This window comes from Argiope bruennichi, chromosome X2 (genome assembly GCF_947563725.1).
Source record: "Argiope bruennichi chromosome X2, qqArgBrue1.1, whole genome shotgun sequence".
Taxonomy (NCBI): Eukaryota; Metazoa; Arthropoda; class Arachnida; order Araneae; family Araneidae; genus Argiope; species Argiope bruennichi.
Genome location: NC_079163.1, coordinates 54,664,527 through 54,952,884, shown reverse-complemented (window position 1 = coordinate 54,952,884; position 288,358 = coordinate 54,664,527). Strand labels below are relative to the sequence as shown.

At 29.1% G+C, this 288,358-nt stretch overlaps 4 protein-coding genes across 4 annotated transcripts; 2 read left to right on the top strand and 2 right to left on the bottom strand.

Annotated features, from left to right (window-relative positions):
- The first annotated feature begins 17,051 nt into the window (after positions 1 to 17,051).
- On the top strand, positions 17,052 to 42,449 carry LOC129960452 (uncharacterized). The gene is made up of 5 exons (XM_056073897.1): positions 17,052 to 17,297; positions 32,659 to 33,030; positions 36,483 to 36,857; positions 39,435 to 39,707; positions 42,113 to 42,449. The coding sequence occupies exons 2-5, from the start codon at positions 32,713 to 32,715 to the stop codon at positions 42,203 to 42,205; spliced, it is 1,059 nt and encodes a 352-aa protein (XP_055929872.1). The 5' UTR covers positions 17,052 to 17,297; positions 32,659 to 32,712; the 3' UTR covers positions 42,206 to 42,449.
- A 19,670-nt stretch (positions 42,450 to 62,119) lies between these two features.
- Positions 62,120 to 77,448, bottom strand: LOC129959621 (agrin-like). Its single transcript, XM_056072492.1, has 3 exons — positions 76,924 to 77,448; positions 72,014 to 72,049; positions 62,120 to 64,941 (listed from the first exon to the last, which is right to left on the bottom strand). Exons 1-3 carry the CDS (start codon positions 77,336 to 77,338, stop codon positions 64,715 to 64,717), a joined length of 678 nt encoding a protein of 225 aa, XP_055928467.1. The 5' UTR covers positions 77,339 to 77,448; the 3' UTR covers positions 62,120 to 64,714.
- A 10,502-nt stretch (positions 77,449 to 87,950) lies between these two features.
- Positions 87,951 to 235,974, top strand: LOC129961002 (telomerase protein component 1-like). The gene is made up of 58 exons (XM_056074793.1): positions 87,951 to 88,056; positions 91,911 to 92,042; positions 93,467 to 93,594; positions 94,604 to 94,741; positions 95,323 to 95,373; positions 95,622 to 95,795; positions 101,932 to 101,997; positions 108,506 to 108,556; positions 108,730 to 108,780; positions 108,874 to 108,936; positions 110,918 to 111,069; positions 114,180 to 114,314; positions 116,923 to 117,084; positions 117,912 to 118,008; positions 118,183 to 118,300; positions 118,541 to 118,698; positions 120,077 to 120,186; positions 123,683 to 123,834; positions 125,340 to 125,502; positions 127,926 to 128,081; positions 128,526 to 128,621; positions 147,185 to 147,333; positions 148,361 to 148,429; positions 150,713 to 150,868; positions 151,690 to 151,866; positions 152,997 to 153,236; positions 154,895 to 155,008; positions 159,436 to 159,553; positions 159,686 to 159,865; positions 160,629 to 160,783; positions 162,898 to 163,042; positions 165,884 to 166,165; positions 166,306 to 166,438; positions 169,534 to 169,720; positions 174,566 to 174,675; positions 186,189 to 186,498; positions 187,564 to 187,723; positions 189,025 to 189,120; positions 193,432 to 193,556; positions 195,339 to 195,485; positions 199,441 to 199,549; positions 200,408 to 200,527; positions 202,078 to 202,176; positions 202,286 to 202,430; positions 202,574 to 202,719; positions 203,091 to 203,227; positions 207,486 to 207,588; positions 207,682 to 207,786; positions 207,876 to 207,995; positions 210,118 to 210,244; positions 212,104 to 212,180; positions 218,876 to 219,160; positions 219,549 to 219,703; positions 221,916 to 222,050; positions 228,350 to 228,476; positions 231,422 to 231,580; positions 233,744 to 233,845; positions 235,675 to 235,974. Exons 2-58 carry the CDS (start codon positions 91,918 to 91,920, stop codon positions 235,822 to 235,824), a joined length of 7,800 nt encoding a protein of 2,599 aa, XP_055930768.1. The 5' UTR covers positions 87,951 to 88,056; positions 91,911 to 91,917; the 3' UTR covers positions 235,825 to 235,974.
- LOC129961003 (chaoptin-like) lies at positions 134,575 to 143,676 on the bottom strand. The gene is made up of 4 exons (XM_056074794.1): positions 143,483 to 143,676; positions 137,669 to 140,263; positions 136,435 to 137,229; positions 134,575 to 135,189 (listed from the first exon to the last, which is right to left on the bottom strand). Exons 2-4 carry the CDS (start codon positions 140,261 to 140,263, stop codon positions 134,866 to 134,868), a joined length of 3,714 nt encoding a protein of 1,237 aa, XP_055930769.1. The 5' UTR covers positions 143,483 to 143,676; the 3' UTR covers positions 134,575 to 134,865.
- Positions 235,975 to 288,358: the final 52,384 nt, after the last annotated feature.

Sequence of the window (288,358 nt, the reverse complement as noted above, 5' to 3'; positions counted from 1 at the left end):
TAAAATAAAAAAATAAAAAATAACTGACATTTAACAAACAAATATAATCGACATTCAAAGTACTAGAATTAAAGATAGGTTCATTGTCTCTCACACTGAACTGTCCTGACTGACAGAACTGTTGCATTTTCTTCAACACAGACAGATTTTTTAATAGTTCACTTTGAACTGTATTCAATGTATTCTTTCTTCTGTAATCTCATCGAATATTGTTGTACGCATTTAAAGAGCGAATTATTTGTTTAAAATGCTAGCACTAAACGAGAAGATATTATTTTCTAACTCCTACCCCAAACCAACACACTTTATTTAAATTTGCAGCATAAATGTTCTTTAATCATCTAACACACCCACTTACTAAATAATCTCATTGCCATGCTATTACTCTATTCACCTGTTATGTCCGGAGGTAAGAACCTTGAGTTCAAGAACTCTTTGACACTCTCCTCAAATCGGCAAATTATATTGGTGAAGGGTAAAGCCAGATTTCAGTATTCGTTTTACAATTCTATTGTGAAAACAGAACATCCATTTTCATTTGCCCTGTATAAATTTGAGCTCCATTATTTTATCACGTTCTTGTATGAATGCCATACTTTCTGCTCCCCCTCCTCATTTTATACATAACATATATGTTATAGATACGTTATATATGTTATATGTATACAGAAATAGCATATTACACCAATATCATTTACTTTAATATGTTCATAATCAAATGCTATTTAAACTAGGCGTGCAAATCTTTCTCCGAAGATTTACTCACCATAAAATAGGCAATCGAACAACGGCTTATTTCCATTATTATTTATAGGATGCATCTCAGCTTGACGACTCTTGTAGCCATAACTAATAACTAATAAATTTTAAATAAAGTGTAAAAGAGCGAAGATGCAAAATAAAAAAATAAACATTGCGATACAAATAACAAAACATTACTTAATCTAACTATTTACTGGGTTGCTATAAAAAAATATTCAGCCGCCCAAAACTCTTCAATTTGAAACGCGTCTTTGTCATCCGCTGGTTCCAAAGTTACCCACCCGGATGACGGTATTTGATTAGTTATTGAAATATATAAGAAATTCAGAGAAGTTTGAATTTTAATTTTGTTATAGCCCTTCTAAAATTATTGGATGAAACACTATTGAGAAGAGGAAATAAAATAAGGGATAAAATTATATTAGTTCTGAGGTACAGTGAAAATTATTTTTGCTGTAATATTACTTTATTTCAAAATACATCGTGGAAATAAAACCACTATAAAACCTTCGAAAATTCTTTCTTATTCTCATCCAAAAATAACTCCAACATGAAATGAACAGTGAAATTTTAAAACAAATTCAAATGAGTAGTAGAAATTAGTTTGCTTTATCTTTTATTATAAAACCAGCTAATTTTCTTGTGCATTTTTTTTAATATAGTAACTCCTTTAGTATAAAATACTATAATTTACGAATGATTTTTATGACGTATGCATTCAAATAAAAGATAAATATTTTAAAGAAAAATAGGGGTAGAATAGTTCAAAGTCTTAACTTTGTCTAGGAAAGGAGTACCTACTTACAAATTTCCTTATTTCAAAATCATTTGCTTAAGTTTTCAAAAATATTAACAATAATCGAAAGTAAAATTATATAAAAATGAAATTGGTATCGTTGAAAAGGTAAAATTTTTAATTTTATGATAATGTAAATATTTTCCGATTAATTTCCTCCGATTTAGTTTAGTTTAGTTCTATTAAAGCCCCGTTTTAAAGCAACACTAAGGCTATTTTGGGAGGGACTTCGTAATTCTGAACCGCATTCAGATGATGATGATGACACCTGACCTGGCATCCTCTCTAAAAACCTCCACACCACACCAGTGGGAGGACGTTTGGCCCTGACGGATTTAGTGTGCACCAGACCCGCTTATATGACGGTTCTTCGGTGGAATTGGGTCTCCTCCGGTTCCGTAGCCGAAGCCGAAGCCTTACCACCAGGCTACCGCGACCCCTAATTTCCGACAAAGTTTCAGTGGAAGAAAGCTATAATACTGATAAATTTCTCATACCCTGAAGCGGATGCTATTGATTAATTCACTAGCAAGTATTTTACATTTCTTTCCTCCATTCTAGCAATTGACTTATTTTTACGCAATCAATACGTTGAAACAAATTCCTTTAAAAAGATATATCTATACTTATATAAAGCTCAATGTGTGTGTGTGTGTGTGTGTGTTGGCGCTCTACAGGCCAGACCGTTTGACCTACAGCTACAAAATTTGGTACATGTATGCCTTGGAGGTCGGGAATGTGCATCTGGGTTCCCTTTTTTGAATTTTTAATTAGAATTTTAATTATTAATTAAAAACTAACTTTCCTGCCAAAAAAATCCTTCAATTTTCCCCGCCGCCAAATAAGGCTTCAGTTTTTTCCCCACTATATTGAGGCTAGGCTTAAGATTTTTCGGCCGATTATTTCAAACGATTCTGTTTATTTTCTTAATGTTTTACGCATTTAAAATTAAACATTGTTAATGAATCGATCTTTCAGATTCATTCTGAAGTACTTTTGAATTAAGATAACACAGAATAAAGGAAATAAAAAATGTCTAATCTAACCCCAACTGGCTTAGAAAAATTCACGCATTTGCGTTACCGTAACTGACGTTGGAAATTCACGCATGCGCATTGTGTTCTGATTGTTGACAATTATTAACAACGGATGCGGACTGGATTTAAATTATTTTTAGGTTAGTTGCATGCTTTTGTAAGTAAATTGCATTTATGTTAGTTATATATTTTTTATATATGCTTATAGTTTTAAGTGCATCGTTTTTTAAGTTGTTTTTTTTTTAACCTGTTTTCAACCGATTATTTTAAACGATTCGTTTTATTTTCTTAGTGTTTGATGCATTTAAAATTAAACATTGTTAATGAATCGATCTGGTCATGATGAATATGAGAAAATTTTGCTGACAAATTCTTGAAATATTACATAAATTAAGAAGGATATTTTTTAGTGCCCATGAAGTTTAAACTCTCAGTAACTCTGTTTTCAGTAATCATATTACAAAAAATTATTTTGTTCTGTAAAAAATATTATTATATTAATTGCAGTTTAATCCTTTCCACTTTAATTTAAAGTATAAATTCTACGGGAGCTAAGAGAAAATTAGAGATATACATATTACGTTATGACTGAAGGCCTATATAATATTATGATTGAATTAATTATATGTCTATCAAAATTTGAAGTTTTAAAATATTTTGATGAAGAAGCTATTAAAGTAAGAATTGCATAAAATATTTAATTATAAAAATTTTAACGAACATTAAGATTCCCGAACCGGCTGGTCGCCAAAGGCGGCTAGTATTAAAATAAAACAGAAATAAAAAAAATCCTTCGGGAAAAATTCGTGTTTTTTAAAAAAATTCGATATCAATTGAAAGAAATGTCATGCAAAAGTTAAATAGATATCATTGAAATGGTAAAATTATGACTTTCAATAAAGTATTAAAATGTTTCTTGTTAGAATAATTGTTCCGAGATTACTTCAGAAAAACGATAACATTACGGTTTATTTCTAATTAATTGAACAATTAATTAGCTTTTGAACTTTGAAAAACTGACAATATACTTTCTCTTACCTTAACGAATAGTTATGCAAAGTTCGATTAAAATTGGCTCAATAATTTAGGAAGATATGTTGAACATACATATATACATACAATGGCTTTTGTTTATATTAATATTACTTATTTTGGACATTTATTGCTATATATCCATGCCTTAAAGCGATATAAAGCTGTATCCATTTATGATCATGCAACGCTAGTACATTTATACAGAAAGTTAATTAATTGGATTTATAGAAAAAAAATTTAAGTAATAAAACTAACAGTACATGAAAATTATACAGGGCTTTTCATGGAAAATGGATGTATTTTCACGAAGTAGCATTCTATAATTTTTTAAAACAAAACTTTTCTTACCACTGAAATAATCAGTATTACAATAAATTTTCATATATTAATCACTAAAAATCAATGATGCATTAGAGAACACATGTTTGGAGCTGTTCTCGAATGTTTTTCTTCTATTTTGCCATAGATTATTTACCAATTTCATCTCCACTTTTTTTTTTTTTTTTTTTTGCAGAAATTGAACTAGAATGCGAAAATTCAACGGCTTTATATAGCTTTGCAAAGAAACAGAAAACATCCGCACCTGGTATCGTGATAGAGTGACAATTTGAACAACGTTTATTGAATTGATTTTCAAATTTCAAAATACGAAGCTCATGCCACTACATGAATAAAACATTTCCAAGAATACGATGCCACATACGTTAAAAAGGGCTAACTCCATAAAAATACTGACGCAGCCTCTAGCAAATCTTGTCCTTAAGGCTTCAACTATTCAGATACAGAAGCATAATGTGATACTGCAATAAGCCAAGTTATTTACTTCACTAATTCAGATTCACGGAAGTGTACAGAGTATCCCAAACTCTTGGCTGAACGATTTTGAGCTCAGATATAATTCTAATCAGAGAAGGCTTCTTAGATGAAACGTTTAAGCAATATATGGCTTCTCTTGATCTAACATTCAAAGGGTTTTGAACACAATGGAGTATCCCAGCATTTCAAAATGAAAGACTGAGTCATCGCAGGAAGACAGATAATAACACAATATCCAATCCTTAAAAAGCAAATAAAGGATGTTCATACAACAGCTCCTATAAGAGTTACATTGACATTATAAATGGCTTATTTAAATTTCAACAGTGACGTCGGCAAATTAGTTACTAATGACGCATTGAAAATGCAATTCTTCTTCTTAATTCTTTTCATTATTAATTCTTTGAGTGTAATTATTTGTATATTTATTATTAGAGTAAGAAATTTCATTTTACAAATGATTTAGGATATAAATAATGAAATACTTATTACTAAAATAGTTCTGAATTTTTTTATTTCTCAAAATAATTATTACGCATATTTTTAATGAAATCGATATAGGGAATTTTTTTAGAATTTGCTTTAAAAACATAATCAAAGGATGTCGTGATTGAAACATTTCCTATTTCCAAGAAATAGAAATATTTTTCAGAACGACTTCATAAAATTGCCGATGAGATCAGTAAGATTTATACTGACTACTGGTGCTACAATAACAAATAAAACCAGTGCAAAATTTTTTTTACAAATACAATACAAGTTTTAACCATGAATATGTGTGTGTATATGGGGTACAGATCCATGGTCCGTTACAGAGATAGAATTTAACCTTTGCATTTGAAAATTATGCATGATAAATCACAAGAACGTAGAAAAATAAATTATTGAGTCTTGACTTGAAGTTTTGAAATTCAGTAAAATTGCAATTAAAAAATTAAAAATTACAAAAATTACAAAAAAATATTTTAAAGTAAAAATGGTGCTTTTAATTATTTATGAATAAAATTCTTACCATTTATTGTAAGCCTGGCAACGACTCTTTTCTTTTTTTAACAGAGAATTTGAATAAGAATCTTATAAAATAGTAACTCAAGATTATATGATTTGTTGAAGACATTGCAAAACGAAAAAATTGAGGTCAAAATAGTTATGTACGTGGTGATAAGGGAGAAATGTATTTTAGCTTAAAAATTGAGTTTTATGAAGCTGTATAGATTTATTTACGGTTTATATAATGCTTTTAAATCGTTTTTATTTTTAAAAATTTATTTGCTCCAAACTTTTTGTCAGATTATTCTTTTAAGATTACCATGGCAGTGTTGCCGAGACCGTGATATCCTTAACTGGATGAAATGCCTTGCCATTCAGTCTTAGAGGGCACGATGGAGGAAAAATATTCCATCATTTAATTCACGATTTAAATGACAATGAAAAAAATAATATCATGTTCCGGACGTCACACATCCTTATTATGCCACTGATATCTACTTCTTTAATATACATCTACATAAACAATATCTGTATGTTTACTTGTTTATGTAGCTAACATATGAATATGGAAAAATGTAATTTCCGAAGTATGTAATTGTTCTAATTGCTTTTAAAACCTTTTATCTAAATGGTCAACAAGTGTGTCTTAGACAATTTTTAAAAAGATTAATTCTAATAAGGCGTTTTTTAAAATTAAATTTATAAAATTTTATAGATGCAGTCAAATACTCTATATTTTGAAATTGGTGTCTGGGAAAAAAAATCGACACCGGGTAATTTTGATATATAGAAACACGTCTTGCTAATTTTTCAACGTTTTATTAAAAAAGCAGTTACTCAAAGTTAATTTTTTGGGGATTAAAGAAGAATTAAAAATTAAATTTTCAAAGAAAAGTATTTAAAGATGTACAATATAAACGTAATTTGCAAATTTGATTACAAATACTACTGAAAAATGTATATTCATATACAAAATAGGTTATTTATTTTTGAGCAAAATTGTCTTTACTGTCTGTTTGAGCATAATTTTTTACTGAAACTATTTCAAAATAATAACTAATAATGCTCATTTGCTTTAATTTCTTCAGGAACGTTGGGAATTAAATCTTAAGCTTTCTAAGACACTTTGGCATACAATTATTACTTATTTTTTGGGCTGGGATAGCCTGGTTGGTAGGGCGTTGGATTCGCGTCTCTTGGGTTACGAGCTCAGATCCCGCCGGCCAAAGACTCTCCGTGTGTGTGGTAGCTGACTCACGTATAAATTTGTCGTGGTCCCAAAGTCCTCCATGTCGACAATAATACCACTGGGGATACTGGATCAAGGGTGATCGTTCTCTGGTTCAGGTCTAAATTACGATCTGTGAATGAAATGCATGAATGAAGTCTGCCCCGTAAAACGGGTTATGACGTGTGTGTAGCTAAGTCGTACTCTTGGTCCTAGATGGCACTACTGATAAAACTAGAGACACAGCCTTGCCTTAAAATCACTGACTTCTAAATTCAAAAGGGCTTGTCTCTGACAAGTGCCATTAGAAACAACAACTTATTTTTTTAATTAATTAATCTTTATTATCATCATCATTTATAAGTTTATCTTGATCTAAGCAATGGTTTTCCAATAACCATCAATGATCCTCATCAGTAATCAGCAACAATATGACTGCTCGTATAGGTGAAAAAATTTCTCAAATTTAATACCATCATTTATTTGTTCTAATGAAATGAGTTGCTTCCAAGATTCTTTCATTTAATATTCGTTTGCATCTAATCTTTTTTTTTCCTCTCAAATTTTTTCTACGAAACAAGTTACAGTATTTATTTTGGTGAGTAAGACATTATTGTCCTAAATTCTACCTAATGTGCTTAAACTAAATCGGAAACTAATTTCTTTTTTTGCAAGATTGTCATTATTAAATGCAAAGATGAAGCTTTTGAGAATTTGTTTTTATTTTTGTTATATACTTTCAAATTTTGAATTATCTATGGTGCTCATGGTGCTGTAATTTCGCAGTCATATCAGATGGAAAGAAAACGAGCTTAACATTAGTTAATTTTTGTTGAGCTGAGGTTGGATGGACCAGGCAACTGTACACAAAAAGAATCACTTTTCTTTTTTCAAATTTAGAAATTTCCACTCTCTTTTTTTGGAAATTTCTCCAGTCATCTATAAATTTTTTGTTAATATCATCATAATTAACTTTAAGTGGTTTTATGTTTTTGAAACAATGCAACAGTTTACATTTTCTTACCACAAGATCTTATAATTCTCCATACTGATCATATTTGCGCAAACCGTGATCCCATTATTATATTATAATATTACTATAGCCTCAACAATCTTGATTCTATTACTATGTTTTCTTCGAAAACATTTATGATCTTTGAATGTAAGAGTTTCAATAGGTAAAGAGTAGAAAACCAACAACTTCATCTACATTAACCCGCGAAGACGCGCTTTTTTTTATTTATTTGAGGACGCGCATCGGGCTATGTAGGTCCGTATAACTTTTTTAAATAAACACAAAGAAGATTACATTTGGGTTACGGAAAACGTTAGTTATCTGAAAGCACAATATATAAAAAAAAAATAGTTTTTACTTAATTACCACATTTAATATTCCACGTTTAAAAATATTTGAAGCAGTAATTGTGGAAAATAATTTTAAGAAGTTTTCGATTTTGAGAACTGAGAAAATAATGTCATACTTAATTGGTCATACTTAAATCATTATTTATTCATAATAAAAATTATATTACTAAATTCGAAATAAAATTTATTTGCAAACTTTTTTCTAAGAAATCTAATACTGAAAAGTGAACTCGCTTATCGGGTTTCAGAGTCCCAGACATGTGATTTTTAAGGTTAAGAAAATAATAATAATAAGACAAATTGCTGAGTTGCTTTTGTTCACCTTCCAAATGATTTTTAATGCAGCAACTATGAAGATGGATTTCCATGGAAAAATAGAATTTTGGTGATATATTTTTAAATCTCTCGGTCTCGGAGGCCTGATGCCGATCCTTCCGCGTTAAGTACATTGGAAATGCTCTTCAGAAGTATGTTTTGCCATTGAGAACATTGAGGGCTCTGAAAAGCAAGGACTTTCACCGGATATTACCTTTTATTAAAGTGAAACTTTTTGAATTTATCAAACCATCCAGAGCTGGCTTTGAAGTTGAAATTCCCTCAATTATAGCATATTCAGTCTCTTTATTATTTCTTTTTAGGCCATTCACACGTACGTTATAGCTCGTCTCACACCACTTTTACTCATTTCGGTATTATCTCGCTGATCTTATCTAATGTAACAGATTTAAATCATTTCTTATCTCCTCCAACATTTTCAAACATTCTAATAACATTCTAATAATAATTTCAAACATTCGAACGTCATTGTACTTAAAAAAATTCTTGTGATTTTTGCTGTTTTTTATTTTCCCTGCCACTTTCTATGTCTTTTTATTAAGCTGAATTTCTCATTTACTCTTAACGATTTCTGTTTAAAAGTGATGTAGTCTATAAAAAGTTTAAAATTGAACTGAATTTAAAGAAAATCTTGGTTTCAAGTTAGGAAATAGATCAACCTTTCACTATTCCGAGAATATCTATTGCAGTAATAACTGATGAAACGGTTTTCTTCATTAATTTACATTTTTTCTTATGCACGAAATGAGTGATTCCTTTTTCACTTCTATATGAATATATAATTTTTTTATGGAAAATTTTAATTCGATATATAGAAATTGTATTCGATATAAAGAAACTAGGGTTTGAATTGCAAGATTCTTGAAAAAAGTTCGATCTATAAGGATTTTTTTACGTATAGAAGCTTTACATTTAAAAATGGAAAGTAAGCTTCCATAATATATATTTTTTGGTATTTCCGTAATATCTTTATCTTTCAATACTTAATATATTGTTTAAAATTTTTCGTTTGTTCTAAGCCTTAAGGCGAATATCTGTATATTACACCGAAATCCACACGCACTTACCAACCCAAAACAGGAATTGCACCAATACTTATTAATTATTAAAGCTATAACCAAATTATAGCCATTTTATTGAATCCACGAATAAATATTACCAAATTAAATTCAATTATCAAGGCTAATTACAATAATCGAGAGCTTCTAATCATTTTGCAAACTTAATAAAATTCTGATTATTTGTAAAATTTGAAACAGTAACAAGTAAATATATGTAAATAAAAATAAAGAGAGGAAAAAAAAAAAGAAATTTGAAGAATGATGATAATAAACAAAACTTTTTGCAAAACTTTAAAATCCTAACAGGTATTTTGGAGTTCTAATTCCCTGAATGAAGACTCAAAATATCGATGAATTAAAATAATAACTAGCAATTGCACGAACTACTCTTTTGAAGCGAGATACGCTTTCCGATACGATGTTATCTTCAAAAGTGAAGCACCGGATTATCTTATTTGTTTTAAAGAAGCATTTTTTCCCTCTACAATCCTCTGTCAAGCGAGCAGCGAAAACAAGAGATAGGTTTAAATATATGTAAAGTATACTGTTTGTTGTATTTTAGTGGGTGTAAAAGGCATTAAACTCGTCGAGTAGAAGTTTATTAGATGGAAAATTCATATAAAGCATATTTCATAAGCATATTTTGCTTAAACGGATTAACTTTTCAAAACACTCCGCGATATTCAAAAATTTATCTTTGATAAAAAATAAAAGAGCTTTATCTTTTTAAATTTCCGGAATTAAAGTGAAAAAATATTAAAATAGTGTTTGCCAATTCTTTTGAAAGGTATCTTAACATTTACCTTATATAAAGTGGATTAGTTACAATTTTAAAATAGCTGCTAATGTTTTTAAAATTCCAATAAAATTAATATTCTATTTATGAATTAGATTATTTAGCATTTAAAACTGTTTTTCAAAATATTTTGAATTAATATTTATTAAATATAGAAATATTCTGTTTTTTGTTTACAGGGTGAATTTAACTGCAAGAAAAATCTAGTGACTCATTTGGAGGATTGATGCACAAAACAATTACTCTGCACTGAAACTCGAAGAAACTAAAAATGAAATAAATTATAGATTTCTTGATAAAATTTCATAATTTCACGATAATTTTGTTATAATGTTAATAATAGTTGTATAATTAATATTTGTTTTCCAATGTTTCAATCTTAATATTTGTTCCCAAAACTGGATTTGCCACAGAGATGAAATATACCTAAACCTTATTTCTTTACCGTAAACGTCCTATTTCAGGAAGAGGAAAGTGATAAAATGAAAAAAAAAAAAAGCAAAAATAATTATGGGAAATAAGAATAGATAGCAAAAGGGAAATAGGAAGTATCATTTTGGGTTCAACAAAAGATGGGGTGAACTAAGCTCATCACAAAATATCGTAACGGAAAATCCAAATCCGATGGATGTATGGTGAAAAAGTCTTAACAAGTTCAATAACGGATAAAGACGCTTTATTTTACATGAAAATTTGAAACACAAGTAACAAAGCACTGCTGAAGCATACACAAACTTATAGTAAACAGCAGCCCAAAAGCAGCAAATAGATAATAAAGAACCGTTAACAGCACAAAACGCTCAACGAGAATTCGCTGAAGATAAGGATCCCAAAGAATGGCTTCGCTCAACTAATCACGTCTCTTGACTGGCTCACTTCCGACTCTGTACCTCGAGATTTTATAGATTTGTAAGAGAGCATAGGATGTTCTAAAACATAAGCGAATTCAAGTTCTAATGAAGCTATCACCAAGATTCTCGAAGATATTGAGTCATTCCTTTTTGTTGCCGGAGTCACTAAATTTGTCGCCAAATAGTCAAGACGATTATCATGCACTCGATGTCCATTTTGCAGCCATTGTTTTTGTAAAACTATCTTCCTTACCACGAGATTTCCTGCGCAGGTAAGCAATATTACAAATTTGCAATAAAAATTAGAATCATTTTGAATGATCGATGAAATTAATTGTTAATATGATAAGATAAGCAAAATGGCTAGGGTGGGTTTAATTTTCTTTTATAATTCGAGGTATGTTTGTTGTAGTGTCTTTAATCTTAATTGATAATTATTTTCAATTATGTTAAAACCACTGATAATGATGCGGAAGAAACAAAAATTAAAATGTTCTAAAGAAGTAAAATGCATTGTGCTTTACTATTTGCATTTTACAACTGTAAGGGGAAAGAGATTTCTTGTTCTTTAGCCAAGCTCTCCCTAACAGTTGTTAGCCTGAGTGATCGAAATATGTAATAAAAATTTCACTCGGGTTTTCAACAATATCCTGAATAGCCTATCCGTTTTTAAGTAGATTACATCGGTTTTCTCTCGGAACTCTCAACCAAGTTTATAGATAGGCCAACCATCTCATATGAAATGAAAATGGTGTTAGCAGTAGGGGAAATTTTGCATTTCTCTTTAACATCTTTACAATCGAAGATAGAAAGTTCGAAAGAGGAGAGTATTCGCCTCATTATAATAAAGAATTTTTGGCAAGTTTTTCAAGAGCTACAATAACTTAAAAGTTATTTGCTAAAAACCAATTTTAAATTCCCTTATCTTCGATTGCTTTTTAACCCAAACCCATGACATCTTATGGAAAGCTCTCATCAGTTACATTTTCTTCCACTTTTATTTGAATTATACAAACTTTCCCTCTACAATTATTTATGACATATACGCCTAAAAAAGATTGTTTGTTGAATGTGTTAATCTAGTTTTTCGTCCTATACAAATATATTTTCTAATATTTCAACAAAATATAAACAGAAGATGTTCTATACAAAGGATCATGTATTGCTGGAAATATGCCAGGAAGGAAATATGTCTCCTCGAAATTATCTCGCAGACTCTCCAATTAGTCTTATCCCCCTCAAAAAATTATTGACCTTGAATAAGGCCGTGAATGCTTTGCATGGTATTAACGAAGAATAGTTACGAAATATAGATCTATGGTGTGAATATAACATTTTTACTGAATCTACCATGCGAATATGTATTTTGAACATCCTTTAGACAACCGATAAAACCAAAATTTGACACAAAACTACAGCCGTAGCCATACTGAATTTCATTGATTTGAGACATTCTATTAATGAGTTATTGTGCTGACATGCAAGCGAAAGTGCAGACAAAAAAAAAAAAAAAAATGGTAAACCGCTTGGCTCAAAATTTGAAGAGAATGTATATTTTAGATCATTAAACTGTGCACCAAATCTTATCTATCTAGCTCTTTGCATTTTGGAGTTATCAAGTTCACTTGTAATCGAGCAGCCAGACAGATAGATTTTATATAAATGGATTTTGCTGAAAATTTACCAGAAAATACAAATTTGGACACTAATCCGTATACAGTATTTCATCAGTTTAGCTCAAAGTGTTTTTGAGTTATTGTTTTTACAAGCGCACAGATAGACTGACTGACAGATAGATATATATATACAGACAGATAGATATTTTTCTAACCTAGGGAGGTGTGAAACGTGGAGATGCGTAAAAATCTCGAGTTCGAATTTTTTGACGATTATACTTCTTTTGTACTTCGTATACGAGAAAATTAAATATTTTTTTAAATGATTCTTTTATTAAGAGCTTTATTAAAGAGATTCATCTTTATTCAAACAAAAATTACCCCCAATCCTCCGAGAAGAAAAGGAAACAAAAAATTATGACCTTATAAACAAACAGATTCAAGGGTAGGATACTGAATTTTGATACAATAACATATTGGGGATGAAAGTTAATGAACATATATAATTTTTTCGTAGGATTTATTTCTAAATCAGTTTGTGTTCACGTTTAGCCATTATTTTATGTATGAATGTTATGAGCACTGCTAAGGCATATCTCTAATATTTACCGATGTCGATTTTAAAAACTTTCAGAATATCCATTTTGTTATATAAACTAAAAAATTATGAATGCCGAGTGCAAAAAATTATGAATGATAAAAAACTTTAATTTCACTTATTATCATTTTCACGTTAGAGTATATTTAGATTTTTTTCTCTAATTATAAGATTAAATATCCACAAAATACAAGATTTTCACTTGCTTAATTTTTTACTTTTAAAACAAATAAGAACTATTTTAATTTTATGATTTGAGAATACAATCATAGTATCATCTAGGTTTCTTTACTTGTTGTTAGTATATGGAGATGAATATGTACTTCGTGAAGCTGTATATTTTTACTTTTTATGATGATTTTGTAACATAATTTTGTACACATGTATGATTTCTCAGAGAATGGATGTTTCCTTATGCATGATTCAATTCATAACTCTCTAGTGTCTTAAATTTTAGTATTTTTATACTGAATTACACAATTATACTGTAATAAATTATACAAATCAGCAAAGAAAATTTTACCACGGTTAATTCAGCGTAGATTATATTTTACTCTCTGGATATGCAGCAGATATTGAGTTTTATTTGATTTCGTTTATACATATCCAATACTTTATGGATAAAATATTCCTTTAGTTACATTAGCGCTTTCAATATTGTAGTACCTGAAATGTCCGGCGATCACCCGAATATCTCTATAAAATTTTCATCCATTCCATCTTATTAATAGAATAGTGGAAGAGTGTGTTTTATTTGTTAGAGTGGGTTCCCATCGTGGGAAGGGAGAGCCGAATCCATTTCCTTCCCCAAATTCCCCTGAAATCTTTGACAAATCAGAGTCCTCTTTTGTAAATCAATCATTTAAGATTACAAGCTGCCATGTGTTTTCGTGGCAGAAAATAAATTTCTCTTATCTTTGAGAGACGAACTCGGATGCTTCAGTCTTCTGAGGTCCCAAGTATCCTAGATCTTAGGAATGGTGGGTTATTGCTTCGTTTTAACCAGTAAAACGAGGGTATTTCAGCAACGGACCTCGCACTTTTAAACCGTGATCGAACGACGAGAACGATACCTGAGTTAGCTCCTCTTATCTGAGCTTCCACGCTTCTAGGCCCAAACAGAAGACGGATCGTGAGTGGAATTGGGGTTTGAATATGATTTATATTATTTATTAAGGTGGGGGGGGGTTGAGGCATTGGAGTACGAAAAATGATATATAAATATGCGGATTCAGGACTTTGTTGGACTGATAAATGCGTCCTGTTTTATGAAACGTCGCATTATCCTGTGATGGGTGGGTTCGCTATGAAGCGAGAAGTCGTGGCATCTATTTTGAAAGTTTATAGTTCACAGTACAAAGGTTGGTCATTCAGGAGCATACTTCGATCGAAATTTGCAGCTGTAAAATATCGTTTACATTTCTTCAACAAAAAACGATATAGTCACATTTCTTTTATTTTTAACATCTTTCTACAATTAAAATACTGTCCTTTTGTGCGTATGGAATAATATTTTTAAAAATATCAATGGATTATACAGATTTTTTTAATTTAAATGTATGCTCTCATTTTGATCACACAAATTAACCACATACCTGAAGAATATTAGACTTTTTTTAAAGTTTTTCTTTTTAACTTTAACAAAAGTGAAAATAGATGAATAAAAAATAGTAATTTGCGCTTGATAAAAAATTATTTTTTATGTTTTTTCAGAATGTCGAGTAAACCCAATTGCGCGTTTTTTCATGGATTTCAACTACTATCTGGATCAAACGCCTTCCACTACTGTACTGTTAAAATTTGGAAACGGAATGACGACTCATGTGCTGTCTTTATTGTTTGGACAGAACTAAAAATTACTTTATATATGCCAAAATAACATTCGTGAAGCTTTAAAACCCATCTTTGTTTCGTTTTAATACCGCACAGAATAGAAAAATCTCATTAAACATTTATTTATATAATATGTTCATCATTATTATTACATTATTTTCATACAGTATCATATATTATTATTTAAACCTGAACGCTTCCAGTGAGCCTTTCGATTCCTCAGCTTTTAGGTACCTCAGTACTATAAAATCACAATAGCACGCAAATGCTGGACAACATATTATGATATCTAGCTACATTTGCAACATCGCATAATATCGTACAATATCGAATAATATGTTATCCTACCAGAGTATATATGATTTTTAAAAAATGTAAAGCATTTGAGAACTCCTTTACTTTTTTTTCGGTTCCCGCAATCAATATACACGTATTTTCGCTGAAGTGTTGAAAGATAATCAATCGGTGTTTAAAAAATGTTTTCATACTGAAGCTTAATAATATCATTATTAACCCCTTAACTTGCATCTCCTTACTCTATGAGCATCGATTTATTATATTTTTACATTTTTTAATCGATAATTGTCATTCATAATTGTTATGATTTAATATAAAAATTAACCAAAATGCACAAATATCTCAAGTGTTCTTTGGATTATCATTAAAATAAAAATAACGTAACATTTCCAAATAAAAAGCGTTTTCTAATTAAATAGTAGAGAAAACGAACCAGTTCAATGGGTAGCATCAATTGATTAAGGACTCATCATTTTAAACAAACTGGTACACCTATGTCATTGAACTTCTGAAGATGCCGAAAGGGAATATATATATATATATATATATATATATATATATATATATATATATATATATATATATATATATATATATATATATATATATATAACATTTATTTTATATTGAAGATATGTTGATTCACATGATCTGTCACGTTACAGAGATGATATTTTATAGCAACAAGAAACGGATTAATCATTCATTCATTTTTCTTTTCTTTTGACCTGGTCACTTTTAAGTGTTCAAAGATGATGATTCCTGAGTTTTTGCATAGTGTTTTGAAAGCCGCACTTTTTTAAGAGTTTTTTTCTGTTGATAGAATTAATTACTTTAATTGACAAACTGAAATGAAAAAAGGATGTCGTTTATTGAAAGATTTTCCGTGAATTTAATAATATTCAGTTTACCTACAGATGAAATGCCTTTTTTTAGAATTCCAAGGTGACAACTCATTTTTTTTAGATTTCTATCTCATATCCCATATATTTTAGAAGTCTAATGTGACAATTCATTTTTTAGATTTCTATCCCATACCCCATATAGTTTAGAATTCCAAGATGACAACTCATTTTTAAGATTTATATTTCATACCAATATAAGAACAATTAAGTAATAACAGATTTAATGAGTTCCGATTTTTTAAAGATGATTGTATTTTGTCGCCGCAAAAGATGAGTCTACAACTAATGAATCCGAAGACAATCTTGTAACTTGAACTGTACACGATTTGCTACCGAACAAAGACAAAAAAAATTTTTGCTGCCTAAACAGATATCAGCGGTATTCAACTGATGCTAACCGACACGACGCTTTGCTTCTGTCCTTCATTTAACTAGCAAACATGAGTTTTCGCTTAAAAATAAGTCGATTTATAGACTGAATCTTGAAAAAGGAGTGAGATGAAGAAACTTGGCACGTCAGCAACAGGTTTCAAACATGCGCTTGTAGTAGATGAGCCATATTCCAGATGAATCACACTCGTGAGGGCCGCAAAAGTGTTTGCAACGGGCCGAAGTAAAGGCTTTTCAAGTGCCAACTCTCAACTCTTCCCGCATTTTGTGCGAAATAAATATCGATAAGTTACGGGGTTTCTCACTACCGGAATTCCAGAGATTTGTAAACTACTTTTTCTCGCGTACACATATTTCGAATATTCTTCCGATAAATTGTAGGAGTGACGCAAGCAGGAGTGAGTGAATGAAAATATAGAAGAAGGAATTCACAGAGCAGGCGCCACTCCCCCGCAACAAGAAGCTCAGATATATAGAGAACACCCCGAAAAATCGCTTACTCTGGTTTTCGACTCAGAAGCAACGAGTCGCCTTTGCCTAAGCTCTCTGATCCTTGTCACCTGTTGAAAGTTGCAGCATATTTCGGTAAGGGCTTCTGCAAACTTATTAGATTTACTTTCAATAGAATGATATGTGGAATTCTTTAAAGATATTAAGGCATTTTATCTTTTTTTGGAAAAATATATGCCAAAAATTTAGTTTTTCGGAGTTTGAGAAATAATTAGAAAGTTTTGAGAGAATTCGAATATCGCATAACTGTAAAATCTAGAATTCTGAATCGGATAATTATTGAAAATTTGTTGTATATCTTTTTAAGAAGTAGATAAAGAGAACTTTTAAAAAGTAGATAAAGAAGTAAAGAAGAAGTTAAATGATATTTACTTTTAAATGAATGATATTCATTTGTACGGATATGATTCTTTAAAATTTCAACCCAATTGTTTGAAAATAAGTTTCATGATATTTAATTTTAGATAATAAATAAAAGCAATTTGAAAGTTTTCGTGTAAATATTCCAAAATTTTTGTCATGAAGATGTTTTTAATGCAACGTTATTTCGATTTATACAAACATTATTTTTTAAAAAGATACTAATCTGATTCTTTAAAAGTTCTGTTGCGGCCAAATTTTTTGAAAAAAGTTTCATGATATATAATTTTTGATAATAATTAAAAGCGATTTAAAAGTTCTCTGAAAAATTTTGTCATGAAGATGCTTTTATGTAACGTTATTTCGATTTATAAAAGTATTATTTTTCAAAATACTGATCATATAAGTTTTTTTAATATGTTCACGGACAACGAAAGAAAAGATTAGAAAAAAATGAAGATATTTAGAGTATTGTTGAATTAGTGATTTAATTTGTCTAATAATTAAAAAAATGATCATATGGAATTGAATGCATGGTATTTTAAAATAGTAAGAAAAAAATTAATCCATTTTTATATCATAAATTTGAATGCCACAGTATTTATTGCATCGTGTATTTCAGTGAAAATGAATATTATAGCACTCACTTCCGCGAGCATGTTAAGAAGAAAATTTTATGATATTTGACTTTCGAATATAAGTAGCATCTAGTTTTAGATTCAATTGTTGTACTGTTTAAATATAGAAATGTTCGAAAAAAAAGTTTGAAATTTTTATTCAATACATTTGAAAGATCTGCGGAAGATTTCAGAACTTTTTGGTGTGGGCAATTACAAGCTTCTTAAATTTATTTTAAGTAAAATTGTATTTGGATATTTATGATGCGCCTTCTGCTGTCCTTCACACTGAAAAAGAAAAAAAACTATAATTCGGAAATTAATTAGATTTTTTTAGTGAAAATAATGAAATCGAGATCTTTTACTGAATGATATAAAAACCTTTTAGAATTCTCAATAGAAATAGGCAAATGTATTCACAGTTATTTATAATATTTATCATAAATAGAATGCCGCTTGTATGGATATATCCTATTCTTTAATATCTAGGATTTTCTAAATCTTTTCGAAAACAACACCGCTCGTTATTTAATTTTCGAAAAGTCAGTAAAGTGTTCGGGAAATTCGCATTGATGGTATTCGAATATCTATTTCATGAAGATTTATTTTAAATGTATTGATCTCTCAACACAAAAGGCATTGTATATTTTCAAAATTCTTGGAGTTTTTTTCATTTATAAATTTATTTAATTAGTTTTTTAATTACTAAACTGATTGGAATGACCAGAATGCTCGGAGTGAAGGAATATGAGTTAAGATAAGATTTAAAATAAGTTAGTTAGTCAAGATTTAGTTCAAAGATTTTACTTACTTTAATTAAAGTAATATATAACAATAGCAATTTCTCTAATTATTTTAAAAAGAAAAATGTGTAATATTTAGTTTTTGAAGACTCTGCAATGATTAAAAAGTTACCAGTAAAATAATTCTTAGAAATTCTAGTTTAAAATTGTGAAATTTTTTTGGGGATGAAGTTTTAATAAGGCATTTCTTGTGTTTAAGAGCTAATATCATTATTAACTCAAATCAAGATTATCGCAAATGTTTTCAATAATATTTTAAGATAATTAGTTAAATAATCGCATATTGTCGATAAGAAAACTTGTAAATTTTAAGATTTAAAATTTTTTCTGTAATTTTAAATAGAATCTGTTAGAACTCTCTGCGCAATTACTTAAGAATTACAAGTGCGAATTTATTAACAATGATTTAAACAGAATCGCACAAACTGTTTGTGATGATTTCCACAAACATTATTCTTCGAACTTTGACAAAGTCTATATGTTTTAGAAAAGAAAATTTAGGATGTTTAGTTTTGAGAGATTTTGAAGTAATCTAAATATGTTTCAATAAAAAACACATTAGGATCTTTCAATTTAAATGTTGAGATTTTTTTCTGGAATAATTTAAAAAAATTATTTCTTTGTTATTGTAAATACGATTACCAGAAAAATTCATGATCTGCATGTTTGTGTAAAATCAGTTCGTTTGATAAGAAAATAAAAATGATCAGAAAATTTCTGGTGGAAGAATTGGAAAATGGTTTAACTGAAATGTTAATGATTATTTATTGATGAAATTTTGAAAATATATTATATTTAGGAATAAATTTAATTTTTATTGAAAATAAAGTTGAATATCTCTGCGTTTCAACAAAAATGCTAAAATTAATATGAATCTTTCGCAAAACTTTTCTTCACTGCATTTTCATCTGAAAATGTCGCTCGGATCCCCTTTCTGAAAGGTGCGAAAACATTTATATCAATAATTAAGAAAACTTTAATGCATAGTTATTACAATTCTTTTTATCAGATTTAAGTCCAATTTTTTTAAATAGAAGGAGCAATAAATAATAAAAGAAAATGTTTTTGTAGAATTATTTATAGTTTATATGTTTATTTAACTTTTCTCAGCTTAACAAAAACTTGATTATCATAGGTTTTACAGATAAGTTGCAAAATTAAGATTTTCTAAGTGTTAAGTAATTTTTTCCCTTATTCAAAATAATAAATATTTTATTATCCTTTGTTTTTCTTTCATTGCTAAGATTTTTAGCTATATTTCCATTATTATATAAATAATTTTTTCAGAGTAAAATCTGTAAAAAATAAAGCAATACGATAAAATAATACAATATTATGTTCACATATCGGTATCTCTATTATGAACTAAATGTTTTCATTCCCAAATTGGCTATGAAGAAATTATATTGTAAGAAAAATTTCTCACCTGTATCATTTGATTTCAAAATTGGATATTTTTTCATATTAATTTTTTGCATGTATTTTGAAAGAAATTTGTAATTCATTTAATTTTGTAATAATAGTTTTGTAATTCATTAATAATGAATCCATTTTGAACACAAACTTGAAATGAAATTTTTACGTCAATTTTTGAATGAAATGCTTTATTGAAGAATGAAAGTAAGAGAAAAAAGTGCGATCCTTGGCTGCTTTTAACCAGCGTTATAATAGCAGTTATTAAAAATTCTTGAGGAAGAGGTGGCAAAATTAAAAACAAAAAACAAACTTTAACTCTGAAATCCAATAAATAAAGTAACCATAACAACGCAGATAATCACATTAATCAAATTTCTTAATATAAGTTTATTAGATTAACTTTTCTATTTTGAAGCTAAACGCGAGTTTTTTCCGCAAGCACCTCGAAGTGTTGCAGATGACAAAAAATTATTCTAGAGTCAATAACCCTCTCTTTGAATCTACAACATATTAGAAGGGAACTCAAATTTAATGAGCATTAATCCATTTATTGGACAAACTTTTGTGGAATCGAATCTCTACACTTCTGTCCAAAAGTTGAGGTTCTGTCACAGGGCCAACACTATCCTGTATAGGCACTCAAGGCTTACTGATTCATATAATAAAAATTCTTTTCTGAAGGAGCTCGAAAACTTAAAAACCGAAAGACAACTCATTTGCAAGCATGATGAGTTGTTGTATTGAATAGCTATTACTAAATAACTATCGCTGTTATATTAATTGTAATATTGAATAATGGTTAATGAATGAATTACTTGAATAACTGAAAGCTTTCAAAGATTATTTTAACACCTAACAACCCTATTTCAACATTAGTTGATAATTAATCAAACGGATGTTAATATTGGTTGCAACATCATGATGTTGTATTAATTTCAAGCAAAACTCATTAATGATTAATAAATGAGATTGATCATTATTCACTCATGATTTTCATTAAAAATCTTGTCCTAGGCATTCAAGAAAGCTTTTCCCAGTATTAATACTTTGTGTAATCATTTGATCAAGCATGACACGTTTCCTTTTCAATATTTATTCTGTTAAATTTAGAGTATCAAAGATCTACGGTTATTTACAATCTCTTTAACTTTCTGAATATTTCATTGGCCTGTATCCTCTTACTTTATTCAATTTTTAAACATATTCTGGGTATTGTTATTCTTTTATTGCATATCTTTAAATGCCAGGTTATTAAACGCTTCTTCAATATTTTTTATCACGTAAAATGTTATTAGCACTAATTTAATTCTAATTACTGCATTAAAATTGCTGTTTTAAAATTCACTATTCATCGGTATGAAAATTCTTTAATTACGCGTCTGCCTGCACTTTAAAGGATTCAGTGCCATAGTATTTTAAAATCAATTTCACAGAATAGTTTTTAAAAAAAAATCAAAAACAGAATATTTTGTTTTAATTATGTTCGATTTTAATTTATAATTCATTATAATGAATATTAAAAAATCATAAAATATTTTTTTCCTCAAATATATAACTAAAAAAAGGAAAATTTAACTCAATTAATCAATTAAACGATAATTAACTTCTGTAATAATGAAGTTGCATAGGCTCATAAAGAATACATGTCTGCAAAATTTCAAGATTCTAATTCATAAGGAAATTAAGGAAAATTCGATTACAAAAGACCATCTTACAAAAACGAAACAAGTCATGTTAAATAAAAGCGTGCAAAAAAAAAAAATGATGAAATTTCGGAGAAAGAGTTATTTTTACTACTTCATACATTTGTTTTGCACCTTTTTAAAAAGTTCTTGAAATTTCAATGAGGCATCTTAACAGAAATTGATTAATTGATTTATTTGCGATCAAAAAATTAGCATCAATTAAATATATAAGACTGAAACCTAATTCAAAATCAGTGTAAATTTTTTAAAAAATTCCTGCAATGTTTTTAATAGCACTTTTATAACTGGAGCGATTTTACTTCATTAAAATCTTCTCTGTCTATTAATAACAAATTTGTGAACATAGACTTGGAAAAACAAATTTGTGAACATAGACTTGGAAAAACAAATTTAAATACCATGATGAGAAGAAATTCAAATATCCAGTATAGTGAACATAACATGGTATATCTTTTCGACTTATTAAATAGTCCAGAATATGATTCCAATGTACTTAAAACCTGCTGATAAATCTTAATTAAAATTAGATTTATCATAAATTATTGATATTGTAAGTCATAAAACGCAATTCTTAAAACGAAAATGGTTTAATTTTATAGTCTATTACACGCAGTCGTAAGGTGCATAAAAATACTGTCAATGTTTTTTTATTAGTAATGCTGTTTCTTTTAGCTTTCCATACAATTTTAATTTGAAATCTTATCGATTAACTATTTCGTTTATGAAATCAAAATGTATGAATTCATCAAAGAGGGAAGTCGGAATAAAATTTCGAAATTATTTCAGTAGAACAGAAATTTTCATGATTCGCAATTCAGTCGAAAAGAATTTTATATTAATTTCATAAATTTATTTTAATATCATTATTTCCTGTTAGCGTGCTTGCAGTGTTAAAAATTTTTAGTTCCGCTTTCATTATTTCTATAATTTTTCTCACAATTCACAGTTCTTTCCCGGCAACAATATTGTTTTTTATTGCACAAAAATGATGCATGCAATTTCGTGAGCTCTCTCTTTGAATATTGCCTTTTATTCTTTTGATATTATTCAGAAGAAAATACATTAAAATCATTCAATATATAATAGGGGATGCATAGATTCATTTCGGTTGCGAATACATCAGATTATTTTTATTTGAAACATTCCGCTCTAACATGAATTGAATTGCGATTCATTATAATATATAATTGCTTTAAAGCGCTAGGGAGTCAAATAAAAATGAAAATGAATATGATATGAAGCAAATATGTTATTAGCAATAATACACTTCGGTAGCTTCAAAAGTCATGTTATTATTAAAATGAAAACTCCTTTATTGGGAATAAATTATTAGATTTCTATATGTTCTCTTAAAAGATATAACGGAACTTTTCAGAGCTAAATTCAATATAAAAACATATGTACAGAAAAAAGCAGCTGAAAAATATTATTCTGTATTTTTTTAATTATTTTATTCTGAAATATTAACGCCAAATTTTAATCGCGATTTATCTTGAAATTTGCAAAATTTGATGATAATATCTTAATTTATCTCTGTAATTTTATTTTAATTCTTCAAATATTCTCTTTTATTCAAAGTGCATTATAAATAACCCCATTAAAAGCTGGTTGTAATCTTAAATCCGTTTATATAAAACTCAATCAATGTCATATCGTTTTACAGTAATTTTTTTCATCTTCTGTCAGTTGCGTTGTGGTTTCTTCCAAATTTTGTAGCAGAAACATCAAATCTTTTTCTATTTAGTACAAATTTATATCAAATAGCTCTAGCTCTAGCTCTCCAAATAGTCAATAAAAGCCATCATCATGTTGTAATTTCAGTGTTCATGATTTGCAATCTTGATAAGGCAGTGTGTCAAGAGTTAATCATAAAAATAAATATACTAATCATCAAAGTGTTCTTCACCATTAAAGATATGTTAGCGAAATATACAGCCAGCCATGTGTTTTTTTTGCTGTAGGCTTGCAGGTATCATGTCACATGGATCAAAATGCTATGCTCGAATACTTAACGTCGGAATGAAATGAATTTTGAGTGGGCTATATTTACTCCCTCGTTAGGATGAGTTTCTTCTTGCATATTTGACATAAACAAATCTGACAGCGTTCTTAGAACACCTGACCCAACAACATTTTATACCGCATTTCGCTTGAATTCGTAGGTGTCTCCGATACACATTCTCTATTTTTCCAAATTAACTCAAACATTTAATTCGAAATATTTGTAGCTTTATTATCCCAAGGAGCTTTAGTTAAATTTCTCATATTTCTGATGAATTTGATTCCTCATATTTCTCTCATATTAATCAAAAGAAGAAGATGAACATGAACTACAAATTAGGAAATAATGATCAGAGAAAATAGTTTTATTACTTACATTCTTCTGACAAGGGATAATTTAATTCGATCCATTCGATATATTGCTATATGTTTCCAGAAATAAATCCACGCTCTTATACGAAGAAAATCAATAACATACCTTATTGAGACCCAGGAGACTTATTTGTTTACTCCCCAACTACTATGTGTTTTTTGTAGCTATCATTTCACGATATTCTGAAATCAAATATGCTATTACATTCTTTCATAAATGCCATAAAAACAAAGTATGCCTAGCAAGCAATCCAAAGCAAAGTGAATGCAAAAAATAGAGTCCTAATGAAACAACATATTAAACCAGCACGAGAGCTCTTCTCGAAACTTTTTCGCATACTTTCTGATACATGCACTTGTGTATTATTAACTGCATACCGTTGACGAACGGTAGATATGAAAAAGTCTATGTAAGAGCAATCGTTGGCAAATATTTTGTGATTAATCACTGTTGTTTACTGGCATTAACCGTTCCAGAAAATGGAATGTCTATTTTGGATGTTTTTTGATCTGATAGGATGAAACCAAAATCTGACATAGAACTATAATTCCAGTCACAAAATCACATTCCAAATTTCATATATTTAAGTCATTGCAATTTTGAATTATTCTGTTTACGTGCTTATTGAAGTGTAAACCCATAGAAGGTCAACCTTTTTGTGTATTTAATTCCAAATATGACAGGAATCTGATTGAATCTTAGATGTTAAATCTGTGTATCCAAGATGTTAAATCTGATCTGAATCTTAAATTTTGATCACAGTATATATTGTTCACGTTTTAATCCAGTTGAGTTTCATTTTTTTTTTAGAAATTAGATCTCAATTTATTTAATATCAGTATTTAGTAGAAATTAGTCAGCATTTAGTACCAGTCATAATAACCTTACTGCATTGCGTTTAGATGCAGTAAATGTACAAATTAACCACCTTTTATGTAGTCTATAAATCTAAGAATATTATATCTCTTTTACTCAAGAGGATATATATAATAATTTATATAGTATAAACTATATTTAAGAACATAGTTTTATTAGTGTATTAAAAAATGGAATTTTATTTTAATTATTTTAGTTATTTACTTTTCAGTCTTAAATTTATAATTCTTTATTATGAGTATTATCGACACTTGAAATCCATTCTTTCTCGAATTCACTAACAAATGGTATTTAATTTAATTAAATTATTCTATCTATTTGTTCTTGAAAATATTCAAATAGAATATTGTCCTAGAAAATAAATAACTGTGCGAATTTTCTAAACTATTGTGTTTCAAAAAATAAGTGAAAAAGCAACAACAAGATGCTGTTTTTAGCCACATGAAACTTATGAAGTTAAATAAAAGTGCTTAAAAAGAGTAATTTACTGAAAATTCTACTTTGCTCTTTGATGATGTACAACAAAATTAAACATAAGATGAAAGTCACAATGCTATATCATCAATTAAATCAAAGTTATTCTAGCTGGCATATACATAGATATTTGGTAAAATCAGTTTTGTTGATACTATCAGTGAATTAACAGTTATTATAAAAGTGATTTTTTTTGTGCCTTTCTGGTTTAAAAAGTGTTAGATCTGATATAAATCATGCACTTAAGATACAGTGGGCTTTGAACGTGTTAAAAGAATTTACATTTTTTTCTGCCCTTCGGACATAAGCAGTCAAAATGTTTCTAGAATAATTATTTCGCGACTAAACAGTTATTGGCTTAAGCAAATGATATACCGTTTTATACTTCAGGAAATTTTATTTTACATTATATTTTTTTATGTCACCAACCTAATTAATTAAATTTAAAGCTAACGTCTTTTCTTAGAAATGTGAGTGAGAAATTTTTTTTTATCCTTGCTATTAACCCCTTTTTAACATTATTTGACATTTAGAAAGATAAAAAGGCTGATTACTGATTATTTTTTTTTCTAATTTTATTCAATCGATTATGATAAAGAAATCTTATCAAGAAAGTAATCTAATTATGAAAAAAGCAGCAATAAGAAATTATTCGATGACAAAAAATGTTATTAAATTATGTGACTGTAATCACTTTTTAATCTGTTGCTCTGAGATATCAAATACTTTGCTGTTACTGTTTAATTCATAAAACCTTCCTTTTTCAATAACAAAAAATGTTTCATTCTTTGCCCTTTTTTACAAAATGCGTTGAAGAATGTTTGAAAAAAATTGCAATGATAATTAAAAAGTTGAAAAGTGGCCAATATAAAACTCTTTAGGATTCAGTCGACACTTTAAATAGAGAACCGGAAATGCTCCGCTTTGAAAAAAAAAAGTATTTAAAAAAATCTGATCTTCCAGAACAATAAAAACCTGAATAGTAGGGGGGGGGAGGAGAAATTCTTTATTACTTGTTTTAATTCGAAAGCGTTTTTAAATAGCTTCATTTCAATTAGCATCTCTAGACACTTATGGATTCTATTATTATAAAAAACATATACAAATAAATCTAAAATGAAGTCAGGAGAATTATTTTGTTGATTTTGCTTCAGTAATTGCATACGGAATTCGTACGAGTTACTCAAGCATTTATTTTTTCATAGGATTTGAATTAGTCCTTAATAGTCATTTTGAATTTTTAATAAAACTTAAGATTATATTTTTATTCATTTAATTTTTACGGTTGAATTATTACAACAAAACAAATGTTAAGGTCGGTATTTTACTTAAAGATCTTACTTTTTACCGTTTTGAACCGAATAAATAATTTCAGAATAAATTCTATACACTGGCTTCTTTCACTATAAGTGGTATAAGTTTCAGATATAATCACATTTATAACAATACAATTGCATTAATTTACTATAATTTTTTTTAATTTTAATTATTTTCCACTTCATAGTTTTTAATTTATAATTTATCTCTATAATTCATTTAAAATTTCTAAATTTTTCTTCAGAAAGTAAATTTCAACGGTCATCGTAATACGCATCAGACAAAAAGAGATTTTTTAAAGATTTGCTACAAACATTTGGAACAACAAATAGTGTGCTGTAGTTTTTAATTAATAATTTATCGCTATAATTCATTTAAAATTTCTAAATTTGTCTTCAGAAAATAAATTCCAATGGTCATTGTAATACGTATCAGACAAAAAGAGATTTTTTAAAGATTTGCTACAAACATTTTGGACAACAAATAGTGTGCTGTATTGTCTGACAATACGGATACGGCACAAGTTACATTTCTCAAAAAGCACATAAATATATAACTCTTAATTTCATAAAATATATAATAATGCATAAGTTTTCTGTCAAAGTCTTTTGTCTTTTTCATATATCATAAACACGAATCATCGTTGATAAATATATCAAAATTAATCACAAACTGACTACTCCAACACGCCGGAAGGCACACGGAAAAATTGAATGACCGGACCGCCGCAACTGCAACACCGGCGGGAACTGTGGTTGAGTCCTAAGGGCCATCACCAGCCACGGTACAACCCTTCCCTAAGGAAATATGTCCCGTTATCGATGGGAGGAGCAAGACCCCCACCTTTTCGTGTAACTACAGGAGTGGCGAGAATCAACCACCATACCGGAAGCTTTTCATCCTTGATTACGAGGTGTCCCCCATGGGACATACATCAAAATTAATAAGAAGTTAGAACCAATAAGAAAATTATTGAAGATAAATATTTATGTAGAAGAGAAATAACTAAAAAACGAAATCTGAGACCTCGCAACATACCATAACACTCAAAATTTTAATGGTAGGCCACTGAGAGGGATTGTACTTCGTGTGAAACAAGCCCAATCACGACGCACTCCAAACAGTAATCTTTCATCTTAAGAGGTACGATCTATCTGTTAGAAAAAATAAAGACCGTTCATTAGTCCCTCTTCTTTATATGCCGTGCCAGAACAAAGAAAATGGTTAATTACGTATTTTGTTTAATAAATACGCAAACTGTGTAGTAAGAATGTAAGTTCACAAAATTTAAATAAACTAATTTTTCTTCTTATAAAATGCTCCTTTTACCCACTCTCTATTTCCACTGTTCAACATATTCCTGGAAATTCTCAAAAGTCTGAATATTCAACTGCTGCGACTCTTTTCATCAAATTACAAAGCAGGTTTCCTCCATCATTTTTGTAATCATCACGAACTTCACTGAAATACTTGATGCATTTGAACGGAACTATTTTCTTCAATATGCAATAGCCATGGACACCATTAAACTCTTTATGAATTTTCCGAGAGTTTTTTCAAAGCAGACAAGGTCAGGGTCACACGTATCTCAAGCCAATCTTAATGTCTTAGTTCATATATTTATTGAACAAAGAATGTTATACGCTATTCTCGTTCTACTGGTTGACCTCTTGTCCCCCAACTGATGTGTTAATTGAGAGTGAGTACCTGCTCAGATATCGTGCTCATCATTTTATCACGGTTCAAAATTAAGAGATCGGTCACAAAATATCCCTCAAATCCCTTCAAAACAATACTTTGATGAAACCGAGCTGCTCCACAAGTATCTAGCTGAATATATAAAGGATAAGTCCTTGAAATAACAAATATTACAGATTTTATAATAATTAGAGTTACATACAGAATTCTCTGGGAAGCTTAATAGTCAATTGATAAGAAGATCACATAAAAATAAAGAGGAACGATGTTTTTTTTCAATTTATGTTTTGCAGTATAATTTGCTCATAATACATTAAAAGGTGATTTTTCACTGTTTTAATTAGAAATTATTGTTTTTACATTATAATTTATAGATAAGAAATTCTAACCGTTGAAAATAAAAATCGTTTATCTTTAATTTCTAACAATTAAAAATAGAGGACTAACAAAATGAGGTTAAAAACAATGTAACGTCGGGAGAAAGCTTTCTTTTTTACAAAATAATAATAATAATAATGAGATTTAATTTCATCCCTTATTTAAAGAGGTTATTTTTCTATAACCACATACCTAAATACTCGTGCAAAAAAAAAAAAAAAATAATAATAATGTTACCGCCCACCTCAAAATATTTTAGGTAGTCAGTTTATATAAAAAAAGAAAGCATTCCATAAATAGTTGCTGAGTGTATAAATTAAATAGCAGGAAAATGTTTCTTTATTATTATTATTAAAATTCAAGTCGCAAATCTAGAAGACAGAAATTATATTTGTATATGAAATGAAAAGATGAATTTTTATGAAAGGAATTCATTATTAAAGAAAAAATAACTTTTGCAACATATTTTATTGTAAAGAAAAAGAGTATTCTAGAGATGAGACAAAGTAATGAAATAAAATGATAAAACTAGCTAATCACCTTTTTATATACTTTATCATCAGGAAATTTGCACTTAAATTGAAACATTTTTTTACCCATGAATCCTTCAAAAATCTGCTGAAATCTGTGTTGTCAAAAGCTGCTGCATAATAATTTCCTATAAATATTATTTACTCAATTAATTTCAGTTTTATTCAATCGAAAAACTCTTAATAGGATATAGTATTATTTTAATCATATACTTCGTGGTTTTCTTTTTTATATAAATTCTAATTAACATCTTGATGCAAATATTTATGTCAATGTTTCATTTGTAATTAAACTTTTAAAGTAATTCTTTCATTTACATTTGATTTGAGGCTACAATCATTGCAATAGCATCAGAAAAATAAAGCATAAATCTGTGATTCTTTGAGATGCCAGTTTTTCTTTAAAGTGACAAAAAAATTGCAAATCAATTAATTTTAATCAATAAAACATGCAATGCTAACGAAGTCAAAACGAAAATTAAGTGCACATGCCTTTGGAGGGGGAAGGGGTAGACTTACTTAAAAAAACTACAAAAAAAAAGCTTTTCATTAAAAAAAATTATTTATCTATTTATTTTGCTTACTCTTGAAATCTATACAAGTTAAAAAAATTTTTGCAGAACAAATTTTTTAATTTTTTTTCTAAACAAATAATACAAGGCTGTTATCAAATAAAATGAGGCCCACAGAATCTATTCACGTTTTCACTAAATGTATTGATTCTATTTATTGCTTATTTACCTACCATCTTGAAAGGAATCTTAACTCTCGATATGAGAAAAGATGCCTATTATCACCCCCCCCCCCCGTACAAACAGAGACATACCATTCTGAAAATATATGAGAAAGATATTTACCAAAAATGCGGAGCAACGGCAAACGGCAACAACAGATCAACAAGGTAGATATTTTCAGCAAATGGGTTCGGAATCATATCAAAGATTCTCCAAGAATTCATGTATTCTCCCAAGGAATCTGACTTCTTGATATAAATGTAGGAGTGGGTGACTAGTTCTCCATACTAAAAGTCACTGTTTTTTTTTTATTAATATTTCCTTTTATGCCGTCATCATTCTGAGAATGTTGGCAAATATATCATGAGCTGAGAGGAATACCTGAAGTTGATGAATGCCTGAAAATTTTTTATAAAAGGAATTAATTATGTTCCTGTGATATTATTGAATAGATATAACTAGAATATTTAAGTAACATTAGATTCATCGTTCATTTCCCAGCTTTTCATCTATTTCAAACATGCTTACAAAGAAGGATAATTCTCTGCTCATAATCATAAATATTTTACATAACATTCCTGATATAGCTGAGCTCAAATTGTAAGCTTTAAATATATTCGGGTAGTCATTGTTAAACTCCTATTTTCCAATTTTCCTCCTGCAGCCAATGTTTCATTCTCAGAAGTGATATTATATCTTTATTAACAAATCATGTTTAATCCTATGCTACGTAGCGATGCATATTTACAGTACTCATATTGTCCTTTATTAATCCAAAAATGTACAAGTCTGCATCAATGCATATTTGAGGCATTCATATTTCCCCTAATAAGTCAAAGGATGTGCAAGTCTGCAGTGATGTATAGTTGCAGCACTCAAACCTTTCCTGGTTAGACAAAATATGTGCAGGATTGTAAAGATGCATATTTGCTGCACTTACTATTTCCCTTATTACTCAAACTATGTGCAGATCTGCAGTAATGCGAATATGGAGCATTTAAATTTTCCCTTATGTTATATTTCCCTTATGATCTATCGTAAGCATTTTCATAAAATTATCCGACTAGGTTCGGAGACGAATTCTTAAAAAAATGATACATAAACATTTTTTATTGTATCAAATATCTAAAACAGACTTGAAAGGTCACTATTCGGAGAAAAAAATATGCTCATTGCCTTTAGTTTCTGAAAAGATTGTTTATTTAATGAAAATTTAGCAACATTTTCAGTGCTAGGAAATACTAGGAAATGCTAGGAAAAATTATTTTAATAAATAAAATTTTATGAGCATTTGAAGTTGTCGTTAATAATTTTTTTGTCAAAATTTGTCTGTGTTTTGAATTTAAAGTGTCTGTAAAATATGTCTATATGAAGCGGTTTATCACACCCTCAAAGGTTTTGGATATATGTATACCAAATTTCATTAAATTGATTTTGAGATATCATTTTTTCCCGTGAATCAATCACAGTGAAATATTCATTGTACAGAAAATGCGTTTAAACATTGCACTTTTAAATTAGTTCATCCAGATGCGCTGGAAACGAATGTATTTTCATGCTTTTTTAATAGAATTGCCAAAAATAAGCAAACTATGGCTGAGTATGTAGAGAGTTAATATAAGCATATCAAATATTATTTTGGATAAGGTAAAAAAATCTTTTAAGGTAAAACTGAACTAAATCACTCATTTTCGTTTAAAAATACCACTTTTTCCGATTTCATTTTTCTTTCTTGTGTATTATTGAAACTACTGTACCAATAGTTCTATCTTACATATATTAAAAACAAAGTCTGCTTTTGAATCTACAAAATTTGCACTTTATTTTCAAATCATAAAAAATATTTCAAACTTTACTGGAAAAAGCATCTTTGAAACCTAGTTGGATACCTTAAATTAACCCATTTTCTATACAAATGAAATCAAGTGCTACTGCTGCTGTTAATCTAACAATATTGTATTTTAATCCGAGAAGTGATTTAAATTTTTTGTTATGAGGAAAATACCTTCATTCCTGTGTGGCGTGGAAGTCTGGAAATCAGCCCACGCATAGCTGCATAGCAAATCAAATCCATAATAAAAAGTGCGTTATGTAGGATAACGAAAATAATTATATATCTGCCTTCTATTAATAAAATATTTTTTTTTCTCTAGAATCCCCCCAGTGAAGCTTTTCTTTGAGTCTGTCCCTCTTCCAGCATCCCAAGGATGTTCTCTCCTTCCGTCGCTTTCCTTCTGCTGATGGGAGTCGTCCACTCTTCCATCTCCAACTATCCGCAGTTCAATGCAATCAAGCAACTGTCGGACATGGAAAACAATCTGGATCCTCTGAAAACCTCGGCGAACAGGATGGCACTGCAAAGTAATCGGGTCGTCGGATGCGACATGGAAGAAATTGTCGACAGCGTGGGCTTGAATGACCTACAAGACCTCATCGAAGCAGTCGCACTGAGAAAAGGAACAAATCCATTTGCGATTTTGAAGACGCTGTATAAAAGGATGAAGAACAGAGAGGAAATTGAAGAGGTAAGACTTCTTTCCTTCCGGTGAAAGTTAATTGGATATGGTTTCTCTTCTTTACATTTGAATAGTTTTTCTTCCCCATTTCCGTTCTCTCTCTCTTTTTACTCGTAGCTGAAAATAACTACAGTCAATAGCAACTCAAGTGGACATTGCCATGAAAGCTACAACACTCTCAGTCAAATAATCCTCAATATGATCCTAATGAACTTAAAAATAGTTCATAAATCGTGGAATTTAACTAATTCGAATTCTTCTGCAATTCGAATTTTTCTTTAGTTATTGAATTTTCTTTTTATCATAACTTTAAAAATCCTCCATAATTAGAATTTATTTAATTAATTCGAAATCAAATCTAAAAATTGTAATAAGTTATTTTTGTACTTGAATTATTTTTCATTAGTTAAATACGTCACTACCATTTGTGATCAGTGATGGCTAGTGAATATTTTTCTATGGTTCTTAGTTCTCATAACAGTTTATAATCAATTTATCTAAAACAATAAAAAAAATTCTAATTCTATAAAAATTTCAAAATTTCAAATGTAAATTCTATTGCTGATTTTAAAGTTTTATCTTTTTATTCTAAGTTCTAATACTCTTTATTTATTAGAATTATTTAGTTATTTAATGAAATCGATATTTGTAACCTTCCAAATCCTTATCACGAGATTTTCAAGGATTGGAAGTCAGGCTGTTTTCTACTGCATCCTACGATTTTCGTAGGCTAATATTTTCTACTATTACATTTTTAACTATTATCATTTAACTTAAATATTAATGTATTTAACCATTTTAACTATATTAACAATATATCGTATTATTAATGGGTAACATGTAATAAAAATTCGTTTCATTAAAAAAAAATATTTGAACTTGTTTGTTACTACTACTTAAATAGTAATTTAAAAATTAGCAGTCAGAGAATTAAAATTATTATTATTAAAATATCTTATCTAACGTATTCATGTGAGTAGGCGAATGACACTGCGCCACCTTATCAAATTTAATGACGTATATAATAGAATCTGGCGACCAGCAGCAAAAAAGAAAACTTTGGAGTTTATGAGGTATGGCAGCAAAAGACTGCATCGGTGCAGAAATAAGGCAGCTGAAAACCGAGTGCTTTTACCCACTGCTTATCATTGACAAGTGGCATTTCAACTTGTGATGGAATTAATTATAGGCATTTGATCTTAGGTAAATGAAAAAGGGTCAGAAGACTACGGACCAAACTTCCCAACAAGGTACCGCAAAAATTGATGGTTCTATAATGATATGAAGAGCATTTCTTTTGCCCGGATTAAATTAGCCAAATTGAACAGGAAATGCTATTATCAGCTGCTTCATGATTATTTGTTCCCCTTTATAGATGTCGCCTGCCCAAATGAGGAAGTGTTGATTCAGTAAACCAATCCGCCGTACATCAGGCGTTGTTTACGGGCCGCGGTGGCCTGGTGGTAAGGTCTCAGCTTCGGAACCGGAGGGTTTCAGGTTCGAGACCCGATTCCACCGAAGAACCGTCGCGTAAGGGGGTCAGTTGCACGTTAAATCCGTCATGACCAAACTTCCTCCCGCTGGTGTGGTGTGGAGAGGGGGGTGCCAGCTCAGATGTCGTCCTCGTCATCTGACCGCGGTTCAAAATTACGAGGTCCGTCCCAAAATAGCCCTTGTGTTGCTTCAAAACGGGACGTTAATATAACCAAACCAACCAACCAACATCAGGCGTTGTTTCTTACTCGTTTGAGTAGCATTCTGGACAACTTCAGTACATCAATTTTTCAGTAATTCATGAAACTGCATATCTTTACATCTCCCCTGACTACTTTCGTAACAACAGCAAAAAATCTCAATATGGCGAATTTCTTGCCCTTCGCCGAACTTAAGGAAGGTATTGACTTGAATTTTAAAAAAACTTTCCAATTATTAAAAAAACTTTTTAAGCAGATGATTAATTGAATCGACATTAGATCTCAAAAATGAACATGGTGGAACTGAATAATAATAAGAAATAAAACGTTTGCATATCTAAAGCCGAATTCTGTGCATTCCCGTCCATAAAATAACAAATACAAAAACATACTTTATTAATTTTGAAAAAAAAAATTTCTTAAATATCAAGAATTCTCTCAAATATTTAAGTTATTCTCTTAAGTCAAGAATTCTCTTCAATATTTATTCTTTTTAGCAGATGATTACAGATAGCTGGTTTTTACATTCAATAGAAATAGGCAAAAAATATAGGTATTAAAATTATAATTATAAAAGTCCACAGTAGCATTTAGCAATTTAATATTCTCCCATGCTGAAAATAAACATTTATTTAGCATTCATTGAATATTTCTAAGGAAATGTAAAAATGTTTTCAGTTCTAAGAAAAAAATAGATTTCAAACATATGTAAACAAGTTTTTTTCTTCCTTTTTCCGTCAATTTATAAAATTATTGCGCTGTTATTGAAAACAGAGCTACTGAAGCGAACAAAAGATTAAAAAAAAAATGCTTTCAATAAAAAAGTTTTCTTTGACTGTGAATGTTACTGCGTAAATTTGTCTTGACATGGTTATCGGAAACAAAAGCTAATACTTAATGTGCGCATTCCTTCACAATTAACTTTTTACCTTAACAAATTAAGAGAAATTCCATTGCTTTTAAGAAAGGATTTAAGTAAACATCAGCTATATTTTTTTTGAGACTGAATTGTGGTAAATATATGTAAAAAAAAAAAAAAAAAATTATCTCTTTTACTATATATATATATGGAATGTTTTTCTTGACATTTTAAGCAGGAAATCATATTTTTATGCTTTTACTTCATTACTAAAGAATAATTTCAATTTTAAGATGCTCTTTATGAGCTCTTTATACGGTTACTAGTTCGATTTTGTTATCAACACATGTTCGATTTCAAATCAATTGTCGGTATCAAAGGAAAGGGAGATAATGACAGAAATAGTATGGCTTACATCCCACCCTTCTTCTTTACTATTAAGTACTAATCACTAATCAATTACATATCTTTCATTTTTTATCTCATAAGGCTCAATTTCAGATTTAAAATTATATCATTAAAACTGCCTTTATTTTAATATTGCCAATTAATTGCGCGTTGGGTTTGAGAGATTTTACCGTGTTATAAAACTATTGTTATTATCCAGCTGTTTGAGTCTTACAAATGATTGAATCCATTACAATCGATCATTACTATGAAAACACTCAAATACGGAATGCGCCATGAGTTCGTGAAATATTTAGATTTAAAGTATTTTTATTTTATTTATTTATTATTATTATTATTATTTGCATTTTGAACATTTTACTAACTTTCATGAATGAAGTATTTTTTTATTTATATCACATTTGAAAAGTATCGAATGTACTAACTATTAATTTTGTATTTTCAACTATCATCATTTATAATGATGAATCTTTTTTTGTGTGCCTTTTTTGCTTTTTTAGAACATGCTGAATTCCATCGATGCTATTCCTCTTCCTGAACTGCTTAGTCCCTCTATCATGGATGTACCTCCACAGCCACGATTTCCGCCTGCTCCTAGCAATACTCCTTACTCCTTGCCTTCGAATGATCCCCTCAGCGGCAGTGAAGAGGAAGACGCTAATGTTGTTATAATCCCTGTAGCGCCTGCTGATCCTATTCAAAACAGTTTCCCCAATATGTTTCCTCCCATGATGAAACCAGACTTAAAAGTGAGAAATGAAGCACCTTTTGTATTCGGTAACGTAGTACCTACTGTACCAAAGGTGAACCATGTCTTGCCAGCAGTGTTTCCCATCTTTCCCATCCCTATGAAAAGCAACCACTTAAGACCACCGGTAAGATTTGTTCTTTATTCATCATGCATTTTATTCTTAATTCTTCATATTGTATTTTTACACACTTTTATTCAATTTAACTTGTTTTATGTTTCTAAAGATAGAATTTTTTAAAATGGTTTTTCTCTCTTTTCCTGACGTGTTGCACTTTTCGATACTAATACATTGTTTTAAAATTTTCAGAATTTAGTTATCCATTAATCTATTAATCTAATTAAGTTTTGATTCCTTATGAGTGCCGCCATCTGGAAGTGGATTTGAAAAAAATTGTTTACAAGAATCTATAATATTTATAATAATGAATTATTAATTACAAAGTAAAAAGTAAATGAAAGGAGAAAAATTCTGCTGTTAAGTCCATTCATAAAAGTGCGCTCTCGAAAACTGTTTTGATTAATTTATTCGTAAATGCTTGTTTTAAAACAAATCTTGCTAAGTATTTTGCATTTGCTAAGCTTTCAGAGTGAAAATACAACAGATTAAAAAAAAAAAAAAAAGATAAAGATTCCACTTCTGTTTGAAATATTTATCGCTTCTTAGAAATATTTCTAGAAATTTCTGAAACAAGATTTCTTGTTTACCAATAAGTATAACAATAAGCTTGCAAAATTAAAAAAATACTTAAGGAATAGTTGAAAGAAGTTGCAAGGGGGAGGGGGGTTAGAGCGCATTAGTAGATAAATATAAGAATCAATGCAATAAGTTACTAAAAAAATCGCTTAAATATTTAAGGTCTCATATTTCCATTAGATTTAAGCTCGTGCTTGAAAATAAGACCATCATAAAAATATATTAATAGAACTTTCCAAATTTAGCGCATTTGCTATTTTCTTAGTTATTTCCGTAAATTAAAATGAGTTTCTTTCAAAAATCTGATATAAGGAGTTTTGATGTTATTAACTGTCATGCTTACATGATAAATAAGTTATTAAATTATTTTAACTTCAGTATCGTAAATAAAATCCTTTGGAATTATATAAATTAAAATAACAATCAATATTTTAAGGTTAGGCTTCATATTATATGTTATCAGTAAATTCAAAATGTGGCATTCCGTATAATATTTAGGCAATTTTAGTTGAAATGTGAAACAATTAGTATTTCATATATTTCGCCGGCCTTCCTTACAATGTCAAGTGACAAACTGACAAAGTGTGAAAACCTGCAAGTTTTATGTAACTTTATTTTTTATTTTCGTTTCTTTCATTGCCAGCTGCATGTACAAATACGACTAAGTTAATTTTCTCTTCGACAGAATATAAGAAGTCAAAACCACGATAGATATATTATTAATCTGATAGAAGATTAGAGCAAACCGTTATTACAAAATTCCGCTGAAACGTTTTTATAACTTTGAACAAAATCTCAGGAAACGATACTCATATCGCATATTTTGTATAATAATAAAAATTATTTGTATGTATATATTTCGAAACAGAAGAAGAAAGAAAATTTAGTTGGTTGATTGCTTTTAGACTGAGAGGAAATATACTGAATCCCCCGTTTGAGGAAAAAAAATGCTCCCCCCCCCAAAAAAAAACCCAACGAAACAAGGGGAAAATAACTTCTGAATAAAGCATTGATGTGAAAAATTTCATATACAAAAGTATGACTGATAAAAACAATGAATATGAAAAACAAGAAGAACCTATTTTAATTTCCAAGAAAGTATATTGCTAACAAAAATGTGAATAAAATTATAAGCCACTGCATTAAAAATGTTTCTTTAAACCTTTCTATCTGCATTGACAAGTTCATAAATTATCAAAAAGTAACATTCAACAAATTCCATCTTTCTTAGTTATGAGGAAATTAAAAATGAAAGGATAAATACTACAAAGTGCTTTCATTTTTATATGAATATAATATAAAAACTTTGAAAAAAAAAACGCAAGATGCAAGGGATTAAGTGACATTAGATAAAAGGGGCTAGAAGGGTATAAATATGCTGAACTCTTTTCTTAGGGGAAAGACACAAGAAGACAAAATAATTGTGCTTTTATTTCCCTTTTTTAGATTCAAATTATTTCTCTTTTTTAGATCCAAATTATTTCACTTTTATATATCCAAATAAGAAAAAGATTCGAAAATACTTGGGATATATTTACTTTTACAACACTGAAAAGAATCTTTTTTTAGAAAAAAATGTCTTATCTTTATTTAAAATATCAAAATATTTCAATTTTGAATATAACAAACATTTTGAACAAGAGAATTCTATTTGAACAAAAGAATTTTAAAGTCAATATACCTATTTGAGATCTTGATTTGGCTGTAATTCTGATCTACGAATTGTTAAAAGATTAGGAATAATGAAAGAAAGCGATATACAAAGCCCTCTGATACAAAGCATTGCCCATGGCTTAAGTTATTTTTCACGCTGAGTTTAGATTTTATCTACTTTAGCTTGGAGCAAATGATTCCAAAATTCATACTTATCATACATCTTGAAATCAGGACTCATATTTCAAAATAAATAAATACATAAAAGGCGGCATGCTTTTTGATATAAACCTGTAATGATGGCACTCGCAAACTTCCCTTGATCATATATGTTTTTTTTTTAATTACTTTCAGGTTGGAGCAACTATTCGAGTGAATTCTGGTGACGATTTGAACCCAATCAATCGTGACATCACTGTCACGGTGTCTCCCTTGATGACCATCATAGAGGCTTTGAGGCAAGCTGAAATCAAATATCAGAATGTTCTTGGTCTTAATCATGACATGGACGTCATCACTTTTGCTCATTCGTTATCTATTGATTGCTATACGGTGAATCGAATCAACGATGTGGTTCAAAATGAAGACTGGGGTTGGAAAATCACTATTATGGACCGTGATGGCCTGGTTAGTGAATTTAATACTTCTTTTCTATTATCATTTTAGATCATTTGCTCGATAAATAAGATAAGTATGTAATTAAATAAAATAAATATAATTTGTCAGTCAACTGATGGAAATCTACGATAAATGAGACAAACAGTATTCTACGACCAATAATAGTTCAATATTGCATTTAACTCAAGTTATTTATCTTTATTCAGAATGTAATACAAAATGATGCTCAATAGCATATGTTACTAAATCAATGCGTAAATTGATACAAGTACAGACAACCGAATTTACAAAATCTTTTCAATAATGATGGCAGTGTTATCTGAAAATTACTGAAAAGTTATTAGTTAGTTATTTTAGTATGAGTATAATGGTAATGTCATGAACCTGAACTCATTTTTCAAACTAGAGAAATAGCAACTGCAATGTATCAAAATCGTATAACTAGCAATTTTTATGGCTATGTATCAAAAGAATTTTATGTTTTCGCAAATAGTTAAGGAGCAGTGGCTTGTGAAAAACGCACGCACATAACACAAGAACTAAAAGAACAGCTATTGCATTCGCGTAAATACAGAAAGTTAAAAAAAAAAAAAAAAACTGAGCACATATTTTAATTATAGAGAACTTACTTAATTTTTACTCTTTGCTGACTCAACTAGTATGAAATAATGCAAAAAGTGGAACAAAGATTTGAACAAAGAAAATTTATCTTCAGTCTCTTCTATAATGTTGAAAACGCCAATATGTGCTTTCCGATCCAATGCATAGCTTAGGTAAGTTTTCAGCTATAACTTTTTCAGTTACAGAGCTGTAATTTCTTTCAAGTTTAGTTGTAAGTATTAAAAATCGCCATTTTATTTTGTGCCATTTTTCGGTGATATAATTTTTTGTAAAATTTATCAAAAAGAATATCCGAATGCTATCCGTTTCTCAAAAGATATTTACATCATATTAAAACAGAGAGTCCATTGAATTTTTATCTTAAAAATTTTATGAACCAAAAAAAAAACTTAGTTTTCCAATCGAATTCATGTAACAATTTGAAAACTGCTATGCGAAATTGCAGCTATTTACTCTGCCGTTATTAAAATAGACGGCGAAATTCAGTATCGGTGTATCATATGTTGAAATTCATCTGGGGGAAAAATATGACTAAGATAAAACAGAGAAAACTTTTCCAATAGCTATTACTTTGGATTATTAATTAGCTATAATTATAAATCCTTTCGTTTACTTTTACAATTATTATGCAGAATGTGGAGAAGCCGCAATGAATATTAGGTGAAAGAAAGTTCTTAAACAGTCATTGGTTCTCATGACAAGACTTCGGAAAAATTTCTTCAAGTTCTTCACTGATCATTCGTTTATATATATATCGTCTTAAAGAGGCGATAATTTTGCTAAATAAATTTATGATTCTATCGTTAAAATTAAGAAAGTTATAACGAAATGAAAATTTGAAAATTTCAACCTCCTAACCATTTCCACCCCCTTTCAGCTAGATGAGCCATTTACGAACTCGTCTAAGATATTTACATTTCTAACAATATATTCCAAGTAGTTAAAATACAAACAAACTTATTCTAATCCTTCTGTTTACAAGATTACAAGGCAAAGCGTTATATATATATATATATATATATATATATAAAACTTTAATTTCAATTTAATTAATTTCCGAGATTTTATCTTAATTTTGCTCATAGTAACTTCATTCTAAAATATTCTCTTATTTCGTGATCCAATTCCACTTTATCTACGTAATTTATTCAAGAGAGCTTTGTAAAATTTCTGAATCGGCTAAAAGCCTAACTTTCCCACACTCCGCGTGAAGGGACAAAATACCGCTGACGAGACGAATTCTTTTTTAAAACCTCCCTGTGTTTCCCCTGCCTTGGCGGCGCGTGTAGCGACAATCACTATCGAAATCTCATTATATATTAGCACTATCAAGAAATATTTTCCCTATCAAAATCTAAGGTTATATAAGACCAGGGATAAAATGTTCAAGTGCTTTTTCCTCATTCTTTTCTATGTCGTTCTGTGTTGTGTGTTGCTCGTCGCTTCTGCTGTAAATAATGCGTGCTACTTTAAGATGAAATAAAACGACGTCACGAAATCGAAAGTTTCTTCACTGTCTTCGAAACTGCATTCTGCTTCACATAAAATAATGCTTATATATATATATATAGTGTATTTTCATCGAAAACACGAAGTACACAAAAAGAAAACACTTCGGCGCATTAGGAAATGAGGGAAACAAATTGGTGACAAATTTCCATCTTTTTAAATGTGAAACAAGAGAAGTCAAATAAATATGTAAATACAATAATGAATCTTTCTACTTGAGGTAATGTCTATGATACTATTTATTCTGAAGTATTAAACTACTTTTTGTTATTGTTGTCTTTCAGATCGTGTACGACGGTTTTTGCTTACCGAATGGAAAGGATGTTTTAGTGAAACCAGGAACTCTCATTTACTTGTCTTACGTTTCTCTGTATTGAGTGCGTTCATTTCCTTCAAAGGCTTCAATTTTATTCCAGTGCATGTCGCCGAATTCTTCATAACCCCATCTCAGTTTTTCATGCTCACGAGACTGCTTCGAGACGTCGTACAAAAGTATCATCTGTTATTGTTTTCATTTTGAGAACGTGATTCCTATTTCTGTTTAGAAAAATTAGTGTAAATATTATTTATGAATTATAACGTGATTGAAAAAACTGTATTTAGTTTCAAATTGGTAAAATAAAGTTTGCAATCACGTTTTTGTGGTTTCATTGTCTTTTCTTAACAATAAAACAGAATTATCATTCTAGGAATCGGAGCTAGGAAAACAAGTGTGAAGAACAGAATGCCATCTCATACCCCCATACTCATGACCATGGTCTCGGGTACTGGAAACCACGGTCACGGATATGGGACTGTAAGATGGTCCTTTGTTTCGTGTGAATGAAACAACCTACAAACTGCAAAAGAAACTTAATTTTCTTTTTTGAAAAATAACTCAACGAATTTGTTCTATTGCTCTATAATCATTCAGTAAATGTTGTCGGAGTTGTCAAAAAAGTCTTGATACTACCTCCATGTATATTTCCACACTCGGCACTAACAGTATACTATTTGTTCCCTTCTTTTCAAAATTCGCTGACGGGAAAAAAAAATTTTTTTTTTTTTGAATTGTTAGGAGAACTACAGACAATCCCTTGAGTAATGTCGAACAGAGTTTTAGCAGAAACCTTGAGTAGCGTGTTGAACAGAGTTTTAGAAGAAACCTTGAGCAGTGTTGAACAGAGCTTTAGCAGAAACCTTGAGCAGTTTTGAACAGAGTTTTAGCAGAAACCTTGAGCAGTATTGAACAGAGTTTTAGCAGAAACTTTGAGCAGTGTTTCTATGAAAGTGAGATAGTGAGACTTCGCAAAACATGGCAGAAGATACTTACCTAATAAAATCATGCATAAATTATTGAATAAACTACATAATTGGAAAAAATTACTTTTCAATTAAACCAATGATCATCTGAGACTTTCCTGACAATCTAAAAATATAAGATTGAAATTTTGCTGAAACTATTAACAAGATATGATACTTTTATAAAAAATAAAACAATTTTACAAAAAACACTGCAGCGGCTTGTGTAAAAACATTAGACCATCAAAATATATACAATATAATAAAAATCTACTTACTTAATTTTTAAACTTACTATTAAAAATAATTTTAAAAATTATCATCTAACACAAACTACCTACTTTAAAGCCTTCAAGTGGCATATATAAGAATTTATCAGCTTCAAGCAGAAATTCAGTTAAGCAATATTGCCTACGAGAGATCGCTTAAATATCGGAATCCCAAAAGTTACTTGCATACCAGCAATAGTTTTTGAAATATTAAAAAAAAAATTAAAAAAAAACACCTGCAAAATTTCTATTGCCGATTGGAAACATCTTGTCAAGCCTACTTGTTGATGGACTATATATTATTTCTAATTGTTTCTATAGATCACGTGAAAAAAAGAGTTTTAATTATATTAATAAAATCGCCATTGCTTAATTTCAGATCAAATAATTTTTATATAAAGCGAGATTTCCTTTCTTATAAAAAATAAATGTATTTAATCAGTTGATTTAAAAGTTGAAGAATATTAAGAATTTTGAACTGGCAGAAAGAACACTTATGTTGCTGGGATTTTTATTGCAATTTTTAACGAATCATTTATATTTTAATGTCTTTCTTCCTAAGACAATAAAATATAAATGATTTTAATGTCTTAGGAAGAAATCTTAGGTTTAATGATCATGCGCAAATAATGCATATTTAGAAATTTTTAAATACATTTAAGCATTAATCCTATAGTTTAAAAACTCTGGATTTCCTTAAACATAAGTATTTCAAATAAGGGTTATTAAAACTGCACAATTTATAAATGACAATCAAATATAGTTACAAATTTCTGTTTTATAAATTAGAAAGTATTTTTTTTTTTATCCAGGAATTAAAACGAATGTTGACTTATATTTATTTAAGATATTCTGTGGGTTGGAATTACTATCTTATCTGTGCTTTAATTATGATTGTTTTATTTCTCGTGAAATATCTAAATTCAGTAGTGCAGCTAAAAGAAATTAAATAATTGAATCTAATTTAAATTGTAATCAACCAATTACCACGAAGAATAAAGAGCCGGATCAACCATAGAAGTGGATTCAAAAGTATTTTTAAATGCAATGAAATGCTTAAATTTCCGAAAAAAAATCATATATTAGTCGGAATTTGAAAAGGGATACTTTGAAGTAATATAATAGCATATATAGCAATATAATAGCTATTTATAAAGCATATTAAAATATAATTTTTATTTTTAAAGCATATTTTTACATTTGTAAAGGAATTTCAAACTTTTTGCAGACCTGAAATTATTTAAACGTGACGTAAATAAAATGAAATGAAAAAGTTTCTTCAGAAAAGAGAAAATAAATTATTTACTCGTCTTTTCAATCAAGATAAATTGTTTATACAATTCCATTCGGCTTGATTAAACAACCGACGTAAAAAGGAAGAAGAAAAAAGAAACGAATTTAATTTCTAAAAATTTATTTTAAGATAAATGAAAATATATTTATTTTAGATGATTCAGATTTTAGATATTTCAGATGATTATCGATATTAAATAAGATTATATTCTCATCGTTTTAAAATCTAAAACATGAATGTCAATATTTTGACATACATTTTTAATCTTATATTGAAAATGGAGCTTTTATCAGATATCAATAAAGTTAATAATATATTACTAATAATGTTTAATTTTTTCAATAGTTTGATGCAATTTACAAGTGAAAGTATTTTTACAAAATTCAGTTGTCCTTTGTTTGCTTTGGAATTAACATCATGGAAACTGAATTATATGAGACTTTATAGTATAATTTATCTTTCTATTCCATTAAAAAATTAAATAAGAATGTCTCTGTAGTATCATGGATTGGATAAGTTCTTTCGGGGGGGGGGGTATGCAGTAAAACCTAATTTTGTCTACCACGATATTAGACAAATGAAGCAACTGATTAACATAACAATCCCATTACTTAAAAATAATCTATGAGTTTATTTTAAAATATTCCTATCAGGAGTGAAATTATAATTTCTGTCTATAAAAAATTTGATTAACTAAATTGTTTTGTATAGTAAGGAGAAAGAAATATTTCTTATTTGGCTTATATTGCTTAGTTTGGGTACGAATCGCAGTTGAAAAAAGAACGAATTGACTTACGAATTCATTTAACCGCCTGATTAGATGACATATATCAATTTTATTCATATAAGAACATGTTTGAGATATGTATTTACTACATAAGATATTTATTATATTTTTATTGAAATATTTATTGATTCATTTACTACTCTCGTATCTGCTGTGAACTTGTCAGTTTTCTTCATCTTTGATGCATGAAACCTTAACCGGCTTCTCCGACCCGCCACTAAGGCACACAGATAAATCTGATTGACCATACCGCCTCGATAGCAACACCTGCAGGTAACACAATGGTTGACTCCTAAAGGCCATCACCTGTCACGGTATAACCTTTCCCGTCGGAAACACGTCCCGTCATCAATAGGAAGTAGCCAACTCCCACCATTTCTGTATCCACCAAGGTGGTGTGAACCAATCACCATACCGGAAGCTTATCCTCATTTCTGAGCTGCCTCTCAATGGATGCATGAAAAATTTATGTGTGCCAAGGGATTTTTGTCTTTTTAATTCATTTCTGCTTTGATTTTATATAATGAACTTAAAAATAAAAAATTCTGAAATTTGACACTTGACTCAAAGATGTTGGTATAGATGGAAGAGTTAGCCTTCAAATTGTAATTTCTGTACCATAAAAAAAAGGTTGATTTGATTAAATAAAGGTTCCATCTCGAAACTACATTAGTTTTAAATGAAACGGACGTATATCAAACGGACATCGCAGTTTTCCACAGGGTGAAACAAAAACAATAAGGACGATATTAAACCTAGTACTCTTCCTCTTCAAACTAACTATATCGCCCTAATTCCGTACACACGCTGGATTGTCGCCTTGAATAAAATATTCTCCAACCTGGAAGCTAATAGATTGCCGCTAGGCCACAGGTTCATTTCAAGGAAAAAAAGAAGTTTAGGTCGCAAAAGCTACATAACAATCATTAACTGTTTCGAAATATTCGGATAGAAGTTTTTTTTATTTCATTCTGTTTTATTTAGTTCTCTAGATGCTGAAACAATGTTAGTCCTAATGTTGTTAGTAAACTTTATCCTATACTTAACCATTATTTACACCTGAATAGTTTCCATGAAAAATCTAAATAAGTTGTCACTGTTCATTAAGATTATTATTGCATTTTGAGGAATAAAATGACCTTTAACATAAGAGAAGAACAAAACTGTTACATAAGTTTTCTGTTAATAATCTGTGTCTTTTAAGTCATTGATATGTTTTGACCGATGCATCGAATTATACTAATTTTAAACTTATAATTTTAGTCATATGGAATTCATAAAAAATATTTCCTAAAGATCTTCTAAATAACAAACTAGGTAGCATTTTAAATTCATCTATCAAGTAATTAAAGCCCAGATATTATAGCTGGAGAATTTTTACGTTTTGAACTCACGTCGCTAACAAAGAGCATCAAAAAATATGAGGAAAAATCTATGCGTTAATATAGTTAATGATTATTTGTTAAAATTGCATTATATACTTTATAACTTCTTAAAAGCAGCCAAGAATTTCATTCGCAATTACCGAACAAGTGTAATTAAAGAGTAAAACTGGCAAATGAAGCGTTGGGTGAACTCCAAATCATGAATATAAATTACAAAATTCAAGAATAATGGATTAGATCATTGTTAAAAAATTTTAAAATGCAATAACGTATAAGAATATAAATATTTTATTAATGTTTCATTGATTTTTAATCCTATTTTATTGATTTATATTTATTATGATGGAACTATCCAAAATCTTAAAATCTTCAGATGCTGAACTATCTAGCACGTATAGTTAGTTATATATCCATGGTCGGTCTTAAGAGATGTGAGGTCCAATTGAAAATAGAATGTACAGTAGTATCTGGTTGCCAGCCAAATTTCACACAGAAAATAAAATAAATTAATTGATAAAAACACTTTTTAAAAGCGCATTTATTACTTAACTAAGAAATAGATATTTTTATTTTATTTATTTTTTACTTGTAGTCATTAATTATTATTAAAAAGAAATTAAGACAAATAATCTTTTTTCTCAAATTCATTCTCAAACGGTATCACTCACATGGAATTGAAATTTAAGTAAACTGATCTATCAATTCATGAGTTGATTATGAAAAAAAATTAAAACTGTCACATGTTTGTAATTATAGAAAATACAAAGGAGTGTGCAGTTTTCAAAACTCTACCACATCTAAAAGTGAGTGAAAATTCCATTTCAATAATTGCCCCCCCCCCCAAACACACACATTAGAAAAATGCATAAAAAATGCATTAGAAAAAGAAATTAATAATGTATATCAAATGCAAAAAATAAATAATAATGTATATCAAATGCAAAAAATAAATAATAATGTATATCAAATGCAAAAAATAGATAATTTCCCGGTTAAAATCAAAAATTTTGTTATCATTTAAACGATTTTATAGAAAAGAATTGATTCTCATTATTTCAGACTATAAAAACTGTTATAAAGGACAACAAATAATTATCTTGATGCCTTAAAAATAATACTGTTTTGAAATTCAACTCACATTTAATTTCCCTTCTTTATTATTATGTCTACGGCATTCCAACGAAAAGAAAAAAAAATTTATTTAGCATCCGAATATTTAAAAACTTTTCTTTTCTTTTTCGATTTATTTATTTTGATATAATAAATAAAGGTAGATAAAATTTGCATATATTTACGGGTTTATCAGTTCGCGGGCCCTAAAGTCTCGATTTCGGAAGCGGGGTGGGGGTAGGGGGTGGAGGTTTCAGGTTTCATCAAAGAACCGTCGTGTAAGCGGGTCTGGAACACGTTAAATCCGTCGGGGCCAAATGTCCTCCAGCTGGTGTGGTGTGGAAGTTTGGAGTGGGGAGGTGCCATCTCAGGTTTCGCCCTCACTTTCTGACCGTGGTTCAAAATTGCGAGGTCTGTGCCAAAATAGCCTTAGTGTTGCTTTAAAACGGGATTTTAATATTACTAAACTAAACATTAGGAATGGTCTTGGATATATCTAAAGAAATTATGTTTTTGTAAGCAAATAATGTAGAAATAGCATTACAGAGTAATGAACCGGGATGCGGAAGGTGACTACTTGGAAGCTTCAAAAATTTGAGAGAACTTCTACCGAATGGTAGTAATCTACAAGAAACTTTCTATTAAATGTGCTTATGTATTAATAGCCGCTTGCCATTAGCGAATTTCAATTACGAAAAAGCATGTTAGGGTGCAATCTCTGGCGACTGGTTTTGGCAAGTAATCGCTGGTACGCTATTGATACATAAGTACATGAAAACATAATATGTATTTTGGGTGTCTTTTTTTACGACTGATTGAAACCAAAATTTGATATAGCATTACAATTGTAATAACAAAATCACATACAAAGTTTCATATATTTAAGGCAATGCGTTTTTGAGCTATCACGTTTAATGCTTTTGTTAAATACAGACCGACAGACAGTCAAACCTTCAAAAGATTTAGTTCCAAATATAATAGATATCCGTAGTTTGGATGCTAGATCTATATACCAAATTTTATCTGTCTAGTTCTTTACTTTTTTTTTAGTTGTAGCGTTTACCAGTTCTTGGACAACCGGACAGACATAAGTCATGTGAATGGATTTTGTTTAAAATTTGATTGAAATGTACCTACCAATTTGGTGTAAAGACCATATACCAAATCCCATCCATCTAGCTTAAAATATTTTTGATTTATCATGTTCACAAACAGATAGACAGAAATAATTCAGAAAATGTAATTTTCGAAATCGGGGGGGGGGGGGGTCTGAAAGGTGGACATTCGTTATAATCTCGAGTTTACAGAATATATATATATTACCGATAAGCAATGCTTTCTCTTTGTATACTTTGCTTACGAGAAAATAAAAGTACAGAAAGAGAAAGCGACGAATTTTAAACCAAAAATGGCGAAGAATAATTTATTCATAATATTTAACAGTCTTTAATAAACAGAACACAATGAATAAATAAGGCATAATTTTTTAAAAAGACGATGAAATAATATTTATTTATACATTTTTTAAATAATTTTATGAGAATATTTATAATTAGAGTCCTTAAACTTTTTAAAAAATTCAGAAATTCAGGAAATTTTTACTTTTTTTTTTTTTTTTTTTTTTTTTTTGTATTGGATATACTGAGTAGTACTCACGAACGCGAAGGAGTTAAGAGCCTTAAAAAGTTATTTATTCGTGATCATTGCGCACATAAAGTATGGATGTGTTTAACTAATGAAAACAACTCAGAAATCTAAACATTACAGTTTGTAATCTTGTCATTAAACTAAACAAAATAAATTCTTCTTACAGACATTGTTTTAACATTATATTAACAAGAAATTTGAGAGGCCAGAGAAAAAATTCAATTTGCCGATGAACCAGAATGAAAAACTTTCAAATTCGCCAATATACAAGTAATAATAATGGTTTGACACACATTTCCAAAAGTAAGTTTAGTATAGGAGTCACTACATACATATGTATCAGAATTCTTTTTCAGTTTCCAGACACTTTCTACTTTGAAATGGAATGATTTTTTTTTTTCTTAGCCCTTGACATAATCTTGATAAGATTGAAGTATTTGTCCGATAAGAATTTAGAAGCAATGTATTCGAAATGGAATTTCTACATACTGCTACTAGTTTTTACTGATTTTAATGTATGTTTCTAAGTCTTATATATTTCCTTCTTGTGTGCTCTGAGATCCAGTCATTTCTGTTTCTTATAAGGGCAACTCTAGAGACAGCATAGGAGGGAAGTATAGCTGAATCCTAAGGACCATTAACGGCCACGATACAACCACCCCTATAGGAAATACATCCCGCCAACAGTAGGAGATAGCCGGTCCCTACTGTTGGCGGGATGTATTTCCCTATTTCTTTAACCACCATGGCGGCGAGAACCAATTACCATATCGGAAGCTTCTCATTTTCAAATTTGAAATGCCCCCGGTGTATTAGAGAAAATTGGAAATAGAATGATTATTGTGCTATAAAATTCACTCATTTCTATTTTTATAAGGGCTCATTTTCTGCCTTATCCCGAGAAAAATGGAAATTCTAAGTTACTGGCACGGATCCCCGAAGGCACACGGAAATTTTGAATAATCGGAACTCTAGAGACAGCGTAGGTGGGAAGTATTGCTGAGTCCTAAGGACCATTACCGGCCACGGTACAACCACCCCTGTAGGAAATACATTCTATCAACAGTAGGATATATCCGTTCCACCCCTTTTCTATACCCTCCAGAGCGGCGAGAACCAATTACCATATTGAATGATTCTCATTTTCAAATCTGAGCTGTCCCCGGCTGTGTAGAGAAAATAAAAAATTGAATGATTTTGAATCACTCCAAATTGATGATATGAAACAATGCTTTAGTCATATTCCATGATATATATATATATATATATATATATATATATATATATATATATATATATATATATATATATATATATTATTACTAATTGCTATCCAAAAGATTTAATTCTAAAAGATACAAATAAAAATCAACTTGAGGCTACCTTTCTGGATTTAAAAATCGAAATTGCTACTGATAAAACAATAGTTGGTATATACGATAAAAGGGATGATTTCAGCTTTAAAATAACAAAACTATGTAACTACCATTCCAATCTAAACTCTAAAATTTTCAAAAATCTAATTTTCTCACAAGTTAACAGGATCAAAAGGGTTTGCAATAATAAAAATTCTTATATTGAAGCATCAAACAACCTCCTTAAAAATTTAATTAAAAATGAATTTCCTAGAAATTACTGTAATGTCAATTTTTTAATTAAACAAGGTATGGTTTGGGATTAATCCTTTGGCTTAAATAAAAATAGAACTTTCCTTGCATATTGGATTACTCAATAGATGGCGCTGGGAGCCTACATCTGTTTACATAATTTACCGCTAGTTTTTTAAAAACGGAATCACAATCAATAGTTTAAAGTTTTCTTGACTGTTAATGGTATGTACTGGCCTTTTCGTTTTTAATTTTTAATTTTGTGCTATTGTTTGTTTTTATTGTTATTTTTGTTATTGTATTTTTACTTTGTTGTGGTTAATTTCTTCTTATTTGTTGTTTTATATTTCCTTTCTGTTAAAATGGTATATCTCTTGAGCATAATTTCAGGGGATTTTCGGGTCAAGAGGAATCATTTTTAGACAATGTCTGTTTTTCCTCACAGAAAAAATCCCTTTCTTTGAATCCCTGCCTGAGGGTGACCCTTGAAAAAGTCTTCAGGCCGGATTCTTTTTTTATATTTTTTATAATTTTTTTGGTTTAATTTTTTTGATTTTTGTTTTTCCTATTAACTTGATTCTAATACTTTTATATATATATATATATATATATATATAAAACATTCTTTTCTGCAAAACAGTTTAAAAAGTACTTTCGGATTTATGGGAACAGACAGTAAAATACATTTTGAGGCAATATGCAGCAGTTTCTCTTCATTTCAAATATGTTATATTCATTAATGTGATAGAAACCGCAACACGTTCATAATTTTCTCATAATCTTTTGTGTAATTAGAAAAACGCCTGGGTAATTAGGAATATTCCTGTTATTGAGAATGGCTAATTAATGAATTAACTTGGAAAAAATGGCACTGTCTAAAGAGCCAGCCCTACTGAACGTAAATAGGCACTTACAAGAACATATATATATTTTCATCTCATAATAGAATTTTAAATTTTAAAAAAATGACAACTTCTGCAAAATTTATTCCCAATTACCCCAACTAATCTGATATGCTTTTCTTTCCAATTACTTTTATATTTTTGTTTCAAATCAAATAAATCGAAAAATATGTTATAAGCATAAATAAGAAAGCAGAACAAGTAAATTTTTTTATTCGGTATCATTTTTATTTCCTTCCCTAATGAACTGGCGATGCTAAAGCCTCCGAATGCAGAATCTTAGTATCATCCAAATCATCAAGCTATTACTGAATTCGACTGAATTGTGTAAAATTACGCGATTTAAACAACATCTTTTCTACGAGTATTAAACAAGTTAATTCAACTCCTCTATTCCTTATTTCTAATGATTTTGTTTTTTTCTACATTTCTATAATTACCTCATTATTATTAGTCTCTAAATTGATATTCTAAATATTCGGGCGGTGTTCGGTGATATTTTCTCTGAAATAATGGGTCTCTAAAGTAACCGAAGAGCTATTTTTAGATGAGACAAATTTATTTAATGGATATCCAAATTACGTTTTCATAAAGAAAGGTCTTCAAAGATATCAAACTTCTTTTTTTTCGAAATTGGCTGTTAATAAAATTCCATAATTGGATATTATACTACTGAAAATACGTCACATTTTGAGAAGAAAGAAATCTTTGAACAACTTTGAAATACTTTATGAAACGACAATGTAGTAATTTTTGAATAACAAGCGCGGTTATTTTGTTTATCATATAAGTAATATTTTAACGACTTTTTAATTTCATAATAGAAAAAATAACTGTATCGGAGTATTCCTTTAATACAAATTATCCCTTACCCCATTACTTCACATTTGGCATTTGATTCCGCGCATACATGTAAATCCATAAGTTTGAGAAAGTATAACTTTCTAAATTGCCTTTTTTTATTTCCATTTTTTAAAGATTCACTAATTAAATAATTCTATGCTTTAATCGCCCTCCAAAAAATTTAAAAATTTGTCAACGTCCATTTTAAAAGGACTGTACGCATGTCTTGGCCCTATCAAAGCCCAAAACGGCAAGGGGCTGAAGTACCGTTCACAGTTTGTGATAAATACTTTAAATGGATTGAATTAAATTTATCAAATTCACAAATTCTAAAAAAAAAAAAAAAAAAAAAAAATGGCGGAAAAGAGAAAAAGAGAACTACGTGTTCTCACACTACCAAAACGAAGAGAGAAGAACACAGAAAACAGAAAACCAACGGAACATAAAAGAAACCTAACAGAAAAGACAATGTAAACTTAGTATTTAGTTTCTAAGATAAATCTTTTCTTTTAGAATCGAATGTTAATTCTGAAGGAAAATTCATAATAGCCAATGGAAATACGCCACCGTACATTTTGTCAAGTTTTTTAAACAATATTGGAGCATTTATATAAAAGATGACACAATAGCTAAAAGATGCAATCATGCATTCTTATTGCAAATTGTTCAAAGTCGCCTTCTTTTCAACTTTCTTTATTTTCCCAATTTAAATTTATTTACTGATTATTCATTTACTGACGTATTTATAAAAAATATAAATAAAACAGTTTCATTCGCCTCTGCAGTATAAACATAAAACGGAATGTGGATGGATGCTTCATTGCTAAAACATTAAAATCAATTGATTGATCCAGAAATTGAACATATTTCCGATATCTCGCATTAAAATATGTAAAAGGTTAACAACACTGTAGTAAACAACAATCGCAGGTAATTATCAATGTTTAAAATTATTATTTTTTCGGGGAATAAAGAAAAAGAAAAACCAACGATGATTGACCAAAATTAAATACATTTCAAGATCTATATTATTATAGCAGTTATATCAAGAATTCATGGAATTTTGTCCAGAAAGCGCTAACAAATATCGACACAGACCTCTCCTACATCTGTAGCTATCTATAGACTTGGTAATATAATATTCCATGTTGTATTCCTGGAATTTGAAGTTATATTATCGTAGGGTTGCTGTGATAGAATAATATGGCGTCCTGGCATAGGGGTAACGCATCTTCTCCTTGATCTGTGCGGCCTGGGTTCGAGCATGGTTGTTCTTCATCTGTTCTATCTATGAGATGTGTGAATGTGCCCCCCTGTAAAAAGGGGTTCTGCAAGTGAATGTGATGCGTGAGTAGCTAAGACGTACTCTTGGCCCAAGTTGGCGCTACTAAAAAACAAGAGATGCACCCTCGGCTTAAAATGGCCGATTTCGTCAGCGAGCTTGTCAAGAACAAATGAAAAAGAAACAACAACAAATTAAAAAAAACAGCAGATTATATTTAAGAGGCAAACAAAAAATATTTCAGGAAACCTTATATGTTAATGTAGTTAAATACTGTTCTTGGAATTATATCTTGATTTCTACTTTAATAGGAGTTTTTTTTTGCGGAAGTTTAAACGGGATTTTACTCCATTTACCCATTGTCGTTTACTAAAGATATTGAGATTCCTGCTTCAAAATATTTTTTCAAAAGCTTGATAGGAAATAAACAAAGTGTAATCATTAAAATCAGTTAAATTAAAAAACAAAACAAAAAAAGATTAAATTTAAAAAGCATATATATCCCTTGAAACAACAACTGGACACTTGCAGGTTTGCTGTTAAATGTTAAGTATAGGATAACAGGTTCTTCTTGCGTGGTCTCCTCGATATATCAAAATAGAGTAGGAAATTTAACATGGCATGATGCATGCGATGGTTGTGTTGGTTCTATTTCATTCTATGAGCGTCTGGAATTCTTACTCCCGTTTAAATTCTCCGTTCATTCATTCAATAAAATTTTGGAATGCTTCTTTAAAAATTATCGTCTAAATTTTTTTAGTAATAGTTAGAGTTCAATTTTGCATTTTTGCAGCATTTCTTGACTTAAATATTCCATGAAATGCATACTAATAAATCTTTTCTTAGTCCATAATTTTTTGTCCATAAATTCTTTTTTAATATACTTTTTGTCCATAAATCTTTTTTTAAACTTCCCTTGCATACTTTAAATCAAATTTCTGACTTTCGTAAATATGATTCGCAAATAAATCTCTTTTTTTTTTATTACGGTAATTGAACTATAGTACTGTCTAGTAATAATGGTAATATATTTTTCGCTTCAATCTTTCTAAAAAGTTTTTTTTTATAATAATTTAGTCTTCATTTCTTTGTTCGGTTACATGTCCATGTAAAAGACAGCAAGAAATATATTTTTGCTTTCATTTCATTGAATTTTTTTTAATTATTGTATTTATAGTTTATGAGCCGTAATAAAAAAAAATTCAGGAGCTGTTCATAGCTTAGGTTTTTTATTAAAAAATCGATGCGACTTCTGTAGAGCTAGGTGATTAAGAACCTTTTTTAGATATCAATTTATGCTTTTAATTTGTTTAAATCAACGCTTGCCGCTTTTTTTAGTAAATAAAATCCCTCATTTTATATTTCAAAACACACACAAAAAAAAAACTGAATTTTTGATAAGATTTTCCAGTTATGATATCACGCCATAAAAAGGGCTAAAGCTATTCATAGCAATAATTTCCCATTTCAAACATACTTTCGGTGTTACCAACCATGATTCTGCTGAGAATAAATTTTTTTAGATTCTGAAATCGTTTGCAAAATCCGTAAACACATTCTGCATTGCAGGTAAAAAAAAATTATGACACGAGTAGTACAATATATAGAAATAACATATTAACATCTGTTTTTTGCAGACGATTTTTAAAGTCGAATTCCAGAAATAACTTAGAACATTTATTACCAGGCGTATTTTTATTCGTGCTATGTTTAAAATGCACAGAAATTCATTCGCATTTCGAACTTAAGACGTGGTTTTCTGCATTTTCATGTACAAAGGAATTTGAATAAGTCGAACTTTTTTCTTCGAATTTTATCTCTGGTTCCTTGAATTTCTTGTTTACAATAAAAATTCTTCTGAAATTAGAATTTATTTAGATTAGTTTTAAGTCAAAAGCAAAAGTTGTAAAAAACTGGATTATTTCTGAGTTGTTTTCATTGATTAAATTCCTTCGTATTTTGCATCCGCAAGCGAATAGTTTTTTTCAAGTCTGTTAATTTCCTCGACGATTTCACAGAAGTACGATCTATTTATTCAAGGAATTTTCATACTTCTTTAAAAAAAATTGAGCGCCTGTAGGTGAATTTTTTTTTTATTTTGAAAGATACATTATTGTTTTAATTATTATTGCATTCAAAGCGCTGTATAAATTTTGTTAATTAAAATTGAAGAATTTGCTGCAAAAAAGATATCGCTCCATTCTGAGAAAGTTTTCGGTTACATGTACTGGCTTATAATAAACAAGGCTTGTTGTTTTCATGCATGAAAGAACTCCATTTATTAATTTTCGCATTTCTCGGGAAATAGGGTTCCTTAACTCGTTAATTAATTGAAAAGTAGAGGTAACTCCTGGAGTCATTTCCATTTTGTTATCCCTTTAATATGAAACAACTTTCAGCAAACATAAACTCTCGTAAGACGGTGAAATATAAATATGTGGTGGAACCGGCTTAAAAATCCACAAATACCTGCAACTAAATCATTTGTGGTTTTATTATGGATTACAATCAGGCAACACAACAGATGAGCCATTGATTACTTCTGTTTTATTTATCTAGATTATTCGTTATTTATAATCCATTATGAATTATTCATTATTATTAAACTTGGCACAAATTAAAATTTTATTGCCATTTTGAGTTTAAAAATTGTCGTTTTCATTTATCAATATCTGTTTTTAGATTTAATTTTTCTTCATTTGAATTTTTAAGTACATCCAACTTTTATTGTGATTCGGTCAACTTCGAATAAGACATGTTCCGCTATATATTGTGTTTTAATCTATTAAGTTTAAATTTCTATAATTATTTAGCTTTAAATAGACTCTTTAAAATTTGTTCTACAGAAATCAATTATTCTTTAATTATCATCTCCAAAGAAAAAAAGCACCTTAAAATTTTATATCATCACGAAACGTAATCACCTAGACTTAATGTATTTAGTTTCTGTAAAATCGAATAGGAAATTTAACACGGCATGATACTTTGAAATTTAGCTGGGATCAGTTGCTAGTGAAGGTATCTACTCATGCGAAAAGAGGGAGACGTCATATTTTTAAAGTCAATTTAACCATACTTTTGGAACAATTAATCATTAGTTTTACTTCGATAGCCTCAATTCTCGATCGATGGTAATTTGGGCTGTGGTCGCATAGAAATAACGTATTTCATGGACTTATATCCAGGATAAAAATCAGCATGTATTTTTATTGTTTGCAGTTTATTTAATTCATAATGAGTTCCTTTAATTCTATATGGGATAGTAACTAACCGAATTTTATTTAAATAAGTAAACTTATTTTATATTTGTTTGCTGTTTTGAAAATAATGATAAAATAATAAAAGAAAGTATTTTTATAATCAATTCACATTAATAGGTTTCTTTTAATGGTTAAATTTACTGAAAATAAATGTAATCTAAATTGTTTTAAAAGTAACATTAATTGTGAACATGAATTTAACATAAGATGTTAACATAAATTAAACATGAACTGTTAAGATGAATGAACATAAATTGTTATAAAATTAACATAAATTGTTTTAAAATTAACATAAATTGTTTTAAAATTAACATAAATTGTTAACATGAATTAACATAAATTGTTTTAAAATTAATAGTTCATTTAGAAATATGAAAAATTAATATTTAAGTATAAACTAAAGTAATCTTACCTAGTTTAGTTATATTTTTATTAAATGTTTTGCTTTAATAATCTAGATTAAAACTTATATTCTCTTAAAAATTATAGAATTAAATGTAAATTGGTTCAAATATTTGTATGACTTTTCTATAAAATGAAACAAATTTATAAACCTATTTTTCATATATAAAAGAGGGGTCATTTAAACTGTGGAAAATATTTTTCATTCATAAGGATTCAAAACTAATTACACGCTTCAAATATATCAAATTTGATGCATCTACCTTTATACAAGAGCTTTTCATTTTTTTTGAAGAAATTATAAAGAATTATTTGAAGAAATATAATTATTATTTGAAGAAGTTATAAGTTAAGCAGTTAATTAATTAACTTTATTCTTCCTTTAAAAATCATTTAGACGTTTGCAGACATTTAACTAAAATGCCAATTATTTCAGTGGAAGACTATGCATACATTTGCTTTATTATATACCCACACATATTAAATTTTCTATCATTTCTTGATACTAACTGACCCTCATAAAATTTTATATCAATAAAGAGAAAACTAAATTAAAAATCATGTAGAAAAATTGCGATGATGGATACTGAAATTAATTTAAATGCTTTATTTACAAATAAGGTTTCTTTATACTAAAAAAATCCAATCTTTCTCACTTAGAAATGGAAGATAAAAATGTCTTTGTGACTTCTCACGGATTGTGTCAGACATCACATAAAAAAATTTAACTTCTCTTAAATGCAGCAAAAAAAAAAAAAAAAAAAAAAAAAAAAAAAGGAGAGAGAGAGAGAGAGAGTAGTTAATATTCTCATTAATAAATGAGCTTTTAAAGAATAAAATTCTTTGAAAATGAGCTACTAGCTTATTAAACATGCATTGAAAAGTGCGCATTACATAATATTAACTTAAAATTTGGATTGAGGAATTAGTTAAATCTGAGCAGTGGCGTGCAGAGTTAACTATGCTGAGTAATAATAATAACAGAAAATCAAGATGAAAGAATGTAAAGATAATCCCAGGGGAAGATGCATTAAAATATGCAATAACAAAAGTTCTAAATGATTAGCAATGAAGAGGGAAATAATTACAGTATTTAAAATTTAAATAAAAATCGATACTAAAAAAATGAGGAAAACAAAGCTAAGCTTTTTATGAGAGAAATTAGTCTCCTTAAAACCATTCAATCGCCCTACTCAGTTCTTTTAACCAGGCACTAAATTTATTTTTTATAAGCTAAAAAAGCAGACTTGTTACATTTTGTTATGGTATTTCAGAAATGTTATTAATTCGATTTCAAATGATAGGCGAGCGAAAAAGAAATATCGATTTCGATTGGAAAAATTTGAGCTAAAATCGTTACTTTTCAACTTTAACAAGTTTTTGAACTAATGATTTCATTCTGTCACGAAACTCTCTATTTATTACCTCCTAAATTTCGGTTTTAAAGTGTGAAACTGGATTTGAAGCAAGGTACTCTTTTTCGTAACAGGACTTATTTTTTGAGCGAAAACTGACACACGTATTAATTGGCATCCGTTTTAAGTTATTGCTATTGTCCAAGTTTGAATTACCTCTTATGGCACATAATGTCCTACAATGTTGTTATAATATCTTTGCAATATTGTACTGATATCGTATTGTATCTTATTTTCGACATTCAGAATATCGAAACAGGAATGTTAATAAGAACAACTGTTCATTCCATCTTATTAAAATATAGAAAACTTAAAAAATCACTTGAATTTCAAAATTTTGATTTAGTAAAAGTTGTAAAGTATTTTTAAAGTATACGTATGTTAATTGGTAATGAAATATTTTCTATAATTTTCTATCGATTCAATTTTGTGATTTCGTCTAATTATATATATATATATATGTGTGTGTGTGTGTGTGTGTGTGTGTGTGTGTGTGTGTGTGTGTGTGTGTGTGTGTGTGTGTAATGATATTTTAAACTCTTAATTTCAATTTAATTAATTTCCAAGGTTTTATCTTAATTTAGCCCATAATAACTTCATTCTAAAATATTCTCTTATTTCGTGATCCAATTCCACTTTCTCTACTTAATTAATTCAAGAGAAGCTTTATAAAATGGCTGAATCGGCTAAAAGCCGAACTTTCACACGCTCGGCGCGAAGGGGTAAAAAATGTCCAGTAAGCACATTCTTTTTAAAAGATCCCTGTGTTTCCTTTACATGTGATTGACATGCGTTAGAAATCCCTATCAGAATCTTAATAATATATTAGCACTGTAAAATAATATTTTCCCTATCCATATCTCATGTTATATAAAACGAGGGATAATTTATTTCTCCCTTCTTCCCCACTTCGTCATTTTGTGCCGCACTGTGGCGGACGCGCAATGTCCGTGCCTTCTTGTAAATAATTATGCTTTCCAAATGGATTAAAAAGAATTAAAAATGTAAAAAGTCTTTTCACTGTCTTCGAAACTCCATTTTCTGCTTCACATAAAATAATGCTTACATATATATATATATACACAATAATGATTTTATGCCACCTTCAAATTCAGAAAAATCCTCTTTATAATCAAAAGTTGCTCATTATTCAAGAAAGCAATCCTGATTATATTAAGTCCTGTTAAAATTTTTGCTATAAATATGAGTGTAATATATTTAATTTACATAATAATTCAGAAAACTCCCTTCTCTTCCATGTTTCTCTGACTTGCGAAGCCTCTTACTTTCTCAAAAGGAAGTGTAAAATGTTGAAATGTTTATCAAATTCTGATATTTTTTTTAATTTTTATTTTTCGAAATACTTTCAATTTTCCATCCCAATTTTTTTTTTAAATTGATTTTGGTTTTTAAATTTTATTTGGGCTATTTTTAAAAATTCTTTCTTAATTGGAGTAAGCGTTTATACTTACATTGTCGCTTAATGTCTGAAAAAAATAATTACAAAAACAAATTTTATTTTATTTTATAAAGATTTTTATATTAATGCAATGATGTTTTGGAGATTATTTCAATTCTGCAGTATCATCATGTATCATTTTATTACATAACATATTTAAATTAACAACTAATATTCTTCTCTGATTAGATTAGGTAATATCTTAAATTACTTCAATAGAAATTTGTGATTATATGAACATTTGCTATAATTATACCAGAATAAAGCTCTGTTTTTCAGATCTGAAAAATGTGAAAAATAACGTATAAAATAATGTATTAAAGAAGTATGCATAAGTATTTTTACATTTATACAAGAATAAATTGAAATTCAACAAATTTTATTCATAAATCGCATAGATGTTTTTAAGCAAGCAATGAAGTCTCATTATTACTCATTTATTTTAACAAAAATATTAGCAATGATTGAAGATTTTATTTCCTTTATTTTTGTTATTCCATTGGTATTAAAAAACTAATAAAAATTTTAAAAATACAATTATAAAATGCACTAAAAGGATTTTTTTGCTGTTTTCACAATGAATTACAGTAAATCTCAATTTATAATTTTTTACAAATCATCATTTTCTTGCTAAAAATGATTAAAAGATTTATTTAATTACTTTTAATTTACTGGATACAAGATAAATAAGAAGAGCTTGTTTATAAGCATTCTAATATTTAATTAACAAGCATTAATTCAGCCAAATATTCATTTGTTAATAGTCATGTAACAAGTGGCAACAATTTTTTTCTCTTTTAAAATGCTGATTTTTTTATGCTATCATCATCTTTATTCTGTATTATAATAGAATACATCTTTTATCCTTCAAACTTTTTTTTTTTTGCTAAAATTTACGAAAATTTATACAGAATTAATCGAAATCAAATTATTAATGTTCTTATTTTCAAATCTTTAAAAATAAAAAAACCCATTACCTAAGAAAAACCTGGTAAAAATCAACAAATTAATAGAGAATGTGATTGACAGAATACTTAGAGTATTACCTCAATAACTGTGAAATGCACATTTTAATAAAAAATTACTCTTTAATTTTTTTTTCGATGACTAAACAGAACAAACACATAGTCTAGTAAAAAAATTCGATAATTAGCGTTTATTTAAAAAAAAAAATTAAAAATATTTCTATTAATAAATTTTCTGTTAATAATTTTAATGTATAATAAAACTAAAACTGTAAACTTATACTATGATAAATGTAGTGATATCATTATGTTTTAGTAAATTACCTGATTTAACTCTACACTGTGCAATTTTTTTTTTATTTTTAAAAAATATTTGTGCATACTAATACAAATATTATTAAAAATTTAAAATTTAATTTCCTAATTAAAATTGATTAAGCATTTGTAATTGCTTGTTAACATTTTTTTTTATTCAAAAGCCATCCTGTTTCGATAGTTTAATAATTAATTTTTAAATTATTCGAGATTAATTTTAAAATTTCAAAATTGTAAATGAAGCGTACATGCATCATTGTCTTGTATAGTTTGTTCCTGCCTTCTCTTTATTATTAGTTTCCTAAATTAATACATAGCTGCCTTTAGTCCTTAGATATTCACATATTAATATTTTGTATAAAATGATATATTAATCTAAAAGAATGACTACCACAGAATTTTGGTTATATCACAGCAATCATTTATCTCAAAGAAATGGTTTTACTAAGGCATGGAATCGTATTTAGGAAATCAAATTTTTCAATGACTTAGAATTTATAAAATTTTCAAATCTCGCTGTTTTAAATATTTTTTATTAACCTCAGTTTCAGAATATGACAGAGTCTCGCTAGCCTAATCGGAGTTCGATCAACTATAAAAGTTCCTTGTAAGCTTTATTTAAAATTTTATTTCAAGTTCTCCATGTCTTAAGGCAGATTTGCCTAAAATATCCGATTGAAAATAAAACGGCTTTCTATCAAGTCATTAAGATTGTCGAAAGACAGAAAATATCACAACACTGCCATTTTCTTTTTATATTCCTCGAATTCTACATAAATAAGCGTAAGGAACACTCAAAAAATATTTAAAATTATTTCTAAACTTAACTTTTTAATTAAAAGTATTTATTTCAAAATTAAGTCCATTTAATTACAATTTTGTTAATAAAAAATATTTTCAACTTCTGTGCAAATATTAAGTAAATCATTTCATTGATTAACATTAAAATATTCAAAATTAAATAAATAAAGGCTGAAGCACATGTGATAATAATATGTATTACTGCTCCTGAAGAGTTTAAACCCGATTAAGAAAGTACAGAAATTTTGTACCTTCTGTACTATGAATACTACAATGGAAAGTGTTAGAACATTCTGAAATCGTAAAATATATGTCTAAGGAAGACCCAGCGAAATTCCCTAGATTGGATTAAAAGAGAAATTTCATGCTTTTATAAGGATTATAATCGGTTGAAAATTAAATAATAGAAGATATGCTTATTAATCAAAGAATAACAATGAGTTCAAGAGTTACTGTTACAGAAATCTTAATATGATTCATTGCTTAATCTCTTTTAATTTACTACTAAATGTAAAAGATTCCGTAACTTTAAAAATATTTTTCAAACCAAATACCATTCAATGCGCCATTTCATGATTTATACCATTTCCAACTGAACAAGCCAATTGAATCACGTGACTGTCTAATCAGAGCTGATTCCATCCAGTTCATATACATACAGCGCAAGGATATAGCTAAAGATGCCAAATTTTAAAAAGCGGTAAATTGTCAAATTATGTTTACTTTTGCTGAGTTTTTTTTTTTTTTTTTTTTTTTTCAAATGATCGCAAATTCCCGTTGAAATAGCAATGAGTCAAAGTAGAGTTTGCAAAGTATCGACGGCTCAAAAAGGATCGAGAGTAACGAGATTATGGAAGGTTGAAGGTAGCTGTCAGTTTCGAAGAGAGTAAAAAAAGTTATCATTGTCGAAAATATTGCGCAAAATGGCAGTCGAAAAACTATTGTCAAAGTAGGAGAACTTTTTATATAAAACTTTGCAAATTCAGTGAGACAGTAGTTCGGCAAATATGCGAAAGGCCAAGTCATACTTGCTCCATCACAATGATACACCAACACATAAGTCTGTCCTGATGTCAAAATACTTTTCAAAGCAACACATTCCAGGAATGGCACATTCAGACTATTACCCAGAGCGAGCGTAACTGGCACCCGGAGCGCAATAGGAATGTTTCGTCCCCTTCTTTCTCGTGTTACAAGTTAGAAAGAGTAAACAATTTTTATCCTCTCTATCGGGATATTTAACTTTAAAACTGTCATAAGCGCACTAATGTCTTGTCCCCAGGGTGATACCCCTTACCCCCAAGTCACTATGCCACTGCCATATAAATTAGATGGAGAATTTGCTTAAGGAACTACGATTCTCAAGTCCTGAAGAAGTGTAACGACGAAGACCTTGGAGGAGGTGGTAAATGAAAACTTGCAATCAGCGTTTACATTTTTGTCTGAATGATGGTGATACCCCTTACCCCCAAGTCACTATGCCACTGCCATATAAATTAGATGGAGAATTTGCTTAAGGAACTACGATTCTCAAGTCCTGAAGAAGTGTAACGACGAAGACCTTGGAGGAGGTGGTAAATGAAAACTTGCAATCAGCGTTTACATTTTTGTCTGAATGATGGCAAATTTGTATAGCTTCACCTGGTTATTACTTCGTAGGAAATACCAAATAAATTAGTTTTCAAACTGCAATTTTCTTCTATAATAAAATAAGTTCCAGAATCTTTTTTAAAAAGTAGTAGTATTTTATTTAAACGCTTCAAGACTGTAAAATTCATCGTAAATTGAATATATTAAATAGTTAAATTCTCAACATGCAATGATTGTATAAAGACATGAACTCTCACATACAAATATGAAGATTAAGAAAATTCTGTACGCGAGCACAGTCCTTCATGCTTCACATATATATTCTTCTTTTTACGACAAGAGTCGACTCGCATCTGACATTCAGTGTTGTAATTCATGCCATCACTTCCACATACAGGGTTGTAATGCTCTTTACAATTTGTTGGACATCGGCATACTGCTCGGCGATTTTCTTCAAAACAATCACCATTAAATTTGCAGTGCTTCTTCTCACAAGGCTCTGAAATGTACAAAAAAAAAAGCATTAATATTAAAAAGCTAAATAATAATAATAATAATAATCGATTTATTTCGGGCAAACTTGAAAGAATTTTCTGTTATTTCCTCAGAATATATGTATGTAAACATTTTAGCATTTGCGTGGACGAATAGAAGAAACTTTTGAAATTTTAGATATGATTTATTTTATCACGAGGGGGGGGGAGGCATATTACGTACAAGAAGCGATGATAAAAATGACGTCCATTTACATTGCGACACAAGAACAGAAGAAACAAAAGAGGCCGAAATTTTTCCTTTCAGTGGTTTTTACTATGAGATTTTGATACGGATTTCTTTGACATGTGTAGTCTTAGGAAAGGGAAATTTAGGTATCTTTAAAAGAATGTGGTAGGCATAGGGATTTCTATTGCTTCTCTCAGAATGTGGGAACCAACTGTATTCAACAGTTTTCTAGAGCGCGTGTTAAAAGTAATTAAATAAAAAGTGGAAATAAGGGGCCCTTTTAGAATGAAGCTAATATAGGCAAAATTAAGATAAAAGTTAGGAAATTAAATAGGGTTTAAATTAGATTTAGAAATATCATTACACACACACACACACACACACATATATATATATATATATATAAATGTGTGTGTGTGAGCATAATTTTTGAAGTAGAGTCGTGGCTGAAGTCAGAGAAGGCACTTTGAATTTTTACTTCGTTTAATTCTCTCCATCTCGGGAGGCACAGGCAACACGGGCAAGGCAAGTCCGTTCACAGCGCGACACAAGGGCAGATTAGAGTAAAAGAGAAAGAAATTAATTATCCCTGGTCTTATATACCATGAAATTTTGATAGGGATTTCTCAACACGCGCCGATTTAGACAAGGGAAACACAGGGATCTTATCAGCAATTTTTATCACTTCACTCGGAGAGTGGGGACCGCTGACCAAATCATTTTCACGGAGCTTTTGTTGCATTAATTAAATAGAAAAAGTGGAATGAGTTCAGGAAATAAGAGAATATTTTAGAATGAAGTTAATATGTGTTGAATTGAGCTAAAAATTAGGAAATTTAATTAAGCTTAACTTGAATGTTAATATATATATTTATATAATTGTAAATCTGATTCGGCTGATTTATATTTTATATGATGGTTCAAGAAACCCCTTCCTTCCCAGACGCGTCAGCAGTGTTCCCTTAGCTCTCAATGAAGCCCTCAAGAGTAGTCGATATCGCTCCTTTATTTCTCGTGTATTTCATCAATTTATCTTCTCACATTTCTAACATAATTATTACGGCTCAGAATGCTTTATATTTATTAAATTAACAAAATTTAATATAATATTTTTTTTTTGTTGTGATAAGTTGTAGCTCATTAATCTTGAAGCTTTTAATACTATAAATAAGGCGAATGCACAGCTGGTAGCCGTAGGTGGCTAGTAAAGATTTAGAAAGATAATATAAAACTATCACAAAGAATTTTACTCGTCTTTCATATACATTACGACTAAAAGAAGATAACTTTACAGTATTATCAAATATATTCACAATTTGTTTAATCTTTTGGATCATATTTTAATAATTTAAATAAATTTAAGCGCGATCTTTTATTTTTAAAATGTAATTGTAAAATTCGATGTAAATGTGCAAGGTAATATAAAGAATTACCTTTGCAAGGTAATATGTGCAAAGAATGTGAGAAAAATAATGGGAAAAAAAACTAATTTTTAGAATCAATTTTTAATTAAATTGAAATAATCTAAAAATTACAACAACCCAATTAAATTTCCTTATAAAAACTTTCTTACTTCTATTCCAAAATGTAATAAGCAAATTATTTTAACAATAAATCTCTGAATTAATCAGAATTAATTTAAGAGACTAAAATGAAAAGGATGCAAACCTATATTAATGTGCAATGTAAGTAATAAACTTGATTAGAATCAAGTAAGATGTGAAATCTTTCACAAGAATTTTAACTCTTTTTTTTTTTTTTTTTGTAACCATATTGTTCTAGCAAACCTCCTTTTAAATGACTTTTTTTGTTGTTGTTGTTGTCCTTTTCTTAAGTTTCAGTATGCATTTCACCAGAATACCCACTTTGAAAGTTCATTCATATCACCACACGACACGATATATGAATGAAAAAAACTCTCACTTGTTTTTAACACCTTTTAAGTGCCCCTAGTGGCCCTAGGGGACCTACATTCTACTTTTCGCTAAGGAACTCAATTCGAACGCTTTAAGGGAAGTGCTCTCCTGCAGACTAGCATAAATGTAACGAAAGGAAGTGAAAATGATGTTATTTTGAAGCGAACCATTGGCACGAGTAGGAATTTTATCAGCCTTCTATTTTTAGAAAATTGTTACTTTAAATAAATATTGTTCAAAATAATGCAAAATGGTTTGCTATCGCAGTTTTATAAATAGGTTACAAAAACTTTAAAGATAATTGCAGATAAATATGTCACTTGAAAAAGAATAAATATTGTCTTAGCAAGATAATATACTGTACAACCACTAAATGAATCATGAATTACTTCTACAAATTGATAATTACCGCAATTTCTTATTCACGAAGGTTTTTAACAAATAAAATTGAATTTAACATTCAATATATTTCTGCATCTGAATGGTAAAAACACAGAAAATAACACAACAAGCGAAAAGATGATATCTCATAAACATATAAAAAATTTGAAAATGATCTGTCAGTTCTATTTGAAAATATACATTTGACAACTTCTTGCAATTTCTTTTAATTTTAATTTTTTGAATGTCAAAGCAGAAACAAAACATCTTAACACCACTGCTTATCTACAGAATTCACGTCACTTCTATCTGATTCGGTGCATACGATTTTCCTCAATTTATGACATATGCGACTTATGACCGTTCGCATTTACGCCCATAAAAAATAAATAAATAAAAATAGTAAATAAATAAAAATAATTACACTTATAGGATCGAAAAATTACGGAAACCGACACATTTATGACTTTTCTGGAAAAACTAGATATTGTTCCAAAACCAGATAAATTTACAATGTTAGAAACTATCAAAATGGTTATTTATGTCTAGCCCAGGAATACAAATTCTATTAGGAAGAAGCTGAAGAGATATCATTTACACTCTGATTCGGAGGATGGATGAATTTATATTCACGGAGACATTAATTTATGACTATTATACTTAATTATCATTGCACTTTAAATTATAACTGTACTGTGACATTAATTTACAACTGTATCAGTGTTACAAGATCTACAATTGATAAACCTTATTCACAACTATAATCCAGATAACTGGATGAATTTATATTGATAGAAAGAATTAATACATCAATTTATTATGGTAAACTCAATACAAATATACTAAATAATGAGTATATTATGTAATTTCAAGTTATATTTGTGTCTGCAATAAAAATAGACTACATTTCACGCATTTTCATATTATTTACATGGACATAAATGGAATTTTTGAGATTAATGTACAGTTTTATAGCCTGTTTGAATGAAAATAGTGCTAATAATATAAATTCGATTTGAAATCAGTTCATCTTACGGTCAATCAGTCAGCATGGAACTCTGTCTAAAGTGGAGAACGGCTTGCAGATATTAGAGGAAGAGCGGATATTTCACCACAGTATCTTCCCTAATTCAAAATATCATTATTATTAATTTTATTATTCCATAACGCTTTTAATTGCAAATGATGCAACGTGTCAGTGAAATCCTCAGATTTTTCGAAAATCACGAGGCACTGATATAAAAGCTCTGATAGGGCCGCGGTGGCCTCGTGGTAAGGTCTCGGCTTCAGAACCGGAGGGTTTCAGGTTCGAGACCCAATTCAACCTAAGAACCGTCGTGCAAGGGGGTCTGTTGCACGATAAATCTGTCCTGACCAAACGTCCTCCCGCTGGTGTGGAGAGGGGGTGCCAGCTCAGGTGTTGTCCTCGTCATCTGACCGCGGTTCAAAATTACGAGGTCCGTCCCACAATATCCCTAGTGTTGCTTCAAACGGGACGTTAATATAACTAAAACCTAAACATGAAAGCTCTAATGATGTATATGTGGAAATATTACTTCCATGCATTAATTAAACCGATATTTGTGTGTTTATGCAAATTTTTTGAATACGTTACTATCCTGAACCATTCACAATTTTAAACATTACCTACGTTTCACTGTTTAACACATTAAGAATATGTACACAAAGACATAAATACATAAAACGGTACCAGGGATATTCCATAGCAATTCCGTTCCCCTTTGTTCAGTCTTAAAGAAAAGGAGCGGTAAGATTGAAATAACAATTTGCAGTTAAACCTACGTATATATGATTTAGTTACTCCTTCGACGATTACTAGTTTATCATTTAACTAATTGTATCAATTTCAATTTCGTAATGCAACCGTGTTTAATACAGTTATTGAATTAATTTGATTTTTAGTATACCGAAAGCATCAATTGCTTCTAACAACTACGAAATAAATTTAAAAATATGAATAGAAAATAAATGCACAAAAATCTATTACCTATAAATTTTGATCCATTAACAGAACGAAAATGTACTGAAGGATTGGCAACTAATGAAGTCAATGATTTAGTTCCTTACATTTGACTGTTATCAGATTTGAAATTTAATAACGATCATTTACCGTTTTGTTCACGAATGAATTTAGTTTAAATTGCAATGATTGCACATTAATCAGCTAAATATAAAATTCCTATTTCATCTAATTATAAGGCATAATTGATGAATAAATTAAATGCTGCAGATGTTTTTTTATCTTGAAATGAAACAAAATTACCATTTTATGAAATTAACTAGCTATATATAGAAAATAAAGAAAACAAGTCAAAGGAATTTTCTAAATTATTAATCTATATAAAAAATGCATAGTTTGCCAAATATAATTCTGAAATACTACTTATTTTATGTTATTAAAAGATTCATTCACGGGGGAAAAAATATGCTTAATATATATAAGTTTTTAGTCATTAAAGTCAATTATGATTCTAATGATTGTTACAATGAGTGCATTTATTGGATAATTAGAAATTACATACGGAATCTAGTCATATTGCAGTCAGTACATATCAAATTTAATCACTTTGTTTAATTATATCGTATAAATAAATAACAAATTAAAAGGTACAGACTCTTTAAATTTTATAACAATGAAATATGCAAGTATAATAAAATAACGATAAAATATGTAAGTAACAATAAAGCAGGCTTGATTTTAAATTCAATCATGAGAACTGCTGTTGCAACTCATATTTAAAAATATTTTCAACTTTTCTAAAATAGCGGAAATTATCTTTCTGTGATAGCATTTTCAAAAATTAGCACCCAAAAACATTGAAATTTTGCTTACTTTTTTTATAACTTAAAATAATAACAAAAATTTCAAAAAAAAAAAATCACTATTTAAAAAATTACTTACAGCAATTCTTCTGAAAAATTTATGAATGTATTATTATGAAATTTAGTATAATACAAATACTAATGATCACCAATAATACATTTGTTAAGTATTTGAATTGTAATAACACTTTTTCCAAACGTAAGCAATGTCTGAAGGCTGAGAACCATCGAGTTCATGCTCTCCGTGAGCCCTGCCGTTTTTCAGTAATCAAACAATAGAGGAGGAGTGTCCAAATCTCACATTAAAAGATCAAAAAAATATTAATATAAAGAATAGTTCCTCCTACAATTCAATATTTGACTGAAAAAGAAATAGTTGCAATTTTTCTGTAGCAGTTAGTTTAAAATCTGAAGCAAAGCATGTTAATCACGTAAAACTTATTTTGCTTATGATTATCTTGAAAATGAGGATATCATGTGATGGATTGATAAATCAGTCTAAACTTTATTGAATGTGCTTAGAAAATTATTGTCTTGGGAAACTGCTGATTGCTATCTGCTATCCAGGAACTGAAAACAACTTTGTTGCTGATGTAGCATCAATTTCTACATGCTCATTAACTACCTCGTTTCCAGTTAGATGGAATGTTACGATATCAATTTTTTGTTTGATCTTAGAACAGGGTTTTTGGACATTCCTGAACTGATAGTACCTATTAACGATCTGATGGCAAACCATGATTGTTGCAAGTTATTATTTTTCCCAGTATATAACTGTATATCGAAATAAAATTTTATTTAAGATACCTGGCTAGGTTGAAAATATGCATTTGGATGAAAATTCGCATTTTTATTTTTTGGCAATTTCAAAAAATGGGCATGTTTCTGTTTCCAATGATGTCTTTATTGTTTAATGTAAATATTGTTGAAAAAATTTCAGAATTTCGTTGATAATATCATATATTACACACAAAAATTTTATTTTTGAATATAATTCTTACATAATAGTTAGTTACACTCCAAGATATGTCACGCATGTAATGTTCTAAAGAAAAATGAAAAATTGTAAAAAAAAACAATTTCTCTGGAACAATCTTAGTTTTTGTAAATAAATGCTAAAATTTACATCAAAATATGCCTTTTCTTAAAAAGCTATAGGTATATTTAAATAATTTCTCTTTTATTCAGCATTTTATCCTTATATTAATAAAAAACATCTTATAAGGATTAAATTTTTTTTTATTAATAGCCACTGAAATTAGTCGGATATCTTAAATATTTTTAATAATTTATCAGAATTTCTATCAAGCTAACAAATTTAAATGTCTGATAGTTTATCAGAAATGAGCAAAATAATAAAATTCTCTTAATTTCAAAGAATCGTGCAGTTAAAATCCATAAAATTTTATGTTAACGTCATTTATTCGAAAAAGGGTTCATATAAATTAAAGGAAAAGCAGACTACAAAGCAATTTCTTTCAAAAGAAATATATAATAAATTAAACTTTTGATAGGGGTAGCAATAATGCCATGAAAAGCTTGAAATGATGTATGGACAAATCAATTCAAAACTTTTCTTTAAAATTTTCAATTATGAGTTTTATTTCTAAATTACAAAAAGTTGGAAACTAAAAGGAAAACAGCTAAATAAATTAGACATAGAAATTTATTACAAAGGCGAAAAAAATTAGTAATAAATATATTTACCGTCATTTATCGGTGGTCTTCTTCTGTAAGGGATGCCTAAAGGAAGAAAGAATTATTAATATAGACGATGTAATGACTGTTATTTAAAATATAAAGTATAAAGTAAATATAATTATTTTATTAGAAGGAGTAACTATTCCTGAGCGTTTTTCAAATTTATTTTTGAAAAATTCCACTGGATATTTGAAGGAAAAATTAGATCAACCACTCTTTTTTTACCTTTTTTTACTGTCACGTATACAAAGTATAATTCGAATTCGAGATTTTGAAGAAAATCCACGTTTTAGAGCCCGAAAAAATATTTTTGGAAAATGTCCGTCCGTCTGTCTGTCTGTGACAAAGGTAACTCAAAAATGCTTTCAGCTAGACGTATGAAATTTGGTATACATGCTTAAAGCCAAATATGTAGATTTCTATCCAATTTTGTGCAAATACCGTTAAGAGGAATTCTGTCTGCCCGGCTGTTCGAATATCAGTTAGTACGATTGCTACAAAAGGAAGAGAGCTAGATATATAGAATTTGATGCACAGATTTAACATCTTTAATACTGAGCCTATCAAATTTTGAACAAAATCCAATAAGGGGTTGAACTGTCTGTACTTTTAGAAATATGCAAACAAGATCACTCAAAAAAGGCAATGACTTTTACATATCAATTTTGTTACGTGTTTTTTGACTTCAAGTGTAATTTTACGTCAAATTTTGTTTCAATTGCGTGGGAAGAACACGTCTGAAAACCAGATTCCATTTTTGGATACATTTGACTGCATACCAGGAATTAATCGCCAAAACTTACGCCAAGGATCATACGAAAAATTCAGTAAAAGGGTTAAATTCACGCCAAAGATTAATATTTCGTAACTATTGTACGCCGATGTCATGCAAAATATTGATAACATTTTTATTGAAGAGTATGCGAGAAAGATTTTGGGAGACCACTTCCATTAGTTCCTTTTTGAAGCGCCATGTCTCTTGTGCCTACCCGGCTTTTAACTAATTAACATTTTTTTAACTCTTAAATGTTATCTGTTTAATAACTTTGCTTCAGTGCAGACAAAATTTTGATGATTTAATATTGATATATTTTTCGAATTTATTATAAGGTGCGTGAGTGTAATACAGCCCCTTTTACTTCAAACTAAAATTGGGAGGATTAAGTCGGTGTTGCAAAAAATACAAAAACAGATTGTTATTATCCTCTTCAATTGTTTAAAAGACTTTTTTTTTTCAGTTTTGATTTTCACTTCCAGATTTAAAATTTCGCGGAATATAGTTTTAAGGTGATATGGCCAAGGAGAAAATTCGACCACTATCTTATGTTTCTCAAGAATTTCATTTCCATTGAGTTTTATTTCAATAAATCAAAAAAGTAATAAAAAAGCATAATATTTTTTTAGGATTTATTTATTTGTATTTTAAATCATTTGAATGCAAATACCCCCCCCCCAAAAAAAAAAACCCTTTCCAAATACTGTCAAAAATTGAACAAGTTAAATGCTTCAAACCGTCGACAAAAAACACGAGTTAGAACAAAAAATTATTTAAATAAGAAAAAAAAGAGAGAGATTCTAGAATGACAGCTTGAAGTTAGGACAACCACTAACAGCTTTATTTTTCTACTTTTAAGGTTTTGGAATATTTTGTGATTCATGAAAGAACCATATATGGTTCCAGAAAATTCTTTACTCATCATTAAAACTCATTATTTAAATTTTAGCAGATTCTTTACTCATTATTTATATTTTATCAGATTCAATAACACGTCGTATTTTTTCAATTCAATAACGACACGTAAACCTAAGAAATCAAAATAAAAACAGCCGTTCTGGAAGGCATATAAACACAGATTTCTTCATCCAAAGTAAAGTTTATTGGATTAATTTAACTCGAAGTGCTACTAAACAATGTTTTTGGTTTTCTTTCGAAGATAATAGGGGTTATTTTTGATGAAAGCTAAATTAATACTGAAACCATTAAGTGGCTTCATTACTCTCAAATACATGGTGTTCAATTAATTTCAGTTGGAATATTGATTAAATTCTCTTTATATTATAGTAAATACAGACATCCATTATCGGGAAAAATGCAATTCTTAAAAGAATGCAATGCACAGTAAAATGTAAGTTTAAAACTAATTTTGAATTTTACAGCTTACGTTTTTAATAACCCAAGACTTTTGGTGGAAATTTGAAAAACTTTTTCTTAAGGTATTCACTTTTTTCTTCGTATTATAACAGTGCGTAATAAGAATTAAAACCATTTTAGAAAATCAGGAACGTTGTCTAAAATTCATCCTTTCCATTAAAATATAAGCACATTTTAAAATATGGAATGATAGGCTCTGGCACACTGTTACACAATATAACATTTAGATACATGATGTTTGCAATTGCATTGTTATTCAACTGTGACATCACTTTAAATTACTCTATTTGAAATTTTTTATGAGCTACCATAAATTGAAAATCTTAGTGATTTTATTGTTAGTTTAATTTTTTGAAATATGTGAAAGTAATTTGGATTAAATCTATGCAGCCTAATAGGAAAATGGAATCCAGTCATTAAAATGGGCCTAATTCAGGTGTCATCACAGCTTATTGGTATACGTCATCTGTGCAAGCTTTACGATAGCATGCCATCTTTTACTATACAGTGACGTCTTGTCATTTCTCCTTCTGCAAGAGCCGCACCGGATTCCGAAATTAAGCGGTCTTTTTAACATGCATCAAGTGACAGCATTAGTTGATCGCATAATAAATTATATTTAAAACAGTTATGTTAAACATCTTCATTTCAAAAGAAATTTCAACGGTCTTTATTTTTTCCCTAATTTATACGCTTATATTTTCTTAATAAAGAAAAATAACTCAATGAGTCTTTTAATAAGAGATAGGAATTATACGAAATATATATAAAAAAATGATCAAAACCATCGCAATATTTCTAACTGAATATTTCTAGTGCACATAAAAGTATGGCATGTCGGGAATTAATTTACGAAATGCAACTTCAACGCACATACTGATTTGATATTGCGAAAATGTTTAAATTATCTTTCTTCCTTTTAGGGAGGGTGGTGATTCGCATTTCCACACACTGCGAAAATTACTTCAGCTTGCTACCCAGCTGTTTTTCTTTTATAAAACAGCAGGTTTCAGAATAAAATTAATAGTATGACGAATTGAGAATCCAAATAAATGAAATTCTATGAAAGTTCCGTGCTTGTAAATTAAAAAGTCAGACAAACTGCTATTAATTGACATCAAAAAGGCTCTTCCGTTGTTAAAACACAATGGAATTTTAATATTTACCTTGTGATTGGCACGACTGAGCCAAATCTGGTTCTCTCTCCCTCCTGATCTAAATTCTAATCTCTAATATAATTCGAATTCGAATGAAATCAATTAAAATTTCTAGTTATGTTAGAGTTCTTCATAGACGTCATTTTATTTATGACTGAACAATATTATATTTACAATTCTGCAATTTTATTTATGAAAAAAAAAAAAAACCAAAACGATGCATCATATAAAGATAAAAAATACAAACTACAAAAATAAAGGGAAAAAAATTGTTTCAAATTCGAAGAATATAGAGTCAAAAACATCTTAAGGGAAGTAAGGGCATTATTTGCTTCACATATATACAAGTATTCGTTCTAATGCTTTAAACGCTTTCTATCTAGTCTGATTCAAACATAAAGCAGATAAGTACGAGTGACTAAAGTGCATAGCATCAAAAATATTTTATTCCCATCAAATTCTGCTAGAATTTATGTTTCAAAGATTAATCTATCGTTCATGAAAATTAAACCAACAATCATACAGAAGTTGATATATTTTATTTATTAAAAAATAATAAAAAATATTTTTTCTATAATATTCTTGTAAATAAGAAAATTCGGTTTTAAAATAATAACACAGAAATTTTTTGTGTTAATATTATAATAATTGTAGTCACTTTTCAATGTTAAATCAACCTGTGGAAATGTTCTCATTTAAAATTTTATGAAATTCTTTTAGCTATGCTCGATCAAATGTAGTTACATTTTTATTACATTGTAAATTATAATAACGAATGTATGCAGACATTATCGTACATTCTTCTTTCATAGAAAAAATGTGTTCTTAATATGAATTGAAAATAATTAATATATATATGCCACTATTAATCATTTTTTCGTACATATTGAAAGGATTCTGCATTCAAATGTTTCACGTAGATTTCTTTTAATTTTTATCAATACGCAACAATGTTTTTGCAAGTAATAAAAAAACAATTTTTCAGTGTTTTAATAAATTAAAATCATTGTATAAAATTAATGAATCTTTTTGTAACACCGAAACTTTTTTGCTGTGTTGTAATTCAAACGATACAACATGAAGGCAAATAAAAGAAGGGTATAAAAATGTGCTTATATCAAACAAGAGAAAATGTTTCTTATAAATGTTACATATATTTCCAGTTAGTTACTTACTCTGATTTGCCAAATAAATGCTTATAATAATATATTGAATAAAACGGCAATTTGTCCAGTGATTTCAAAAAGAAAAAAAATGTTAACAAAAAATATTCTTTCAGCCAATGGCTGTTATATATATATATATATATATATATATATATATATATATATATATATATATATATATATATATATATATATATATATATATATATATATACAAAAAAAAACATATGCATTTTAAATTTGAGGACATTTTTAATTACAACTTCTTTGTTTCATGTTTCTTATCTCTTAATAGTATTTTATTTTGCTTGCTGCTCCGTTAGTTAATGATAATGATGATGATGATTAATTAATAATAAATATTACAATTTTAGAGTTTAATACATATTGCAAAGTATTATAATACCCTGCATTATTTTGAGTAATAAAAAATTTCCTTACCTTTTACAGTCGCAGTTATTTTATCCAAATTCGGTGCATTGATTCGAACCATGCTTGAGTTAAGTCTGAAACGCCCGGTTTCTAATTGGCTTAGAAGAAATATTTTCGAATCTCTCGCAATAACTTTACTGGTACAAATATCAGAATTGCCGAAACCTTCCACAAGAAGCGATTCACCAGGTCTCAAATGACCACCTTTTACCACTCTCTTCACCAGCACTTCACCACTGTACAAACCATCTTGGCCACCGTATAGTCGTTTGACAGTGCCGGTAAGTACTACATCTGCCATGTTTTCCCTCACTTTCAATCTTTCTTCTGGGCATTCTCTAAAACGTCTGCGACGTGCGGCAACCAAACTCAGCTGGAAAACGATTATCCCTAATAATAACAAACACAGGTGATATGAACCCATCTTGACACGATTGACCACAATATTTACACTATCATCGTCGGGGAGAAAAACAACTGTGGGGTCGTTTTCTGCTCAGCTGCTGATTGGAAATCAAGTTCAGACTAAGGAAAAAGTGGGTCGAAACCACTGTTTCCACCTACGATAGTCAGGAAATCACTTGAATGGCCTCGGGGTTCGCCGTTTATGGTATACGACGCTCGTCAGCTTGTCTTCTTGCCACCTGTCCCAAGTTTTTTTGTTATTACTATTTATTTTGCACAGATGGAATGTATATATTAGAAATTGAGTAGTAATTAATAAATATGCAGGGAGGGTGACAATACTTTTATTATGACAATAATATTAAGATAAAATAACAGTTTGTTTAATATTATAAATTATAAATTATGTCTTGTAAAGCTAATTTCTTAAAAACTCCTCGCAATTTTTTTGAAAAAAGGTCCTAATTTATTCTTTATAAAAACTAATTTAGATTATTTAATTCAATTCTTCTTTTCTGGAAATCAATGGTTACATTTTATTAATCTCAAATACCAAAAGATATCTTAAAGCTTATTTTGACAAAAGATATCTTATGACTTATTGTTGCTGTGTTATATAAAAATGCCTAAAAAGTCATAACGACTGCCAACAGTAATCTAAACAATTTTATTTTTTAAAGCAATTTTGAAGCAATAACAGTCTACCCATAGCAAAAGAAATTTTTGAGAAGTTTATCTATTTATTTCAGTACTGCACTAATTTATGATCAGTTCTCGATAAACTACAATTTTTATTTATTTATTTACAATCAACCTCGTTCCTTTAAACCTCGTGTTATTGCCATAGGTGCATATTTTCAAAACCAAGAAATTAAAAATAATAATAATAATAATAAAAACTATGAAAATTGATTAGTTGTATTTATGGCATGTTTTTTAAAAGTATTTTTGAAATGATCGTTATTATATATATATATATATATATATATATATATATATATATTAAAGTATGCGCTCAAGAATGATGCCAAAAACAACAGTCCAACTCTTACAGTTACGGCAACAGAGATAAAATTTCGCAAATGGCAATTCTAATGGCAATGCCTTTTTTTCTTTTTTTCTTGGCGGAATTCTAATTTTCATAATATCGAATCATAAATGACAGTAGAACAGTACCTGCAGTACGGAAAACGGAACAGATTAAGAAAACATTGAAAACAACAATAAAAGACTGAAGAGAAGCAAAAAAAAAAAAATGTTTTATTGTGTTTTACACGCTTGTTTTCGGTACCATCGTGTATGAAGGCAAGCTTCATTACAGGCACTTTGTAACTTATTCATTAACAAAGCAGCTATAACAGCCTCTCTTTTTTCGGCTGCGATTGTATGCTCTATTTTAATTCTAACTACCTGGTCTACTCTTTAATTTTGCGCCATGGTTTTAGAAATGTTCTGTTTACAGTACTGCCAGCAGGGTTAAATGTCCTGGTAATAAATATAAATAATGGTAAAAAGATAAAAATTTATCTCTGGTTTTACAGAAAATTTTTCATTTATACAAAATATTATTCTCTTTTCACATATATATACAGGGTATCGACTTCTGTCTTGACCCAATAGCAAATTTTTAAACCATAGGAGGGAAACACATAATTAAAATTGAAAAAATGCTTTAAATAATGGGAAGAATTTTGTTTTATGTTGTTTGAGTCAATAAATATATTTCTCAAAAAAATTACAAAATTTAACTTTTTATGCTGTCCACGGCCCTGTCAGTCATATTTAGTAAGATATTCTTAACACAATAACATTTTAAACAAACAAAACAAAAAACCGCTCTTCTGAAATCAAAACTCACTGACGTATCAAAGGTTGAAAACCACTATTTTATCGATAGTTTGAAAGTCTCAAGAAATGTTTTAAGGGATCGTTTTCAAATTGAAATTATCGTGTTACTTTTTCAAATTGATCCTTAAAATAAATTTTTATATTCCCTCCATTTAGATTAAACAACTGTAACTCGGTCAGTTTTAATAAAAAAACGATGAGATTTTTTTCATTTGTACATTTTAGAATGTCGACAATTTTTAACTAAATATGACAATTGAGATTTGTATAAAAAAAGAGGAATTATAAAAAGAGTTGTATAAAATGCTAAAATGCATAATTTTTTGTGAAATATATTTATCAACATGGAATATAAAATATAACACTTTCCGTCGTTTTAAGTATTTTTCCAATTGGAAATATAAGCCTATCTCTACCGATTTAAAAATTAACTATTGGACCATGATAAGAATGAATACCTGTATATATTTAGAAAATTAGAACCTTATAATTTAATTCATTCATTTATAATAATTAAAGAAATGCACAGAATAAAAACTATTTAAAAAACCTTTTATACATATTTCTATGGCGATATATTATTTTAATGTTTTCAAAATGTAATTATCAGCAAATCAATTAATTAATTTAATTTAATTTTAATTTTACACGACTGATGTTATTTGGTAATTTGTGTAAAAACCATATGTCCATAGAATCCATGGTATTTATAAATGTGTTTTATAAATAATTCGCAAAAAAAGTAATTAAAATAAAAAGTACTTTTTAAAACCCAAATAAAAAAGTTTTAAAAAACAGTTTTATTAAATTTATTAAAGCATATTTCCTGCAAAAATATTGCCTTATTTTTATAACAGTTAATAATTATGCGTAAAAACTTGGAAACTTAATCAAAAGGCGACAAAAGCTTTCTCTTTCCTTTGAAAAAAAAATGTCAGTTCATTTTTCCTAACACAATAATATTCATATTACATGCATATCTGTAATAATTTTTGAAATATTTACAAAAAAAAAAAAAAAAAAAAAATGCGAAATTCCCACTGTCTAGCGGTAACGTATTAATGCGCCTACTTGTTGACGGACAGTATATAATTTCTAATTATTTCGATTGATCGACTCGTTCTGAAACTCGAGATTCAAATATCATTATAAAATGGCTGTCAAGTAATTTCCCGGTCAGTTGATTTTAATATAAAGAAGAGTTTTTTTCTTATATAAATATAATTAATCATTAGATATAAAAATTAAATAATATAAAGTAGAATTTTTTATTAAAACAAAAAATTATGCTGTTGAAACGAGTTTTTATAAAATCATTTATATTTTATTATTCATCCATCAATCGATTATCTTTATAAAGCTTTTATTAGCAATAACTAGTTGTGGATGTTATGCATATTTATGAATTTTTAATTAAAATTTAACATCAGATCATATATTTTGAATATTTTAGATTTCGTTTGACGTAAGGATTTCAAATAAGGGTGTGAACATTACGATATTCACAAAGGAAAGTCAAAGATAGCTACAGATTTTTGGGTTGCATATTGAAAAGCAATTTTTAACCAAACTATTAAAAAGAATGCTAATTTATATCTATTTAAGATGCTCCATTATTTGAAATTACTCTTCATATCCTCAAATAGGATTTTACTCTGTTCCTGAAATTTGCAAATTAAGATAGTGCTACTCATAGAAGTCTTTATTACTACATCCAAGTAAAATAAGGCTCAACCAATTACAATGAATAGGCAAGTATAGCCTGGTTGGTAGAGCGTTGAATTCGCGTCCCTTGTTTTGCGAGATCGAACCCCACCGGCCGAAGACTCTCCGTGCGTGTGGTTGCTGGCGCACGCATAAGCCTGTCGTGGTCACAAAATCCTCCATGTTGAGAGGAATATCACTGGGGGTACTGGATCAGAGGTGATCGTTCTCTGATTCAGGTCTAAATTACAATCTGTGGATGAGTGAATGAAGTACACCCAAATAAAAGGGTTGTGACGTGAGTGTAGCTAAGCCGTACTCTTGGCCCTAGATGGCGCTACTGAAAAAAAAACAAGAGACGAAACCCATGGCTTAAAATCACTGACTTCTAAAGTCAGTGGACTTATCTATGACAAGTGCCATTAAGAAACAACAACAAGGAATGAAAATAAAATTTATCTTCACTTTTTCTGTCGCAAAATAAGAGTTCGTGTTTCGAACTGGAACACATTTACAGATAGCTTCATTTTAGAAGTTTGGAATTCTGATACTAGATGTGATGATGTCTATCAAAAGCGCTACAAGCTAACTAGTTTTATGATAATTTTTCTCTCATGTGACGAGAATGTGGATTTCGTTCAAATGTATTTCATTTTATGCCTCGCCTGAGTCTCATTGAACCATATATTCTCATTGTATCTTTTATTCTATGCCTCTGCAGTAATTGCCTTTTATGTGTTCAAGTTAATTCGGTAAAGCCTGATGAGCAATAACATCATCAATGTCAATTTCATTCAAGCTAGATAGTAAGTCTCTTGCTTTGTTCATATAATATTATTGCCCGAAGATAACTAAAATAAATTTTGAAAAAAGATAAAACTTAATAAAGTTTACCCAAAAGTGTATTTAAAAAATCGGTGATATCATAGCTCATATGTGATACAGCTCTGCTAATTGTGTGCATTATCAAGCAACAGTTTTGATATTTGTAGTTGCATCCTAATAGAAAGCTTCAGTATCGTAAAGCTCAAATTAACGATCACTTTTTTTAAATTTGTGATTGCCCTGATATTTACATGCAATATTGTGTCTGGACTGCAACTGATTACTGTTACTTGAAATAGGGGTGGGGGGAAAGCAAATGATGTTTTAGGTACTTGATAGTAAGAAAAAAAGAAATATAGTACGTTCTTTTGGACATAAACTGATTAAATCGAAAGTTCGATACAGGACTATAGTTTTAGTTTCAAAACTACATACCAAATTTCATATATATAGCGTGTTGCTAAGCGTTTATATATGAACACTCAGGCTGACAGGCAACATTTGATATAGTTCTTTCAACCATTTAATAGAGTTGTCCAAAAATTTGACATATGTTTTTAAGTATTAAGATAAACTCTTTATCAAATTTAATCCATCTAACCTTTTTTTCAGCGGCCATGTTCATGTTAACATGGTTGGATAGACAGACATAATGACTTCCCTTACACAGATTTTGCTTAAAACTTGATTCAGTATTACATTTTTGGTGTAAAGATCAAAATACGAAATTTCATGGCTCGAATTCATTCCATTTTTTAGTTTAGGTAGACATAATTCTAAAAAAAAAAAAAAAAAAAAAAAAAAAAAAGTGTTTTAAATTTAGAGAGGTTAAAAGCATGAAGTTTCAGTAAATTTTCGAGGTCAAATTATTTAACTATTACAATGCTTTTTTTTTTTGTATGAGAAAGTTGAAACAGATAAATAAATAAATCTAGAAAAATAAAGAATGTTAATTCCAGTGATATGCTTCATCATTGTAAATATAGCCCGTATATAGTTCTTTCAACCACATGACATCAATTGAATTCTCTTCCGGAAATTACTCTTAGAATCTTAACAATTGCTCATTCTACTGATCAGATTAAAATATTGGAAAAATATATTTGAAATCAAAGGTCTGATATCTTCATTGTTAATAAAAGAAGTGTTTCTCAGTATTTAAATAATAATTAATATTAATAATTAAAATAATAATAACTATTTTTAATAAAAGAAGTACTTGTTTCAACCGCATAACGTCAATTGAAATTTCTTCCGGAAATTAATCTTAGATTCTTAACATTTACTTATTCTATTGATCTGATTAAAATATTGGAGAAATCTGTTTGAAATCAATGTCTGATATCTTTATTGTTAATAAATGAAGTACTTCTCAGTATTAAAATAATAATTAATATTATTGATAAATGAAATGCTTCTATCAATCGTAAGGCATCAATTAAGTCTTCTTCCGGAAAATAATGTTAGAATCTTGACATTTACTTATTATGTTGATCTAATTAAAATATTGGCAAAATCTATTTGAAATCAAGTGTCTAATATCTTTATAATTCATAAAAGAAGTACTTCTCAATGCACTCAATATCCGATTAACAATCCCTTCGAACTGAAAATAGAATTTCACCTTTAAAACAAAGCCTAAATGGTTTAAAATGCCATTACTCGCATTAGTTTCTTACCAATGAGGTTACATTTTATTTAAAAACATTGGAATCAATGTATGTCATTCACAATAAAAATTTCTTGGTGTTTCTGAAATGTTTTTAGGGTTGAATCGACATTAAAGATTGATTCTAAAATATTTTTAAAATAAGGAAATGGTTAAATTTCCAACAAAAAAAAATCATATTTTAGTTGGAATTTGGAAATGAATGTTCATGTTAAAGATCACTCTGAATGAGGTTTAATTAAATGGAAATGTCGAAGCTTAAAAAAATTCCTTTTTTTTTTTTTTTTTTTTTTTTTTTTGAGTTTAACAAGTTGAGATTTACTTAAAATATTATCTTTAATGGGTTTGCACATTACAGGCAGAATTTTAAACAAAAATTTAACTATACCGTAAGGACTTCTGCGAATTTTGGAATGAAATTTAATGCACATATAGAATAATGTGAAAAAAAAAAAAACCATCACCGGATTTTTTAATGGGGAAAAGGCTAAATATTAATTAATAGATTACTTTGATTAACTTGATTAATCAGTTAATCGACCTAAATAAAATTATTTCCTCGAGTAATTTTTATTGACACCAATTAATTATGCGAAGATGCGATAATAAATAACAAAGTCACAGAGCTGTCCCACTTTTTTTTTGTTGTTGTTGATGTCTGTACAACGTTAGACAAAGTGCCTTTAGATGTGAGCCTGCTGATATGGCTTGGAAATTTGGTGAGGATGGCGCTTGGTTTAAGGGTCATCCTGATCATCTGACCACTACCCAAAATTATGAGGTCTGTCCCGAAATAACCTGCATGTTTTTTAAGACAAGATATAAGTAAATTAAACTTCAATATGAGATTATTTGTGCACTTATATCTATTACATATCTGTTACCAAGGCCGTTGCAAAGATATCTAGCGCCCTTAATTAATCAAAATTGTATGAACTACTGACCAATTTAGATATTTTATTTACTCCTTACAATTACATAACCAAATATACCCATTTGGCATAATTTTTGTTTATAGTTAACGAAATATGTTAATTAGCCAAAAAAGTTTTTAAAAAATCAGTTATTAAATTGCTTGCATTTCAAACATTATTAATTTATACTTTATATTTAACCCCCACAAGGTATGCTTCCCCAGTACACGAATGAGAGACTGCTGTATAATAAGACTCCCTCTGTGGGAAAAGCAGAATTGAGGAGTCGAGTTACTCAAATTCTAAATCCCTGCTGCGGGCACCTCAGATATGGTAATGAGAAGCTCCCTGTAACAGGGTTGATGGGTACAGAAAAGATGAGGGGTTAGATACCCCTTAACGACAACGGGACATGCTTCTGCGGAAGGGTTTGTATTGTGATCATGGTGGCCCTTAGGAATGAACCATATTATCGCGGCGTTCCGATCATTTAACATTTCCGTGTGCCTTCGGGCGGGTTGAAGTATGGTTACTTCCACTCTAATTACGGGACGTACGCCTATTAAAGAGGTAGCGCCAAGGCCGGTAATGGCCCTTCGAATTCAACTTTAGAACCTGATTCTGTGCTATCGCGGCGACTGTTTTTAGATTTCATCGGATGCTACTTTGGAGAGAACAACTTCCTTGTGATTGTGATGTATCTATCTCACCACCAAAACGTGTATAAAAAATCTGTTGTATAAGTAAGCAGGTTCTTGCTTCCCTGGTTTGAACTTCAAGTTATCCCTGGTTTGTGGGATCAAGTTATCTTCACTTCGATTACTAGACATACTTCTCATAGGTTGGGTTGGACAGCGGCTGTGAATACGACTGTTTCAGTCCTGACCTTTGGAACACCAACCACAGTTCCACCTGCTACGATCGCAACGTCAATCATTTGGATCATTCCAGATGCTCAGGCAGGATGGGATTAGTTCATTTTTGTTACAAAACATGTTGGTATTAAAATTTATTATAAGAGACGTATGTCCGTCGATGAAACGAAATTTTCGTTTAGTGAGCAAATACCCCATTGTTATGGCGCCAGTGACCGACTGCCTAATGTCACCTATAGTAAAACCGGCTTCCAATGTTGATACTTTTCAATTTGTTTCTCGCTATTTACAGTATAGATTTTTTCCCTGAGAATACTATCACAAAGAAAAAAAAAAGTAAATGTTTGAGTTGAATCTGTGGTGAAACTTATAAGCCAGATAACAACTTCCGGACCAGCGTGTACACTTGTGTCTAGTGATTTTGTTATTCGGCTACAAATCCCAACATTGCGAGCTGGTTCCTACTCAATATTACTTCCTCTAATCCACAGTAAACAAACTTGTATTGACACCTTATTGGATTGAAACTGAAAAAATCTGATTGTAGTTCTTGCAGCTATGATAGATCACGCAGTAGCGACTTCCATGACATTTATTTCTCTTATTTCAAGCTGTCTTACTGGGCTTTAACTCAATATATATTTAAATTGTTATTTTTACTACAATAGTGTCAATCCAGGGATGAGATGTTCTTCATTTTTAAAACTATCAATTTGATTACTTGAAAGTCATTTGAATCAGTCGCCCATAATGAGTGGTTCCGAAAAGTCTGTTTTTGACAGCTCTCTTTATAAATTTTTCGATATAAACGTAAAGATAAATTATTCCTTTGAAATTTCACTGATGATATCGAAGATGTGAGACTAAAATGTTTTTTTTCCTCGATATATAAACCTGATACTTAGTTTGAAATTTTTGAAGTATTACCATCGATTAAAAGCCATAATTTGTAAAGAAATTCTCAAAAAATTAAGAGCAAACTTGAAAAGAAGCACAATAATCTTCTTATTTATTTATTTCAAATTATTGAATGTATTAAGATTGTATAGAATATGACATAAAAGTACCCCCCCCCCCCTCCCGCGTAAACACAATACTTTCAAACACAAGGTTGTCACTATCTTTGTTAGGAAGTAAATACATTTATTATTATTTTCTCATTTACTCTTTGAGATTTTTACAACAAATCTTTTATCATATTTCCATATTTTTTAAAAACTCTAATAAACTGGACTAATAATAATATATATATTTTCACACAATTGAGATAGGCACACTTCCGATTTAAGAACTAAGTTAGTAAGTATAATAAAATAGTGTGTTCATAGTAACGAACCAATTTACATTTTTAAACCATCCGTTAAATTAATAAATAAAGTTTAGTTTTTATGAAAATATAGGAGTTGTGATGAAGTAATTATTTGAACTGGAACTGCGTTGAATCAGAGCATTTTTAAGATAAATAATATGATTGATCGCCACTGTAACTTAATGGGTTATTACACATTTGCTACATTTTGCATTGTTACACTTGCATTAATTGAATTGAGAAATTAAAGCCAAAATATAATATCAATTTAATTTTTGAGAATAAAAAAAGGCGAAATTCAAAATTTCCTCTTTTGAAAATTTTTCGTTTGCTTGTTTCATCCATAACCTTGAAATAATAGTACATTTCAATCAATGCACTGAGTTTATTTGAATAAGTAAAATTTAAATAATAACCGATTGAATTATTATTGATTAGCAATCGATTATTAATTAAGGAGACAAACTCATACAATTAATCAAATTTAAACAGTTATATCAGAATAATTCTATTTTAATTTGAAAATCTCTGTCTTTTTCCTACTGCTAAAAAAAATGCGGAAATGTTATTATCTTTTTTTTTAAAAAAAAGTCTACGATATAGGAAGCAGAATAAAGCATCATTTTCGAATTACAGTAGGAGCATTTTATAATAGTGCAGCCATCTAGTGAGCACAATAAGCATTAATATTTTATTCCTTGTTCCGTCTCCAGAAATACTTTGTGATTAGAAATGGGAATGTCTCTTTCAGTATTTCGAAAGAGAATAAATAAGGATAAAGAAAATTACCTCAATTACGACAGGTAACGCAGTTTCGAAAGATAGCAAATTCTTATCCATGATATTGCCGTTTGTCAATGTTACATGAGCCAAAATCATGATCAACTGAATAGTATACTGAAGATAAATAACAGTATTTATTTATTTGAAATTATGAGTATATGGCAATAAATAAATAAGACTATGCCTGTTTTCTTTTGGAAATTAATTTTTGAAAACAAAATAATGGGACGAATGGAGCAGGTAAAGCAGGATCACCTCACAATAATCTATATTTTTTTTATATTTAAAATTTGTTATTATTTTATATATATATTGAAGTCATGAAATGATAAAATGTGAAGCAAGGCATATTTTGAAGTTTTTATTCAATATTTTATTTTTATTCAAACTTTAATGCCATGGGCATAACGCATCACAACATAAATAAAATGAAAATGTTAAAGAATGATTATTTGAAATTTATATTGATTTCAAAGTATATTAAAATTAAATAATTTCAATGTAAAATTATAACATGAATACTTAGTATAGGAAATAAAAAATACATTTTTTTAATGTTCAAAGCTTATAATTCTTATTCGAAAAATAAAGAAGGAAGGAAGGAAGGAATGAGGTGTGTTTTCCGGCGTATGCTCCTGAACGGATTCTTAGCTTGTGCCGGGTTCACAAAAATCAAAACTCGAATATCACAAAAAATTTTAAAATCTGCCAGAAGCCAAATAAAGAAGGAGGAACAACAACGCGCAGGTTCTGTAGACAAATAATTGACTTCAGTTTGTTTTCTTGTAACGATGACTTTTTCATAACGAAGTTTGTATATTGTGATATCTTTGTGTCTATTTTATTTGGGTATCTAAAATTTCTTGGGGGAAATTCAGTGCTATGATATTAAAAAAAAAAAAAAATGACTATTATTTTATTGTAATTATAAAAGAGCAACAAAAAGAAGCATATTTTTATTGACCTTTGGGGTATATCTTGTAGCTTTATCATCAAGCATGGGCGGTGCTTCCGATTGTTTGTTTTCGATTACATCCGAGTGATGCAAGACGAAACACCTTGCCGGTGTGTTTTGATTCTTTAATTAGACGAAAAAAGGAAGAAGTTTTATAGGTCAGTAATTAAATTAATCTTTAAATTATTGTTAGTAGCTATTTTGTATAAAATCTGCAAATAAATTGCCATTAAAAGATTATATTTACGAAAAAATTGCATCGAATTTTTATTCTAAAACTGTTTCAGAAACATCTTATCAACATTTATAAGGTCAGGTGAATTTTTTAAAATTCTGTTTTTATCTTTTTCGCGTTTTTTAAATATAGAAGAACAAATCCGTTGAATAAATAAATTGAAATAAAATAATGTTTTTAAATTTAATGTTTAAATCCCCCCCCCCATAAAATTTCAAATATGCTGCTGTGTGTCAAAATGTTAATTGTAGTGTTTATACTGCTCGGTTTAAACCGAAGAATTGTTATTTTGTAAACAAAACATATGTAATATTTTCTGTTTGTAATTATTTTATAAATTGTTGTTCATAGTTGCAAAATGCCTGTCCATTTCATTAAATATTTTAAATGACAGCAATGTTTATTAATATTAAGTTGTCATTTAAAATTACATTTTCACTAATTTAAAAATGAGTAGTTGTCCAATCTTCAACTATTTCATTGATCTATTCATTTAAGGAATTTTTAATTTCAGGAAGATATATAAAATCTTCATTCCAGCATTTTTTTCACAAAGAAATACAGGAATAAGAAATTGAGGCATTGCCTTGATATTTCATACTTATTTGTGAAAATTCTCTTACTCATTTTTAAATAGTGATTTTTATATATATGCAGCATTTATATATTTTCAAGGCTCTTTGTTGCTGAAGTTTTCTGCTTAATGTTTTTATGATATTCAGTGTTTGCAACAATATTATAAACTATCATACTGCTTAAGTCAGCTTTTATTTATGTTTGTGTCTTAGAGTTTTAATAAAATACTCTTAAGAGAACTCCTCAATAGCTATCCATGTAATAAATTTTTAAATGGTAAAATAGTAAAAAATATTAAGTCATTTAAAAGAATACCAAGACTTTCTAAAGTTTATTTAATAATGTTTATTCTTTATTAGTTAATTTTTTTAGTTTAGATTTCTCTGCATATCAGTTGTCTATATTTTTAAAAATGACATTATTATTGATTTATGAGAACATATTCCAGCTGAATAAATTTTTGATAGTTTGTGAAAGATTTTATATTTAATTCTTTAGAATCAGACCTTGCAGCAATTACCATTGTCATCTGTATTACTATAATGAAAGTCTTTTTTTCTCCTCATTTTAAGTGTGCTTTAAGTCCTTTATTATTTCAAATTTTATATTTGAAGATTATTTATATACCTGCATTGTATTGTTAACTATATGTTAACTTTTTGTATTATTTTATTACTGATGGATGAAAGTGCCTATATCATTTTGAAAATTTGTTATTTCTGAATAAATATTGATTTATTTATAATATATTAAAATTACTTATATCAATGTTATCACGTTTAAAGGCTTTGTTTCAAACAAACTTATCACTTTATTATCAATTTATTTATTAAATTTTATTTATTTTTTATAAAGAAATAGAGTAAGATTTCATTAATGTGTTGCATCAGTGCAATCCAAAATTTTAAAATTAAAAAAAAAAGTTTTATTTTAAAATTATTTTTAATAAATAGGGAATTTCAAACACTGCAGATAAATCAAGAACTAAAATCTCTAATTACAAATCATAAAAATTACTACAGGATCTCATTCTTTTGGATTCTTTCAATATGACTGAGAAAATTTTCTTGGTTTGAAAATGTAACTTGAAGAAAAAATTTATATTTCTCATATAAATCAGTTATCTGATCTAGAACAATAGTTTAGTAATAGTATGTAGTATGACAGGATTTTTTGAAATTTGCTTTCATGTATGTGAATTTATTATTTTCAGTTGTAACTGAATTATACTTTTTTAATTGAAGATGAAGAGTGGTTATACTGATGTATTGTACTACTTTTTTAGTAATGCACAGTGCTTTTTTCATTACAAAATTTGTTTAATTCTGTCTAAAAAATCACTGATTTTTCTTGTATAAATATTGAAGTAAATAAATGAGTATAAATTTAAATCTAGATTTATTTATAAAGTGATCTTTTGTGATAGTATTTACATTGATAGAAATTGCTGCATTTTCATCCTTTAATGTTTTAATTACAAAGGACAGATTTAAGTCTTTTCTTGGTCAGAGCTGGATTTTTAAATAGTTAAAGTAGGTAATTAATTGTCTAAAGGCTCAAAAGACTTAAGGAACATCTAACCCTTGAGACTTTTTATGATGTTTTGAATTAAAAGAAAATTTTTTTTTTTTGCTGTTATTTAATGATAAAGGCCATATAGTTAAACTTACACAAATTTAAATCAAATATTACTTAAATTTTAGAACATTATTCTAGTAACATTCTGAATTAATTACTCTCTGTAAGTTTTATATTATTTTTTTTCTAATTCTAAAAAAATGTGATTCTTTATTTTTAAATAAATATCCAATCGATTTTGTATTTTTTTTAAAAATCACATTTAAATTTAAATTTTCTTATTCACAAAGTGATGAAACCAACTCTTTTGAAATTAATTTGCAGTTCCAGTTTGTCAAACTTTGTTGTATAAAACTACTTATATCAATATATATTTAAAATAAACAAAAAAAAAAAAAAAAAAAAAAAATATCTTTGAAAGTTGGGACCTTGAAACTTGCAATGTCTTAGAACATCCTGGAGGCTTAATCCACTCTTGTTTTTAGCATAAAAACTTAGTTATTTCTATCCTCTTTGTAAGATTTTTGAAACTGTTATTTACTAGTAAACTTACTAAACATATGTTCTTTGGTTATTAACAAGAGCCATTTCAGCATGCAAAAGGTATGAAACTTTTCTCTCTCTTTAAACTTTAATAATAATAGTTAAAAAACTTTAATAATAATACTCTAATATTAAACTTTAATAAACTTTTATAATAATAATAATAGTTTAAATTTTAATGGCATTTACTTTCTTTGTTATTCTATTATTCATTTTTCTCTATTTATCTGTATCTAGGCTTCTTGAACATTTACTCTTGAAATCTCTTTTCAGTATGTAAAAAATTTTTGAAAGTCTTTTTTACGAAAAAGTTTGTTATCCTAAAGTTAGAAAATATAAAGAAGGAAAATGAAATAAAATTTATTTAATGAACTTATGAAAATTTATTTAAGCTAGGAATTTAATTAAATTAATGGAATCTTTTCAGTGAAAATTGTTTTCTTAATTATTTTTGAATAGATTAAAGAAGCTTGAAAAACTCTTAATTAAAAATAAAAAGCCTTACTTTAAGGTGCATTTATATATAGCCCCCCCCCCCTATTTCACTTGCAAATAGAAAAGAGTTAACATGTTTTAAGATATCCCATTATGGTAACACTTCTTTATGTGCCTGGTAATTTTTCAAATTTTTTCATCTTTTTAAAATTGAAATCTAAAAATTTTGCTTTCCATCAAGAATTTGTTTCATATAATTTATAAACTAATTATAGCTGAATTTCTTATTATAATTTTTAATATTTTAAAATTCTGATTCTTCTATTTATTATTGTATTTCAGTGTCATCATGATGGCTAACACATCATTTGAAAGTACTTTATTGAAAGAAACACCTCTAACATCTACAAAAAATAAATTCCTCTTGGAACCTGAGTCAGGAAATTTATTACTGGACGGAGCTACCTTTAACAGGTAAAATATCTTAAGATTTAAAGCTGAATGGAAACAGATTAAACATCAACTAATCCAGTAACTTCTTACTGAATGAAGCATAAAAAGATATGATAATTAATGGACTCATTTAACATTGAAGTTTTGTGTCTATTATTGAATATATTTTATTATTTATGTAATATTTCAAAGAATTTAAGTCATTAAGTGAATTAAAGTGATGCAATAAAAAAGAATTCAACCTAATACAGCAATAATAAATTTCAATCTAAAATAGCAATAATGTATTTTTATGTATCCTGTTATAGCACTAGAACAAGCAACATTGTTTTTAAAAAAATAGACAATCTCTAAAAAAAAAAAAAATGTCATCATTGCTTACTTCTGAAGTTTTGATTTATTATTGCTATAAAATTAAGTTTTTAAAAATTTCAAAAATTTTATTGAATGCTGAAAGAAACTGAGTCAATATATAAAAAAATAAGTCAAATCTTCATACCTTGGTTATCAACAATTGAAGAAAGACTCGGGATAAAATATTTGTAGCAGCAGAAAAAACAATTTGAATTTCATTACAACAGTCAAAGGTATAGCTTCTAAATACTTTTAAAAGTTATTAAAATTAAGGAAAAAACTTTATAACAGAATTAATTTCATCGAAATTATTTATATTTGAATTTTAAGAATTTATAGAAGTCCCTTTTTTACAGTAATATTTTCAAAGCTTTTCATAGGAAAATGCCAAACTTTCACTTAATTTTTTATTAATTCTTGCCGAAATTTAAAAAAATAAATTCTCACCTTGCAAATTATATATATGCCAAATTTGGTTATCTTAGCACCAGCATACATTTATGTATATCCACACTTCATATATATTTAACCTTTTCTTGTATATCTTTCAACTATGTTGTATTTTTCTTCTTATGCTTTAAAATTTCATAAAGGAGAGTTAGAGGAGTTAAAGAGTTCAGAAAGGAGAGTTATTACCACTAGATATGCTGTGAGTAAATGCATGAGATGGTTGTTTTAAAATGCTAATCTTATCAACATAATTGAAATTGTTTTATTGAATTGTAATTATTTTTTAATAATTTACTTTTATTTTCATATCTTTTCCAATGGATTTAAAAAAATCAGAAACTGATTCTTGATTGCATAAGTGTGTCATTAAATTTATTATACTAAATGTAAATTAACGTAAGCAATTAATGAGGATGCTGTTTTAGAAATATGTTGTCTTAGTTCCTTTGTTGGGTTAATTTTATGCATGTAAAGTAATTTTTTTTAATTATTATTATTATTTAAGGAATTCAGCAGTGTTTCTGTTGTTAAAATTTATACAGGCAAAATAAATAAAATTTTTACCAAAATGTATAACATTTGTCTGGTAAATTTAAACAAGTTTTATATATAATTAATTGAACAGATATGTTTCATTACAGCATTTGTAATCTGAAATCTGGAACTGCTATTCCTTCTAGGAAAAGGAAATTTTACTCATCTTATTTAGAAAGCTTAACAAATGAAAACAATGCATTAACAAGCACTGTAAACAAGTTTCTGCCAAAGCGTAAGACATTTATTTTGTTTACCTTTTTGGTGTGTCATTATTAAATGGGATTTTAACAACCCAATCATTGTTGTAAATGTTTTAATTGAATAAATCTACTTTTGCTTTAATAATTCATTCATTTCTGTTATAGAAAAAGACTTTGTGTGCTAGATAGAATTAAAGCATTTTTTAAAAAATAGTTTATTTTGAGATAGTAGCAATTTTTTTTATGTTTCACAATCATATAGTTTATTTCCTATGCAGACTTAAAAGAAAATGCGGAACTTTTTGTATTCGTAATAAGTTAATGAAAGCAGATCATTTTTATAATATTTCCCTCGGTTTGTATTTTAAATGCATTATATTTAAAAGATTTTTACTAATTTGAAATGAAACCTCGTGCCTTACTTTTTTTTTCCAATTAATTCCCTTACACTGGTTTTAGCAAATAAAATTATTTTTAGGCAACATTCATTATTTTGTATAATAATTAAAGAATCTTGAGATACTTTTCTTGGAAATTATTGTGACCGTTTTGAAAATAATGTTTTTAATTTCTAATATATATTTATACTTATCAATGTCAAAGTATAAGCGAAATTTCTGTTTTGTATAAATTGTATTTTTCTTGCATTCGTAATTTTTGAGCATTCTACACATCCAGGTAATTGATTTGTCTTTGAAATTTCTTTATAACTGTGGTCATTATTTTTGATGCATAACTATTGCTGAAATTTTCCAGTGTTTTGTATATAATAATTTTACAGTCATCATGCTCTGGTGGTATCAGAATTCTTGTGCAAAAGTTAGTTTAACCTCATATTTACTATATCCGTTTTGTTCTCTCATAGTAAAATTTAAAAAAAATTTCATTTGAGATAAACTTTTATGCAAATTATTAAGTAGTCCTAACATATATAAGTATTACAAATCTTTCTTAAATATTTGTTGCAAAATATAATAATGATTTATCCTTTTATATTTTCATATTTATTAGATTATTAAAATGTTATCATATTGTTTATAGCTCCAGTTCTTGAAAAGAAAGAAATCTTTGCTAAGAAAAAGAAGAAGAAGAAACTTATGTACCGTCGCACGAGGCATAGATATCTATGTGCTCGTTCCATGTCTAGGTCAAGGTCAAGGGAGTCAGTTTCAGATACATGTAAGTTGATGTCTGCTGAAATGTTGTCATTGAGTAGCACATGTTGTATGGAAGCTGTATATGTGTGTTTAATTAAATTAAATAAATTAATTTAACAAATAAATCAATTAGTAATTTAACAAATAAATAAATTAGTAATTTAAGAAATAAATAAATTACCAATTTAACAATTAAATAAATTAATTTAACAAAATATATCAAAAGGCTTGCTCTTACATATGTTTCTTGTACAAAATATTAATTTTAAAAATGAAATATGTTAATTTGCATTGAATGTATTGTCAAAAGAAAAATATGCTATTATTTTAGAATTGTTCATGTTTTATGAGATCTTAACTGAAAATTGCCTTCAATATTTATCTTAAAATTATTGATATTACTTTAACTAACAAAATTAATTTGTATAAGCATTATCCACCCTCTCCCACCTCCCTTATGAATGGAAATTTGTATGTATGAGAAAGAACTTTAAACGCAAATTCATGTAATGTTGCTTTCTTTTATCTGTTAAACTGCCTTTTAATTTTTTTTCATTTCGTATGTAAATATGATTCATGGCTGATTTTTAAATATATAAATAGATGCTGATGAATTGGAGTTTGGTGAACCTTGTGGCTTTTCATTAAATGATGGTAATAGTTTACTTTTCTATACTAAATCATATATTCACCATTCTTTTCTTTTAGTGAACCTAACTACCCAATGGACTTTTATAAATAATTCTTTTAAATATTTATTGATTAGTTTCCCTATTTTTAGGATTAATTTTTTGCATGATAATTATGTCGACTGTTTTATTAACATTATGCTAATATTTATATATTTTCTCCAAAGAAAATTATTTAAAAAGATACTCAATTATTGACGAATTCTTTTCCAGATGCAGTTGATTATGCAGCAGAACGATTTGCAGATGTACCATCATCAAAATTTTCAAAAACAGCTGCCCCTGCTGTGTTTGGTCAAACAGCTGTTCTCTGTTCAGCATCTCCTTCATATAGTCCTGCATCTCCTTCATACTGCTCTAAGGCTCCTGAATACATCAGATATAGGGGTGAGTCTTTTTAGTGAGGAAAAATAATTCTACTACCAGAGTTCTACCGACTAGAAGGCAAGGGAGTTATAAATGTTCCATGCGCTGTTCTTAGGGTTACCATGTAGTTGAAACGTTATTGTGTTTATTCCACTTTTTAGTCTGATATGATGAGGTGATGAAAAAATAATAACAAGCTCCTGGCACCATTTATCCTTTCTAAGCTATTATTGATAATGGCTAGGAGGGAAAAACATCTTTAATTGATGCTTATCCTTGTTACACCACTATCTACTGTCGATTGTTGCACTATTATTATTGTGAATTGATTTGCTTATTTTTGTTGTGGAACGTTGTTTTATAGCTAATTTCCTAAAAATATTTAATCTTTTAATTGCAAATCGATAAAATATGAGATATGTCATTAAAATGCTGAAAATATTGATGAGTTATTTTTAATATGAACCTGAATCTGCTTTCAGCTATATTAGTTTGCATCTTTTATCCCATTTATAGTAGTTTGGTGGTAGACTCATCTTGGGGATTTGAAGATTGCAGATTCATTCCTGCTTCCGCCAATGAGCTCTTATGTGTGTATGTTTAGTGCACATTAATTTTGTCAAGATTATGTCTTCCCCTCTTGATGCTGCCTAGGAGGTTTTGAGAGAGATTTGGCTCAAATGGTATTCTTGTTATTTGAAATAGGCCAAAATTAGTTGGTCCATCTCAAAATAGTCCTTGTATAGCTCTAACTTAAATCAAGTCAAATTTTATTACTGAATTAGTGCAGGCTAAATAACTTATTTATTAGAGCTAAATTTTATTTTTAGTTTGAATACACTTAATATATGGCAGTATTATACTCTAAAAATTTATTACTAAGCATCATGAAAATGTGAAATCGCTCAGAAAACAAAGATTTAACCCTCATTTAATTATTATTATTATTATTTTAGAAACTAGAGAAAAGTATTCAGCTTCTTGTTTTTGATTAGTAGAAAAATTGGTGCTATACTTAAATTTTAGTTAATCATTTAATTAATTAATAACAATTTATTTCTTAATTTGATGGTATTGATATATGTAGTGTAGTATTCTGACATATAAAATGGAATAGCAATTTCCTTTATTGTTAATGTTGCATTAAAGTTTATTATTGAAATCATTGATTAATTGTGTAATGATTTTCCTAAATTCTTTAGTGCTTATTCTATTTTACTAAGATTTGACTTAGTGATGCATTAGAGAAAGATGGTAATTGTTTTCAAAATTTTCAATTCGGATTAGTGACAAAATATTTTAAAAGCATTGGAAATGTGTTGAAAACTTTAAAACTATTCTGGTCTGTAGCATTTCTCAAATGACAGATTTTGAATTATTGTTCTTATGCCTAAATATTTCTCTTGATTTTTTTAAAAAAAATTTATGTTAAAAATAATTTTTAGTATTGATGAATAAAAAGTTATTTTAATTTAGTAATTAATTCTGGCAATAGGAGAGATTAAAATGGCCGAATATAAATTTTTGTGCCACTTGTTTCAAGATAATCATCTTAAATATGTGTTAAACTGATGTGTATAATACGATGGCTTCTCCGACTCACCCAAAGGTTTTCGTAATTTACAAAATAATAACTATCAATTGATAAGTTTTGAAGTAATAACTGTGAATGGAAAAATATTAATACAAATTTTACTTAAAATTAAAAAAATCTTATATTTCAAAAATAATCCAGAAACCATTTTTAAGTGAAAAGTGAAATATAAAAAGGAACTAAAAGATTTTGCAAAAAAACATAATTTGTGCAATGAATGAAAAAGGTGGAACAAATTGGACAGAAACAGTAATGAGCATTTGTATAAAACAGTTTTGAAGAAAAAGATGATATTTAATCTCAATCGCTGTTCATTATTTGTTCTAATAAGCGAGTTTTTATTATTTGGATGATTATTTAGTGCTTCTGGTAGTTTTTAATAATTTCTGAATTATTTATTTCACATTAAAATTTCTGTTGCGACTTATTTCTCAAATTTTAAGAAATGGTTACAAATAAATATGATTTGCCTGCATTAGGTGTTGAGTTAAGGCTTAATAATATATATATATATAGGCATATATATAGTAGTTAAATGAAAAACCGTTGTTAGATGTGCAAATTTTGTTTATAAAAGAAATATCCTTTACAACATCGATATTTACTTCTGGCATCAAACCAAAAAGATAATTTCTGCATTTCCTAGTATTAATAAAATCCTATATTTGCAAATTTTTATATATTTCATCGACAGACAGCTTTTGTATCTTGTCCTTTTACAAGTTTGTGCGCCCACCTATTATAGGTCTATTTCATTGTTTCTCATTTTGGTGAATGCTTAGTAACTTAGAAAATCGTATTATCTTCAGCTGAATAAATGAACTGAAGTTTGCCTTTTTTACCTGGATTTCTGTTCTTTGGCAATTTCCTTTTGTCTGCATTTGGCTATTACCCTCCCTAATTTCCCTATCTAATTTGGCAGCATTGATATATATATTTCCACTTCTTTATTGCTATCAAAATCTATGCATGACTTTTTAGAGAAACATTTCAAAAAGTTTTATTTATTCATCTATTATTATTTTTAAAAAAATGTAGTTCATTATATTTAATATTATCCTTCACACTTGGGCAAATAGACGGATAATATCTGCATTGCTTTTGTATACACAGTGTTTTATGTTTGTTATGCTTTTTAATCTCTCTGAGCATTTTCAACATCTTTATTATGTTGTTGTTGTTTCTGATCCCAGGTGGTATAGCCTGCGCTATACCACCTACATGAAACCAAAGATCTCTAAAAAGTCTAAAAACGAAAGCGGATACCTTAAAATCTCAAAAATTGTAAAATTTAAACATTTAAGAATATGATTGGGGGAGGCTTGATCTGCCTTGCACCAAGGACATTCAGCAAAGATCCTTCATCCGTGTTGGAAGGTGAGGGATTTGGTGTGTCCACTCAAAAAACGAGAAAGACAGCCGTTTGCTGTTTTATAGAGATATTCGGACGATGACACCAACCGGGACTCTTACCGAAGTACCAAGGGTGGGCAGGTGGGACTCTCCAAAGTGCACTCGATTCCATCTTTTTGATAGGTGAAATTTCAGAATAAGTTAGGGTTGCATCACCATGAAATATGTCAGCTGAGGCAGTCTTAGCTAAGTTATCCGCTGTCTCATTACCATTTAAACCAACTTGTGAGGGAACCCACTGAAAGTGTATAGAATGTTCAGCGGAGAGCCTGGCAATAAGGTCTGAGATATTCATGCTAATCTTGTCCCCCACTTTCGTCCAATGAGAAGGTGCTGTATAGAGGCACAACTGTCCGTTAAAATCCAAATGTTCCCGAAGACAATTTCAGAGAACGTGTCGATATATTGAAGTCCCTTTTAGATTGCAATAAGTTCGGACCTGAATACAGTTGACAGGATTTCTAATCAAAATATCAGTAGCTCCTTCAGGAGTCTCAATGTGCACGCCATCTCCTTTACTGCCATCAATGTACATTTTCAGAGCTGAAGATGGAATGCTATGAATTGTTTCCAGAGACATTTGTCTAATAATTCAGGTAACTCTAACTTTTTGCTAATCTTGGCCAAGAGATCAGTATGGAAATGAATTCGATCAGGGTGAAACTTAAAATTCCAATAAGGCTTTAAGGAATGTGGTTCCAGATCTCCAGAAGGTAGACTCATCTCTTTTGCGAAGAAAAAAGGGCGGTGTTTCTTTAAACGCTTATTATTATGCCATGAATGAGTATAAGCAGAAGTTCTGTGCTGATCATTGTAGCTAAAGATCTTGTTGTAATATTTTGAAAGACAGTTTCTTCTTCTCAGAGAAAGAGGTGGTTTCATTCATTCTTGTACAGTACAATATCATTAGTGGAGCTATTACGAAGGCCAGTAATTTTTCTTGAAGCATTTAATTGCACTCTTTCAAGTTTGTCTAAGTTAGCTTTTGAGGCACAAAAGTAAATTGGAAAACCATACACTAGAATTGATCTGATCAGAGAGATGTTGGTGGTTCTCAGTGTATTAACATCTGCACCCCAATCTCGTCTAGAAATATATTTAAGTATGTTGAGTCTTTTCCTACATTTATTGACAAGAGCCTCTATATGTTTGTTGCTCAATATCTCTTGATCGAGAACATAGCCCAAGTATTTGGCATTTTTTGCATAATTTAATTGACAGCCATTCATTAAGACACCTGGGTGGTAGTTATAAAGTCGTCTGTTGGTAGTAAAGAAAGTAACCAAGGACTCTGATAAATCAGTTTATGTGTTTCAGCGAAAACAATTACCTCGGTAAGTGCAGAGTTGAGGTTAGAGGCAAAAAGTCCCACGTTACAGTAATTACTGATTACCTCTTCGATACCAGCAATATATAGAGAAAACAATAACGGACTCAATACTGACCCCTGAGGTAATCCATGTCTCAGTCCAAAAGGGTCAGACAAAGTACTTTTGTCTTTTACTCTTATTGATCTGAGCTGTAAAAAGTCAGAAATCCAAGGCAGAGCTCTTCCTTCCATCATAAAGTTTCGTAATGAGCTTTTGTCTCCAGACTCTGTCAAAAGCTCTACTCATGTCCAAAAGGACAGCCACAGTGTGGTTTGTTGGTTTTAAGTTTTGAGAATCTCTGACGTTCTGGCAAAAGAATAATACCTGATCAATAGTACTATGTCCTTTTCTAAAGCCATATTGCTCCTTTGGGAGCAGTCCATTTGAGGACAAATAAAAGTTCAACCTGGCCAGGACAAGCCTCTCCACGAGCTTGCAATCGAAAGATGTCAACGATATGGGCCTAAAGCTCTCCACGGAGCTAGCATCCTTTCCAGGTTTTAGGAAAGGGATAATAATAGCCCGCTTCTACTCCCGTGGAAATCTGCCCAGTTTCTATGAAAGATTAAAGATCTTTAAAAGTCTTTCTTTTCCCTGAGTACCGAGTTGTTTAACCATAAGTCCATGGATATTATCTGGTCCCGGAGATTTTCTATTGTCCATTGCCTCAAGGGGAACATCCATTTTGTGCATCATGAATAGATCATAAAAAATGGGACTTCCCAAAAGAGCAATTATGGACCATTTTTTTGGCTTTGTTTCTTAACTGTTTGTCATCTCTGGCAAAGCTCAAGTGGCTTATGCTTTTATAACATTTGCCCAATATGTTCGCAGCTGTTTTGTTATCCTGAGGAATTCGACCATCAGAGTCAAGGGCAATATTGCAGCTTTCCACTTGAGGCTGGTCCTTGCTGAAGGATCTGGCAAGGCGTCATAATTTTGAATCAGGAGGAGTCCTAGCTCTTTATTACGTAAATTGTTCTATTGAACCAGACTTCAAAGCCATATGAAACAAGTTTCTTTTTTGCATAAAAGAAGATTTTCTTCAAAACCTCGCATCACACATCTCTATGTGATCTTAAATGACTGGGGCTTGCTTTGTATTTGAATAATTTTCTCTTTTAGAAAGGTTAAATGTAATAATATAAGAGACTAACGAAATTTTTAGACATTATTATATGTCTCATTTTAACAATGTTTCTTCTGGTATGATTTTTTCATTACCATTCAAATTATCTTTTATTAACTGTACATTTATAATTTATTGCATCGCAAGGAATAAGATAATTTTAATACGGTAGTATATTTTGATAATCATGTATTATAAAAATGCAATTCACTTTAAAAAATAGTATATTGTGTAATATTTATATTTTCAACTTTTATGATATAAAATTCCTTTTCCTTTTTTTTTTTTTTTTCTTTTCTTGTGTGTATGTGGTTCCTATTCTTGGAATTTTCACTGTGTTCTTTTTGAAATATAAATTCACATTCTATATTATGATCAATTAAGAAATTACAAAAGGACATTATTCCCTGTGTACCTTTAAGTATTGTCCTTTTGTTTCCGCCTCTGAAATTATGAATATTTGACTTGTAACGTTATTTATTAACTTGATTTTTTTAATTTAAAGTTGATTAAATATTTATAATTTTGAAAATCTTTTCTTTTGTTGCGTTTTAAGAAAATGTTAATGATTATTTTTTGTGTGCATTTGAATTGAATGGATTGTTAATAAAATTGCGTTCACTCTAATGGAAGTATTTTATACATTTTTAGATGCTGATTTTCCAGAATCGGAAAGAAATATACCCCCAGAACCTCTTCCGTACTTTAGTACATTTGGTACGAAATTTTTAATTTTTTTTATATATATTATATGAAGCATTTAGCATAATCACATGTAGCTGTCCCTTCTGTTTAGGGATAATAATTGAAAGAATATCCATTTATTGGACCATATAAACAAAATTCATGCATAGTAAGTTGATTTAATTTAAGATGCTTGAAGGTAAAACAACCATTCATTTCAAGCTAAAATTGTGAAGGTAGTTGTAATGTTGAAAAACTGAAAAATGCATGTTTGTTAGTGCTACTGTATTTTTAATTAATTTTTTTTTCACTTTCACATTTAAAAGTTCGCAAAACATCTTTTTTGAAAGCAATAAAATAAAAGTCATAAGGTTATTTTCCTATTTTTCACAATAAATCCATTTATTGAGAAAATATCCGTTATATTTAAAAAAAAAAGTGATGAAAATACAAGTTTATTATTTTTATGAAGAAATTTATTCATATCGAAATGTAATAATAAATAAATAAGTACAACTTTCCAAAACGCTTTAATCAATACAAATTTTCAAAAAGCTTGAAACCATTGAGAAAAACGCATAAGCCAAAATAGGGATTTATACAAAACGAGTTTCTGAAGTTTAAAGGAATAAAAGCATGCAATTGTTATAGCCGTTAACTCTATAATTAAATTTATGAACTCTCTTGCAATTCATGCAAGAACCATAAATATTTTAAGGAAACGCATTGCATATCTTAGAAGAACATTAAAAATTATATCGGATTCGAGTGTATATTAAATTTCTTCAACAACTATGGAAAAAAGGGGAGCACTTACATGATCAAAATTAGAACAGCTGCTCTGAAAGAAGAGCAAATTCAAATTGCTTCTTTCAAGTTTGACAGTTGTATCTTATATGGTAATGAAGAGGCTTTTTGAGGAAATATTAAAAATAAAACGTGTTGCGATTAAATTGTATTCTAAGTACTAATCAATATATTTTTATAATAACTTTGTCCAGAAATTTCTTGTTATTAGTGATTATAATAATATTATCATATGTCCCGCTTTCAAACTTGTGTAGCTCTAAAATGCCCGAAGTAATTGTGAGAGAAAATTTTGTTTGTAATTTGGAATATCCGACTTATTTGAAAAAGTTTTCGTCATTAATGCCAATAAAAGAAAACATTGTGTACACACACACTTGTTGCAACCTTATATATATATATATATATTCCTGTGTAACAAAATAATCGCTTACTTATCTCTCGTTATTTCCTTCAATTTTTTGTATAAGTATTGATTTTTCGAAAGTGCCAAAAAGAAAGCGAGTTTCTTCTGAAAAATTAAAAGACGAGTATAAGTTATGGAAGTGATGTTTGTGTCAAGTGTATAGCGTTTTTGTTTTGTATGGAGCATCAAAGATGCAGCGATATTGAAAACAATTATTTAAGTAACCACAAGGGATCAGAAAAACCAATTTTTGTAGTATATATAATTTTTTTAAAAAACTGCTGTCTGAAATGCTGATTTAAATTGTGTTACGAAAGAAAGTATACGTTTGCGTAATCATGTTGCTGTGCATATATTTAATTTTTTGTACCTCCACTTCTACTTCAAAACTCAAATTGCAAAAAAAAAAAAAAAAAAAAGACAGTGAAGTAGATAATTTTCAAATCACTAAAGAACTTAAACATGCAAAAAAATTTCCCACTGTAAATATGTTAAAAAATGGGTAATCGAAAATTACAATTTTAAATAAAATTATCATTGAAATTGTAAATTTTTGAATATTAAAATGGTTTTAAAATATTTCTTATGGAATAATTTTCCCAGAAATTACTGTGTAGAAAGGGTCGAATTTTAGTTAATTTCTTATTAATCGAATTTTTAATTAACTCGTGATCGTTGAAAAGTTAACAGTATTCTTTCTCTTACCTTAAATAATAAGTGCAAAATTACGTCGAACTCGATCAAGTTTAGGTGGGGATGTGGAACCTATATATACATAGATAGATAGGCATAACCACAATGATTTTTTTAATCTGAAGATGATATCGTTTTATTCTAAAAACCAAAATAGACAAGAGAAAAACAAGTTATGAAAATGTTCGAATAGCAATACATTTTCGGTTGAATTCATTGAAAAAAAAAAGTATTGTCAATTGTTTTCCTTTTCCAGTTTTGTAATGACGATATATTAAATATCGTTTGGTAGTTGTTGTTTTTTTATTACATATTAAATGTAGTTTGGTTTTATCTTTGCTTCTATATTTCTTAAAAAATATTTCGTAGTTTAAAAATGTTTCTAAGCTTAAGGAAACAATGGATGATGTTAGAAATCTAATTATTTTCATCATAAAAGTGTTAAATGAGTATTAAATATTGCTAAACTGATAAATTTTATCGTATTCAACTGTTTATTATGTGATAAATAATGGAAAAGAAAATCGAATCGGAAATTCTACAAAGCTAAAAACCTCGTTGTAAGCAGAGATTTATTTTGAGAAAAAACTGCAAAGAATCAACTGTCGGCAGCTTTAAAAATCTCTGCAGAATTTAGTGAAAACTTTTCTACTTCAGCTTCATTAGAAACTGTGCGAATCTTGAGATAAACATGCGTATCCAGCCAGAAGATAATTTTTTTGTGAGAATGAACTGAATGATCTAACTTTTCTTCTCGAAATCATTAATGAGTAAAGTAATATCTTTTTAGGCTTACGTCCTGTCTGCAGATTAGAACAAATTGAAATTTTTGATTACAAATGGCGTGCAATAGCGTGGAGAAAAAAAAAAGGATGGACTTTATGGATGTCATTATAAATCACAGCTGCTTTGTAAAAAAAAAACAAAAAAAAAAAAAAACATCTATTTTCTAAAATTTGGAATTTGGAAACAACTTTAAAAAAGTCCTAACGAAGGATATCGATTCTAAGCATACAGCTCGCAACATTCGTCTCTAGTGTTTCAGTAACTATTAAGAAGTTCTGAAACCGCCATCCCATTCTCTGGATTTAAACTCATTTGAGCCCGATTGGAGAAACACTTTCTGGTTACTGTCTGCCTAGTCAGAATGTTGACGATATTGTTGGTACTTAAATGTGATTTAGTAAGGAAGAGAGTTGTAACTTTGCAATGAATGGTTATTATATAACTATTCCGCTAAAGATCTTTTGTTGCTGATATATAATTTATTTATGTTGTTAGTTCTAGTTTAGACGATAAATGTCTTCATTTTGTGGTGTGTACTTTATTATCTGACCAAGATTCAATGCTATTTATCTCTTTCTTGCAACACTCTTAATCAGTTGTTTCATAATAATATGTTTGTTATCAGACATATAAAATTAACTATGCTAAAATGTAGGAATTTCTTTCAACAAATATGAAGTTCAAAAACGAACCAGGGCATCTTTTTAAGTTTTGTTTTGATGCAAAATAATTATTATATTTTCATTTCTTCATTTATGAAAGAATTACGCCAAACCTGTCGCATGCATTTCTTTGAAAATTTGTCTTCTAAAAGTTATGCTTTTTTGTAAAGCCTCAAATTTTTCTTTGATAAAAATAGTGAAAAATGAACATATTTTTGAAATCAGAGATTAAAGTTAATTATAAATGGAAAAAATGCTATGTTTGGAATAAGAATTTTTAAAGTCTAATGTGTCGATCCTGACGGATCAAATAAGAGAGTAGTGTAACAAACAATTCTTTTATTTACAGCCTTATATATGTACACAAAACAACTTGTTCTCATCTAGGTTAATATTATTTACAAAATATGCACAACAGTTGAAAGTTAATCATGAAATAGTTCCTCTATCAATTCGGAGAAAACACACGCACACACACACACACACACACACACACACACACACACACACACACACACACACACACACACACACACACACACACACACACACACACACACACACACACACACACACACACACACACACACACACACACACACACACACACACACACACACACACACACACACACACACACACACACACACACACACACACACACACCTCCGTTACTGATTTTTCTCATTGGGGAACTTGAGCTCATTATCGCCCAATAGCAGCTCAGCAGTGCTTCCTCAGTGGTCTCCAGTCGATCATGGAAATATTTATTAATGATTCATAACACCGGCTAAACTCCATCCGACTTCGACACTTAATGGCAACAGTGGCTGGTGATTGAACGTTCCTCGAAGATGGGAAGAATCTCTTTATAATGGAAAAAAATTTAACATCTGGATGTTTTGACATTCTTCCCCCTTGAAGATAGGAGTATGATGGATCTCTTTGAAACGACGAAACCAACATATGTGGTTCTTTTGTCTGGATTCAAAAAATGCCCAGGCACAATGACTACTGGCTAAAAGGATCCCCCATCTGGCAGTCCGGAGGCACTTAACGATGTGTGGCGAAACAGGTGATGTTACATCTAGCTGGAATGCCAATTATCAGGTGAGGGAAAGGGGGAACGTTACAAAAGGAATATTTCGAATGAAGAGGTGGATCGCAGATTACGTTTAAGAAATTCATGAGAAGTACAAGGTTGGATCCAAAAATAGTGATAACCACTAACAGATTTAAACTGTATGCTTGAATAAATAAAGAAGAGAAAAAGTGAAGACGATCTCATGAAATCTGTTCCATTTCCGAAATACTTTATCAATACTTGTGATTTCCAATGATTAATACTTGACATTTCGAATGCTATTTTAGGATTTGGACGAAAACTCGATAAATGCTTTTCAATTTATGTGCATGAGAAATAAAACATTTATGAATCAGACTCCTGATTTTCGATGAATTTTTATTGCTATTTTCGGGAAATTATTGGTGAATTATCTTAAACGTAAAATAAAAGTTAACCCTGCTATCAATTGTTTAGCCAGGTTTTTCTTTTTGAACCAAAGTCAGATCGTGACATTGTTGAAGTTCGCCTTGAAAAAGTCAATGCGAACAAAATGCGTAGTACAAATCAGGGCAGTATTTATTTAACAGCGCTCTGGCTCATTTTTGAGTTTCCGAAATGAGAAAATATTTATTATTATTTTTTTTGATTAATAATTTCATTTCCGAGTGTTGGATGAGTTTATGTTTAGCCGAAAGCGTTAAATGTACCAAATACGAATGAAACAGAAATACGGCCTGAACAACTGATTGCTGGTGTTTAGCTTTAAATGCTAGCCATTCTGGGCGACTAGGAGTTCACCCACCACAATAATAGTACTAATCGTGTCATATCAACCAATGTTTATCTACTATATCTTACCATAAAAATAGAAAATATTATTTTAAATTCTACTTTCACAATTTTTATCCTTCAGCTCAATAAATATAAATTGCTGTGATGAGTTTACCTATGATTACAAAGAGGCGGATAAAATTGTCAAAATTGATCAAGTTGTCGAGACTGGTAGCTCTTTTAGTTTTATTTTATGATATCTCACGAAAACGGAGGATGACCATTACTGGTGTATCTAGGGTGCATGAACATTAATATGAAATAAAAATTAACAAAATCGATACATTAGGTTTGGTTGGGGGGAATTCTGTCGTGTTACCCCCCCCCCATAGAAAATATATGTCGATGTAGTATTTTGGATATTTTTTGGAAAAGAAAGGATAATGGGGACAGGTGATTATCGATGGCGTATATAGAGATCTTGAACTTTCATATGAAATAAAAATTGGCGAAATCAGTACAATGGTTGTGGCTGGGGATTTTGTCAGTGTTTTACCCGATAGAGAAATGTGTGAGGTAGTGTCTCTAAAATATAACTCTTGAAAATTTCGGCTAGTGAGAGGCAAGCAACCATTGATGTCAAATTAAAGGTATAAGGTTTCATATAAAATAAAAATAGTGTTTGGAGGATTGTTTTTGGGTTTTGCTAATTATTTTAAATGCGTAGGTGATATAATCAAAAGGGACAGAAAATGGAAATATATATTTATATTATAAAGTAATTAATATAGTTTTCTCGGTGAAAATATGTTTTTTTTTTATTTTAATGTCTTAATTTTTTTATAAATTTAGAGGTAGATTAATTTGTTGTATTTTTTTGATGGTGTAGTGATGGGATGCAATGAGGCTTATAGATGCCCTGTGCGCCCTTATGAGTAAATATAGCCTTGAAGACAAATGTTAGTGCTTTTGTTTCTCGATTTTGACCAAATATGACGGGAAGAAGCAAGGGAGGTGACAAAAGAGAAACAAACACGCCGCTGGCGACGGCTTTTTTTTTTCTATGTCAATGCTTTCTTAATCGCATACTCTTTTCTAGATTTTTCTATATTCTTTCAAGCTAATTAGTAGGGTTTTTTTTGTGTGAAATATGTTATTGGTTATCTGATTTTGAATAGATTTTCACGTTAGAATAATTTTATTATAAATAACTATTTCATTTTTCAACAATTTTATTAAGAATTTGACTTGAACATGTAGTACATTTTGTATTTTATAATAAATTTATTCTGAATAGCTTTTCAATAAATATAGATTAGTAAGCTGACATTAGATTTATTAAACTTTTAGCTGCGGATGTAAGCCCAAATGAACGTTTTAGATCTGTCCCTAACCGTCGCGGTGAGTATAATGTGTTTCTTTTTATAATAATGGTTATTTCAATTGTTGTTATTTAAGATTAAAATTATTAAGAATATAATTGGAACATGCTGATATTGAAAATTGCGGGTTACTTTTATAATGAATAACTGTGGAGTAAATGTATGTGTTACAAGAATTATTAATTTTAATAGCTGGAAACCTCAACAGAGCTTTCGCTTTTGGAGCTTCTCCTATTCGTCAGAGTGAGTATATTATCTTTCTTAAAATAATACCGATTTATTTTATCTCTGAAATTTTCAACTAATAAAAAATCATAATAATTTGTTTTTATTCAGCACCTATGGGCTTTTTCGAGCCACCTGTTCCTGGTATTCCTCGCTCAGCGGTTTTACGTGCACGTAAGTGTCATATTCATTGTACTATATAGTATTTATTTAGGATAGTAATTTATCCGGATTTGAGAGTTGTGCTCGAATTTATTTTTTTAAACTATGGAATCGATTTTGAAAATTTAATCATCAGCACAAAGATTGCCCAATGTTGATCTTAATGTAAATAAAAATCATTGTGTGTCATTGTATATATGTACGCGTATATTTTTATTAAGCATCTCCTAAGTGATGGGGCTGATTTCAATCAAATTTTGCACATTTTTTCTTCAAGACAAGAGAGAGAAAACTATCAACTTTGCAAAGTGCAAAAGCTAATAAAATATTGAATTAATTAAAAATTAATTGAAATGTATCCATTTTTCTACAGAAACCTCAGAGTAAATTATATTAGAAGAAATATTTTAACACTGGTTTAAAATTCAAAATTTTGCCTTTTCAATGACACTCAATTCTTTTATGTGCAAGTTTTTCTTTAATCATTATTAATTCTTTAAATATTTGGTGGTGAAAATTATGAAATACTGTAACAGTGAGAATTTGGTCTACATTACCAGTATTTTTGAAAAATTCTATTTCATATCTTTTCGAAAATTTTTCTAGGCTTAAAGTAGTCATTTAGCGATGTTTAAAAGTACTGAAAGAAAGAATTAATGCACCCTTTATCTGCAAAAAAGTGACAAAGGCTCAAGGGATAGTCGTAATAATTTATACAAAGTTTTTACCTTAAAAATTATATGTGAAAGTATCTTAATTCCAAGCAACTCCGAGTTTATCAATTAGTTGCATCCTAAAACTGGATGCAAACCTTTGTGTAAAGTCATACTAATAAGGAAGGGAGAATATAAAGTTTTGATTTTTTTTTCCTTCGGAATATATTGTTCATATACTTGATGAAAAGTTTGTTTTCATGGCATCTGAAAGAAACTATAAAAGGTGAACGAGACGCTCAGATACTTAGAATTGGAAAAGTGTTGAGTTTGTAATTAATGGTTGAAATCTGTTACGCTGATAAGATATAAAGAAAATGCAGATTCTGAATTATGAAAAATTGGCGAGAAGACAGATATCCAAATTGAGCAGGAATGGAAACATTAAATATCTGCTTTATTTTTCAAAATAATTCAGTAGGAATATTTTTTAAAAGGCCTGATGAAAAATTAGATTAATTTAAAACATTTCAAATAAATGCATGAATTAAACAACATTTTTAGACATGTCGTTTATGGAACATTTTGCTCTATTTGAACTCCTAAAAGTAACAAACTATTGCAGAATAGAGTTTAATTACTTTAAACTTTTTACTTAAATATTCAAGCAATGAGTATCTGATATGCATTAGTTGTTCCATTAAAGAATGTTTTATAAAGTCTTATTATTATATAGTCTTTCTTAAAAAAATTATTGCTAATTTAAAGGGTTATTAATTGGTTATGAAATGAAAGTACTGTTGAAGAAAGTATTGTCTGCTACAAGTAATGAGGGATTTAATTTAGATTTTAATAAGTGAAATCTTCCAAATTATTCTGAGAAAATAAGGTAAAATTTCTGATTAAAAAAATCCTTATGCATTTTTTTAGAAATTTTGAAAATAAAGGTTATATAATACCATGAAGGCAAATTGTGCATTCTATTGTCTCAATGTCAATTTGAAATTATACCTACTATTCCATATCTGAATGCCTTTGTCTTCTTAAATTTTAAAGTTGTTTTAAAATAAATTTTCAAATACTATAACTAATTATGTATATAGTACCGAGAAATCAAGAGGAGAATTTTCAGTTAAAAGCATGTTTTACTTTTTCTCATTGAGCAGTTTGCTAGGAATTTCAGTTTAGACATTATCCGCCCTCTCCCCCTGTAACTACTATCTCATCGATGATAAATTTTTATTCCGTCTTATTGCTTTTTTAAGAGTTCAGGTATTAAGTAATTTAATTTACTTTTGAATTGGTAAATACCTTTTTTTTATATCTTTCCCTAAACGTAGCCACTGTGATACCTGAGTTATCCAAGATGCCTGCATACAATTTTGCATCTGTAGAGGAGTTTAAATCTGAAACATTTGAATCATTTAGTTTCGTAGACTCGAAGGCAAGTTTACTTCAACTTGAGAGGGCGCGAAGTGTAAAGAATAAAAAAGTAAGTAAATTTCTATTTAAAATGACATTATAATGTCTGAAGAATTATTAAGTATTATATTGGTGTTTGAATTTGCAAGGACTGAGTTTTCTGGAAATTTCTTGACTGTTTTGCTGACTTTTAACATTTTATTATCATTATTATTATTTAAATAGTTTGTGTTTGTAAAGGAATTATGTAATCAACCTTTCACTTACTTTTTAATGCACTAAATTTGAAATTTTGCTTAATTCTGTATTCTTGATGACAGCAGAGCCAGATTTTTTCCAACTGAATCGTTTGTTTCCAATAGAACCCGACTCGAAAGGGACCCCGTATCAGAGTCTACAAAACTGTACTCGAACTTATTCCAAATGAAATCATCAGTTTATTTTTAAATCATTAACTATAAGATTTTCTCGTGTTTAAATTTCCTTCTAACCTATATGGCCCATTTTTTCACAGCGATTAGTTTTACGCTGAAACGCGATTGCCAAAATAATTAAATAAATAAATGAAAATAAAAAAAAAATTAAGAGAGAGAAAGAAAACACATCGTTTAGACAGCTCTCACATGAACCGCCGCTTCCTGCTTTGAGGCACAACTTCCCTTTAGTCTCGCCGCTGGATTCAGCAGCCCGGCCTTGCCTAGATGAGGTTGTGTATTTGTAACATAAAATTTATTGCTATTTTGTTTACTTGTTTGATAAATGGCGAGGGAAATTCTTTCAGTTCTCTGCATAGACAAAATTTTCCCTTTCTCTCTTTCTCATACACATTTCTTTGAAGCGGGGTGCAATTTGGTGATATATTTTCAGTTTGCAACATTTGCGAAAAATGTGTTCGAAATAGACAGATCCTAATAGATTTTTGTCCGGAAAATGCAATTTTCGAAAATTCTTATTAGATAAATATATTGAACTATTACCAGGATTAGGACATAATTCTAAAAAAAAAATCCCATTTCGGTATAGAAAGTGATTTGTGTCTGAAACAGAACGATGTATATATGTAGTGATTTCTATAAACCGGCTTCTCAAAATGTGCGTTAAATCATTATTATTTTTATATCTTTCCTGATTTGAACTTTTTTAATTCATAGGCAATTCGAATTTTTCTCTGACTGTTTGAATTTCCTATTAATATAATATTGAATTATGGTTTGTGTAAGATGAAATTATTTTGTTTAGTCAAAAGTTATCTACTCAACTACAAACTGTAATTTTTTAAAATTTCCGAGTTGGTTTCGTTAGTTATAATCCGCATCGATCATGACTAAATACCGTTAAAGGTTCTTAAATCTTTTCACTTGATTGATATTCAACCTATTCAATAAAAAAAAGAAGAAAAAAATCTAAATTTTTAAAAGCGTTTATTCTAATTATTATTATAAAATTATAATAAAAAATTATCAATATTCTTTTATTTTTTTAAATTTCGTGGTTTATTTGTTTGTTATGTAACATTTATCAAAATTCTTAAATGTTATAAATGAATCACTATGTCAATTTTAGTGTAAATTCGTTGTTTTATCTAACTACATTTAAAAGTTTTTCTTAATTCAGATTTTTAGATTAATTGAATTTTTGTGAACACCTTCATATTATTCAAATTCTACAATAGTCATTATTTTGTATTGCTTTTTTTGCATTATTTTCATGCAAAAATAATGTATCTAAAATAGTTCTTCATTAATTAATTTAAAAAAACGAAAGAAAATGTTTAGAAATTTAAAAGGGAAATGAAATTTTTTGTTTATTTGTTTTGAATACTGTAGATATAATAATGACGTATGAAAATTCTATTCGAAATAGCTTTTCTTAAACATTTTTTCTTTTAAAGCAGTTTTGATAGTCAGAAATAATGATTTAAGTCTTTTCTATAGTTATCTATATAATAATAAAAATAATAAATTTGATTTAAATCTAGAAATTATTTATAAGTCTCGCATTTGATATACATTACCTTTTTTCTTTTCTTTATGTACTTTGCGATGAAATTCGCAGTAGATGTAATTAATGCAATTTCTTTTTAATGAAATTTTCACTCACTTGTTGTGTGACACAGATATGAAATTTATATACTGGTGTGTATTTCTTATGACTACACAGAATTAATATTTTAATTTTTTCAAAATTTATTTATGAATTGATCTATCAATTAATTCAAAATTTAATTCCATGTGATCAGTGGCGTAACAGCAGAGGAGTAAGGGCAGTCCCATGACGCAAGTCTTAGAGGGAGCCTTGGAGACAAAACATTAATGCGATCAAACCAGTTTTTAAAGTCAAATTCGACGTTGAGCGGAAACAATTATTTCATGCCTTGGGAGCGATTTTCCTTGCTAAACAAAGACGATGACTGGGAACGAAGAAGACATATTATATTTCGGGCACAATTTACCTTTACTACATAACGGCATATAAATTATCTGGTATCTAAATTCGCAAAAAAAAAAAAAAAAAAAAGTATTTTAAGATTTTATAATGATATAATAGTAATTAATGATTAAAAAGTTAAAAACGATTAAAATGAATAAACGTGCTTTTAAAAATAATTTTAAATAAATTTATTAAATATTATGGTTGAAATTTCCCTGGAATCCAGACACTATCGAACATTTTCCCCAGTAGACAGTCCCAACGACAGTATGCTATTTTAATATATAAGAAATTAATAATGAAGTAATCGAATAATTTTATTAAATTTTGGTACTGTTCAAGGGGCACCAGTGAATTAGTATGAAAATGATTGTGAGATTCTGTTTTAATTATAATAAAAAAAATTATAAAATAAATACCAGAAAAGCAAATAATAACTGAAATGAATGATTTTTTACTTTTTAGTACACTATTAAAAGTGTTTTAAAGATTGTTTTTACTATTAGCTTTATGAAACAGATGTTAAAATCTTAATTTTCTATTTATTTTTTATCTCAAAATAGTTATTGATGCACATATTTAGAAAAGCAAGTGAACGATTTTAATCGAATACCTTATAATTAATTAAACTGAATTCCAGAGTTCTAAAAGATCTGAGGGATAAAAAAGCATTAGCTATAATTTTAAGAAAGGCGATTTTTTTTAATTTCTGTTTTAAAATTACATGACTTGCTTGTAATATTATTTTAGATGCAGTTCTTGAATATCACAAGTATGGCATTAATTTATAATTCGAATTTGAAAAACACTGCGGATGACTATCGGGTAACCATTCAGAAATATGCAGACGAAGTAAAGATTTTTGATCCCGAATTTGTTTTAAAGGTATGTAATGTATATAAAATGTATGAATGTATGTATATATGATATTGTATCTATGTAGTCATGTTTGTTCAATGCTTATTTTGCTAGTTTTTAGGTTATAGTTTTAAAAATCTCACATTTGGAATTGAAATATTTCTAAACATGCTGAAATTCTTACAATAAGTTTTATTATGTTTAACAGTTATTTGGGGCCCGCATATCGAACGAAAATAGTTCTTTCATAAAGTTCGGGGGGAAAGAAACATTTTTTACTTTTAAGGAAATATTCTTTTAGTTATAACGCTTTAACATTGTTGAAGTTTATTTTTTTAGTATTGAATAATGTGCTCTTGAAATAATGCAGTTTTGAGAGATGCACTTTTAGATATCTTGCTAATTTTATTGATCTTCATACAAGCCAATGATTTATAACATCGCTTCATTTGATTAAATAATAAAGGCAAAATTCGATAAGAAATAATTAAGTTTGGTATGAAAACAAAATTTCTAAATAAGGAAAACTACCAGATGTGAAAATGCAGTATGAAAGATTATGGGATTCTAAAGGTTTATTTGGTAGAAATATTATGCGATTCCAAAATTTTATTTGATAGTGACATTTGTTAAGACGAACTTACCGAACAATAAAACATCCAAATAATATAATTACTTATAAAGAATGGTTTACAAAATTATATAAAAGAAGCTTATAATAACTATACTAATTTTAATTGTTTCTATTAAAATTGAAATCATTTATAAAAGAAACGAAGCTTTGTAAATTTCTCTGAAATCAATTATTTTATAGCATTATTCAGAATGATAGCTTATTCTGAGCGTATGAAGAAAACTGCAACAATTAAAACAATACGGTAACTGCCGCTTAGTGTGATCATTTCGGGACTTAAGAATTTTGATAACATTAACCGATTGATGATAATAACCAAATTGAATTACATCAACACTATTTTTACCGCATCAAATAAAAATAAAAAGCTAAAGGCAGGGCTATTTATAATTTATTTCGAAAATAACAATTTAAATAATTATCCATTAATTGCTGCTTATTGAAATTATTCCTTAACATTTGACTTATATAATGTTTGTATATGTATTGTTTTCAAGATTTTGAAAAATGCTACACGTTGGGTTTCAAATATCATTTGTTTGACTCATATCAGAGTTAATTGGAGGGATTTTTTCTACACATCCATCCCTTTGGAATCATCAACATTTATTGTTCACACACAAAGCGCGCGATATTTCTACATTTGACAAAATAGTTGTAAAATTTTCAGCAGCGCTACAGAGTTATATTAACTTACTGTAGATAAACTTTCATCCTGCTAAGAATTTCAGTCCTGTCTTTAATGCTCAATTCAATATAATTCTTCTGTTCATACCATTTTTCTTTCAAAATTCAATGGTAGGCAACAGTGATTTATGACTATTCTATAAATTTTAAGCCAAATTAGAAACATAGCTTCCCTTTCCAATGAATTCAGACCGTTCTAATCTAGACACATGATGTGACCCCCATCCCATGCGGAAAATGACTCGCAGTTGTTTAATTATTACTGGAGCAAGAAATTCTATGAACATTGTTAACGCTGGTTGAAAAGGAAACAGGTCGGTCAGTTCTCAATATCAAACTTGATAATATTGGATGATGCAATGGATCACACTAAATGAATATGTATTCCTTTTGTGGAAGATGAATTCAAATTCTACTAGATTATACTGGTTTTGGTTTAGTATGAAGATTAGTACAAAAATATATTAATAAAATATTTTCCTCAAGGTAAAGTAAAATGTTTTTTCAAAAAATAAGCCCACAGTTAGATGCCCTTGTGTATAGGTACGGCAGTGTACTTTCTTTTTTATCGTGTAAATTTAAAATAATTCTCTGATAATTGTGTAAATTCATTAATTTATTTTGTTTTGAATATAATAATTTTATCCAACACAATTTTACATTAAACATTTTTGATCTTCAAATACGTAAGGGAAAAATGAGACGAAAATGACTTAAGCTCCTAATGCGATGTTTTCGCTATTCGAAGGTAATGCCTTTACACAAAGAAGGGCAAATTTGCGTTGTAGTGCAAATAATGTGGTAGTGATATGAAAGTTACATCACTCCCACGATTGCACTTCACGAAACGCCAATTTTCATTATAAATGTACATTTGCTAAAAGGCTTCTACTTCAAGAATATGAATTTGAAGGATAAATTTAACTTACTCTTTAAAATGTTTAGTTTTCTTAAAGATAACAAATTGCACTAAAGAATTTCAATAAAAGAGCATTAATAGCATTGTATCAGTCATTTCAGAATGCTTTGATTTCCTTTCTTTGTAAAACTTATTCTAACTCGCTTGGTTTTAATTTTAAAACTTAAAATTTTAAGTAAAGTTAATTATATGATAAATATAAATTACATTTTAAAAATGAAACGAAATGAAATTAAAATTTTTGGGTGTCATTAAATATTCCTTTCTACAGTTTTACTTATGATTCTTGATAGATGCTTTTTAACTATTTATCTATATTAATAATTCTTAATATAATATAAATATCAAATATATGAAAGTGCAAACATACAGTCTAAAAAGATTATTTATTTCAGGTTGCTCTTTTTAGTCGACAAGAACTTCATATTAGGTCAGCTTCTAATTTTCTTTTGTCTTATGCTGCTTACCATGAAGAAACACGTCCTTATTTAGAAAAGTATTTTGATTCATGCATAAGACTACCTTCAGACTGGATGGAAGTTGCTGAATTGTATCAGGTGAATAAAGTTACAATTTTAATTTTTTAAACTATATTTAAGATAATTTATATTTTATGAAATTTCCATTCACATTTATGTCTTTTGAACCACAAATGTAGTTTATAGCAATAGCATGCCATTGCAGTTTTAGGAGATGCAATTTAAAAAAATCTTTGCCATAATTATCAAAATTTGTTCAAAGCGAATACTTCTGACATCGTACAGGTTATTTAAATTTAACATTATTTATTTTGTTTTGAATCGGTTATAGATAAAGTTAAATACTTTTTCACACTTTTTATGTAAAATTAAATATATTTTTAAACATTGTTAATTTGAGGATAGATGTAGAAAGTTAAGTATTGGTGGATTGTTTTATCAATACTCTCCTTTAAAGTCATTTTCTTTTAATATTCTTTATAGATTAAACAGATGCCTAATTTTCCTTTAATAAATGTGAACGTTAAAGTTTAAAGTACTTAAAATATAAAAATAGACATAAAATACAAGTATTTTAGACTGAATCAAATGTAAAGGGCATATTTATGCGGTGTTAATTACAGCCTCGTAGAATTATCCATTCTTGTTCTGCTCATTTCTGAAAGTGTAGTCCTTTACATTTTGTAAATGGTAGTTCTTTTCATGAACACACGCTCTTTTAGTTTTCAGTCAGTTTCCCCGTTGAACTATTAAGAATTTGTTTTATATATTTAAATTTTTTGTCAACTAAATTGTGTTTAAGAACTTGACTCGAATTTTATATTAATTTTGTATCGGTTATTTTCGATAGTTTTACAACTATTTTGATAATATAGTGTACTGTATGTGTAAAATCTTTTTTGTAGGTGTTTTCCGACTCGAGATTAAAGAACAGATCTCTGCCTTCAGCTCTAAAAAAAGTTATGGCTAAATCATTTTCAAAATTTGATGAATATCAGTTAGGTATGTATTAAAGCATTACATTTTTAAATGTCAAAAAATGTGTGAAAATCAATTGCAATTTTTTGACATTTCTTCACTTTAAATATCTGTACTATTTTATTTAACCAATAACATTTTTTTTTTACATTTTGAGTCTGTTATATTTTTTTTTATATGTTTGCATATTTTCTATAGCTAAATACAATAGAGACAAGAAAAGCTCAAAGACAAATGGCTTCACTTTAAAACAGCTGATACGACTTCTACATTTGGATTCTCCTGCTAATCAAATTTTATGCCTTCTTGGAAAAAAGTATGTGTTATTTTATTTTAAACTGAAATATTGTTACATTTTTTTTTTATTTTTCGTAACTATATTATTGATACTTTTTCAGTTACTAAATTTTTCTCTGATATTCATTTTTAAAAATTTAAGTTTGAATTTATTTTTTAGAAAAAAATGGATTTTTTATTTATCTGTAGCATTATTTGTATTATATTAATTTCATATTCGATATTATGAGGTGAATTTATTCTTAAAATGCACATTTAGATATCCAGAAACAGCTGAAGCATTTAGGAAAACTAAATTGGACGGCTTGTGGGATTCTAGAAGAGCTGGACAACGAATGAAATTGCCTGTACCGGAAACATGGGAGACTCAGATATCAGCTCGTGGAAATAAACCTGAAATCTGGGAACAGTTAATAGGTACAGCATTTGTTGACAATTCATTTTATATTAAAGATATAAAGGTTTTTTTATAAGTCAAAAGTATTTAACATAAGATGGATAAATTTTCATATTATAAAGTGCAATTTTTTTTTGAAAAAAAAAATTATTAACGCGATGGTGGCTCGTCATCTCGGAAACAGCAGTGCTGCAAAAAAATATTCATCAAGAAATTGCATTTATAAACAAAAATCTGGTTTACCCATAAATATCCTAAATTTTTGAATTTTAAAGCCAGGTATGATATTGGATTTCACTAATTATTGCTTTATCTATTAACATTTCTCAAATGTTTTTCAAAATTTTTGTTCTTTTACACCTTTTTAGGTAGATGATGTTATTCTTTTATGCGACCAACAATTCATACATAATCTCTATTATAAAATAAATTTGGGAAATAAAATAATGCATTTTTTACGTTATTGCCACGTAACAAACAATCGTTAAAATAAATTTTGCTCTGAAATTTTCGCTAGTTCTGGGTTTTCTTGTTTTAAGAATTTTTAACGGCATTAAATCCGACATAGAGCTAGTGCATTTTTATCTTCAATTATTTGGCGCAATGGAATCTGCAATTCAAATTTTTGAAAATCCGCAATGTTTATCATTTTTTATATGTAATAATTAATAATAATTGACTGCCACTTATAAAAATTTTCATCTAAATAATTTTTAGAAAATCATCTTTGTGCGTTTTTAGAAAAATGATTTCTAATTAAAAATTGCATAATCAGTAAACCAAATACGTTTCTACAAACAAACAAAAAAAAAAAGATTAAAGGCAAACTTTAGATGAGAGTGAAAAAAAAAAAAAAGATTTGTACCATGTGCTTTAAGTTTGTCGAACTGCAGCTCTAATCCCTCTAAATTCGAAAGGAGAAAGTGTTGTTTTTGGTCTTCAAATCCACAAATTAATTACTTATGCAGTGTCCTTTACCGGTTTCCTTGGCGTCCAGCCACGACTTATCTTTCTCTTGCTTGTTCATTCATTTCTTTTCGCGATTAAATTATTCATTTTTCTCATTTTTATTGATCATCAAACTCTCAGCAGAGTAACAAGATAAGTAAATTAGATTTTTTAAAAAATGATAATCCAATTTTAAAAGATTTATTTATGTATTTGTCAAAAGTAGTTACACAGTAAACTTCCTTTAGTTTGTTGGTTTTTAATGCATTTTACCTACTTCTAATTGTTTAATTTAGGCTTAGTGGAAAACCATTAATGATATATAAATTGTTAGTTTCTTTTGTATAGAATTCAAAAATAATTTATTGACTTTTCTTTATTTATAGTTTTGAGTATACTATTTGAGTATATAGTCAGGTGTATTTTTTTATTATATATTTTTATATTTAGATCATTCTAAACTTCCATACATGGCGATGCTGCGTAATTTAAGAAATTTGATGTTATCAGGCATTTCTCAGAAACATCATGATAAAGTGCTGAAGCATTTAAAGAGTAAAGTAAGTGAGCTATATACATAATATATATTTTGAGACCATTTGTGATTTTTGGTTTTTACTATTGTAACGATTCCCCTTATTTTTTATTTTCACTATAAAGGAACGATAATTAATTTGTAAACGATGTGAAATTTATGGTTTTCTGGTGTTTGGATAACATCTTTAAATATTGACCATGTTTAAAAAAATGCAACAATATGATGATACTGCATCGTGGCGAGAATGTGTGGCTTCTGGGTTATAATATGATTATGTCGCCCCCAATTGACTTCATTGTTTTGGCAACAGTAAATGGTACCTGGGATATTTACTTTTTCGTCCTGTTCTGACCTGTTATATAGTTTAAAATCGGGCATTAGTGCTTTATCTCCATGGCTGCCAGGCCATCTATATTTTCTTCTCCACTGGACCAATATTTATAATCCTAAATAATAGTAATTTATATAATGCAGAATAAAAAAAAATAGATATACAAAATTATTGATTGCTGAATAAATCATGTAAAAATTAGGATACAATATGAAATAGAAAGACATTATTTTGCAAATATTTGCAAATTGTACATCGGTTAGCTACACAAAATGAATTTTCCCCTGAAGTGTGGTGAAGTTTCAGAAAATATGGTAGAAATGAGAAATGCATGAAAATAGAACTGACTTATGCGTGGCGATTATGGAGTTGCATCATGGACATTATTCCTTTTTGAGCTTTGAATCTTTTGGGGAAATGCAACGAGAAATGGTAAGCTGTTTTTGATGGAAAGTGGAAACTTTTATAGAAAGAAATTTTTTTATTAAATCAAATTCAATTATTAGTTTCATCAATTGATTTTTAAATTTTCCAAAATTAATTTAAAAAGGCAAAATATAAGCTATTCCGAAAGACATAACTTAACATAATAATATAGATTACACCACTCTTACTACCACAGTGCATGAGTCACCTCTACACAAAAGAGATCTCCTGGGTTGATGCTTTAAGAAAAGCGAGAAAAAAGGTCAACATGTTATCAGGAAAAAACTGGAAACCCGGAATTAGAGCAATTTGTTATAATTTGGGGGAAAAAAGCTGTTGCATGAATATGGCGGTTACTGTAATGTTATGACGTTATTTTTGACGTCTGGTCATCCTCGCAACTTGAACAAAAGATAATGTGGATCGCTTTTACTACTTAAACTTACCTCTTAATTCCGAGATTCGTAATTTTCTATTATCAATAGGAAATTAATATCATTTATATCTTTACAATGAAACATTATAAAACCAAAACAAATAACTAATTAATTATAAAATTGCTGTAAAATTAGGTTTATTTCCAAAATTATATTTTAACAAGCACTTGCAAATGTCACGAACAGGCTGAAATTTTTACTAACTTATAAATAAAATGTAATTTGTTTGCAAAAACAAGGGTATTTAAATAAACAATTGCATAAATTAATAGCTTCAACTTAACCTCCGAAGCAAAACTTCTTCATCCAATATTGTTTTTGTTATTGTGCTTATTTCACGAGCTAAAAATATCAGCATCTAATTTTATTATCAAAGATAGAGGAGCATTTAATTTATAAATGAGATCTATTATTTCATTCTAAAATGTAAAATAATAACTATGTACGATAAAAGAAAAGCACCATTGCTTCTTATAACATCAACTCTATTGAATCTTTGGAGATAGAAAGTTAAGTTTGTAAATAAAAAAGTTTTTCCTAAAAATTAGGTGAATTGAAACTTTGTTTTTTTTTTAACTAAAAAAATTATAAAAGCTAAGTGTTTTAAAAGAAATTTTGTCCTTCAGGAAGAGCTAGAAAAATTTGGGTCTTGTTGAAGTTGGAATAAGTTCTTAACAGTTATTGTTTGTTATCTTAGGATTCTTGATTGGGTGAAACAGTTGAGAGAGCAGAAGTGGGTAAACTGTGACGAGTAGAGGAACTTTCAATTAAGGGTTTAGGTTAGACAGTAGGTTTTACTGACAGTACCGTACCATAAGATAATAAAAGAAAAAAATTATCAGCTTCCATTTCTGGGCAATGATAGTCCTTGACTCTTTGGCAGAAAATTATCAAATTCAAACTTCCTCTATCTGGTAAAACAACTGTATTTTCTCCTAGCAATGCACTGAAATATATTCCATAGATGGGACATCTTTGTTACTTCTGCATATAAATTATGACAGAGTCTTTATCCTCTCAGGTAAGTTTTGGAGGGTCATTTTTGAACTATCAACCAGATATTGAATATTGCGATTTTACGCATTTAGTGTTTGTGTTATTATTACAGATTTTTAAAATTTGCTTCCATTTATTAATTGAAATTATTTTTATTTAATATTTGATGTCCATAGTATTGATCATGTGTCCCTAGTATGTTCTCCATACATTGAAGTGCTTTCGGTTTTTTTAAATCAATTAATACAATAAAAAACCGCAATCAATCTAGATCCCCTCTCACATTTTAGTTCCATATACTCCTATTTAAAGCAATATAATGCGGTAAAAAATCTTTATATTTATTATATCTTTATAGGCATTATATTTTTTTTTATATTGGTACCATCCAAGGCTAATAGATATATCCTTCTACAATGAAATTTCATTCAATCGAAGACAGCTAATATTGTAGAAATATTGTTTATCTTTAATAAAATTGTCGTGTGGTAACATCTGTGATTGATCGCAGCGTCTTTAGCGTTGATAGTAAGGAAACTGATCTCAAAAGCGTTTGGTAAATGAAGAAAATATAGAGCAGCTCTAATATCGTATAAAATGATACTCTACTGATATGTTTCATTTGGAATCGACATTTCGAGCAAACTGATAAATTAGCAGTTATTGTAATAACTGACGTATGAGGATTCAAAAACGTTATTTTATACTTTTCTTCTTCGTGATATTCACCTGTTTATGTGATTACTTTACTAAAATGCCATTTTTATTAATTATACTTACATCAATCAATTTAACACTGCATCACTCATTTCTTGATGTAGTTATAAGGTAATGGAATACTGTTGTTTTTATATATCAGAGCTTCTAAATATCAAGGCTTCTATTTAAAGCACCATTTTTATTAATTAGATGATAGTGTAAATATTTCAAATCGGTTTGTTTTCATTATCCGTCGCGTTTTCGAAATAAAATCACTAAATACCATGGCTGCGATGAGTCATGGATTTTAGCGTTTGTCCACATTACTTTTGTAAGTTTAGGTTTTTTTCTAAAATTTATTTCGACTTTAATTTCGTAGTATTAAGATATTGCTTTGCACTCTTTATGCGTCTATGTTATTGCAATATATTGTAGTATCTGTTTTGATATTTCAGCTATTTGTAAAAAGTGCTGATTACTATTTTGTCCCTTCTCTGTAGATTTTTATTGGATTCATTTAAGTGTCGGGAACCGCTTTTATTTTATTTTTAAGTGAGTTGTAAATAAAAATATGTTAGCTTGAGTAAGTATTACGCTTTGTAATGCATATTTTAACTCTCGTGAAATAGGGCGCTGTTGTCAATAGTAGACAAACCCCTCTTCAATTTTTTGAGGCATTCAAAGTCCTTAACGAAATTAGGCAGGCTTTTTATTCAAGAAACGATGACAGAAGAGGTGAACCAGCCTGGAAAAAGAAACGAAGAAACAGAATAATAGAGAGGTAATGTGACTTTTATTTATTTAAATTTTTATTTTTAATTGTGAGTTATTTTATATTGAGTATGTGGGTAAGGCACTGCCTCAAAAAATTATTTAAAAATTATTCCTTTAAAAAGAATGAATTGAATTCATTTCATAGAACTTTAAAAAAAAAAAAAATCCACTTTGATAAAATTTTTGAACGCAAATGAGTGCGCAGATTTTTGAAATATGTTGGAGAATTTGCACTTCACATTATTGTTGAAATAGTGAATAGTGAGTGGAACTAACTTCGGTTTTCTTAAAGAAATTTAAATCCTTGTATTATATGATAAGTTAATTTCCATCTTAGCAGACGAAATTCAACTTCCCATGCTAATTTAAACAAATTCAATTCTTAATTCTTTTTCATATTATCTAAATGGTTCAACAACAACTATCCAGAAGTCGTTTTAAAAAACAAAATCGGCACTCTTTAATGCGAAATTGTTTAAATGCGAAATATACAAAATGAAAAGAAAGTAATCATCAAAAAATTTGGCCTGGAGATTTTGTAATTCTCTTAAGTAATTCCCTAATTCTCCTAAAAACACATTTTTGGAGTTATAGCTGTCTGTCAACACGATAACTCAAAACCACATTGAGTTAGAAGGATGATAATTGGTATATGGTTTTGAAACCAAATTTGTTGATGTCTGTCAAATTTCGAATTTGGAATCCATTTCCACTATGTCTATCTATTCATGTGCCTGTGAAAACGATGACTAAAAAAGTAGACGTAGATACATAAAATTTGGTACACAGTTTTATCGTATCAGATCCATATCAAATTTTTGACCAAATCCAATAAAGGTTAGATCATTTGTCAGTCTAAATATTAAATCGATAGCCTCCCTCAAAAAGTAGCAACCGTCATTGTTGTCAAAGACGGCCCACTTCAGAATAATAATTGCTGCTATTGTAAGTTGAGCAAAGCATGAAAGTTACCAATGGCTTTTAACTATATGCGTATATAAAGTTTGCTTAACATTGCAATTTATTGTTATATAAATAAGAGAACAAAGACTCTCTCGCGCCTATTCCAAAGATAGTAAATTCGCGGTAGTCATGGCTTTGCAATAAGGTCAGCAATTTACGATAAGGCGATACCTTTATTAGAGGAATTATTCAGAAACACTAAGAGAGACCATTCCCGCTGATTTAAAGCTGCTTAAAACTTGGCAATTATAACTTGCTAGTTAAAATGAAAACATCACAAAATAAAGAAATATTTGGAATTTTATATGAATTTCAAAAGTTTGAAACTATTCATTATTTGTATAGCTTAGCGATTTTTCCATATCATTTTCTTTCGGCCAGCTTCCCATTATAAGCATCTTAAAAAAAAAAAAAAAATGTCATGTGTAAATCTGAAGAATATTATCTTAAATATTCATTATTTTGCTTTTGAACAAAAATTCTGTGATTTAATTAGTTTTTTTTTTTGTTACTTATTTTGTTTAACGATGTTTTTGAAATTTGCTTTAGAGTCAATGAAATTTCACACGATCTTGTGGATGATTACGAAAAGGCTGTTAGTGAAGCTCTCGACATCTCTGCACTTCATAACTTGCAGCCCATCCCGGGAAAAAGTTTGGTCATCTGTGATATACTTTTTCCATCATCGCTTGAGACGAATAAAAAAAAGAAGGTAAAAATTCGTAAAATACATTTTTTTTTAAATTCTTAATTTAGAAGGAATTATGTTTTATTTTGCATTTTTAGTCATAAAATGTTAGCATCTTTAGTCATAAAAAGTTTGCACAAATCAAAATGCTTATTAAAACTTACTGTTAAAGAAAGAAAAAAAAATCAACTTCTTGTACACACTATTAATTGATTTTTAAGGTTTTTCATTATTAATTTCATTTCACTTTTTCATTTTGATTATCAAGTTGTTATTCAATTGTCCTTACAAGCTTTGCAAAAAGAGGGAGGAATGGATTATTGCCGTTTCCTTTTGAATCTTTTAGTTGCATGGAAGTAATGGCATTCGTTGTGAAAAAGGAAGATAAACATCATAAATTCAACAAAAAACTACTAATTTAAATGCATGTTTTTGAAAAGTCTATCTCTAAACACTTAAATAATTTAACAAGGATATCTAAAAAAATTTTTCTTTACTATCAGTATAGTAGATTAGTTATAAAATTTTTTAAATTAATAAAATTTTTGAAGTAATGAAGACTCAGTAGAAATCATCAAAAATTCAGTAATTATATGATTCTTTGTGAATAAATTTCACAAAGCTAAATGATCAAGTAGTTTAATTTTTACATTGTGTCAAATTATTACTTTGTAGGAATAATCATTTCTTCCTACTTTAATTTTTCTGTTTGATAAAATTGGGGCAGGGTTATTAAGTTAAATAGTTTGCTTCTTTTCCATTTTATTTCTAGTTTATTCTGTGCAGTTATTGAATAAAATTTATTTAACTATACGTGTGTTGAGATTTGTTTAATGGAATTTTTATTTATCAAAGCATATTTTAGCATATTTCATTTACAAATTCAGAACTGAAAACTAAAAATTGGATGTATTGTCATGGTTAGGAACAAAAAATTGTTCTTTTATCGATACTTATATATTGTCTTTGATTTGCTATATTTTTATAATCAAAATGTAAACCATAGTCTTTATAAAACGAAAGAAGGTTTTATAATCAAATAGGCAAAGTATACAACTACTTTGGGGCCTCCAAAATTTTCATGCATTCTTTTGCGATATTTTCTGAGAATATTAATTTATGCTTTCATTTAATTTAGAAGGACCATGTACGCGAACTATTTCAAATTCAAATGAAATGTTAACTAAGGGCTAAAAGGTTATTCTAATATTCCTAAATAATTATTTTTACAAATTTTATATTGTTTAAAATCTTTAAACAATATATTGCTTCATGTTTTTATAAAATGTCCGATTCTATAATTAAATAGAATTTAAATTGTGCTCAAAGGTTTTTTTTACAATTTTGTTTAAAATAGTTTTAAATTTAAATCTTAATTTGTTTTATATATGAGAAATCAACTTTCTTGAAAAGGCTCAGAATTTGCTACTTAAAATTGCTTACACAAATAATAAAGAACAATTAAAAATATTCCTTGTGTGGAAGTTATAGATTGGAAAGAGAAAGCTCCGAGATTTGCATTGTCTAAGAATCCATATAGGGTTAAATCCGCCTTGCAGCAAAATTAATCTTGAACAAAGAAAACTAGTGGAGGCTATTTCTAATCTGTAGTAAGACGGATAAATGCTATCATCTGAGAATAATCGCAATTTCCTAATGGGGAATATTCGAAAGTAAGGATTTTACTTCACAAATTATGACAATGAAAAAATTCAATTTTGATACTTTAGTGAACCCTATTGCAATGACAGTGTGTCGCTTTATCTTGGGTTTGCATTTGCTCTTTTTTCGAAAGGAACTACGTCGATTTGTCACTGTTTTATGAGTAGAAACGTAAACTACTGTATTGTGTGTTTAAAAATGTTTTATATTTCAAAAATATAAGAGCAACTATTTTCTGTGAAATTTAACATAACATCGGTAAATGCTTTGAAGAAACTATGCAGCAAGCTTTTGGAACCTTCGCTTTAACTTGTCTCAATGCTATAAATAGTACTGTCATGAATGGGGGACAATATATCCCCCAAAGACGTCCCAAAAACTGGGCGCCTTTCCACTCTAGATAAGACTTATGCGATATTTACAAGCTATCTCAAATTATAATTCTCAGAAGCCATTTCGGCTATGCAAGACGCATTGGAATCGGTGTATAAACCGGAGGAAAGTATTTTGAAGGATTCACACTAAATTGTGCTCTTGGAGGAGTTTTTATTATTATTAATTGTAAGAGTTTTTTTCTGCGGATTGTGTATTTAATTCTTAAGGAAGGAAAAACATTTTTCTTGTGATTAATTTATTTTTTTATTAGTGACTTTGTAAAAATCGAGTAAAATAAGCTTTATATTGTTATATTTCTATTAGTTAACATTATGACTTAAACATCTTTGCTTTAAATAACGAATTAAAATCAGATATCTTTAATAAATGTCTATATATTTTATTTCCAGATGTATTCCCTTTGTGTCATGATGGGACTGATGTGTCTGAAAGCTTGTGAAGATTGTAAAATGAATGTGATTTGCGGCAGCTATTCAGATACATTTGAGCTATCAGAAGATATTTCTTTTTGTCAATCCATAAAGGACGCCTGTGCAAAATATGAAGTTAGTTTTTAGTTTGGTTTGTGATAATTTTTATGTAATCAAAATGTGTTTGTGAAAAAAAAAAGAAAGCTTTGAGTTTTTTTGAAAGCCCTGAAACAACCATGTTTTTTGTAAGGCAATGTCAGTTTTGATGTGATTCTATTTATTCAAGATTTATTTTATATTTTGTAATTCCTATCTTATTCATTTTTATTATTTATTTTCGTATCTTAATTTTTTTCTTATTCTGTGCTTATACTGTTTTCTCAGTTTTTTCCCCTCTCGTCGAATATCTATTTTATATCATTGATTTGCGAATTAAAAAAAGATCTAATAAAGCTTATTCATTTTTTTGATTTATGTAGAAAATCTTATACTGTAATCAGATCAACAATAATAGATTTTAATTTTTCTTATTCTATTGCATATTTTTTATTTACTGAATATTTATTCTTTTTCCTTTAGCATGAAAGTGGAAATAAAACTAGCAATAACTCAGGAAAAGCTGTGAAAAATGTTCTAGAATATTATCTGAAACAACATGTTATTTTAAGAGAAAAGGTAAGTTATTATGAAAGATTGAACGATTGTAATAAAACGTACGTTTCTATAATATGTTTCTCATTTCATCGTATAACTTGACAGTAGTCAAATTTCAATATTTATAAGTCAATTTTGAAACTCGTTGTATAAAAAATATTCACTGACTTAGTATTGTGGCTTAAAAAATTTATTTTTCTAAAAGTAAAGCATTAATTTAAAAAAAAAAATATGGCATGGTGTTCTATGAAGAAAAAAGATTTTCTTTAAAGTCATTTATTTTTCTGATTTTGGTTTTCTTCGTAATTCTTTATGTATAAACAGCACTTTTGCAGTCTTATTAAAGTACATACAAGCACTTCATAACAACTTTGGTAACTAAGTGTTGAAAAATTAAATGTACGATATAGGCATATTTCTTTTGAGGGAACATCTCCGATCGATTATAAGTCTAAAACAGGTTAATTTGACAGTGCATAAAAGACTGTAACGAACCGACTCACTGAAGAATGACATATTTTTACACGTCTTAATGTTACTCTCCGTTAGACTTCGCGGACAATTAATGATAGTTTTTTTTTTTTCTTCCCAAATTTTGAGTGCACTAGTATTTTTTTGTGACGTTTCGCTTTCAAATCAGAAATTGAAAGTTTGAGCATGCATTAATTTTTTTCCCTCACTGCATTTAAGTGAAATCATTCTGGAGAAGTTCAGTAGTGCAGATTTAAATAAAACCGTGAAACGATATTCAAAATTGGATATGGCTGAAAATATTGTGCAATATATATATAAATATATTGAATTGCATCAGGCATTCTTTTGTGCTATTATTTCGAGATAGAGGATACGTGGAATTTTTAATAATATATAGAATATCTTAACTTAATATATTTGCATTGAATAATGATAAAATTTAAATTGTATATATTACATAATTATATATAATTTCAGTAAATATTACTTTCATTTTAAAATATAAAGGTTTTGAGCTTTTTTTTCTTTATATAGTTATATTTATATTTAAAAGACGATGAAATGAAGTAACTATCGCTTTGAAAGAGAAATTGAAAGTTGTTTAAAATAAAATTCTGTTCAAATGCAGTTACTTTCAAAATACTGTAGGATAATTTCAAGATTACTTAACAAGTCCGAAAGATACGCTTAGCAGCTTTTACTGCATTTTCATCTGGAAGTATAGTTCCCCCTCCCCCAATTTTGGAAAGTATGCCAGTGGGTCATTCATTCCATGAGATAACAGTAAAGTTTTGTATTATTGTTTAATATTGTTACGAAATTTCCGGGTTCGTTTGGATTCGGAAATTCGCGTTCTCCACACCATATAACCCTAACAAGGAAGTTATATGGTGTGGAGAACGCTCAATCAGCAGGCGGCAGTAGAAAAAAAACGACGTTTATTGACACGAAGACAGGACTGCACAGCACAAAGACGACAACTATATACAGCATAGAGAAGACAATTATCTTCAGCCGAGACGTGCACACAGTAACATACAACAAGACTCTACTGCAGACAGTAGCGCACAGCTTAGTTCAGCACTAGCTTGACTCCGTCGCTGCTCTGCTAATCTCTGGAAGACTCGTTCTTTACCGTCGATTCCGACTACTACCCCGGCAGCTGCAGACTGCCTCCTTTTATAGGTCTCAGGAGGCGGGGCTAGAAGCTTCTCAACCAATCAGGAACTTTGGAGGCATATCTCGGTTACTAATGAACGGACCGGGAAAATTCTCGATGTTTCGGGTATAATCTATTTAGTCGCCAAATTCGTCGCCAAGTCGCCAAATGGTCGCCAAGGTTTGGGACCTCCGACGCGACACCCGGACTCTGTCCAATACATATGACTGTAAAACAATCTTTCTGATGATGGAACCAACTATGCTGGGAAGCAGCATCACAGATTCGTAACAATATATATCCTTTGGTTTTGAGTAGGAAATTATTTAAAAGCAGTAATTTTTGCGCGAATTTATTTTTGAATTCAGCCTAGACAACATCAAATCCGAGATCCCCCCCCCCAAAAAAAAAGGATTATGCTGTTAATTTTGATCTTGGAACTAAATGGTTAATTCAAATGTCTATGCATTTCAAGAGAAGAGGCTAGAATTGACAAATATTTAGCGGGTTGTTTTCTAACATGGCAATGCAAAGCCTCCCTCGTATGCTTAGTCACTCGACAAAAATTTACAAAGATAAATTGGGATGTGTTGTCATGTTCGCCATGTAGCTATAATAACGCTTTTAGATTTTTATTTATTTTGTTCAATGCAGAACTTAAATGGTAAAATTTTTAATGATGCTGGTGATTTTATTTAATTTAGTTTTTTTGCCGACAAAAATCGTAATATTTATGAACATAGTATTATGACACGGCCTTAAATACGACAAAAGATCAACGATAAAAAAAGAACAATACCTAATTAAATAAAGTTATATTTTCAAACAAAAATTTTGAATTTCCTTCTTATTTAAAATCTTCAATCAATTAATTGCCAATCCAAAATATCACGTTCACTACATATGCAACCAATAAATTATAGTTGCGTGACAACAAAAAATCATTTTTATCCTTTTTGTTCAAAAAGTATTTCTCTATCTTCATTGTTTTGCTAATTATTTATTTTCAAAAATTTTTCTGATTTCCTAATCACCCTATATATTTCGTGGCAATATTTTTATAGTTATAATAAAATTCAGATAGTTTTCAGTATTTCATAGATTTCTTTTTATATTTCAATAATTTTTCTTGTGTTAAAGCTTAAGTATAAACCTTCATTGATTTCTTTTTAGTTGCAGTTTAAAAGGCTGCATCTTTTTTCTTTTTTGTTTCGTCTTTCTTTACGATTGTAACTATAGTAGGCATGCACATCAATTCTTCAACTTTTAAGCCTCAACGAAACTTCGGTACATTACAGTTTTCCATAATTTTCTTGCAGTTCTTGTTGGATAAGAAAATAAATTAGGAAATATCGGGCTTTTTTGGGACAAAATTGATATTCTTAGCATAATAAAAAATACTATGGAAATTGGGACTGGTCTCCGAACAGCGCTAGAAATTATTTAAATTCTTTCATTGCGTTCTAGCGGAAGGTAAAAATAAAAATTTCCCATTGAAATTGCCGGTGACTTGCTGCTCTGGTCACAGCTTAAGAGATGTTCTGGCCCACGTTAAACTATGTGAGGATATTTATCCCATCCCTTCCTTCCCACACAAGTCTTGTTTTTGCTCTTTTGATTTTGTTTTCGCATTAGCTGTTGTTTGGATCTGCTTTCGCTCTCACGTTTTCTCGGCGAAATCAGCTTTCATACACATTCGTTTACTTTTATTAGAAGTCACTCATTGAGAAACACACGTAGATATTTTTCTTAAATGCAACTGAAATAACTATAGTTAAAAATTGTTGTCTATTTAGAGGTGAAGCTGCTTTTTTAAAAAATTGTTCTTTAATTATAATGAGATATTTTTTCTCATTCTGCTTGTTTCTTGACTAGGAACCGTCACTGATTGCAACTTGTATCAGACCATGATTGAATTATCAAATTAAATTGTTCGTTAAGCTTAATTTAGACGTAGTTTTCCGCTCATATAAAAAGAAGCAATCAAATTTATTACAGGTCAACATCATGTTCATTCAAAAACATTTTGGTCATGCAGTATTTTCTCCGGTTGTTAATATGTGCTGCTTTTATCAATCAATTTTAGAAGAGGAAAACGTTTTTGATTTAATTACAACATACTAAAAATTATTGGTTGATAACCGGTATTAGGAGTTGCAGTATACCTGAATATTTTTAAATCCTGATACAAGTAATTTTAATACCTGGATACTAGTATAATTGAATATTTTTAATTGTGTATTTGCATTGTTAATGCGAAAAATATTTAAAAAAATGTTTTCAAATTATTTATATCATGTTCCGAAAGTGATTTTTCTTTTAATATTCTGCATTTTTTAAAATCAAATATTCGCCTGTTTTTTTTTATATGTTTTAAACATATCTATGCATTGTGTGTGTATTTATTGTAAATTTGATTGAGTGTGTAAAAGATATAAATTCTAACTGAATTTATGAATTTTCACATTGTTACTAGAAATGTAAAAATAATGTCACTAGTGTATGCTGTTGTCTCGATAGGAAGGAAATTAACATTGTATTATAAACTATTTAATACACATAATATTAATGCTAATGAGTTTTTAAATACGATGAAATTTGTGGAAGATAAACTATTTTTGCCTCCATTTTCCTATGTTCATTTAATAAACCGATTTTTTGCCTCTTTTATATGTTTTTGTCAATATTAAAAATTATTTGTAAGCTTTCTGTTATAACATATATAATAGATAATTGTTTAGTTAAATATTGAAAAGTTAAAGAAATTTGTCATCTGTGCCATTCTATCTACTGTATGCGTTTCAGCTATTTGTGAAGTGATTATTACTTTTGCCTGTAAATATACAATTTCTTTTGCTTGGTTTGTGAATCCAATTCCAAATTATTAAATAAATTCCATATCTTAAAATTATGAGTCCCCCCCCCTTATGAATGCAAAATGGTCCTAGATTTGAGTTATAATTGCTGATTTTGATATTTATTTATTGTTATTTATTTTTTGTTACTTAAATTTTTGATATCTGTTTAATGTTTCCATCATTAATAATCATACAGTGTTTATTTTTGCACACTCATTTCTTTTTAATTTCATGTTCTATGTTAGATATGGTATTAATTTGCTGCATTTTAACTGCTGAAAAAATATAGGTGATAATTATACTTATGCATAGTTAATCTATTGATGAAAGTTCAAAAAGTGATTACCACCTTGGTAGAATCTTTTGAAAGATTGTTATGATTAATATTTTACTCCTCTTATTAACAACTATTTATCCACTCCAACATGCATTAACTATTACCAGTGTGTATTAAAAAAATTATTATTTGCAAAGATCTTGGTGGGAAAAAATTCGGATTTGAGTAGTTTTTCGCCTTGGGAATCTGTTTCTTTTCATTCACGACATCTTGGCAAAACACAACATTTATAATTTTAGTAGATTTCATATTCTCTTGAAGGCCGTTTGTCAGAATATCTTAAACGCACGATCTCAATCCAGGTTGAGAAATCAAAGAATACTTTTCTTTGAGACTCTTGAACATTTGAAAATAAAAGTAACTTAAAAAAACATCTGATAAAAAAAAATCATTAAATTTGCTGTGGTAATATGGTTTTCAATAATTATTTCTTCGCTTTCTTATTTATTTTCTAACTTTGGAGTTAGAAAAAATTTTCTGACTGGAATGTACTATTATTATAATGTATATCATCTTCCAAAGGATACATAAATGGAAAGAAATTTAAGAAATCTAAATTAAGAAATCCTCCTGCTTTCTTTTAACTGACTGATTTACATACCAGATATGTTTTGATTCAATATGTTATTAATATCGAAAAGTATTTTTAAGATATGATTAAGACCCCCCCCCCAAAAAAAAAATACTGTGGCTTTTCTTATACATTGTAAAAGTTTTTAAATTGTCTCAATCAAAAAAGTTAAATTGTCAAATCAAATTAAGTTTTAACATATTTTGATAACTACTTGAAATTTTGAAGTGTGCATTTATAATATTACAGAAACAAACAATAGCAATAATTTTGAAACATTTTCAGAAGGGCGAAAAAACGAAAAAATAAAAAAAAAAATTTGTCTGAATGAAATGAAGAAATGTTTTAAAGTTTAAGCAGATTTAAATGGATTTTTGTATGTACTGATTAATTAACATTTGAAAGAATCGCTTATAGAATCAAAAATATCAATTCCAATGATTAACTAAAACTTTTTTTATTTAATACAACTTGATCAAAAAGTGAAAGCTTTCATGAAGTTTCATATTGAAACATAACAAAATCATAACTTTTTTATTTAATACAACTTGATCAAAAAGTGAAAGCCTTCATGAAGTTACATATTGAAATATTACAAAATCACATCAAATTTACATTAAATAACATTGATTTTTATTAACTTCAGTAACTATCCATTCTAATATCCACTGTTTTTTAGAAAATTTAATGTAACTTTTAGGCGAATTTTTAAATTTATATTTACATCAAGCATAATAAGTAACATTATGCAACTTATGTTAATATAAAATTCCTATATTGTTATTTAAGTGCTTGATATTAAAATTTTCAATGAATTTTCTAATTCGATTTATAAGAAGCAGTTACTGAGGAAAGGCGATACAGTTTTATGCAACAATCACTATGTTATAAAATAGCATAAATGCAGTGCTCAAGAAGAGATGAAGTAATATTCCAATTGCAGGTTTTGCTAATGTACCGCTTGAGAAGCAATCGAGTTCTGTTTTAAATACAGTAATAATTGATCTGTTGTTCATGTTAACACATACAGCTTCGCGCAAATCGTGCAAGTAAGTCTCTTCGCATATCATTTCTTCACACTGAGTTTCATATTCATATTCTTTTATCCACTCCCATATCCAGGAAAGGTCACAGTTGCAGTGTAGTTGATTTCCAGATAACTTCAAATGTTTGAGGTGCTTTTCTGGTACCTGTTTGCAAAAAAAAAAAAAAAAAAAAAAAAGTAAATTTAATAAAAACAATATGACAAGTTTTTCATTGGCAGAAAACTATCATGTTTAATGATATAATGTTTGAAGGCTGCATATAACTTTAGTATAATAAAAAACTAGTTTTCTGAAAAATGACTGAAATTAAATTATTTAGTTTTTCAGTTTGTCACATTTGCTATTTAAAACTGCTTATATAGAAATAAAAAGATTAACATCAATGGCAAAAAAAATCTGGTTTTGGAAGTTAGGAAGTATATATATATATATTAAATATGCAATATAAGCAACTGCCTAGGGGCCTCATAACTTTGGAAGACCCGATATTTTATAGTGGTATTTTCATGGTTATCCAATTATGTGTTTTCATTCGATTCAAAGATCATAAACTCAAACAAATTTCAGAACATTGTTATGGTTTCTTCTCCATATTTTCAAATTCACTTGCAAATCAATTAGTTGACTGGCTCACAAGTCAATAAACAATCCTTACAAATTTTGTATTTTGGTATTTAAAATGCGTTTAAAAAGTTTTGAAAATTTTTATCACTTTGTTTATAAAATTACTTTTAAATTTTTATATATCGAGATACTGAAACAAATATTTCTAAGATAACTTGCAATTAATTGTTCTATTTCAATTTACTGCAAAATGTGTCTCGTAAAAACTGGTTTATATAGAGATAAAATCTATAAAATATATCTGGTTTCGGAAGTTTGAGAGGAGGAAAATGACCCTCGAAACTTGCATTGCCTAAGAGGCCCATCAGAGCTTAACCTTATCCTGGTTACTGTTTTTCCGGAACTCATATTCAGTTTCGAATAAGCAGTTCTTTTAGCCTTTGTTTGATTATTTTAATTGGGGATGTTATAAAAATGAAATTAACCTGCAAAACAAAAGAAAAAAAATCATTTTCATTTGAAAAAGTATCTTGTACAATTTCAGGGCGCGCAGTCAAATTATTGGATTGAAACAGCTATTGATATGCTAAAAAAGGACCCTTAACATTACTATGCAAAATTATTTAAAATTACGAAATATTATTAAAGCAAAATAAATGTAAAATATTATTTCAGTAATGTGTAAAAAAAGCGTTTATTTCCTAAAATACTAATGATTTTTTTGTATTATTATTCCGTGTATCTAAATTTGGTGATTTATTTGTATTACACATTTGAAAGTTTAAAAATATATCAAACTATTTGCATTAAAAAAGACTACATTACCTCTCCCTCTGTTGTGTATAGCTTTTCAAGCGTATGCAACTTGTTGTTTATAAATGCTGCTGTGAAATTTTTTGTTTCTTTCATATTTTCAAAAACCTTCTGTGGAAATTTTGTGATGTTTGAGTTTCGAATATTCAGGTTAAGAGTATGACTTCGAATGCTCGAAAAGACTGACTCGTCGAAGTATTTTAAATTATCACCTTCCAGAATGATAGATTTTAATGATTTAGGAAGATCTCCGTTGAAAATCCCATCCAGTCCATTCTCTTGTACATGCAAATGTATTTCATGAATTCCTTGGTTACCATGAAACAGTTGAGATACATTGGTACTCCTTCCTGTGTATGTATCTAGTTCTATCTTTTTCAATGCTGTCAGTGTATGGAACGTATCTTGATCGATTTCTTGCAATTTCAAATTTTTTATAAATAGCTCCTGCAACCTTTCCATATTCGTGAAGCTATTGTTTGATAATTTTTGTATTGGATTCTTTTGCAAATACAAGCTTTTTAAATACTGCAGGTTTGACCATACGTTGTTGTATGTATTTATCAACAGATTATTAGATAAGTCCAAAATTTGGATTTTCTTTAGTTGTTCCCATGTCTCGTGTTCCACCGTTTGTATATTATTGGAACTCAGGTTCAATACTAAAACGTTACACGACGATGTCAGCACTGGAATTTCTTTCAAACTTGTATTCGCTAAATTGAGTTCCTCAAGACTAGAGGGTAATTGGTTACTCATCCATGCTGGAAATTCTTTTATTATGTTGTGAGATAAATCCAGGGTCATCTGAAAGTGAAAATAAGAATATATTTCAGATCTATGTCACAAATTTGAATAGTAGCATCTTTTTTCTACACATTTTTTTAAAATTTGAATATTTTCTTTTTATTGATGAGAAAAGAGAGCAAAATTTCCCGTTAATGAAACGAAATTGACGATGTTGTCTGGAGACAAACTTTTAAGTAAAACTAAGCATATGTATTGCGATCAAGAGACAATAAAACATCTAAAAGTCTGAATCATGTTTGGAAAATAAACTATTAACTATTTTATGTTTATTAATGCTATAGTTTTTATTTTCTGTGAGTTTTATACTTGAATTTTGTTTTGCAAAATTCAATATAGTGCAACAGTTTTTCCTTGAAAGTTCAGTTTTTTAAAAAGTTTTGCACATATTATTTGAAAGACTTTTTATCGTCTTAAAAATGAAATTAATTATACTTACTAGATGTGGTAGTTGCATTTCTTCTGTTGAACTAAGTAGAGTTAGTGTGTTTCGGGAAAGGTCCAGATACCGTAAATTTGGCAATGATGCTATATTGCTGAAATTAAGGAATTCTATTGCATTTCCAGTTAAGTCGATTAACTGCAGAGTATCTTTGATATGAAATGTTGAATCTTCTGGAAATTCTTGCAAGTCATTAAATGATAAATCTAGTTGCTCGATTATAGTATTTTTAAAAATATCTGCAGGTATCTGTTCCATCTCATTGTATGCCAATGAAAGTATTCTTAATTGCTTTTGTCTTTCAAATAAATTTTCTGGTAGAGTATTTAAGTTATTTTTTGATAAATCTAATATTTGTATAGATCGGAGACCTTTAAATTCTTCTTCTTCTATGCTTTCAATCTCGTTATTTGAAAGTATTAGGGTCTGCAGATGAGCCAGATTTGTAAATGCCTGGGAAGTTAAGTTTACCAATTTATTATGGCTTAAGTCTAAGACTGTAAGTGACAGCCTTATTGGATCTAAGTAGTTGGTGTCCAAATAGGATATATTGTTATAGCTAAAATTGAGATACTTTATGTTGCTTGAAGTATGAATAACCGTATAATTTCCTGTTAAATTCTGAATGTTGTTGTGATCTACATCTATCCTTAAAGTTGATAATCTTCCTACCTGGTTAAAAGCTTCCAAATTGAAAGAAGATAGCTGATTATATCCCAAATTTATTAACTGAATATTGGGCAAATTTTGGAATGCTTCATTATCAATGGTTTTGATCAAATTCCCTTCTAGACGAATAATCATTACCGAGTCTAAATCAAGAAAGGCAGATTTGTGTATGTTGTCAATCAAATTATCATTTAGTTGCAAATAAATCAGATTTCGCAAATTTCGAAATATGTGGGTTTTTAGTTCTCTAATTTTGTTAAATGCTACTTTCAGGTATGAGAGGTTTGGATTATGCATATCATTTACTATATTCGGATCTAGATTTTTCAGTTCATTATGATTTAAATTTAAATATCTCAAGTTTTGAAATGACGAAAAAGAATTCTGTGTTAAATATTGGATACGATTGCTACTCGTATCTAAATATTCCAACTTTGATAGAGAATTTAAGACTTTATATGGGAATAATGTTAATTTTAAAGCATTATGCAAAACAAGTTTTTCTAATGAATGCTTTACATCCCTGAAAGTGGTATTTCCGATTTTTGATATGACATTATGGGATAGATCTAATGTTTTTAATCCGCTTAGTCTGTGAAATGCTCCATTTTCAATTACTTTGATTGAACTTCTTGTCAAAGATAGTTTTTCCATTGAAGGTCCAATGTCTTGTAAGTATTCTGTATTGATAACTGGCGTTGGTTTATTGAGTGATAACTCTCTTATGTTTGGTAAATATTTCATGCTTTCTTGCGACAACCCATTCATCTTTAATCCAGAAATATCTAGATATTTCAATGGATTCCCACAATACTTAATATCTTCCGGCGTAACTTCTTTTAGAGAATTTCCAGAAAGTGATAATTTGTTTAACTTTGTCAGTGGTAAAAAGGGAAATTCTTTTATTTTATTATAACTAAGGTCTAAAACTTGCAATGAATGTGTTGAACTAAAAAATGCATTTTTTGTTATTTCTGATATCGAACAATGAGGCATATAAATTTCAGTTGTATTGGCTGTCAGAAAAGTGTCATTAATTGTTGTAATTGGATTGCCCTTCAAAAAGATACGGTTTACTTGATTAAAAAGTCTGAAGCTTTCTGCTGTCAATTCTTCTATAAGATTGTGTTCAAGATGCAGTTCATCTAAATAGATGCGGTTTCTTATTTCCCTTCCTTCGGATATAGTGGAAATCAGATTTTCATTCAAGTTTACGGTTTTAATATTTTTAAAACTAGCCAGAGCATTCAGTGGTATTTGCTGAAGCTGATTACCCATAAGATTTATATGCTTTAAATTATTCAACCCTCCATGAAACGTTATATCATCAATTGAAATTATGGAGTTATGTGCAAGATTCAAAAGTTCTAAAGATACCATATTACGAAATGCGTCATTTTGAACTTGCATTAGAGCGTTTTCAGATAAATCTAAAACTTTTAAACTAGTACCCAAATTGCGAAAATCATCTGTTTGTAAGAAGGCAATTTTGTTATCAGCCAAATTCAAATTACTTAGTTTCTCTAAGTTCTGTATTGCTTCTTTTGGTATTCGTATTAAGTTATTGTTTCTCAAATCTAGAATCGATAATGTTTTCTCGAGTCCCGCTAAAGCGTTGGGCGGTAAATCCGTGAGCAGATTGTTGTTAATCTGAAGTTTCCAGAGCCCAGTTCCATTTAAACTATTATCTTCTAGATAACGCAATTTGTTATCCTTAAGACTCATGATGTAAATTGCAGAATTATTGATTTGAGATGGAACAGTCATTAATGGCATGTTATGGCAGCATACGGAACCTAAATCTGGACCTCCATTGGAGCATGTGCATAAAGGATTGAATGAGCATGGCCGATGTTGCTCCTTCAGTCGGGAGTCCACATTTGTGAGGAAAAGTAAAAGGCAGAGCTTATCAAAGAATTTCATCTGAAAGAAAAGCATTCAATGCTTTGGTAAAAATATGCAATGATAGAATATTATTTCAAATACAAGTGCAGCAGAGCTCTATTCATATGTCTTTAAAAGGACTGATATAAAATGACAAATAAATGAAGGCGTTGAATCAAAACTTTCGTAAATATTTTTAATAAAATTTTTATATTTGATTATTGTAAATTAAATATAACTAATGCAAATTCTTTTCCAATCAATAACATTTTTAACTATGGTATTAACATATTATTACATTGTATTGAAAGCAATAATTGAGTTTTAAATTGAAAAAATTATTAAAAATTGTTAAAAAATCTTGCACATAAAATATACATTTCATATTTATGCGATTTATGTGTATACAGGAAGACATTAAAATTTGAAAACTCTTTAGTCACTGTCTGACTTGCTGATTATTTGAGAGTATTAAATGTAGATCTGTGAATTAAATTAAAATCGCTTTTTGTGCTTGGTACTTCCAAAAAATGTAGAAAAACTTAAATTCTTTAATTAAAAAAATAATAAATCAAAATAATAATAATAAGCTCTATGGAATGTTATCTATCACTAATTCATTGAATATATAATAATGATTTACATTAAATTGTAAATTTTTTATTATACCTGAAACTTGCTATTCAATTAATTTTTTCTCATTCCTGTAATATTTTAGCTATTCGGCTGTTTTAAATATCCGCTGTTTGAATTGAATTCAGATATTTTAAAATGGTATCGAGATTATTTGGTTCTTTTTTTGATAGAAAAACGAAACTATATTTTTGGAACTTGAATCCGTCTTATAAAAATATAAAACTAAAATATTTGTTTTATTATAATATTGATTAGTTGTATAAGCGAATGATTTAAATTGACGTATAATGTTATAATATAATATAAATTTAGAAACTAAAATTGTAAGTCCTAGTTGAAATAATAAAGCAATGATGGATGATTGTAATCCTGGGCTAACTTATTTGCAGCCAGAAACTCTGCAAAACTTGTTAATTGGTTTATATCTCTTAGTATTTTCTCTTCGACTCAAGTATATTCAGTTTGGTGTGTTATTTTCGTTTTCTATTTTAAATAATTTTTTAATATTAAGAAAATTTGTGGGATGCAAAAATTAAACATTCTCTCTTGTCATTTTCTATATATATAACATTTAAGTTTATATACATGCTAATTTCACAATTTTTGTCGTTATAACGTCTTAATTATTGTTTACAAAATTACATAATTGCATGAATAAAAGTTTTTTTTCAATAATATTTTTGGAAGTTACTGCGGGAAAGCATCGACATTTCTCTTAATTTTCTATTTATTTAAAATTCCAATTAAAATATAAATAATAAATAATTCGGTTTCAGAATTTTTGCAACAGCAGTTTCTTTCTTTTACTTTTTTGTCAGGAAAACTTATAAAATTCTTACATATATAGTTTTTCTTTGATAAAACGATTTTTTATGCAATAAAGCTGTTTTTTTTTGTTTTAAGTCACGATGGCTTTCCGTTTTAAAAAAATATTTCATAATCCCAGACGTACTGAAACTTATCAAAATAAATTATACAAATAAAGTTTTATTTCATTAAAAATCTGAATAAATTTAATTTTCTATATTTTGATTTAAAAATTTTAATTGAAAGCATTTCTTTTAAAAATTATTTTAAAGAATCTGGAGGAAGTATTTGCTATCTTAGCTTCCTTAGACCTAAGCCTGATCGCGATTTATAATTCAAGAAGCCTTACAGTGCTGTCTTTCTAATGCAGTTAAACGTCAATAAGAAATCAATAATGTAGAGCATCGAAAGGTCAGTATTGCCTATTAAACTTTATTCATAAGTTCGTTGTGTATCCTAAGTGTGATCATGATTTATAATTGAAGAAACCGTACAATGCTGTCATCTTGTACAGTTAGACATCGATGAGAGGTCAGTAAGTCGAAAATTCTAGATTACCTAATAAATAAAGAACTAAAGCATCTAAATTTCTGTCTTTCTAAAAAAATTTGTGAGAACTTATGCCAACCTTCATAAATTCATACAAAGATTGATAAATTTGGTGGGAAGCATACTTCCCACGGCTCTAGAAAGGGTTAATAGTTTTATTATTTTTTTTTTTTTTAAATTTTGATTCCATGTAATATTCTTATGTGTCTGTCCAAAAATTATTTATATTCCCCGTTATTTTGAATTATATTGCGAAAATCGAAGAAAATTATATAAAGAAAGTGAGTAACTTTATTTTGATTAAAAAATTTAAACTTATATATCCAAGCGGAAATTGTTTCTAAGAAGTTGCTTTTAAAATTCTGTCGGTATTTCCACTTTGTAATGAATAATTATTTCAAAAAATAGATTATTGTACCCTTACCTCTCCCTTATCCTAACTATTCAAACATATAATGCTATTTTAAAAATTTTCAAGTGTTGAAAAAGCAAAAAATAAATAAATAAATAAATAAATAATAAAAAAAAGGACTATAATGAACTCTTTGGAAAAATGAATATTCTGTAAATTTCAGCAGTTTGAAATGTTATTTTAAAATTTTAAATGTCACAAGGATTATACTCTTAAAAATATTTTAGCAAACATCACAATTTTAGTAGAATTTCCGGTCATGCTTATGCTTTGGGATTATTTTATTTTATATATTTTAATTTATAGATTAGTGTTTTTGTGATTGTAAAATCGTGATAAATAGCTGTTAAATACTGAAAATATTCTTTAAAAATTTAAAAGATTATCCATACAGAAATATCATTTGAAAAATGTTTAACTAAAATGTAAAAATTAATTAACACACACTAATGTATGCACATCAGAATCGTGATTATTAAATAATAATAAAATTAAAAGTATACGATTTAATCAGTTATTTGCAGCTATATTTTCTGCAATAAATTAAAATAAATTTTAATCATTCAAATTCTTTATTTTATTACATATTAGATTTAGTACTATGACTCGATAATTAATCGATATCTATCAAATAAATTCCACACAAAAAAAATTTAATTCTTGAATTTTTCTTTCATAATACGAAAATCAAAATGCTGTTACAAATACTATCTAGCAATGATAAATATTATAGTTTGATAATTAGTATCTTCTATTATAATCGTCGTATAGTTACTTTTCTTATTCGAAATGCCATTCTTGAAATTTTCTTAACGAGTATCAAAATCAAAATTTTATTAAAAAATTGAACTTACTTTGTAAAATCCCAAGTTGCGTTTTTCTATTAATCCTATATTTCTGTTGCTACTTGTTTGAACTTTATAAGGGTGGATTATGAAACGAATCTTCCTCACACCATTTTGTAGTTACCATTGGTACGAAATGAAGATTTCTTAATAGATTTACCTGTGATTTCATGCAGGTGTTATTCATTTATGCTTACGTTAGCGTTTCTTTAAGGCTTTGAAACTGTAGAGCTTCTTTTTCGCTCGTGTATTGGCTAAGTGAATACTTACAAGTTCCCTGTTTTTCATGTTCCATTGGCAACGCATTTGGGGGAGGGGAGATCGTATATCTGCGTCTTAGTTTTTGAAAAGTTTGTGGACTTCATTGACGTATGACAAAGAGCTCGATTCCTTAATTTTAAAAATGCGATCTTTTCTCAATAGCAGGCTTCTTTTGGCAAAGCTAGAAGGTGAAGGGAGGGTGTAAATACCTTACTCTTAATAGCACAATATGATTTTTAATTCATTTAATCGAATAAAAACCGTGCTTGTCATACATTTTAAATACACATCTCAAACAAATGGTCTTTTTCATGTTGAATGTCTAACAGTACATATACATATTTTTGATGATAAGTTAGCGAAAAATATGTATTGCAAAATCAACTCTGATTGTCTATTAATTTACCAACAAATTGTATCGAATTCAACCCTCGATATAACAATATTGTTACCAGTTATTTAACATGAATTAGTAAAGATTATGCTTATTTAAATAGAAATATTTTTGACATCTATACACGAGTTTTTGTTGCATTTTAATTTTGGTTAACTTATTGTTAATTTTTTGTTAACAAATTTTTAATATTCGACCTCGTGCTACATTTTAATTCAGTGAATATAAGCTTAAATTAAATTTTAGAAGATACACTGAAACCCTCATATCCCCCAATTACCGTATATCGAAAAAAAAAATCTATTTCGCTGATTTTTAATTTCAACAGAAAATCTCGAAAGAACGGAAAGCTTTTGCAAAAAAGCAATAAATACTTACGGATGAATCATATGTAATTTTTAGCATCTATTCTAAGAATTTTTTCCATTAATTGTGATCGAGATTTTCACTTTAAATTCAGTTTTACTTTAGATTTCTTATAGTGAATATGGCCCCTAAACGGAAATCTTTAAGTCTGGTGAAAAAAAAAAAAAAAAAAAAAAGACGTAGAAAACGGAATAAAAAAAAAATGAAAATGCGACAAAAAAAAAAAAAACGGTAAAAGTGCTATGACAACCTAAAGAAAGAGGAAAGAATCTGTGCATTAACGAACCAATGCCCTGTATTTTTAAAATGCTCTGTATTCCTTCTGTATTTTTTTTTTTTTTTAATTTTTATCAGGTAACATATTTTAAGTTAAACTATCTCCTGTTACCGAGTATGTTACTGCAATATATCCTAATATTGTAGCATTGAATATGTTGAGATTGATACAGTTGCAATATGTTTTCTCTAGAAAGAGGGGGGGGGATTTTATTTTAAGTGATGTAAATCTGTTATGTAAATAGCGTTGTTACCCTTTCTTTCAACGGTTTTAATCTTTCGTCAAGTCTTCCAGATTGTAGATTTTAGCATTTGATGCAGATGAAAAAAAAATCTTAAAAATATAAATAAATTAAAAAGCTATAACTAAGGCAATGTCCTCTTTCTGTTTCCATATTTCATACTTATCAAAATCGGTTTCTTAATTTTTTAGTTGGTAGGAATACGAGGCTTCATATTAAAATCTACGACCATGCATTAAAAATTCGCAAATATCATTATAAGAATATATTGATTAAGAAGCAAGTTTTATAAATATTCCAATTCGTGTTTAATTAAATCGCAAAGAAATTTTTATGCTAACAAGGGAATAAGAATGAAAAGGGGGGGGGGGAATTGAGAATGGAAAATCTTATAATAGCATTAAAAAAATCTCATTTCTTCTCATGATTACCGATGGGCTGCTACAACCACGGTAGGGACATATGAACGCCTTTTATGTTTTATTTGTACATCATTTCTCCATGCGCACTAAGCGAGTTTTAACACCAGTTCAAGCTGTTCTAAATTGCTGTGAGATACAACTCCGGTTTTTTCGACTTGATGAAACTTAATTTTTGCAACCATATTGGGATTTGATTAAGAAGCGTTTTATTAAATCTTTATTTGTATATGATATTCGATATTTAGTTAAAGAACACTCGGCAAAAGTTATAAAAAATTAAGTATTTTAAATAATTCAAGCTTTGTTGTGTTCTACAGCCTTAGTCACCGGGCTTCTCCTGCTTCTAGTTCAAAATCAAAATCTGGTCAAGCATTTTCAATCCATTCTAGATATTTCGATATTTTTATCAGTGTAACACAACAATAGCATGCTTGAAAGTTCAAATCTGTTGCTTTCATTTCATCAAGCCGAGGTCAATTAAACGGGTGCCTACTCCTAATTAATTATGTTCAATTATCAGGTATGAAGCAAAAAAAGTGCTATTTGCTTATTGTAATTATGTGGAAAGAAATTGTGACGAACTCCAGCCGATTTGAAATTTGGAATTTAAATTGAAATTTTTTCATTTCCATTTATAAAAATGGAATTTTTTGTTTTTTGTGTGGGATTCTCAAAATTATCTCCAAATTAAATTAGTTATAGCAGTTAAATTATAGGATTTTTTTAATGTTTTAAAGCATTTTTTCTCCTATATACAAAAAAGGCAATTAAAAATTTATTGAAAAAAAAAAGCAAATTATGGCAAGTTTTTTAGAAATAAAAGCAAATGCGCTAAATTTTTATTACATGCATATAAAGAAATTCCTGTGAATCGGAAAATGCATTTCTGCAGGATAACTGCTCTTAATAAATATCTTAAGTACCATAATTACTTTTTTCTGTTAATATTTAGAAAAATGATTTCCAATCTGTTGTGACAAAAATGAGGCTGAACGATAATTACGCTTTCTTGCATTAATTACCCAAAACATACAAATCTATGAACCATTCTCTGGATATGGTTTAACATCCTAAGGTTTATAAAATTTCATTCTCAGCCACTTGACTTCAATCCCATTGAACATCTATGGAAAACTTTCGGTTGAAAAAGGTTATAAATCTACAGATTTCCTATACAAATTATGTAATAAATTCTCGAAACTAGAATGGTTCTTTATATATAGCTCAGAGACAGCAAATTTGATCGAAAGAATGCCAACTAGACTCAAAGCAATTATTCTTAAGACATACTACAAAAGGTATTGATAAAAAATAGTTAATATCATGTATATTGCACGAATACTTTTTAGACCACTAAATGATATTTTGCTTAATAAACTTTTTAATTATTTATGCAACTATTTCAATCTAAATTTTACATAGAAATATTAAAGTATATTTGGTTATATATACTTAATGACTTATCGTGCATTTTAAGTGTGTTGTTTTTAACAATGAGACTTCTTTAATGCGTAACTATTATTATTATACGAATACTTTCCACTCTTACTGTATATGTAAATTTTGAGTAACAAAAATATTTCCATTCGAATTATTTTTGTCGTCGAATTGCATCTTGTAGCCAAAGTCGCAAATGGAAAATATTTAAGAAGCTATACTGTTTAACGTAATTTTCAAACCATTTTTCATGTTAGTTTGCAAATGTGTGTCGAAAAAAGCTATTTGAAATATTGCTTTTTTCCCCCCTTAGTTAGATCATGTGATAGTTCTCAGAGGATCTGGCTCGGATGGTGACGAAACTGTTAAAAAAATAATCAAATCTTTTCTTCATAAATATCGGGAAATGGTTAACCCTGAATTGCTGTATACAGATGTGGATTTTTTTATGAGTAACTCTAGGTACGTATTGTGGTTTACGAAACCAAATATATTTATAATAAATATATAAAAAAATGATTTGCGACATAATGTATATAAATGTTATGTAATATTTCGCTGATTAGTTATTATTTCTGTGTTAATATTTTTTCGGAAAGGCAAATTACTTTCTTTCTAAATTAACATAAAACATGTACGATAGTGTGGCATCGATGTGGGGTTTAAATGCGCATTTTTTTGCCTCAGGGGTTTTAATGACTAGTCTATTAAAGACGTACATATTTTTATTTAGACATTACTGTAAGAATTTAAAAGTCATTTACAAGATAGAAAAAAAGAAATTTAATATAATGAAGCTTAATTATAAATGAATAATTGCAGCCATTGCCAAGCTCTCTGCTCCTGAGCAAACAACCTTTCACTTCAACTGTCGGGTGTTAACCAACTTCGCAACGGGAATACCAGTATTTAGAAATGCAACAGATAAAATAAACTGTTTGTTCTATATTTTAAAGAAGCTCGTTGGGACCTAGTGTTCAAGCTAAAGCAGTGAAATTTATATTAACTTTGCTTCGAAAAGGGTAATAATTTATTACAGTGACGTATGGAAGTTCTAAAAACCACTGAAGTAGGCGAATTTTTAGTACACATGATAAGCTTCATTTTATTCATGCAAGCTTTATGAATATACATTAATAAATTATCCCACGATTAAATTTAAGAATAACAATATGAAATAGCACTAAAATAAAATGCTACGGTATTAACTTCTAGCTTCCATCCGTCTCATATTAGTGGAACCATTAGCCAAGAAACGGTTCAATATAAAATACTGTCTGCTTGTGGTTCGTAGTTAAATGAAATGTATGTGCTTCTGAAAGTTTACGAAATAAAGTTTTAGTTCTCTTGTATGTTTTCTATGTTATATGTTTAGTAATTCGTGGCTTTTTTGTTTTTCATCCTATATAACAACTCGGCATTTACAAGTTATTACTGCATGGAAATCATTATCTACATTTGATTAACGTTTTTTTTTTTTTTTTCACAGTTTAGATGAATCTGATAGTGCTGATGGTAAAGATGTTTACCTTGGTGGAAATGCTACTCAGTTAGTCAAGTAAGTACTTTATTTCGTTTATTGCTTCTGTATTTATTAATAAATAGAAATTATGAATGTTTTCTGAAACACTGATTTTGTAAGATTTACAATGCAATTTTTTAAACCTATTTAAATTTTTTTTCTAAGTTAAATAGTTTGAACATCAGGAAGTCTTTAAACGCTTAGGAAATGAAATTAATAATTTATAAGCATTATATATTTATTCTTTTAGCATTAAAAATTATTTTATAAGCATTATATACATATTTTTTAACATTAGACAGTTTCAATAAAATCCTGTTAACTAGCGAATGAATAATGTTCATATTAGTCTAGTGTATTATACGTAGTCAGTAGTACATCACTTCAAAATGCGATATAGCCTTTTGTAGTAATAGTAATGGCCTGTGAACCTGTTATTTATATTCTTTTTATTTTTGTGCATCAGAGGTCTAAAATATGCTATATATATGTGTGTGTGTGTATATATATATATATATATATATATATATATATATATATATATATATATATATATATATATATATATATATATATATATATATATATATATATATATATATATACAGGGTGTCTCGAAAACCTTGACCGCGACTTTTATTCCTTAAATATGGATTATAGACATATACTGTAAGTTACAAAGTTGCCTAAAAAAAAGGTGCAAAATGCTATGAAATCGATTAAAATTTTCAGGGGATTAAACTTCAAAAAATACAAAATTTAAATTTTTATACGGACTCCGTACAAAAAAATTCCAAATGAGTAAAATGTGCCGCATTTTCTAATAAGGTCATGTACAAAACTTCAGCAATTTATCACAAAAAGTCTCAAAGATATGAAACTACATAAATGCTGATTTAAACCACTTTTCGATGCATGGATATGAGTTCGCAAAGAGGAAACATGTCGCATGTTCGTGTTTTAAGGGTCGTATGATTAACAAAGAAATTAACAAAGAAAGTAATGATTGAGTAAATGATAATTTTGCTATTTATTGGTTCAAAAGTATTTGTAGAAATAATAACTTAAAGGGAAGATTACATAAGTTATTTTACATGTTCATTGACTCTGCTATTTTTAAGTTATATTCTGTAATTCATGATACAAAATTTTAAAGTATTTTTCAGGAAGCATAGATTTTAAAATTTGTATTTAAAACTAAAGATATGAAGCATATTTTATTTCCTTATAATGCATTCCTGCGTCGCGTCGTCTGTACTGAAGCTGTAAACATTTGCATTTTAATTAACGATTGACCCTTCACCAACTTTCTTTTAACATATCTTTGAGAGTTTTCATGATAAAATTCTGAAATTTTGTACATGACCGTTTTAAAGTATGGGTCACATTTTACTCATTGGGAACTTTTTTGTACAGGGTTCGTATAAAAATTTAAATTTTGTATTTTTTAAAGTTTTTTCTCCTGAAAATTTTAATCGATTTCATAACATTTTGCACCTTATTTTACACAACTTTGTAATTTACAGTATATGTCTATGATCAATATTTAAAAATTAAAAGCCACGGTCAAGGTTTTTGAGACACCCTGTATATAATTGTGACCTCAGAATTCATTTATTATAACGAAGTTCATTTATTATAATTTAGGCAATTTCAACAATAATCCATTTATTGTTGAAATTTTTTAAATTGTTGTTCATTCGTTTTTTAAAGTGATATTTTTTTATTTCATTATACAAATTGTTATGCTAATTAAAAAAATTCAACTTTTAGAAGATTTTATTCTAACAAACTAATGAATGATCTTCATATAACTTTAAAATATATATTTCGTTTTCTTTCTTCTAATGAGAGAGGGATTAATTTAAATCTAAATTATTTTGAAATTTTCTTCTAAATATTATTTAAAAAAAAAGAACAATGGTCATATGTATGATGTAGCAAATACAGCTACTTATATTTGTATTTATGTACCAAAATTTAGAACTTTAATAGCTCAAATTCATTCTGAGACGAAGAGTTTAATGAAAAATATTCATTTTTCATTGAAAATTTGTTAGGGATTTAATTATTATCAATAAATAGACATATTCCACTCTTTTTATGCTGCTTGCGATAAGATGTTGTGTTAACATGTGGAATAGTAAAATTTCAAAGAATTTTTTAAATGAACGTTAACTGTTTTATTTTTACATAAAGTCAATGATAATAAATTGACATTTTCCTTGTATTTTGAAATACCATGTGTGTTGATTGGTACTTTTTCTTATTTTTATTAGTTTCTATATAGAAACCTTTTTTTAAAAAAAATTCTTTCAGATTTATTGCTGAACGATCCAGTGGAGGACAGCTTACATATGTTGAAAACATTGATCTGAAATATGATCTTCAAAATAAAGTAGTTTCTAAAAAATGTAAAAAACTCAATGTTTTACCAGAACAAGAAAAACTTCCTGTGTTGACAAAAGTTCCTAAGTGAGTTTTCAGATATTTTCAATTGTTCTATTGCATTTTAATTCAGGCTTATGCATTTTTTCTCTTAGTTTTTAATAATTAAAACGAAAACTATATGTATAGAAATAAAATTATGCATAAAACATATTTGTTATCGATCATAATTGAAAGAAAATAAACTTTATTATATTGGCAAAACTATAGAATTATATTGGTAAACTTTAAAATTATATTGGTAAAATCAACACTTACATATATTAAGTGAGTGTTACAATGAATTCTTAAAAATGGATAGCATACTATATATACTGCTATTCTGATTTTATTTTAATTCATAGCAAAAAATATTTAATTATAACATTAAATGTTATAAAAGTAAAACTATTATTAGGACTTTTAACTACAGCCATCGATTTTTAACCTTATATATTTAACATGTAAATGAGTTCAAAAAATATTAATGCAGTGGCAGTCAGTTAGAAAGTCCTCAACTCTACGTGAGATAGAAAGAATGTCAAGGACTGCTTATTTTTTGTACCTCTGTTAGAGATTTATTTTTTGGATCATAGGCGCTTAAATTTCCTATGTTCTGATGGGGATGCCAAATTACTCAGTTTAGGGCCCTCAATTCTTTAAAACTTCCCCACATTGACATATAGATTATGGTAAAAGAATTGCTGACATGAGAGTGTATAATTTTATGAAATCCTTTAACCCTTGCTGAGGATTATTGTTTAAAAATATTGTATTTAATTTTTTACATATCAATTGCACAATTTTTGTCTTCTGTTATTATAAATAATTTAAGAACTCCAGAATTGCATATTTTAACTTTTTTTCAGATGGCAGACAGTACGCATTTTCATCTCTTCCACGTTTAAAGATATGCATACTGAAAGAGATTTGTTGATTCGATATGTCATTCCTGAGTTAAGAAAAAGAGCTGCTTCGGTGTTTGTCAAAATTAATGAAGTGGATCTGCGCTGGGGCATCACTGAAACTGACTGTGCTTCTAAACGGTGTGTTCTTTTTTTTATTTATTTAAAAACTAATAAAAATAAGAAATTTATTTCTCTTTAATCAATGCAAAGCTGTTTTTCCACTTTTAATATTCTATGCCAAAAATAAAAATGGTTTAATATTGTTGTCACTTCTCAAATAATTATTCTAAAGTATTAATTTGAAAATTAATTGTTCTAAAGTATTCATTTTGCATATTAAAGTGTTAATATGTAAAAAGCATAAACCTGTAAGTTTTTAAAATTGCGATTACATCATTCATTAATTCTCATAAGCCTATTATGTAATATATTTTCCATTTGTCTGAAAAAATGTTCAAGATTGAATTTTCTAAAAATTTACTATGAAAAACTAATAGGATGTGACGAAGTGCATTTACATTCAAAAGCGCTTAGCATTATCTGTTAAATTATGAAAATAAGAGCGAAACATGACAAAACATATGTAGGCAATTCGTTGAATAATCTGTTAAACATTTTTTCGTACCATCTCCCATCATCGAGTGGAAAACAATAATGCAATACCGATTATAATTTATCCGCCTTTTTCTGGATATTTACTTCGTTTTGACGCTGTGTATGTTTGGAGCATACAATCGTTAAGAGAGAATATATATATATATATATATATATATATATATATATATAATCACCAAGTGGAAATTTTTCCTCATCCGAAAAGAATTTAGGAGGAGGCGATGCTCTTTCGTCTCACCCTAAGGAATATATAAAGAGTAAGGTTTATGAAGCAAGTTTCGGATCAGCAATATCTGCTCCCAAGGAGTCCGAACAATTTGTCTACCATTGAAATTTGCTGACAAACTGGTCTGTAGAGTTTGCTATGGAATTCAGCAACGTTGTAAATGAATTCTGAATTAGTAAATAACCATAATACTTTACCAATGTAATGAAAATATGGGATTCTTTGGAAGTTCTTGAATGTTTCTTTTGTTCTTTTTTTTGTAAAACTAATGATATATTATTTTATTGCACTATGTAAACTATTTTTTTAAATCTTGCATGATATTATATTTGAAACCAAAAATAGCAATCTCATTAATTTCTGTTATCTTATATATTTTGTTTATATTGCACTGTATATTGCTTACATTTTTAACTTTCTTTTATAGTGCTGCTGAATTGTGCCTTCTGGAAGCTCAGAAATCTGATTTATTCATCGGTATCTTGGGTGACAGATACGGTACTATATTTAATTATGACCCTCCAGATTCCCCAGAACTTCAATGGGTTAAGGATTACCCTCGTGGTTTATCAATAACTGAACTTGAAATGCATGCTGGAGCCCTGAGAGAAGACAAATTATTGAAAAAGAAGGCATTCTTTTACATTCGAAATAACAGCTTTTTGAAGTACGTAATATTCTTAATATTTATAAAACTAATTTTATTTAATAAGATGGTATTCATTGCGTTTTGCTGTTCAATACGATACACAAATTGGTTTCACAAGGATATAGGGATACAGAAAAAATGATAAATGATAAAATTATTTTTGTAAAATTAGCATTTCACCCACACAAATAATAGTTATTATATCAAATAACAAAAGTACCTCATAAACTTGTAAAATGTGATTTGCTTTGCAGATTATTAAAAGATTACAATAAGTAGTTTTTGTCTCATGTTTTATAGCAAATTAATTGATAATATCATAATTTAGCTTTGCGCCAATTCGAATCCGATAGATGAAATATTTGATGAGGTAAATCTTTTTTGCTTACTAGGGTACTTGTTTAATAGGGTAATGCCTGGGTAATGCTTTGGGTCTGGACAAAACTGGAGCTTGGTGAAACATTAATTTACGGGACTTGGAAGCAGACATTATTCAGAGTTTTATTAGAATATGTAATTTTTTATTCATTTTCTTACATTTGTTTTATAACAAAGTAAAATGATACCTATCGAGGGTAAATCGTTCTTGACACTATTGGATCTCAAATCTCATTCAAATAGTAATTTATTCCATTTCATTATTAAAATGAAACACATTCATACCATTTCTTTCAAAATCGGTCATGGTATTTTTTGCATTCGGACCGTTCGGAATCCCTTCTGGCCGTCCCTTGGTTCCAATAGCGAAGCCGTCGAATTTTAAAATGTCGGCAGAAACAGAATTATTAACTGTAATTATAAAACAACGGTAGCATAATAGTTGCAGTTTTGCGATGAATGGATAAAAATTGTGCTGGTATATGCGTATATAACGACAATGAATGTTCAGTAGTTTGAAAATGAGATTTTATTCTAATTTTTGGTAAAGCTTGCAGTATTTTGTGGATTCCGTATGATTACCTGATTCCTAAAAGATATTTGTTCGTGATGTTTACATGAGTTAAAGAAATTTGATCCTAATATGTTTGATTTGAAAGGACTTGAAAGTGTACGTTGCATGAAAGTCTATTTCCTTTATTGTTTTGGTGCATGAATGCATATTTCGTTTCTTGATTTTTCAAATGTCCTCAAATTGAAAAGTCTGCATTCATCTGCATTACAATGCTGTTTTGACTATTCACAATTGAACACACTTTTCAGACAAAAATGGTATTGCTTTGTCATATGAATGGACTCTTATCTCGTATTTCGTCGGATAACTTGTTATTTTTCCTGGTAGCAGATGTGGCCATATCTTTCTACATTGTCTACCATGCAGACATTTTGTTACGTTTTATTTGTTATAAAAGTATTTTTTTTTCTTTGTGAAATAATTTATCATCCTTGAAAATCTTTGTCATATTGTATCAATTAAAAAATAAACAGTATATATTCAATATTAATTTCATTATTCTGTAATATTTACTAAATATAATAGCTAAAACTGTTATTATTAATTGTACTAAAATAAATAATGAATATATTTGTTTGTATGAACTGTATAACATTCTTCATGCTGATAGAGGTTCACTTTCTTTATCTCTGCAATTCTTATTTTTTTAAAATTCTAACTAGCTAGTATAACGATTTTACATATTGTATGCATTTTTATGATTAGAACTGTGATTTTTCATTAGTTTCATGCCTGAAAAATACAGAAGTCACTTTGAATCTGAAAATCCTGAATCAAATCTAAAAGTGGAGGCTCTAAAGTCAAAGATACGTTCAAGCGGGCTGAAAGTATATGACGGGTAAGTAGACAATTGCAAATATATTTCAATTTAAATAGAGAGCCCAAATTGAGTGTACTTCATTTTTTTTTCATTTAATAATTAATATGCATAATAATAATTTCGGAAACATAAACTGGAAAACTGTTTTACAAATGTTCTTTAATTAAATTGTAGTATTAGATTTAAGAATTAAATGTGTCATACACAATTTAGACACATATATTTTGCACACATTATAGTCTGTGTATTTTCAATAGGCGGTTCAGGTTCACATTTTCTACCTCGTTATTGGTTGTCTGGTACCAGTAACGTGGTAGAACATTTGACCTTGAACCGCCTATAGAAAATACCCAGACTATAACATAGTACAATCCGCTTTCAGAACATTGGTTTCTTTATTTATTATTGAAGGAAAATTACTCATAACCATAGTTATTATCTTGTTTTTTGTATCTTCTTTTAGTTAAGCTATCATAATATTGATTTATCTACGAGGAAGACTTGTTTTATAATCATACGGATTCTTGTAAATTAAATTTTTTTAATGTTTTATTTATATGTTCAGTAATGTATATTTAATGGAATTACCCATAGTGATAGTTATCAAAGTTATAAATTATCCTGTAATAATTATAATTCTACCAGTGAATACACCATAATGTCACTTGTGACAGTTTATTGAGTTGCAAAGCAGTAGTAATGAGTGCAGTTGTTATTATTAGAAAAAAAAAGTATCTCTTTACGCTTTGGAGGTTATATATCTGACTGCACATTTGATGTTGATATATATGAATGATGTGTTTTGTTAAAATTTCATAAAGTGAAAAAAGAATGCATTTTTACTTTTTAATTAATAATTATAACAACATCAGCTCTGCGAGAAGGATTCAAAACATTTGCATAATACACTCAAAAGAGACAAAGGGGAAGTTGGCAGCATTTCTTTCTTTAAAAAGTATTGCTGCCTATAATTAAATTAAATAAATTTATTATATATGCTATCAGATATGATCATAATGGGATGTATCTCTAAATACGCTATTAATATAAATAGTTTTTGCACTCAATTTAAGTGATTTTGTTCATTGGAAATAATATAAATTAAATTTGATCGATCAGAATATACTTAGCATGTGTTCCTTCTTATTTTAGCGAAGCAAGTGAATAAAAAGTCAATATTGAGTTATTACAGTTCATACAATTGAAAACCAAATAGTATTTTTGAATGAATTTCTTTAAAAAAAAAAGCAGCATTTTTTGTCTTGAATTTTTACTTGTTTTTCTAAAAAAAAGCATTCATTTGAAAGTCAGATATTAATTAATTAATATTTTATTTAAATATTCATATTTTATTAAGAAGACAATTATATTAAGCAAAGCATTGTGTATTAATTAACCGTTTGAGCCCCATGCAGTACAGTTGCATTTTTCTGATTTCATAGCTGGAAGAGCTACTACATTTAACCTTGATATATAAATATAGAGGTATTTATATATTGTGAAATTGTGAAACAAACATGATAAAAGAGGAAAAGTACTATCGCTCCTTTACACGTTTATAGACATAAAATGAAATAAATAATTATGTCCGTTTCATTTTTTTTCTATTAAATTTTCCAAATATTCCTTGGGGGCTTAAAAAATTAAATAAAACATCGTTATAATTTTGATATGTTACCCCAGCCTTTTTTAAATGCTTCAATTCTCTTGAATAGTCAATTTAGTCTTCTAAGCAACATTTGAAAACACTATTTTGTAATTTACATGATATGGAAGAACTCAATATTTCCAGCGACTTTATACGGAGATTGTATCTAATTATCAAGTGATCAAAACAGTTCTATCGTTTTTGTGAAACTACAAAGTTTAAAGAATGTTACACGCAATACACAATAAATGGCACTAAAATTACAGCGATATGTTAATCAAGGTTTAAGACTCGTCTTATATAAAGAGGAGCGGAAATGTTATCTCTTAACATTATAAAAAGTAACATGAAGATGAGTACTCCAAACTCTATAATTCGTGCTTGTATGATGTATAAGTTTGAACTTGAAACAAATGCTGTGCAAACGGATCAAAAAGTATTCCAGGTTTTCTAAAAAGGTTCTGTTAGCACTCACACTACCCAAAGATGGCCTAGAAAATTTTCTTCCGCCGATGAGTCGCTTAAAAATGCGCCACGAGAAGGACGGATGTATGTCATTAACGATGATGAATTACAGGCTGCAGTCGAAGAAGATTCCTCTCAAATTTGTCAGATGTTAGCACGAAGATTTTCCGTAAGCGATGAAATTGTCCGTTTACATTTGCAGTCTTGGGAAAGTTTACAAGCTCAACAAATGGATACCGAACAATTGACAATGCGAATAAGCTAGAGGAACCTGACATTTGTTTGGGATTGCTTCATCGCCATCAAACGGAACCCTTTCTTGGCCGTTTATTAACCTGTGATAAGAAATGGCTCTTTTACAGCATTCCCAACAGACAGCATCATTGGTTGTCATCCACTGATGCTTTACCACTGACAAGCAAATCCAACATCCATCAACAGAAGGTTTTATTGTGCTTATGGTGGACTACAAATAAAATTAATCGCTATGAACTTTTACCATCTGGCCAGTCTATTACTGCTAATGTCTATAATGACCAACTTTGTCGAGTTCACCAATCACTTGAAAAAAACAGCCAGCTTTAATGAACCGTCGAGGCATTCTTTTCCTACACGATATTGCTATGCCTCATGTCGCACATGTGACCTCTGACACAATTCAGACCTTTGGATGGGAACCTCTTTTGCACCCTTCTTATTCCCCCTCCTGTAGTCCTTCTGACTGTCACCTATTTTTAAACCTAGGTAATCATCTGCGAAATCGGCTGTTCAGAAATAGAGAGGGTATGGCAATGGAGTTACATAACTTTTTCAACTCTAAAGATCGTGACTTTTATAAAAATGGAATTTATAAGCTTGTTTTCCGTTGGGTAAAGGTTATTGAATGTGAAGGTGGTTATTTTGATGAATAAATTATGTTATTTCCTATACATTTTTATGTTTTCTTTCAACAACAACAAAAAAAAAACGGCAGAACTTTTTTGGTCATATGATATACATATTGAGAAGAACTAAATAATGTTTCTGTGATTTACTGCAAAAGAATTTACCAACAAACACAAAGACTAGTGAAACGTTGTAATTTTATTCTGTTTCTTTAATGGAAATAACGGAAGTACATATTCTCAAATAAATAAAATGAAAACTTTTCAGGAAAACAACTCTTCTCTGATAAAAATGATTTCATTTTGCGGTTTTATCCCAAATGTGGAATTCGGCGGCATATTTCAAGGGTTACAGATTACCTAGAGATATAAACTGAAAAATGTAATCGCTATGATATAAAAATTTTATATATTTTAAAGAATGTAACTTATTTGAAATGTAATTTCTGTGTATCGTATTATTAGATTCTACAATTCTTGTATTTTCTGTCTTATGTAATTTTTTTTAAGATATACATATTTTAAAATATTAAGAGCTTAACTTTGAGCTTTTCTAAATAACACACACACACTTTTTTTGGCATAACATCGAGAATTTATAATCTGAAGATATTTCGAAATAAAATCTCGAGGGAAATAAGCCAATAAACATAAGTTTGCTGGCTTAGGTATTAAAAGGGGAAAAAACTGAGTTTCTGTTTGGAGTGAACGTAAAAAAAAATTATTTATGCAAATAAAATAAGAAATTTTTTTAAAAGAAATTCTGTTAAGTGAAATGAAAACTGACCTATAGTTTCTATGAATGCCATATAGAAAATTTTCATTTCTTAAAAAGTTGTATTAATTATGTTAGCTAGTTAATAGTAGCAGATTTAATACCTTTATACCAGAAGTTAATTTGTAATTCAGTTATTGCATTCTTTTGATGATTTGTTCTTGTAGTTTGTAGTAGCTACATGTAGTAGTTTATTAGTATAACAAGCAATTCTAAACATTTTCATATAACTCTGTAAAATTATTAATTTCTAATAGAAACTATTCTTGAATTGTAAAATCTCGTTTGCTTACTCAATGTGCATCCCTTTCCGTTTTCATGATTTAAGTCCCTTCCCCCGGTCAGTTTCTTATTCCGATTTTCTACTGATTTATTCTGCTATTTAGGAATATGCAAAAATATTTTTTTTTCTGCCTAGTCAATAACACTAGACTTATCTACAAACTCTTGCCATAAATTATTTTATCTATTCATTTACATAGTTAGGGGGGGGGGACCTTCACTATATAGTCGTTCAATTTCAAGATATTGATAATTGTCTTTCAAGAAACTGAAATTTTAAAAAGAGAGTTATTATAAAGTTTATTTTTCAATATTATTATTAAAGTGTTTTTATTAAAACTAAGTTCCCGGCTTTGTATTACAAATTACATCTCTTATTTATCATTTTTAGATATACTTGTAATTTCGCTGGAGTATTGGATGGTAAACCGGTTCTGTCAGGATTAGATAATTTTGGTAAAACTGTTTTGAATAATACATGGACTGCTATAAAGGAAATGCATGAAGAGGTATGCTCTTTTTTTGTTAACAAGGAAAATGTTGATTTATTAGGTAATGGAAAGTAGCAAAAAGTTTCTACATATATGATATGATTTTTTCCCATCCTAAAGCATATTTAGTTTTTTCCATTTTTTTATTAGGATCCATACGCTGATGATGTTATGGAAGAAGAAATGTGTCAACAATCGTTATTACATTCTTTCGATTCCTTTGTCGAAGTAAAAAATTCACCTGTGGGGGATTTGATGAAGGAAATTGAAAAGCATTGTGGTATTTTTCTTATTACTGGAAGTCCTGGATCTGGAAAAACTACTTTTGTTGTAAGAACCTAAATTCAATCATGGATCTTATTATTTTTGTGATTTTACTTTTTGAATTTTCTTTTGAATTTAAATTTCTTTTAATTTTCAAAAAAAAAAAAAATTTGGAATTTGGTAATCGGTACCTATAAGTTCAAGATATTTTTGAATACTTATAAGAAAGCTTTGATGTTCAAAATCTTTTTCATAGATAAGTAAATTTATGTTTTTTGTGGAACTGAATGATGATTGGGCTGAAAGAATCTGTGAATGTGCAACACTCCATTATAAAACGAAATTAAAAAAAAATACTTTTAAGATTTTAGGGTTTTAAGAATCATAATCCAGATTTTGTAATTTCTTAAAATAAATCTTCTGAAATTCTCTATTGAAATAGCTCGTTTCACTGGTTATTAGAATACCAAATAATGTTCATTTTCTTGTAATTAAACATAGAAACTGCCCAGTAGAATTTATTAAAATTTAGCTAGGAAACTAAATTTCAGTTCTACATCTGTTGTTCTTTCTTATAATTATAACATTCTATTATTATTTTTTTAATAAATTTATCTGATTTTTTTCCCTAGTCTTCTTTTATAATATTGTATTAAGTTCAATTTTGATATTATACAAAATAATGTCGAATTTGAAATTATATTACTGAACCTATACAAATTTTAAAATTTCATTGTTTCTATATAAACTCCCGTTTTAAGAAATAATATATTTGTTCTTAAGTCCATTTGATGTTCCTTTATAAAGTATTTTAATGCATTTATTATAGGTCGATTTATTGCGAAGACTGAAAAATTTCTCTGTTATAAAGTTTTTTGTTGGTCTTTCACCACGATCTACTGAATTATCATATATGCTTCAGTATATTTCTAATTCTATTGCAAGAACATTCCCGGTTTCTTCGATATTTCCTAAGTTGACCAGGTGATGATTTTTTATGATTTATAATTCGCAACTCGCATTTATTTTACATTATTAGAATTGATATTATGAATTGTGCATTACATGTTATGGTGTTTCATTGACATATGAAACTTTTGTTTGCATTTTAAGTGTTCTTTTATTGAATCGCGCATTAAAAATACGGGATAATGTTTTATGTCATGACTTAGAAATGGTGTTAATGATCAAATTTTGCTAATATTTTTCTGTTTTCATGTGATTTTTCCAAAGAATGATTTAGTATGTGATGCATATTTCTATCTAATGTTATTTATTTATTTAATATCGCATAGAAATTGCACAGTGACATCTTTCTGTTACATAATTTCTAATTTATATCCTTTGAATATATTATTGCATATGTGTTTCTTTTAAAACATCTGCAGAGTGCTTTTGTTTCTTATCATTTATTCATAAACTTCACTATTAGCATTATATATTATACGATATTGACACGATATGGTGTTATATCTGAATGTTTGATAATATTATAAAGATATTGTTATAAAGTTGTTTGACCGTTTAAGCTAAAAGGGTTGTTTATCAATATTAGCAGGATATTCATCATAGAATTAATTGAAATCATTCCATAAGAGCTGAGTGATTCTTTAATATGTGTTTTATATTTCTCTATCAATATCAGTTAGCTAGCAGGGCTGAATTAAGCACTGTAGAAATCCTTAGACAATACAAGATTCGGGAGGGGGAGGGGGTGCTTTCTCCATTCATACTTTAAAATCAACGATATATACGTATATGGTTTTTGATTTAATCTTTATGTTAGTGGTTTTTAAGTAATGCACCTCATGACAGATGGCGATAACAAAACAATTAAATAATCTAACTTCTAGAGAGTTTTAGTATGTCATGTGTAAAAAAATTACTTTAAAATTATTTTAATATTTCTTTTCAAGCAAAACTTTAAAAAGTTATAAACATTTTTTTATGCATTCTATATGCTTAAATGCAATGTTTTAAAGGGTGGTTGATTTATGAGTCAGCAAACGATCTGAAAAAACATGGATCCATATATGACATTAGGAACATTAAAAAGAAATTTTTAATATTAATGTTCTTAAGCTTAAACAAAATTTGACATATAACTTGAATATGTTCAAGTATATTACCACACTAATATAATGAATGTAAATGAAAGTGGAAAATACTAAAACACATTGTTCCCGGTCTCGGGACTCTACGTAGCCCCTAGGCATTTGCCTGTTTTGTTTATTTAATAAACTAGCCCTGCTCGTTAGGTGAATGAAATCTGAATTTGTTCTTATAAAAATTATCTTAAAAATTGTTCTTAATCATAAATATTCTTAAGAATCATTTGTACCATCATGCTGTTTGTTCAAGTAACAATTGTGCTTTGTATTCGTAAAAGTTTTTGTTTAATATATACAATACAAATTATGTACAACACCTTGCTGAAATGCTACTGTTCAAAATCCATCTTTAATTTTCCCTTCTAAAGAATTCTGAAGACAAAGCTGTTAATATATCTTTCTATTTTGTTATATTTCACAAAATTAACTTGTTATTTTCAGCCAATAACTTTTAAGTATGACAGGCTTTTAACATGCTGGATCCAAATTTAGATTGTGTTATTTGAAAGAAAGAACATGAATCTGACATTTATTGTAGCGAAAAAGTGCTGGTAACACAAACGTTTGTATGCTATAATGAATAAGTAGATTCATTTAGCAAGTTGTTGGATAAAGAAAGCAGGTCCATTAGATTGAGAAACTTTATAAAAAAATAATAAAAAAATTTGCCATTTGTTGAAATAAAGTAAATATTACAATAATTATTTGTGCTTAATTCTTTGTATTCATGACAAATTTCGGAAGAGTCGGAACTAAGAACGCTGTTTCCAAATTTATCATCATGACCCATTACTTGTATGGATTTATGACTATTTTATTTGAATTTTTTTATAATATTGTAAATGGATTTTATGCTTTATTAAAATTGAATCTCTAAATTTTTGGGATGCAAAATTTTAAATTGTATCTGTAAACTTTTGATACAATTGTATTTTGATTACAGTGAATTATAGTAAAATTGACGGAAGCTGTTTTAATTACTTTCAGTGATGTAAGAAATCATTTTCCTGACATTCTTCAAGAAGCTGTTAATTCCACCGGAAATTCTGATTTTGTTCTAGTTATTGATGGACTAGATCATTTATCAGCTGATGACCAGCTGCTTGATTGGCTTCCAATAAATTTGCCTCAGGTAATCAAAATAATTTTTACTAGTGATGATTTCATTTTCATTGTGATAAATTAAGGATACAATCTTATTCTTCTTAGGTTCTTTCATTGCTTCTTAGTTTCCTCCATTTTATAATACTTCTTGTATTGTTTTAATGGAGTGGTTAAATTTCTCTTCAAAGTGTAATTTTAAATTCTTCAGAAGCTTTCCCTATAAATATGATTTTTATAAGAAATATTCCATTAAAATTAAATAGAATGAAAGAAATCAATATTTTAGTGGATGGTAATGTAATCTTTGTTGCACCTTTGGGATATGCTGGAAATATAAAACTGTGTAAGTTGGGCTGAGATTTATTTTCAGTTCAGTATTAAGTTGTAAGTTTTGTGAAAACTATATATGATATAATTGATTTATCATTGATGTATTATGATAATTATTTCTACATTGATGTGGTAGTTTGAGTTTTTAAAATGTTCTTAGATCATATTTTTCCCTTTCTAAATTATTTGTTTAAGATTATGAGTTATGATTTTTAAATTTACGAGTTTTAGAACATATATCAAGTGAATTCTTTTTTTCTTCCATGCTGACTTGAACTCAAATTTGTAAAAGTGAAATTCTGATAAGAATTATAGTTGCTATAAAACTACAAAGCCACTTATAGATTTCTTCATATTTTTCTCTCAAATGTTATTAAGCATTCAAAAATCTTCACTAAAGGTTGGTAACAACTAATCAAATAGTTATTTTTTTATCATTTAAAATGGTATTTTTCTGTAATCAAAAACTGTTTTTATGCTTCGATTTCATCATCAATGTCGTAATTCTTATTAAATAAAAATATTGCAAATATTTTATTTATTTGTCTCTGCTACTCGCAGTATTTGTTAAAATTTTGTATTATTCATTAAAAATTGTATCTAACTTAAGAAAAAAAATTATCTTTTCCTATTTTTTTTAAAAATCATTTGTTACAATCCAATCTTGTGAGGAGATAAGAGATGTAAAAATCGTTGTTTAAACTAGTGATTTTACTCTATTTAAAAATAAATTTGCAGATCATAAAGTGATTTTATATCTTAATTTTTAAAAATATTTTTACACAAAAATATTGCATATGTTTATGGAAAGAATGAGCATTGCTTTTTTTCTCATCGTTTGGTATAATCTGTAATTTCTAAAGTTATGAGATTTAAAAATCATTTGGTAAAACTGATAATTTCATTATTTATTAAATATAAATGAATAATCATTAGTAATTTTAAGGAAATATATGTACAAACTACTGAATTGTATTTCTTTAAATTTCCTAACAACTAATATGAAGCTTAAGGAAGATTTTAGTTGTTTCATGACAATTAAATCTTTGTATATTGGTACTACTTAATTATGCCGCTTTAATCGAGTTTATATTTTTGTATTATGACTGTTTTTTCTAAAAGTTCTGACAAGAAATATATAATTGCAACAACATTCAGTAAGTGACAGTTTAATACAAAAATTAAATTAATTAGATTAACTGAAATAATTTAATTAATTGAATGTTTCTAGAGATTGTGTTGTACCAAAAATTTAAGACAAAATAAAGTTAAAACGTTAATGGTAATTCCGCATATAGAGAATTAGCTAGTTAATGTTTTTATTGATAACATACGTGAAAATATTTTCATTCCGAGTAACGCTTGGTATATCATAATTAATTAATTATATCTATAATATGTAATAATTTTTACTTTATCTATGTTTTTCACTGTAACTTTAACTTTTTAGTTGCGCAGACCATTATTTTTTCTCATAGAACGAAAAGCTGTGTTAGCAAATTCCTTTCATGAACTATAGAAGTTGCCAAATACTTTCTCATGCACCGTCTTTCCTGCTTTCTGCCTTTCTAGTCAATATGCTGCATCGAATTCGCCATAGTTTAAACAAAAAAACAACAAAAAAAAAAAAAAATGTTGCAAAAGATTCAAATTGAACTATTTCCTTAAAATTAAGAAGAATAAGTCATTAAAGAACTCCACGACTGTTTTTCCAAATCATTCTTTACATATATGTGTAAGGGAGGGTCATAAAGAAAACTTTCCCGATATATGAAACTCTAGCGACATACCCATTCAACCAATAAAAAGGAAATTTCAAATATTGTTATTATAAGGCATGCGCTGTAGGTTGTGATTATTTAAAACAATGGAGCTCTCACACGGTTACAGTATATATATATATAAAATTTGAAGAAAGTTTAAGAGGTTTAAAATCGCTTTAATCTAATAATCATTCATATGAATGGAATTTTTATTATTGATGAATAGTGTATTTTTAAAATAACAAGAATTAATTTTTTGTAAGTCAAAGCATTTATCGTTGTTGAACTCTTGCACTTAAAGTGGCATGGATCATAGAGAAACAGACAGCAAACGTAGAAAGAAAAAGTTAGAAATATATTGGCAACTTCTATTGTTTTGAAACGGGCTAATCATCTGTAAAAAAGTTTAATCAAACTTTTATGGGGTTCTCAGTATTAGCCGATACGGTAGTTTCTTCTTAAACAATGAAATTTATTGTAATTCAAATTTGAGACCTGAGAAAAACTAAAGATTCAGGCGACTCAAAAGTTATTGTAAGGTTTTTTTTTTTTTTTTTTTTTTTTTGTGTGTGTGTGTGTGTGTGTGTGTGTGTGTGTGAATTAAAATAGATGTATTTCCATATTTGAAATTAAGAGACACTGAAAGTAGTTATTTCGTTTACAAAACACAACACTTTTCTCTTTAATCAAGTATTTCAAAATTCGTTCTGTGTAAACCATGTTTACTCATTTAATTTTATTTCTTTAAGGCATAATAATGATCTTATTTATTATAGGGTCTGAGACTGATATGCTCTGCTTCAGATACATCTTATGCTTTTAAAGTTTTAAATGAAAGATGTATGCATGAAGACATTATGCATGTGAATTTAACAGCAATTAATCAGGTGGATCGAGAAAATGTCATAAGGCGGTATTTGCAATTGTATGGAAAATCACTTGATGAAAGTTCCTTTAATAATCAAATGTTGCTGTTGGTGACTAAAAAAGATAGTGGTACACCTCTTTACTTAAGAATAGCATGTGATTACCTCAGAAGTTATGCTTCATTTGACAATGTAAGTTTTATATCTTTGCTTCATGATATTTAAACAATTTTTCGTTTCAACAAAAAATTAATAATTAAGAAATATTATCTTCATTCAATCCATTCTATTACCTTCTTAATATGCGCATTTCATCTGTTTCTTTTCTTTAGTTCATGTCCACTCTTCAAAGTTTGCCATCATCTATGCCTTTACTTTTTCAAGAGATTATATTGCAAATGGAAAATGAATATGGATCTGTCCTTGTACAAACAATGTTAACTTTATTATCCATCACTAAAGAAGGTATACTTAATATAATTAATACTTTTTTTCTTTAATTTTCTCATCATGTTCAAAAATAAGTAAAAAAAAAAAATTATCATTTTTTTTCAAAAATATAAAGAAATTTAAAAAGTAAAAGAAGGGGGGGGGGTAATTATTTTTTACTGATGTAATAAGTTCATCAGAGTTGAAGAAAATAAATGACTGTTAATATCCACTTAACTTATTTTCCTTTGTGGGAGAAAGATAAAGAGCAAGAATTCATGCCTTTTCAGTTTGATAGTATAACATTCGAATAGAAGTTATACATTTTCGAGACTGATATTATGATTCAAAATTACGGTTAAATAACTTTTACTTGACTGATAAACTGCCTTCTAAACTCTCACACGACTTTAAATTGGGATATTTGATGTGTATGGGGTAAATATATCGTCCTAAAATCTCTGCATGTTTTCCGTTGATTTATAATCCGATTTGGGATTTTCTGCTAATGGAGTTGAGATTTAGTTTTGTGTAGTATGAATATAACCAGTGAAATGACTTTCTCCCCTTATGTGTACCAATATTTCCTTTTGAAGATAGTTTTATTGTTTATATTTTTCGCTTTTGATTTTACTTTTAATCTTGTAAGCATGATTTTTATTATTATTGCAAAATGTAAAGTTTGCAATTTCTTCAGAGATAATTATTTTATCGATTTTTGTTTTTTGGTTATCTGAAAATGGCTTATCACTGTGCTCTGCTTGTTTAAAAACAGTTTTCTCTCAGTTTAATAAAAGTTCTATTAATAATTTAATTGCTTTGAATATGCTGTAAATCTCTGACCATCTTGTTTCCTAGGTGCTTAAAGCTGATCATAAAAGAATAACCGTAATTCGATTAACCGTAATTTGAAGATTTTACTATTACTTATTCTGCTATAGATAATTTAGCGAAGAACTACAGTGATTCAGACAGTGGTAGATTTCTGTCTAGAGAGCTACCTAGGAGGCTGGTTTTGGAGGGGACAAATAGGTCGAATAACTGATGCTCTTAGTCTTGTTACCTAATAAATAAATTTGTAAAAAATACAGATTCTATGAATTGTAGAATAATAGAAATTTGTCAAGTATAATTCGTTAGGTTCCTACGAATTAGACTTGTTATGTTTCATATGTTTACTTTGTTATTACAGTATTTGTAGACACAAAACGAATGCTTGGATAAAATTGTGCACAGACGTACATGTCACATAGCCATGAGTCATAATAAATAAAAGTATACATTTCTATAAAGTTACTAAAATAAAAAAATATTTAGCCTAAAATTAATCTCACTCTGTTGATTAAGTTAAAAATATATTTTATTGTGTACCTAAATTGACCTCTTTATTAAAAGAAGGACCTGCCTAGGGCTTTTAAACTGTCTTATTCTATCAATGATTAAAAAATAACAGGGATAATCCCATAAATAAAGCATATCAATTTACCACTTCATATTCATTAAAATTCTCCTTCAGAGATTAATCAGCGCTGTGGTGGCCTGGTGGTAAGGTCTCGGCTTCGGAACCGGAGGGTTTCAGGTTCGTGTCCCAATTCCACCGAAGAACCGTCGTGTAAGGGGGTCTGTTGCACGTTAAATCCGTCATGACCAAACATCCTCCCGCTGGTGTGGTGTGGTGTGAGAGGAGGGTGCCAGCTCAGGTGTCGTCCTCGTCATCTGACCGTGGTTCACAATTACGAGGTCCGTCCCAAAATAGCCTAGTGTTGCTTCAAACAGGACGTTAATATAACCAAACCAAACCAAAATTCAGAGATTAATCAAACAGCATTTTACTACAAAGAATGCTCTTTCTTAGTATCTCAAATACATAAGTTGTACAAAATCAATATCTCTTAATACAACTTTTTTGATGCAGTCAGTGTATCAATAGATCATTACATTGGAAAAATTTTTTTAATCTATATCAGTATTATTTTTTCAAATATTCAATTAAATGTGGGAGGGAAAACAATAGGGTACGGGGCTTGTCGAAAAATTATTTCAATAAGTTTTCTATTTAAATTTATAGTACCAAAAAAAATATAATATTATATAATATAATATTATTATATTATATTATAATTTTAAAGTAATTAAAATAGTTTATGTATTGATAGTTACTTAGAAGAAAATAATGAAAGCGCATTTTCCGATATCTGAAACCATGCACTGTTACGCTCGTAAATAATTTTTTTTTTATGTTTTCCCGAGCTACAGTTGTCACAAAAGTAACCTTTTACCCATCCAAATTTTATGTATAAAAACTATTTGAAATAGTGAGTACTTTTTGAAAAGAGTTTTTTTTCTGACATTAGAATATATATATATATATATATATATATATATATATATATATATATATATATATATATATATATATATATATATATATATATATATATATATATATAATATACATTCTTCATCAAGTTTCTAGTCGAAAAAAAATCTATGCTAAATATTAACTCTTGTGTAACATTTACTTAAGTGGAATGGCTCTAAATTTTGCTCTAAAATCCGTATACAAGCATTATTACAAAATATAAAATAGACTTTTTGGTGTAGAGAAATTTTTTTAATGGCACTATGGATGTGGTAAATTACTATATAGAAATTGTCTTCAAATTAAATATCAAACATTAGAAGGTAAGTATTAAGTAAATTTAATAGCACAAATAAGTTAAGTTCATCAAATCTGTTCTTGTCATGTACAGATTTGATTTTGGAGAGGCTTCAAAATAATTTAATGCCTATTCATATTATCAAAATTCACTGCACACACACACGTATATATATATGTGTGTGTGTGTGTGTGTGTGTGTGTGTGTGTGTGTGTGTGTGTGTGTGTGTGTGTGTGTGTGTGTGTGTGTGTGTGTGTGTGTGTGTGTGTGTGTGTGTGTGTGTGTGTGTGTGTGTGTGTGTGTGTGTGTGTGTGTGTGTGTGTGTTATGGATAGACATGGTTTTCTTGGGAAAGGAGAACAAATGTAGTTAAAATTATTTTTAGAACTCAGATAAATTGAAATTATTATGCATACTCATATATAATGTAAAGATTATTAATATTCATTTTGAAATTTTTTCTCCTCGCTAGGCTTGGATGATGCAGATTTACATACCTTGCTGTCATTAGTTTCCCTCGAAAAAGAGAAAAGGTCATTCTTGTCTTTTCATGAAGCCATTTCTCAACTGAAAAAATTAAGTCCTGACAACATGCTATCTCAAGTTACATATTGCTCCGTAATGCACACTGTTAGTTCGTTCGCTTTTGGCTGCCGCAGGTATGTTATTTTTTTATTATCTTGTGCTTATTTATTTATTTGTTATTGAAACTTACTGCAGGGAAAACTTCTAAAATTTCTAGAGAAAAAAATAACTAACTGAAATAAAAATTTATGATAATTTTTGAAGTAATGTTGATATTATTTTTGAAATTTGAGAGGGTATAGTCAAAAGACTAATATCGTTTTATTGTTGTAATGATGGCCAACATTTTCCATGATCTTGCCATCTTTATCCTAAATCAGATTTTTTTATTTTCATAAAAATAAAATAATTTCGGATATAAAAACCCATAGAATTTATGCGGTTCAAAATTACGTAGTCCGTCCCATAATAGCCTTAGTGTTGCTTTACAACGGGACGTTAATATAACTAAACAAACAAACCCATAGAGTTTATCTTTTCTCTTATTTTACTTTTGTCTGCACTATTTTATTTCGATTGTAATCTAGTGTTTTCTTTTTAGAAAAATAATTTTACATCTCTTAGAACTGAATAACATTTTTGCTCGCAACTTGTTGTAAATTAGTTAAATTGTTTACTGTGCATATACTCAATGAACAATTCATCCATAATTCTAAGAATTGAAATACTTCGTGTTGTTAATATTCATCCATAAACATAATCAAGGTGAGATTATCAAATAGGCAAAGTAAACATCTACCAAGGGACGCTGAATGAGACATTTTTAGAGTATCTTGAGAGTAATCTAATTTCGGAATTTCTTTTTATTTTCAAAGATCATGCCTTTGGACGTATTCAAATTAAAATAAAATATGGTTTAGATTTCAAACCATTTTATTCGAATTTTGTCATGTTTCACTTGCGGATCGTCACGAATTTTTTTCTTTTGGTGGAGTGACTCGTAAATCAGAAATCCAGATATAATTTATATTCCAGCATTTAGATCAAGTTAAAAATATTTTTGTATGTGCGTGTGTGGGTGTTTACTTTATTTTTCAAATTATTTTTAAATTACAATTTTTATTAATTAAATAATTAATAATGAAAGTTTTATAAGCAAAATCCTGAAACCAATGCTATGAAAGGTGACCCACAAGGAAATGATCTTTTTACTATAGTTTTTCATAATATTTTTTACTTAAAACTGTTTGTAGAGATATTAAGTTTAAAAAAAAAAAGAAAGAAAAGAAAATAGAAATTTAGAAAACGACAGGAAGGCTCCGAAACGTGCATTGCCTAAGGTTCCCTATAAACTGTGGGTAATAAGCATGTCTCACCTTCCTATATTTAAAAAAAATGACATAAAGAATCTATTTTTTATCACTTATTATTTTATTTGAGAGTGAAGAAGAGTATCATCTTATATGTGTGATCTGATGAACTATGCTTTTCATTTGAATGAAAAAACAGATTTTCAAGTTCAGCTTGTTTTTACGATGTCCTCTGCCGTGAATATTTATTTGCATTATTGTTTCCTGAAATTTCATTCAGAATTTGAGTTGAATCTGATTTAGACGCTCATCAGAAAGGGTAATTTATCCAAATTTTGAATCTTTCTGCATTTGAAGTGTTTTTCAAATCGAATTTCTGTGTTCAAAATTTGAAAAACTAAAGCTGACATTTCTTAATATCCTTCTGCTTCTAGATGAAACTTCATTACTATTTTTTTTGTTGTTGTTGTGGTTGTGTTTCTTTTTCTTTTTTGCTCTTTTTATAAAAGATGTAAATAATTTTTCATGTGTTTTCCTTGTAAGAGCATTGTAATAGTTGTCAAAGTCTCTCGGCTTATGATCTTACTTTAAAAATGATTTGATGAATATTTAAATATCAAAAGATAAATCGAAATTTAATATTTACTTTAAAAATATTTTATCTGCAATACACCAACTGTGCTGTGTTTGAAGTATTTTTTTTCCAGTTTAATATTCGTATCATATTTTGTTTCAATGGGGCTTATAATATTATATTTTTCGCAATCAATGCCTGTGTTATTGCTAAATTAAGCTTCTCTTTCACAGGCATGGAGCAATGGGTTGTCTTGAACTTCCGTAGAAATTCATCTATTGCTTGTCTTTTCGTACGTCAAAGTGCTCCAACCCATAACCTTTAAGATTTTTTTGTAAGGCAATCCTACATCTAAACTTGAACTTGCCTCATTTGGAAATTCTTGTTGGTTTTACCCTCGAAAGTCTCTTATTGGTTCTGTTATTATTTATTATGATTATACGGGAAGCTCTTTTAAACTTAAATTTCTGAGTCGTTATGAACTTAATGATATTTGAATTTTTTATGTATTTTTATATTTCTGAGTTAATTCTTCATTTTTCCTTTATTCTGCCAAATGGGATTTTTAAGATTTTTGTTTTCAAATATTGCAAAGGTAATTTGTTTCTTTTTTGGGCATTATCCATGATTCAACAGCATATGACTGCACTGAGATTTTGTAAATAAATGTGGATGAAATTAATCTGATCTATTTTATGGAATTTTCGAATGACTTATTATAGAAGAAACTCTATTGCCTTTGAAGACTAGCTTTTATTGCTTTATGGAGCTATCATATTGATTAATAAATATACTTTTGCTTACGAATATATGAAAATTGAAGAACTACTTATTAATTGCATTCAGCTGTTCTAGGTGACAATTGTAACCATTAAGAGTTTATGTATCTTCTAGTTCTTATGCTTTGTTATTAAATATTTTTAAAAATAAATTTGCATTTAATATTTAATGTAAAATGTTTTTTATTCAGTATTGCTTGGATACCATTAAATAAGTAGGGTTCATGTTAAAGCAGAGAAACTGGTACCATGGCACAATATAACATATGAATGATCAATGTATTGATTTTAAAAACAATTCATTTTATAAAGATACACCTGAGTCTTATAATTTAAATCTTCTAAATGAGAGCAAGATTTTATTTTTAGGGCGAGAAACATGGTTGTTATAAACTGTAAATTACATATAATAAAATTGAATTCCCACTGTCTTTTGAGACAATAATTAACATTAAAAGTCTACAATTGTTGTACATATTTCTGATGTAATAAATGATACAATCTCCATTTCAAGATAATTAGATTTCTTCTTGATATTTATATGAGGCATCAGAGGCAAAACAATTAGGCATAGCTTCTGGGCAGTGAACCTTCTCTTATTTATTATAATTTAACTTTTCTGTCCCTTGGCTGTTGTATTTGCATATCTTTTTTCTTTAACTCTCTCTGGTGAAGATTATTCATTGAATCTCAAGATGACTGAATAAGTATCAGAAACTTCAAAATATAATTGAAACGAGTATTATCAATACTAGACAAATTTAATATTATTGGTGAAACTTGTATAAAATTATTCAATTTCAAAATCTTGTATATAAAAGGCCTGTCAGCTCAAAATTCAGATGTACTGCAAAAGATATTTCTGAAGGGTTGAAATGCATCTTCCCTTAAAAAAAAAAAAAAAAAAAAAAAGTGCTTTAACTTTTATGAAACACAAATTCTCATATTTAAAATATATTAATTTTTTGGATTTTTAAAAGCTTTAAACAGGCTATGCTTAACGTCTATTCTATCTAGTTTTATTAAAAAATAATAAGAGTATCAGCAAGGTCATTTTGCAAGTGGTTAAAATCGTTAGCCTCATTGACCTGGTAAGACGTACTCTGAAATGGAATGATTTTTTTCTGTTGTAAAAAAAACAAAACTATTAATCTAATAAAAAATATAGAAAAGCATTTTAGTTGCTTGTACTAAATTAGAAGGATGTTTTTCCCCACAAATGTAAAGGTGAAGTGATAAAAAAATGTTATTATTGAAAAATTGCATAGAAAGAGAATGAAGGAAAGTGACAATACATGAAAGAGACAAGTTATTTTCCTTGTGATTAATGATAGATGTGACCTAGTACCGTTCTTTAAATGTCATTTTTTGTAACTTATATGATGCTTTGTGATGTGAATTAAATGGTTTTGAACACAAATTCAAACTATTTCGTGTTCTTTGTCTCATAGTTGATGCTTTTAATTTCTACTTGTTGTGATGCTTCTTGGAACACAACAGTTTTTCGTATCTTAAATTTAAAAAATGCTATTAGTGCATGGTTTAATATGCATTTTCATAAGAACAGCCAATATCTATAGGGAAAAATAATAAGGGAGAGTATGAATAAGATTTCGAACAGTGCAGATTCAAGCTCTTTGCTTCTATCATTGTGTTATAAATTTAGATTTTTGTTGTGCGTGATTAAGACTTATTAGAAATTGCTAGATTGAAAGATAGTTTTTGTTGCATAATTTTTAAGACAGTCAGTTTTTATATGAACTTGAAAGAAAATCTAGAAAATAGTTTCTGGATTAGAAATTGGATTCCAATTGATATTAGCTAATAATAATACATGTCATTCATGTTGCAGTATTTTAATTTCAGATGGAAAACATATAATAAATGGTTAGAAATAGTTGATGCATGAATTATCCCACACCAAGGTAGGGGAATCGTATAGGAAGAACAGGGTGTATATTTTTATTTAGAATATCTAAAATGTTTTAAATTAAAGTGTGACACCAGAATCAAGATTTAAAAAAAGTCCCCCATAACTTTTTGTTAGAGGTTACCTATATATAAAAATTAGAGCATATTTTATTATGTTGGATAATTTTTTCTTTGCAGAACGTGTTTAAATTCTAAGATTTCTTTTAAAATGCGAAGAAATTCTGAAAATATTTACCCATGAAGATACAGATCTTTCCTTTCCCCCTTTATTCGTTTCTTGTTTCAATTTTCTTCCTCTTGGCCTTTTTTTTTTTTTTTTTACCTATTCGATATATTAAAATAAAATTGAACAATAATGATTTAATTTTATATGTTTACTTTTAGGTTCAAGAAATACTCTTTAATTGGCTCAGAATTTGAAAAAGCTGTTAAAAAATATTATTTGAATAAGAATTATTCAAATTTCTCTAAGTACATGCATCGAATCTTAGCAGGTAAGGTTTATTTTATCATATTAGTGGTTTTTATTTATTTAGTAATTATTTTTTTGCATTGGATATTTGCAGTAGAATTAAAGTTTTTATCGTATTTGAAATGAAGGATTGAAGTTGTATGTTTAATTAAGACTTTAGAAGTAAAGTGAAATGTCCATTTTTTTGCCCTGCTATTTTGATATATATATATATTTATATAAAGAAAAATATAACAATGGTGCATATATATATAATTATTTAGGTGGAGGCATTGTTGAAGAGAATTGCAGTTGTCCCCCAAACCATTAAAAGATCTTCATTGTTGAATTCACATAATTTTCAAAGAAGTAAAGATTATTGAGTAAAATTTTTAGGAGACTCCAATAGAGAAGATGTATTAGAAATGGCATGAATTCAGCTCGTTGCCAAAGATTTATTAGAAAGAACCTTCAGAATATTTAACATCCTCTCACATATATATACAGTAGGCAAAATGATTATTTGTACACCACTTTTTTTTAAAGTTTTAGAAACATATAAGCAGCTATTTTATTCATTGCGACGTGTGAGCGTGAGTTTGTTGTTTATTTCTAAGTAAACGAAAAAAATATTTTGAAATAATTGAAAATAAAATCTAAATCTTACAAACTTGAAAAATTTCTTGCAAAAAGTATATTTGTACACCTATATCTCTGGTAAGTATTACTATCATTTCATGTCATTTTTCACATTATAGTTAATTTTTTGGATAGTTTGTATTTTTTAAACATTGAAAGTTATCTTTTTTAACAGTGAAGGTCACTCGCAGAGAAAAGTTGAGAAATGTTCACGAAATCAAAAGAAGTCTCTTTAGACACGAGAACTCATATTGTTAACCTTAATAAAAGTGGAAATTCTTATCGCGAAATTCAAAAGATGGTTAAGTTATCCTTTACAACTATTGGTTACATCGTAAGAAAATATAAAAATACTGGACGCATTGAAAATGAACGCAGGACAGGCGGCCCGAGTAAATTAACTTCAAGAAATAAACGAAGTATTTTTAAAGCAGCTATTAGAAAACCACAAATTTCTGCTCAGAAAATTGCAGATGACCTTCTCGCATCTTCTAACATTAGAATGACCGCTCAAACAATAAGAAATATGTTACATAGTGCTGGTTTAAAAGGCAGAACTCCGAGAAAAAAACCAATGATCTCTGAAGTAAATAGAAAGAAGCGTCCAGAATTTGCTATGAAATACAAAGACAACCCGATGGACTTCTGGAAAAAGGTTGTTTTTTCAGATGAGAGTAAGTTTGAAATTTTTTTACCCCCTAGTATCCGAAAAATCTGGCGAAAAAATAAAACAACCCTTGATAGTAAAAATGTACTTCAGATCCTGAAACATGGTGGTGGAAATGTGATGGTTTGGGGCTGTGTAGCTCATTGCGGTGTCGGAAAATTACACTTTATTGACACAAAAATGACAGCTTTAGGTTACATTGATGTGTTGCGGCATAACTTATCAGACAGTGCTAGAAAATTGGGTATCGGTGACACTTTCTTATTCCAACAAGATAAAGATCCAAAACTCACTGCGATAGTTGCTAAAACATGATTGCTTTATAATGCGCCAAGACGCCTTGAAACTCCACCACAATCCCGGGTTATAAATCTAATTGAAAATTTGTGGATGCTATTGGATGCTCAAGTCCGAAAAAAAAATATTACAAGTAAAAATAGTTTGAAAGAAGCACTCATGGAAGCTTGGGAAGAAATAGATCAAGAAACCACCAAAAAATTAATAGAATCAATGCCAAGACGTCTTGAAGCAATTGTAAAAGCCAATGGAATGCATAGAAATTATTAAATTTCTATAAAATAATTATAATTATGCTTAAAATTTGTCACTAAGTAAGTGTACAAATACTCTTTTTGTATAGTTTTTATAAAGTTTTATTCATTAATCAACTAAAGTTTATGCGATTGTTTTTTTGTTGATATTTTATTATTATTTTACCTCACTAGAATATATTTCTGCAATTTTAACTTAGTTACCTTATTTTATTTTGCTATAATATTCCAAAATTGAAGTGTACAAATAAACATTTTGTCAACTGTATATATATATATATATATATATATATATATATATATATAACAGTTTTGTGTGGTTGAAATGTTAGCATCTTGTCGAAAGTAATCTTAAGAAACGAATTGCATTAAGGAAATAAATTACTTAATATTCTAACATAACTTTTTGGTCTGGCTGAAAATTTTTCTTTCGACAGAAATGAACGCCTGTTGTTTTTGTTGTTGAAAAAATGAAATTATTAATACTTGCCCATTGTTTAATTTTGTTTATTACCTTTGCAATTGTCTTTCTATAAAACACATATGATTATCTGTACAAGAAATGTGCATTTCGTCTACATAAAGGTATGCATTGGCATGTAGTGGAAGTTAGTTCAAAATGTTATTAACTTTTAAAATGAAAAGGGTAACACTTTAAACACTGCGGAGAAGGGCACTTTCTTTTTTTATAAAAAGTCAGAAATCTCAGATGCCGTTCAAACTCTGGACTGTCACAGATTTTTTCTGCAATTAAAATCGTGCAGTTCTTTAAGAATGCCATATCTCCATGTATGGTCATATGCCTTTTCGGTATAATAACGATGGTTTTAGATGTTTCCCTTCTAAGAATGCTGGTCATTTGTCGTTTTTATAAACTAAAAAGGCATCTGAAGTCGATCTTCCCTTTCTGATACCACTGTGGAATGGACTGAGAACTTTTTTTATATCCAAAAAGTAGATAAGATGCTGGTTAATTATTGTTTCTAAAAATTAATCGTCACTGTTTGTTAATGTAATGAGATGACAATTCAAAGGGTTTGTTGTATCGTTTTTGAACTTGAAAAGAGGAATAATTATTGTCTTTGTCAAGAAAATAGAAAATACTTTTCATTCGAAATCCATTTAAAAAGAAACAACAAATTTTTCTAAAGTTCATAAGTTAAATGCTGGATCATTGTATAGCTGAGGTTATCAATACCAGCAGAAGATACATGAACACATATTAAAGCGAACTGAATTTTTTGAAATTTTATATAATTTTAGCTGGAAGATACATTTGCAAATTTAAAAGCTATTTAATTTGCCATGTCTTTTAAAGATCATATAATTTGATTACTGATATTTAAAATGGATGTTGAATTAAAGGGGATAATGCCAGCAGTGTTTTTTAACTTAGCACCATGGTTCTTGCCTTGATCCTGAGGACTTAACAGATGAAACAAATCTTCTCCATGACATTCTAAGTCTGTATCACTGAATATGTTGGGGTTCTATTTTTGTTTTCTATTTAATTATAATTTCTCTTGTCGGGTATCTGCAAATGATACCCCATACATTCCATTGTTTCTTATGCTCATGTTGGCAGTCATTATTCCACCGCGGTTTACTCTACTTCCTCCATATGCATTTAGTCTGCGGGATTGATGTATTAGCAGAATGAATTATGGTTTGATTGGTTAGTTCTATTTCCTAATCAGTTGAATTATTTTCAACCATATCTTTACTTATTGTTGAAAGAACAGCGAATTTGTAACAGTCTGTTGCTGTCAATATATATCTGGATTGCTGGTTCCATTTTAGATGGTTGTGACTCTTATCGGTTACAATCAAAAGAAAATGCCCACTATTGTAGAAATAATTGTCTATTGTCAAAATGAAAAACCGGTAGAATTGAGCCAGAGAGAATTTATAACAAGAGATATTGCATAGAGAAGGGCCATATAAGTTGGTTAAAGTAAATTTTCTCATCTGTTTTCAGAAGGCTTAATGTGTGATCTGGTAAAAGTTGTTCAATCGGTAATGCTCTTACTTTAGTATTAGAAATTCCCCAAATGAAGATATGGCCATTGAGGTCTCCTAGTATTAGGAACGGAGATAGAAGCTGTTGAATTAAACAGTTTAAATCCATTTGGCGGATATATTGTCACGAAGATGCAAAGAATAACAAGTCACAAAGTAACACAATATCAAGTTTATTAGATTTAAGCAACTCGTAATAGACAGGCGAAGAATTGATACCACTGCTTGTGGGACTCAGAATTTATACCTCTACAGAATAATCTAGAATTATGAAGAAAGTTATAGAAAGTTCTAGAAGCTTCTAGAACATTAACAAATGAAGAATAAGAAGTGCAAATTAAAGTTCACCCTTTAAATTAATGCGATTCAGCTGGGATTCGAACCCTTAACTTTGTGCGTTGCAAGCGCATATTTTACCTCTGAGCCACGCTGACTATGTGTAGATATTCTTTTTGCGACATTACTGCCCTCTTAAAAAAACATCGACTCGCTAGAAGAAAAAAAAATCAAACTATGTTAAGAGCTTTCCTTCTTGCACGAGTCATGGGTCCAGTATGTATGTTTTCTTTCTCACCAATAGCCTCTTCTTGTTTTTGTTCATCCTCATTTAGGGTTTGCTCGCCTGGATAATAATAGAGCTTCATGCGCAAAACATGCACTATTTCTTTTTGCTTTCTTCTTCGAGAGGAGGGATCAAAGTTTTGAACTTCGTAAGTTACATCTCATAATCGGCGGAGCACTTGATATGGACCAAAATACTTCAACAGTTTTTTGGAGAGACCGACTTTTCGGATAGCTGTATAAATCCACATGAAATCTCCAGGGGCGTAAAATACCATTCGATGCTTAGAGTCATAACGTCGGCGATCTTTGTCTTGAGATTCCTGAGTCCGCAGTCTAGCGATTGTCTTGATTCTTCGGCTCTAGAAATCATCCTTGAATATAACTGTCATCCACGTCATCAGGACAGAATGGTAACATTGTGTCTAGCGTTGTCTCCGCTTCTTGTCCATACAATAAATAGAAATGTGTGAAACCAGTGATTTCTTGCTTGGCAGTATTATACGCAAACGTTACAAATGGTAAGATTTCATCCCAATTTTTATGTTCTGTATCAACATACATGGATAACATATCAGCTAAGTTTTATTAAAGCGCTCCGTCAATCCATTTGTCTGTGGGTGATATACTGTCGTCTTGCGATGGCTTATGTTACACAGTTCGACGAGGGATGAAACTAGTTTCGACTGGAAGACCGTCCCACGGGCAGTGATAATTACTCGAGGAGTTCCATGTTTTCAATAAAACTTCTTCAAGCAAAAACTTATCCACTTCAGGGGCTTCAGCTGTTGGCAACGACTTTTTCACTGCATAACGCGTCAGATAATCTGTACAGACGATGACCCATTTGTTTCTACTGGTAGTTTTTGGAAATCGTCCAAGAATATTGATTGAAATGCGATGAAAGGATGCCATAGCTGGTAGGATGGAAACCAAGCGTCCTGGAGGTCGTTGAGGAACAGATTTTCTTCGTTGACACTCACGGCAATGTGTTACATATCGAATGATGTTATGGTACTTCCTTGACCAGCAAAATCTTTTTCGGATTCTGTCATATGTTTTTGCGAAACCAAGATGCCCAGCAGTAGAAGCGTCATATCTCAAAATGTCCGTACGTAGATGTCTGGGAATGAATGGTAACCATTTTTTTCCTGCCGGATCAAAATTCTTTTTGTATAAAATTACGTCAATTGCTTCAAATTCTTTCTTGATAGTAAATGAGGTGATCTGAGAAAGAATAATTTTTGCGAGATCTAGATCTTTTTTCTGTTCGATGGCTAAGTTCATATCAGTAGCGACCGCAATAAATTCCTCTGATATAGAAGTTTCTTCTTTAACTGGATTTCTAGAGAGTGTTTCAGCGTCCTTATGTTTCCTACCGGTTTTGTACGTTATAGAAAAGTCATGTTCTTGAAGTCGAAGTGCCCACCTGGCGAGTCGTCATGAAGGATCCTTGAGACTCATGAGCCAGCAGAGTGAATGATGATCTGTAACAACAGTGAAGTGCCTCCATAAAAGATATGGCCGAAATTTGTTGATAGCCCATACCACGGCAACACATTCTATTTCAGTGGTAGAGTAATTTTTTTCTGCTTTCGTCAAGGTTCTGGACGCGTATACTATGACTTTTTCGACTTCATCTTGATCTTAACCAGAACTGTTCCGATGCCGTAGCCGCTAGAATCCGTATGAATTTTCGTAGGAGCATTTTCATCGTATATTCCTAGTACTGGATCAGAAGTAAGTGCTTTCTTCAGATCATTAAACGCTTCCATTTCTTGAGAACCCCACTTAAATTTCGTGCTACCTTTTAACAGAAGTTGCAATGATGCAGCCTGATAACAAAATCTTTTAATAAATCTTCGGAAGTATGAAAACAGAGACGCAGAAAGCTTCTTACGTCATGTACGTTTTTCGGAACTGAAAAATTGCTTACGACTCTCAATTTTTCGGGATCCGGTCAGGACTCCTTCTTTGGATACAAGATGGCCTAGTACTCTAACTTCTCGAGCACCGAAAAAACACTTCTTTTGATTGAGGCCAGTAAACAGATCATAAATCCTTGGAAGAAAAGAACTTTACTCCTTTTAGACAGTCAAGTGTATCATCAATCCGAGGTAGAGGATAAACCTCTTTCTTAGTGATCTTATTCAATAGACGATAATCTACTCAAAAACGCCATTTGTCGTCTCTTTTCTTCACAAGAACTACCGGAGCTGACCATCGACTTTCAGATGGTTGTACTATACCTTTCTCAAGCATTTTCCCCACTTCTTCATGAATTATGCGCTTTTCGGTTTCCGTTAGGTTCCATCTTATTCATCCGTTATTGCGCATAAATTGCTTTCATCTAGATGCTAAGCATGACTGATGCACATTCCTTTAGGGATAATCTGTTTTCCAAGATGAGTATTGGCGACCCAGATTTCTCCTCTATTATTATGGTAAGAGATGATTGTAGTAGGTACGGCAGTATTCTTTGCGAATAGTAAATTTCTGTTGCCTTCTACAAGTATGTTGGAGTCCTTACCAATATCTGCTCCCAATACTGATACTCTAGTTAAAGACGGTAGAGCCAGAGTACAGCCTTTTATAGCATACAACTTCCAAGTGTCCGGCACTGAGTGTTCTTGACAGACGTCTTCAAAAAACAGCTCACTCCGACCATAGTCTATGACTACTTGAGAGGCTTCTAGAAAGTCCCATCCAAGTATAACGTCATGGCTGCAATGCTGCAAAACTACAAATTCGAACGGTAATTTTCGGTTGTTTATGGCAATTCGTAGGATGCATTTACCCATTGGCCATACAAAACTTTCATTGGTGACTTTAAGAACGACATTTTTGTCATCAGAGAACATAATTTTCATTAAATGTTGGCGATACTTATTTGAAATGCCTGCGAAAGATGCCCTAGAACCCACAAGAGTACGTATCGACTTGTTATCTATCATTACGTCGATTTGGTTTCCAGACATCTTGGTGGCAGATGGAGGATTTTCATCGTATGCGGCCTCACCTCCCAGGAAGATCGCCTCGCTTAGTTTTCCTCTTTTCTACGACTAGGAGATTGACTGAATCGGCGATAAGGCGATGTGTTGGAGATCAACCTCGAGATGAACTGGGTGAGGATTGACGTCGGTAATCCTCTTCGTTACTTGGGTGAAATTCTGTGGGATTCTGTCGGCGGGTTCCATAATCATTGAATTCTGTGAGATTCTGTCTGCGGGCTCTTTAGTCATTGAAAATAGCTCTTCTTTCCCTGCAATAACGTACAACATGTACTGAACGTCCACAATGGAAGCAAACTGATCTGCTGTCAGTCGTTCTCCATAAGTCTGTTTTTCTAGGTTCTGTCAATGGAATGGACCGAGGATTCTGCGCTATAGCAGCGTAAGTTCGGCAGGTGCGTTGGCGGCGTTCCGTTGTTCTTGCAGAAACAGACGCCAGAACTTTTTCAACTTCCTCTTGGACTATCTCTTCCAATGGTTGTGGATGTACATCTGAAAGTTCCTATTTTGGTCTAATCATCCGCTGGACTTCTTCCTGCACAATCCTGCGTATTAGGGATACTAGGTCGGGTTCTTCGTCCATATCGGCCATTGGTACCACTTGAGAAGTCTTTCGAATTTTCGTCTTCCGACCCTCTTTTGCTTCATATCCTCGATTTAGTCGCACCATTTTATAAAATTGGCTTTCGTGGTGATCTCTCTTGCTGATAATGCCTGATAGATATCTTCAGTCACTCCTTTCATCAGGTGTGATACTTTTTCATTCTCTGGCATCAAGGGGTTTACCTCTTGGCAAAATCCTAAGACGCTTTGGATGTAGAACTGCGTACTCTCACCCACGCGTTGAGCTCGATATTTATGTTCCTCGGCTTCTTATATTTCTGCTGATCACCTAAAAGTTGGGCAAGTCCAGTTTTAAATGTTTCCTAAGAATTCAAGGCATCCTCATGGTTAACAAATCACTGCTTTTCTGTGCCGTCGAGGAAGGAATAAACAATTGCTAAACATATCAATTCGTCCCATTTGTTAAATTTAGCCACTCGATCGTACTCTTTGAGCCATTTGCTAGGATATTCTCCAGATTCTTCCCGAAATATTGATGGGCTCCTTAGATGTTGGTACACGGGCATAACTACCGTTGGTTGCGTTTGCGTACCGTTCATCGGGCATTTTTGCTCTTTTTCTTGATTCTGGAAAATATAGTCCAAATTCAGGTGGTAATCCTCTTAAACGACGGCTTAAACGAGTACTATCACCGGAATCTACGGTTAAAGGGTTTTATCCTCCACCAAACTTGTCACGAAGATGCAAAAAATAATAAGTCACAAAGTAACACAATATCAATTTTATTAGTTTTTAGCAACTCGTAACATGCAGGCTAAGAATTGATTCCATTGCTTATGGAACTCAGAATTTATACCTTTACAGAATAATCTAGAAGTTTAAAGAAGGTTATAGCAAGTTCTAGAACATTAACAAATGAATAATACGAAATTCAAATTAAAGTTCACCCTTTAACTTAATGTGACTCAGATGGGATTACAACCCTTGACTTCGTGTGTTGCAAGCGCGTACTTTACCTCTGAGCCACGCTGACTATGTGTAGATTTTCTTTTTGCGATAATATTCATTGGAAGGTAAATATAAACTGCAGATTGTTATCAAGGATTTCATATGTATTCGTATAGCAATAGCCTGAAAATTAGTATTTAAATTAAATGGAAGATCGTTAGTGACTAACAGTGTCATTCCACCTGAAGCTCTATCATTGATATCATTTTGTAAGATATGGTTACTTGCTGTATGAATATCGTCGCCTGCTTTTAAACGAACTTCTTGTAATGCGATACAAACTGGTGCTTAAACATTGATGAAGTCTGTCAAATCAGAAATCTTATTTTTTAACCCACGACAATACCAAGAAATTGAAAACAAAGCGCCAGAATTGGAAAAAAAAAAAACATTATGCCTTTTTCTTAAGAAGTTGTCGATTCATCGGAGTCGCTTAGGGACATTTCGACGTCAGATGGATAAAATTAAAAATAAGATCAGTGTCAGAGTCGTCTAGATATTTTGTTTCTTTTTATAAATCTTCCTGTGTTACAGATAGATTTGACAAAGTTTGGGTTCTACGCTCCGCAAAAATTCGAGCATATATAGCAGCTATTGTTGCTTTGGACTCTTCACTTGGTTGGCGTTTTTGTTGTCTTTTTGCTTTTCAACTTTATGTTTTGCTGGCGATTTCGCAATTTCAGTGCATGTTAGAGCGCTTTTAATGGGGGAATTTTTAACAGCAATAGGTTTTAATTTAGTCAATTGACTGGCAAACAATTATTGTAACATTTTCTCAGTCATTATTCTTTGCAAATTTGCTGATTTTATTGCATTACTTTTAAGAAGATGGGTTTTTGTTCGAGAATCAATAGTTTTTTTTAGCTTGGTAATATATGTTTTTCTTTATCGTAAGGTCCTGTACATTTTTCTGTAATTCCCATTGAGAGAAAGAGTCTAGTGATCGGATTAATGTGGCCGTTTTCTGTTTACACAAAAAAGCATCTAGCGTACATTCATTTGCAATATGACCGGCAATCGCATATCTAGAATAGATTCGTGTTCATCTACAAACAGTTTTGGAATGACCGAAATGTTGACATTTATACCACTTAATGGGATTTGATATGTGAAGGCGTGCTTTAACAGTTTGCTTTCATGCTGGACGGGACTTTTTTTTGTATTAAATATTAATATTATACTATTGGTGTCAACAAGAGTATTTACTTTTTTTATATATATATAAGTATACATTTCACAGCAATAACACCTTGATTGGCAAAATTATCAGGAATTTCCTTTTCAGATACAACACCACTACAGAAATTAATGTTGAGTGAAGTGTTACAGAAACGGGATGGTTTAAAAAAGATTTTGCTTGCAGAAAGGATGTAGTTTGAATAGAGAATTTGTTTCAGTTTGTAAATCTCCCGATCGAAGGTTTTTAACTAATTTAGGATTACCACTAATACCATTCAATTCTTTTTCAACTGCAAGAAGAGATATTTCAGAGTGCTTTCCGTTAGTAACCCAAGGAATAATAAAACTAGTAGAATAGGAGAATGGTTCAGCGTCGGAAGAAGAAAAACCCTTACGTGACAGATAAAAATTTGGGCCCCTACGGCGCAGCCTACCATGGAGCCATGGAGTAGACGTCTCCAATCGTGTCGCTTGTCATAGTGCTAGATGGAGTCTGTACGCTGAGAGTCATCTCCAGGAATTTTGACCACTCTTCAGCCCCAGAAAATAACACTTTCGCTCGATTCCTAGCAGACTAACCAAGTAATTAGGATACCGGTCAAATTGATAAAGCAGGGACTAACAATGCACCACAATCTAAAAAGTTGGCATGCATGGCCAGCATATGGGTTTTTGGCTGTCCATGAGAAGCAATAAGCAAACGGATTGGCAACAGCTTCTCACGGAAAACTCCCCATCGTGCCTTCTAGGGATAGAAAAAACTCAGTAAAAAGTAGAATGTATCGGGGAGGGTTAAATTTGATGGGAGTAAAGATCCCTTGGTAATGGGACATCCGTACTTATCTATAGACGTTGAACCCTGAGGAGGGAGGGGGATAAAGAAGGAAAGTTTGTTATGATATTTTGAATAGGTTCTCGAAGCTCAACGGACACATGCAACCTAGCTGAATGAAGAAAATTATTTTTTGTTTTATTTAAGAAAGGTGCAATTAAAAATGTTTATTTCACATAGATATATGGGCTTACCAAAACATACTTGTTAAGAATAAAACTATAATTTTAAAAAGTGATATTGATAGTCAATTATAAAGAAAACTTTCGATGACTTATAGAAAATATTTATGATTGTTTAAAGTTGAGAGGGAGAATGAGACCTTTCCGAGCTTTATATCTACACAAAAGCTTGCATTTAAATAGTTGCTTAACATTTTTCTGGAGAGATTTTGTAGTCAGTAATGGCATTACATTTCATTTAATGCATTTTTCTTTGGTGTGTCGTAAATTTTTTATCTTTTTGTATTTAATATTATATTTTTAAGTTCACATTTTTATCTAATACTATTTTTAACTTTTAAAGCATATTATTATATCACCTGCGACTTTGAAGACAATGGTACTTGGAAAGGACGATCTGGATCAGCCTTTAGAGGACTAATTTTTCATTTGTTCCATGGAAGCTGTTACCAGGAGCTTGCTGATTATCTGTGTTGTCTCCAATTTCTAGAAACTGCTTTTAGTGTGGAAGCATCGGACTTACTTTTAGAATATTATTCGTTGCTATTTGAAGAACGTCGAACAGGAAGTAGTGAAGCTTTAAGAAAAATTCATTTTCCTTTATTGTCATCATTTTACGACTTTGTGTCGCGGAATTTGCATATTTTTCAAATGTGAGTTTGTTATTTTTCTTCTTGACCTTTGGTTGATATAAATCCTTCCTGTGATGCAATATTAGTAGAATTTAATTTTTTAGTATTATTATTTCTTTGAAAAATTATTTGCAAAGTATTTTTTGTTATAAGTTAAAAATTGCACGGATTTTTTTTAATCTCATAGTACTTTAAATCTTTAAATCACTTTGTTAGTTTATTAATGTTTTAAAAAATGTTTAAAGCTTGATTTCATAAGAATTAAAATAAAATTATTTGGACAAAATGCTGTGAAGCTTAAAAATGAAAATACTGATATTATTTACAGCTAAGATGTTACTGCATCAAAATTGGTTGTTGTAAATACATTAAAATGTACTTTTAATAAGAAATATTGTGATAAATCATGATATTTCTTGTAATGGTTCTATCAGTACTTAAATATGACTATATATTTTGTTTATATCCCATCACTTTCATTCTTAATTATAAAATTTGATTTTATAGTCCATAATTATGATTTAAATATCTCTGTAATTTAGTTCTTAACCACTAAAAATTTTTAATATTTCTTTATTGATTTTTTATTTATAATTTATCAAAAATTTTCATAATTTTCTAAAAGCATGAAACAGTTTCTTGCACGAAATAATTTGGAGGAAGGTAGGCAGTTGAATTAGATGTTATCGGAGCTTGACTAATCGAATTTATTGTGAACTTTAAGGGAGATTTCATTTGTATTTTATTTGTATGCATTTCAGTTCAAAACATGGATTGCTTTAATTGAATTTATGTATTTGAAAGAGCACTCTGAGCAAAAGTAGCTAAAGCTTCGAAAAATACAATAAATATTGGATTATCAAAATTATACTAAAATGAAGCTAATAAAAAATTAAAAAGCTGAAGTAATTTATAGCAATTTACAAAAAAAAGGTTGACTCTCATTTTTCTTTCAGCGTGAAATCCAATTTCCCTTTTAAATCACTATATGTATTCTTTAAAACCTCTAAATCCAATTATTGTATTATCGTTATTACAAGGTTAGAATTTTCTTATAAATGCTTCGGGATTTTTTTTTTTCATTAGATACCCTGATTTAGTTATGCAACAAGCATTAAATGAGCCATCAGATTCTCTAGTGAAATTAAATCTTCAGAAAAATGATGTTTATAAATCGTCTGTTGTAGAGTGTCTTTCTATTTCTGACCATGATCCTAGGATTGCAACTCTGAGAGGATTTTTTAAGGTATGAATACTTTATTTAGTTTGAAAAATTTGCTGATTTTTTTATTTGTCTTTTAATCTTTTGTTTCTTTGCACCATTTACAATATAATGCTAAAAAAATATTAAAATATTATTTATTCGTATGATTCAATATGACTTTATATGTACCTGTTTTTGCGGAATTTGATTTGGTTCATGTTTTTCGATAGCTTTACATTGAAAATTGAAGACTCGTAAATTTGTAAGATTTTACACATTTTGAAACTAGGTAGAACCTTTCCTTTTACTTGGTAATTCATGACTTCTCGTGAGCATAATTGTGACGGTAGTGAATTTCAAAATGATGCTTTCATTGCAAAGGAAGGAAACGATTTTCCTATTTTTTCGAATAAGCGTAATCAGCTGATATTTCATTGAGCCTGCAGATATTATTTTCTTTTAGGTATTGCAAATGCTTAGTATTTATGATTAGATGCCTTTGCTTCGAGTGATGTAAAAAAACGTAGTAAAACCCAGTTAAATACATTAAAAGCATAAGGTTACAGAGGATGAAAGACTGAAATATAATTTAAAAACATAATTTGTGATTATATTATTGGTATCGTTTTGCGGCGCTTAAAACGGTCATGCTGAATTAGCGGTCTAAGGTACTAAATTCAAGGAAGTATTTAAACCATCGATATTCTTAATAACAAAATGTTTTAAAGTTTGGAAGACAGTAAAAGTGGACATTCTCAGAATTAATTATCTTCTGACTTCAGTTAACAGTGAAGGCTGGAAGGGATCGTTGAGCAGAAAAAGAAATGAAATCTGTAATTTTGAGCGATATGTGAAGTTTTTTTTTTTTTTTTTTTTTTTTTTTTACAAACAAACCTTTTCTCATTAGTTATTGAATTTATCCAATACAAAATAAAAGTGGATAATTTTATTTTCTTTAGCATAGCCAGTGCTTGGCTTAACATTCTACTTCTAAGTTCCTTGTTACATAACGTAATTATAATATTTACTTAATGAATTCTCAATTTCACTACTTTGATAATCGTCAGTTATCAAGAAATTGCTATTGAATGTAAATTTCTTTTGATGCGTATTCGAGTTTCACTTCCAGTGTAATGCATTAGGTTATATAATTGTTTATTAAATGTTTACATCATCTTTAGTCTGATTTTTACATTTATTTTTTTCCATTAAGAAAAAGAAACTTGGTGTCAATAATTTTTACAGAATTTTATACATTATGTAGTAGCAAATTTTACGAATTTTATATTATGTATTATACTCTTCTCTGAATGTGTATCTACAGAAATTTATTTTAATTTCAGAACATTACTTCAGCTTCTTGTCAGAAAGTAGCATCTCACGCCTTATTAGGAAGTGAGGATGGTTATTTAAAAGTTCTAGATTTTGCATCCAAGAAAGTAAGAGAATTTTTATAGCATTTCATTTTTCTCAGTAATTTGATTATTTGGTAGAAATCACTTCTCGAACTTTGATTAAACACTTTCAACATGCAATCCAATTTCGTTTTTAGGATGATATATAGTTTATTTGATATATTAAAGTACTTAATTTGGTTAATTTGAGCCCTATTTATGTTATGTGCTTACATGAATTTTAATTATTTTGTTTTAGAAGCATAGGGTTATATATATATGTAGATAACACTTAAAAAACTCATTTTAATATTCTTAGTTTTCTACGAATTTCTGGTTGTTAATCGAACATTGGCATAAATTGGATCATTTTATGGATTAGTGAACTGCAATGGCCCTTCTGCTCATTGCTGCAATAAAATGCAATTGATTTAAGTTATTTAATGAAACTTTTATTTAAATAGCCCAAATTTTTAATTATTTGAAGCGTGTTTAGAAAATTTTTGAAGCATATGTCTTGTAACAAAAGAAAAGAAATACGCATTAAACCAGTTGCGTTCCCGTCGATGTAACATGGAAATGAAACCTTAAATAGCTTGTGAGAGAAAGCGGAGAAAAATAAATCAAAAGCTCTAAAACTAATCTGCGGTCAAAGTGAGAGGTGGGGAGTAAAAACGCTTCTGTTGACATAAAGCCGAACCGCAATTGTCGAAAATCCAGCTCAGGTTAGGTTAAGCTAAGTTTAAATGGTGAAAGATTGCTTTTCGCTTTTCCCAAACTTTATTGATGTCCTTGTTTGTTTAAGTATTATACTATAGGTGGGTGAGTGATTTATGAAAGCACTTGGACTGCTTCGCTGGCTATTCTAATTTAATAATAACCTTTAGTTGATTCTTTACCGTCTAGGCTTTCATTGTCATTACAAAATTTCCTGAAGCATTATATACGGTCCTTGCTCTTTCCCTGCATAAATGCGCTGTTGATAGTAAATCAGCTACTGTTATTTTTAGTCCTAGTTTAAACTCACACTGCTATAATGCGAGATTTTTTTTTTTTTTCCCTTCTTCTTCTTCTTTAATTTTACAATCTGAAACAGTGAAGAAAAATATTGAAACAAAAGCCAGTATTATGTAAAATCAAAAAGCAAATTCCAAACATGTACTTAACTTGACAGCAGTTTTATAATATGAACAAAATTAAATGAGCTCATTTCATAACATTGCTGTCTGTGTCTAAGAGCAAAGCATAACTTATGCGACTTTCCATTTTGCAGGAAATTTAACATGGTGTAGACATCTATAGTAAAGATCAAAACAATTTTACTGTTACACTTAAATGCTTCTTTAATAATTTCTTCTGAAATACCATCTAGACCTGAAGCTTTTTAATTATTCAATTGTTAATATACTCTACTTAAAATATTGGAAAAAGAAAATGATCTAAAGAATTTGAAAAAATTCGACTATTGTTTTGAATATTTTCATGCAAACGCATAGAATTTTGACCATCCTAGGGGAAGTGAAATTCAAGTAAAATGTCTATCGCCTCTTTAGGAGATTTTGCCTAAGAACCGTCTGTTTTTTTTTTTTTTTTTTAATTGTTCTAAGTTAGAAGGATATATTATCTGGATTTTTAGCACTTAAAAACGATCTCCAAATGGCTCTCTTGATGTTACATTTTCGCATAAAATTATCCATTCTCTTGTTTTTTTCCCAATTTATACTTATTCTGTAATTCGCCTCTGATTTTTTAACTACCATTCGAAGATCACTGACAATCAAAACTTGTTTTGATAGTCAGTCAGTGACAAACTTTTATTATTATGGTCACTGCATGATGGTTCTAAATCAATTTTCCATTGAAATATGTTATCTGATAATGCAAGGGTCACTGATGATAATACCTGTTCATTATCTTCCTAGAAAACAGTCAAATGTCGGAGGCGAATTTTCGTCGTTTAAAACAAGTCCTTTTGAAAGGAGAGTATCAAGTAAAATACTTCAAAATTACCATTCCAAACTTTGCTTTTTGCACTGAAATCGCCAACAATCAATACTGTATCATGAGAGCGCTTAAACAATTTTTTAATTCAATTAAAGTAGTTTTAATTTTTTCTGAATTAGGATAATAAATTTATATGATCATTGAAGTTGATTCGTAAACATCACATCAGAACAATTCATGCCAATATACCCGAATCTGTTGCATTTGTGACTTTGTTAGATCTTAAAAATTCTATAAGAGATAATAGAAACCATTCTACATATATTTTTTAAAATTTTTCATCAAAAATTTAAATGTTAAAAGTCGTTTCTGCTTGAATAACCTAATGGCATTTGCTACTGTTTTTACTATTTAATTCAAAGAGCACCGAAATGTCTTCTTTTCTAATTGCATTTTGCTTGCATAGTTTTTTTAAGAACAGTTCTTTAGAAATATCACTAACTACATCATAAATAATACACCGTGGTTTATTTTTATATTGGGTTTCTTAATATGAGTTTTTCCTTCGAGTTGAGAATTTATGTGAATTTCTTTAAGTATTTTTTATAAACTATTTGCTGAATTACATTCAACTGCTACACTTCAATCGCTTATTTTCTAAAAATATTTTTAATTCCCGCATTATATTTTACTTAGGGCAAGTTTTTAAACTAAGTTACTTCGTTTCTTGTTCCAAAGTATCTTTCTTTTCGAAACAAAGATACTTCGTTTCTTATAAAAAAGAGATTTCTGAAGAAATTATTTTTCTTTAGGGTAAATTACTGAAATAAATTTTGATGGTAGCTTTTTAAGTGTTGTTTTAGACTTAGCTGGCATTTTGGCACATGTAGATTTCTGTGTTTCCTGTAATTATGAAGTAATAATATTTTTAGCATTATTAATCTTGTTGTCTTTCAAAATTTCGATTTTGTCCTTACCTTTGAAATTTGCCTCATTTGAGAAAAAATAATTGCTTCTGAATTAGCAAGCTAACATTTAATTTGGTCTTGTTCTGTCCTTTTAATTTTATATTTGGTTTGAATAATGATGAATAGTACCGAAGTTTAGATCGAAACAGTTAACACTATTTATGTTTCATTCAAAACATTATCCTTCAAACAACAAAAAATAACAACTAAGAGTTAAAAAAGTTTTTCTCTTTTGAAGAACTAATAAAAGCTATTGTAATGATTTTAATTTAGATTTGGCGAGTGTACGCATAGAAAATAGTTGTATAGTAAACATGGTTTGTAACTCCTTTTTTATTGAAGATTTTATTGAAGATTTATAAAATTTTGACCATTGAATACTATAAAAGTTGCCACATTTTAACTCTTGCAATTTTAATATTGAAGTATGGGATCGTAGTAGTAATTTTTCAATTTTATGTAGTACCGTGTTTTTAGCATTAATAGAATTGCAGATCCTATATAAGGTAGATTTCAATAAGTTAGCGAGGGAAATCTTAACCGAAGCAGTCAAAAAATTCTAACATTTCGCTAATCAATATTTCTCTTACAGATTTTCAGTTATACATTTAAAGTTCTCCAAGTCTTGATGGAATAATATATTATTTTAATATCATATAGCTTATGAAGTGATATTCAATATATGTATTGTAAAATATAGCCCCCCCCCTTTGATATGTAGATTCATAATATTAGTAGTAGCGAAAGGAAAGCACAAACATTGGCAGCTATGGGTGAACGAAACGATTGTTATGGAGGCCTCTTATTGTCTGTTGAAGGTGAATGGAATAAACTTTAAATTTAAATTCACAGGAATTTCTATTTTTTTTTTTTTTACCTCTAATAATTTATTGATGGAGTATCTTTTAGTCAAGGTTAAAAAGAACGTAGAGGCTGTTTCTTGATTGCAAATGTCTAATAAGTCTAATTGAGTGGAGTTGCATTAAGTAGCACTAATGAAAACTATTGATAAAATTTCAGAAATTCATAATTTCCATGTATATATATATCAGATCTAGAAGAAAAGAATTAAAAAAAAATGATCATTATTCTTCACTCGGTCCTTATTTCCGAATTATCTGAAAGCGCAATGAAAGTTTGTCACATCTTTATTTTACATTTACTGAATATCTTTCTTTTATGATGTTGACGTAATGAATCTAAATTATATTGTTACACTAAAGCATATCATAATGATATTTAAAGATGGGAATTGTGAATATATTTGCATGTTTTTGTTGATGTGTCCTTTTTTCGTTTTAAGAATTGTCAATTTTTTTCCTTTCAAAATACGAACTGCGATAACAAACTCATTTGTCAGTATTTAACTATCAAATGTCAAATAATTATATTTGAATAAATTATTTATGATTGTTCAAATGTCAATGTTTTTTTCATTTTATAGATTATTAGAAGTGTTAAAAGTCATTCGTCTGCAATAACTTTTATATGTTCGGCTGGAAAAAATCGAATATGTACTGCTTCGACGGATACTACCCTTAGCATTTGGAGTACTGTTGACTACAGCCGGTATGAAATTATTTAATTAATATTACATTTTTCGTGTTACAATTTTGTTAACGAAAAGCATGATTTTCGCTATTTTTAGGATACATCTGAATTTAATAAGAAAAATCGCTGGCAGGGACGAAAATTTTTTAAAATTAAAGAAAAACGAAGCGTATTTTTTTAGTATTGCTTTAGGTCAAGATTTTTTCTTTTTAAATAAATGTGATGGCGAGGGAAAACTCGTTATGACAAATTTTATTCCGTTTTCAAGCAACAAATGGGAACTGATTAGATTTGTAAAAAAGTTGTATGGGATCTTTAATTAATAAAATAAGCAAAAAAGCGAAATCTTTTGCTAAGTATTACATACAGCGTTGGATGTATGAATGAATAAAACATTTGTGAATAAAATACAATAGCATCTTCTTATGTGTGGATAATTCAATGTCTCTATATTTTGAACAGATGTCTTTTTTGAAAATGGAACAAAAGCTTAAAAGTTTTCTTAAATTAATTTTTATTATTTAATAATCTTTCTAGTAAAAAGAGATAAAATGTTAAAAAAAATTCTGCGAAAAATTTTAAGTATCATTGATGAAAATTTGAATATGCAATTTAACAACATTGGATTATTTTCGATTTGATATTAATTGCTGCACTTTTTCCCAATTTCAGAACTCCAGAATGTTTAATTATTTTTAACAATGTATCTTTAAAATACTATTAAACTATTATTTATTTATTTATTTTTGTTATTAAATACACAAATAAAAATGTGCATTTCTAATTCTCATTTAGTCATTTTTCATCATTTCTAACAGTATAAAAACATTAATCTTCGTTATAGCAAAGTTACTAGCGAGTGAAAGTAAAATTTCCACAAAGGAAAACATTAGTCAAGTGATTTGGTGACATTTATTTGAAACATCCCCTAAAACCTTTTATTTGTATGTCTCTTATAAGTTTGAATCAATTCATCTAAAATTCAGATATAGAGATTTCTTATTATATAGAAACATTAAAAAATGGAGGCTGCAGCTGGGAAAGTGCAAAATGATGCAAATATAAATATGTAGATGACCCGTTATGAGAATGCAGTTAACTTAAATTGTGAAATTAAATTTTTAAAGAAGACATACAAATTGAATGACGAGGGCATACGAATAGATTGAATTGTTCTTGATTTTAGCTATTATAGACTACAAGTAATAAGATGTGTTCAGATACTTTTTTGACAAATTATACTAAGCAGATCAGCATGCAGATTTTTCTGACTCATATTTCACCCACGAGCTGCATATGTTTTGAAAAGAAATGAATTGTGACTGCGTATATGGGGGGGGGAGAGATTTTTGATAATTTCTCTTAATACTGGTTTTTAAAAAAATTGTGTTGTTGCAAATCATTTTAAAATTTCAAAATTTTGACCATCAGTATCATAATGTGAAGTTAAATTGAGCAAAAGAAAAAAGTGAAATAAAGGATGTGTTTACTTGTTTCTTATTCCATAAAATCTCCTTATTGCACTCTAAATTATTTTTTATATCTTCACTTATTTTCTAAATAAGAATCAACTTACATAATAATGAACACGAAAAAAAAAATTCTATACCGGAACTGATTTTTTTTATTTTATTTTTGACAAATAGATGGTGGAGATTTTAAAATTTTTTGATCGTTAAAGTATTAAAAAAATCTTTCTTCCTCGTTGAGTGCGAATGAATTTGTATAATTCTCTGTTTCTGAAAATTCAATATGTTTTGCTTTCACTTTAACTTGGTATTTTTTTTTTTTTTTTTGTAGCATTTCTGTACTGAAAGGACATAAACACATCGTTTCCTGTTGTTGTGCTGATTCTTCAAGCACTATTTTACTTTCATCTGGGTGGGACAATTCTGTGCGGCTGTGGAGTTTGAGAGACGGAAGCTCTATTTCAGTCATTGATTTTGGGTAAACTTGATTTTATGATATAGTTATTACATTCTATTTTTACATAGTCGTTAACCATTAGTGTAATTATTATTTAAATAATCCCCATGAATTGTTGTTAAGAATAATGAGTCTGTATTGTAAAGGAGGAAGAGGGAAGTGCTTTTCTATATTTCAGCTTGAAAGCTCTCTATCAGAAAGGGGAGAAAAATCCCTTGTCACTACCATTCTGTGGCTTAATACGAATATTTGTTTATGTTTGTCGTTTTCAAGACACTTGTTTGTTCCAACTTGTAGAACTATGCAACTTTATTTACGCTCTATGTTCTAAAAACCATACAAGTATGTTTGTAAATATTTATTTTTTCACAATCGTTCAAAATTAAAATTATGAAGACCTTCGTACTGTGGTTCATTGATCTGACAAAATTACCTGTGCATTATGCATCAGCATCATCTTATTATGAGCATTATGTAGAAGACAGTTTTTAAATTTTGAAATGTTATACTCAAAATATTGATTATGCTTTTAAATTGGGAACTTAAAAGAAACCATATTTTGCTAACTAAAAAAGTTAATTTACTTTTCATGTCTACTTCATGTGTGCTGCCTCACAACTCATAATTGTTATGGAATTTCTTTAAATACTGTTAAGTATCTGCTAGGATTTATATTTAAATGGCATTTCTGATTTTAAGTCATCTTCTTTTAGTTATTTTCTTATTATTTTAATCCTGCATTGCGATGCTCTAAGCAATGCTTAGTTACATATGAAAAGTTGCACAGATTTGGCAGTATTTGGCATTTTTCACCAGATTCAATCACTCTGGGGAGAGGATATCGGGAAGCTTTAAATCTTGTTTCTGTGGACTAAGCTGAGGTTGCTGCAATGTCATGGATTTTATCAATAAATATTAGAAATATATCAGCTTTCGATATACAGTTTTTCAAAGAACCATCTACAGAGGCTGAATAATCTTGTTAAGGATTCCTAGCACTCAATTTCTTAGGAACCCTTTGAATGAAGCGCATATTTGCACATACGGAGACAATAAATAAAAAAAAAATGCTATTAAGCTTAAGTTTCGTACAATTAATTATTGTTTGATACGTAATCTTTAATGCAATCGATTGAAATTGATTCGATTTCGGATTTTATATAATATATACTGCAATATTTGTTAGTGAATCTGGAATTCATAAGATAGTAGTTGTTTTATAATTGCATAAATACAATTATAGATGTATGTTTTAACTTGCCAGTCATTGCATTTTAAAATAATATAATTTTGCATACTTTTAGTCATTATAACTATGTTTATTAATAATTGTATTTTATATAATTATGTAATTTTTTATAATTTGATTAATTCATTTTGTAATTGAGATATTTTGAATTTAATAAATTAATTTCTGCAATTTACTAATTTAAATATTTGTGTAAGTATTGTTATTGCAGAACTTGTAGAAAATATTATTAAGAAATTTCTTGTGGAGTTCTTCAATAGACTATATTATTGAAGAGCTCGCTTCTTTTTTTCTTTTTTTTTTTTTTTTCAAATTAGTTTGGAATTGTAGAATTGTTTGGAAGACTGTATTATCAACTGCAATTTTCTACATGACACCCAATGAATCATGAAGCTCAAATTGCGATTCGATCTAATACTAAATATTGAATGATAAATGACAACAATAAGAAGTGTGATGATGAGAATATGACGAAAAATGATTTTAAAAAAATGTGCATAATGAACGACAAGTCTTCAAGAGAAGCAAATGGAAAAATGTGCGCACAAAAGAAATGGCGGATTACATTAGTCCCAATGTTCTGTAATCAATAGCAACTGTCTTATTTTTATTTCGTTCTTCTGCATATTTTAGTATTTGACAATTAAAAAATTATCTGACTGAGCTGTATGACTCATGGAATGTTGCATAGAAAATACTAGTTATTCAATAGTTATACTCAAAATAATTTTGCCAAAGAAAAGACAAGTACATTTTTTATTGTAAAATGAATATTTGAGATCTTTCCAATTTATTTTTATAAATATTCAGATATGTGAATTAAAAAAATTTAATTTATTGAATTTAACATTTTTGAATTATTATGAAAAATTGCTTAAATTAATTGAAATTTCATATCACTGTTATAAAGTGCATTTATTATTAATAAAAATGAATTAACAGTTATTAACATATGAAAAATTATTAATATTAATTATTAAACTTGACGTCTGACAAATTATGATGTAGGCCAGTTGTAGAACTCAATGACCTTCAACTCCTAATGAGCGACGATTTTTAGTTGGTGTTTTTGGATTTAGTTGGATTTAGTCAACAGAAAATGGGGCACTTTCATTTGGTTACAGAAAGTTATGCCATCTTCAATAAAAAAGCGATCAGTGTGGTCTTTCAACTGTTTAGTCGGACAACTACTGAGTTGGTTATATGCGGAGTTAACCTTGGTCTCATATTTCGATATCGACTTTTAAATAACTGAACGTTAAAAAAAACGCATCTTTGAATCTTGCTTTAAATTAAAAACCCTATATAACTCGTGCTATGGAATTTTCTTTCTTTTTTTTCTTTCGAAATCTATTATTGAACATTATCTCTCATCTTTAAAATTCCTCTCTTTAATTTATAATCTACTTATATTACAAATGGACACCCTGCCCCGCCCTGGTTTGTTTTAAGCGATAAGTTAATTCTTATTCAATTATTATCTGAAATTAAAAACTTGTTTTAGATTTTTTACCATAATTTTTAATAGATTTTTAAGTATCGTATTCAAGAAATGTCAGAATATAAATGCGTGTAATTGCTATTTTATCAACATTTGATTTAATCTAGCAAATGAGAAATTTTAAAGCTTGAATAGATAAATTTGAACATAAAAGCTTCATTTATTATGGTGTTCGATTTTGTATATATATATATATATATATATTCAGCTTTATCTTTCGAAAATAACAATTTTGGTTTTAGTATTTCAGTTGGAAATTATTTTGTTAAATAGCTTAAATTTAAAAAAAAAAAAACTACCAATGCTGCTACAATATTAATTGTTATTAATGACACAAATTTCAATTTTTACTGACCTAATTATTATTACAAATTAGGCGGTCAACCTGAAGGATACTGCACACAGCTTATTAAAACTAACCATGAAATATAGATTTCTATCATACTCATCTCTAGATCTAAATTTATTCTTTAACTATGGATTTATGTTTATTGTTTGATTTTTCATAAAACATGCTTTGTTAAATCTTGTTTGTGTGAAAGAAGGTGCATGTTTTTCATATATTTTTATTAAAATTTAGGCATTTTTTTAAGAAATTGAAAATGTTTTTTATGTTTTTCTTCTCTATATCAGATTTTAATAATTCATTTTAATTTTTTAATTACATTTTTTTAATTAAAAAAGTGAATTTTGATGTCGCCAATTAAATTACACTACAAAGATGTGTTAAACAAATATAAATCAAACATGCCGCAATGTTTTAAAATATTTTTCAATAAAATGTATGTTTTGTTTAACATTGCCAAATTTTAAAATGAAACAATATGAAAGTTAAAAATGCTCTCTCCGGTTCATGAAACCAGCCTAGAAATACAAAAGTTTTGTTTTAAAATTATTTTTCATGAGAGCAATATATGTCTTATGATTGAATGCTACCTGAGTGAATTTATTATAAATGATATTTACATAAAATATTTTTTTACATAAAATATTTAGACAAATTCTGTTTTTGCATTTATTTCATTTCCGGGATACTTGTAGTTTATTTGTATTTAATATGTAATTGTCCAGAACTGCAGTATATTTATACTTTTTATATTATTTTAGTATATTTGCTTTACTCAAGAAAGAATGGGAAATATTTTTTAATTAAATGAATGCAAACATGAGATAAATGCTCATTTTAAATAATATTGTCATTGAATTTTTTTAATATACTTCATTAGATGTCCTGTAAATTGTATCGATCATCATCCTACAAAACAGCAAGTTGCCTGTGGTTTATGGAGTGGAAACATTGAAATATGGGATACAGTTTCTCTTGAAAAAAAGCTAGTCAGTTTCACTTTCTTTTATTTTTTTGTTTATATCTTATAAAAATTTTGAATGTTATATATCTTTATAATTTATTTCCAACAATATTTTTTTCTCTGTAAGTTTTTTTTATTGAAATAACTTAATCTGAAGAATTTTGAAAAAGGCATAACCATAATTTTTTTATATTATCAGTAATCCTGGGGTTCTCAAGCTTTTAAATATTGCGACCAATCTTTTAGAAATTGAATCTAAACAAGACATCTAATCCTCTATCTTTAATATCTTTGAAAGACAATTAGCTCATATTCTTTCTGAAACTGTTTTTTGGAACAAAAGTGAACTTTAGTGAAGAGAAAAAAATATTTATTATCGAATATAATGAATGTTCATACAAGTAATAAAATATCGCTTCAAAATTAATGTATAGTCTTATTAAATTAAACATTCATAGTGAAAAGAAGTTTCTAATTAAGTGGGTGGTCTTGGAAACATAACCTTAAGAGAAACTGCAGATTTGAGTAATAGGCGATGCGACAAATATATCTTGGGCAAAACGCTGATTCTTTACCTGCATCATTCGCATATTGAAAAGAAGTTTTATTTCTTCGACACAAATTGCTTATTTACTTATTGCCCAACTTTTTGTTGTGTTGATGCGTTGTGGTTTGATGATGATCTGAAGTCCACATCACAATAAAAAAAATTGCAGAAAGATGCATATGAATTCACGATCTAGTTGCGATCCATCAAACACTGTTTGTTGTTGATTGTTTCCACAATGGGTTTCCAATGGGAACCCCTGGTTTAATCTAAAAAAAATGTTTCTTAAAGTAGTATTTCCCTTAATAATTAGTAACTGAATGTTTATTCTTTCAGACACTATCAAGCAGTGGTTATTCAGTTAAATCAATAGTTTATACATTAGATGGTTTGAACATAATCACATCATACATGAATTCTGATGTGACTATTTGGTCGTCTGAACAAGGACTTAAGGTTTGTTTTTCTTATTACTGAATTGTTTTGTTCTTATCATAACTATTATAGTAGTGCGCTTTTTAAGTAGAAAACTATCTAGCTTAATTATATGAATATTTCATAAATATTTTTAAAAAATAATTGTTACATAAAAGATAAAATAAGTTCTACTTCAGACTTTTTGGTTCCTTATTTTGCATATCTTTAAATCTTTTTTTTTTTTTTTTTTTTTTTTTTTGCTCTGATCTCGTATTGTAATGCAAACATTCAGTGAAACACAAACTTTTTTTTTTCTGTTTTGTCTCTGCCAAATGTATTCAGTATGTATCTATATCCATCTATATATAAATAGAAAAATATTAATTCCACCTGTACTGTTTATTTTCTTTGTTAATAGTTATTGTCTAGTACCATTCCATCTGTTGTATATTTCATTGCAAGAACTTAACTCACGTTTTACTGTTTTCTATCGTTAATGCTTCTTTAATAATAGTTTGATACTCTTGTACAATAAGATTTCGAAAATTTGCTGTGATTTAAGTAGTTGGTGGTAGTTCTTTAGCTGTTATTTCTCATTGTAACGTCAATTTTATGAACCTTTTATTGTAATATATATATAATATGTGTGTGTGTATATATATACACACTAAAGTCAGTGGCTTAAACAGGGATGGAGTCCAGATGCCTGCATTAGAAGGCATGGAATTCAAACATTAATGTGATAATGTATTTTAAGTTAAATATAACGACGAGGCAAAAATTAATATACATTTGGTGTCCCTTATCCTTGTAGTAACACTCATAAGAGTGCATTATCTTTAAGTTTAAAAACATTTTAAGAAAATCGTTTTTAATTTTTCGTATATCTTGTTGCAATGTTTCTACATTTAGGATTTCATGTAAAATTTATTGTTACTAGATGCACCGTTTATATTATTAGTAATAATAAAGGTAATTGGATGCTTCTTTTTAAATAGCAATTCCAAAAGATTTACTTGCATTTCTCTTTATCATATAACATTAGTTGTTTAAAATATATGCAAAAAAAAAAAAAAAAAAGGAAAAAACATTTGATAGAATATATATTATTATTTTGTTACTTGATTGTTAAAACCCAAAATAAACTGAGCTGATATAATTCATTCTGTTCATTTTTTTTAAAGTGCTAAAATTTGAAAACTAATTTTTAAAAGGTATGTTTTTTTCCTATGAATCTTAAGGTGGGCATAGCTCTGAATAGCAATTATGTAATGAATATATCAATTTGTAAAATATAAGTAAAGTATATTTTGCGTAATTATATAGAGGCGTGTATATTTATTCTATAAACTGTTTTACATATTTCTGTATTTGGCTTTCTTGTTTATTTTCGTTATTATTATTTTTATATTTACATCTGTTAACATTTCTTCATGCATTCAGCCAAAATTATATTGTAAGTTATAAATTAAGAAATGGTGATGTAAGAGAATGTTTTAAATTTTTAACAATTTATCGTCTAATTTTCATTTCTCTCATTTCCAAGTAATGGTTTGGCTTTTTTAAAAATATCTGTAATATTTTCTTAGATCTCTTGCCTTAAAGGACATGTTTTGCCTGTTAAATCAATAAGCTATTCACCTGAAGGTGATAAAATTATTAGCGGAAGTGATGATTGCACTCTCAAGGTAAGTTTTACGTTACCATATTGTGTACCAAAATTTTAATTTTTGAATACTATAGTTCGTTTGTTCTCTGTTTGAATAACTGACTTTAGAAAATAATTTTTTCTCAAAGGTTTGGCCTGCTGAATCAGGATTGTCTGTTCGCACTTTTTCTGAATGTAAATGTTACCCTATCAGTGTTTTGGAAATTTTATCTCCCAATCATCTGGCTGTTGGATTTCAAAATTCTGACATGTGGGTGATGGATATGAGTACTGGTAAGTGTTTGCGCATTTCACGATAAATTTAATCCTCTGAATCTTGTCATATGTTCAACATAAATTATGTTAAGGGTTCATTCGGTTTATTTATCTCGTTTCATTATGATTATCTTTCATTGCTGCTAATTGCTTTATTGCAGGTTATGTGACGACGAAAATGTCACTAGAAGCTGATTTAGTTTCATGTTTCAGTAAGTTTGATTCGCTTACGTATGCATCCGGAAACACTGGAGAAAAGTGGACTGATTTATCTGTGATATTTGGAACCAAGTTTGGTAAAATAATGGTGAGATTTTTCCTGATTCACCAAATATAATTTTTTAAAGCTATTGATAAAAACAAATCTAAGTTTAATCATATAATACAAAAGCGCATTTTCCTTTCATCCAATTTTAAAGTACAACAGTTTTTGTATTTTGTTTCAAAGTTTCTTTTATGACTTTATGAGAATTTGTATTATATTTCACCCTTATGTCATTTTCTTTAACGTTTTGATTAATCATATGATAGCTACTTAAATTAGGATTTTGTACAGCATCTTGTAGCAGAATTTCGTTTATTTCTTTAATTACTGATATATTCAGTATGTTGCTGTATATTATAAATATTATTTCAGTGCATACTTTTTTTGTTAAATTGATTTCACTTTATTTTCAGATTGGAAACTTACAGACTTCGGAAATTACGACAGTCGGAACCCTCAATGCTAGAGTAACAACTGTTATCCATAATGTACGAATTATTGTTTGCGGTAGTTCCGAAGGCGATATAGGACTCTTTTCATATCCTGATATGTATATATATTTTCAATTTTCATTGAATTACCCTTTTCAAATAAATTATCGAAATAAGTATATATTTCATAATATTTATTTGTAGCAATTGAATTGTGTTTTCTCAAAGATTTTGTTTTTTAGATAATTGATTATGAGCTATATATGATAAATATATAATTTGTAATTGCATTGTTTCGGCTTTAGTCAGAAGGCCGTGGGTTCGAAATCTGGCTCCGCCAATGATTCGCTTTACACATTAACTTTTCTTCCTACGATGCTTTCAAACCATCATATGCCAAATATTCTCATGTTCATTTCAATGGCAGCATTAGAAACCTCCTCTTCATTTCACAGAGATTCAAAATTACTGGACAGCCGTCGTGTAGTTGTAAAATGATAGGTGACATGCGTGCAATACAAATTGACATTTGATTTATTCATGGGTGATACTTTTAAAGTACTTCTAAATATTTTACATACATTGGAGGTTTAAGCATTATCGCCGAAGGGAGGGGTTTGAGTCCTTAATGAGTAATAGTGGTATCTTCATAACTTAAATTATTTCTTTTTAATTGATTCTCATTAATTTAACTATTACTTATTAAAATTTTTTATATTTTTAAGTTGATGGAAGTTATTTTAAGTACTAAAGTTTTAATTTAGGATATTACTTATTTATTAATTTTTAATTAAAAACTTATCTTTGAAATAATTTTCTTATTATTTTTCATATATTCTTTTCTGAGCTGAGTGGCTGAACATTCAAAGTATTCATGAAGTATAAAAATAAAATAAAAATACATGTATGGAATAAGGTAATATTATTTATAAGTAGTTTTAAAAACTACTCAGCAATGCAATTTATTCTAGTTTTTTTCGAGTGAAAAATTCAGTAACAGGTATGTTTTGGTGCTTTTCAGGGTGAATGCATTTTTTGAAACTCTGTTTTCTTTCTTCTACGTTTTATTCTGAGTAAATAGCACAATATATGGAAGAAGGACCATCTTATTTGATATTTTTAATGAAATCTTATTTCTTGGAATTGCCCACATTTTATTCTAAGCCATAATATTTTCATCATGACATTAAATAGGGTCATGCAAAATAATTACAGGTTTGCAGAAATTTTGAATGCATCATCCTTTGAGAGTTTTAAGCATGTGTTAGTTAAAACTCCAAAAAAATTAGTTTAAATAAAAAAATTATTCAAATTTGTTTAATTTTTTTAAAAGTCTAATTATGATCATTAATTTTTTTTCTTCATTATTTATCTTCAAATTTCATCTCTCGAAAAAATGTTCTTCACAGAAAAAATGTTTTAAAAATATTTTCTAATACTGTTGGCAGTGACAGCGCTCTTAGTTTCTTTTTGTGTGTTGTTAAAATCCTATTTAGAAAAATTCACGTTCTGAATTCGCGAGTGCCAGCAGAAGAAAATTGATACAAAGGAACCCTTTGTTCTCAAATAGGGGAAATTTCTAATTAATCCAACTTTTCTGCTATAATTCTACATTAAAGTAACTTTGGATTTTTTTCCTTGCGTTTCGTCTGAAGCATTGGAAGAAAATTCCATTAAACCGTTAAAGGATTTAGATATCACTTGCAAAGGAAAATAGTACTGTGGATCTTCACCTTTTCTTTGTGTGAATGAATTTAAACACGGAAGAAAGGCGAAAAGGTGTTGCAGCTCTGCATCCTTACACTCGAGCCTCCTTTGTTCGATTAGGAATTGATGCAGAGAGGATGAAGATAGAGTTTTAACTATATTAAAATTATTTCACTTCCAAGGCTTACTTTTCAATAAGCTTTGAATGTTGTATTCCCCAATAGTTTTAAAGGAAAGATTTGATGTTTTTCTATTTCAAATCAAATAGGAGTTGGTGTCAACAGGTTTCATGGTTAATTTACTTTCTTCTTTCCTTGAAACAACACCACCATAATGCTTCAACAATTTAAAAAAATCATTATACATAATGATTATTAAAAAAAAGAGAGGTGGCAAGCTATGAAAGGCTTATTTGCAAAGCAACAAAATTTTCCAACACAGTGTTATAGTCATTTTAAAAATAGCAATGCAATTTTATAAACAACATTGATTGATGTATTTTTAATATGATTACTACAAAGTATTCAAGAAATATCTATTTGGTGTTCTGATTTACTCGCAGTCTTTGCACCATATCTATTGACATAGAACTTATGCCAATTGTAACCTATAAAAATGAAAAGTAATCCTTATACAAAACTTTCTATATAGTCAGCTGAGAAATTTCTTATTTCTGGCATTTTCTTCAAAATAATTATCTATGATTTCAAACAAACATTCTAAAGACAGTCGCCGCCCATCAAAATTTTGACTTTATAACAATGAATTACCTATTTGTTACGAAATGCATTCTTTCAAATTTTTACCGAATTAATGTTTGTTAATCCAGTTATACTAAATGAGATTCCATTGCATGGTTACAATCCCAGAGTGAACTACCTACATACACTATAAAAAAAGATGGAGGACTCTTCCCGGTTCTCACTTGAAATATTTCGCTAAGTAAATGCAATTTCAAAATTTTCTTCTCACTATAGTTTCTCTAAATTTTCAAAATTAGGAGATTTTATTGTAATCACTCTTTATAATGCAAGTGTAAACTCAAAAATACAAAATAATTTTTTTTTTTTTTTTTTTTTTTTTTTTTTTTTTTTTTTTACTGAGGTCGGTACTAGTTGGGAGTAATGAAGTCATTTATTCTAATCTTGTTAAAAAGTTCGATAAGCTGAAGAATTTTAGAATATTCGTTTGGTATAGTTGGAACATGGTCAGAATCCTAAAAGAAAGTTGTTGTGATATCGGAATGAAATGAAGGACATCAACACCTAAAATATCTTAAAAGAATATTAAGATTTTGTTTCTGTTGAATAGTGCAGCATGTTCTACAAATATTTCATTTAATAAAGAAAGAAAATGTCGTTTGTTACTATAAAATTAAAAGTATTTTTTGATTAGTAAGATATTCTTAATAATTAACGAATTTCAATCAATTTATCAGTTTCAGCGGTGAAATGTGTTCAATAGGTGTAAAAAATTCGAATTGAAAATGCAATAACTGTTTTCTTTGATGTGTGATGTAATAAAAAAATTTTCTATTCATCGGTGATTATAGTGTCTTATCTTACAGATATACTGATAGTCTTTCAGTGCAGTTAAAAGAACAGATTCATATATGTCAATGCAAGCGTAGACTTTTAATTATAATGATGCATCATCGTGCGAAAAGTTAAAAGTTTTATTTATGAACAAAATCTATTGTTTTTTTTAATTCGAATCTTTTACAATGATATTAAATGAATATCTTGCTATTAAAAAACACAAATTCTTCGTTTTGCATTGTAAACTATAGAACTTGTAAGTTTTTGTTACCAGTATAAATTTTTAAACTGATGTTATGTGAAAAGAATTCAGTAATTGTCAACGTTTCTTCCTTTGATCTCAAACATCTCATGTGATTAGGAAAAATCGATTTTTCTTTCTTTTACAACAGACTTTACAAATAAAAAGCCGAAGGAAATTTTTAACAGAAAGTTAGATGAAAAGTTATAAATAAATCTTATTTATTTATAATATATTTCAAAAATTGTATGTTCTATTTGTTTTTTACAATAGAGCTGAAGTTGTTTTATGAGATATGTGCAAGTATGTTTAAAAAAATGTAAAGTACGAAAATAGTATGATTGAATTAAAATATATCATGCAAACGAATAATTACTTATATACAGAATAACAATAATTATAAAAAAAGATCCGTAAGTAACAAAATGCAAGCCCATTTACTGAATGTTTTAAGGACTTCTTTTGATATCAAATTCTCAAGAGAACCCAATTTTCTCTGTGGATTTCTGGGCAATAAATAAAAAATGTGTATAATTCACTGTGTAATAATTCAATCGATTTCATAAAGTGAATGTTATCGAGACTGTTGAATATAATGGCTTAAAAACTTATTTGTAATAATGTTAAATTAATCTATATATAGTATTTAATCTATATATAGTATAAAATAAAATACAGCTGATCTTTAAAATTTATCCACTGCTGGTTACCTTTTTAATTTCCAAATGCCAAATTATGCATGTCTGTATTCAAGGAATATTGCACCAATCTTTTTTATTAGTTTTTTAAAAACTTTTAAAGTTTTTGTTTTGAACTAGAGACATATATTATTATATAATTTTTATTTGAGTTTTCTATAATTTTTTATCCTTTTAATTTCTTTTTCTTAAGGAATTCTAAAATTGTTACTGGAGCACATGGAGGATCAGTTACAGCTCTGAATTTATTTACTAAAGATGAAAATGTATGGGTTATAACAGCCGGTAGTGACAAAGTATGACTTTTTTTATTTGAATATTATTTAGCCTTGTTTTGTTTCACATTACATATTCGACGTGCATTAATGCATATTTGATATGCTTTCCAGGTAATCAAGTTTTGGGAGATTGATTATGAAGAACTGGTTATGAGAGGAGAATTCTTCTCAAAGCACTATGATTATGTCACTTGCTGTTCTTTTTATCCAAATTCTGTGAGATTTCCTTTTATAATCAATAGTTCTAAAAAAGTATTAATTATTATTTTACTGTTTCATAGTAATTATGTGTTTTATATTTTAAGCTTTACGAGCAAGCTTTCCTTACCGGATCTCATGATAACAACATCATCTTACAAAATGAATGCAATGATAAAACTTTGTATGAAGGTCTTAAGACAAGCGTAGTAAATATGGCATTCACAGTAAGTCTCTTAATTATTTTAAAGCATATATTTTTCTGAAATATTTTTTGTTATATAAATAATTCGGTATATAAAATATTTTGTTCACTCGGTCAGTAAGTTTATCACATATATTTCATTTGTTCTCAATTTTTTAATTATAAAATATTCTTTCTCTTTTTTTTTTTTTTTTGTTATTTCTAAGTGATGATAGCATAATGTTTTCTATATTAAACTCTCATTTCTTTTAACATATGTATCATCATTTAAAGAATGTGTAGATATGTATCTTTGTGTAAAAATTAGGAAGATATGTATGTTAATTTCTTTGAAGAATAATATTTTTGCTAGACTATAGCTTATATGTAGTGTTCAGATGAACAAGTGTTTATAAAAGTTAAGTCTACATGATTTTGACCTTTTAATGTATTGCTCTTACTTTGGGTCATTTGTTATTTTGACCAAGTGTTGTAATCTATATTTAGCATTAGTTTTATTTCAAATATTTATTATAGAAATAGGTCGTCTTTTCTCCATTCTTTCCTGATTAACTTCTAGGTCTGTAATGTCTTTTGTATTTTGAATTATATAATTATTAATAGCTTTGTATACATCAAACGAGAAAGTTCTGTGTTATGATAAAATTGAATATCAGGGCAAATTATAAGTTATAGAGGGAAAAAAAAAACCATACCTAAAATATCTCTAAATAAGTATAGATTTCCAATCTCAACTTAAATAATGTCGTTTTATAACTTTTAGCATGTAATATTATATAACAGTTAATACTTGATAAAATATAAACACTTTGGTAGCATTTTTATTAAAGGAACATCAATAAACAAGTAAATATTCAGATAAAAGTGATCAATGGAAAAGTATACGTAAATGTTGCCTGTATTCAAAATGGAATTTGCTTTTTACGTTTAATAGTGAAAATTTGGTTGTGTCATGAGATACTTAACACTGAAAGAATTAATCAGTGGAAAAAGAAAGTTTTTATACGTTTAAAAAATATATACAAAATCTTCTGTATCTTATTAATAGAAAATCTGAGCAGTGCCTTGCCTTGACAGAAAATTTCGGAAATGTTCAAGTAGACGCAGATTGTTAAACTCTTTAGCTGTTTCAAGAATTTAAATTAATTTTCAAAATAAGTCAATCTAAATATGATCCTGCATAAACATGAGTTCTAATTTGAAATCTGCGCCTCAAAACTTCACAATTTCAAGATTTCAAATTTATCGCTTATAATAAGAATGATATCTATGAGGAATTTTTATGTTAAATGATTCTGTATCATATTATTATGATTAACGTTATGTAGTTATGGACCTTAATATCATGTTTTCATTACAGTTTTAGAATTCAATATAACAATCGTCTTTGTGTAAAATTGAACTATATCTCATCAATGGGAAAAATAAATGTTTGATTAGCTTTAACTAGCATAAGATATGCTTTTTTTTCTGTTGTAAAATAATTGTACTCTGCATGTTGATTCTGTGGTATAAATTTTATGTTGCCGAATCCTACAAATAGGGTTCAAAAGCTTCATTCTTTCCATAAAATCCGCAGTCAGCTATTAAAACCTGTTTTGCTAATCTAACATAAAACGCAGTTTAATTGTTAACGTTTAGAACAAAACTTCTGTAATAATTATATATTTTACCTTCAAAATCATTTTATAGAGCTCTAAGAATTTTGAACCTGACTTATTAGATTTTATTGGCTCCAGATCTTGCTTTCGCTTGGTTTCACATCTCATTTATTCAGAATCATTGTCATGTCTGGTATTGCTACAGCATTAAGGTAACAAATAAATGGGTTTATTAAATGTTAACCACTTAAGAATTGAACCCTCTAGTGCTGTGCAAAGTTTTTATTGTTGATGAAAATCGGAATTTTAATATAGGCGTATTTCTTTCTTTCTAATATCTAGTATTATTAAAAGGTAAATTAAAGTGTCATATTTAAGGTTGAAAGTAATTATTTCTTAGTATAAAAGTATTCCCTAAAACTCTGAATTAGATTTATTCATGCTATACGAAATAATGTAAAATTGGAAGTCTATTAACTTAATAAATTGTATAGGAATTAATAACTTATGTTTTTTTTTTTTTTGTTTTTTTTTACTACGTAGGATAAATATATTCTTGGCTGTGGTAGTGATGGTAGTGTCGCAATGTGGACAGAAGAAGGAAAATTACTAAGCTATATACCTGGTGTTGAACAGTCATCTGTTGTTTTGTCTTACAGAGTTGACAAAGGTACCATAATTACTCAGTATTCCTGCATTTTAACCCTTTAAAGGGCCATTTTTTTTCTAGTCATATTATGTTAAAATATTTTTAGGCTTGAAATTAGAATAAGAACAGGGATTCATTTAACTTATTAGATAAATTTAATTTGATTAATTAATTAATTTGGTTAATTAATAATTAAGTGACAAACCAAGACGCATCATTTTGTGTGAGATAAAGAACTGAAGCATCTAAGTTTCTGTGTTTCTAAAAAAAATTTGTCAGAACTTGTGCCAACCTACATAAATTTCATACAAAGATTGATAAATTTGGTGGGAAGTATACTTCCCACGGCCTTAGAAAGGGTTAAAGCATTATTGAAGTTAATATAATTTGATGTTCAGTTCGCGTATAATGTTATTTTAAACTTAATAAGTATTTGATGAAATTTGTATGTGAACTATTTGAAATTCTTTTTGCTCATAGCAGCATTTATTATATTTTTAACCGATAATATTTTACATATTTATACATGTTTATTTATCCTGCTTTGATTATTAAAATGAAAATTGTGTTAATAAAAATAATTAAATAATTAAAATCTGTTTAATAAATTCTTTTTTAATTTTATTGTGAAAATTTTCCTGACATTGATATTCGTTCTATATATCTTTGCTTGTATACGTTAGGCATGTTATTTTCAAATATATATTGCAGTTTCTGACATAAGCAAAGTTGCTGAGCAGTATTACATACTTGTTTACTTAGCACGTTTCTTACATTACTTTAATTAGTTAATTTGAAACTTGATTCCACCAAAGATCCATCGTACATGTGGAGCATTAAATCCAACCTCGACGATCAAAGTTTTTGTCGCTTGTCTAGCACTAAAAGTTTGATAAGGGGTCGTAAGTCGTCATCTGATGCATCATTACGAAGTTTATCCAAAATTAGTTCACTCCTTGCTTTAAAGCGAGATGTTACTATAACTAAATTAAGAAACAAGATGCTTTTTTATTATCAAATTTAAATCGTGTGTTTGGAATTATACATCCCGATAATTTGTAATTTCTTTGAAAATTCTAGAAATTTAAATATAATACTTAAATACAGAATAAATCTAATAGTGAAGTCATCGATTCTTATATCAGTATTTCACTAATTTGATTATTTTAAAATTTTATTTATTTATTTTTATTTACTTTAAATGTGTCTGTATTTAAAAAATATGTACTAAGGATTTAATTGCTTTGTTGTTTTTTGAATAAATGTTTTCCTTGAATTTGAATGTTATAAATTAATGAATTTAATATTATAAAATTTTCTTTGCAGAATATTATAAATATTATAAATTTAATATTATAAAAGTATCTTTTACTTTATACTAAAATAAAATTTGAACTGCTTAGTGAAATAAATTAAATGCTCACTGGATTCATTCCTTAAAGAAATTTTCTTCATAAATGTTTATAATTTTTTTAGTATTGAAAAGTATAAAGTATGTTAAATGGAAAATATATAGCATTTCCATTTCACTCGCAAGGAATATAGGAAAGTCAAGAATTTAAATCTGTGGGCAAGAGAGATTTTCTTTCTGAACAAATTTACTCAGCATTTCGAGCTCCAGAGATGAACATTCCAGTTTCTCTGTACAAATTTATCCTTTAAAAGAAGTTAGATCGAGAATGAAACGAAAAAATGTACTGTTAGTTAGTATTTCGTTATTTTTAGTATATCTCTATTTTTTAAGAGGGGAAAATCAATTAAATTAAACAATGATGCATTTTAATGAATATACTCTTGTACAACTATTTTATTATTATGATTCTCTTTTCGTTAATCTTATAGTTATGTCAAACATTTTAAATAAATATTTTTCATAACAGATATTTCCGGTGAATTTGATATAACACTCGCATTTGTCGACAGAGATGGAAGTGTGAAAATAAGAAAACCAAATCAGGTAAATTGTTTTCGCTTTATGATTACTTTGAAAGGCTTTCTATTTTTATTTGAGATATGAAAATTCTATATTTTTTGCATTAATTTGTTATCCTTATTCTTGTATCTGCTTGTAATAAATACTTTTTATACGCCTTTCAAATTATAATTGTTATTACTTTCACTATTTCAACCTACTTTGTTCTCGATGAATTTCTTGGGTATATTCAGAATACCAAATAATCGAATTTTTATCTATTGCTTCCACATTTAAAAGTGTTCCCCCTTTCTAAGTTATAAAAAGCCCAGCTGTTAATTAAACATTTTTTTCCCTATGTGTTCACGTCCATTGGTGTATGTACAATTTTGTTGTGTACGATCGAAAGTGGTCATGGACTGAAATTGAATCTAAAAATATTAATCCGATTATCATTTATCTGCTTCATTATCTCTGATCATTTAAAAATCATGTGAACTTTGCCATACAGGACTTTGAATGCTTCCTTGAATGATTGAAGTTCTTTTCAGAAAAAAATTCACTGACAACTTTATATATAGCATTTGGTTATTGCTTTTAAATAAAACGGTTTGTACAACTATTACATTAATACAATCTTACATATTCAGTCTTAAAGTTATGAAATGATTTTGCGTCGTTTAATTAATTAAGAATGTATTGCGCAACCACATTTGTGATTCGTGTCCAGCGGTGTGCAGTTAAAAATATCAATCTAATTTAAAGGAACTGGACGTTCTGGACAGCGGAAATTGCTAGAATTTCGATTGTGAATATAGAGAATTTTTTCGTTTCTAAAATTTAATATCTGATAGAAGATTTGGGACATATAGAACAAAGGATTTACTTTAATTATAAAAAAAAATGAAAAATATTTGTTTCGTAGAGAATCTGTCTTTTAATGGCAAATCAAATTGTTATGATGCGATAGTTTTCAAGTTCATCGACCAAACGGTACGCTCAGAAAAAATAATTTTGAGTAAAATCACTCCAAAATTAACATAATATATGAACATAAGTTTAATAATTACAATGAACTTATTCTCATTTAAATATGGTAAAAATAAAAATTTCCAAAAATAATGAAGTCCGTGTAACTTGGAAATCTAAAAAATATCTGATATTTTTTACATTATAAATAGTCTCTAAAAATTAATAATATTGCGCAGAGAACTAAAATTATCTTTAACAAATTCGTAATGTTTGTAAACATTATGTAACATTTCGTACGATTATAATGCATGTTTATAATCTATGTTTACCGGAGTTTGAATTAAATGCGTTTCGAGAAAAAGACAAAAAAAAAAAAAAAAAAAAAAAAAAACTCTGTCTTTCTATTGTAAGAGCTTCTGTTAGATTGATTATTAAAGGTTAATTTATAAGCTTTCGACTTTTGAAATCTGCATGAATTATACATTTCTGTGATCAGTGAAATGCCCCCTATTTTATTAGACTGAAATTGAAAAATGAATTTTTTGAAGGTACAAATTTTCTTAGTTCCCTTAATTACATACCTTATAAGGCTATGATTAACTTTACTAGTAAGTTAAGATGTATTTAAAAATTTTCTTCACACTTTTAACATGAATTTTTGATGAAATCTATTCAATAATGGAAAATATATTTTCTTGCAGAATATTATTTGCAAATATATTAATTTTTATTTGATTGTTTTGATTCTAATTTCAAACAATTACCATGAAATGTAGATTGAAATAAACGAACAAGTTAATTATGAAAAATAGCTTAAATTTGCAACAGGGCCAGCTTTTGGAGGTGCAAGCTGCAATGGGGTCAATTCACGGTCACGTGTCAGGTACCAAACAAACCGCTTCTGTTCAATTTTCAACCGTTCTGCGCATGTCGTGATGTCTGCCGATAACATTGACGAAACCATTGTTTAGTAAATATTACGCTAGCCGATCAATTATTAAAAACTTCTGATTTTTTTTAACGATATTATTTTGAATTATTTTCTCTAAATTTTCTTAGTTATATAATTTTATTTCTTATATTAAAATTTTAATTAGTATTTTCAATGGAATTATTGTTTTTGCATAATTAATTAACATCGCTTTTTAATTCGTTTGGTGCCGCTTTATTCTTTCCTTTCCCATATCCTTCCCCCACCCACCTTTTTTCTATCCGAAGGATAGATTTTGACATCCGACTATGGCAGTGTTTTTAAAAAATTACATATGTTCTTTTTTACATATTATTTAAATAGTATTGAATGTTGAATCTTATAAATATAGTTCCCCCAGTTAGTTCTTTTTAAAAATAATTATTACTCTTAGATAAGTTAATATTTTAAAGCTTACTAATAAAATTATTATATTTTTTTTCTTATGTAATTACTTTTATAAATATTGAGACTGATGTTTTCAGTTTGCTCAGAGGAAAGAACATGAAACTCAAATTAGTATATATTGAATAAATTATGTTTACAATTTCAAATTATGAAATATAAAAGGCATGGATACTTTTTTTTAAATCTATGCAAATTATGAATCAGTTATTTCATTTTAATTTTTAGAAATTACTAAAAGAAAACAAGCAAAATCATGCTTTCATAATTTTTATTTACACATTACAATATATATGTAATGATATTTTAAACTCTTAATTTAAATTTAATTAATTTCCAAGCTTTTATCTTAATTTAGCCCACAGTAAGTTCATTCTCTTATTTCGTGACCCAATTCCACTTTCTCTACTGAATTAATTCAAGAGAAGCTTTATAAAATTGCTGACTCGACAAAACGCCGTTACTTTCACACGCTCGGCTTGAAGGGGTAAAAAATGTCCAGTAAGCACATTCTTTCTTAAAAGATCCCTGTGTTTCCCTTACATGTGATTGGCATGCGTCAGAAATCCCTATCAGAATCTTAATAATATAATAGCACAATGAAGAAATATTTTCCCTATCAAAATCTAAGGTTATATAAGGCGAGGGATAATTAATTTAGGCCTTCTTCCCTACTTCTGCTTTTGCAACGCTTTGTGGCGGTCGTGCGATGTCCGCGCCTTCTTGTAAATAATCATGCTTGCCTCCTGGAGAGAATAAATCGAACTTTAAAAATTACTTAGTCTCTTCACTGCTGGTCTCACCTGCATTCGGCTTAAAATACAATAATGTTACATATATATATGATAATTATTTGAAAAAATATGATCAAATGGATGTTTCAATGTACTCACTAATTAAAAAAACTATTTACTATTTATCAACATTTATTTTTCTAGACATTTAGAAATAACATAAACACAGTATGACAAGAATGTCAATGTCAATGATGAAATCAATTTTATTCAACAGAAACATCCTAAATACTAAACAACAGTTTTTTATTATCACCAATAAAAACATATTGTTGAACAATATACTTTTAAAGCAAAACATTTATGAATTTTTTTTAAATGCTAAAGTTACATTAATAAAAATTACATTGAATGAATATTATAAAATAAAACAAACACAATACAGTAAATTTAATAAACAAGAATAAGATCATGATATAGATACTGAGAGAGAAGTTAAATAGGATATAAAGAGGAGTTGAAAGAAACACTTTTATGCTTTCACAGAATTTTATAATCAAAATTGATATGTTAAAGAAATAGAAAAAAAAAAATGAAACATGCATGTAGCAATGGAGTTGGGAATAAAAATTATATAATAAATGCTGATATGGAAATTGATTTTCAATGAAAAGACCTTTATTTATTAAAACAGAAATCACTGAGGTGCACAAAGTTATAACAGGATATTATGATAACAGTCAATTTCAGTTTAAATACAATAAACTATTAACATTTCATTTTTAACAATAGAAAAGTTGTTTGATATAAATTCACTTTGAATCCATCACAAATCTGCAGATGTAATTAGAAAACTAGTAATATTCACTTCCACCTAAGTTTAGAATTGCAGCAGTTGTTATTTTTGCAACAGGGGTTTATTTACTTACATTAATTAAATTCGTATAAGATTTTGTAGATAAATGCAATGTAATATTCATGTAAACATTTTAAAACCTTCTAAGCATATTCAAAATTATCAGAAATTTCATCAAATGTGAATAGAAATGCACTCACGATTTTGTTTGATTGTTTTTGGTGGCAAATCGCTTACCGATTTCTTTTTCTTCGAAGAGTTTTTCTAACAAATTACTGGAACAGCTATATTTAATAAATGGACACACACTGAATGAATTCTTCAAAATGATTGGAGCATATCACCGACTTCGAAGGCTGGAAAAAATCTATATCAAAGCTGTCAACCCAAGTCAGGGTTGTTGAAAGGAAAATAAGTAAACATTTTATCATGACAGTCACTCTTGTGTTTCGCATTAAAGCATGCATCCATCAGCACACCAGTATTTCCTCTTTTAACACATAATAAGAGGAAAGAAAATGACTCAAAAATTATAACTTCAAATGTAAACAAAAAATCCGCTTCATACTTGGCGGAGAACGTTAATGGCAGACTGATCTACGAAAGCAGTGCGGATGAAACTTAAATGCCATGCGCAAGAAGTACATGACATGTGACTTTTACGTCACATGAATTGACTCCATTGGAGACAGTTTTGGTTAACATTCAAGCTTTTTTAAGGATCGAAGGGTTTCGAATGAAGTAAAAAAAAAGATGAGGGGGTGAAGTGTTCTTCCCTGGATTTTCTCATACACTAACACAATATATCATGCTTTATTTCGTTTTATGTGTAGAAATAGATTAGAGAAATAGATTTTGTAGACCTCCTTTATCCGCTTAGAAATCAAATTTGATCTATTCTACAATTTTCCTGCCAATACCACATTTCAAATTTCCTTAATCTAACCTGTTGCTTATGAATTCAGTACTTCTCTTTACATTTTTTTTTAATTATCATGTTTACGTATACACGTACATACTTCCTGAATATGAGACGCAATTCAAATTTAGATAGAAATGTACAATTTCGGTGTTATGAAATCATACAATATTATATTCGGCTAACTCATTGAGTTTTTAAATTATCGCTTTCACAGACAAAGAAAAATTTCTAAAATGTGTTTTTCCTACTTATATAGATCTTAGACGAGAGGATTCATAAAATTCTCGAATTAAAATATTTTATTGTTACAATACTTTATCTTCCTGTACATTTTATACATCAAGGTTAAAAAGAGAAGTAATATTCTTAAATACGTAAATTCAGTTTTGTATCTTCAAGTAAATGCGTCTACCAAACATTAGCTACATGGTCCATCCTAATCATGTCAATAAAATAAACCGAGTGTATATAGCATTCTGGCGTGCATCACATTTGGGAGCTATCTGCGAAAGCCGGGTCTTGCTAGTGCGATGTCACAATGTTTTTATAGACTTTGAATCTTCTTATTATAAGAAACGAGTTTCTTATTTATTTCGTTACGTTTCAAGAAAGTAAGATTTGAATTTATAACAACTTTTGAAACTTTTTTTTTTTTTTTTTTTTTTTTTTCATACTACTGCGGCTCACTTTATTATAAATTTGTAGGGATGACGAATATTTTCAGAGCGGTTATTACGTAACCAATATCAAAAAGTCACAAATACAAGTGATCAATACTTTTCAAAGAGGGGTGTGATTCAAATCCTTCATACGATCTTACTGATGATATTTCGATTACAAGTTTTGGATCACGATAGAAACTAACAATCGATACGATATCACTGAAATTTGCCGGAGCGGTGACGATACGATCTGTCCAATGGAAGCTCTCGAAAGAAATCTGTGATTGGATTGAAAAGTGAACAGACTGGTTATTGGAATTATCGTATCGTATCGTATCATTGAATTGCATATCACTGAAATTTATCGCAGCGGTGATTTCACCGGAAAGTGCGAGGCTTCACTGGAAAGTGCGAAGTCACCACTCCACTTTACGGGAGTGACCGATATTCGTATTTGATGATGCACTATTCCATACAGATCATTTTTTATTGCTCGTGACATGATCGACTTTGATTACATGTACTCTGTTTACTGCTGGCGCCATCTATTGGTAGAATATAGAACTAAAGTAAACATTTTAAAGAAATGACATATATTTTTAACTCATCTTTTCCAGAAAATGGTTCACTCTAATAAATAAATTAAATAAATAGTTTTGAGAAAAAAAATAAAATTTAAGAAGTAAGCTGAAACAGATAAATTAATTCAATCACACGTTAATTAAATTAGTAAATTAAGTATTAATTACAATTAATAAATTTTATATTTAATATTAAGTAATAATTTTTAATTAATAATATGATTGAAATAACAGATATTTGGAACGCATATTTAAAAATAACAATAGCAATATTATTTGTTATTCAAAAAATCGTGGATTATGCATCTCTATAAATTTGTGTGTTTAATAGAGCTTTGAGATTTCTTTATCAATTGTTAATTTTCAATAAATGGGGTTCTTATCAGCTTGTCTTATCAGTTCTTATCAAGTTTTTTGTGCATAAATATTTGGAATATCTCTAAATATTTCTATTTAATGAATTGTTGCTTAATTTTTCCATTCTGTATTTTAGAAAAATGGTTTTACCCATGAATTAACTATATTGATATAAAGACGTTTAACTTTGTCTGAAATACTCTAGTAAAAATGTGATTAGTTCAGGTTTTGAAAAATAGTCTAACAAATAGCATCTTTAAATTTTTTTATTTTTATTTTAGAGAGCATTTTCATATTCATTGGAAGGTCACAATAGAGGCATTACTTCTTGCTGTACTAGCCAAAGTGGTGAAATTTTATCCTGCTCTTTAGATGGTACTGTTAATTTGTGGAAAATACCTGAGGAACCAGGAGATATTCATCCAGAGCATTTAGCTAGCATAACTGATTTTTGTTTTTCTGTTTCACGAGAAGAAATTATCAGTTCAGACGCATATGGTAATGTTATTATTTGGAAATTGGATTTCTCAACAGATACTCCATTTTTGTTTGCTGGAAAGAAAACAGTGAGTTCAATTAATTTATTTCATGATTTATTAGTGATAGTACTTGATAATCATTTTTAATTTTCGAATAAACACATTTGAGATAGAAGATATGTAGCTCTATTAAAATAGAAATTTATATGAAATAATTTTTTTGTCTTAAATATATATATAATGATTTTTATAGTTATTTTTTTGTGTTTATACTTAAAATATCTTCTTGTAGGTTACGAATATTGAATTTGATGGGGGTTTTCCCACCAGTATAATCCTCTTATAGTAATTTATCTATCTTCAACTTTAGTTTTGATTTTGAGTGTTGTATCAAATTTTTGTGTGGTAGGTTTACATTTTTTTTTTCTTTTTCTGATTCCTAATAATTTTGTGATTTTTCTTTGCGATGTTTTAGTATGCTGGGGGATATGTCAAATCACTGTCATTGCTTCAAGACAAGAAACTGGTTTGTGCAGTCACTCAGACAGCAGATGATGGCGATAAATATTTTATCGATGTTTTATATTTTGAACGCAGTACTTCTGATAACAATTCTATCTACAGTTTTCAGTATGTACATTTTTCCATTTTTTAAAAATTAGTCACATGCTCCATAATTCGAAAATTTAAAGTTGTTTTGTTAAAAGTATAACATAAACTTGTTTCCCCTCTTATTTTGAAGATTATACAAAATCATAAAAGATTTCGGATTCCATACTAAGTGAAAAAAATCAGTGTATTGCTTTTAGTATCAATAAAAATTTATTTGTTAAATTAAAAAAAAAATCTTTTCAGTAATTTGCTATATTGCAATAATTGGAACGTATATTTAAGTCAACAGAAACCAACAATTGTTACATGTAAATATGTTAGTATAATTATTCACATTTATGTTATTACGGAAAACGTTTGGTTTGTGTGCGGTGAAGTCCAACAAGTCGGATAATGGAAAATAACCCATTATTCCACTTGAAAACATGGAGCACAGGGTAAAAAAGAGACGAAGACCAACACTTGAAAAAAACTCGACGCAAGCAGGCAGAACACAGCAATAGTGTTCATATTGCAACTAGAGATTTCGCTTTACGATCAACACGCCTAAGAGAGCTTTCCTGCTTTAGTAAATGCTTAAAAATTAGTTTAAATTACAATAAGTAAAAAATTAGTTTAGATTACAATACCATTTATTTCTTCCTTCGCCATGGTTTGAATATCAGTTTTCTAAATTTTTTTTTCGTGTATTTTGTAACTTTAAATCTACAATATGGGCTTCGCATTAATCACATAAAAAAAAACTGCATTTCTTTGTTCTAGTTGCGAAAGTAGTTTTCAAAAATAGTACTTGTCATTCAAGATTTTTTGTTTGAGATATATTTAGTATAAAAACCTTTTGCATTCTTAAAACGCCCCCCCCCCATTTTTTTTTTTTTTTAATTTTCCAGCAACTAATGGTGTTAACTATTTATTCACGTCTAAATCGGTGCGCAGCAAAACAATCAATCGCGGTTTCGATAATTTCTCCTCATGACAGCTGTAACTTTTCACTGGAAAAGTCTTATCAGGAAGAAATTTCTAAAGCAGTCCTGTGTGGTTAATATTGAAATATTTTTATTAGAATATTGTTTCAAAGATGTTAATGTTTTTTTTCCACAGTCTTGAACAGTCTCAGAATCGACTGAAGCAGAATCGTCACAAACAACTGTTACTCTAATAGTTTGAAGCTGAGACTCCTTGATTTCACAATTGAGAAGCAATTTTTGCTGCTTTCTCTTTCAAAACGGGGGGAGGGGGGGAGTCATTTTTAAGAATATTTACTGCGCGAACTTCGCAATATTTACTGCACGAATATTCACAATCAGAATATCCCAAATAATTTATAGCTTAAAATTTCTGTTTTCCCCTTTGCGGTTGAATTACTTGCCTGCGAAATCTGCATGATAACCTAACCTTGCCTAAAAATCTGCCTAACTAATATTTAAAAAAAAAAAGAAAAAAAAAATTTCTAGAACTTTTAAACTTAAATCCACACTAAACGAAAAAGAAAAGAAAAAAATATCAAACTGTGGAACTCTTAGACCTAAATCCACATTAATTTCTATACTACATTAATTTGAAAGTTTAAATTTAAAAAAATTAAGAATAAGTGTTAAATATGTGAAGATTTTTATTAAAAGATTATAATAATGAGGTAAGTAATAATGGCAATAAAGGTTGTTGTGTTTTTTTTAAAAAAAATTCACTATCGCTTTTAAAAATTTGTAATATATATATTATTTATGAATTTATTTCCCCATTTCGTAAAGCAAGATTATTTTCTTTTAGAAATGGAATTCTTTTTGTGAACTATATACAATATACCCGGACAATGTCAAGTATTTATAATTCTTAATGTTCTAGCCTTTTACAATGTTTACAATGAAATGGAACATCTCTATAAGTATTAATATCTACAACGCTGAGATTAATAAAAATATTTTAATAAAACAGATTTGTTCAGGTCGACAAACTTTTACTTAGGGTAATTGACTTAATTGTTTTCTCCATTACATCTTTTCTTTAACTGAAGTTTTGAACTCAAGCGACATAGTATGTACATGTTATTACTTTTTTCTTTTTTTTTACTGTGAAAATGTTGCCATTTTGCTTTTAATTTTGAAAATAAATACCATAATTTATATTTATGTGATCACTGATATGTTCTGTCATATTTGTAGAGTATAAGGTATAACAAAGGCTTTAGGTTTTAACATAAGAAATCTAAATTATTCAATTTTCCTTGCAGTGCTGAGAATTCACACTATTTTGACAGTGAAGTGCTGTGCCTTGATGCAAGTGGGACAACTGAAACAATTGTAGTTGGTTTGAAGTCGGGAAATTTCGTCCTTATTAATTCTGATGTGAAGAAAACAATTAATGTGTATGTATTTGTCGTTTTTTCACTAAATAGATTTGTATGTATGCTTTATAGGTATTTATGCATGCTGTTAATCAGTTTATTTTTTGACATTTTCATAACGTTGTAAAAAGTGAAAATTAATTCACTTGTATATGATGATACTTCCCCAATTATTAAATTTGTTCAACGAAAATATGTTGGCCATTGAAACGAAAGTTTTAATGATATGTAACTTAGTTAATTGTTTATTATTTTGGTAACTGTAAGAACATATCACGATTTATACCAATCAGCATTTGTTTCTCTGATGACTGTTGAGCATAATTTTAAATATTGCATTACTATATTCTGAAAAGCTTTTAAAATTAAAACTAAAATAGCGTATTTTATTTGCTGAATTTTATAAGAATAAAATATTATTTACGCTTTCGTATTTAAGTAAAATTTTATAAGATATCATAACGTTTATAATTTTAATCATAGTTTTCTCTCTGTTTCTGTAAGCAGACTTATAGAATTAGTTCAACATTATTAAAACTATTAGCTTCTTTTTCTTTTATGTTTATATAACAATATTGTTACGAATCTGTAATGCGGCTTCCCAGCATAGTTAGTTCCATAGGAGGTCCCAGAGCTTGGCGACGAATTTGGCGCCAAAATAGATTATACCCGAAACATCGAGAATTTTCCCGATCCGTCCATTAGGAACCGAGATACGCCTCGAACGTTCCTGATTGGTTGAGAGGCTTCTAGCCCCGCCTCCTGAGACCTATAAAAGGAGGCAGTCTGCAGCTGCCGGGGTCGTCGTGAACTAACTGAAGACTACAATTTAATCCTGCAAGAGATCTGCAGAAAATACCCAGGTACCGACAATAAGCTCAATAACGGATTCATCAAGATAACTACAACTTCAGAGTCGGACAGACTAAGCATCATAGAAATCCTCAATAAAAAGAAAAAAGAATATCTCCGAAGATCCCACCAATAGACCAATTAAAGTTATCATCAAAGGGCTACCAGGAAACCACAACAAAGATGAACTCAAAAGGGAACTAGAAGAACTAAATTTCGCAGTTTTACGGATCTCGCAACTAAAGAACTTCAGAACTCAGACCTTTCACCCCATATTCCTGATTGAGATAAAAAAAGTAGGAAACTACAGTAATATTTACAACATAAACCACCTGTCCTACATGAGGGTTAGGATTGAAACCTATAGGAAACCAGCCAAAGCCCCGATGTGTTTCAGATGTTCTGGCTTTCATCACAGCGCGGAATTGCAGTTGCAATCCGCGCTGCATTAAATGCAATGGAAACCACCTGACGGCGGACTGCAGCATTAAAGGAAGAATTCCGGAGCCAGTATGTATAAATTGCAAAGGGTTAGGACATTTAGCTTCTTTGAAGGGGTGTCCTGCCTACCCATCTACATCAACAGGAACCAGAAGATCATATGCTGAGACCCTCAGAAAAAGAATCCCAGAAAGTAATCCCGAAATAACTCAAACCCAATCTAAATCCCAACAGTGACCCAGGAACCAAAGGAAACCATCTGAGTCCAGCCCAACAACAGCAGCCCATACCACCATCCCTGATTTCTCAGAAATACATAGTATAATAGAAGCATTTAAAGAAATCAAGAAACTAATAATAGAATTCCCAGGCCTCCTGACAATAGCAGACAAATTAAAAGAATCGAAGTCCAAAGAAGAACGGAAACTGATCCTCCTCAATGCACTTCTTGAATAAGCTCCAACTCTCCCGCCCACCTGCACTTAGCAAGCTCCTGATTCGCTGAACTCGTACAATAGTTAATCCACCACCTGACCCTCGGAACCCGGAAAATCCAGAAAACCTCACCCACTCCTACTCCACCGACTTGCTGCCTCCCCGTTGGTCAAGCGAACTCACCCCCTCTCCCACTCCCAGTCTCTGAAACCCGGTCACTGTGAAGAACCATATCGACCTCAGTTTGCCACCAGTTTAGGGCATACTTAGACGCAAGTTTTTAACTGTTGCAAGGAAGATGATAGCCTCGCTTCGCGAGGCGGGTGCTCCATAATCGCCAAATCCCGCCTGCCGGGGTCGTCGTGAATTGAGTAGTGAACCAGATCGGAGTCGTAGTCGGAAGCGACAGAGATGAGTAGTCGGGATCGACGGTGGAGAGTAGTCGGAATCGACGATAAAGAACTGGCCTTCCAGAGAAAGCGGAGCAGCGACGGAGTGAAGCTAGTGCTGAACTAAGCTGTGCGCTACTGTCTGCAGTAGAGTCTGGTTGTATGCTGTTGTATGCTGCACGTCTCGGCTGAAGATAATCGTCTTCTGTGCTGTATATAGTTGTCGTCTTTGTGCTGTCCTGTGAGTCTTCGTGTAAATAAACGTCGTTATTTTATTTTCTACTGCCGCCTGATGATTGAGCATTCCCCACACCATATCACTCCCACTATCCAAACGAACCCCGGAAATTTCGTAACAATTTGACTATTTTCTTCCCAAGTAATGATGCTTTATTGGTTTGTATTTGAACATACTTTTATATGGAATTTATGTGTAGTTTTGTAAGTTTTAATTATTTATTGATTTTCGGGGAAGCTTTCCGATGATTACTTATTAAAAATGTACCGAGTATTATACTTTATGATAACTTTTGCACCTAATATTTTGATTTGCCCAATAGTAAGTTCGTTTATTTAAAGGAAAAAAGAGAAGGTTAAGAGAAGAAAGAAAGTTTATTATTTAAAAATCAACTGTAAATAATATATATTGCATTTCGATATAACTCTTTATCAGTTCCGTCTTGTCTTTAGAACTTTGAATATATTTTTAAATCTTGCAGAAATTTATCGTTTTTTTACATGTAGATATAATTATTCAAATGTCATGTTCTTAAGATTGAAAATATAAGCCAAATATTCATAACCATAAGATTTCTAAATATTTTTCTACTGTCAAGAAAAAAAAAATCTAGTTGATTTTTTAATTAGTAATTCTTTATTGCCAACTTTTTAAACATTTCATTGATTTGAAATATTACAATTCCATTCTTGTCCCTTTTGTATCATAGTTTCATTTTTAAAAAAATCATTTCGGGGATGCAGCTGTTCAAAATATAAACTATATTCTATTCACTGCCTGTTTTCTTTTTCCTACTTTCTTATGGCTAACTTAAAACCTGCTCTTGTAAAAAAAATCATTGTAAACTCTTATTTCTAGCGTGTGTGTTGATTCGATAATTAAATACAATAAGGATTTCTATTTATGTTTCCACCAGGAATTGTTAGAAATTTCTGAATCTTAAATGTAGATGTTTTTGTTTTTTCATTGGCATGATGTTATGCAATGAAACTCACAAAATCACAGTGAACACACTTCGGTTTTTGACCTATTTATTTTTGTCAGAGTTACATTTTAAAGATTTCTTATATTTTCCAAATAATATTGGTGGTGACATTTCAAACATTTATAATTGTAGATACTGGGGAGCTGACACGACTACCCTTAGAACTACCTATCTAGCTATCATCAGACCTTTACTTGAATATGGATTCCCAATTTATTGCTGTGCCTCCATTTCCAACTTGAAGAAACTTGATCAGGTTCAGCTGAGTGCAGCTCGTATAATAACTGGTCTGAAAAGAAGTTGCCCCTCAGATATTGTCCTTTATGAAGCCGACCTGAAACCTCTCCATGTTAGAAGACATGCTAACCTTATCAAATATTACAACAAACTTTCCAGTTATGGCATTGAAAACAACACCTCAAAATACCTAAGTAATTGGACTAACCTCCAGAGACTCAAGAAAAATAGTCCCTTTATTCAAGTCAGAATATAATATAATATAATATAATAATCAGAATACTCAGAATATAATTCCTAAAAACGTAGAGCCACATTCTCTTCATTCCTGTGTGAATCCTACTGAAGAACTTACCAGGGTTCACTTTCATTTCAACCTTCCTGTTCCCATTAATAAAAAGGAAAATGCGTCAGAATACCTTAGACAATTGACCTTGGAAGTCATTAATAAAATCCCTACATGTGACATTAAATTGTATACTGATGGCAGCAAAATCGACAATTTTGCAGGTAGTGGCATCTACATTGTAACTCCTCAGTCTAGTTTTTCTCTATGTCAACGAAATCCAGACTTCTGTTCTGTTTTTAGAAACGAACTTCTAGCAATCGATGAGGGACTTAAGATCATTTTACACGAAAATAATTATAAGAACCTTTGGATTCTTACTGATAGCCGCAGCTCAATGGAACACCTTAACAATTGGACCTATGTTGGAGATAAAGCAAGTTGGTCTATTCTTCAGAAGTTGAAGCTGATTTCACTCCAACATGATATTCATTTCCAGTGGATCTCATCTCATGTGGATCTACTTGGTAACAAAATAGCAGACAGGCTTGCAAAGAAAAGAAGCAGCCTAGCGACTTCATCTTCTGCTGAGCTCACATACTTAGAACTTTTCTCTCAGGCGAAATTCCTAAATAAGAAGAATTGGATGGTTCCCCCTACTCATTATTGGTATAGAGCCAATAAGCCGGGCCAGTCCTTAATTCTTCCTTGTGATAGAAAAACCAATTGATACAACCTTGTGATACAAAACCAATTCATTGGGGAGAAATTTATTCTTCTCCCTTTCTCGTTTTTGACTTTCTTCTTGTCAATGGATTTTTGGATTTGGTCTGACTAAGTCAGACCATGGAGATTAGCAACAACAACAACATAATTGTAGATCATACTGCTTGCGAAATAAATTAATGCTAAATGGCACAAAATCTAGCATTGGATGAGAGAACAGAGGACAGCTGTGTGCGTTTTCTTGAAAAACTATTTGTTTGGAGCTCTCAATTTTTATAATTTGTAAAAAGTGATGCAAAATGTGCTATTGAACGCAGTAATGTATTTAATTTGAATAAGGTAGCGCATATTTTAGATGTAAAACACAGTTTTTTTCTGAATAAATGCTACAAATTACATTAATTAAATTTCTTAACGATTTCATGTGCAGAAAATAAGTATTATTTAAAAAAAATCTTAAATAAAAATCTAAGAATACATAAATTGTCAATTTGTGCTCCAAAATTTGGAAAAAAAGGACGAATGTAAAAAAGTACAAAAAAAAAAAAAAAAAAAAATGTGACTCTTCAAAAAAAGGGCTTTTTAAATTGTTATTTTTAAAAAAGTATAAAATAAGTGAAATATTTAATAATATTCAACCTTTTATAATGATGTTAAATTCCCTCTGGCCTGAGATTTCAGTAAAATACAGTAATAAAGCGGTAACACGGAGAAAAAAATATTTTAAACTGTCGATTGCCCGATTTGCGCTTAGTGAAGTGGAGAAGGATTACTATTTGTTGATGAAATTATCATGCCATCTGCTATTTTTGTATATGCTCAGAGGGCTGCTTTCCCATTTCTTAGAGTTAGTGGTAGTTTGTGCAGCAATGGGTGCTCTAACATATACTTATGTTACAGCATATATAGTTTTGCTTTTTGATATAAAATTTACCTTTATGAAAAGTTTAATTATAAATTAATAAAAATAATAATTAGATTTCCGTCTTGATGTAGGTAAATTTTATTAAAAAATTGTAGCTAAGCAATTGCTAGTTTTTAATTAATTTTCTTTTAAAAAATGAACTTTGAAATAAAGCTTCTTGGTTATTTTGAAATTCTTACTCTCATTTATAAAAATCTTCTCAGTATGGCTGAGCAATAAAAAAAATCACAAAATTTGTATTAAATAATGCACATGTAATAATGTTATTTTTCGATTTATTTATAGAAAAATTATATGGTACACTATTTCTAAATTTTTATTTATCTTTCATTGAAAATTATTTTCTAATTTTTGGCTCATGAAGAGTTACTTCTGTGGGGGAAAAAACCCGCATAAAACGACATTTCTAGTGTTTTTAGAACCTTATTTTCGGAATCGCCTTTTTAATTTTATAAAGAAACGAATGTTCTATTATTGTACTTGCGCAGCAGCAGAAATTCGGAGCTGTGACTAAAAGCAATACTGAGTACAGAAAGTAGTATATCTTTTCCCCTTATTTTTCACCTAACGATCAAAAGCTATCGAAGGAATTTCATTAGATTGGTAATGGATTTTAATATTATGTATAAAATTAAATTAATAAATATTTTTATACACTGAAAAAAGTTAAGATGCTTCAGTTCCATTATGCTTAAGTAAAGACGCATTTCATCAAAATTGCATATGTATAATTAATAATTTTGTTAAGCTATGACTAATACTTGTTTTGGTTATCTGTAGGTGTAACACTATTTTTCATATTTCAGATCTAACGACTGGGTTTTAGGTATAAATTTATATTCGAATTCTGTTGACTCTCCAGAATTTATATTTGCAGCATTGTTGAATGGTACAGTTAAATGTATTCAGATTGAAGAACCTCTGAAAAATGATGTAAGTTGCTGTCTGTTCTATTTTTCATTGATATAATTCGTATATAATTCTTAAATTACAAAAATGACTTATAAACAAGAAGAAATCTTAGTTGTTTATGTTTGCATGATTTAAATATATTAAATATGTATAAGCTTTGTCTTTGCAAAATAAAATGATAAACATAAATAAAATAAAATGATAAACATAATATCGGTTACAAATAGTTTATAATAAATGTTTATGTAAAAAGTTTTATACGGATAATGTACATATATTATAAATCTGAAAAATCATCATTTGGCCTGCAATAATTTATCCTGAAATCGGCAGTTCATGGACTTAAGTCCGATGTTTTCATTTTTCATATTTTTTGAAATATTAAGAAGAATCACTTGCATTTGGGAAAAATCCTTCAGATGTGTCAATGCGTCAGTACTAATCTCTGAATCTATTCTTATTGGTCTGCTTATAAACAAGATATGTTAGACAAAAGACTGTAAGTAATAAAATGCCAATTTCCTTAACTCAATCTGTTATATATGCAGACTCTGTTCCAGTGTTGAAGTCACTATTGTGCTTTTTAACTTCAGACGCTCTTGTGCCCTGTAAACATTCATACATCTTTTAAACCATTGTATATAAAATTTAAAAAATCGTAGAAAAATTTTTATTAACGTATTCAACAAATTGATGACTTATTTAAATAATTCATTATTAAAACACCGAATATAAAGCGAGTGCCGAATATAGCCAATTTTCTTATAAAAAGATGATGCATCATATTCTCACAATTACAAAATTTAACATGATTATTTCGTCACATTATATATGTGATGTGAAAATGCGAGTGTGTATATGTAGTAAAAAATTAAAAAGTAAACTTTTATTAAAATTTTAAAACGTTAAATTGAAGCTACATTCTTGTTGTTTTCTCACTTGCGGGTTCGTCAATAATACCATTTAAATAAATTTCATCTGACCAATCTTTCTCTGAAACAATTAAACCTAAATTATTTAATCGCTCTTGGCACGTCGCTGATCTTAATTTCGATTTAATTATTTTTAGTTCAGAAAAAAAAAATTTTCATCGATTTGCAACTATGACATGTTGAGTTAAATATATTATTAAGGTTAGAGAAAATTTGGATAAACCTAAAATTAATTTATATATTTCAATAAATTCTAAATTTTTGAAACTACCAGTAATTTTATCTTTAAAGGTTTGTACACAATTAATTCATTATACAAGTCATAAAGATATTGAATCATCAAAAGTAATATTAAAATCCTGGCATGACTTTGATATTACTTCACCAGGTATATTCCTTAATTTAATTCAAAATTTAAATAATGTGTTGTATTCTTTAAGAGTAAGCCTGTCTTGAAAGGAATTCAAAATAGTACCCAAAATTCTTAAATAAAATTCAAATTTAAATTGTAATTTTGGAGGTCTGCAGTCTGCTTATCACTGCATTTAAAGTGAAAAAAATCTGTAAAAAAAAAAACTTTCTTTCTGTACCTTTATAAAAAGAAAATAATTATGTTAATATATCATTATCATCAGTATCATTATTATATGTAATGTCGCATCAGAACTAAATGAATGTAGAAAAAAGAATTAGTCAAACTTTTTAATAAAATTATCATTAATCTTTGATTTAGGAGATTGTTGCAGTTTACTTGCAACATTAATATTTGTAAGGATATAATTCCATAAATTGAGCAAATTAATTATAAAGGGGGCATGTTGCTCAGTAAAGAACTCTTCACTTTGACTGTGACTCTTCTCTATAGAGTGACGTAACGATAGTGAGTAATCTCCAGGATATAATGTAATTATCTATCCTTATTCGCCATCAGTGATTTCTTAAAGGTAAATGGTAATAGGGCAAGGTTTTACTTTTTTTTCTCGCCACTTTGTATATGACTAAAACATTAATATATAAACGTATTAATGTTTTATTTCGATGGTTCTGCATAAATCTTGGGTGCGGGGCATATCTACGTCCTTTGTTCCCCAGTCGCTCAGCCACTGTCCCTTTATTGGACTGCTTTTGTGCTTGCGTGTTTTACAGTATCGGGTATGCGTATACAGCATTCTCTCTTTCTCACTTCCTGATGCACAAAGAATGGTAATCTTTTACATTTTTATTGATCATAATGGTTAACTATCATTTAAATGCGATGCATCTTCCATATTCTAAATCATAGTTTTCGGTTTATCATTTATTTGCCATCAATTTTAATTAAATAGTTAATGATCTTTTCAGAATAGTTTTATTTTTAACCAAATTTTGCAATGCATTTCGAATATTTTTTATTAAATATACTTGAAATGTGTTATGTTTTTTTATTTTATATTTTTAATCAAACTTGTTTTTATTTTTAGTATGCTGTTCATTAGATTTGATTCTTTTAACCTTATTATTTGTGAATTATCTATGCCATTGATCGGTCTGAAGAGATTCCTTCTTTGTTTATCTTATTGTGTATTAAAGTGTTTACACTTCTCTGTTGAAATTCGATTTGAATATTTTATAAGAATTTACTTTAATTGAAAAATGAAGTAATGGATTTATACTAAAAGATTTGCTCTGTATTTAAATGGAAATTATGTCTAGCAAATTTTTTTTTATTTCGTATATACAATTAAGTGTTAAAGGAAATTCCAAACATCGCAACCTTTTTTAGAGAGCTTATTTGATTTTCTGTATTTAGTGCAACTCGATTAAAATAATATCCTTCAAATATAAATTTTGTAGTCCCTGTTTTGTTTTCTAATTTTAATTCTCATTTTTAGTGATAGTGTGTGGTTAAATTTAGTACTATTCTTTAAAATAAAGTTATTACAAGTTCTTTATTTCTGCTTTACTTATTAATTCAAGTATTTATTATTATTTTTTTTTGTGTGTGTGAAGTCTATGTATTGCTTATTTTTATCTGTTTACATTTTCTTTTAAAAGGATTCTAACAAAGTTGAAATTAAAGAAATTCAGTGCCCAGATCTGGGGAACGTTCCTGTTTTTATAAGTGCTTTCTGTTGTGCAAACTGCGATAATGTATATTGTGGTGATTCACAAGGTTGGTTAAGAAGGTATTCAAACTCTCCAATATCGAAAAAGGTATGTTCATTTATGAAAATAATTTTTCCTCTATACAGAAATACTGTTGCTTATTAATCGCATCAATTTTAAATGCAACAGAATTCCGAAAATTGTAAGCTTTCGTACCTTATACTTAAACCAGTCTAAACCAGAGACGTAATTTTTTCTCTATTTTCCCAGTACCATCTTTTTAATAGGATAATTTCTTAGGATAATGCTGTCTGAAGGGACAATATTTTTATTCACACCTCTTAAACATAAATTCATTGATACTATTAATTGATTGACTATATCGCATCTTTCATAAACACTCTCTGAATTAAAAAAAAAGAAAAAAATAGGGTTTTCTTTTGATAAAATAAATAAATTGGACGCAATAAAAAATGTTGCTAAGAACAAGGCCACTCAACTCCACTCTCCTCAACAACAACTGATAGCATCTTAAATAGATTTTTGATATTGCTTGTAAAATAAAAAATAAAAAGATTATAATTTCAAACTTCTATGCAAAAGTTTTTTTTTTTTTTTTTGTTGCAATGATTTTTTTTAACCAAAGATTTTTTATAGTAATTGATACAATCGATAAATCTAAAGATCAACCAAAATGTGTCATTCTCGTTGAAAAATTTTGTGGCATCGTCGTGTTTAACTTTAAAAAGTTTAAACTGATGATGCATTCTTTCAACTTTCTTGATTTTACATTTTGATAAATATTTTTTCCAATTGAAGTAATAATAATAGAATTCGTTTAATCTCAAAGAGTTGCTACATCTTGTATAGTGAATGTAAAATTGGGGCTGTTCTAGGAAATGCTTTATGAAAAAGAGAGATTATTGGATTGAATTTATCATTATTTATGTATACATTTAATTTTTGACACCTAATGATTAAAAAATTGTCTGCATGTTAAAATAAATAATTCTAAGCGAACATGAAAACAGAGGAAAGTATATTTTCTGGAAAAAATTTCACTGACGATAAATTTCTGCTTTATTATCTTATTTTTGTGAATGTACCACCTGTCTGCCACCTGAAGTTTTTATTTTACAGAATTGCATATTCCTAAAATATGTGGCTTTCCTTGGCTCTTGGTCTTAATTGTTGGAGTGTAATAATATTTTATTATTGAACTTATTTACTATCGAAACTAGAATTATGCAATGTTTGGATGATTCCCAATGAAACAAAAAGAATTCTTTACATTTTAATATATATTTCAGTGATTAACCTGAAAAAAGAGTTGAAATTTTCGATATTTTAATAAGAATAATTTATGCATTGATTGGTATAAAATTATATTGCATTCTATTTACACATTTTTAAGATATCAACGTTTAATTATTGCAACAGTTATTATCATTGACTAAATATATTTGATGTATCAAGGAAACTGAAAATTTTGATTTATCCGAGGATTAGCTTTGATAACTTACACAAATTATTAAAGGTTATTTGAGCGTAAATCAACATAAATTCATAACTTGTTCTGTAAATTTTCTGTCTGGAATAATTCATTACATAGATAGAAATGATCTATACTGATACAGGCTATCACTACCAGCGTATAAATTCGTTTGTTTTCTAAGAGAAATGTTTGTTTTGTGAATTATAATCAGTGTTAGAATGTTTATTGACCATCATGTTGTCTGTCCAATTACGAAGGTGGCTTTATTCGATTTGAGCAATATAAAATAATAGTTTAATACTCAGTTAGGTCATCATAAAAAAATCTAGTTGTTAAATAGAATTTATATTTTATGAATTTTATTGATATGTTTATTCTTAACTATTCAGGAGAAATGTTCGAAATACTGCTTCAGAAGTTTATGAAATCTTTATCTCTTTAACATTTGAGTGGTGAAAAAAGTTCTTTTTTTCGGGGAAGGGGGGCATTTAACCAAAAATGTGGAATGGTTTGCGAATATATGGAAAAAATTATAAAAGTTATCATCCTATTAAATTACAAATTGCAATGCTGCAAAAAAAAAAAAAAAAAAGCCTTAGAATGCTAAGAAGCGTTATTGCGTTTTTTAGTACTTGAATGATCAGTTTACTTTAAATGATATTTAAAAGGACAAATTTTATAATTTTTTCAGATGATGCAGATTAATTATGAAATACTTGATAAAATTTTGTATTTTGAGACTGTTTTTTTGGGAAATTGAATTTTTTTAATTTTAGATTCATGACGATGCAATCACTGGCATTGCAGTTTGTGGTGTGTATGTATTTACATGTTCCTTAGATAAAACTTTAAAAGGATGGAATTCTGCTCTTAATCAGGTATGTATATAAATATTTTTTTAAATAAATACGATTTAATATAATCTTCGTTCCGTTACTTTATTTGTTTTAAAGAGTGTTTTTTGGAAAAAAATTTTCTAGAGTTCCAGTTTACGAATATCACTTTCTTCAATTGTTTTTTATTGTGTCTTGAGATCCAACTTAGTTACCTCACAGACATTTGAACTTGCTTGTAAAGTAAAATCATTCATTTTCAATTTTTTGGCTAATACATCATTTAACTAATCGTATGATAGCTGTTAAATACTTGATAAGGCTATTATTATTTCAAAAATGTGATTAAATAACTTAAAATATTGGTAACGACAATATTGAGCAGTGAAGTACATAAAAGGGAAAAATATGAATAACGAATATATAAACGAACATATTTAAAAATGCTTAGTATTGTAATCGGTCAAACAAACAATCAGTTTCATACAAATCTCATATTAAAACTATAGCCACCTCTGAAATTTTATAAATTTATAGCACTTATGGACAGCAAGTTGTCTCCATATGAATGCTTTACAATGTCAGTCAATCGTTATTTGTCATAAGAGGAGCCATAGACACATTGAAGAAAGATAATGTAATTCTTCTTTGTTGAGATATAATACATTGCAGAATTTCTGTTGGATTCTGTTCAACACTTTATGAATTATTTAAATCTTTGGAGTGTCAAAAAATGCGGATCATATTATAAGTAGCATACGTTGATTAGGGATTTAAAATGGTTTACTAATTCTTCAAACATTTGTTTTGATACGAGATACTAATATTAAATATCATATTTTTAGACTTGTTATTTATTATTTGTTAGTTTAAAAATCTGTTTTTCAAATGGATTATAAATGATTTTATATTAAAACTGAGAAGTTAATTTCTACCTGATTTTTATTTTGGATAATTAAAAATTCATGGAGTGATATAATATTCATTGCAGATATGGGGAATTTTTAGCTTATACCAGCTTGATAATGAGTTTAATTTGAGGAGGAAATACTTCAAATGCTTATAGTGAATATTTTATCATTACTTTAAAAAAAATAGAATGAGTTTCTTTGCAAAATGCTTTTTGAAATTTGATATTACTGGAGAAATACTAAGCTCTTATAATTTCAGTTTTAAAAACCTATAGAAATTTGTTTTAAGATACATTAACTCTTTCTCATGCTCATCAAAGTCAGTTTCATAATTGTTTTTAAATTTTATTAAAGGTATACAAAATTGTATTATTAAAGAATCAAGAACTGCAAAAAAAAAAAGTTTTATATATTTTCTTTGAAATTTTGAATTTTATGTTTATAGATTAACTACAAATGATGCTTTGTACTTTAAGTCTGCATTTTAATTTCAGAGAATAATTTGAAGGCTAATTAATTATAATTTAACCCTTTAAAGGGTAATTTTTTTCTAGTCATATTATGTTAAAATATTTTTAGGCTTGAAATTAGAATAAGAACAGGAATTCATTTAACTTATAAGATAATAGATAAATTTAATTTGATTAATTAATAATTGACAAACCAAGACACATCATTTTATGTGAGATAAAGAACTGAAGCATCTAAGTTCCTGACTTACTAAAACAATTTGTCAGAACGTATGCCAACCTGCATAATTTCATACAAAGATTGATAAATTTGGTGGGAAGCATACTTCTCACGGCCCTAGAAAGGGTTAACAGAAATATTTGTGTTCTTTGTTTGACTAAATTTTTATTGTGGCTTTTAAAAAGAAAAGTCGTTTTCCTGCACAAAATAAACTTTTATCAATAAAAATATAAGTAATTGTTATTTGAACTTTCTGCTATTACTTATTTTTAGGTTTGCTTATTCCATTCATCGGTGCCGATTACTAGTCTTGCTGGTTGTGAAATAGTTCTTACTTCAACCGTGCCTACTTACATTTTAGTGATTGGTACTTCTTCTGGAGCTATACAGTTATTGCAATTTCATGATAAAAAGAACAACTGAAAATTTCCTAGGACATGTTAATTTTGCTTGAATTTTATTTTTGTTATGAAAATTAGCGAACGCTGTTGCTATGTAGTTTCAGTATTTTTTTAATATTTCTTAATTTTATTGCTGTTATTTGTTGTAAAGAAATAAAATGCTTAATTTTTTCTTTGACTGGTCTATGATTATTGACGTGGGTTTTTTTAACAGAAAAAAAAACGCATTTTAAAATCTCTCTTTAACAGTAAAATGCAGTGTAATGATTGTTATGGATTTATTAGTTATTGTATTAACTCCTATGGATAAATATAAGTTTCAGAAAATTAGATTGAATCTAAAAAATTTACAAAATGAGTTATTAATTTGCTTCTCTGTTCATTTTCAATTTGTGAATCTGGTTTTCAGTCTTTGGGTGTTGATCTAATAATATCAGCTTTGAATTAAGGTTTTATTTAGAACTGAGATATTTCTTAAGAAGTTCTTTCAAAATTAAATTACTTCTCATATATAGACCGCATTCACACAGTGCTGCTGTCTTCTTAAAAATACTGCCTTGCGAATGATTCTTAATTATTTGAGAATCGGCATTAAAAGTGAAAAATTGACTCATAATGTGAATACTTTCAATAATTTCTATTTAAAATGTTATATTTTTGAAAAAAGTAAGTGCACAGAGAATACTCACAAATTCTTTCTGCTTATGGCAACATCATCTAAGTTCAGCGAAATGATATGAAAAACGGCTCTAACTGCCATAATGAATAGAGGAGGGTTGGTCATTTGTGCATTTTGATGAACTGCTTCATGGGAGTTAAGAAGCATATCGAGAAATTGACGTCTAACAAGGAGAGAGTTTCATGGAAGTATTTAAAACAAACCTTTATAAAATGAAATTAAAATTTCTGTTTTTCCTCTGGTTTTCACCGCAATAGAACAAACAAAATTAAAAATTTTAAACAAGTAAACATTTACAAAGCTTTTTAAAAGTTTTGGTGCGACATAAATCGTAAATATTTTATTTAAAAGTAGCTAACGATTGTTTTAATAATTATAAATTTTATTTTGTAAATAGTTGTAAAATTCAGATTGGCAACAGTGATATTTCTGGAACTTTTAATTTGTTGTTGAAAAACGATGCTAGAATTATGAATGAAAATAAGTTGATGTAAATTTGATAATATTATCTATAATGTAATAAGATTTAGTTTTATAGTAAGTTTGTCTGCATTTTATTTTTGTAGACGCACAAACGCAAAAGTTTAAAGATTTTAAAATGTAGAAGAACACTTGAAACGCGTTACGGTTGCCCTGCAGAAGTATCACTTGAACCCGCTAGACGCGTTCTGGACGGCGAAGAGGTTAAATGAATATGAGTTACTGTAATTTTGAGGCCGCGGTGGCCTGGTGGTAAGGTCTCGGCTTCGGAACCGGAGGGTTTCAGGTTCGAGACCCGATTCCACCGAAGAACCATCATGTAAGGAGGTCAGTTGCACGTTAAATCCGTCCTGACCAAACGTCCTCCCGCTGGTGTGGTGTGGAGAGGGGGGTGGCAGCTCAAGTGTCGTCCTCGTCATCTGACCGCTGTTCAAAGTTAAGAGGTCCGTCCCAAAATAGCCCTAGTGTTGCTTCAAACGGCACGTTAATATAACTAAACTAAACTACTGTAATTTTACATTTCAAACTACATTCATAAATGGAAAAATCGTAAAAAGTGGCACAGTGATACATTTGATAATATATATATATATTGTTTATTACAGAACAAAGATTGAGATAAGCATAACTCATAAGAATTCCACGAACACTTTTTTCGAATCATAAACTTTATAAAAATTTAATTCTAATTTAACATTATGTATCTCAAGCCCATGTGTTTTATAGATATTTTAGAAGCTTATATTCTTTTTTGATTAGTTGTGTAACTTATATCATTGGAATCTAGTTAATAGTCTTTCTGAGTAACTAATATTCTTACAATACAACTCTCGTATAACGAACCCCGATTTAATGACGAAATCTTAAATACTTGGTAGGTGCAATGTTAAGTCTATTGGGAGCATTACTCGCTTTTAACGAGCATTTAAACCTTGGTTATACAGAACAATATTTTTATAAATTTGACTTCCAGCTCTCCAGCTCAGCTAATCCCTTCTTGAGAAAAAAAACCCTTTTAATATTCCGAACTCAATGATGAGTCATAAGACGTATATCACTTGGCAAATTTGGGAAATGAGTAGAAAAGAATTTGGCGTCAACAGATACATAATTTTCAATGTTATCACTTCCGAGATACCTACTCCTGAAGATATTTTAGCTAAAATTCAAGCTAAAGCAGATGAAAAAAAAAAAAAAATGACAAAAGCCACAATGATAATGTCGAATCTGAAGAGTTTCAAGCCGAACAGCCCCCAGCATACTTAATAGCATTTAAATGAGCAGAAAAACTTCAAACTTTTTTTCAAAGGCAGGATTTAAATGTCGATGCTTTTCGGGGCACGAGTCTGTTGCAAAGAACAAATAACACAAGAAAGAGAAAACAAGACAATTCAACACAAATAAAACAACTTCTAGTGTACTTTCAGAAATAAAAAAAAGTGATAAAAGTAAGTATGTATAATAAATATGTAGGAATTATAATTTTTTCACGGCCCCGTTTTTACAATCACTCAGTTCTAACGATCGAATATCGTGGCCCCTTCGTGATCGGTATAAGCAAGTTTAACTGTATTCGGATTTGATCTTTAAACTGAATTTTAATACATTAGAAAAGTTAAGTTCACGTGGTAAGTGTACAATTTTAAAATTCCAGCCATTATTTTGAATAGAATTTATAATATAGAGGAATTATTAAATTAAGAGTATCTACTTTAACACTGATTTCAAACTTTTTACATTATTTAAAGCACTTTGATATAAGTAGAGTCCTATATGTGTGTGTTTTTTTCCTGCGAAGAAGAGTTAACGAAGGGAAAGAAACAATTCCGTCTCATGACCATTCTTCCTCTGAACAAAATTAAGAATTACTTATCACTTAGCAAATTCACATAATTTTAAGAAAATATGTACACAGTACACTTTGTACTCACTATTTAAGGGATTGCTGCAAATTACAGCTTAGAAAACCTCCCACGAATTACGTACAAACGAGCGTTCGTTTCTCAATGTCATTCTCGAGAAATTTCAATTAAAATAGTGTCAATTCAAATTTGAATCGTTATTTTTCGGAACTATGAGTGATATATAAGTACCCAAATGAAACTTAGTTAGTTAATAAACAAATTTCGATACTGCTTTTCTTGTTTCGTAACTGAAAGGACCTAATTTTCTTTGGAAGAAATATGATGTAAAAATTTATGAAGACCTGTTTCTTGTCCTTAATTTATATCTCTTAAGTAATGCGAATGATATTCTCTTTCAACAACCGGTTTACACTTTTCGCTCAATTGATCTTATAATTTTCTACTTTTCAGTTTTAATAAAGTGGAATATAGTGCGGAAGAGGGCTTGTACAGTCGTATTTATGCTGCAATCCTTTAAATATGTCCTGTTAGTGCACTGATGTTAGCTGAACAAGTATGGTTTATTCAAAGTGATTCAGGGAAATGAAGATGAAAAGGAGGACATTACATATCAAAACCAATATATACTCTGTTAAATCCTAATTTTGTAGAAAATGAGCAGCTTAGGTGCTAGAGAGCCCCCATAGTGAAACCGAGGATGTGAATTCTTCGGATAAAATACTATGAAATCAGGTTTTATTAAACTTAATATTCGGTTAAATATCACCATGTGCTCTGATCACAGCTTATATCTTACGAAGCATTTTGTCAGCATAGGGTGGGATAATAGTTTCTATTGTTCCACGAATCTGACATCAACCCGCTGTTATTTCAAACAAGCAACACAAATATTAGCAGCAATTTCCAAAACATCCTGTTTTCTTTCAGTAATCTTATGGATAGAATTTCGATAATCTTATAAAGTTTTCTTTACCTTCTTGATGACCAAATAAAGTGTGATACATCAACTAAATCTACGAAAGTCTTGAACACATCTGGCGGGATGCACCGTACGACTGTGATCTTTTTATACATAATTGGTGATAAAGAGCCCTCTCCATACAAAAAATTAAAGTAAGAGACAGCGTAGTCATCCAGGATGGATTATTGTTCAACATTCAGACTTGCATCCGAAGCAGTCGACAGTTCTCTCAACAACTCACACTGCTGTCACTGATCTACATTGATCTGTAGATAATATTGCACTGATGATTAAGTATTCCTGATTAAGTATCAAACACTTCTACACTGATAGAGATGATTGTTTACGTTCAATGCTGCAATTCTGATTTTCACAATAGAACTTTCACGGAATGGTTTGGTTCCGATGTGTTGTTTTCTGCAAGTGATTATTAAACCAGTATTACATAGATTCAGATTTTGTGAGAAGATTTTCTGAACAGCCGAATGTTTGTAAAATGGTGATGGGGGAAACTATAAATATAACGATCATTACTCGAATAATACGATTGGTTTTCTTTTTTGTTGTTGTTGTTGTGGAACATCCCGCTATAGCGTTTTTGTGCCCTTGTGGTGTGAAATTTAGAAAAGAAAATTTCTTGGTCCAATCCTTTATGAACGATTTTTTACAAATGAAATACATTTGAAAGAACCTGGAATAGATTTTAGAAAAAAACAGTATTATCATTTGTAAAAAATTATTATCATCATGATGGCATGCGAGGCTGCAAATGTAATAAACATGTTAAATAAAAGCATTAATATGCAGTACGCTGGTTTGGTAGGAGCCCCTATATCCCCCAATTTCATTTCGTTTCATTTATATTTATAAGGCCAACGTCGAAAAAGGGTTTGTATAGCTTGTAAACTTAATGTTTATTAAGTTTACAAGCTATACAAACCCTTTTTCAAATCTATGTTTATGTTATGTTACAAGTTTATGTTATGTCTAAATGTTAGTAAATGTTTTAAAACAACAGCGACCTATATTTGTTACAATATTATGGATGCCGAGCATTATTAGAGCATAGTTATTCACAAGAGTTAAGGGAAAACATTTTAAGGTTGATTTGCGTATTGCTGTTTCTGAATAAAGTTTCCAAGATTTTAAACTATGTTTTCCTTTTAAATGATCTCCAGTTCTATAATACTTTCTTTTGACATATTTATGATAGAATATTTTAACCCTTTGCACTCGAATGGGGACTCTTACTCCCCATTCAAGACAGTGCATTATTTTGACGTTGTGTTTATTTATTTATTTAATTTTGATTGTTAAAAATACATGCAGAGTAGTTAGAAGATGCAAATTATTTAAACGGGATAATTCAACTTAAAACAATTATATATATTTCGGAGCAATAAACAAGTCTTTGTGTTAGGCGAATAATTATTAATTGAATTACTTTTCCGAGGGCAAAGGGTTACTACTTGTTAAGATAATTTTTATATAACAACTAATTTATAGATAATTCTTATCTATAAATTAGTCAATGTTCCCTATTTCCGTTGGTGAAACATCATTGTAGATGGTAGAAAATAATTGTATCAGCCATATATTTTTCTTTCTTTATGTCATTAAATAAACAAGTATAAAAGTATAAACAAGTAAATTTATTTTTTGTCATGATCTAGTTGCAGGAAAAAAAAAACATTTATAACTAACCAATTTTGTTACAGGAATTGTAAAAAGTTTCAAACAGTACAATTATTTGAAAATTAATAGCACGACTGATTCATAAACATTCTTCTTTCCTATTTATTTCGAATTCTTTTACAATTTACAGTGCTACTTATCTCCAGTAGGAAAAATGTGAAAGTGTGTTTCAACCTGTCTGGAACAGTGATACGTATTTCAGCAGCAAATGCCAAAATTTTAGCAATAAATATCTTTTCATATTCAAAAGAAGTGTCATAGAGCAGATTCTTGAAATGTACCTACAGAAAGAAATAATAATACGGCAGGATGAAAGACTTTAGGGACCACAAAGTGTGTCTACCTCTTATTATTCATCCGTCTGGGAAAGTGACGACCTGATAATCCTTTGTCTCTCGACGACAATAGGATCGCATTACATGAAAAGCCTGTATAATTATGCAATTTTAATTTCGTATATAGAATTTTATTACGTAGAATAACGATTATAAGTGTTTAAGATTTATTTCTGTTTAATTATATAAATTATTTTGTTTGGAATATATTAAGTAATATTGAAAAAGGATAATGACACACACGCTTTGCTCCGTGAGCTTGATTTGTCTTTGACCATAGCGGAAATTTAAAATATCTTCAAAGCAAGTGAAAGATTCATAAGTTAATGAAATTAAAGCGCTTGGAGAGAAAATACAAATCAGGGAAGGAAGAATAATTAGCGATGTTAAATAACATTATTGCAAAATTGCATTTTTAAAGGCATTTACTATTTAAATTGAAATAATAACTTTATTCGCAGAAATTTTTACAAATAATGTATTCTGTAATATCCTTTTAAAATATTTCCCTTATTGAAATCCTATAAAACATTGTAAAACTATTTTTATAACTGAATTTTATGGCTCTATTGGCTATTTATTAGATTCCCTGCAAAAATTTGCAAAATTTCTTTATTATCTTGGCCGGATGACACATGCTGATTCAATTCAATTAAAACTAACCATTTACATAGTATTTGTAATTATAGTAACAAATATTCAAACATTTTAAATTCAAATGCCATTGGATATTCCTATTCCGCTGTTTAGGGGTATTTTGTATGTTAATTTAACAAATGATGCGAGAAACAACCACTACCCTTTAATAACTTGATAAAAATTAAGTAGCTCTAACATTAATCTTTGTAGCTTAGACTGATCAATTTTTCAAAACGTAGTTATTGTTCTGTTATGATGCCGTACTCTCTATGTTAAATTAATAACACAATTCAAAGTAGAGAGACATGAAAATAATAATAATAATAATAACAAATAATAATAACATGACTTCTTTCACTAAAATATATCGTTAAGACGAGTTTGACAATTAATGATGCTAGATTTTCAGAATTTTTTTGTTAATGTTGTATGTATATATATATTTTTATTGCTGTGATTTTCTATGCGGTATCACCATTCCTCTCGAATGTTCCTCCATACATGCCAACTCATTAATCTTTTCTTCCTTCATTTATTAAAAAAAATTCATTAAAATTTTTCATCGCACCCTTGAATCAATAGCCAATTATTTAACACGTTTGGAGCTATTTTTTCCGATTTGGAAGTATTCAAACGGAGCTTATTATTCAGAAAGTAATTATTACATATTCAAACAACAAATATCAATCGAATTAAAGTAGTAGCTTTAGTAAGTACAAGCAGTTTTTATTTATAAAAAGGCCACCTTTATTTTAAAATTTGCGTCAATTCAATTTTTTGAAAAGTATCCCTTAGTAGGAAAGCCTGGGGTAAGTTATGACGGGCAAATTGTGACACACACTTTATGCATAGGTTTTTAAAAAAAATTTAATCAGAAATTTCTTTGAAAGCAATTCTTACGGCAGGCCCTATCACATCAGCTCAATTAGTAATCAACCGAAACGAATAATAAGAGTTCGTGACCATCTGCTTCATTTTAGCTAGTTAATAGGAGAAAAAGTATTTCGTAAACTTTGATTTAAGATAACTGAGTAGATCTTTTCAAAAAATATTTTATTTATTTTTTCTAAGTAATAAATTTGAAAAAACTGCTGTTATTTTTTTTTTTTATTTTTTCTGATCGCAGTATTCTTTTATTAATCAACAAAAATACCCGAAACTCAGCCATGAGGCAACTTATAACAGATTACAATTTGCGAAATTGGTCTTGATTTGTGCTTGATCAATGCAGTTCGGCTTTCTGTTATTATATTCGATATATATATATTATCAGGCACTTTCAAACTTTAGATATCTCCCTAAAGATTTATTTCAGAAAGAGATCTAACAAACGCTCCCTTAATAACAATAACAATAACAACAAAAAATCTCTTCCTTATTGATACAGCTGAAAAGAAGCAGCAGAAAAAGAAAATAATAAGAAATTAAAATATGAAAAAAAGGAAAGAAAATTAACCAGTTGACTGTTTTTAACGAGTATTCTCGTCATGGAAGAAGTAGAACATTTGGCATTATGGCAAGATTATTCAATGACAATTATTATATTTATATAGTAATTAATTAATTATAAATGTATAAATTAAACATTTATTATATTTACATAATATATATATATATGACATTTTAGATACACATTTTTAGAAGAGGTCGAAACAGTTAAATTGTTAAAGGTTTAAGAAAAAAAATTCCTCTGGAAAAAATAAAGAGTGAAGAAAAGACTTTTGAACCAATGTATAAATTCTGATTGGAGAAAGAAAAATGGTCTTGTATTAGCTCTCAGAGATGCATGCAAAAACTTTGACGATATGTTATAGCTTAGTTTATTTCACTAACATCCCGTTTTGAAGCAACATTAGTTTTATTATGAGGCAGACCATGTACTTTTAATAACTTTCAGATGATGAAGATAGCGCCTAAGTTGGCACCCTCTCTTTAAGCTGCCACGCCTCTCCAGCTGGAATAAGTTTGGCCCTGAGAGAGTTGGCATACACCAAACCCGATTACATAGCGGTTCTTCAGTGAAATCCGGTCTCGAATCCGGAACACACCAGCCCCGGAGATAAGACATTAAAGAACAGACCTCCATGACTCGCAATTTTCATGAGGGAAAAATAAGTCAAATTTCTAATTTGCAAAATACGAGTACAAAATATGAACGATAGGAAGCAGTCAACCATTTAGTTGCGTTAATTGTAATTCTGTTGTAGACTGACTTTTATGCTAATTGGTTAAATAATTTTAACTATATTTTATAGTAGATTGCTTGATAACATTTATTATCATTATTTCAAGAAATAATAATTATCAAATGATTTGTGCATTTTAATTAATGAAAAAATGGTAAAAGGAAAATAATTTTAAATATTATTGTTTTTATTATCACAACTTGCGTCGCATCTGTTACGATTTGCTTCATATCCAAGGCAAGTTATAACAGCCGGCAAGTTTTGAAAAATATTTCTGGTACAAAAGCCAATAAAATCGTTGTATGTTTTTTATCCATATTATGAATAAATAATTTAGCTACTAAAAATAGTTACAATCAAGGAATCGCAAAAAATTAAACAATATAAGCATTTTTACAAAAATCGTTACAACTAGCCCTCTCTTCTTTATGAATATAAATAATCTGTTATATCAACGAAGTAACTGAAAAATTTTGAAGGGTTGAAATTTTAAAGCAAATAAAAGTCATCGTGACTATGAATGTACGTAATTCCACATCTTTTAAACAACTGATGCAAATTTATCCAAATTTTGAACACTTATTATACAAGACAAGGCAAAGAATATTGCGAATTTTTCAAAATACAAAAATTAAATATTGAATTAATTAGAAATAACAAAAATATTGCTCCCCCCCAAATATATATGGAAAACATTACTCAAGAAATAATAATTTTACACAGTTTTAAAATTCAAAATTTTACTGTTCCAACAGTGCCAATTACATTTTTGTGTAATTGGTACTGTTACATTTCTGTGTAGTTATTGCGTCCTTCAAATGTTATAATTAAAAAATTTATCTTAGATGATATTAAAATAAGGAAAGTTCTCCTTCGGTAGTAGCACAGCTGTTTTTCAAAATTCCTCTTTTATTTATACATATCTTTTCACAACTTCTTCTACTGGCAATAGAGTAGTTATTTAACGATGCTTAAAAGCAAGCACGTGTCAATCACTCAGGGGGGGGGGGAGTAAAGCTTTTGAGAGCGACTGAAACAGCAGCGATGACTTCAGGTTATGAAAAATTAACCGACTTAGTCTTTTCCCCATAGTAACTTTCGGAGGAAATTATCCTAGAAAAATATTTTTACACCATTTAAAAATTCAAAATTTTATCTTTTTAATGATACAAATTTCACATTTGTGCGATTTTTCCTTTAATTATTGGTATTTTTTAAAAAATTTATTCACACTTTTGATTTGCTATTTTTTTAATTATTGTTAATTTAAAAAAAAATAATTCACAATTTTGAAATAAGGAAGCATAAGTGCATCTTAGTTAAATATTGTTGAAACTTTAAGCTACTTTAACACTATTTTTTTTAAATTTCATATCGTTATACATATATCTATGCTTTGATAGTTTGAAAGTAATGATTTATCAGCGGCTAAGAGAAGGCATAAGTTCATCACTCCAATTCAAACGAAAGCTAGAAAAATATAACTTTAAAGAGCAAATGAAATATTTTTTTTTTATTGCTGAAGAATAAAAATACACATGAAATTCTGTTTCCAGAACACATTAGCGAAATTCTAAAAAATAAAAATAAAGCATTCGATTAAGAATTTACATCTGGAGCAATTATTGATTTGGTTTATTTTTATGTTTCCAATAATGAAAAATTATTAATTGTTTCAAAATTTTCATTAAAATCTTTCTCATACTTTTGCGAACAAAATTTTGAATACTAATATGACAAATATTAATAAATTATGGACGAAATCGGCTATAAATGAATTTTAAAAATCGTTTGGTTCAATTTATATTCTAGTTTTAATTGAAGAGCATCTCAGACGATAAAAGGACTTTGTGTATTCTTTAATTTTATACAAAATATTTTCCAAGTTAGAAATATTTTCCATGAAAGAGTTATACTGAGTAACACCGAGTATATCAATTAGTATTAAATGAAAATCTTCATATTTTCTATATATTTCCATATTTGATGACTCTGTAATAATAATTTGCATTTTATATTGAAATTATGAATAACTTAAAAGTTTCACATTCGTTAACATTTAAAGATGTTTAATGACTGAAATATTAAGTTAATATCTAATAACTGAAGATAGAAAACACAAAACATTTTTGATGCCAGCCGATACAGCCATACTCGAAACAGAACTGTATAAAATTGGATATAATAAGCGACTAGCTTGAGAATATACAAAGAGAAATGCTCAAGAAATAATTAGATATTATAGGGTAACACAAAAATAGGGTTTGATGGCAAAAGATCTTAGTATTGTTGGTTTTTCAACAAAAAATGTAATTATCTTTGCTTATGACAGTAGGTTAATAACACAAAATACATAATACCAATGGCGTGTTTATAACATAACTAGTTTTATTATCGTGCAACGACCGGAATGGATTCATACACATGCGTTATTTCTTATAATTGATTTTAGTGCTTTATTAATTTAATAATGCTTGAATAGAATAATTTTTTTATAAAATGTGTCATATTCTTAACCCATACTTAAATAGTTTCAGAAAAACTGCATTTAAGATAATAGCATAGTTGACATGGATAATATATAAAGGCAAAAACCAAGGATCAAAACCTTAGTTTTAACCATTAGTCAGATTTTTATTTTATAAGAAAGTTTGCAACCCCTAGATATGTATCAACGGTGACCTTCTCCCCCTATGCATTCCATTTTTTGAAAAAAAATCTTGGAAACACTACTTCATTAAGCATTCTCTTAAGATAAAAACCGTGACGGAGTTTCCCAATCACAACCACTCTACCAATTTTAATGATTTTCATTTCATATAAAAGTTTATGACCCTAAGACTTGTCATCAATGTTTCTCTTTCTCTCCACCGTTCTCCATATAGCAAAACTACGTTTTATCGCAGATATCGCAAAATAATGCTTTGGCAGATCCCACAACCACCGGACCGATTTCGCCAATTAATTTTTTATTGTCAATTGTTAGTAGGGCAACTGTAATTTAAGGACAGTAATATTAAAAGCATACTATTAAACAGATTATCACAAAAAGGTCAGCTTAGCAGGTCCATTTATTCAGTGAGATTTTTAAAATTCTTGTAAGATACATAATATTTAATATTTTCATTTTAAGTTATTTTTATTTGTTGGACTACTGGAAACAAACGCTGGTATGTGAATGAAGATTTGATTCTTTGTATCTAAACCTGACAAAAATTATGACAATTCTAAAAGCAATCTTTTTGACAGTTTTAAAAATAATTCGAGCTCACAGATTTAAATACATATTCTTGTAGTCCCTATATATGAATGTATCTACAAAAGATTTCAAAATTCTATCTTAAACAGAAAAAAAAGTTTTAGAGAATAGAAAACACTTGCATCAATACAAGTAAAAGTCTATTTAACTTATATATCAACATCCCGTTTTAAAACAACATTAGGACTATTTTGTGAAGAAGGTAATAATTTTGAAGCACGGTCAAATGACGAGGACGGCACTTTTGCTAGCACCCTTTCTCCGAAATTTCATGCCGCACCAATAGGAGGATTTTTTTGTCCGACGTATTTATCATGCTCCGGACCGGCTTCGGTGAAATCCTGTCTCAAACCTGAAACCCTCAGGTCTCCAATGCGGTGGCCATCCTTCCAATTTCTGTGTCCCTCTATAAAAATCTGAGAAAAATGCAAAAGGCATTAAACAATAGTAATGTTTGAAGAACTAACTTTTTAAATATGTTATTTCTGAACTTATAGAATGCAGGAAAAAACTATATCACTCAATGAGATTGAATATATTTTTTCCGTATTCAAAATACATTGTTTTTGCCCAGTATCAGTAGCATTGTTGCGACAGCAATATATAAGGCTTAACATAAACTCAATATTTTAATAAAAGTTCCGAACGCAATAGACTTATATAAAATAATGATAAAAAATAACACAGAATTAATAATTAGCAGTTTTATACATAAAACCTTCTTAATTTTAAAATCGGTCCAATTCATTTAGTTTGATTTTGTGCTGCACGATTCTATACCTCACTGATTTTATTTTTTATATCCACAACATAGCTTGACACAACAGGAATGGCTTCAATTTTATCTGTAATACTTGCATTCCAGACATCTGTATTCTGATATCACACTTGCATCTGCAAAAAGTTGATTATCTGAATGATTGTTTTCATTAGTCTATCATATCTTGAAAAATTTTATGTATTTTACTAACTCGAGAAAGTGTAGGTCCTGACATTTTCTCAACTGAAGAGGGAATATTAAACAACAATATATTAAAAAACAAAGTTTAATTTAAAAAAATGTGTAAAAACTAAATTAGTCTTAATAAATTTTTATTATGGATAAGAGTTTAGTATTTATATTAATGTCCCATTATGAAGAAATCCGTGGGCTATATTTTGGTATGGACCACATAATTTTGAACTGTGGTCAAATAAAAAGAGCTGTATTGGAGTTGGCATCCCCGTCTCTAAACTTCCGCATTACACTAACTGAAAGATATTTGGACCTGTGCGGATTTAATTGCATCAAATACATTTACACTACAGTTCTTCGATGGAATCGAGTTTCGAACCAGGAACTCTCAAACATAACGATCTGAGTAATGAAAGATAATAAGTATTTCATTTAAGGAATCAATTAAAAATATTTTTAGATAAATCTGTCAAATTTTGAGACTGAAAACACTCAGAAAATTGAAATGATGATTGAGCAGCTGATCGTTGAAGGCGGCTAGTTTATACAAAGTCTTATTCTAGTCTCCACAATACCAAATCATACGGAAGAGGGAATTGAGAGAGATCCGAAGATAATGACAGAAACGTCACATAATGCTGTGAAAAACTGATTTCTTATTAGAATATTACTACAGAATGGACGATGACATACTAAATCATTTTAAGATATTTTATTTTACACATTATATCACTTTACCACCTTCAAAAACAGTGTTTTAAATTGCACTCTCTGCAATTAATAATTTTTAATTTCATCTTCAAAAGATTTCAGTTTTATTTCAGTTCTTTTTATGCAGTCGGTATCTTTACATATGATTTATTTGCGATTTATTGATTTTTTAAAACTTTTCCTTACTTCTGAATCAGTATGCACTTATATAAATGTACACCGAAAGGATTTCACTAATATTAAAAGTCTAGAAACTTAGTGAAAATTCATTTCATTTTCTAACTATTTTATTTGCCATTCTCCAAAGTACAGATAAAAATTGATTATTAACGAAATTTATAGCGAAATATAAAGAAAGAAATATATACTGAAATGAAGCGCCATGAAAAAAAATATATAAGAACAAGAAACAATGAAACACAAACAAAATTTTTAAAAAATACCAGGAAATATTGTTATCTGAAGGGAAAATAAATAAAATATGTAGTTGAAAAGGATGCTTAATATTTCAGTGTTATTTTTCACTCGAAATCTTTTCTTTACGCTTTTACCCCACAGATGGCGCTAGTAATACCTTACTGCCATTTTCAGATAATGTCTAACAGAATACATATTTACCGAAACTTTGTGTCTATCATGATTATTCAACCATCTGAATTATTTATTATTCAACCACCGAAAGAATAGATCATACTTTAATTTGAATTAAGCTGGACAATAGAGACGAAATAATTATCTTTTATTCATAATTATTCTGCCTTAAAAAAGAAATTCGCACAAGAGGCTGTATAATTCTAGCATTTAGCTTTTAGAGCTGTATATTGCATGAATTAGAGATTGATAAGTATTCCGCAAATAAAAGCATCATTTCTCGAGTATTTTTTTTTCAAAGAGGAGGCTCTCTTATTACACAGGGTCTTGAGAATAAAGATCTTCATTAGATTTTTTCCTTTTACAAGTAATGTTTTCTCAAGTCCTGTTTGATTGAAATAATTAGAAAGAAATAGGAAAAATATAGCACAAATGACTCAATTATTTTATACATTATTTAACACAGAGATACAAAAATTGACAAAACATAATAATAAGAATAAGATACTCTAGGATTGTTTAATATTCTATTGGTATTTTTGAGGGTATAATGTCCTTTATTTAATGATAATTCGCTAATCATTGCTCTGAAAATATTCTACTCTTTCAATAATTTGGCTATTTCTCCTCCCTAAGAGTAATATTTTTATGATATTCTTTCCATGAATTTCTTCTCTTTTCTTTCTTGTATTTCGATTAGTATTTTTGTATGTTTATTTTTTCTATAAGAGGCACTTTGATAAGCATATGCATAATATGAATAAATAACTATGAATAAACTATGCATAAACTATACGAATAAACTATGCATAAATTATATGAATAAACTATGCATAAATATGAAGTGAAATACCTTCTTTATATCCTCCCACATATCTAGAAATCCAAGCGGCACAACATGATTTATGACATTGTACAATATTTTTGCTATTATATGTTATTAATGGTATTATGCAGAATCATACGATATTGTCGATACTGAAAGATACTGTGCAGTATATATTTGTTACTAGGGTAGCATGATAAGTGAACATTTTCGTTTTTCATTTATTGTTCTTTTTCATTTTAGTTAACATATTATTTTTAATTCAGTTATTTTTTATTTCCATTACCTCTTAATGACAACAAAAGACAAGATCAACAACATTATAACTATTTATAAAAATTTTCAGACAAATAAAAAATGTTCTTAAATTCTTCGAGGTAAAAAAATAAAGTACGTTGAACATGTTTGCTGTGGTACTCATCATTCAATTTCAGCTAGATGAGGGATATGAAGGACCTCCAAATGAAGTAGTCTTTAAAAAAAAAAACTTACTCCCCCCCCTCTCTAAGTCCTCACTACCTCCCTCCTTAACTATATAATTCATAAAATTTTTCCGTGTTTTTCTAACCACTTAAATTCAAACATAAAAACGCTTTTACTTTACTTCTGAGTCGTGAGGATTTTTTGGTTTTTCTTTCTAATTTCATGGTTTAATTACTGTAACTTTAACTGTCTAACGTTGATCTGCCGCACTGCGTGAAAATCAAAAGTCTCAAAAGAAATGCCAGGTCAGTTCTTTTTAGAGAAAATCCCCGCCTAAAATGAATAAAAGACTAAAAAAATTTTTACGGCTTCTTTCCTTTCTGGGCGTCGGTGGTAATAGAGTGCTAATCAAATTCCTGGTTATGGTTAGCCAATATCACTTCTGAATTTTTGTTAAGATGAAAGTTTTAGTCTAACTGCGAAGGAAAAAATAAGATTTGCTCCATATTCCCTTATTCATGAACAATTTAAAAATATACTTAGAATTAAAAAATCTTCACTTGCTTATGATGAGAGAGTAAATAATATTCTTTTGCAGTTATAGCCTGAAGGAATGATTTCATCTAGGTGTGAGGCGAATATGGTTACGTTAACGTCTCATCTTGAAACAACACTATGTCTATTTTGGAAAAGGCTTTATAAATAAGACCCGCTGTCAGGTGACGAGGATGGCACCTGAGTGGGCCGCCTATTCCTCGAGCTACCGCGGAAAAGGACATTCTGCCTTGACGGATGTTTATGCTGCGATTCTTCCTTGAAATCCGGTTTCGAACCGGGAACCCTCCGATCCTGAAGCTGAATCGTAATCAACAATCCATTGCGGCATTAAACGTCAATAGAGGATAATTATACTATATTCCATGGTGATACAAGGAAAAAAAAAAGAAACACACCTAAACATTTTATTATTCTGTTTATTTATTGGCTGTCCGGATACAGATTTATGAATTAATGAGGATATATTTTTTTTTTAATTTACCATCCAAGCTGCAAATTAACTTATTTTACAGAAAAAAAATTTAAAGCACCAAATATGAATTATCATAAATAATAATTTAACCATTCAGTTTAGATTAAAAAAAGAAATTTAAAAAATGCTTTTTCACCTGGAAATCTGGTTGGCGTCCTAATCGCCTCATTAAATAATAAAATCATCGCGTGTTCAAACCAAACTTCATATAATTTTCATGTCATCAAAATAACAAAATCTGAGTTTTGACACGTTAATTGGTCTTTAATCCTTTGCAAAACGTTGCTTAACAGATAAGCATTTGATTGTAAATTTTTATAATTTTTTAATATTTTTATGAAGATTCTTGAATTTTTTATTTAATATGTTAAGTAACAGTTTTGCTTGTATGAATTTTAAACTCTCATAGAATATCTTTTGTTCGGTAAGATTAGACAGATATTCAGACAATTTATGAATTTAAAGTATTTGCTTGCAGGGAACTATGTTTTGTTAGAAACGCCCTCCGAATTCGCAGTTCTTTTGTCTTTAATTCATTAGTCTGGCCCTAGAAAAAAGAATTTCTAGATCAGAGCTTCTGTAGTAAGTCCTACGATATCGATCAGGGAGTCGAGACTAACTGTAAAAGGAGTTTACCATTTATTTTTATTATAATCAAAGATATCTTTTCCGAAAATAATGTAAAAGTAGCTTACAAGATTTAATGTCCCGAAAGTTTACTTGAGAAGTATAAAATGTTTCATTTTCTTGAAACAGAAAAGTATAATGGAAGAATACCCTGTCGTTACTCTTGCCTTAGAATATGGATCCCACTCCAAGGAAAAAAAAATACCCATTTCGAGTTATAGTTTAAGCCGAGATATATAAATGCATATAACGCTGCGCATGAAAATACATAATACGAAAACACTTGTTTTATGTGAATCAATTCCAATTACATTGGTTTGTGTAAAATTGTATAGAAAGCGTTTTGAACAGGTATTGGTTCTGTGTAATAATGGTTCTCCTTTCTTCATATGTAAAAACATAACTTAGAATTTTTTTACGATTGAAAAATGTCGTACTGGTTTCCCCCATGTAAAGGTTGATAGATAAGATTACCACTAAGACGTAGGAATTTTTTTCTCCTATTATTCAACTTTTGTGTCTCGAATAATCCTGTACACAGTACCAAATTATTCTGTACTTTCTTCTCCTATTGTACTCCAACAAGTATGAGAGAAAAATAGAAACAAGCAAATTCAAAACCGGTCTAAAGGGATTACATCGTATATCTTTGTGATTTAAAATGGGGATGGTACGAAAGGTAGGCTAGAAGAGATTTTACAACTATGTACTGGTTGGTACATATGCTATATCACTAAATCATTAAAAATTCATTCTTCATTCGATATCCACCTTATCAGATAACAGTCTCTAATGAACCTGCACACAGTGTCTAATTACCCTGTACGCTACTGTCCTAATGTATACAGATATGCATGATAGATTAATAGATTACTGTTAACGAGTGAAGAAGTGAATAGGTAAACCTATAGGAGGTTTAAAAGTACCAAGCGTTTAATGCCATAAAATGGAGAAAAGCATTTCTCTGATTTTCCACTAAAATCCTCGATTTAAATGGAATTCTGGCCATCGCCTAGTGCATTCTTAATATATAAGTTTAAACAAGCAATTCTGGTATATATATAAATTTATTTATTTTGCGTTCCTTTATCAAATTTTGGATAAAATTTTATATTTAGATAAGGTTTTGCCTTTTAAGTTTATCTATATAGGTGTCTTTACTGCAAAAACGCGATTTTACACACGAAAAAAGATTTTTTATAACTAAATATTAGAATAAGTATATTCCGCTTCGAAGTGTGGGTAATGCAGTATACTGACAAGAACAACATGAATGACGCGTGTGTTGTGGGTCCTCGGTTGGACTCCCGTTTTTTGCTTTATTTTTTCTACTTATGTATTTACATTTAATGTTTTTCTCTTTAATTTGATCTCTGTAGGTGTCTTTCCTGAAAAAACGTGATTTTACACACACACAGACAGACAGACACAGACACAGACACACACACACACACTTTTTTTTTATATCTAACAATTAGAGCTTTTTTCTATCTACTCTCATGCTGACAATGTAATATAGCGCCATCTTGGACCCAATTTCTATATGATAAAACTCAGTGTAAGCAAAAATATAAATAATGGTAGACAAACTGCAAAATGAATATAGCGCAAAATGAATATAGCGCGAAATGTAATATAGCGCATTGTTTCGAATAACATGTTAAACTACGTGCATTTATGATTTTTATTAAATGACCAGCTCATATGTCGATAAGATTGGGAAATATTCATATTTAATCCGTATGCGATCAGTATCTAAATATTTTTACAGAAAAAACACGCTTTTATATTTAAAAAAATGCCGAGCTAAGTTCGGTCTTCCAGGTATTATACATAATACTGGATGCATAATGTTTTCTGTTTACAGTATGGATATTATCAAGAAAAAAATGCGTTAAGATATATTTTGAGCAAAGATGTAAGGATATGCAGCAAAAATGATGATTTAATTATATTTTTAGAAAGACGAGGGTATTCCGGAAAGTAAGTTTTCACAACACCAAAAGATGGCGTTGCAAAGCTTTCTTGATGACTTTCAAGAAATTTCATGAATTAGAAACGTGTGAACCTATGAAATAAACAACTTTTGATAGAAGAAAGAATATATGTATATTGTTTTACAGATGTACTGTACAGAATGTTGTTTTCTACCTAACAATTTATAAACTTTGACTTATATACATTGTAGCTATTAGATCACATTCGAAATAACATACGATAAAGAAAAATGCTGAGTGCATGTTAGGTGTTTCATATAGATATTTATAATTATTTTAAGTCCTAGTTTAGTTTAGTTCTGAAGTTTCGATTTGAAACTGCTTTGGAACGGATTTGAAACGTGATCAAATGAAAAGGACCACGCCTGAGCCGATTCCACTCATTCTCCAAACTTTCACTCTACATAAATGGGAGGAGTTCACCCCTAAAGAGATTTAAAAAATATCAAATCCATATGCAAAGAGGATTTACCGCATAATCAGTCTCGAAAAATTGACCCTCCGATCACGAAGGCGAGACTCTACCACGAGGTACTCGTGGCCCTTATTTTTATGTAAAAGGCAGATGAACATTTTTATTACAAAAGAATTTTTCTTAAAAATTAAATAAACTACACAGAACTTTATTCTCTATTTAAAATATTATAAACTTTGATTTATATTCTTATGTAGCTCAAATATCATGCTCCGAAACACATTAAACCAGAATTTCGAATACGTGTTTGGATATTCACGTAAGATAGAATAAAATCATGTCTCTATTTAGTGAAGTCTTTCTACTTATAAAGAAAATTCGTTCAATAGATATTTGTAAAATAATTCATAAAAACGAAGGAAAAAAACTAAAACAAAAACGGACTCCATTTCATTGACTAACTCAAATCCTAAAATGATCACATTTTTTTTTTTTTTTTTTTTTTGAGCAGTTGATTGTAAAAATTTGAGCAACACAATTTTCAGAAATTTGAATAACACATAACACTCTTAAATAACACATTAAACGTTTTATTTTGATTTCTACCCTGACGAGGGATAGACGGGCGATATTCAGAAATTTTTTCCATGCACTGTTAAGTAGGATGTGATCACAAGTATGAGAGGCTGTTTACATGAATTTTTCATTAAAGTTAATTGTTTCTTACAATTAACAGTGCATGGAAAATTTCTTACAATTAACCACTTAAAGGAGCTGCAGTTAGGTAGAGATACATGAGGACGTATTAAAATATTCATACCAATAAAAATCTCTAAAATGCAGGAAAATTTTACAGATTGTTGAACATTTTCTTCTTCGTAAACAAATGCTATTAATATCTCGTCCTTGGGAAGGATTTCAATATCATCTCCATTATTATCTTCATCATTCATTCTAGTAATTTCATGTTACATAACATAGTTCAATATGTCCTGGTCCGTATAATATTCAGCAATCACAAAGTCTTCAACATGGAGAAATTAAATCTTACTTCTTCAACAACTCCCATGTTTTGTTTTCCAATTCTGCCATTTTTCTAAGGCATTTAGTTTAATTTAGTTATATCAACGTCCCGTTTTAAAGCAACACTAGGGCTATTTTGGGACGGACCTAGTAATTTTGAACCGCGGTCGGATGACGAGGACGACACCTGAGCTGGCACCCCTCCCAACCAAGCTTCCACAACACACTAGCGGGAGGATGTTTGGCCCCGATGGATTTAAGGTGCACCAAACCTGCTTACGCGACGGTTCTTCGGTGGTATTGGGTCTTAAACCTAAAACCCTCTGGTTTCTAAGCCGAGTTCTTACCACCAGGCCACTATGGTCCCATTTTTCTTTGCTGATTGATTTGGTTGATTTTGCTAAAACTTCCACAAATGAGAAGTTGAAAAATGTTTAGAAAGAAACATTTCACCATTTTGAAATTATCGTTCGTAAAAATAGAGAGTAATTGAAATGCCGTTCAAATTCAAGGTTCTGTAGAGAATTTCATCAGAGAATTTCGTTAATGGAAATTTATTGAATGGAAACTCTCCTGTATACGTTATTGGATTGAAACACATTTGTTCTTTTAAGATAAAGATGCAGCTAATAGTTGTCTTTATCCTGTAAGAAAGTAGTTTAGTTATATTTACGTCCCATTTAGACAACTACCACATTCAATAAGCTGAAATGGATAGCAGGAAATCGTAACCATTAATGAAATTACTCACCAAACGGCAATCGTACTCTTCGGAATACTTAGTAATATTGTTTCAAAGGCTTTCTAAGCATTAGATTTACTATAGTATGATCTCCAACAGATGTATACAACCTATAGATTATCTAACCTAATGGGAACCAGCTTTACTTGCATAAAAGGCAGTTCACGCTTACAAGAAAATACAATAACAATCTTCATCGAATAAATAAAAGATAAGAAAACAATATTCATAAATCAAAAATATATGGGAGCTAGTTCTATTGCAGCATTATTTCTATGAGGTTCTTAATAATAATACTAGTAAAGTTATTATTGGTAAACGCTCTATGCTATTATTTGATATTATCTGTAAGGAAATATTTAGTCTTAAATATGTGTTGCGAATTATGGCACATTACAAGCCCTCTGACAAGTCTTAAATATAGAAACGAATAATATTTTTTTGTAATTAAGTTAGAAATGAAAACAAAAAATAAATATTTTTAGAATTGTGTAACATTTTGTTATTTGCATATCAAGAATACGATAAGGCATTATTTTATGCGATTTTTCTGAAATTGCGATAAGTGATTCACTTCAGTTTTCTAATAAAAGTGATAGAAAATCAACCCTAAATCTATTTTTATCATTTAATACTGTTCAGAAACACATCCTATCTTTTTATTCTTACGGAATATATACAGAGTTTGCAGTAAAATGAGTAAAGCACTGTAAAATTCTTGGTACCGCCACTTTATGAAAAGAATACATCGGCGATGGTATAAGAGCTCTGAGTTTAAAGGGTTGTTACATAAGGCAAAGAAGGTTTATGATATATTTCATCATAAGTAGATTGATTGCAAAATTCCAGATGTTTGTTACGAATTTTCGTAAATAGTTTAACAATTTATTCAATTTCAGTCTTGTTGAGAGTCTCGAAATAAAAGGGATGGAGTGGAGACATAAAATCAAAAACAACAATAATAAAAGGTTTTCGAATCCCGCTTTTGTCAAGGTTTCAGAAAGTAGAAAACAACTTTAATTTTATCAAAAATATCAAAGTCACAACGTATGATGGTAGTTTAAGTAAATAGATATACTTCAAGCAAGATAAAATTTTATTAACATTTATGACCTATTTTAATGTTCAAGATTTGCTTTCTTATGCCATAATCGGTGATTTGCTTCAATTCAGTTTTGATATATTTATTCAAGATTTGAACAATGCGAATGCTGTTTTACAAATAACCTGGTTATTTTGAACCTGGTCATGGGATGAAGACTGCACTTGGGCCGGCGTATTTAATAAAAATTTCTCATTTTACAATTCTATTGGTTAATTTAGGATATTAAAAAGAAATTCCATGGATGGATAAAAGGTGATTATATTCATACAAGTTGTATGTAATGGAAAAAGACTTTCCCATGAATCAGAAACCACAAAGCACAGGAAGTAAACACACAACCTAGATGTACATAAAAAACAGCACTTGTAGAAAGTATCAACACGAATAGGCAGAAAATCTCTAATTTATTGGTATTAAATCTAATTATGTTCTAATCTAATTATGTTATTAATGATGTTCAGCGTCCACAACTTACTGGCTCGATCTGCGAACAGAACTCCAGAGAGAGACTAACACTTTCCAGCGCAGCACCTCAAAAAATTTATAATTTTCCGAACAGGGCGTGTCGCCACAGGGAAATATCCAGAAGAATCTTCAGATCTCGGTTTCTAACATAAAGATATATAACTCTAAAACTTAAAAAGCTAGACAGATACAATTTGGTACACAGTTTTAACATCTAATATGTAGATGTGTATATAATTTTGAGCCGATCCTGTTAGACTATTGAACTGTTGGTTTCCACACTCGCATGTATGTGAACGGGATAGCTCAAAAACGAAAAGATTTAGATAAATGAAATTTGGTATATTGTTACAAAAATTGTCGCTCTGTATCGAATTTTGATTTCAGTTGGTGGAAAAAGACATCCAAAATGCATAATGGATTTTCTTTATTATACTACGAAGCACAAAATGCTCATATGCGAGAATCTCAAAAAGGTTGAACTTTTGAAAAACTTGAACTTTTGTCGACGGACCTAAATTTTTTATGTGAAATGGAGGAGCAATATGCGATAAAAATTCGCAGAGATCACTCCAGTGTATTTTTTAATATTAAGAAGGGTCTCCTTTCGATATTCGAAATTGCATACATCAACTACATGAGAATTTATGTTAACGAAGAATTCTGTTGTAACATTTCTCTGCTAGGAAAAAAAAAAAAAAAACTCTCGACTATTGAACGCGTTTATATATGAGCAATGTAATTTGAAACCTTAAAATATCATTCAGTTCTCCCTATCCAATATATTAGAAAAAAGAAGAAGAAACGTGATGTAATCAGTAATCAAAAAGCAAAACAAATATTTTTGATTTTAAAAATAACATTCATTCTTCTGGAGCGTATTCAAACTCACCAAATGAGTTCGTACAACGGAAATTTACTGAATACTTAATGACCTTGACAGGATCATTCATTTCTCATCCAATATGCAATCTAAACATCTGAACTTGAACGAAATCTTCATCACTTAATTCTAAGCATTCTTTCGTGCGCAATGTTCAAATATTAGACATTATGAATTAACAACCTGGTATTCAAATCTCCGACATTCATAAAATTTAAATTTTTATCGTAATTAAAACGGAGGAGATGGTTTATTGGACAGAATGAGGAGATAAGTCACTAAATTTTGTATATGCTTGAAAATATTTGACAGATGGTTTGAGATATTCTTCATTTAATATATATACAATATTACCTCGCTTTTACATGTTTCAAAAGATCAGAGAAATGGTATGTAAATGCTATAAAAGGGCAAATTATGGGAAGCCCCTTATATTAGTAAAATGTCCAGGATAAAAGACAAATTCTTCAGGAATCCACATTATCAATATTGTAGAACATTTTGTTCTTATTCTTATGATTACCTCAAATGAATATACAGTGTAAATTAATGGCAGATGTTACACCGTCTTTGTAATTCTGTTTATTCTTTGACAAGAGAGGAGTAGTTAAAACATTATGTAATATATTCTCCCAATTTGTTTATATTTCATAGTATGGCAGTGGAGTTCCCCAGATACAAGGAATGTTTTTTTTCCTTATGAAACATTAGCATTTTTATAACTAGTAATATATTTACAACATTAATATTTACTTCTTCATGAAAAACACAATTGATATTATCTATCAAAATATTTAACTCCAAATCAATTTATGTTTACATATATTATTCCTTATACATGTTCATAAAGATTATTTAAATCATTTCTCTTTCTTTTCACATTCTGGTTCGTTCTGAAGTTATTTTTTCCAATAATATTTTCCCGCTCAAACTACTTGGCTCGGAAGCATATGGTGCGAAGCATATTATTTCATTTGCATCAAGTTAAAAGCATAAAAACATGATTGTGAAAAAAATGTAGGAACTCATTCAGTAAAATAAACAATTAAAACTAAAGGAATAATTAGTAACTATTATAAAATTCAGTATAGAAGTATTCATTGTATTTGTAATGATTCAATGAAACGAAAAAATGATGGTCTTCAAAAATGCAAGACAAATCAATCTGATGATTTTTATTGTGTACCGAAAGTGAAATTGTTTCAAAAAATAAATAAATAAAAAATGCTGGCTAAAGAGAACTTAATTAAGCACCCCGCTGGAAAGGCACACGGTAAATGATAGTGCCCAGCATAATGACCGAAATGGTTTTTATTTAGTTTGAAGTGATGTTGCGGATGGTTAATTATAGCTAAAAAGTTAAGTATGTGAAATATAAACCGAAACCATTAGTGAGGGGGAGAGTAACCTTCAGAAACATACATAAATAAATAATATAGACAGTATTACTCTTCTTTTGCTCTTTTTAAAGGAATAGAGAAATAGTGGTGTAAGTAGGAGGAAATGGAAACCGTGGGAAACCCATTAAATGTTAAAAAAATGCATAAAAAATCAGAAAATACTAATCAAAAGTACCTTGTATAATATTAAATATGAATAACACCATAGGTTTAATTTCTACATGTCTCTATACATACTAAAAACAGTTTTTGAAGATACGCATTCAATAATACAACAAAGCAGTTTTTCATTTTAATTTTTTTTCTAATATTTAGCTTTTAATTTATAATTTCTGTTATAAATGGTATGGGATCCTGAAATCAGTCTTCCTCAAACATGCTAACAAATTACGTCATTTATGAGGAATCAAAGTTTTGTTAAATTAATTGATTAAATAAGGATAAATTTCTGCAATTAATAAAATATTGCATTGTCAACAAGAAAACACAATAAACAATTTCAAAACTCTATCGCGTCTGTCAGCAAGTGTAAAACAGATTACAAAACCCCGTCTGAACGAACATGAAGCAATTTGAGATAGATAAATATGTATAATAAAAGGATATATCAATGCGTTAAAGTGTTAATAGTAAATCTAGCCATTACACGTATGATATTACAAACTACGATTGAGCACTGATCTTTTCATGGGGGGGGGAGGAATACACTAGTAGTATTTGCATCACCTGCAACCACAAGTCACAAAGCAAGCTACTTTCCAAAATGTCTGAGTTTCCGGATAATCTGAATGACCGGCCACCACGACAATTAACCTGGCTGATAGGGGTACGATCCATTATCGGAGTAGAGGCAACTCCTTTTCATGCCAATTGTTATACTTATCACCAGGAAAGCAAGAGCCTTACTTGTTGGTAGCATCTTATCTTCATATTTGAGGTAACTCTCGTTGGGATGCATCATCTATAAGTAGGTTAATAAACACAACTGAAGGTTATAGATATTTTCCAGAAATTTGCGTCAAATAAAGTTAATAAACATGTAAAAATGTAGCCAGTTATTAAATAATCCTACTAAATTAACTTGAAGCTTTAGCATATATCGCTTTGCATTCGAAAGTGCTAAATGCATTTAACACAAGGAATCATCTGGCGTAACAAAAATAAATAAATAAATAAAATAAAAGTTTGTTTATGAGCATTATGAATTCTGTACATTATCATTTGTATAGAAATTTTCTAAAAATCATTTTACTTTACAATTTACATTAGATTTTATTCACATTTTCATTTTCTTGCAATCTATTTTTTATTCAATATTTTATTAAAATAAGGAAAGAAAATTATTTTTTAATTTTATGACCAGGGAATTCATTTAATTGGAAAGGCTTTGAATTCGGCCAAGTTTCATTGCATCCCAATTAATTGAAATCAACTGCACTTCCTTAATTAAATTATTTGATTCTCCATAAAAAGAATGCGAATTCATTGTATTACATTGTATTTTTTCACTAATGAATAAAATTCTGACAAATCAAAAGAAATCTTTTAATTTGTCATCTACCCTTCCTATTGGCAAATTATATAAATTGGTGAAATAAAGAAAGTGGCTCCCAGTCTGATTTCGTCAATTTTATATAAATGTTTATGACTTCCAGATATGCCATTAACAGTCACCTCCTTCCCTCCTCCCATCAAACGTGTTGAGAAATCTCAGACACCTTTTCGATCTTAAACACATCTTCTATACCAGGGGTTATACCTTGACAGAGTCCCCCCTTCACTACCACTCTACCGATTTCGCCTGGTTTTATTTCATATGAAAGTCCATAATTCCTCAGCTATGTCCTCAATGACCAACTGTCCCCACCCACCATTTTCGAGAGTTTTTGTAAAATAAAATTTGACAGAACCCTAGCCACAACAACCCGACTGATTTCATCACTTTATTTTGCAATTTTACAAACGTAGCTAACCAGTCGGAATGTTTTATGCTTATTGCGTAAGAATAATTGAAAAATAACGATTTCCTGATAATGATGATTAATGAAATGATGATAATGATGATTAATGAAATGATGATAATGATGATTAATGAAATGATGATAATGATGATTAATGAAATGATGATAATGATGATTAATGAAATGATGATAATGATGATTAATGAAATGATGATGATGATGATGAATAAATACTAGGGTATAAAGGGAGAACACCTTGTCACCGAAAGTGACTTGTCATTGGTCATTTCAAAAATAAGTTTAAATTTAGTCCCAATAATTAATTATAAGTTTAAAAACCCCCCGTGTGTATTATTAACATTTTTTTTAATTTCGTGCCTAATTAACTATTTATTTAATTAATTGCAATTTCAAATACACTTAGCGAAAACAGTCTTTTCGCTGAATTAAAAGAGAATTAACTATGAATTCCTTTCCGTCTCAATAATAAAAAAATTATCATTTGATAACGTTTCCAGAATTAAAAAAATAATAAAAAGGAAAAAAGAAAAAGAAACAACGATTAAATTTCTTTCATTTAAAACTGGAAAATAAATAGATTTGATAAAATATGCTTCAAACTTTAGTTTTGAGTATAATTAAAAGGATTAAAAAGGAAAAAAAGTAGAACACAATGTATGAATGATCTTTTTATTTGTGAAATTATTATAAACTATAAAAAACTGGTACTCTTTATTCCTCGACATCATTGATAGTTTTGTTTATTCTGTTATTCGATTTGCTGTTTATCTTTCAAGTAACAAAACAAATTCTTTTTATTCAGTCTTCGGAAGCGTCAACGCTTGCTGAATAGCGTTTCTTCGTTTGAAAGAGTTTTTGATGTTTCACTTGGTGAGATGGGTCACGCGATAATCGCATTTCCCGGCATTCAGAATGTGTTTTTTAACTTTTTTGGCCCCTTCTTAGTTGTTGAGTCGCTTTGAACGGGTAATTATGGCAATAAAAACAGTCTTACAAATCTTTCAAGTGTTTAAATGAGAACTGATGTTAATCTCATTGACGCTTTATTGTGCTCAAGCCATAATGGCTTTAGTTTATTCAGATAAGGTTTTATCTATTATGAAATAATTTAATTACAACGTCAATTTGTTTTAACAATACTCATTACAGGATGCTTTAAATTGCTTTGCTACGACAAGGGAATTATGAATTTGATATACATTTATTTAATTTCCATGTTTGTTAGGATGGAAGTCTGTAATCGATTTTCACTCGCTTCTTTATGTGGTAGAATTTCGAAATTCTGCACACTTAAACGTTGTTGATGACTGTGTAGTATTTTGATATTTATAGATTTTGATAAGTTAATTTATTTAATGAAATTTTTATTCTTTTCGAGTGGCGCCCCATGGTGGGTAATTTGAAAATCATCAAAATTTTGCGATATTTATGATAAATTAAAACTTAAAATGCTGATAATTAAAATAAATATTTGTTTTCAGCATAAAAGGAAAAACCTGTTTTAAAAAATTGGCTTCCGACATTTTTTAATAGTATTCAGTGCAAAATACATGAAATGTTTTTGTTTTAATTATGGCGTTGATTTTGTTTAAAATTTCTTATTTAAAACATATTTTCTATCGCTGATGACATTATAAACTCTTCTTTCTTCTTCTTCGTATTTTCTTTTAAGTTTCTTAAGATTCTTTGCAAAATTCGTTGCTATTTTTTTCTGCATGAAATTTTAAGGTTTTTTGAAAGGAGACAGCAAAATAAAGTGGATTGTTGTCAGTATATGAAGACGCAATTACTAAATAATTGCTTACTTTTAAAAATTCGTCCACTTTAACTTGAAATGTTTTTGATTATACTAATCTAAAAATATTTTATGAATACTCTTAGTTAAACATAAAATGTTTACATAACTATTTAACGTTTATAAAAATTTATAGCTTATCTAGGTCAGTAATAGATAAAAAACATTTTTACTCTTATAATAAAGCAAATTAATTACAATCATAAACATCCGCAATTAAATAGTTTTTCTTTCCTGTTTCAACACATAAAAGCTCTTAATACATATTTATTCCTTAAATGCGCCATTAAATAAATTTTTACCACATAACACAGCATTTAATATAGATTTATAAGCATCATATAAATGAATGTATTTGCACTTGTAATATCTTTTTCATTGCTCTAGTAATTAAAACAATAAAAAGAAAAATAAATAATAGTAGCACAGTTTAATTGAAATAAATATCTTTACTTTTGTATATGCTTATAAATATTTTCTGTCTGCTTCATATCATCATTATGTTCACTTTCAAAGACAATTTTGTTTAATATGTGGGTTATGTGAGTAAATGCACCACCAAGTACAGCAATCTTGCATTGAGAAAAGTACGGAAAACTGCATATATTGCAGCTTTGATGCATTTGGTACGTATCGTTGGCAGAAAATTATGAAAAAATAGCAACATTATTGTATTCAGAATTTGAAATGAAATTGTGAAATATTTATTTTCATCATCATGAGAGTAATTTTCAGCAAGCATGTAAATATGGCTATCGCTTACTCAATCTCAGATTTTAACCCTTTGCAGTCGAGTGTCTTCCTCAACCACCATTCAAAATGGTGCATCATTTTGACATTTAAAAAAAAAATTTAATGGTTAAGAATACCTACAAAATGTTAAAATGATACAGATTCCTTTTTCAGGGAAACTCAACTGAAAGCAGTTGCATGAATTTATATTTTGGTGTAATAAACAGGTCCATGCATTAAGTGAATAATTGTGCATCGAATTACCTTTCCGACCGCAAAGGGTTAATAATCCCATACATTGCAAAAGTGTAAATAATCGATCTTTTTCGCTTTGATTCCCTTTCAAGTGTTTTCAAAAGTGTTTCCACAAAACTTTATCTTATTTCGTTCGTTAATTTTAACTAAAGAGGCTTCTAAACAAGATAGGTTCATTTTATAGCCATACTGTGTCTATTTTTATACCATTTTTTCTGATTTTTTTAATTAATATTTTAGTTCTGATCAATTCTATGTTAATTGAGCACTACCACCTAACTTAGAATGCCCAATTGTGTGTATTTTGTACAAAATTTCAAAATATTAGTTTTGTTCAAATGTATAAGACACAAATATTGAAAAAAAATCTTCATAAATAATTTACTTAAAATTCTAGCAATGTCAAATATATCACTGAATGAGAGACGATTAAGCCTAATGGGACGAGAAAGTACTCCCCCCCTCCTTTTGGGGGGGGGGCATATTATTCACTCGATTAGCTAATAGCGAAAGCTGACAGTTTTCAGATTACAATCAATCAACGTCAGGGTTATTAAGTTATACAGATGACATTATTATCTCTCAACTAATAACAAAAATAGACTCTCAGTACTTTTGGTAGGTTTAAGTGGTCTTTTAACGAATCTCCCCAAATCTTCTTAGCAATAATACCTTGGGATGATAGTTAATCCCTTTCCCAGGTAAGTTTATATTTTAAACACACATTATCTGACATTTTAAATAAGGATTAGTGATCTAAATTCTTCGTTAGTTTTGAAGTTGTGACAATTTAAAATATAAAATTTCATTTTATGATATTCACATGTCTGAACACTGTTTATGGATTTGAAGGTGAAAGGAGATTTTTCTATTTTAAAGTTTGCACTGGTGAAAAGTGAAATGACTTCAATGAAAATTAAGAAGCGTGAATTTCAGAAAAATGGAAAGAAAGGAGGGGAAAAAATGGTGGACAAGGGACTAAATTTTAAAACTACACAACTGCTCCTAAACATTTTAGAAAACAACTTCTCCTAAACATTTTAGAAAACAACTTCTCCTAAACATTTGACAGTTGATGAATCCTTTATATGGATCTAAAATGGTAATATGAAAATATTTGGTGGGATAGATTTTCTAAAATTGTATTGATATTTTCTTTGAATAATTTTTTTAATAAATAGACTTCTGTAGAAATTCATTCCTTCATTTCTGTTCCTTTTTATCTTAGAAATAGAGTCAAATGTGCTCAAATGTCAAGTTTTGGTGAATGACAATTTTTATAAATAAGACAAGATTTGTACAGTTAAAATTGAATTATTACTTCGGTTTTATTCGAAAGTTTTACTCAACTTTGAATTACATTCTTTATTCTAAGTTGGAAGGAGGGAATGTGCAATCGAATTTTTACTCACTTGTTCATGAGCTAGAATTATGAAAAACTTTTCACAGTTAATGATTCCCGATGATAATAGAATATTTTAATAATTTTAGAGACTTTAATTATAATTTGATACAATAGTTTAGCTAAAAATTTATTTTATATCGGTGTAGCTATCTAGAATTTAATTTCAGAAATAATAAATTTTAAATCCCGTAATATTTGGAACCATGAATTAGGAAATATAATAAAGACCAAAAAGTAGGAAATAATGAAAATAAATTTTTTTTACTATTGCAGCAAGTAAGCAAGATGTTGATTTACTGAAAATTAAATACTAAAATAAAAAATTAAGTCATAATATATTATAAAAAGGAAATTTTTTGATATTAATGACAATTGAAATATATTTTAAATATGACTAAAATTCCAATTTACCTATTTCTACCAAAATCTCAAGCGGTTTTTTTTTTCGCACCCATATTTTTGATAAAAAGTACATTAAGAAACTGAGAATCAGAATAGCAATTTTATTTTTAGAATTGAAATATTACCAATGCAAACTAAAATATTTACTATTCTTGTAGAATATTAAATATAAAGAAAGAATAGAATATTTGTTCTGAGAAATCTAGATTATTAGTAGAAGCTAATTTTCTTCATAATGAAATTTTATAGACTGTTTAGATTCTAAAGAGTCAACAAACTTTCTATAAAAAGACATCCAAACCTTATCTGAAAATCGTAACTCAATCGTAATCACACTTCAATCGTAACATGCATTCTAGATTACATCCATATTCTTAACTTTTGAATATGGATGTAATCTAGAATGCGTACTGCAACTGCAATGCTATTGTGTCTGCGCTTGTCTTTCTTAAATCACAATGAATATTACAACAAATAAAGATAAAAAATAAAATTGAAAATATATCAATAAACGTAAAGAAAATTCTTATATCAGTGTATTGGAAAAGAAAAGTAATTTTTTTTAGACAAATTTGGAAGTGGAAACAAAAATCGTAAAAGCAGAAAACATAGCAAACAACTGGAGAAGAAAAAAAAAAATTCCAAGTATTCGTTATATGAAAATTAAAATGCTATAAATACTACTATAATTCCAAATTAATGCTTTTCTATTTGCGCCGCACGCTTTTATGATTTTTTTATCTCTAGATATCTGATAATCCTCTCTTTTTTTAAACACTGATAAAACGTCATTTAAAAAGTTTATTTTATGTACTGTTTGTTACAAACCCGAAAATCCACAGAAATTCTGAAAAATTCAATTTATTACGGCATTTGGCATAAAAAAAAAGTACTTTGGATAATTGCAATTCGTATTCTACAAGATAAATAAAGTACAAATAAGCTATTCTTTTCTCCAGAGTTTTCTAAATGATAAATACAGACGACCCTTTCGGAATGGTTGAGCTTTCCAATCTTTAAACAAATAAAATCATTCTCCATCATGTGATCGAAAACCGAAACTTGCAGCTATAACGTTTTGGGGTTATGGTTGCTTCCACCAAAATTTAAAAGAAAGTTTTCTAAAACTCCTTAAAACCTGGCAAAGTTTTGTCAAATTTTACTTTGCTATATGTGCATTCTTTAAAAGCAGGACATTTTTTTTTATTGGGGTTTATTTTTCATTACTTTTAATTATCTATAAAGTAATTATATCAGTATTTAAAATCTTCCTATTCGTTTACTTTTGATGAAGGTTCAAAAATATAGGTTATATGTGATTACAACAAACAAACAAAATATAATATGGGAGGATACATAAAAGTACTCTTTCGGTTTTAAATAATTATTTAGATGTGACAGTATCCTTATATTGAGTGTGCATATAAGCAAACAATACATACCACATACTCTTTCGGTATTTTTTTTAATAAGAATCATTTAGATGTGACATTATATTTCGTGTGTAGATAATTTTTAGCAGTATCGAGTTGTTATAATTTTATAATAAGTGCTAGAAAAAATTATATAATGGATTTAAAAGCTCTGTGTGTCTAACTTTTGCAGAAATTATATTTTTAGTATAGTTATATTAACGTCTCTTTTTAAAGCAACATTAAGTTTTTTTTTAGGACGGATCTTGTAATTTTGAACTGCGGTCAGCGGACGAGGATGACACCTGAGGTGCCAGCTCAAGCTTTCACGCCACGCCAGCGGGAGGACGTTTGGCTTCGACAGATTTAACCTGCCCCAGACCCGCTTACACGACGGTTCTTTGGTGGAATCGGGTCTGGAACCTGAAACGTTCCGGTTCTGAAGCCGATACCTTACCATCAGGCCACCACGGTCCTGCTATAATTTTATATGTACTAGAAAAAAAATCTGTATGGTAGTTTTAAAAGCTTTGTGCGTCTAACTTTTTATAGAAAAGAAAGGGCTTCATAGCAAAGAAAAATTGTTTTTGGATCGACTTATATGTAGAATTTTTATATAATATTTCGTATCTAATCTGTCTTTCAAGTTTCTTTCAACAATAGAGGTATATTTTTACTCAAACGATCAAATAACACTATTTCCTGTTCTGGTGAAGTCATGAATTAATGGAGATCTTGATAAGTTATTTTTCAGTAAGTGATTTTCAAATAAAATTTATAAAATTAAAATATGTAAATACAAAGAGATATATCAAGCTTTTAAAACCATTTCACGGACTATTTCTTACTATTTCATATGCTACACTTACCACAAATTACAAGCATTTTAAGTTCCAGACGAACTTTAACACCACCTCGTTTACATTTCAAAAGTCGATTCGAAACAAAATCGGACAACAATGAAAATCTTTTTAGCGAAAATAAATGATGTTTGTTTCTAAAACGAGCTTTCTTAATAATCAACGCGTTAGAAATATCTTAAATTCTTTCACGGGGATCTGAGAAATTAATGACTCTGAAAAGCGAATGCAAAGCAGATTCGTTTTCAGATAAAAATATCCGAAATCCTTGCATTGTCATCGCCGCGAATATGTTGTGGCAAAAGTGAAAAGGTCCCTAAAAGAATTCATACCATGATTAAGGTATTAACTCATTTGATAAGGATTATTGTTTATAAGTGTTGCCGAGATTTTCGAAAAACCACATTTTAGATATCGAATTCGTCGCGATGATTTGCGATTTAATTTGTGGAATTAATTCGGAATAATTTATATGGGCTGCTTTGAAAAGAGACACGAAATCGTTTCCTGGAAGACTTGAATAGATTAATTTGTAAGCAAATGGAATTAGAAAGGTTGTGTTGAAAGCGAAATGGGTTATCCAACGACGGCTTCCATCTGAAAGTGTTTGTGCCATTGGATTAACCCGTTGACAAAGAAACATGTAAATTCAAGCGAATAATTAATATATATGTGACCTTTAAACACATTATTGATGGTGTTTACGATAATGTATGAAAACACATTATCGTCTGTGTTTGCAGATAACTGTATTGAATTGAGTTGTTTGGAATCGAGCACTGAATTTGTGAAGTAGCATGAAAACTCAATTTGTTAGGAATATTGGATTTGTAGCAAATATTATTTCCTACTCTATTATTTATACAAAGGCCATAATATTTCTCTAATAAGTCATGTTGTTGATAAAATCACTTTTGGATACTAATGACCCCCCCCCCCCCGCCCATGTAAATAATCAGAGGGAGTGAGTGGCTTCTCCATAAATTTCTCGCATACTCTAATAAATTTGTCATGACAGAGAATGCTTCACATGGCATTGACGTAGAATAGTTACGAAATATTAACTTTTGGCTTGAATTTAAGATTTTTAACAGTGAATGCTTCACATGGCATTAACGTAGAATAGTTACGAAATATTAACTTTTGGCGTGAATTTAAGATTTTTAACAGTGAATGCTTCAAATGGCATTGACGTACAATAGTTACGAAATATTAACTTTTGGCGTGAATTTAACATTTTTAACAGAGAATGCTTCACATGGCATTGACGTACAATAGATACGAAATATTAACTTTTGGTGTTAATTTCACGTTTTTACTACATATACCATGCCTTCATTTTTGTAATTATCGTGTTAATTTATATTCGAATTGCCGGGCAAACACAGTTTTTCAAAAATTGATTCTGCATATTTTGTGCAAAGACCGTATACCAAATTTCAACCCTCTAGATCAAAGCGTTTTTGAGTTATATTTGTCACAGAAAGAAGGACGGACGGACATTTTCCAGAAATGTGTTTTTTGAACTCATGGAGGTTTAAAATGTGGAGATTCGTCAAAATCTAGAATTCGAATTTTTTTAAAGATTCCTATACTTCTATATACTGCGCATACGAGAAAGTTAAAAAATGAATTAAAAGTATTGTAATTTATTTAATGAAATTGATTAATCAGATGAATTAATCAATCAATCAATCTTAATTTACCTGATCGTTTGAAGGAGGACGAGTGGCGATTCATTTCTTATACAAGTTAAATTTTTTATAGTTTTATATGCAAATTGTACAATCTTATAAAATATCAAAAAAGTATTTCACAGTATCGAATAATTTGTGGTGTTAGCTTTATAATTGTATAGAAATAATGTGTTCGGTAAAAATGATTTAAAATCTTAATGTATTCAATTTATTTTTAGAAATTTAGCTAAAAAATTTCTCCCATTTAAAAATGTTATTTGAGTTGTCGAGTTCGATTTTTAGAATTTTTTCACCTATTTGAAGTGAATGTGCACACACACACTCTGTAGAAAGGGGTTGTGTAAGCGAATGTGGCGCATGAAGCAGCTAAGTCGTATTCTTGGCCCTACTGAAAAAACAAGACACGCTCACTCGGCTTAAATCGATGACAGATAACTGGGCTTTTAATGTGCCATAAGTCACACACACACACACACACACACACACACACACACACACACACACACACACACACACACACACACACACACACACACACACACACACACACACACACACACACACACACACACACACACACACACACACACACACAAACACACACACACGATGGTACTTTCTTGTACTTGGACCCAAAACTTTTTATAAAGCAGTTGTAGGTTTTATTTAGTTAACTAAATAACATTTATTTTTTCTTCTAGTAATAAATCGGATTTTGATAAGTAATTTTTAGCATACATTTGGAGTTTGTGGAGTTAAATAATGATTCCTTTTGTGTTCGGTTTTATTCAACGTACACACAGAAATGAGAAATAAAGCTTTAACCTTCCAACGACGGATCATATGTTTATTATTTAACAACAAGCAACAAATGTTTCGTTGTTAAAGGGATGAAATATATTTTAACAACTTTTGTTGCATATACAGAAGCATTGCACAGTTATGACGTTTTAAATGTTTTCCCCTTTTGCTGTTTAACTTAAAAATAACTTCCTTTTCAAAATTGCTCGGAACCTTTTCTTTCACTACACAAGAATTGATCTGTGCTGTTTGGATGGCTAGATTGAAATTTACCATTGCCTTCCAAAGAAGGTTTGGAAACCAGCAGAAGAAAGAACCAACACAAAGGGATTTTGTATCCAAATGGATCCAAAAAAAAAAAAAAAAAAAAATGAATTCCGACCAACGAAACCAATTTACCTTCTGTTCTAGAGAAGTCACGGGATAAAAGCAGTTTAAAAAATAAACATTTTTGAGTTAAATTTCTTCAGGAAACGAAAAGGAAGGGAATAAAAGTTTCAAGAATACTTATTTATTAAGGTGCTAAAAAGTTAAAAAAAATCTTTTCATTAAAAATTTAGGAGTCAAACCGAAAACGTAAAATGTGAAGATACATTAAATAAATTGGAATTTTAGTCACTTTCATAATAAACTTAAATTTTAATGAATATTTAGAAAATATCTTTACGACATTTCCTGCAGCTTCATTTATTTGTCACATTCTTTTTTCAAGAAATCAAGCTTTTAAGTTTTTTTTTTTGTTTGACTTTTAGAATTTTGATAAAAAATACCTTACCAAATAGTTACCAATAGTCCACTGGGATTTCGTTATGAGGGCGGCAACTTTACGATATGGTGGCTGGTTAACGCTTTCTTAAAAGTTAAAATAATGGTCTGGATTTGAGTTACCTCTTCGAAAAAATTGGTGTGCGAGCTCTAATTATGCGACTATAATGCATCTATCCCAGTGCCAGTTTTAAATTTCGTGGCTGTATTGTTATTTACATTACCCTGTGCAAGACAGAAGTAGCTTTCTTGGGTTTGTGACTACTCCAATAAAATTATCACAGAGAATATACCACAAATGCGTGGATGATAATTTATTGGTAAATTAAGCAAGTTCACTGTTTAACCCCCAATGATGTGGGTTTGAATTACCTATGAGGGAATGTATCTCTAGTGATCGCAGGATATGTGTTAGGATTTCACTCTGAGTTTCGAAATATTATAGAGGCGAATGTCGTTCAATTTCTCAGGATACCAAGTCAGGGATGGGGGAATTCTTCTATGGTTATACTAATAAAAGCATATTTTTAAAGTTTATATTAATATTTCTGATATTTTGCTTTCTGATATATCATAATACCAAATCATAGTATTATGGAATCTTATAACCAATTGTTTCTCAAATTTACAGCTAGTTGATGCCACGAATATGGAATAAAAAAATTATATTTTTCGATTAACTTATAACTAAGCGCTGTAAATGTTAACAATGTATTATAATCAAGAACACACAAGTGTATAACATTTCAAAATTCTATCAGAACATCAAGTGAGTTAAAAATAATTTACGAATTTCCATCTCAATAAACATAAAACAAGTCAAGTTTAATAAAAGTATGTGAAAAAATTAGAATCGCTCAGCTTTCTAATTTTTTTTTTACAAAACTCTTCTATGACATATACGGACAAAATTCATTTTATGTATGAATTTTATTTATCTAATTTTATGTACAACACATATTATAAAGAATTAGTGCAAATTTTTGTCTCTTTTACTCAAAACTCGAAAAAAAGAACTTTTCTTATAAGTATTGATGTTTCTGTAAGATTATTGGGGAGAGGGGGGGGGAGGGTAGAAGGGAATTAAAACAAGTAAAAATTGCACTTCAAGTATGAAGAGTGATTTCAAGTACGCTTGAGGAAAATTAGCTAGTTCATAATCTCGTTTATTGAATAATTAGGAGAGAAAGAGAAATTCTTATGGGTTTTCTGATTAATTTTTATTTTTGAGGTTGGTTCAAGCTTAACGAAAGAGAAAGCTTGAGAACGAAATAGAAAATCTTGAAAATCAGTTTCAATAAAAAGTGACTCTTCGGTTCTACCAACTTTTTTTTCTTCTGGTTTATCCAATTTCATTTTGTCGGAGAATTTGCCCACAGCTAGCTTCTTTCATTAAAGCTTCCGAAACAAATTTTAATGAAGGAAAATAACCGAGCTTATGTACTGGATAAAAGAATTAAATGATCTTTGATATTTTGAGAACAGCGATGTAAATATTTTATCTAATAATGAGAACATCAATGACAGTTCAAAGGTTTTTGCCTTTTGAAAACTTTATGAGTGCATAATCTTAGCTAAATAATATTAATAAATCATCCTTATAATCGTACAGGAGTAGTATTAATAGAATAACTTCCTTGTTTATAGTCTAATTAGTTATGCAAAATTCCCATTTTTAAATAACTCTAGGACTATTTCTAGGACTGATCTCACAATTTATAACCCTGATCAGATGTTGAGGACGAAATGTAAGTTGGTACCTGCTTCTCCAAACTTCCTCACTATATTGTAACATTCCCCGTTTCCCTGTACTGATAAGACATTGTGTTGTACTGATTCATTGTGTTGTCGCTATTACTTACTAAAGTCTAGATAGCCAGATGATGGATCTTTTCACCTGGGTGGTCTCGCATCTGTTCATTAGCAACTACAATAAAAGACCACATAAGGAATTCCTCGTCCCAGAGGTATGACAGTACCTTCAAAGAGAAAGGGGTGTCCGAACATCTGGATGCTAGATGTTTCTCTTTGTGAAAGGACTTTCCCACGACCCACTGGCGCCGCTGAGAGAGCATATGGCTGAACCCCGTTTGGCCGAAGGAAAGCTCAAATGACCAATGTAAATTAAGAGGCGGAGATTGTCGCCGAAATAAAGCGGGGAGATTTATTTTTCAAGAGGAGAGAAGAAACGAATTGCAGGAACTGTTGGACTACGCCCACGAGTTCGGAGTCTGAGAAACTACCCCTGGAATGGTCATGTTGACGAGATAAAGAAATGAGTTTCAAGAAAAATCTCCGATTTTGACTGTTGTATCTCCTACTACAGGTGTAAATATCTATTTATTTAATCAAGATTAGAACAAATTGTTCTTTATATATATATAGGGCTGTAAAATAAAGAATTGTCTGGAAATTCTGCTTCGTTATTTGATCAGTCTAGATCGGGACATTACAATATCAACGAGAAGTCGTCATATTTAATTTGTACAAATCATGTCAGATTTTTAGAGAAATCAGGATTCGAACATGGAGCTCTCCAAACCCGAAGCTGGGATCTTAATATTAGATTACCAAGGCCATCTTCTTTATATGGAAACGAACAAACGTTGCATTGCTGAACCAAGCAAATTTCTCCTCTTTCATGGAATAAATTTATTTGTCTTCAAATAATAATGTGGATGACTTTAATTCCCGCTTATTGTATCTTCCACATATGGCGACAATACTTTTTGTTAAAGAAATTTAAGAATATGTAGTGGAGCTACCAAGGTCTGAAAAAAGCTACAAATTTTAAGTCCTTAAAATTTCTAAGATAGAGGTAAGCGACTTTCTTTTTACTGCAGATATCCCCATTTTATTTTGGGGTTTGGTCTGCTCAAAATCTAACGAATAATCGAATATAATTTAAGGAAGAAAATGATTATTAAATTCGAAATCGGTACATATGAATGCGAAATAATATAAAACATTCTTTTTCATTTTTCTTAACTGATACATCAAATGAAATATAGGATACCTTTCTCTCAACTTATTTCCCTGATCGCAGAGACTTAATGGTAAGGTCTTGACTTTGAAACGGAGACTTCCAAGTTTGAAACCCGTTTTTACCAAAGAATCACCTCGTTTGTTTGTAGGAGTTTAATTGATGGTAGAGTACAGAAGTGGGTGCCTGCTTAGATGTCTTCATTAACTGACTGCGAATCAAATTACGAGATTCTTTCCCATATAGCCCTAATGTAACTATGAAACTAAAATTTGAATAGCCCTTTTATTGTGAATTCGATATGTATGGTATAGATACTGCTATTACTTAATATAGATATTACTTGAAGAAGAGTAGAATATCTATTATTGATCCAAAAAGAAACAAGGAGGTAAAATGTGAAGATATTTCTTTACGGAATTATTTTAAATCACTGAAGCTTTGAAAAAATTACTCCTCTTCAATGCCACACAGATATTAGATAAGTCCAATGTTAGGCGAGGGTTTCGGTGGCCTGGTTATAAGGTCTCGGTTTCGGAACACTTAGAGTTTCAGGTTCGAACCCCGAATCCATCGAAGTACAGTCGTGTAAGCGGGCATTGTGCATATTAAATCCGTCGGGGCCAAATGTCATCCCACTGGTGTGGTGCCACAACCACAGATAGGCACCATCTGTCGGTGGTTGTGGGTGGTGCGGATGTTAAAAGAGAGGGTGCCAGCTCAGGCGTCGTTCTCATCATAAATTGGTTCCAAAATAGCCCTAGTGCTACTTTGAAACGGGATTGAACTGAGTACAGTGTTATACACTCTAATATCGACTATCTTAGTATGCTTTAGTATAAAATTAACGGAGTAAGATAAAGAAAGCTACTGTCTTGAAATTTGATTAATTAATGATTGAGATTCAATTAACCTATTTGGTCACTGAATACAAGTACCTAAACTAATGCTTGTCTTCGCTTGTTGTAATGAACAGCATAAGTTGTCTCCTCGAAACGTTCTCGAATTCTCTCTAGTAAATATAATTGTGTATTATTAACAGTATAAAAAATTGTGTATTATTAACCGTATGCCACTGGTGAGAAACAGTTACGAAAGAGCCTATTACAGTGCGATCTTCGACGATTATTTTTGGTGCTGAATCCCTGGGGTGGAGTTAATGCGAAAGTACCTAAAAACAGAACGTGTATTTTGACCTTTTCTTTCTGGACGATTAAACCCGAAATAGAACACAGAATTACAGTTGCAGTCAGGAACTCACGTATCAACCTTCATACATTTAAGTCCATGCTTTTTTGAATATTCCCGTTTTTATTCTTGTGAAAGAACGGACCAACCCTCTGACAGATATATTTCAAAATTTTATCTGTCCGAAAACTTTAGATCTTAAAACTATGAACCAAATTTCATTTACTAAGTTGTTAAAATTTTGAGTTACCGCATTTATATGCATTAAACTGCACAAACCGACAGACGATCAACATTAAGACAAATATGATCCAAATTTGGTACGCACCAAATTTTATCTATCCAGTTCCCTTTGTACTGTAGTTATCGTGTTAACTTATAATCAGATATTTCGTATTAAATTTGATAGAAATCGACAAACTTAGAGTAGAGACCATATACCAATTTTCATCTGTCTAGCTGAAAGCATTTTTAAATTATCAAGTTCATAGATAGATTAAACAAATTCCAACAATGGGTTTTTCGATTCAGGGAGGGATTCAACAAAGTACCGAGTTTGAATCTTTTGACGATTGCAATACTTTCTCTTCGTATATGACAAAGTAAAAGGCATGACATTCAAATGAAAATATATTTTACTTATAACTATGTATATAGTAGTGATTTCAATAAATTAAGGAATGTTGGAAAAATAAAGCCAGTTAGCTATTAATCAGTTGGTTTAAGTTAAGGAATAATTAAAATAAACGAAAAGAAAGATGACGATAATTGATTGCATTCTGGCTGCCATCTGAACTAGAATTATTCAAAAGTTGTTAAATTTTTAGCAATGAGATTTTTAAGCGACACATACATACAAACAAAAATAAATAAATAAAATAAAATAAATAACTGGATTTTTTTAACACTAAAATGTCCGTCGGTGTCGATTGGACAACGAAGCCTGTTTAGTTTATTCTCTTTCTTCCTTTTTGCAGGGAATTTGAAAGTTTTTCGTGACTTTTAATCATTTTCCATGGTGGAAAAAGTTTTGTGGTTCTAGGTTGATTAGGGGAGATTTTACAATTAAATATACCTAGAACGTCCGCGGGTGTCATTTCGACTCAAAGGCATTTTATCATTATAAATAGCTGTTGTAAGTAGACACCATTAGTAAAACAAATTTCCCAAACTATTATCGAACATTTGTTTGACCTTGAATGCAGTGCTATTGGGTTCACAATGGAATTGAATCAATTATACAACAATTGTTGTGTCTAAGGTGTTTCGTTTCATAGCATTTGCTTATCTGCTCTAAAAAAAATCATTCGCTTTTCGAATTTTGTGCACCCTGAAACGATGATTTGCAGAAAAGGTCTAAGCTGCGATGAAATTGCTAATTTGTTGCAATAGCTTTCTGAGAATGAGTCGGATGGTCTTGTCTGTCTTGTTCTTAGCTGTCTTGTTCTTAGCTGTCTTGTTCTAATTTAGATTCCAATGAAGGGTTGTGTGACTTTTGCATACAGTACACTTTGCGTACCAGTCATAAAACTGTCAATCAATAGTCTCGTTTACAATGCGGTTGTGTTACTGATAAGAGCCAGTTCTAGATGAGGTTACAACATTTTAAACGTTATCTAAAATTGTCATATTTGGCAAGAGTTAGCATGATGTTTGACACAATTTCGAATACTTAACGATATGTTTATTAATACAATTTCATGTGTTTTAATACTGTATGAATAATTTTCACTTTGCTTTTTATGAAAGATGAATTGCTTTTCAATGTATTTATTCAAAAATGTATGATAAAAATCATTAAGCAATGATATTTCTTCTCATATAAATAGTGTATCCACTTAGAAGTAATAATCATTTCTTCTACATTTTAGATATAAATGCATTACTTTACAAAAATATAACGTTTTGAATTAAACGAAAGAGTTTGCGTTTCATTAGTTTTTGCTTTATTTCTTCTTGATTTGTTTATTTAATTCAATAAGTTCGAACATTAAAATATGTATTATTTAAATATAGGCACTTAAAGAAAGTCGTCTCTTAATTTTAAAGTACAATTAAATGAGGTTAGTGGTATTGGAATGATTTGTAAGGAGTGAAAAGTTGCAAAAGCAATTCTTAAAATGCCGTAAGTAGTAAGAAAAGCTTCCAACTACGGATATTAAGTTTCCATGCTATATCAGTTAAAAAAAAAATAATCAGTTTCCGGAGTAGAATGCCATTACAAATTTAAACTTTTCTGTTTATCATCGTAGATTTAATTTAAATGTTGTTAATTTTTTTTAAAAAAAATCTGTATTCTGATAAAGATAAATTATTTGTTCATTATATGACTTTGCATTTTGTATATGAAATATTATAAGTATACGGTGCATAAAATAAGCAGCTTACTAAATCAGAAGTATATTAATATTCTGCTAACTGATCCTTTGTATCTGCGAAAATTTGTAGGAGATATTAGCTGAATTCAAATTTAATTTTCTTCTAGTTGCACTATTTACTAAACCTTAATTCAAATCTACTGTTAAAAAATAAAATACAATTAAGAAAAATGATTTTTACATTAATATATGTAGTATATGTTCTTCAGAAACTTTAGTTTTATTGAAGATCGTTCTTATATGTACAATAAATCATTAAAAATAGTGTTCAATGAAGTTCTGGTAATACACTCTTCAACAATACACATCTACATCTTTATTGAAATGTTTACTGATAAAAATAATGTTATCTCTAACGTAAATTATCTTAAAATTTTAAAAAATTCATAAATTTTATTGGTTTATCAGTTTTTGCGTATTTTTATTCTGTAAAAAGAATACAGATCTTAGATAGCATGTATGTTTTATAGTCAAGATCTTCCGTTTATATTTACGTATGAAAGGATAAAGATTTCATATAAATGAGAATACTAGATTTTTAAATATAAGATAAGATGTATTTTTATAACTATATCAGGCTAGTTAAGTTATTTATTTCATGTGTATATGAATTGTTTATTTGATTACCAGATTTATCAAAAGTTTTGAACAGATTTAATTTCAAATAGTAGGAAATTTATCAATTGTTAAATTCTCTTATTGACTTGCGTGTTATTAATTAGCTGAAATGCACATTTAAATAATCCACTTATCTTAAAACAATTGGAATCATTTGTGATGGTAATAGTTAAGTTTAGGTGTAATTTTTTAGAATTGAATTTTTATTTCAGATTTTCTTTTAAAGTTTATTGATTTTCATTTGAGAACTATATTTAGCGTACTTTGACTGTGAATGAATAATGCAAAGAATTGATATGATTTGAAAGTAAAAACTATTTTTTACTGTAAATTTTTTGAAAGTTATCACGGAAAAAGTCAATATTTCTCTTAATTTTTGAAATTTCTCTTAATTTCAAAAAATCACTTTCCGACCCTCCAAAGTACATATTTGCCAAATTTGATAGGCAGACGGCCTGGTGTGTACAGAGCCAGCATATACACATAGAGACAAATGTTTTTTCCTTGTGTTTAAGTATCAAAATTTAGTTAAAATACCAATACATTTTCTCGCCAAATACTCTTGAAAATAGATAACATATGTTTTAGCAAACCTAGACTAATCACTCCCTACCCCCTTTTTTTCAAAGAGTTACGCATGATTTATTGGCCTTTTATGACCCGTAGGCAAATGTCCGTACGCATTTGTCTCACTACCCCGATGAAGACATAAGATTGCATGAAGTGATTGCGAAGAATCTGAAGAAAGTGCAGATGAAATTGATAATATTCCAGTAATAAATACTAAATTTAAAGAAAATTACAAATTCGCTAAAACGCAAAAATTGTCAAATTAAAGAGTGTAATGGAAATGCAACTAAAAAAAAATGTGTGTTTCTTGCATAAAAAAGGTGTTGTAGAAAATGTACCGGAAAAACTGAATATCACTGTATTCATTAAAAATGGGGTATGTACAAAATATTATGCATAAAAACGATAAATAATGATTAAAAAATTGCATTCTCACAAAAATTACGATTTTGCTCATTATACTAATATTTATTAATATTATTGTTTTATTTCATTTTAAAAGAGTAAGTTATTTGTTTTGTTACAGTTTTTTTATGATATAAAGGGTCATAATATATGATAGTTACGTGAAATAATATGAAAAAGTCTTAAAACTTAATCCTACTGAACAGTAGACTGCAATTATTTACTTATTACAATTAATTTATATATTTCATATCGCTGTGTCGAAACGACACCGTCGGATGTTTAAGGGTAATCGAAATCCTGGACGTTCTAGTGTTAAAAAAATTATTGTGAATAGCTTTCGTGGAAATCAATTACAAACCTATTCCAGAAGAGATGCAAGAAGATTTGAAGTTCAAATGACATCCTAATACTTAAAAAAATTATTTTCCCTTTCCACTCTTAAATAATTCTGAAAATATTAGACGCAATAAGCGAGAGAGAAATTGAAAGATTTCTCCGTCATAAAGGAAACAAAGATTCATTAAGAAAGATGGAATATCAGCTAAAATGCTAAATTATAGTAAATCCTCAGTAAGTCCATTAGATTAGTTTTTCGGTATATAACATATCATTTTGAAGTAATACAATGATTATTTTGTGACTAACCTTGTAATTTTGAACAATGATGAGATAAGAACAATATCTCAGCTGGCATCTCCTTTTCTGAATTTCCACAACACACGAGCGGATGATCATTTATCCTCGATGGAATTAATGCACATTAGAACAGCCTACAGGTAGATTCTTAAGTAAAGTTCGGTTTTGAACTTGGAGCCCTCCAAGTCTGAAGTCGAAACACTGCCATCAGGTTCCTACAATCTTTATAAGTTCGCCGGAAGAAAAATGAAAGAAATTTTGAATAAAAAAAGATACAACTATAAGAAATTTTAACTTTTTCCATAAATCATTTCTCCTTTAAAACGTGATAGAGCTATTTTTTGCAGATATGTGTAACGATTTATGAAGCCAACTAAAGACCGAAAAACAGAAAAGAAAAAGTTTTAGTGCTAAACTTCTAGTGTCCTAAAAATAAAACAATTTCCCGAAAAATTTGGAGGTTAAAAACAACCGTGAATGTGCGAGAACAATATTGTAAAGATATTGTCACAAGAAAAATAATGTTAAATAAAACTCCCAAAAATTTAAATTTGTATTAGATGTAATAAAAATTTTCGTAGCGTATTATTATTAGCGTTTGATGATTTTACGATTTTGTTTTGGAGTCCAAATTTTTGATAAATATTTCCCCCCATTTTTAATAGTCTAATGATGATGATGATGTCGTGTCCGCGTTACCACGGAAAGTGGGTGCAGTATCTTCTGAGGGTAAAGACCCCTGAGCACCCGAGGGCAGAAGTCTGACTTCTAGCTCATATGAAGATGACGCACACACATTCGCTTGCACAACCCCTTTTTATAGGGGGGGGGGAGCACATTCATACACCTCACAGATAGAATACAAATGAAGAACAACCATGCCCGAACCGGGATTCGAACCAGGGACAACACAGGGAAGATGCGCTATCCTCATGCCAGGACGTCGGCTAATAGTCTAATATGAAAGAATTAAACAACTATTCCATGCTTATTACTGAAACACTATTTATTATTACATATTATTTTTAATTCTTTTTATTAAAGTACAATGTGAGTTAAAGAAATAAAAAGAATTTTTTATTCCCTTGAGTGGATGTGATAAGATGGTTAGTAGACCAAAATAAAAAGTAATATCAAATTGTATAAAAACCCCAAAAAATTATTAACCTAGATTAAAAGTGATTTTTGAAATATTTTGTTGCACTTTTAAGAAGATATCTTGGCCATGTATTCCCCACCTCGAACTTTTTCTTACTTCAATTTAATCCCATTAACAGAGGTAATAAAGTACCTTTTCATGTTCTTGTCCTTATCTGTCCTCGGAAAGGCATGCTTCGAATAATCGAATTACCCTTTGTTACTGAAACTTCTATTAAAATAATTATGATATTCGATTTCTTCTTACGCTTTTACCTGTAATTCTATTCCCAAAACGTTCAGGAGTTTAAGAATAGAATAATTTCTACACTATCTATTCGAAATCTAGAAAGAAGAATTTTTTTCCCCAAAGTTCTTTAAACAAGTTTTGTTAAAATCAAAACACTGTAAATTCTAAGAATGGATCATTTGGAAATTCCTTTAGAGAAAAAATAGCCAGTAGTATACAACTTAGAGTTGTTGTTTCTTATACATAATTAAGAGTAAGAAACGTTAGTTAATAAATTAAATGGGAGTTTTTCCTCTTCTGAAAGGCTGTTAATTTTAGATGATACTTTTTCATGTAAAGTAACATTGTTTTATCTTCTGAATAAGAAAGTAACAATCATTTTCATTATTGAATGTTTAACCTTTCAATTACTTGCTCATTCATTTGGATTCGTAAGGAATTGATTCTTTGAAATCGTGAATAAATACTGTAATTTATTAAGAGAACAAATTGAAATAAAACGACTTGCTGCAATCATAATTTGTGAATTAACTTTCATTTTTTGAAACAAAGAATAAAGAGAATGTAAGAATTGTTTTAAGTTATTTAAATCAAGAAGCAATTTGAATCTAAAGTATGCTTTTAACAAAATGTAAATTTGTGTATGAGGGTGATAGAATCTTGTGCTAAATCGAGTTTTTGAATATCTGTCAGGAGAAGTTTTCATTTCCAAATTTAATTCATGCAACATAAAATACAGAAAATGCTTTATAAAAGTTTTGAAAGAATTATAGTTTGTCTGTGATGAGTTAGCGCCTAATCTTATTACCTCAGACAAATGAGTGCACATTCGAAAAGGAAGAAAACTACGAAACGGAGAAAAAATACGAGTGCAATAAATACAACTGCCTTGAACTCTGAACATTTTACTCCTCTGTTTCTCATTATTAATATATCTTCAATAGTGTATTATGAAGAAAAGAAACAAGGTCAGATTTTATAAATATTAACTCATGTCCGCTTCCTATCTTATCAAATTAGACTCTTCTAGTAACACTCAATTCTTGTGACGCCCCCAACAACTCGTCAGAGCCTGACTATATCTTATTTCTCAAAAAGTCTTTAAATCATTTTGAAAAAAATAATTCAAAACAAGTTGAAGATACAATAACTTTTATAAGACTATATTCCTTAATTTAAAACACATTTCTTTGCGGAAATAACAGTACGTGAGTAAAATAAAGAACTCAGAACTAGAGCTTTTTCTTCAGTTTGTTTTTAGACACTCTTATTTAACTCGGCTTATTTCATGCTTGTGAATGGTACTTGAGGACATTGAACTTTGAAATAAGAAAAAAGGGACAGAAACATGAAATTTTATTTTTATCGTTTTCTCATCAAAATATATATTTTATATTCAATTAAGTTGTGTTATAAGATGTATCTATATACTTATAATAAAGCTCAATGTGTGTGTGTGTGTGTGTGTGTGTGTGTGTGTTGGCGCTCTACAGGCCAGGTCATTTGACATACAGCTATCAAATTTGGTACATGTATACCTTAGAGGTCGGGAATGTGCACCTGGGGTCCCTTTTTTTGAAATTTTAATTAGAATTTTAATTATTAATTAAAAACTAACTTTCCCGCCAAAAGAATCTTCCATTTTCCCCACCGCCAACTTTTCCGCCAAAAAAATCTTCCATTATCCCCAGCGCCAAACGAGAAAGGCTTCCGTTGTTTTTTTCTCCCAACAGTAATGAGGCTAGGGTTAAAATTTTTCGGCGGATTATTTCAATCGGTTCTGCTTATTTTATTAATGTTTGATGCATTTAAAATTAAACATTGTTAATGAATCAATCTTTCAGATTCATTCTGAAGTACTTTTGAATTAAAATAAAACAGAATAAAGGAAATTAAAAATTTCTAATCCGCATAGCGTTACCCCAACTGACGTAGAAAAAATCACGTATTTGCGTTACGTAACCGGCGAAGAAAATTCACGCATGCGCATTCTGTTCTGATTGTTGCCATGGCAACATGTATATGCTTATAGTTTTAAGTACAACGTTTTTTAAGTAGTTTTTTTAAAACCTGTTTTCAACCGTTTATTTTAAACGATTCGTTTTATTTTCTTAGTGTTTGATGCATTTAAATTTAAACATTGTTAATGAATCGATCTGCTCATAATGAATCTAAGAAAATTTTGTTGACCAACTCTTGAGATATTACATAAATTTAAAAAAATATTCTTTAGTGCCCATAAAGTTTAAACGCTGAGTGACTCTATTTTCAGTAATCAGATTATAAAAAAATGCTTTGTTTCAGTAAAAAATATTATTATATTAATTGAAGATAAATTCTTTCCACTTTAATTTAAAGCATAAATTCTACGGGTGCTAACAGAAAATGAGAGAGATACATATTACGTTATGACTGAAGGCCTTTATAATATTATGAATGAATTATATGATAATCAAAATTTGAAGTTTTAAAATATTTTGATGAAGAAGCTATTAAAGTAGAAATTGCATAAAATATTTAATTATTAAAATTTTAACGAACATTAAGATTGGCGAACCGGCTGGTCGCCAAAGGCGGCTAGTATTCAATAAAGCAGACATTTCAAAGGCGTAGAAAAATAAACGCACATTTTAATTACTTTCCGAAAATGATATTGTAGTTAGATTTAAATATCTTGGAAATGTTCCAGATGTCTTAGTTTTTGAAGAAATTAAATAGAATTAATTGATAATAAAGATTTCAATTAAACATTAAAGAACATAGGGTATGCTTTTTATATTTCTAGTGTTTTTTTAGATAGTGAAAAGTTAATTTTAGTTCCGAAAAACATGAAATTCTTATAAAAATTCAGTGAGTGTATATTAAAATATTTCTAAAACATTAGAACTTAATTGGAATTACTAAATCACACACAGTTTTATTACAAATAAAATTATATTGGATAAAAAGGTAAAAAAAAAATTAAATTAAATAAAAAATTGAGTCGCCTGAAATATTTTGAAATTTAAAAAAAATGATATATCTTAACTTTTAAAAAATATTTCGTTTTTAAAAGTTTTTTTAAAAAGAAATTTGACGTATTTATATTATAATACATATACATAAAAATTTCATAACTCTAAGTGAATAATTCTCAAAAATGCCTATTACAGTCCACCGTCCCTTAACTAAATTAACTTTTCAAAAAATAAAGTAAAATTTGCATACATATATCCAAATCAGAAAGGAAAATTACATTTCAGATTAATCAGTTTAGTTTAGTTTAGTTTAGTTATATTAACATTCCGTTAGGAAGCAATATAAGGGCTATTTTGGAATGGACCTTGAAATTTCGAACCCTGGTCAAATGAAGAGGAAGATACCTGAGCTGGCACCACTTCTTCAAATTTCCGCACCACACCAACGGAAGAACATTTGGCACTCAACGCCAGATTTAACGTGCAATAGGGCTGCATACGCGACGGATCTTTAATGGAATCGGGTCTCGAACTTGGAATCCTGCAGGAGTTATATTTCGGAAAATGAGGATGATGTAAGAATATGGCAAGTGTTTTATGGTTCCAGTGATACTAAAGAATCCATCTAATCACGTTATGCATTGTTACTTTTCATAAAGAAATTGGAAATTAACCTCACTCAATTATGCTACTTTTGCATTACACAGCATGGAAAGTGCTATTTCCAAATAATCCAAAATCATAATAAAAAATTAAGATGAGTTAACATCAAAAAAGTTGAATTTAATAATAAATAAAAACCAATTTTCTTTTTTTAGCAATTATGTTTTGGATCAAACTGTTATGAAGGAAGTCTCAATTTTGAAACAAAATTAGCCGTATCAGGCCAGATTTGGGCCTGCCGTACAATAAAAATAAAAGGTTTATCTTGTTTGAAAATGATTAGTTCTATGCAATATGAAAACATGCACGCAATTCAAAATAAAGAGATTTCCATGGAGGAAAAAGTTTTAGATATATTCGCAGAAGCATTTATGATATATGTGTTGCGATTTATAATTTATTGTTATTTTCCTGGGGATACAGCCCCTGATGTTCTGATGTCCGAGTGGCATTGTGGCATAAAAAGACGTCAAAAAGAAAAATGGGAATGCCGATTATGATTTACTCAGGGTCAGAAGACCATAATACATCTAAAGAATATATTGGGAATAAAATCTTCATTCCCTCCCCCTTACATATTAAACTGTGAGTCGTGATGCTGACTGTAAAAGTTCTCTACGATCTATTATGTATGGACTTTTGTATTTTTGTTAGCTATTTCCAAAGATTGCAGACAGACTCGAATACAGATATAGTTATTGATTTCCAAATGATATTAGCTCAAGATGAGGTGTTTATTTGTTAATAATAAGAAATTTATAAATCAATTCAAAGATGGAGATCAGGATAAAGTATGAAAAAATCTTGATTATTTTTTCAGAATAATCGTAAAGCATTGCAGAAATATTCAACATTCACCGAATTAAAAATGCATGGATCTAAGATCTTTTTTTCAATGCGTCCAAGATCTTTTTTGAATGTGTCCAACATATTTTTTGAATGTGTTTATCATCTTTTTTTTTGTTTAAATTTGAAGGGGATTTAAAATTCATTCACCATTTTGACACATTCCAAAATATTTATTTTTTATTATGTCTATTTCATGATTATGAAATTTACCTTACGAGAAAAACGATGCATTTCTTAGCATTTTATTTGAAATAAAAGTATAGGATGAAATAAAAAAAAAATTCAATTTAAAATACAATCAAAACAGCAACAGCTGCCAACAGCAAAAGCTTTTATTCAGAATCTAACAAATCGGAACAATTTTAGCAAGAATGTTTCACTAAAGAAAATATATGTTGAAAATTGTTTCGTATCAAACGAATGATTCATTTGATATGAATTATTCGTTTCAGTACGACCTTTTCATATATTAGCATTCAGTAATGAATTCAAGTCATTGCGTGCCTAGGTTTAAAGGGTAA

What these genes read in the sequence shown, in the direction of transcription:
- LOC129960452 (XM_056073897.1), top strand. Translation starts at nt 32,713, where the DNA reads ATGTTCTCTCCTTCCGTCGCTTTCCTTCTGCTGATGGGAGTCGTCCAC. An exon ending in ACAGAGAGGAAATTGAAGAG is followed by an intron (nt 33,031 to 36,482) that starts GTAAGACTTCTT and finishes TTGCTTTTTTAG; the next exon opens with AACATGCTGAATTCCATCGA. An exon ending in TTATGGACCGTGATGGCCTG is followed by an intron (nt 39,708 to 42,112) that starts GTTAGTGAATTT and finishes GTTGTCTTTCAG; the next exon opens with ATCGTGTACGACGGTTTTTG.
- LOC129959621 (XM_056072492.1), bottom strand. Translation starts at nt 77,338, where the DNA reads ATGGGTTCATATCACCTGTGTTTGTTATTATTAGGGATAATCGTTTTC. An exon ending in AATAACTGCGACTGTAAAAG is followed by an intron (nt 72,050 to 76,923) that starts GTAAGGAAATTT and finishes TTCTTCCTTTAG; the next exon opens with GCATCCCTTACAGAAGAAGA. An exon ending in AAGACCACCGATAAATGACG is followed by an intron (nt 64,942 to 72,013) that starts GTAAATATATTT and finishes TGTACATTTCAG; the next exon opens with AGCCTTGTGAGAAGAAGCAC.
- LOC129961002 (XM_056074793.1), top strand. Translation starts at nt 91,918, where the DNA reads ATGATGGCTAACACATCATTTGAAAGTACTTTATTGAAAGAAACACCT. An exon ending in ATGTTATTTTAAGAGAAAAG is followed by an intron (nt 128,622 to 147,184) that starts GTAAGTTATTAT and finishes TTCCCCCCTTAG; the next exon opens with TTAGATCATGTGATAGTTCT. An exon ending in TAAAGGAAATGCATGAAGAG is followed by an intron (nt 159,554 to 159,685) that starts GTATGCTCTTTT and finishes TTTTTTTATTAG; the next exon opens with GATCCATACGCTGATGATGT.
- LOC129961003 (XM_056074794.1), bottom strand. Translation starts at nt 140,263, where the DNA reads ATGAAATTCTTTGATAAGCTCTGCCTTTTACTTTTCCTCACAAATGTG. An exon ending in AAATGCAACTACCACATCTA is followed by an intron (nt 137,230 to 137,668) that starts GTAAGTATAATT and finishes TTTCACTTTCAG; the next exon opens with ATGACCCTGGATTTATCTCA. An exon ending in TATACACAACAGAGGGAGAG is followed by an intron (nt 135,190 to 136,434) that starts GTAATGTAGTCT and finishes TTTTGCAAACAG; the next exon opens with GTACCAGAAAAGCACCTCAA.